The sequence below is a fragment of the Cinclus cinclus genome, chromosome 7 (genome assembly GCF_963662255.1).
Source record: "Cinclus cinclus chromosome 7, bCinCin1.1, whole genome shotgun sequence".
Lineage (NCBI taxonomy): Eukaryota > Metazoa > Chordata > Aves > Passeriformes > Cinclidae > Cinclus > Cinclus cinclus.
Window position 1 is genome coordinate 2,692,133 of NC_085052.1, and position 287,708 is coordinate 2,979,840.

The window sequence follows — 287,708 nt, forward strand, 5'->3', positions numbered from 1 at the left end:
GTTTCCTCTCCCTGTCCCAAGGTACAACATTCACCTGCTGCCTCCTCACCTCCCCTGGCTCAGGAGCAGCTCCTCTGGTTCACAGCATGGAGCCAAGGGCATCGAACAACAGCAGCAACAAAAAAGTCCTCTGGGTTTGTAAAAGGGTTATTTCCAAATATTTTTATTTTCTCTAAACGTGGTTTTTAAAACCTGCAGGACAAATCTGTGGCAGTCTGAGGTGGAATTTCTTTTGTACAAATGCATGATGCAAATCACTGTTTGGGAATGTTTTACATGGTACAAAACCTGTGCTTCAGAAAACCAAGAATTATTTCTGCTGCAAACCTAATTTCTCTTTCCGGGCTTGAGAAAAAGTTAACTGGTAATGTATCCAGCAAACAATTCTGACATTCATTTCAGCTCTACAATCCAATCATTGTGATAGCGAATGGACTGTGCAGGAAAATGTCACTTCAGGAAAACAGGAGCCTCCCAGGAGCAGCCCTGGACAAACAGGCATCAGCTGAAGGAAGTTCAGAGTTAGGGAAGAAGTGGTGGAATCTCCCCTTGGACTTGCAGGCTCTTCAAAGAGCCCATTTACCAGCAGATAACAGGAAAACTGGAGGTCACCCACCCTTGTCAAGCTGGAATTTTCCTTCTTGTTGGAGAAATTTGCAGACTGAGTTCAAGTCCTCTGGTTGTTGGTGCCATGCCTTTGGGAAGGATGCATCAGGATTTATAACAGTGCTGGTTTGGGGGAGATTTGGGATGGTTTGGGGTGTTCAGGCACAGAGCCTCTGCAGACTAGTCAGCACACTGCCTTGGCATTGTCCTTCCCAAACACAAAAGCTCCCCACAGGGCTGGAATTCTGCATGAGTGGAAGTGAAGCCCACATGGGGAGCACAGGGTGCCGGAGGTGTGCAAGACCTGCTGTTTGTTTGTGGTGTTTTCTTGCTGACATCATTAATCTCATCCCGCAGGAAAACCTCGTTAAGGGTTGGAAGTCATTGTAAAGGACTGAGGGTTCCAGTTAAACCCAAATATTTTCCTGTGTGTTTGTATGCAAGTCATTAGTTACATCTTGGAGTTTACTCAGCTGCTCAGCTAGATGAGGAGAATGTCTGGGTAAGACTTTTGAGGGGTTTTATTGTTGGATATCTGGGACTGGTCACGTTTGTGTAATGTTTTCTGGGAGAGAGCTGATTTACAAGGAAAACAGCACACAAAAGCAGGGATAAAGTTCCTGGCAGCCCTCTCCAGAGGAAACCATTCCCTGATTCAGCCCTTGCAGCGAGAGCTCCGTGGCTGAAAATACAGCTTGTGTCATCTGCAGGGGTGTCTGCCCCTCTGGCTGTGGGGACAGAAGAGCCTGTGTGCTTTCAGGGGTGGGGGATTGTCTCCCCAGGAGCACTGAGTGGCACTTGTCCCTGCTGGAGCCCATCAGGATGCAGGGGTGTCCCACAGGGTCACATTTCTCCAGGCACTGTGACTCCAGCCTGTGTAGCTCGTGTCTGGTTTGGGATGTGGCTGGATCCCGTGGGATCCCCCTGTCCTGGCCACAGGTCAGCATCAGGAAATGGGGGCTGGAGAAGTCCCAGCCCCAGCTGGGACCCTTCCCCATCTGCAGCCCCTTGGATAAAAGAGTATTTATTTCAATGAAATGCAAATTTACATGAGCATAAAACCAGATCAGAATGAAAGAAGCTACAGAAAATCCATCAGATTTACTATTGGTATACTGTAGTGCATGGATGGAAATATCCATTAAGATTTTGTTTAAATATGTGTCTATTTATACCAAAATCACAAAAATCCTTACCCAAAATCCTTATCAGAGTGGTGCCACTCTACCCATGGAGAGTGAGGTGCCAGTGTTGGGCTCTGGAAGGGGAATTTGTCTCCCAGCTGGAGGTATTTTGGGAGGTTATGGTTTAATCTCTTGCAGTTTCAGTTGAGCTGTGACAAAACTGTTGGAATAAGTTTGTCATGTATATTAGGGAAGAATTCTTCCCTGTGAGGGTCGTGAGTTCCCAGATTTGCTGTGGATCCCCTGGACCCCTGGCAGTGCCCAGGGCCAGGTTGGACATTGGGGTTGGAGCACCTGGGACAGTGGGGGGTGTCCCTGCCATCCACTGGATGGAATTTAAGATCCCTTCCAATCCAAACCATCCCATGATTCTATACAAAACCTCATTTTTATGTTGAGAATATAAAGCATCCTCTCTTTTTTTAGGTCAGGAATTTTACTTTCCTGAGTTCTCCCTGGCTCCATACCAGAGCTGTGGGAGGTAGAGTGACTTCATACTCATTTTAGGTGACCCACAGAATAAGATAATGAGGTGTATCATCTCCCTACCAGCTGAAGAGTGATTTAAAAGTAAAAATAATATTATATAAAAAAAAAGAAGAAACAGCACCAATTTTCTCATGGTACAGAGAGTTATGTAAAATTATATAAAATAGGAGAAGTGCAATGAACTGCTTGAGGATGGTGTTGCATGGCTAGGAATATGCAAAAGATTTCTTAATTGCAGAAATCTGATGAATATAAAAAAAAGTCACAGGATGTATTTTTAAACTTCATGTTTCAAATACTTTATTTTCTGCAGTATCTTACCATGACTAGACTTTATTTAATATATATAATATAATTATATATAATATAATATAATTAATATACTTAATATAATTATCAGGTACAAGCACCTATCACAGAGAGGCTGCTCTGTGGTTCTGGAGTTATTTTGAGTCTGCAATGGGCTTGAGAAATTGGTATAAAATAGCAAAAAACTTTTTGGAAACCACTTTATCTTCAACTTCTTGCTTGGGCCATCTGCTATTTCACCATCTAATGGGCTCTTGAAGCTGTGCTTGAATGGGGAGACATCCATTTCTATTTCATATTTCTGTGTTTTTCCAGAACTTTTTGTGCCCTGAAGTGAGCACTTTGTATCCATGATGTGGGGAAAATTCATAAAAATCCTGACCAAAGGGTGGTCAGGGGAATAGTGTCCAGTCTGAATGTGGGCTAATTTACTGATTGCCTGATAATGGTGTCTGGAAGGAAGGTCCCTCAGCAGTCATTGAATTCATTGTGATGTTTAACTGTGGCCCGGGAGTCAAACAAAAACCATATTGAGCACAGAAGTCTGGTTTTGTAACTGGTGCTCTGAAATTGTGTCACTGCAGAAGGAGGCAGGGAAATGTGCTGGCGACAGATTTTGCCATGATTTGGGGAAGAAATGATGAGAAAAGAGCAATGCTCTGGTTAAATCCCAGGCTGGCTGCACATGCAGCTGGCTTTGAACAATCCCAGAGTCACGGAGTGGGGTGGGAGGGACCTGAAACTCATCCAGTGCCACCCCTGCCACGGCAGGGACACCTCCCACTGTCCCAGCTGCTCCAACCCCAATGTCCAACCTGGCCTTGGGCACTGCCAGGGATCCAGGGGCAGCCACAGCAAATCTGGGAATTCCATCCCAGCCAGGAATTCCCAGTTCCCAATATCCCATTTATCCATCCCTGCCCTCTGGCAGTGGAAGCCATTCCCTGGGTCCTGTCCCTCCATCCCTTGTCCCCAGTCCCTCTCCAGCTCTCCTGGAGCCCCTTCAGGCTCTGAGCTCTCCCTGGATCCTTCTCCTCTCCAGGTGAGCACCCCCAGGTGTCCCAGCCTGGCTCCAGAGGGGCTCCAAACTCCTGTTCCTGGAATTATTTGGGTTGGAAAAGCCCTCTGAGCCCAGCAGTGCCAAGTCCAGCACTAAACCATGTCCCCAGGTGCCACCTCCTGTCCCCAGTGACAGTCCCTGGTGTCAGGGACAGACTGTGTTGCAGATTTCCAGTTTTTGGGGAATAACCCAGAGCTTGGGTGTGACACCCCCACGAGTTCCCTGTGAGTGATGTTGTTCCAATAAATAGCAGAGAAATCAGTAATGAATCCCCACTCACCAAATCCAGACTGAACTTGTGACACTACTGGAAGCACATCTCCAATTTTGGTGCTTGTCATTAGGTGAAAATACAACTTTGAGGCCTAAATGGAATTATGCCCAAGTTAAAGTGTGTGAAAGATGGATAATTATGGGCTGCCTGCTCTGTCTAACACCATTAGCTGCTGTTACAAAACCAACATTTGACTCTTGTTTTACTTTTGAGAGGTTTTGCTGTGTTTGGGGCTCAAAGTTGTGCAAGAGTACATAACAGAAAATGCCTGTAATAAAGAAGTTCTGTTTCATTCTTCCCTTCATAAATAACAGGAGATTAAGACCTAATTGATTTCATTCTCCTCTGATGGATACCACAGTAATTTTTAATGATTTCTCTCAAGTTTCCCATTAGGAATATTTATTTTTCTTTAAAAAATGCCCCCAAATATGCTGTCTTCCTAATTTACTGCCCCAGCTTTTTATGATGATGGATGTTGCATTGTTCCGTGGTTTGCAGAGGGCTAGACAGGAATATTAAAAATATACGACTTCATAATTTTCAGTCTGAGTTGAATGCTGTCCTCTTGTGAGACATGTAAAAATTTGTGGCTTTTTGTCTTTCTTTTGTTTTCAGAGCGACAGTGAAATTTGAGGCAGCACATCAAAGCACTTATTCTCAATGTCTAGTCTGGAGTAAAAAAACCCAACCCTCCCCACATATTTAATGGGTTATTTGTTGGATTTTAAAGGATTTTAGCACAAGACACCTTCCTGACATATTATCAGGAGTGTCCTGTTTGATATAAGGATCTTGCTGGAAAATCTTCATTTCTCAGTCCTGAAATTTGTGGGAAAGCCTAAAATGGTGTTTCTTCCCTCCCATGGAGGTTTAGGACTGTGCAGACAGCCCAAATTTTGTTTATTTGTTTGGGTTTTATAAAGGTATTTGCTCGTGAGGTACTAAAACAAGAATGTTCAGCATGTGGGTTTTCTTCCTCTTCCTGGAGGAAGGCTGGAAGAGGAAAATATTGATGGGTAATTTCCTACGGGGTATAGCTGGGAACCAGGGGATCACAGAAAATCCCAAACTGGAAGGGATCCACAGCTCCTGTCCCTGCACAGACACCCCAAAAGTCCCACCCTGGGCATCCCTGGGAATGTCCAAACTCCTGGAGCTCTGGGGCTGTGCCCATTCCCTGGGGAGCCTGGGCAGTGCCAGCACCCTCTGGGGATGAACCTTTCCCTAAAATCCAACCTAAACCCCCCTGGCACATCTCCAGTCATTCCCTGGGTGCTGTCCCTGTCATAGATTGGAGCTGCAGACCCCCATGAGGTCTCCCCTCAGTCTCCTCCAGCTGGGATATACCCCTGCACCCCCAAACCCTTCCCCATCTTCATAACTCTTCTTTGTACACCCTGAGTTCTGCATCCCTGGGATGTTGGGGCTGTAGGGTTTGGGGTGCAGGGGTGTATCCCTGCATTCCTGGGATGTTGGGGCTGTAGGGTTTGGGGTGCAGGGGTGTATCCCTGCATTCCTGGGATGTTGGGGCTGTAGGGTTTGGGGTACAGGGGTGTATCCCTGCATTCCTGGGATGTTGGGGCTGTAGGGTTTGGGGTGCAGGGGTGTATCCCTGCATTCCTGGGATGTTGGGGCTGTAGGGTTTGGGGTACAGGGGTGTATCCCTGCATTCCTGGGATGTTGGGGCTGTAGGGTTTGGGGTACAGGGGTGTATCCCTGCATTCCTGGGATGTTGGGGCTGTAGGGTTTGGGGTGCAGGGGTGTATCCCTGCATTCCTGGGATGTTGGGGCTGTAGGGTTTGGGGTACAGGGGTGTATCCCTGCATTCCTGGGATGTTGGGGCTGTAGGGTTTGGGGTGCAGGGGTGTATCCCTGCATTCCTGGGATGTTGGGGCTGTAGGGTTTGGGGTGCAGGGGTGCCCCGAGGTGGGGAAGGTGCTGGTGGTGTCCAGGCTCACGGAGAGCTCAGTGTTTGCCTGACCCAGGTTTTGTGCTGCAGGCAAAGAACGTGTGAGCTTTGGGGCTTTGTGTTTTAACTGCTGAAGAATTTCAGGGTTGCTGTTGTTGCTGTTAAGGTCCTGGATCTTTGCAGGGGTGGATTTCTTTGTTTGCTCTTCCCTGAGCTCCTCTTGGCTTTTTCACCCCTGGCCCTGTGACAGCCGCCTGCAACGGGCTCTGTGCAGCTTCCCCATAAAGAACTACATGGAGCTTAATCAGCATTAAAGCAGAATTTACTCCCCTGCCTTGCTAGAGAAAAGGAGCTGCTTTCCAAAATTATATTGCCCGTGGAGCAGCAGGACAAACTGGGCAGGGAAAACAGGAGAAGAGGAATGTGATGAGCCCGTGGCACTAAGCACCAGCCCTGCTGTCCTTCTTCCAGGTACAAACAATGCTGGCAGGGAGTGCTCTCCAAACACAGCTGAATGGAAGGGGTTTGCTCTCTCTGGTTGTGTTTTATCCCTGAGACAGATTGAAAATCCTGCATCTCATTTATTAAGTGCATAAAGAAATTCAGATGGCTTTGTCAGTTTTGTTTACGCTTGAATTTAATGTTACAGTGCTTTATCACTCAGACCTCAGACAAGGTAGGAGTTGGTTTAGATTTTTCTCTATTAAAAAAAAAATCCGTTTCAGTGTTTAATTCCATGTTATATCCTGTTGATTTGCCATGGCAGTTCAAGGCTCTCTACAAAGGACCATGTTACTCCCAATATCTCCACAAAATCCCAGCTTTCCTCAGTGTGTCCTTTTTATTTGTGCAGCAAGGGAGAAACTTGAGTAAATCCTTGGTTCTCAAAGTCAGAAAATCCCAAAATGGTTTGGGTTGGAAGGGATCTTAAACATCATGCAGTCCCACCCCTGTCATGGCAGGGACACCTTCCACTATCCCAGGGTGCTCCAGGCTCCATCCAACCTGGCCTTGGACACTGCCAGCCACAGGAGAAGCCTGTCCCTGTCCCTGAACTCTGCTGGATCCCAGCTGGGCACTGGGAGCTCTTTATTTTGGATGTGCAGATGCACCATGGCCTCATGGCCAGTGCAGGAACTGGAGCCAGGCTCCCTGCTCTGCCCCCTCTTGCTGTTCCCAGCCACATTGGCCAACTCACAGTTTTGGGACAGAAATTCCAGATGAATCCAATATTATGGGACCTTTAGGATAGGAAGGGAAAATCATAACCAAAGGAGAAGGTAGGGATGAATTTATGGGTAACAACAGAGATTGCTGATCATGAATTGCATTTCCTGGGCATCACAGCGTGGTGCAGACTCACTGTGCTGCTCAGGGCAGCTCAGCAGATCCTCAAGGCATGCACAGAGGGTGGAAACCTGCCCTGGGAAACTGGGAAATCCACAGAATCCATCTCTCAAGTATGTGCAGCAAACAGGATTTACAGCCAGGGTTTTATTTCAGAGCTCAGCCCTGGTGGATGCTGCTCCATGTCTGAGGGCTGGGACAGGGGTCTGCAGAGCAGAGCAGAGCTCTGTGGCAAAGGTCAGGCTGAATTATGCTCTATCTATGCCTGTTAATTATAGAGACTGTAATCTGCCACTGCAGTCACAATTCAGCAGGATCTTGATTGTGCAGAGAGTTAATGAAGTGAGGGAGGACTGGAGACACAAAGTCTCAGCAGCTGGCCTGGGGACACACAGATTTCAAAGGGAAAAGCTTTTTTGTTTTGTTTTGTTTACTCTGAGAAGAAAAAACTTTAGCCTGGAGGCCCCAAAACTGTAGATCCCTGCAGCTAAGCCCAGACAAGTCCTCATGCATTTTGGCACATAGGGGAATAAAAAAAAAATCTGGATAATACTCAATGCTGTGATTACAGTGAGGTTTCCTGGATATCCAAGAGGGGATCACAGCTGATCTGGGAGGATGTGAGAGCAGTCTTACAGAGGTGCTTTCTGCCCAGCAGAACCTCTTATCTTGAAATTGTTCAGCTCTGTGAAGTGGTTTAACCTCTCTTCATAACACAAGGGATACAAATCCTGCTCTGCCAGAGAAAGGGAGCAGACAGCTTTCCTTTTCCACATTTTTCCCCCTTTTCCACATTCTCCCCCCTTTTCCTCCTTTTCCTTTCCTTTCCTCATACTCCACACCCCATAGCATACCCATCTGACAATTAATATCAACTAATGTACATTGCCTTGGAGCTAATGTTACCAAAGCATCACAGTATCATCGTCTGAAAGATTTATTTACACTTAATCTATCATCTCTCCACTCATTCTTTCCCTGTTGTCTCCATCAGTCACTAATTCTGTCTCAAAACTCGTTTAACCAAGGGGGAACTAATGGAAATCCACGTTTCCCTCGGTGCATGCTCCTCCTTGCTGGTGTGTGTGTATGTTGAGCTTGTTTCCAGGTAAGTTATTCCACACTGCTCCCTTCCTGATTGTCTCCTCCAGACTGACCTTTGCAGTGCCATGTGAGCTATAGCTCCTCATGAATCAGTAATTTCATAAGCAGAGGCTCAGCCAACCTCCTGTGCTGTCACATGGTCAAATATTCATCGTTTCAAATCGTGAGTGCCCTTTACATCAAATGATTTCCACACCTAAATGTGAACTGAGAGTTGAGCTACCTGCGACAGTGACACGGTGACAATTCAGGGGCAGGGGGAGGGAGGAGGGAATGACAACAGGTAGCGATTAATGCAGGGCACATCCCTGCAAGCATCTCCAATTCTCACATTCTCCGGCTAAAAAAATGTCTGTGAAGTGTTTCCAAACCACTTCAGGGGGAAGAGAGGGCCACGAAGCTCAGAGGAGCCCCTGATAGGATCTGGGACATCCTTGTCACTTCATTCCTTGGATATTCCCCCGGCCACAGGTGACCCCGAGCTGTTCCTGCACACACCTCTAAGCACAGAGGTGTTCCAGCAGCAGGATTTGTTCTCCACAGCTTTTAGGTCACGCCTGGCTCGCTTTTCCTGCAGAGGCTCAAAGGCAAACCTAGCACCCAGCGTGTGCCAGCCTCTGTCTGTAGGGACAGAGAAAAAAGGGTGCTATGTTAGGTTACCCTTGCCCAAGGAGGTAAAAACCAGGAGTAAAAAGAGGATTTAGCTGTTCTTATGCTGTTGCTACTGCAGGAGAACCCTGAACTAGAACACAGTGAAGTGAATGCTTTGGAAGGAAAAGCTTCTTGGAATTGAAGAAAAACAAAATACATACAGTAAGCAAGATAAGGAGGAAAAAAATGAAGGGGAGGAAGCATAAAAAAGGAACAGCAAAAGATAAAATGGTAAAACCAACCCCAAAAGCAGTGAGACACCTGGACAACCCCTTCCGTCCATTCCTCTTCCCCTGAGAGTGCTGAAGAACAAAGCTGGGATTGATGGATGGATGGATGATGGATGGATGATGGATGGATGGATGGATGGATGGATGGATGGATGGATGGATGATGGATGGATGGATGGATGGATGGATGGATGATGGATGGATGATGGATGGATGATGGATGGATGGATGGATGATGGATGGATGGATGGATGATGGATGGATGGATGGATGGATGGATGATGGATGGATGGATGGATGGATGATGGATGGATGATGGATGATGGATGATGGGTGGATGGATGATGGATGATGGATGGATGGATGATGGATGATGGATGGATGATGGATGATGGATGGATGGATGGATGGATGGATGATGGATGATGGGTGGATGGATGATGGATGGATGGGTGGATGGATGATGGGTGGATGGATGATGGATGGATGGATGATGGATGATGGGTGGATGGATGATGGATGGATGATGGGTGGATGGATGATGGATGATGGGTGGATGGATGATGGATGATGGGTGGATGGATGATGGATGGATGGATGATGGATGGATGGATCCATGGATAGATGAATCCATGGATGGGTGGAGGGATGGATTTAGAGCCATGTCCCATGGGAATAACCTGGAGAATCAGGGCTGTGGCCCTCTTTGAAGCAGCCACACAACCTGAATGCGGTTTTCATTTCCTGCAGGGAAACTCAGCCTTGCTCTTCTCGAGTGGATAAACCAAGCCTTGTAAAACTGCTTGTGGGAGGTGCTTTGACATGAGGAGTCAAAAGGCCAGGCCTGGCCTCTCCCCGCACATCCCAGTGAAGCAGGGGCACTTCCCATAACCTGTCTTTCTTTTTTTTTCCAAGAGAATTTTGAAACTGAGGTGAAATTGTGCTGTTGTTCTCCAGTAGAAGTTGTAATTCAGTAACATTCCTACATGGATGTTGTTAATAAAATATTTGGGGCTCTTTTGTGATAAAGTATTGATTTATCAATTTCAAGCCCATAAAATTAGAATAGTAAAAGGCAACAATTCCTTTTGGGGGGAAGAAGAGAAACTCTGATAATATCTACTTCGAAACTCTGATAATATCTACTTCATTTATGCTAATGAATGACCAAGATATAATTGGCTCCACATTTTCTGTTAGCAAATATTGTTACTCAGATAAAAGTACTACCACTGTAAGGAAAATCCTTGTGGGACTACCAAAACCCTATTTTGAAGTCTGTAGTTCCCTTTAACTGATTTTTTCTAATTTTAATGGGAAAAATACCTTCAGAGACTAAAGATGTCTGCATGGTCTTTATGGTAGCCTTCCACAAAGGAGTCTTCTGTTTGAATTTTAATGTTTTTAACCAATGTTCTCTGTGGGGTACATATGTCCTTAATGAGAGAGTTGATGGAGTTCATTAGTTTGTGTTTGAGGGATGAAACATTCCTGAGCGTAGCTGTTAAATTGTAATTGATAATGGCTGAGTAGGGAAACTTTAGCATTTGGCTATTTAAAGTTACATATAGGCTAATCCCTGGCTGCTCCCAGAGAGAGGGAATACACACAATGAGAAAAACGTGAGGTGAGGGTTGAGGTGTAAGTGTAGACAAAATTCAAATTTCAGAGCAACTGGAGGTGAGGCCGTGGGTCTGGTTTGGGCAGAGGGGTAAGAGGGGAAAGGTGCATTTTAAGTGCCAAGCACAGCAGTTGTTGAGAGCCCTTTCTGCACATTCTTCATTGTCCCAGCCCTTTTCCAGGTTTATTTGTGCTGGGGTGACCTGGCATTACACAGTTAGCCTGGGATGCCTCAGTGATGCTGCCAGGGCACCGTGCCAGGCTCCAGTCTGGGAACCACAGAGGTTGTACCCCTGCAATTTCTGGCCCATTTATCCCCAGAGCTGGTGAAAAGCATAGTCTGGATCACTGGAAATAATCAGCATCCTCTGCTCCAGAACAGCCCCAAATCTGTGATTCCAAACACCATTTTTCAACGGGATTGCATGGCTCTTATGCCTGCTGGCCTACAGACACATCTCAGAACATTTCTGCCAACTGTTTCATGCACAAGGAACATGGAGCCAAGCTGCAGAATTCAGTGTCAACATCCAAACCCTGAGATTTGGGAAGAATCTTAGTAAATTAAAGCTAAAAACTGCACAGTAGAAGTCTGTGAGGATCTTCAGGATTCAAATCTTTTTGGTTTTGTTTTGGTTTTTTTCTGCTGCTCCACAAAAACGTGTGGGCATTTACATGTGTTTTGGTGGTACATTAAGGAGTTATTCTCCCAGACATTCAGTAATAATAATTTGAATGAGGGAGATTTTAAAAAATGCATCTGGCAACTCTGTGGGTGTGTTTTGTTGCTTATTTTTTTTTTTTCCTTCCCCCTTCTTTTAAAACCTTCACAATATAAAATAAGAAACAACACCAGAAACAACTCTGAAATAATTATGAAACCAATAAATAACCCCTGAGCTCTAACATACACAGATGCCTTTCCAGAGGCGGCAGGCAGGCTTGTGTGTGGAGTCAAAAAAAAAAAAAAAAAATTGGGAAAACTCCGGGAGCAGGGATGGGAGGGGGGGACTCCGGAGCCCCCCAGGGCTGGGACCCTGTGGAGGGGCTCAGATGTTCCAGGGGTGCAGGATTGGTTTTGGTCCTTGCCAAAACAACAACAAAAGAATATGAAATAACCGACACGAACCCAGCTCATGAGCAGCTGAGGCAGGAGCAAGGAGGGGTTTTGGAGTTAACTGCATGCAGGAAATCTCTCACATCCTGAGTCCCAGAGCGCTCCTCTCGGTAACTGTATATTATGGGGCTGCTCTCCAGCCCCAGCTGATGAAAGTTTGTCTACCTCAGTCTGGGCTGCGATGTCAAAGCGCCTCCAGGCAGCGCAGCCGCGCTCCCCCCGTGCGCTGCTGCTGCTGCTGCTGCTCGGCCCGGGCTGGCTCCTCTCGGCATCGCCCTTCGGTAAGTCACACACAGCCCCCCGGGGCTTCTCCCGAAAGGATCCCCGGCCCCCGAGCTCCATTTTTAGCCGCAGCAGGAGCGGGGAGATGGATTCGGAGCGCTGCTCCCCCCGCTCCGCTGCGGGCATGGAGCGGGAGGTCCCGGCCGGGCACACGCGGAGCTGCGGAGCTCCCGCTCGGCGGAGATTTCCCGGGATAACTGCGCTGTGCAGCACCCCAAAACCCGCCGGCTCCTATCCCCTGGCACCCCCAAACCTGCTGGTCTCAAACCCCCGGCACCCCAAAACCCATCGGGTCCCTTCTCTGCACCCCAATCCCCCGGCACCCCCATCCCCGCCGGGTCCCATCCCCTGGCACCCCCAAATCTGCTGGTCCCTTCTCTGCACCCCCATCCCTGCCGGTTCCCATTCCCCAGGACCGGAGCTGATCCCGGGGATCGCCCCCCCGCTCCTCCACGTTGTGCATATTCGGGGGTTCTCTCCCGTGGAGAGGGGGAGTTGGAAATTCTTCTCCCACGCATCCCCTCCAAACAGCCCCCGGGGCTGAATTCAAGGGTCTGGGAGTCTTGTCAGAGTTTGGGCTCTGCTTCCAGCTGGGAAAAAATTGCGCGGAAAAGCCAAATAGCGACGGTAAAAGCGTCCTGGCTGGGTAAAAGTTTTCTCGCCGCCGCTGTGTTCATTCAAAGTGAGCTCCGGGCGGGGATTCAGCTGTGGAGCGCTGTGCTATCCATGTTATGGATGGGGAACTGCCTAGGGAGGGATTGTCTCTTCCTACAGCAAGTTTGGGGGTGATTCTGGAACCCTCAGAGCGCCCAGGTCTTCTCTTCGTTAAGCAGCAGCTGACAGTGCAGATTTCATGTGAGAGGAAAAGAGATTCTCCTCTATGAACACATTTAACAGCACCCAGGGTGCGTGTGTCCCTGCGTGTTACTACAAACCCGTGTGTTTGGTCTTTTTTTTTCTTTTTTTTCCCCCCATTGTAACTTGAAGCTTTGTAAATATTAGCTTATCTCCAAATTTATTGACAGCGACTTTCACTGGGACTTTGGCTCTGAACTTGCTAAGAGAAAAGATAGGGAGATACTTTAGCACATGGAAATCCCAGAGGGGGAAAGGACAAGGTGTTGCCTTTGATCAAGCACCTGGAATTTATCTTAATGGATTAACAGGAGTTGCAGCTTTGCCATTGGGAGGGGTCTTGATTTCTCTTTGCCAATACTTGTATTTGCACCAAATCAGTGGGTTTGGGGCAAAGGCTGCAGAAATTCCCTGGCAGATGAAGAGGAATAGGTGCCCTGTGGCTGTTCCCTTTTCATGGGGCAAAGGAGGGTTGGTTTGGGTGGGAGGATGGGTTTCTTCTCTGAGTGTGGGAGCCACTGTGGCTGGCCAGCCCCTCCGTGGTTTGGCAAGTTCACTTGCAGATGGGAGAATTGGAGGTTAAACACTTCAAAGTGTTCGTCCCTACAATACTAAGAGGGTAAACTGTGGGTGACTTGGCTCTAGCGCACAGATGAGTGAGCACAATGGGAAGAACGATGGGAAATCCGGTTTCTTGTGGCTCAGAATTCCCTCAGAGCCAAGCTGAAGCTCTAAGGTTACATTCACACTGATGATTTAAGCTCTGTGTAAAGTTTGTGTCAGCTGCTCATCTCTATGGGACTTTAGATGTCTACATTTGGGCAACAGTAGTGGCTTAGGTTTGCCTTCCTGTATCTTCCTGCTCCTCTTCTTTCTGTACCACTTCTGTAATTTGCTCTTTCCCATCCAGAATATTCAGTGAGCATCCCCTGCCTTAATTCCACTTTTTTTTTTTTTCCTGTGGAAGCAGAGCACAGTTTTAGCCCTGCCAGAGCTTGTGCTGCTTTCTTGGTCGCGGAGGTGCTGAAAGTTCCAGCCGCGAGTTTCCACACCCGGCCGCGCTCCCAGCGACAGCAAGTGCTCTTGGCTGGGCTGCCACGGGTCTCACTGGGCATTCTGGAGCCCAGCAGGATATCCTAATGCTGCCAGGACATCCTGATTTTTTTACATAAACTCGTGCGTAGTGGTTAAGACAAGTTGGAGTTACGATGTGCCTCAAGAGCTGGGTTTGGAACGTGGCAATAATGTGTGGCTGCTGGAGTGACAGGTCTGTTATTACACAGAAATTATCAGGTTGTGAGCTAGATAACTTAAAAGTAGCCCTGCTGCTTGCTTTTAGTCTGTTTTCTTTCCATTTTTCTGTGGTTTTACTATTGCCTTTTTAGTTTTCAGTCTTGTGCTGGGTTTCTGCTTAAAGAACCTCATGGACAAAAAGGAAAACTCAAACCAGGCCAAATTAACTTCGTTGTCCTTGTGGAGTGGGATCTAAAGTAGGATAAGATCTGATCTTACAGCCTCAGTCAAATACTTTAAAATCTACACCTGACAAGATTTTTGAGGTCAAAGCTGTCTTGTTTCTGCAGGGCAGACAAAGTAATGCTGTGAATAGGTAAAGTCCAAATTAGAGTGTGTGTGCAAAAACTTTTACATTTCTTTTAAATATTATGTTTTAGTTGGGAAAACAGCATTAAAAAATGGCTCTTAGAATGACAGAATGGTTTGGGTTGGAAAGGACCTTCAAAACCATCTTGTCCACCCCCTGCCATGGGCAGGGACACCTTCCACTATCCCAGGTTGCTCCAAGCCCCATCCAACCTGGCCTTGAACAGTCCCAGGGATAGAAGAGCCACAGTTTCTCTGGGTGTGAAAAAAATGCAAATCCTAAACCTGCAACCCCAAATTCTTTACCTTCAGTTAAAATCACTTTTGTCTAGATTTTGATTTGCTACTGATTGCAGTTTCCTTAGATCTAATGGAAATAAATTGCAGGAGAAGAAATCTTGCCTTGTCTTGTGCTCTAAGCCTGATTTCTCCATCACCCTCTGTGTTTTAGAGCTCAGGATTTATAAATTCTCTCTAACTACTCCAGCATTTGTAGCAGACATTTCTAGTGTGTGCATAATCACCTCCTAGTCTGATGATTATCCCCTCCAGGTCCCCTACAGACAGCCTGGCATGAGCTGTCATTGTCCGTGGGGCTCCGGAGATCCGTGCCAAAATCCCCCAGCTGATGCATTTTATTCCCACTCTTCAGCTGAGTTTGCATCCTTCACCTCCAGCCCTCTGGGGAGCTCACAGGCTCTTCACTGGTGTTTCCTTTAGTGTCTCATCTCTTGCTCTGCTTGGTATTTTTGGAAAAGTCCTGATCCAGATCCAAAGAGCATCCTTGAACTCTTGACTGTCAGGCTGTGTTTTGGGTGGTTTTTCATCCTGCTGGGAGCCCCAGTGGGATTTCTCTGATGGCATGTGGGTGACTGCAGCACACCAGGGCTGTGTTTATCTGTTTATCTCACTGAAGATATCTATTTATCTGTTATTCCCACCAAAGCCCTCTCTCACCTCCCATGATCATGAAATTCTGTTCTAAAAAGCCTCAACTCATGTAAAAGCTTATTTAGTCCTCCACCAGCCTTCCCCAGACCTCCCATATGCTCCTCCTGACAGAAATCCCTGCTGTTTCCAGCAGATCTGACACTGCCAGGGCAAACTGGCCGAGGAGTGCAGCTGGGCTCTGTTTTCTTTGTGTTCCTGAGCCTCCTTTTGGGCTGTGGCAGAGTGAAGGGTGAGCCCTGAGCTGCCTTGTCAGAGGGACCAGGCTCTTGGGGTTGGTTTCTCTTCACCTGGGCTGTGAGAGCTGCTATAACCCAGGAACTGACATTTTTAGGGAGTTTGGAAATCGGTCTGGAATACTGTCAGGTTACGCAGCAGGCTCTCCCCAGCTCTGTCTCACACCATCCCATCCTGCTTAGGATGCCAGGCTGTTCATATTGCTGGGACTTTTTTTTTTTATTTAATCCCCTTTTTCTGGTGACTTTCCTTCCTCTACAAGCTCTTAGGTTTTACTGCACCCCATCCTGGATCTCGCTCTCCCCGTTGCCTGCACTTTGTACTTACATTTCCAGCAGCTCCTCAAATTTCTCCCTGGACAAAAGCACATCATCTGCACGATTCTGGAGTGCTACAGGCCTGGATGACACCTGCACAGGCTTCTCGTAGGTCCTGCTGAGTCTCCAGGGCAGATCTATGACCAAGTAAATTAAAACCCCACAGTTTGAGGGTAGCAGTTGATTCTTCGTAGGACAGTGCAGCCCAAGAGCTTAATCCCTTCTGTTTCTGGTTAATACAGAGCAGAGGGCTTCAAATGTATTAAATTTTTGTCTTTTTGCCATCCCACTAACTAAGAGGAGGGATTGTTTCTTAGTAGAGCCCTGCTCCAGCATGTTGACCCTTCTCTTTTTAGGGTTCATGCAGGCTTTTGAGATAAGTTGGTATCAAGTAACTTGAACTGCATCATCTAATCAGAAATTAATCTGTTTAGTCCCTTCAGGTTGTTCCACTAATTTTTTTACACCCCATACAAATGAATTTGCTGCTTTCCATGACCTGGAGCTAAGATAAGAAAGAGTTTTGGAGGCAGGAAATTGTTCTTTCACAAGGTCAGCTTGCTAAAAGCAGTGATTAGAAGAACAAATTCTTTCTTGTCGCAAGTCTATGATGTAATAAGGCAAGAAGTGAAATGTGTCATGGCCTGATGGCCACACTGGACAATGCACATCAAGGCAGAAGAAGCTGGATGCAGAATTTGGCACAAAAGTATCTTTAACTCGTTTATTTTGAGGTCTTTTTAAAAGCAACTGTGTCAGCCCCTAGAAATTTATGCATAAAGTGAAAAAAACCTTTTTCTGACAATGGTGAAAGTCTGCTGTTTCCTTTCTTCCTTTAAATGTGTTCTAATCCTGAAAGCAGCTGGAAGATAAACCTCACATGGGACTGCTTACCTCTGAAAGACTGTATTAAGATACAAGCTTCAGCAAATTAAAGGATTTATGGGATTTTTTTTTTGTACAATTATGCAAAAAAAAATTTAAAAATTACAAAATCTGGACTTTATCATTTAATGAGGGGATCATATGGGCCTGTTCAGGCCTGGAGCTGAGCATGACCAGTGTTTTACCCAGCAGCACTGCCCGAATGCAGTGATGGTCTGTGCTGAGATCCTCTGCTACTTCAACATTAGAAGATGTGAGGAGGATAATTCAGTCCATATTATTGAAGTTTATATTCCGTTCCTTTTCTGCCACTGAGAGCACTGTGATGGTAGAGAGAGTTGGGAATAAATTCACTATATCCCTGTGGAGCACACAGGGAAGGACACAGCACCTCATCCATGTTCCTTTTAGAACTGGAGATCATGAAAGGGTCTCCATGAAAGGGTTCAAATCTACTCTTGCATTTTAATGTGTGTTTTGAAGCATGAGGTGAGTATCTCAAAAGAAAGAGGATTTATTTCTTCATCTCTTGCCTCCTGAGTAAGGTGCAGACACACTCTGAGTAAACACCAAGGTGAAAATACGGGATTGTTGCAGGAGAAATCCCAGAAGCCCAGAATGGTTTGGGTTAGGAGGGGCCTCAAATCCCATCCATTCCCACCCCTGCCATGGCAGGGACACCTCCCACTGTCCCAGGTGCTCCAACCCCAATGTCCAACCTGGCCTTGGGCACTGCCAGGGATCCAGGGGCAGCCACAGCAAATCTGGGAATTCCATCCCAGCCCTTCTCCACCTCACAGGGAGGAATTTCTTCCTGATACCAAATCTAAATCTCTCCTCTTTTAGTTTAAATCTTCACACTTTAGAAAGAAGGAGCTATTTACTCCTGTGTGCTGTTTTTATCTTGTTTCTATGCCTGACCCTCTTTTGGCATCCATTCCCTCCCTTCCATGTACTGGAGTCCTTTGTACAGCCTGGTGCTCGTGTCCTGTGCTGGCATTTGAGATCCTTTCTGCAGCATCAGAGGATGTGTAGAGCAGATGAGCCGAGCTGTGGTAGCAATCTGGGGAGATATCCTAGCCTGAAGAAACCATAAAAATAAATGCTCTTTGCTCCTGCAGCTCATCTGCTGGAGGAATGTGTGGAAGTCAAGAGTTATGGAGCAACCCAGAGCTTTTGGTGACACTTTCTGCAAGGTCACGCTCATAAACCTGAGCAGCAGAGGTGGCTTCAAGAACATTAAATAACTCCAAGTTGCCTCTTCATTCATGTTTTTATAAGCAGAAGGGAGATTCAGTGGCAGCTTGTGCTGGAGCAGGTGCAGTTCATTCTCCTCTCCCTGCTGCTGTGCGCTGTGAGGATCAGGAATTCCCCACACAAAACTCCTGATGGATAGCAGCTCCTCAGCCCAGGAGCTCCTAGGCTTGGGGAGGAGCTACAAATCACATCCCGTGCCTGCTCACCCAAATTCTTACCGCAATTCCCCTCAGCTGGGTTTGCTGTGTTTCCCAGAGAGACCTGAAGGGATGTTTGGTGCTCCTGTGATGAGCACAGCTCCCGCTCCCTCTCGGTGGTGCTTTTCTCTGCTGGCTGTACACAGGAAGGAGCATCCCTCAGTTCAGCTGTGCTCAGAGCTCCTTGTGCTCGCTGAGGCAGGTTAGTAAATCGTTGCACTGTACCTTCTGAAAGACCAAGAGGAAATTGTATTTTGGAGAGTAATTTGAACTTCACTCAGTGAAAGTAGCCTTTCATGAGGTTTTGGAGGGGAGGAGTTGGAGAGGAGCGCTGGACCTGGATTTTCACATAATTATGTGGACTCATTGCTGGAAAGTAAAGATATATTTAGTACCTTTTTCTCTGCCCTTGGAGCTGTGTGGATTCCTTGTGCTTGTAAAGCCCAGGTTATTATTCCTCTGTCTCGGTAAGTGTTTTTGGTAGGTGCTGCTGGTGCAGAAGGGTGCAAGGCTGAGTTCATAATTAAAAACAAGGGTATGAGGGACTCTCTGGGGAAGAAGCAGCAATGTAGGAGCAAGCAGATGTGTGTCAGTAACACCTACGCTGAGTTGAGATGGGACATCCTTCACTCTGGCATCCTGGAAATAGCTGTGGAAAAGACACTGTGCATCCCTTGAGAATTTTCATCCATTGTGAGCCCTGTCCTGCCTGTTTTTGCAAGAGGGAATGGTTGGGCCAATTGATAAGGTGTGGATCAGGGCCTGGAAAAGAAGCAGCTGAAAACAGGATTTGCAGCAGGAGGACAGAAGTTCCCCTGAGCTGTTGTGTCACGGACTTCCCAAAGCTCCTTTGGGTTGGAATCTTGCATTTCTCACTTGCCCACTTCTGTGAACTCCAAGCCCTGAGCTCTTCCATGGGGGGAACCTCTCGATCCACCCCCGTGACCCACTGTGCTGAAATGCCCTTTCCTTCAGAGCATCACTGCTTTCTTTCTCCATATTTTGAAATGTTCTCTTCTAGGAAAAAGAAAGACGACTCTGTCTTTGGACTGGTCCTGAATAGTAATGCCTCAGTCAAACATAACAGCATCCCAAATGAGGCTGGACAGCTGTTTCCCAAATATATCCCTGTATGTATTCCATACACATCATAAAGCTGGGTTTGGGCTATTTGAAATGTTCTGCAGGCTCCCTGCCCCCTCCTGCAGTCAATGGCAAATGTTGTTCTCCCAGCTCCATTTGTCACATTTTGTTCTGGAGAACAGGGAGGATATTGAGATATACTGGCTTCTCTCCTTGACTGCATTTCAATATGTATTTTGTATAATGAGGGCCCAAATCCTTCTGCCATTACTTGTGCTTTAATCACACTGTGCTCTGCCCAGATTGCTTTAATCGCATTTGCATCAGCAGGAGTTGCTCTCTGTGATGAGCAATATTTCATCTGCAAACAGAGGAGACACATCTCAGGCACTTGAGGAGGAAGGAGCTGCCTGGCCTGGGTTTATTGCAGCACAGCTCTCCAGTGAGGGATGGCACAGCACCCTGATTGGAGAAATTAATTTTCAGGAATTAAAAGGAACAAAGACATTTTTGTAGGTTTTTTCCTTTTTGTTTGTTTGGTTTTATTTCCAGGTGTGATAGCTTCCTTTTAATTTCCTAGTAAATGGCTTTTTGGCATGTGTTATCTGCCAAGAAAGGCCTGGTGCAGAGACATCATTTTGTACTTCAGCCATGACATTACTCTAGATGAGAACTGAAAAGTTATATAGATATTACACCAATATATAAACCATGTGTGTTAGGAAGACAAGTTCAGTTTTGAAATATTTGCCTCAGCTATGCTTTTCACTTTCAATCTGTGCCAAACATGTGCTTGAATGACTGATGGAGTCATATGGTTCCCTGAATAAAGCACTTTATTGTGCTCAGACTTGGAGCCTCCCAACAGTTGTATTACAGAAGCTTGAAGATTAAGATGATCCAACTGCTTAGGGGGTATGTCCCACAAGGAACATTTTAGTTTTTCTTTTTTTGTCCCCGCCTTTTCTATTTTCTGCCTTTCTCTGTGTCATCAGTTTGTTCAGCTGGTGGGGCAGTGACATTGATCACAGAGAGTTTGGTGGAGGAGAGCATCAAGTCACCTTCAAAATTCAGCTTTCCCTGCCGTGTCCACATTGACATGTTGAACACATGACATATTCCAGGCAGTTTATGGGATTTCATGGGGGAGGGGTGAGAGGGCTGTTCCCTGTCGCTGATCATTTCATCAGCAGAATCAGATTTAGGAAAGGAGTAACTGTGCACGAGCAAGTGATGACAGGAGGTAGATCTGAGAATTATAAACCCCAAATATTGAAAGCCGTGTTTTTATTGCTGTTCAGTTAATGGGGATCAGGGAATCTCAGCCATCCATTTCTCATCCTGGAGCTGCCTGGTGTGGATCACTGGTGATGCTGCAGAGCTTCATCTTTACAGACACATCAAGCTGGACACAGGATCTTTTCCCATTAGAAGCCAGAAGAAGGGAAAATTAAGTTGAGAAATCCATGGAGTCATTTTGCTGCTGCCTCCCCTTAGGTTCATCAAAGACCTCTGCTGACTTCTCATGTTGGCAAATTTTTTGTACACAAGTAGTAATTTTGCAGTGCGAAAAAAAGGACAAAATTCAAGCTAAAGAAGATCCATGCAATTAGTTGCTTTCCAAGGGTTATTTGTACTTAAATGCCTGAGGTCTTGGGCTTGGGAATTTGGGAGAAGGGAGAAAACATGTAAAACTTTGTGTTTAGTTTTTCGTCTTTTTTTGTGACTTATTTTCCAAGCAGGCCATGAAAGGACTAATTTTCCTGGGTTTTGTAGAATGAATCAATGTATTGCTTAGAGGAGCAAAGGTTAGCTGGGAAAATAATTCATGATTTTTGAGTTAATAAAAACTTTACTGCAAGAGATAAGAGTTTTACTTATGCACAGTCAAATCTTGCCCAGGCTTTTGTGCTGAGAAATAAAGGAGGGCAGAGTCTGGTGCTTTTATGAAGCTGTGGAAGTGCTGGAAGTGGGATAATGGGTAGCACCTTATCAATGTGGTGATTTTTGTCCTTTCTTTTGAGAGGGTGTCTGTGTTCTCGGCTGCTGCTTGATGTAAAATTTAAGCTGTTGCTTCTTTGACCTTGTGCAAGTCCCAGGGCTGGCTTTGTTTAACCATTATGCACTGGAAATCTGGTACTGGTTTATTTTCTAGCATTTTTACATTTATTATCAGATATAATTATATTTTGTATTTTTTTTATTTTTATATTGGTGCCCTGGGAGTTTGTAGATTCCCATCCCTTGAAGTGTCCAAGGATGTGTTGGAGCAACCTGGGACAGTGGAAAGTTCCCTGTCCATGGCAGGGATGGAATGGAATGAGCTTTATGGTCCCTTCCAACCCAAACCATTCTGTGATTCTGTGGTTTTATTAATGACCAATTTGTTTTTCCTGTCTCAGGCAGAACAGGCACCATTTTAGAAGGTGGTTTCAGCAAGGCCTGTGCCTGGTTAGTGTTTAACTTGGGGAATATTTTGGCTTTTGCTGGAAGATGGAGTGAAACAGAGGGCTGAAATCTCACATCCCTAGACCTTGGCCACATAGTTGGATAATTGTCTTTTTTTTTTGGCATTATATAATCTGACCCCTAATGTTGGCAATTTCCATTTAAAGCAAGTTGTTTTTTCTTTCCTTTTTGTTTTCCTTGATGAACAAGAGCTGGATGATCCTCTGTGCAATTCTGTGTTGGAATCATATCTCACTTTATGTGTAGGCTTCTGCTATCTATAAATATATCAGCACTGGCAAGATAAATGCCAAGAGGCATAGAAAGCTAAGGGACAATCATGGGTCCTGTCACCTTTGGTTTTCTAGATTATGTAAAATAATTCTTCCGGTTCCCTTCTTGCAATTCAGCCTTTCCACTTCCCTGCTCTCCCTGGCAGCCTTTCCACGCCACCAGCTCCAGGCTCAATCCATCTTTTGTGAATGCAGGTGAGGAGAAATGCCCCCAGCATTCCAGATGTGCTTCTCTCAGCAGCTCTCGGGATTAACTTGGATCTCTGGTCTTCCCTGGAAGCACCTCTTGTGATGCAGCATTCTCAGTGTTATCCCCAGTGCCACGTGTGGGTCATTCTGGTGTCACCTGCTTTGAAGAGCAATGATTAGAGCAGAAATCTTAATGATCCCCAAGAGTACAGCTCTCCTGGGCTTCAGCTCCTTGATCCAGCCTGGAAGTTATTGGGTTCTTTGTAATATTCCTGTCCTCTGTGCAGTCATGTCCCACCTCTGAGCATTGGATTTCAGGAGGACTCTTGAGTAAAGTTTGCTGATAGAAACACATTCTAATATATTTTCTTACTGAACTGTGGTAAAACCCTTCCCTTGCCTGCTTGTGGGTGCTGTGTTGTGGGCAGCTTCCATTTCTTACCCCTTCCTAAAGTTCCTAAGTTCACCTCCATCTTGAAGGACAAGATTTTGACCTCTCAATGTGTAAACTTGGGAATTTTGGATTGAAAATCTCTGGTTTGAGTTTGGAGGTGACAGAAGAATCATCCCAAACAAGAGGAAGGCCCCTGGTGAGGGGATGAAGCTGTTTCCCATCTGATGGGCCCCAGGCAGCAGAGGAGGCTCTGGGATACCTCAGGAACTGGCCACAAGCCCAGTGCCAATGGTTGAGCCAGTGCTGGATGCAGCCAGCTGTAAATCCCTTCCTCCACAGCCAGGAATGGCCCTTCTGGGTCATGGGCCCCACAAACTGAGAGCTAAACTGAGGAAGCTGAAGAAAATGGAGGAAAATGGGTAAAGGATGTCCTTCCTGACTTCCAGGGCATTGCCTGTCCTTGGCTGATTTCAGTTGGCAAAAAGATGACTCTGCTCCATTATTCTTTTCAATCCAAAGATTATTCCAGTGCTTTGAGTGTTTTGCTGCAGAGAAGAATGAGGACAGGCTGAGGACAGGACTTAAAATTTTGAGGCAGTTTATAGTAGGAAAGGTAACACAAGGATAATTTAATTTAATCTTTTTTTATTCCCTCACTTGTGTAATTTTCGTAAGTGCAAGGGGAGACATGAGGAGTGTTTGGGAACAGTGTGAGGAGACAGAGCTCCAGTCTGGGATGGAAATGGACATCCCACATCATCACTGCGACCTTGGCCAGGTTTTTGTGAGGCTCTGGGGCTAAGTCCTTGAGTACCTCGTGTCTGATGGAGTGCTGGAGCCTCTCTCCTGTGAGGACAGGCTGGGACACCTGGGGCTCTTCAGGTTGAAGAAGGCTCCAGGGAGAGCTCAAAGCCCCTTCCAGAGCCTGCAGGGGCTCCAGGAGAGCTGGGGACAAGGGATGGAGGGACAGGACCCAGGGAATGGCTTTAAGCTGAAAGTGGATGGATTTACGTGAGATACTGGGAAGGAATTCTTGGCTGTGAGGGTGCTGAAGCCCTAGGACAGAGGGTGCCCAGAGCAGCTGTGGTTCCCCTGGATCCCTGGCAGTGCCCAAGGCCAGGATGGCCATTAGGGCTGGAGCACCTGGGACAGTGGGAGGTGTCCCTGCCATGGCAGGGGTGGGATGGGATGATTTGACAGTCCCTTCCCAGCCAGACCAACGTGGGATTCTCTGAACCACATTATTCTGTGTATCCCTGTTATTGTGTGGGACAAGAACAGGCCCATCCACAGTGGGAAGGAAGCTCAGCATCACAGTTGAATTTTTTTCTGTAACTCTGTGTGTAAGAGATGGATGCTGTTTATAAACCAGCCCAGCTCTGACTCCTGTCCTGCTCTGGAGGCACAACCAGCACTGGCAGGAGGGTTGGGGTGTGCATTTAGTGGTGCATATTCTATTTTCCTTGCACTTAATCCCATTTTATCCAGAGCTACTCAGCATCGGGTGCATTCACCTCTTTGTTTGTCATGAGGACAAACAAATTGCCCTGCCTCACTAAAAGCTTATTAATTTTAAGTTAATGCAAATCTGGAGAGCGTCTGGGTTTTTTCAGGATGCAGTGGCCACTGAGCAAAGATGTCACATCACATGCTCAGAGTTTATTTTGCACAGAGCTTGGAGGAACTGAAATAGAAAGCAAAAAGATGAAAACCATTCTTAACTTCTTTGCCAACAAGCCCTTGTATGATACTGTGCAAAGCAGAAAAGTTGTAGAAGTACATGGCAGATGAAAAATATTTAAGCCACACAAAAGTCACTGACAGGTAACATCCACTCATCTCACTATTTGTACAAAGTAGCTTTTATATTACTGGGGGGAAATAAAGAATGAAGGGCACTGCATCAGCTCGTGGGCTGCTTGTGGATCAAAAGCATTACCTTCAGTGCAGGCTGAAAATAGAAAACAGACACAACTGTGAAGTTTTTCATGTGAAAAAGTGGGAGATGAGTTTGCGTCAGGAAGAGCTGGACAGAATTTCACTGAAATGGAAAATAAGTAGGTGAATAAGTAGGTGCATGTGACACAAAAGATGGGAAGCCTGGGTCTAATATAACTTTCTGGTACTGCAGATGGCCTGATTTTCTTCTCCTCTCATGACACATTACCAAAATTTCAATTCTCTGATTTCAATTATTGCACTATTTATTCTGCTGTAGTACCAAGGCTCCCTGTAGAGAAGAGGCCTCATTATTAATGGAACACAAACAACTCTAATGGTTCAGCTTCAAAGAAATCCTCCTGAAAATGGGGAAGGGAGGTGCAGAGTGGCAGAGAGGAATGGCAGCACGTCTGTGTGCATGAGGAACTGCAGCTCTGGGAGCCTGGGGAGGTGTTTGGGGTGATGGAAACCCTTCCGCAGTGCCGGTGTCCCAGTGCTCCTGTCCTGGTGCCCCTGGGATGCTCTTTGGGAGCTCTCTGCTTGTGCTCAGAGATGATGTCCCAGAGCCACAGAAGAAAGCTGGCAATGTGTTTTGTTCAGGTGTTGTGCAAGGGGCTGGGTGAAGTATCCATGACTGGGATAAATTCCTTGGTGACTCCAGCTGAGGTGAGGGTCGAAGGTTCTCCAAAGTTGCCAGGAACTGTTCCACCTTTGTACCTACCTGGTTTTATCCCATTTTTCCCAAGTTTCCTGCACCATTCCTGCTTTATTTATTTTTTTTTTTTTGGCCTGACTCTCACATTACATTTTCTGTAGGCTTTTTTTCCTCTTAATTTAGAATATTCCTCTCCCCATGTCTGTGTCCCACTGCTCAGTGGAGTTTCAGATTTCTCTTAAAGATAAATGTGTGTTGCTCTTCCCTGCTATGATTCCTTATTTTCTGCCCCGTGTTCTTCCAAGCTTTGCAATCAGGCTGCAGAAACATATTTAAAGGATTTACCTTATCTTCCCATACTTTTAAAAAAAATTGTTTAAAGACTGTGTTAGAGTTTATTTATAAGCTATACCAGTTTCTTTATTTTGTAGAATAGATCCAGTCCATAAATATAATGAAATTTCTTGAGAAAAACATTGTTTGATATACAAAAGACACCACGCTATGCTTATATCACACTGAGGGCAGCTGGGAGTTAAGCAAGTGCACAATGCATGTGCCCAAATTCTCTCCAGAACGAGGCCCAAAATTGGGCTGCAGTGCTTCCTCTGCCTTCTGCAGGAAGCTGTGATTTTTATCACACCCAATAATTTAAATAAAAACATTCAGATAAGTAGCCAAGTATCTGGCTCAGGGAAAGCAACTAGACAGAAATTGATCTCGTTTTTTATAAATGCTGTGCCTTCAGAAGAGTTTGCAAACCCTGAAGCTCATCTGCTTTGTTCCCCCCGCCCCAAATAAATTATCTTTTCCAATAAAGATATAACTGCTGCCTATAAACCTGTCGTGATGTCTGTCTCCAGACTATCAACACTTCTGCACAATGAGCTTTTTCAGCAGATAAATAAGCATGTGTGGAAGATTAAATTTGCTCGTTGTAACCTTGCTTTGTTGTGCACCACGAGCATCATTTCCCTGGGATGGAAGAGAAGTAGGAGTGGCAGAATTGAACCACACTTTGTGTGGTTTTTCCTCCCTTTTCCCATTGTATTTTTATAGCTGCTGCTCCTCCAGACCAGGCTGTCTATTTAGGGAATAACACATCTGTGCACAAATGCTGATCCCCTCCCGTTTTTTTGTTTCTGCTGTTTTGGGTAATGTTGTGAAGGTCATGCTTTGCAGAATGATCAGGAAAGGCACAGGGAGGAGAATCAGAGAGACTTTGATGTTTCCTGATGTCCCCTTGGCAGCTCCATGGTGTCAGAGCACGTGGAAGCTGTGGAATGCATCCATGGGAGGAAAAGGATCCTCCAAGGGCTTCTGAAAACTTAGATCTCATGACACCTTCAGAATGTAAACCCTACAAAATAATAGAAGGGTCTGAGTAGTTTAATTTGTGTGGTTGAGATTGCTCTAGTGGGCCAAGGAGAAAGGAGAGCAGGGCTGGAGCCAAACTCCTCTCATTTTGCTGAGATATGCTTTATAAATTCCTGTTCTGAGCAGGGAGCTCCCTGATAATGAGAATGAAGGGTTGGAGGTTCTGTCTAGACCCTCGCAGGCTGATGAGACTGTGTCTCCTGTGCCTCCCCAGGCCAGAACCAAATCTTGGGCCAGGTTTGGATCATCTCTCCTAAGGGCTGACTCTGTGTCCTCCCAGCCCTCTGTCACTTGAGCTGCATCAAAAGGGTGTAAGAACTCAGTATAACAAGCAACTTCCCTCTCTCCAATTTATTTTATCTTTTCAACTTGTGAAGGGTTATTTTTTTGGAGTTGTCGGGGTTTTTCAGGGTTTTTTTGTGTATTTTTAAAAGCAGGCTGAAAAGTACCAGACTTTATTTCTGCTCACATTGGCTTAGCCATAATGACAGCACAGATGTTTTAAAGGTAATTCTAACAGTGACTAAATGGGGGTAATTCTGCTCAGAATATGATTCTCCATCCTCTGAGAGCCTTAGGTGAGCACAGAGAGTGTGGCAAACCCCACCAGAATTTTGACTATCCTGTGGCACCTGGAAGCCATCCCTGTCTTCTCTTTGATTTATTCTCAGTTATTTTTCTAGGTCTTGTCATCTGATATTGGTTTTAGGGCTCTGCCTTGACAGGCACAATGCCATTAATATGTTTAGGGAGAGGAAAAACACTTGATAAATGCTGCTTGCAAACAGCTTTTTGACCTGGTGGTATGAATTGAAGTCATCTGCCTGTGTAGGAGTAGAGTGTTATTTCAGTGAGTTTATATTCTCTTTTTCTTCCTGACCCTTTTTTCCCCACTAATGAGACTGTGCATCCTCCGTGATGGTATCCTTGCATCCTGATATCTCTACTCCTAATTGTGCAGCCTCTGTCTTCTGCTGGCCCCCATCTGATCCCTTCCAACTCTTCCCCCTGAAGCCCTCAGATTTCACAGGTTCTCTCTGGAATTTGTGTAGCTTTTGACACTGGCATTACGAGTTTAATGTTTAATCATTTTCCTGAATTATTTCCTTTTCAAATATGCTGCCAAGTCCCTTAAATAACAAGGTTCACCTTGTCAGATGCTCTTCCCAGCTAACCTGAAGTGCTTCTCTCTGTCCTTAGGTGAGAATGCGGGCAGCAAAGTGGAGTCCTCAAAGCTGCAGATGTCAAAGGACCAATCCAAAGATTATGAGATAACAGTTCCTTTCCTTTTGAATGGAGAACAGTGGAGACTAGTGAATGGCATTTCTTCAAAGGTTAGTCTTCATTTTTCCTATATGCTTACTCTGAGGTGTGTAACAATTTAAAGGCTCTAGGGAGAATTCAATATACTTTCATCCTGTAGGTTATAAGAGTGTTTTTATATTGTTGTTGCCACATGTAACAGTTGCTTATTTAATTTAAGAAATGGATAAGGTTTTTGGTTGAAATGAATACCCTTTTCCTGCAGAGATGCATTATTTTTCTGATGGCAGAAGTGAATGTTTAAAGTGAAATAATCATAATTTCATTGCTTGAGATTCTATCATGCAACAGCAAAACCAAAACTGAGGGAGGGGCAAGCACACCAAACAGATTTATTTCAATAAATACAGTCTGACAGCAAGAAATTTAGGAACCAGTGTAAATAATGTTGCTGTGCTGGCTGTAGCCTGAGGCATTATCCGAATTTAATTATTCCATGGGAGACCCCCAAAGTGCATCCCCTGTGCAGTGCTGGGAGAGAGGGGTGACTCTCCCTTCACATTCTGCATTTCCTTTTCCTACCAAGGCAAGGAGCTGACCCTGGCTCTGAGATTGTTTCCCCCTTTTAACAAATCCTGATAAGCTTTCCTCCTTTTTTCCTCTCAGACATTTGTGAACAATATAGGAAACTGCTTTTAGGGAAAAAAAAAAAAAAAGGGCTGGGTTTTGTCTCCTTCCTGAAGTAGGAAGGCAGTTTGGTGTTTGTTATCATCAAACATATGATGGGAACCTCTTACACAACCTTTTAACTTGGGTCCAGCTTGATTCCAGCTCACTTTATCTCATTCTTTTCAATATCTGAATGTGGAGGGGGAAAAGTAAAGTTTTTTAATAGTCTTAAAAAAAAAAAAAAGGGAGGGAAAAAAACCAAGCAAAACCCACAAAAACAATGCAAAAAGCCTAGAGAGCCAATTAGAAGCAGCTTTCCTTGGATTGGGAAAGTGTTCCGTGGAGAAATCCTGCTTGACTACTGCCACTGATGCAGGACATGGCTCTGGATCACATTGCTGATTGACACAAGTAGGTGTGAAAAGATATTTCCAAACAAGGGCTCTGACTTTCAAAAAAAGCTTGTCTGGATTAAAATTTTTCCTTCTTTTCCTCTGTCCCTACCTAAATAGGAGAGAAGGGCCAGGCCCAGTTCTGAACGTGTGCAGTGATGAAAGGGATATCAGAGTGGGTGTAGAATGGCTTATCTTGGAGAGATAACACAGATGGCTTGGTCCTAGATGTATGTGCACTTCTATTTTTAGATCATTTAATTAGAAACAGGCATTCTCCATATAGAGAGAGGCCTTTTAGCTACTCACTGGAGCTCTCTGAGAGTTACAACCAAGTATCTTTCTGTGAGTAATGATAATGTGATTTATATCATTCATTTGTTTCCCAGAATTACTTTCAGTTTAAGATGAACGCTAGAAAAGATTTGTGGCTTGGTAGAAAGATCCACGTGCTGTATCAGCACTTTTTTTTTCCCCCCCTCCTCCTTTGAATACTTCTTTTCCATGGAAACTTAAATACACAAAAATGCACATCAGGCTGTGGGAAGAACAACAGCTTCACTGGTAGAGGAGAAGAGTAATGAATAGCTTGTCACATAAATATTGATCAAAAGCACAAAAGTTAAGTACTGCTGTATTTGATGGCTAAATGGGATCTATTGTTCCTCAACTAGTTTCAAAGTGTTCCTCTGTTTTATTTTAATTGTATAAGAAGTCAAAAAAAGTACGTACTTGTAAGAGGGGAATGGTATTGCAATAGGATATATGGTAAAATAAATAATGGAGTGGCTATAAAAATGCCAAGGGATTAAAGTTATTTGTGTACAGATAATTGCCTGGCAATGATGGCCCCATTCCCCAATCCTTCAACTGTAAATACTCCTGCTTAACAATTAGTCCCTGGGAAAGCACACTCATCATTTAGTGCAGCCTTCTCTCCCATCTCAGAGATAAAAATGTCCTTTTATTTACCCCAGGAGTCGCTGCAGTATCTGTTGGAATCTCTCACTTGGAATCTGTCAGGAATGATTATTAAGCTAATGATTTTCTCATTGAGGGCCGACTACACTGTGCAAAAAATGTGAGATAATTCACACTGTCTGATGGCACAAACACACTAAACTGCTCAGCAGCAGTGAGAAAATTCCATTTACTGAGGAAAAAAAAAAAGAAAATGTGCTTACCTCTAACCAGATTTTACTTTAATACACTTGGGATGTGCTTTTTCAACGACATCCCATGATTTAGGTGCTTCCTATGAAAGTTTACATTAGTGAGAAGCAAACCCCAGTTTTAAATTCAGACATGACATTAAATTATATTTAAAGAATTTGGGGTTTCCTTGGTTTCTTATGAAACCAAGGCCAGGATTTCATGGTGGCATAATTTCAGAAATGTTGTTACTTTTTTCCTGTTAAAAAGGAATGCTGACGCCAGCACTTTTTGTAGAATCATGGAATCCTTTAGGCTGGAAAATACCCCCAAAGTCATGGAATCCAACCTCTGGGCACCACTTTATCAATTAAACCACAGCACTGAGTGCCACATCCAGTCATTTCTATAAGACTTCCAGGGATGGAGACTCCAACACTGCCCTGGGGAAGCCTGATAAAATTCTTGTCCATTCTTTCAGTGATAATTTTTTTCCTAATATCCAGCCTGAGCACAACTTGGGGCCTTTCCCCTTGTCCTATCAGCATCTTGGATAGGGAAGAACAATTAAAATACAAAATATAGATACTTAAGAGAAGCTACTATGGAAGTACCTCAATGTTTTTACAACTGTGGTGCTGTTTGTTTGGTTGGGCTTGATAACATTTCTCCTGGCATCTTTCAATCTAGAAAATGTAACATTTTCAGTGGGAATATTTTACTCTAGGAAAATACCAAGTAAAATTCTTTTATTAACTGGATATAATATTCAGTTGCCAATGCTGAGCAGGCTGATAAAATTAGTGGCTGCTATTTCGAGTGTCCAGTTGGTGCTGCTGAGGAGAAAATGCTGCATTTGTGGCCATGGGGCAGAGGGATCGAGCCCCTGAAGGGTTGTGCAACATCACCCTGTGCTTCAAACAATAGCTGCCCATATTCCCTGCAGATGTGACTTCCTCCTTCCCTGAAATGTTGTGTGCATTACAGCATGTGTTGATAGGTCATTATACATTAGAGCTGCAGTTGTCCTTCCACTTCTCTTTTTTCATTTGCTCAGCACTTTGCATTCTGTGTTGATGGCCACCCCCCACCTCGGTGCTTGCTTTAAACACACCAGTGTTGGGTTCTATTTTTCTTAAATATTTCTAAGTATTCGAACGAAATAGTTTCATTTTGTGTTATTTCAGTGCAGCAAAAAGCCTCTTTCCCCCCCACCCCTCATATTTCCAGCTGAATATTTTTCTTCCAAGCTTGGCTCGCAATTCACAAATCAAGCCAAGTTTGATGAGAGTTTGGGTAAGTGATGTTTTAGTACACAGCACACTTTAGGGAAGATTTCTCGAGGACCATCTGTTTGGCTTCAGCTTTTATCCTCACACCCTGTTAGGGACACAGAGGGCTTGGTGTGTGCCAGATCCCTGCAGCACAGGAGCTCTGGGTCAGGTAATATCAGCGGTGCTATTCCAGAGCCTGCAGCACATCCCTGCTCTTGGGGAGACAAGAGCCAGCCAGGAAATGTTTCACGTGGGCATTAAGGGGGGTTTTGGCTCCAGTTCTATGCTTTAAAGGTCATCACAGTGGGGAAATGCTGCCTGGCATGGAAAAGGTGGAATGCTGGGGGGATCCCAGTGTGGCATCGCCCTGGGCTGACACTCGTGTTCCCAGAGGGACACAGATTAGTGGAGCTGGCTTTGGAGCCAGGGTTTGGTCCAGATTGCAAAGTGCATTAAGTTCCTGAGAAATGGGCAGTATTTTGTGAGGGTTTGATGTGATCAGCTATGCAGGTAAACACAGAGAGCTCAGGTGTGGGGTTTTCTCCCCTCTTGTAACACCACTGCTGGCACCTGCAAGGATTCAGAAAGAATCAGGACCAAGTGCTTGGAAAGACTGAATCCTCTCAACTTTCTGAAAGCACGTGGGCAAGTTAGGTGCTGCTTTTCTTACTGGGGCGTATTTTGCACATTTTGATGCATATGGATCTTCTTTTGTAATGCTGATCTCTGTACCTGTCCAAGTGCAATATTAACCTGTGGGTGCTCCAGTCAGGATACAGCTGCTATTCATAACAATAAATGGGAGTGCAGCTGAACCTGGGCAGGTATTTGAGGACCTGCAGCCTGGAGCTGAGTGTGGTTCCTAAAAAACCATATGAGAAGCTGAAAAGCCCTGAGATGCTTGGACTTGATTTGAGTTTGCAAGTTGCCAGGCCAGGTTGCTTTCAAATGGTGGAATTTCTAAGTGAGAATTTGATTTTTTGATGTTAAATCTGGGAGATGTGTAAATCAATGACCAAATTTTGCTGTGTGACTTCTTTAAAATAATTAACTGTGGGAAAGTAGCTGCACATAATCCACACTGTCACTTGGTTAGACCCTTAATCCACCTGGATCACTGTGTGCCTCACAGGACTCTTTTAAAATAATGTCACTGACCTCAATATATTAAAAAAAATATATATATATATATATACATATAAAATATAAATCTATAAAACATATAAATATTTTATATAAATATTATATATTTTCTATAGATAATAGATTGGATATATAAATATATATGTATTTTATATATAAATAGATTGGCGAACTCACCTGTCCCCCACCTTGCAGAGAGTGAGACCTCTTGTTCAACCCCAAGAGATTTGGGTTGTATGGAGTTAGAGACAAAGAGAGGAAAAGAAGGGTGCCCATGGTGGGCAGAGAGGATGGCAAGACCTGCAGGACATTTCCAGCTCTCACTCCCAACACCAGTGACTTCTAAATTCAAGTAAATCAGAAATTCTTCTCCCATTTGGGGAGGAGGCAGTGGATTCAGGGAACAGTAACACTATTTTGCCAAGCTGAAGTTTTCCAGGCCAGACTCTGAGCTTGTGTGAATCTGTTTCCTTCCTTTGCTCAGGCTGGAATAAATCAGGATTGCAAATTGAAATCTTAAAGAAGGGTTTATAAAAAAAAAGGAGAAAGAAAGATGAGAAGGCAGAGTTCCTTTTCTTGTAGCAACACTCTTTTTTTTTTCTTTCTTGGTGTTGTCATGCTTTGAATATAAACTCTAGCAATGAAATGTGAAGATAAAGATGAAAGCCAGCTATAAAATATATATTTAGACCATATTTCTTTTGGTTTTTAAGTGTACACTTGTCACAGCTCTAAGACTGTGCGTGTGAAGTGGCAGAGGATTACCATTTCCTGCTGCTTAGCATGCACTGCATCTCCCTTTGCTCCTGAAGAAGCAGCTTTTGCATCCCTGCCTGCCCCATGCCTAAGTATTGTGCCATGGATCGTGCTCAGGAGAAAACATCAGAATCTTGATTATTTGTGTGGATTTCTGGGCACTGATTATGTGAATCTCAGTGTGAAATTCTCTGCTATCCATACAAGTATCATCAGCTCAGACAGTTGTTGGTTATCTCTATGATTCTCCAGATTTATCCCATCTATTGGGTATTACAATGATGCTTTTCACTTTTTGCATTTATTTTATGCCTTCACTCTAAGGCCCTAGTTCAACACCTACTAAAATAGGGATTTTTTTGCCATTGAGACAAAATACCTTTGGCTGAAAGAGGAAATAACTTAAAATTTGTTAAAAAGCCACTGTAATAATGCTGGAGATCCAAGAACACATTGGGAGCTGCAAACTAGCAGAAGGGGCAAAGGCAGTCATAGCCAGGGTCTTATCCAGAGTTTTGGTCTCCACACCAGTTCCAGTTTTATTAGGAGCTTATTTCAGTAGAAATCACACACTCACAGAATCCTGGAATGGGTTGGAAGGGACCTCAAAGCTTATCTTGTTCTCTGCCATGGGCAGGGACACCTCCCCCTGTCCCAGGTGCTCCATCCCCAATGTCCAACCTGGCCTTGGGCACTGCCAGGGATCCAGGGAATCCACAGCTGCTCTGGGAATTCCACCCTGTGCCAGCCCTGCCCACCCTGCCAGGGCAGGTCTTTGTGCTGGCTCCCATTTCCCCTTTTTGCTGCACCTCCTGCGTGACTCTCACAGGGTTTGATTCACAGCTGAGGGGCTCACTCTGTCAGATAATTAATTTAGAGCTCAGTGTTTTCAAGAGGAAACCCATTCAAGTTTATTTCATAACTGGCATAGCCTTCGTGCAAGTGATAATTGTTTATATTCCCTTCAACTGAGCCTCCTGCTGTTCCTTTTCATTCGAAATAATTACTAAAGTTTAGACTTCCAGACAATTGTATTAAGGGGAATCATACAGTGCTGCTTAAACAAGGCTTTGAAGGCTGAGGACAGCTTTCATAGCTCTTTTACATGGGTGTTTTACATATCTTGAGAGAGAGAGGCATAACCAGAATTTATAGTGCTCTCCATATTTTTTATGACTCATGAGCATCGACTATAAGAGGCAGAGCTGTGCTCTCTGCACAAGCTGTGTCATCAGCTGGGAATGCAGCTTGGCACAGGCAGAGGAACAGCACAAATCCTCCACAGCCTTCCCTGGGAGATCCTCTCCTTGAGCCTTTAATTAATAACCTGGAAGTCATTAATTTAAGAGCCTGGTAAACAATGTGATAGTTCTTTTGCTTTTCCTTATACCCTTACTCCTGCCTTGTAGGGCCACTCTGAGGAGTAATTAGTGCAACTATGCTCTATTAGTTAATAACTCTTCTGTGTTTGTTTAATTTGGAAGCAGAAGTTTTGCATGGACACAATCAGGGAAGGGAGCGTGGCACCTCCTCTGGCAGTCAGGGATTTTCTGTGTCCCAGTGAGCCAAAGCAGCTCAAAGCCACCCCTCTCACCTTTCCAGGTCCAAGAGGAGGAAAGCATGCTCCCTTCCTCCCATCCACCCTCGTTTAACCAGCTGATCCATTCGATTATTTAATTCATGCCATTTTTTAGAAATGTTGGTAGGTGTGTCCTGGTTCCAGGGACTTGCTGGAGCTCACACAGCAGCTCCAGGGCTGAGAAATTCCTGGAGCTGGGACCACCAATAAAAACTGCGTGTTGGTGATTGAGTGAGGAAAATTCTTTTCTCTGTCTGCACTGAATCAGTGCCCTGGTTCCAGCTAGATACTTGAGGATTCATTTCCTGCCTGAGTCGCTTGGGCATACTGGGAAGTGTTAAACAACTGGGATTCATCCCAGAAAAGTGTCCATTTCATTTTTAGCCTAAGTGATAGAGCATGCTAAGTTTGCAAAGCTTTGTGTGAGGATTTATACTCGGGTATTATTGGAAGTGCTGGGTGTTTTAATGAACAGAAAATGGAGAGCTTTGTATGAACAATCCACCAGCCACCTCCTGCTCTCCACGGGGTTTGCAGCCTTCCATAGGGTGAAATTCCTGTGCATGAGCTTGTATCCCACTGAGCTGCTGGAGGAATTCTGTCATACTTGGCCAGGGGAGATCACCAGTGATATCATGGTGGGGAGTTCTGCCTCCCAGTACTAGCCCTTGTGGCCAGGGGCTCTGCAGAGGGTTTGGTTGGGACCCACCAGCTATGAGGTAGTGTCTCAGATCCGAGCTCCAGCAATCCTTCAAAAGCTGATGGGGCTGAAGCAATCCACTTTAACTTGGGTTTTCAGGCTGGCACTTAAAACAACAACAACAACCCCACGAACAAACAGATTGTGCGTTCTGCGATAAAACGGAGGGGAAAATATTTTTATTTTAATGATGCAGTTCATGTTAGCGACGCTGTAATGTGGGATTAAAATCTAAACCTCAGTTCCTGCTTTTTGCTGGGTTTGTAAAGTGCTTGTACTGAGGCATTTTCATATTGAATTAATTTAGCTTATACTTGGCTATTTCACGTCTCTTGCAGCAGATCTTGCGAGTGTAAGGTATGAATTTCAGTGCTGGATTAAAAGAATGCTTTGCTTTCCAGCTCTGAGCATGTGATCACCTTTTTTTGCAGGCAGGAGGAGAATCTCCCTTGTTCATAATTCCTATTGTGAGCACCTTAGGTCAGACTGAGCCCTAGACTAGAGCAGGCTCTCTCCCACCACGTGCCCCTGGTACCTGGAATGTGCAGTTCCTGTAAGGAGTCCTTTGTGGACTTGTAACAGCAGCAAAACTTGGGGCTTTTCTAAGGACTACAATCCTCTGAGGAGGGGAAACCGTGAGCTGCTGATATATTTTGTGATGAGGACCCTTATTCCAGAAAGCCACAGTCAATTGAGTTGTTCTCAGCCTGTATTTTAGGGGTGAAGAAGTAAATTGAGCTGGTCAATCCACTGAGTCCTACAGCTAACTAGCCCAGTGCCTTTGTTGTTGAATTATAATTCTATTTCAATATGATTTACTCAAGCCCCAGCTGATTTGCCTCTTCTATAGGAATATTTCTCATTTTTCAGAATTGTAATGAGGAGTCATAGAGGTTATAGGCAGTTTAAAGCCTGATAAAAAAATAATTAGGATTGATAATAAGGCTTTTTAAAATGCAGCAGGAATATCTTGACAATAAAAGGCTTTCAAGGTGTTGGTATTTGTCTAGAAATAAAATGACTGCCAAAAAACTCTGCCAGCTGCTTTCAAAAAGCTTGTGTAGATGAGGTAAAAATTATCTGTATCATTTTGATATTGCAGCAGAGAGTGTGTGTTCCAGTTTTCATCCCGAGGAAATTGTGTGTCCCACTTGTGTGGTGTCTTTCCTCAAGGACAGAGTTATAAAGCACAATGGAGCTTTAGGGGCTGAATATTGCCATTTCCAGCCTCACAGAGATGTGGGACAATGAAGCTTGGAGAAGCTGAGGGTGAAATCCTTGTGAGATGCATTTCCACTGAATATTGTGTGTGGTGGGGCTGCTGCCAGAGCCTGCAGGGTTTTCCTGGACTTGATCAGGATGTGCTGGGGCTGTTCCTGCCCGGTGTCCCCAGAACTGTGCAGGTGACACTGGTGTGGGGCTGTTCCTGCCCGGTGTCCCCAGAACTGTGCAGGTGACACTGGTGTGGGGCTGTTCCTGCCCGGTGTCCCCAGAACTGTGTGGTGGCACTGTCTGCCCTGAGGTGTGTTTGCTGTCACTGACACTGCAGTTAGCCACGTCCCTGGTGGCCAGGGAGGGTTCGTGTCCCTCCTTTCCACACCAGGGTGTTTCAAGCTCCGTTCAGATCCATCCCTGCCCTTTGCTGCTCTGCCCAGGTTCCAAGATGTCAATCTGTAGTTTCCTCTGAGGCTGCAGTCACGCTCAGGAAATGAGGAGCTCCTCAGTCCTGCCCTCATTCCTCTGCCCTTGCCGTGTCTCCTGCCTTAGGATGAACTTTATTTGGCTTTTGCTCCGTGCCTTTGTTCCCCCTTTCCCTTCTGGCCCTCTCCTCCACCAGGGTGGTTCCTTGGCAGCAGGGCTCATCTCCCTGTTTGTTCCTTCTCTCTCCACTGACCACATCCTTTGAGGAGCATTCCCTTCGTAAAAATGGTCTTTTTGGGGTGAACCTGCCAAGCCCTTCCCAGCCAGCCATCGTTGTCTGCGGTGATTCCTGGAATCACAGAATGCTTTGGGTTGGAAGGGATTTTAAAGCTCATCCCATTCTCCCCCTGCTGTGGGCAGGGACAACTTCCACTATCCCAGATTGCTCCAACCTGGCCTTGAACTCTTCTAGGAATGGGGCAGCCACAGCTCTGCCTCCCTCTGAGGTGGCAGCGTTTTGCATTCTGCATTAAAATGAAACCTATAAATCATTCTAATACCTAGAAGAATTTTATTACCTGAGACCATCCAATGAGCACAGGAGCAAAGATTCGTAACCAAAGCTGCTGCCTGGGGATGGGAAGGTCAGATCTTCTCTGAAATGCCCAATTTTTGTTTATTTTTTGGGGTGGATGTTATATTCTGGTGTGCTTCATCCTTGGGAGTGCTGGGCGTGGCAGGGCATGGATGCAATCCCACTCTGGTGTCTTCCATTATTTACTTTAGCTTCACCCACTCCCTCCTCTCTGCCTTGAGGTTTCCCTGTGAGGTACAGAAATGCTGCTGGCGAGGAGCAGGGAGACCAAAACTCTGAGATGTGAAAATTGGGACAGCCAAGAGCTTCCCTGCCCCAAAAAAGGGCCCTTGCCCTGGCCGGGGCTGAACCTGCCTTGCGAAGGAGGTTCTGGACATGGATTTGCTGCAGGAAAAGTCAACAAGAGGAATTTTGTCCTAGAAGCAGCTCCAAGCCTATTCCTGTGTCAGCATTGCCCACTCCCTCCAGGAGAAAGAGTGGGATCCCTAAATTCGGTGTATCCAACAGAAACTGCCTCTCTCTTGGTTTCAACAGACAGAAAGGTTGTTGAAACCAGACTTTTTTTGGCATTTACTGGCATTACTAAGAAAGAGTTGGCCAGGAAAGCTGGCAGAAGGAGATGAGTTGGAGAAGCTTTAAAGATTTTTTTTTCCCCCTATAAAATGAATATCCAGAAGCTGTGTAAATGCAATTTTTTCAGTTTGAAAAGTGTATAGAAAGACAACATATACACATTTGTGACTGAAATACCATCTGAGCTGGCTCTGCCCTCCAAATCCTTTTCCTTCAATTAAAAAGATGGGAAAAAATAATAAGAAATAACAAAACAAAACAACACCTAAGGAAATCCCTAGAATGTTTATTCAGGAACAGAGCAGCCTGTTACAATCATTAGCTTGCAAAGGTATTTCTGTTTTAGTCAGAGGGCAAAGTGAATTTTAACCTTTTATTGCCAAGAGATGCCATGTTTTTTGTGGAGGAGCTACTGAGGTATGGAAATTACTGTGAATGAGTGAGTGGCATCTGTAAAAACCCCAACCAAAGCCCCAAAGCACACCCTGCAGAGAGAAACTAAAATCAATTTCAATGCCCACAGTTAAACATAAAGTACTACATTTCATGCTTTATTGAGTTTCTATTTATTACTTAATTTCTGCTTGTAAAAGGCTTCAATTGAAACAAAGAGATATTTCAAAATATTTGACTCCCTTTTTCCTTATGAGCTCAGTGTGGAATTGCCAACTGCTATAGGGTTTTGATTATAAAGGGAAAAAAGAGCTGGATTGGTTTAAAATGTGATCTGTGGGAGTCCTCCAGAGCAGGATCTTTCCCAGGAACCCCAGAGGAGAGAGGAAAAAAAAGGAAGAAGCGGCTCCAGGGAGACCCAGAGCCTGGGAACACTGCTCATCACAGGGACAGATTTAGGAGATGGATGGAAACTGTTGGGATTTTTGAGATGGAAACCTGAATTATTTGCTTTGTGCAAACATCTCCCCTTTTATTATCCTGACCCATCCCATCTATAAAATGGGAATAAAGTTTAACCCAGGCAATGGGGCATCAGTTTGATTTTTGTAATGTCCTTTTCAGACTAAAAGTGCTATTTGTGTTCCTGCTCTGGTTGTGCAACCTTTAGGAGGCAGGAATTTGCTCTTCTGGGGGAAAGAGGGATGTCTTGCATGTGTGGAAAAACCCCATATGTGTTGTTTGAGCAAGGGAACAGATATTTTCAAGATTTTAGATCTCAAGGAATGAAAGAGGAGGAGTGGTTGCAATGCTGAGCATGAAGATTGTCACTGTTGCAGACTTGGAGGCAATTTGAAAACATCTTGTAAATATTGTGAGGAACATGAACTGAGATTTTTATAGGATATGATGAGCTTATAACTCAGTCCAAGTTTAGACAATCACCTTTCTTTGATGGAGATCAACAGGGACATCAAGAAAACACTTGAATTTAAGAATATTTTGATTATTAATATTTTGGTCCCTTATGTGCCTCTCTTTTATATGTATTACATTTTTACTTCTTTCAACCATGCAATTTAACCACCAAGAACCAATTTATTTTTAAAATTACATTTATCAATATCATCCCACTTCCATACATCTTCTGTTAACTAATTTAAAAAGAAATCTCGACATGTAGAATCAAAATCAGCTTTAATTTCAGAGCCTTCACAGAATTAGCATTTAGCACTTTCCCTAAATCTCTGTGAGATGGAGACAACAGCAGCTGGATTTGAGTAATTTCTTTTGTAGGAAGAACCACACTGCTGAATTTTCCTGTATTTGTATCAATGTAGTGGGTATATCAATATATACATATATGCCTTTATATATATTTTTTTTAATATATATATATATATATATATATATACATCTGAATTCTCCTGCATTTTTAATGTAGTGGGCATATCTAGATAGATAGATAGATGTGCATTTATATCTATATATATTGAGATATCTATCTATACCTCTACAGCTGCTCTGTTCCCACCCTTATCTCAGGATTTAGCTCTCAAACCAGGTTTAGAATTTGTTTTTTTTGCAAAACTCTGTGAGGAAAAAGCAACTGAATAAGGCTCCAGCAAGATCTGGCATTGAAATCAAACCATAAAATCAAGAGTGGAAAGGGAGGATGCACAGCATGGAGTGAAACTCTTATCAGTGTCTGCTTTTCTAGGACAGGTTATTAGGGAGGAATTTCATTTGGGAGCAGAGGGTTTATCAGTGTATCCTTGTGATGGACTCAACAATGCCATAAACTTCATATATGGAGATATATGGAGTGCATCTAATTTTAGGATAAGGCATTTGGGAGGGGGGAAAAGAAAAAGCAAAATGTAAAAGAAATAAAGGCTATTCCAAATGTGGACATTATCTGTGCCATCACTGCACAACTTCAAATTGCAGGAGGACCAGCTGCTGCAGATATTTTGGCTGATGTGGATGAAAACAGTGTCTTGTGGAGCTCCCCATTATTATGTACAATATTTCCTATAATTCAATTACTTTCAGGCAGGTAAAAAAGGGAGACTTTGATATTTATGTGCAAGAAAGAAAAAAAAGCATTTGAAAATTCTTCACAGCCTTATTTACTAAACAATTTAGACAAAGAGTCCAGGCTCTGTTTGAAGGCTTCAAAGGCAATGTTGGCTTGTTTTTCCAGCAAAATCTTTATCTTTCACTGTGAAAGAAAAATCAATACAACCCTGGTAACACAAAGCTGTGTCTTACCAAGGTATACTCCTTAAGCTCACTTTGAATTCTGACATTGGCCATCACACTCAAGCCAAATTATTTGGTAATCCAAAGATGTGCTCATTTGTTGGTTTTTTTTTTTTTTTTTTTTCGGCATCCATCATGTCATTTTTATGGTTTTGCATTCTATATTTTTAGATTATATACAGATATTTCCTTACCAGAGCAATGAGAGTTTCCAAAGTTCCTCATGAACCACAGTGAAGTTGTTTTCATGTTCTGCCCTTTTGGTGTGCTGGCTGGCACCTGAGTGAGAAATTTATTCAGCATAAAATAAAGTCGTAGCGATTTATTGCTGTCTTTGCCTATCCCACAAAACCATTCCTCTGCATCCCTTGGAATGCACAAATTTGCTCCTTCAATTTTAGGGAGCTCGTTTATTGATGCAATGTCACCGTCACAGCCTTGCTGCAGGGAGAGGAAATAACTTGTACTTAGCCTCAGGGAAAGTTGGTGTGTTCAAGGTGTTCTTATCTGTGAATATTGATTTGCAAGCTGCAATTTGATGGATTTATTGGGGGGGGTGTGTGTGGGGGGGGAGGGTGCAGCTGCTGTGACTCCTTTATCAAATGCATCATGAAATTTAGGTTTATTTTAAAACACCCTCGATGTCAAAACAAGTGTTTGTTGTCTGAAGGGAATAATGCAGCATCTCTCAGCTCAGGAATCCCCTGGGATGAGTGCACACAGGGCATCTCTGCTCTTCCTAATTCTTTCCCTAAGTGTAACCAATTTATTCAATCCTCAGATGTTATTTTCTTGTGCCCCTTCAGGAGTGTCTGAGTTCCTCTCTGAAATTCTCCAGTCTTCTGGTGATCAAGGCTTCTCGTTTAGGCTGGGATATGGCCCTAAAAAAGCTCCTTCCCTCGTCCCCTCAGGAAACCAGTGCGGTGGGGGGAACCCCTGCAGAGCCCTGCTCTATTTATATGTTGTTGATGAGCCTGGAGGAAAATTTCCAGAAATGCTGGATATACTTTTAGACCTTCCAGAAGGCTCTGCGTGGCTCCTGTGCTTCAAAGCCCTGCTCTGAGCACACTGTGTTCACTGGCATTTCAGGATACAGCCATGGCACCCCTGTCTGGGAAAATCTTCCTGCTTATAGGGACACTCCTGAACCTTTCCAGGAGCCTTTCTCTTTTAATTCTGCTAAATTGTATGGCTTGGCACTATTAAAACCACCAGTCTGGTGCAATATGTCGACAACATGTTATTTATAACAGCAAAGTTTTATACAGTCGTGTAAATGAATGTTATTTAAATGCAGCATTAAGACTTTTTTTTTTTTTTTGTAAAGGAGTGGTAATTCAGTAGTTTAGGTGCATGTCTCAGTGCAAAGTTGAATGTCCTGATGTCTGGAAAAACAAAAAGCAGTGTTAAATGGCTGAGGAGCAACAGTGAGGTGCAACTTGTTCATTCCTTGGGAAGTGGTGTAGTCACCATCCCAGGAGGGATTTAGAAGCTGTGTGGATGTGGCACTTGGGGACATGTGTGGCCTTGGAGGTGCTGGATTAAGGACTGTACTCCATGACCTGAGAAATCTTTTCCACCCTAAAGGATTCCATGATCCTAAGGGTCTTTTCCAACCTAAACCCTTCCAAGGTTCAGTGATCAATAACACTGGGGGCTGGAGGATCAGACACGAGGCATTGCATCTCGCAGGAGACTCAGCCCCAGGGACTGGAGATGTCTCATAATAGCTCCTCCTTGAATGATTAATTACTGGGAAGGAAAACAGCTATTAAATCAAAGAGAGAGAGAGAACTGAGCCAGGAGAACGTGGGAAGGAGAGCCAGGAATGGCTGGAGGAGCCGTGGCTATGGTGAGGAGCAAGGAGCTGGCACTGTCAGCGAGGAGAGGAGGAGGCTGAGCAGGGGCCAGATGGATCCTGCAGGGTGGAAATGGCTGCGGGGAAATAAGAGGCAGTAATTAGTCTGTGTGTCACTGTTAGATGTGCTCCTGTCTAGCAGGGACAAGAAGAATGGCCTTACAAGGAAGAGCTCAGTAATAAAGATTATGAGAAAAGGATGTATTTACACACATGTCATGAGGAAGGGAGGCTTAAAGGTCTCTGAGTGCACTGGAGTTTCCCAAAAGCCAGAGCAAGAGCTGCTAATGACAGTGATGTAGTTGATCCTGACATGGGGCAGGAACCTCTGAGGTCCCATAAGTCACATTTTCTATGATTGGGTGCAGAGTCTGTTCCTTCTGCTTCATGAAAACCTCCTTTGTGAACTTTGCCACCTCTGCGTTACAAGGGATAAGATTAGGAGTTTTCTTGATTTTTAAATACCTGAAACTTCATAGGGAGCACTTTTCTGCTGAGGGTGAAAAACAGGTGCCCCACAGCTTTTCTTTCTCTTGTAATAATTGGCTTTATACAACTTGGAACCAGACAAAGTAATACCTAGACAACTAAAACATTAAGTCCTTTCTCAGTTGGGTGAAGAAAAAGAGAATTCTTTAGCAGAAGTTCAGCCTTTTGTTCTGTTAAATTTTGGTTTTATTTCAAAGATAGACACTGAAATTGGAAAGGTGGATCAGGATGCCATGGAGGTTGGGATATTTAATGCTTGAAGAGGCTTGGTTTAGGGTGGAAGCTGTGACTCTGGAAGGTCTTGTTAAATTTTGTGTTGTGCTGCAGTTCTCTCCTACCTGTGCCAAGTCGTTGGCTTGTGGTTTTGGGGATGGAAGCAAAAGTAGAGCAGGATTATACAAATAATGGAGTGGAAAGAGGGGAAATGCTGTAAACAGAGGACAGAAGGGTGTGTTGGCAGCTGAGAGCTGCCAGGAAGGTGGGTAAAGAGTAAAGCTCCTCTCTCAGGATGGGATGCTCTGGCAGCCCAGGCTTTACACAGAAGGATCTTAGGAGGAGATCAGATTCCATAAAGAACAATTGAAATAAAGCTTTTAGCTTATGACTCTACTTGCTGCTCATCTCAGCTGCAGGGCCACTGCTGCTTTCTCCAATTATTCCCAAGCTCCTGACAAGTCCACTTCCCCTCAGTCCCTACGGACACTGGGCTCCAGCATCCAGAGTTCTGCTCCTGCTCGTTCTTTTTGTGATGCTCTGCTCCATGGGGCTGAGGGTGGGAAATGGAGACGTTTCCTGAGCCTTCTGCAGGATTTTTCCCTCTTTCCCACCCCTGTGCAGCCAGTTCAGAGCAGACTCAGGAATATTCCCATTCCCGTTCATTTGCACTCTGAAGGTGAGAGCAGACTCTGCTTTATGCTTTTATCGCATGTTGCAAATGCCTTTGAGATGTTTCTTTCTTTGTTATCTCAAAATTCTGTGCTCTATTGATTTTTGGGTTTTCTCTAAGGGGCTGAAAATTTCAGCAGTAACCCTGAAACCAACTGAAATAATTGATTATCTGTTTTTACCTCCTCTTCAGTTATTTAACTCATGCCCTTCGATGGAGAAAGTCTGTCCTATTTCTCAGTAATTTACTGTAAAGCAGATCTTTGCTGAGCTTTAATATCAATTCATATAACCTTGATCCAGGGGTTATTTTTTGAGAGCCACAGGTTTATCTAATATATCATGGAAGAAGTTGTTCTAGAAATATTTTTTATAGCTTACTCTTATTGAACAGATGGGTAATGTGAAAAGAAGCATGTTTTCCATAAGCTCAGATTGCAATTGAAAATACTTAAATTATCTCCAAGAGTAATTAGATGCCTAATGGACTCTATAACCAATTTAGATATCTTAAAATGCATTTTATCATTAATAGATATTTTTTATACAGGTTTTTTTTTTCTTGTGTGGATATTAATGGTAACAGCAATTTTATCTGTGTTTTGTCTTTGCCTTTGTGGCAAGAAATATCCTGGCCATTAACACTTTAAACCTGGGGGTATTAGTCAGAACACCACATGTGTTTTTGTTCTAGGATGAGCTTTCTGAGATAAAGTTACTGTGCTTTCCACACTCCTTTGTGCCATTTGTTTTCTCCAAGAATGTCACTGTAGAGGTGGGGTACCTCTTGGCCAAGTCTCTTTGTAATTAGGCAGAAAAATGTGAGATGTTGCCCCCAGGTTTCAGGATAATTTACTTTACTAGGAAATCTTTGGATCCTTTTTTCTCTTAAGGCACATTCCAGGATATAAAGATGATTCATGTGTCTTGGAAGTACAGCTTTGGGAAGTTTGTCAAGTTATCTCGAGTAGCCCAAGAGTGGGGTGAAATCGCCCTTTCCATTAGTTTAAAAAATATTAATATTTTATCTGCCCTTGTATAAATCATTCATCATCTTCGAAAGATCATCAGAGACAAATTGTGGTTTGAAAGAGTGGAAATCAGACCCTGACTCCTCACTCCTGCTCTGCATTCCAGTGTTGGGGATGCAGGAGGGAACGGGAATCCAGAAGCAAATCGGTGACTGCAATAACAAATTAGCACAGAAGATTTAATCAGAGCCACATAATAGGGAAAGATGTTTAGGGAGAAGGAAGCCTGAGCTCAGAGATCTTGGCACAGGCCTGGTGCAGTGGAACTGTGTGATGGGGGGGAGAGGGAGGCTCTGAAAGTGAAGAACAGCATATAAATTAAGCCAAATAAATTAAGTGATTCAAGCATTAATCTAGCCAACCCTCCGAGTTCATTCAGAGAGGCAAAACATCTATCATTGCTTCTCTGGAGATTGTAGCATTGTTGAGAATTCAGTTTAGCCAGGACATGTAGACCAACCCTTGCATTCAAAAAAAATTCTTAATTTTCCCATTGTCTGAAACTGATTGTATCTTTTTGCCTTTCAGTAAGTTTCACTTAGTTGCAATTACTTTAGCTTCAAAATCTTGAAATCGAATGAATTAATGAAAATGGAAAATCAGAACTCTTTCCTAATTAAGAACCGAGCTTTTCAAGGAAAATGAAAGGATTTAATTTAGAGGGAGATGTTTGGAGAGCATGAAATGTGGCTTGAAGGAGATACATGTGCATTCAATAGAACTCACTGAGCCCAGCCAGATTTGTATTGACGGGAAACAAAAAGCATCTGAAATCCTCTTTCAGTGATAGAATAATTTATGGGCTTTCTTGAAGTGCTCCGAGTTGACTTTCAGTTCAGGGAAATGGGTGGCCACCTCTATTTGTGTCTCAGTGGACACAATTCCTACTAAATTCCTCGTTATTTCTCTTTGTGGCAGTTTGCTGAACCTTTGGAATGGGAGTTTGGGTTTGATTTTCCATGGCTTTGTAACCTTTCCAGATGGATGGGGGGAAACTTCTGCCCTGGCACTGCTGCAGGTGACACTGAGGGGTGTAAGGGTGGCTCAGGTAACGACTCTGAGTTCAGAATGGATTTTATTTTGTATTCTCCCTGAAATCCCATTCTGTGTCACAATCCCTGTGTGACACCTGGGGTTCATCTCCTTGTGCCAGGCAGCTCCCACTGAGAGGAACGTGAGCAGATAGGACCTGGAGGACAGGGCATTTCTTATCCTTGGAAATTCAGCAGTAATTATCATCCCAATTCTCCTCCCCCACAGTGCACAGCACACCCTGGGCTCCCAACAAGTGACGCCTGCAATAATTCCATGTGCGGAAGGGGAGATATTTCCAAGGAGGGTCAGGTTGGCTGCTCAGCTCCCGCTCTGTTATAAAACTGTGTGGGTGGGAAATTGCAGAGCTGTTAGCTGGGAATACCCTCAGGAAGCATGGTGGGACAAAGGGAGTAAGGTGCAGAGAATATAATTACACTGGGTAACGAGCTGACAAAGCCTTTGGCACGGTCCATGCTTGACCTTGGCTTTTTGAGCAGAGGGGGAGAATGTGATGTTGTAATGAAACTTCTGGTAAAAGGAGATCACAGCCCCCAGTGCCCTGACAAAGAGGAGGAATTTTACTTTTCCAGATAGGAACAACCCAAACGGGATCCACTAAATTTGGACAGCACAGTCCTCAAAGAAGCCCACGTACACTTCAAATTGGCAAATATCAGCAGCTGCTCAGTCCCATTGTAATTACCCAAATTGCAAAGGACCGTCTGCAGCGAGCTCTGTTCCATAACTAAGGCAACCCAGCCCCAGTGCAATTGCTTCCTGCCTGCCAGCACTATTAAGTTGTGTTTTGTGACAATTTTCTCCAGCCCAGGCATGTTTGTTTTCTTTGCACAGCCTTGCACCAAGCATTGTTTAAGCAGCACATAATGGATTCCAACCAAGAGGTGCTTTCTGCTCCCATCTGTTTGATAGCACAGCGAGCAGTTGTGATTCATACATGCAGTGTAAATACTGGGTAATGACTGTGGCTTTACTTTGAGCCAATTCCAGGTTGTTTCATTCCTGGGCCAGCTTCTGGGTTGGTTTTGAGGCAGGGAAAAAATGTCTGAACCCAGGCTTGAAGTTTTCAGCTGTTAAATACTTCTCTAACAGAGTGACCCATCTGGGTGCAGAGGTGACAGTAAAAGCTGTCATGAGCTTCTCAAATCTCTACAGCTGTGTGGTGTCCAGTTGGCTTTTCTTGATATAAGTCCACCCAGACACTGCCCCAGAAACTTACAGGGTATTTCCACTTTAAGCTTTTGGGCAACATCCCTGGAAGTGTCCAAGGCCAGGCTGGACAGGGCCTGGAGAAACCTGGGACAGTGGAAGGTGTCCCTGCCCATGGAAGGGTGGGACTGGATGAGCTTTAAGGTCCTTTTCCACCCAACCCAAGCTGTGATTGTGTGAATATAATAATGAAAGGAAATAATAAGAGAGGATTTGTTTTTTAACCCATTTTTAAACCAGACTCTTCGATACGTTTTTGTTTTGCCTTTTTTTTTTGCCTGCTATTAAAAATATTTTTATATTTCCAGATCTTTCAAAACCTCAAATCTGTATTGGTGCAATCAATCAACCCCCTGGCCACCCCCTCAGGGTGTCAGAGGACAGGCAGGGTCCAGCTTTTCCAGCCAGTGTAGGGGATGGGATGGCATGGGATGGGATAATGGGATGGGATAATGGGATGGGATAATGGGATGGGATGGCAAACACACCCTTCCATCAGGCTGGGATTCAACAGCTGTGCTGTTCTTGAGCTGATTCCAAGCTGAGATCCTGCTGCTGGTCCTGCTGGGCTGGGTGGGAAGTCCTGCATCCACAGAGTCACATCAGTACCTGGAAGAGCAAATTTGGGGGTCCTGGATAGATTTGTGGGAGCAGCCCTTGACAGAGGTGGTGTGTTTGGGATACACACATATACAAATGAGGGCTGGCTAAAAGCACACGTATTTTATTATTAAGTGCTTGTTCTTACTACAAAATCAAGTTCACACTTTGCTGCAGTAATTTCCATTCAGTCTAAACCATATTCTATTGCATTTTCCTTTCTTCCCTCTTTTTGTGGCCTGTGAATCCCAGGAATGCCCTGCCCCCAAATGTGGAGCAGACTCCTCGCAGGTCACCAGGCACTCAGGGAAGGGCAGTAAATGCACACCAGAGGCTGCTTTGGGCTGCTTTGCACCCATCCTGCTGCAAAGATTCAGGAAAGGCTCCCGTGCCTCCCCTGGCTGCTTTGTGTTCCTTCTCCCATCCCTCTCCCATCCCACATCCAGATCTGGAGGATCCCAGAGCTCTCTCCCCATCAGCCCTTTCAAAGGGTTGGCAGCACCAGCTCCCCTTTCTCATAATTCACCCATGTTTGTTCTCTCAGAGCTTGTTTGTGAAAATCTTTCAGAGATTTGTTGTTGTTGTTGTTGTTGCAAGGTTTGTCCTGAAAAGGAATATTGATCTTGACCTGTTTTTAACCAGTATAGTTCAGAGGATAATTGGAGAGCTGCTGTAAAAACCAAGGCTGCCCTATTTGCACTGCTTAGATTCAATTAAAAAGAATTTATTTTACTTTGTTTTTTTAAAGTATAAAGCTGGAAATTTTCTGCTAATCCCTTTTTAGCTGGTTAAAGGCACCTAAATATATTTCAGTGTAACCTCAGTGCTTGATAATGAAAATATGGTGTAAAGGTTTAATTCAGGTTTCATGCCTGACTTTTTATTGATAGTGAATAAATTCACAACACAGCTCAGCCTGACAAGGCGCAGATTTCTTTCAAACATCAAACCAGTTATTTTGGATCTGCTCCTGAAGTATTTGCTGCTCAGTCTTACAACATTTTGAACGTGCTTTAGCCTGGTTATCCTTTGATTTTTAAAAAAATGTAAATCAGGAATAGCTCACAGAAAGGATGTAGCTAAGTTGTAAGCATGTTTTCCCTTTGCAGGAGCAGTCATTAGCTTTGTATTCCTTCATGGCAAGCAGGAAATGGGGAGCTGGAGCTGTGTAATTTTATTGATTTTGGTCTGGCACAATGAACTTCTCAGTTTCCTCTTTCTTGAGCGTTGTTTGCTTGGATTTTTAACTCTGGATAGGGATCCTGGACACCAATAGTGAGCAAGGAGCTGGGAATTTAAACAGAGATACAGAGATCCACAGGACCTTCAGCAGATGCTGCCAAAAACCTGATGGGCAGAGGCTGGCACTGGCACTGCTGTAGAAGCAGCACACAGAAATATTGAGATTTTTCATTTTAATTGAAAGTAGCTCTACCTTATGAAGAGAAGTTTCCCAAACTAGGGTCATTCCCAAGTGCTCCTATTTTATTTGCATCCCATGAGCTCCATGATGGGGTTTTCTGTCAGCTGGTGGAAAGTTTTCCTGCTCATTGCAAGGAATGATCTTGAAAGGTTCCTTCCAACTGAAACCATTCCATGATTCCTGCAAGGAAGCCAGGGAAGGAGCAGAAAAGTTGCTTTAGGACCTCATCTGCCATGGGTTCTGCCACATCATGTGGGGCAGAAGGTTTTAAAAATACATAAATCATATATATAAAAATGTTCCATACATTTATAATATGGCAGTGTGGGGAGCAGGAAAAGGAGAGGGTGGAAAAGCTTGACTATCTCCAAGCAGCAGTTGCAGTTTGGTATAGGAATTAAGAGAGGACAAAGCTAAAAGAAAAGAAAACAAATTTAGCTATTGTGTCTTCCAGAGAGAGGAATCTTGCATCTCTCTGTACAGCCAGCAAGAAACCAAAAATCTGATCATTCTGCATTCAAATAATCACTTTTAAATAAACTTGGGGACAAACTTGGGAGTTCTCTGGTTTCCTACATTAATTGGACTGGCTCAGCCAATTTGTTAAGGGCTTGGGAGTCTTTGCTAAGCCATTAAAGAAAATAAAAAACAATTGCAAGAGGTCCTGTTCTCTTAGTTGATGCTCATTATAAGCAGCCACAGGGATGCATCCTTCTCATCTGAGAGCAGGCAAAGCACAGCTGAATTTACTGCCCCCAGGAACCTGCAAAACCATAAGAATTAAATGTTTATTCTTTTCATGTCCTGCACATGAAATATCACTTGGTCTCGGAGATGTTTGCAGAAAATGTTGCACTTTGTGTTCACTTCTAAACTGAAGCCAAAAGAACACCAGGAAATATTTATAGATTTAAAAGCATTGCATACAATATACAGAATTTGTTGGAGGTTGAAATTATCTTAAATGTATATACTTTGTAGACAGCTTGCATTAGTTGGATTGAGTTCCAGTTTCCATGGTAAGATTCCCTGAGTGACTTATTTCTTATAGATTTCCCAGCTTCTCCCTTTTTGTGTTTTATAGATAGTAGAGGAATAATATCAGCCCAAAGATCTGATACGGTAAATACACCTTTTAGCACTAATGCAGAATGTCAGTGTGTGATAAATGAGGGAAATAAAAGGTATTTTCATATAGATAGCAAAAAATAGCATGGAATTTTTCCCTGCTGGAAATAATGGACTTTTCTTCCCCAGTTATGCAGTTTCTAATTCCCGGTGTTAACTCTTCTGATCCAAGAAAAAAACAAATGTGTGTGTGTGGAATGTGACTACCTGATAAATCCCAAAGGTCCTTAATTTCCAGAGCTGTGCTTAGGAGATAAGAAACTCATGACCCTTATTTTTAGGGAACTTCTGGTTTTAAGAGCATAGATGAGAAAGTAAATAGGATCATGGAATCACAGGAAAGTCTGGGTTGGAAAGGACCTTAAAGGTCATATGGGAATGGTAAAAGTCATTTTAACCCCCCTGCCATGGCAGGGACACCTCCCACTGTCCCAGGTGCTCCAAGCCCAATGTCCAACCTGGCCTTGGGCACTGCCAGGGATCCAGGGGCAGCCACAGCAAATCTGGGAACTCCATCCCAGCCCCTCATTGCCATCACAGGGAACAATTCCCAATTCCCACTATCCCATTTATCCATCCCTGCCCTCTGGCAGTGGAAGCCATTCCCTGTGTCCTGTCCCTCCATCCCTTGTGCCCAGTCCCTCTCCAGCTCTCCTGGAGCCCCTTCAGGCTCGGAGCTCTCCCTGGATCCTCCTCCTCTCCAGGCTGAACATTCCCAGCTCTCCCAGGCTGTCCCAGAGCAGAGGGGCTCCATCTCCCCCATCAGCTCTGTGCTCTCCTCAGAACTTTCTCCAACAGCTCCATGTCCATATCCTGCCCCAGAGCTGGGCACGCTGCTTCTGGCCTTGCTCTGACAGCAAACATCAGTGTTTTGAGCACAGTTTAAAACTGGATGAAAAAATGCTCCCAAATGACGCCGTGGTAGAACCCTTTGTCTGTCAAATCATTGAACCTTGATGTCATCTCTCTGTCTTCAAGCTGAAGCCCAGACAGCTAATTTTGAATTGTATTTTTTTTTTTTATTTAGCTCCCTGTGGAATGTCATGGGCCACGTTGCATACAGCTAATTACAAGCCATAATTCTGCCCATAATTATTATTTTATTCCTCTCTATCTCACCAATTTTTACCCCTCTCAGCATTAGGTCACCTTGGCCACAGGCAGGGCTGGCTTTAGCCAAGTTAATACCAGCTCTGGAGAGCCTGGAAACCACTTTGCTGGATTAAACAAACCTGCCTATTTCAGTCTGGCCCTGTCAGGATATAATTTTAAACTTTGAAACCAGAGAAGCAGAATGACCCCTTTTGGTTCTGTTTCTTGTGCTGATCTCTGTCCTCAAACAGTGGATTTAGATACTGGATATAGCTAAAAGTGCATTTATGTTTCCAAACGAATTAATGCTGCTGGTTTGAGTTCCTTTTCAGTCTTTCCCTTATCTGTAGATATTTCCCTTTATTTCTGTGATGTAATTGTTAGAATTTATTTATTAGCTGATCTAATTCATGTATCTCATTCCAGTCAAATCCTTTACAGAGAGGGAGCTGCAAAGACAGATGTGTTAAGACTCTCCATCCCATCAGTTTTCTGCTCTTCAAATGTAATAAATTATTTGGAATTTTCTCTCCCAATCCCGGTAGGGAAAAGCTCACAGCCCTGCAGTGAGATCACAGCCCAAAGGACAAGGGGATCCAGCAATAATTAAGATTTTGCTCAGTGACAGCTCCTTTGCATTCAAATTGCAGAGTGGGCATCTCACCAAGGAGAACAAATTTTCTCCTCCACAAGAATTTCAGGAATAAAAATGGGTTATTTTGAGGCTAGATATCATTATTATTAGACAGTATTCCCAACACCATCCCCATGTTCACAGGGAAGCCCTTAATCCCTGAACTATCCTTCCTTTTCTCTTTCTCAATGAAGATCAATGTGATTTAAAAAGGAAAAATCAACGTAATACTTAAAGAACATGTACTAGTTATAGCAGTTTTTCTGCAGAACTTTTCTGACTCAGAAATAGGCTGCTGTCCCTTTATATTCTTAGTTAATTAAGTACTGATTTATTAATTTTTTAATCTGCTTTATCAGTGGGAATTCTTACTTGACCTTGACTTAATGTTTCACTAATTTTCTTCAAAATATTGAGTTTTACTAACATCAATTCAAACAAAACCCCTCAGCTCCAAGCAACGAAGAAGCAGGGGGGAATGCTTTTCCTTTTTTTTTTTGTTTTGTTTTGTTTTGTTTTTGTTTGATTTTTTTTTAATACAATTTGATGCAGATTTTGGATGTGAATCCTCTAAATAAGAGGGGAAAGTTATGGAGATTGCTACTTCAATCATCCTGAAGTTTGGCCTCTTAGGGTATCAAGGATAATCTCGTGTTCACAGATGAAATCCTCTCTTATGCCACAAAAAAACCCAAAACAACCAAACAAACAACAACAAAAAAAATAATTAAAAACCACAAAAAGGAAAACAGCAAACTGCAGTTTTCAAGCAGAAAACTTAAGCTTGTGGAGAAAAAGTAGAAAAAATTATTCATTATGGTTTAAACAATGCTACTCTCACCAGGTCCACTTTGCTTCCAAAGTCAATTATTTCAAAGGGATCAATGTGGGAATAAGTTGTGGCACCAGCATAGAAATTATTTTAGTGGCTCTTAAGGAAGACTTACAAGTGGCTCTTTCTCAAACGTTCTGAGCAGGAGGCTCTGTACCCCCTACAAGGTGCTTTTTTGATTATTCTCAGTGGAAAATATAAAGCAGTACTCTAATATCTGTATTTATAGTCATTCCCATTTCACCCTGCGACTCGGTTTTGAAAATATTGATTGTAAGGGGAGGGTATCACAGTGTTTCATGGGATTTAAAATGAACTTTTATGGGTTTGTGGCAGAAAGGTGTGAAAACTTTAGGGAAGACTCCACAGCCACTGCAAGGCAAACAAAAAAAAAAAGTTCTAACAAACAAAAAAATCTGAATTAATTTCACAGGAGTATGGCTTAAAGAAAGAGGAGGAGAAACCAAAACACAAACTTCAAATGCCCTTTCTGAAAGAAAGACATTTTTTTCTTATTTTTCTTTACCATTAGAAATTGATAATTTCAAGTGTTTCTGTTTGTAGTCACCCTAACACCTATGCAGTGGGTAATTTTTGTATTTGTGTATTTGTGCTTATGAGTTTCAGTCAGACTAAGAAAAATTATAGTTTCATCTCCTTGCTGATGGAAAAGAACGAAACTAGACGTTTGTCTGAAAGAAAAATCAATGGTGAAGAAAGATTCTGAACCTGGGTCTGTGCAAAGCAATGCAGCATCCATAACTGGGGCCATTACTGTGCTCCATGAGAAGTTGTTTCAGCTTTAGGAATTCTCTGAGAGATGATTTTTGTCTTGTAGCAGACTGTTCTATTCCGCAGCTGCTTTTTTAACTTTGCAACTTTACCAACATCCATTGACTGTCAAATAAGTACCACTGTGTACTCATGAATAAACATAGTTGTCATTTCCATATTAAGAGGGCCTTCAGCTCAAAAGAATCCATTTGTGCCACTGCAATATCTTAATTATTTACTGTGTTATATCGTAATTAATGGTGGTTTTCTCTCTCAAAATGCAATATTCTGTTGATCTCACGGGTTTTGGAAGCAATGCACTAATATTAAAGTCATAATCAACACTGCTTCTAAATATTCATGCCAATAAACGACTCCCATGTGTTTGCTGAGTGCCAAGGATGGTCTGAAGCATTTATTTAGCATTCTAGTGGGATCTGGTTTCTGCAGAGTTCACAGAGATGCAGAATTTCAATGCTGTTCCTGAGAAAGCACGTTTGGATTTGCACGAGCAGGACACTCTGGATAAAGCAATGGTTCTCACTCCCAGCCTGGGCTCAATAAAGCCTTGAGAGCACTGGGGAGTTCTCAGCTCTTTTTCATTTGAACAATCTTGTTTAGTCTATGACAGCTTCCCAATAATTTTAGTTTTTAATAAGGATCTCTAATTTTTCAAACAATTTGAAAATCGCCACATTCCAAGGGCAGGGATGCTCTGCCTGTCACAGAGGCTCCACTGGGGCTCTGTTCTAGCAATCACAAATTCAGACGCTTTTCTCCATAAATCAGTTAGACACTAGAACCCTAAAATGATTCTTGCTGCAATTGGCTGACACAAATCTCCAGAAAAGCCTCGAGTGTACAGGGGAACAGCTGATTTATGGAGCTACTGTTGGAATTTCAAACACGGAAATGCTGTCGTGCAGTCCAGTGAGTTTGTTTAATGAAATGTAAGTTAAATATAAACAGTTTTAAAATATATGTGAGCTGAGTCTTTTGGATCCAGAGTAGCCAGCATATTGCAAACTGTGCTTTCTCCATGGAAGTGCACTCTCCAGAGCCTGTGTAGGTGCATTGCCCATTCCTGTAAGGTTTTAGGCCTCCACTGCTCCAGATCCTCTCCCTCAGCTCTCACAAAAGTTTATTTGGTTTACCTTTGGATGCTTGACATGAAAAAGAACTTGGTTTTTATAATCGGGGGAAAGGCAGTATGAAGATTGCACACAGTCATGATGGTGCTTGAAAATGCAATCCAGATGTCCTGATCCATGCTGGAGTGCATCTGGGATTTCTGTGGGCTCTGTTGCTCATGTCTTGTCTAGAAAGTTCTCTTAAATACTTGTATATGCATGAATACTTTGTCTATTGTTGTCACAGAGATACTTGGTAATAACATTGACGATATTTTTTACTGATATTTCACATTCTTTTGCACTTAACAATCCTTATGCATCCCTTTTAACTGAGCATATTCTATGACCTTAATTGCTGCAACAGAACTTCTTCTTTCTTTTAAGATTATATTTAATTATGCCTTATGAAAAGCTTGAAATACATCATAAAAATTTGAAATACATTTTGGATATTAGGAAGGAATTGTTCCCTGGGAGGGTGGGCAGGCCCTGGCACAGGGTGCCCAGAACAGCTGTGGATCCCCTGGATCCCTGGAAGTGTCCAGGGCCAGGTTGGAACACCCTGGGACAGTGGAAGGTGTCCCTGCCTATGGGAACTAAATGGTTCTTAAGACCCCTTCCAAGCCAAACCTTCCTTTGATTCCATGATGTGTCCATTTCCCTGGCAGAGCCGGGTGCAGGATGATGGGCTCTGGGTTTGGACTCAACCAACTCTGTTTTCCTTTTTCAGAACCACCCAGCACTGCTGCAGTTTGTAATTCAAGCTGAAAATAAACATCTGCTCATCGATCTGGAGAGGAATGAGTAAGTACCCTGCTGCTTGGTCACTTTGTACTCTTGGAGGAGGGTTATAATTTTAAAATTGATGGTTTAAAATTAACCTGGGGCCAGTTTTGCTACTGGTCCCCTATAAAGAGTTCCCTAACAAGAGAGTTTTGTTCCAGTTTGGATTATGGGTATTTGTGCATTGCTGATAGAGCAAGAATCTCTATGGTTGTGTGCATTTTATGTGGGGCTGAAAATGGACATGTTGCCTCTCAGGGTTTCTCTGTGTATTTCTTTTGGATTTGTCCTCCTTTCCTGTGGTAAGGCCTTTTATTTATAGGAATCTGGAATACCCTAAACGCTCTGGAGTCTTTTGGGGAGGACTCGCCCCTCCTAATGCTGTCTGCACACACTGTGTGTTCCATGCAGTGTCCGTCAGGGCTGATGAGTCAAAAATTCGGGACTAACCTCTGCTGGAATGTTTAATGGAGCTCTCAGGGTTTGCTGGCAAGGGACTGATGATGGCATGGTTGTGTTGTTCATGCAGCCCAGGACCACTGCTGGGCTTGAGCCTGTGTTTGTGTGCATCTTTTTCCATGGGCTCTTGGAAAATCCTGCTCATGCCCATGAGATTTCAGAGAGGGATCAGGGGCTGCTGTAGATGTGGTCCCATGGGCAGAGTTGTTAAAGGGATACAGAACCATACAGGAATGAAATCACTGCTCTGGAAGTCCGTGACAAATGGAAAAAGTCATCAAAATCTTTGTCTACCCCATGAGTTTCCGTTGTCCTCTAAGAGAATCTCAAGGATGTATGGTGGGAATCCAGATCAGGACAACTGCATGCTGTTTGTCAAAGGCAAACCAAAGATCACTCTCAGCCTAGGGAAAACTTTTTATAACAGTTCCCAAGGATCTGTGAGCTCTGTAGGTTCCCCTGCTGGGGAATCAAAGCCACAGAGGAATTATTTTAGTTTAGTAGAGAAAGCACGGACGCGAGCGATGCAGTTTGATGTTTTAGGAGGAAGGAATGTGCCTCTGAAAGCAAATGTCCAGGGGAGGCTGGGGACATCCTGCCTCAGGCTGGGGATGGACAACATCAATGGAAAACCGTGGGGCACCTCTTCAGTCCTCTGGGGTAGAACAACTCAAGATGCTTTTTATTCCCAGTCATTTGGATGAACCCTAACATTACCCAGCTGTGATGAATTCTAGTTCACATTATTATTGGACATTGAGCCCAAATATTGAGCTTCCTTTATATTGTTTAATGCCCCTTAGCTGTAGAAAAGCTGTCCTTGAAGGGTGCGTAGATCCCCCATGCACAGGTTGCTGTGTTCCAGGAACTAGAGGAGAATTTAATTCCTTTAGTAAACAGGGATTTCACTTTATATTCTCTTAATCTTTGTCGAAGGGTGTGCCTTCCTGCAGGAATGGGAAGTATGCAGCAATTGAGGAAACTATTTACATTCCATGTCAGCGATTAAAAGAACATAAAAACATGAAAAAACATAAAACTGCTAATACAGGCTTTGCTGAACATACCAAAGTCTCTTGTACCTGTAATAAAGTCAGATTTAGAAGACTTTAAGATGCAATCTCCACCTCTTTTAGAAGCAGGACAGGAAAATGCAATAAATTACCTCTGTGGGCGTCTGTCTGACTGCATGGATTTGGAGATGCTGAGATCTGCTCCTTAAGAAGTACATTTATCAGTGATTGTTTTTTCAGTTGGGGTAAACTGGAATTATTTTTGTTAGTTTGGTAGGGTGTCCAGCTGAAGATTAGCATTCTGGAAGAGCTGTGTGTGGTGTGGACAACATGAGGTTCCTCATCCCACCAGGAGCTTCGAGGCACTGTTGTGGAATAGGACAATCAGCCTTGTCTGGGTTTGGGACTTGTAGCAGATGAGGCAGTTCACAGACCCCAAACCACAGGAAAAAGAAGTGGTCACGGTCTTGCAAAATAATTTTGCTCTTTTCTTCGAGATTTCTGACCTTGATTTTCCTAAGAGACTATGGTCTGAGTGTTGCAAGTCCATGCAGAAGTTCTCTCGGTGTGTTCATGTGTGGGTCAGTTCTTGTTTCTGTAAATCACACCAGGCACTGCTCTGCAGGACTGGGATGTACTTCTCAGGGAAAACAATCCCAAGCTCTTTGTGCTTGTCCATGGAAGTCGTGGTTGTGTTTCTTCTGCCTGTAGTTCTGGTGTTGGGTTTGTTGTCACTGGCACAGGAGATGAGGGGGCACGATCATCCTGCTGCTTCCAGGGACTCTGTAGGGACATGGAGTGGGAAATAATGCCCAGGAGAGAAATGAGAGCCTGCATTTCTGCAGAGCAAACAGCTCATGGCAGCAGGCCAGGCTGGACCTGTGGGTTCTGGGCTCCAGAGGTGGGGAAGGCTCATCAAAAACCTGGGGAAGGGAGCAGTGATGCCATCCCTGCTTCCTGGGAATCCCCAAGGATGTAGATGAGCCCCTGCTCCCTCTTTCTGATACTGGTGTGGAACATGGAGCTCAAATGCCTTGCAAGCATTGAGACATTGCTCACCTGCTGCAGGTAGGAGTGGAGAGAGGAACACAAACACTTTTGGAGTAAAAAGTGGCAGCACACGAAGCTCCGAGAGGTGTGCTGTTATCTTTCTGTGGTTTCATGTAAAGCATTGGAAAATGGTGGGGGTGGAGGTGCATGGGACCCCCCAAATTACATAATTTGTGCATTGGGTCATACAAAAAAACCTGGATGTGATTTTCCATGGTTGGGAGGAACAGCTGCTTCGAGTAGTCTTGACATTAAACTCCATTTATTGAAAACCTTAGAGATTTTCCAAACCTTGAGTTATATTTCAAAACATGATTCAGATGCATTAGGCAACCCCAAGTGGGGAGCAACGTGTGAATCCATCTGTTATCTGTGGAAATATTGAATGTCAGTTTGGTGTTTTCTGATATTTAGACTCATCAAAATGTGTTCATATGTACTGGGCAAGATGTTCTGAGTGACTTCTGGAAGAGTTACTGGTACCTGACTTGGCAGCCTTGGGTTTGAAATCTCGATGGCTTGCAGTTGTTGAGATTACTTTTGTGGATATTCATTAAATACTCTGGTGATTAATTTCCAGGCACTGCCCATTTGTAATTGCAACCCCAAAATTATTTGTGGTGGATTCAATTTGTCACAGGCAGAAAACCTGCGAGCGAGCTCACGTTGCAAGTACATTCCTTACCATGATTTAGCTGCAAAAGATGATTGCACTCTTGAGAACCTTCAGCTCTGTAGTACCTTAAATGTTTTAGAAACACTTGTCATATGGAGAGATTTCCAGAATCAGCAAAGCATCCATCAGCTGCAAAATAAACCACTTTTTGGAGCAGCTGACTGGGCTGGGGTGCATTACATCAGTAATACTGATGCTCTGCTGGTGTGCAAGGGACAGTAATGCACGCACTGAGAAATCCCTTGGAAGTTGATTGCAGCGTGTGGGTCTTAGAGGGAAGCGGTTCATGGCTGTGTCAGTGGAACAGAGCCCCTGTAAGATTAAATCTGAGCTGGAGAGTGGAACAGTCTGTGGCTACTGGCTGTTTGTCTGTCTGTGACTGGAAAGGGTTTGCACTCCGTCAGGGCTGGGTCTGCACACAGCAGAGCTCTTCAGTGTTCTTTTTGACTTTAAACATGTGAGTGATCCAGGTGAAGTCAGCGGAATTACTGATTTTCAAAATTAATTTCATGCTTACACAATCTGCTGACAAAGGTCATAATTATGAAAGTCAGAGAAGTTTAACTCTGAGCAGATGCTGGGGAACTTTCCCAGCTCTGACACCTGTGTGTACCTGAGGCTGGGGATATCACAGAAGAATAAAAAGCTGAGATAAGTTGAGGGCATATGAGGATGAGTATGGAGGGGGGATGGCTTAGCCCCTGAGGACATCAGGAACATCCCAGGTGTGTCCTGGGCAGTTTCCTTCTGCCAGGATTTCACTGTCCAGCTTTGCAGAGGGAGGAGTGAGGGTGACAACACTGTGGTTGTGGCTGCTGGGCCACTGGCAGTGTCCATTGGAACATGGAAATGGAAAGAAAAAGCTGGAATATTTTAGAGGAGCTGAGTTCACTCTTCATTTCCCCATCATTTTATGCTCCTTTCTGTCAGGTTTATAGCTCAGCCTTAACAAAGCAATATAAAAAAGGCAATGTATGAGGTTACATTGCTGCCTTTTATTCCCTCTGTAAAAAGTCTTCAATTTTATCAAAATCCACCTCAGGCTGTGGTATAAGCCTCTACCTTATCCTATAAATCCATTAGGATCCCAGAGATCTCCAGAGGTTTAGGTCATCTCTGATTGCCCCCCTTGCACATTTTCCACTTCTTCATGGAGACACAGTACCCAGGATGGGTTGGGATGTCATGGCCCAGGGTTGGAGGTCACTCTGAAAGCTTTTCCCTAGGACTGAGGAAGCTCCAGCAGAATTCCCTAGGCTGGAAATCAGGCAGTAGCCATCTTCATGCACAGTGCTGATGTGAACAACTCCAGAGTTCAGCAATATTTTGTTTTCTCTTTTGATTAAAAGAGGAGAAGTCATTCTCTCCACTTTTCTGCCTGACCTCCCTGAATGGGAACACTGATTGGTGTGCAAGGGACATTGGAGCTGGATTAATTTATCAGGGAAACAACCCATTCCCAGTGCCAAAGAAAATAGCTGACAGGATTTGTTAATGAGCTGACAAGCTTCTACAGAATCAATTGAAATAGAGAGAGAGAAACAAATCTAAACAAACAAACTCCAAACAGAGAGCTGGGACCTGTCAGAATTTACTTGCTATTATAATTCTGTGCCGTGTTTTAGCCAAAAAACTGTGACCTCAGCCTGGCTTATCTGCAAGAGCTGGCAGCTGTCCTGCAGCATTTCAGCCTGAGCTGACAGTTGGGATTTCGCTAGAATTGAAGTAAAAAGTTTCACTTTGCTGGAAGGAACAGTTTTTCCCTCTCTGCAATGGTACCAGTCAGATGGTCTAAACCACACTGAAATATGGCAATTCAGCCACCAGAGTTACAGTAAAAATGGGATCAGTCTGTGGCTCTAAGGGTACAGGTATTTCCCACAGATTTGTGGTATAAAAATGAAATATTTAGCACGGGCATGGGTTTCTTTGTTGAGTAACAAAGGTTTGTTCTATGATTTTTTAGCAAAGGTAGTCAAGGTTATGTGGTCAGTGCTTCCTCTGGCTGTGTCCTTTTGGGGTGAAAGGGCTCAGCCCCATCAGGAGATAAACTGCTGCTTTCTTGGGCTGTTTGTTATCTTCTGAGAATCACAGAAAGTCTTGGGTTGAAAGGGACCTTAAAGGTCACCTAAGTCCAATCCCCACAAACATGAGGAGTTCCCCATAAGGAGTTCCAACTCCTTGCATGAATATCCCAAAAGAAAGGAATGGTGAAAGAAGATATTTATATGCTGATACAACATGCTGGAAGGGGAGAGGATAAAAAGACTCAGAAATACAAATTCTGAGACTTTTTTGTGGCTCTTATAATGTCTTATAATGTCTATTCCCGTGCCCACAAAACAGCAGGATAATGGGGCTGTGCCAAATTCCCTGGAGAGAAGAGAGGGCTGTGAACTCCTCACATCCCAAACCCTGGTTTTAGGGGCACATTTGGGGTCAGGGGAGTCAGTGCTGCTCTGTCCTCACCCTGCAGCCTGGGCACGAGGGAAGGACTGAGGGACCAAAGCCTTTTCTCTGGGAAAAATGAGATGTGGGAAGTTTCACACTTGTGTGTGTTCTGCAGGACTACAGCCCTTGTTCACAAAGCAAACAAAATCAGTCTGATGGGTGGGCCAGGTGCTGGTTTCTCTGCACGAGTGTTTCTCCTGAGTTTCCAGAGTGTCATCAGTTGGCAGCTTTGAGCCAAGGATTTTACTTTTCATTCTGTCAATCAGAGCAATCCTGAGCTGTCCCTTCCAATTAAAGATATAACAATAATAGGCAAATGTTAATGAATTTAATATAGAATTAGCCTGCTTTAGGTTCCACTCTCTGAATACATTGCAGCAGTAGACTCCATTATTTTCTGAGCTGTGTTTCAACCTCCCTTTGCAGAGCAGAATGTGAGGTTTTCAGCACTTCCCTTCACCGTGGCTCAGCAGAGAGGTCAGGAGGAGATCTGGCTATGGGGAAAGAGCAGGAATGTTCTTCCCTCCCTCTGTGGGCAGCTGAGCTCAGCCCTAGCACAGCAACGTGCAATCCTCCAGGAGAGAAAATTCATATTCTGGGGGGGGGGGGGGGGGGGACGACACAGGAGATAGGAAATGAAAACCTTGTGGACAGCTCGTGATCTCCTGCTGATAGCACAGCCCGCGTGGCGAGCAGCGCTGCGCGTCCCAGCTCCGTGTGCACGCTGGCAGGAAAAGGATGGGAGCATCCAGCTGGAGCCAGGCTTGGCTCACAAACCTCCCGAGGGTTCCTCACGTCATTTTCCTATCTGCTCTTTGGGCAGGTTTCAGAATCCTTGTGCTTGTTGGGGTTTTTCTGGGGGTTGGGGTTTTTTTGGGCTTTTTGGTTGGTTTTTTTTGGATTTTTTTTCCTGACAAACATCTCAAAGCAACAAGGGGGAAATGCTGAGCTCTGCTCTGCAGCCTCAGTTCCCCAGCATGGCCTGGGGTGTTTGAGCTCCTTCTCACAACATCTGTAAAGACACCAGGTTCTAAAGACACCACCCAAGAGGATTCTCCTGATTTTCAGAAACGCTTGTGGATATTGCTTTCTGGCTTCAGAGACACAGGGAGGGCTTAAATAAGTTTTCAAATCACAGTTGAGGGTGGGCAGGCCCTGGCACAGGGTGCCCAGAGCAGCTGTGGATCCCCTGGATCCCTGGCAGTGCCCAAGGCCAGGTTGGACATTGGGGATGGAGCACCTGGGACAGTGGGAGGAGTCCCTGCCATGGCAGGGGTGGAATGAGGTGATCTTTAAGATTCCTTCCAACCCAAACCGTTCTAGGATTTTATGATCCATGGAATTGTCCCTTCCCTGAGTTTGTCCCCTGGGATTTTAGCTGGGGGTTGGATGTAGCAGAAGGGAGATAATAGGAGTAGGAGGAGGAAGAGCTGGCAATGTGTGTCCATGTCAGAACAAACTGGGAAGAGACATCTCAACAGAAAGACATTTCAAAAAGCAAAATGCTAGATTTAAGGTTCTTTTTATAATTTCTTTCATTCTAATACTTGAGATTCATGTCGTCAATTTTTTTTTGCTTTGTCATAAGTAAAAATAAAACAAAAAACAAAAAACAAAAACAACAAAACAACAAACCAACCAAAAGCAAACTCCTGATAATATTGTCACAGTCATGCTTAAATCCTAAGGTTTGGCAGCTTTGTCATGCTGTGGTCATGGAGTTTAGATAAAATCTTCCCTTTGCATCTGCCCCACAGGATTTGTGTTTTGAGGTCCTGGGATATGGTTTTTATAAGGCTATATCGCTGCAGTGTTAGAGGAACAAATTTGTATCATGAACTGAGTTTAGGGATTTTTTTGAGCAGCTAAGGAGACACTGGTAATGCTGTTCTCATGAAGAGTTCATACCTCCATTTCCCTTAAAGATCTCAGCCAGGAACTGAGTGCAGGAACTTCCACATAAATGTTCATCAAACCTGATCTCTTTTATCTTTTCTTTATCTTTCTTCCTTCTTTCTTTTTCTTCTTTATTTTCTCTTTCTCTCCCTTTTCCAAGCTCCCTTGTGAGGGATTTCCAGGTGAGTATGACTTTCCATAGGCACAGCGGGGCAGCCTTCAGCATTTCAAGCATTTCTTTTCCTGCCAGGTCTTCTGGGAAGGTGGCCAATGTGCACAGAGCCCTCTCTAAAAAACCTTGGGGTCCTCCTCTGCCACAAAATCCATGGAAAGAGGAGGAAAAGCAGGGGAAGGGAGTGAATGTGTGTCCACAGCAGAGTGTGATTCCTGGAGGTTTCTCTGGGCAGGATCCGATTCAACATCCCTGATGTAACCTCCTTTTCCATGCGTGACTCAGGCTGCAGGCATGTCTGCAGAGCTGCTTCTCTGCACCTACTCAGGGGAGGTTTGCCTCTTCAAAAAATAAAATAAAAAAAGGATAAGGAAAAGATAGAATAATTTTAACAGAAATAATTAGGGAAGAAAAAGAGAAAAAAAGTCAGGTGAAAAGTTATTTGAGGACAAGATTTTTCTGTGTATGGGGCTGAATTCAGAGAAGCAGACAGTTTGCTGGACGCCGAATTTGAGACTATTTCCAGAAAATGTCAGCTCCTTTCCAAGTGACAGAGCAGTTTCTCGGGGCTCCAAGGATGGCAGAAAGTGCTGCTGGAGGAGTTCAAAGCCATCCCTGCCTGCAGAGCGTGGGGTCCTGCAGGTGCTGGCACCCTGTCCCATCCAACCCTGCCACCACCCCATGGGGAAGGAGGGATCCCTGCCTTTAGTTATCTCGTTTCCTCCCAGCAGAGCCTCGGGGATGAATTTGCTCACATTTTGAGAGCCTCGAGGACGAATTTGTTCACATTTTGAAGATGAAAAGCAGCGAAGTGTTGCGATATCAGCTAAGAGGGCTGATGCAAAAAGCAGAGTCTATATGAAGAGTAGGGAGGAAATACATATATGGAAACAGAAGCTTGGCAAGAGGGTGCTATTTCCCCCCTTTCTTTGATGTCTGGCCTCGGTAATCCAGACAGATTCCTTCAAGAAATGGGTCCAATTTATTCCTGTGCTTTTATCTTGCTACCTGCTCCTCACTCATTTGAGGTAGCTGTGAAAAGCCTGGCTGTGTGTGGAAGTGTGCCTTTTGTAGGAATAAGGGAATTGGAGAACACTGCAATGATCCTCTAGAATGGGACTGTCCCTGGCAATCTGTGCTTCTCAGTCCTCCCAGGAGGGGAGCAGAGCTTGCCTGTTCCTTCATCTGCCCCACATATTTGCATTTCTCGGTGTTGCTTGGTCTAGAAAAAGCAGTGTCCTCTTCCTATCTGATGCTCTTCCTTTCCCTAAGGGAAACAAGAGTTATGTTCAGTTTCAATGCAGTCTTTCTCACGTTACGTATTTTATCTGCCCAGCATATGCTGTTACAGATAATGTATTAAAAGGTCATGTTTTATTACAGTTTTTTCCTGAAAAAAGAAAGAAAAAGATGTATCTCCTGTGCTCTGATGAAAAAAAAGAAAAAAACCCACATAAACTTTTGGCTTCAGAAAAGCTGCGTATGACATTTAGGAATAAAAAAGCAAGCTCCATCACCAAATTAATCAGGAACTCTTACATACAGCCCACTCTGACTTCAGGGGAATGGCTTCCCATTCGCATCAGAAATGAATTTGATACATTTGAATGTTAGTTTTACTCTGGATATTAGATAAAGAAAAAAAATACACAACTGGATGGGAATTAGGAAATGAAAGCAGAAATATTTTTACAACTTAGCTTGAAAACCATGGAAATGACAGTTTTCTTTACGTTACACTCAGCCCCTCAAATGCAGCTTGGAATGTCAGCTGTGCCTGGTGCTGACGTGGTTTGCAGACAGCTTCTGCCTTTTCTCCTCAGCACTGGGCTTGGCTTGCACTTGGTGCCCTCCATCCCTCTCCCCCTCCCTGCTGAAGCCAACTCCACGTCCCCCCAGCCACCCCCCAAACCCGTTTATTCCCCTTCTAATTGAACACCAAGGCAGTAAAATGCCTTATCAGTTTTGAAACAGCGGGTTGGATAATTCCAAGCAGATGTCTCCCTCTCCTCAATCACAGCCCCAGTTATGTCTTGGTCAGTCTTGATTAGCTGATTCTTCCATAATGAGGAGCTGCAGTTAATGGGCACCTCTCTGTGGGCTGAACATGCTGAAAAGAGCAGCTCTGCCCCTGGAGAACAAGAGGCTGATGAGGCAGTGAAATCAAGCTCAGTGGAATGAGGCTGCATTATGAGTCATTAGGAGGGATGAGGCTCTGGTAACAGATGAAATATCTCTGATGGAGACCAGTTGTAAAAGCACAGCTCGGTGCTTAATAAATGTGTTGGGGTGACTCAGAAATCCTGTGGCCACATTTGTCTCTGGGCAGTGTTTCCTGTGCTGGATGTGACTCCTGGCTGGGTCTGGGCTTTCGAAGGGACACCCTTACACTCACTGCATGAAAGATTACTCTACCATAAATATAAAAACAGGAGTGATCAGACCCCTTGCATTTGGCTGAAAAATGGGCAAATCTCCCATAAAGTGCCTGTTAGGTGTTGTATAATTTGACTGGAATTAAAACTTATCTAGTTGATAGTTCATTTAACTGCATTGTTGGAAGATACAACAGTTCCACAGACCCCTTTAATAGCTTGTAGTTGGACAAATAATAATTGAACCTAGGAAAAGGCAGGGATTCTTGCTGCACAAGGAATAAAAAATTGAGTGTATCTCTTATCCCTACATAAGCAACAACAACAAAAAAACAACCCCAAATATAAATAAATAAATAATATCACATTATTAACTGGGTGATATTGTTGAGGTAGCGTAAAATCTAGTAGTGATTGCAACGTAAATGCTTCAAAAAAAATATTTGGAGAGGAGAAGAAAGATGTGCTAGAAAGATTTAATTGTTTTATTAGAGAAGTGGGTAGTTATTAGTGTCTTGTGAAAACAAAGCAGTCAGGAGGAAGTAGCTGCTGTTTTCACTTGCTCTTGGGCTGGACTAATACAATCTTTGTTCATAGAGGAGCTGCATCATCATGAAAATCTTCCTAATTTTGTTTTGTGGATGCAGATTGTGGCAAATCAATGTCTTTCCAAAGGATTCTGTGGATAATGTTCAAGCAGGGCAGGCATTTGATCTCCTTTGAGCTCAGAGGCATGGTGATTTGATATAATGACCTTTTTAAAAGGAAAACAAAGCCAGTTCTTATTAAGATGCTTTTATTTGGTAGCACCTGCTTGACCTTGTTAAATAATAAGTCCTGGTTATTTTTCAAAGAAGAATATGGATTTTTTTATACTTATTTAGGGGAGTATCCATCAGAATTGTGCTAGGTCCTTGGGAAGAGTTGTGGGAGCTTCAGTGTAAAGATGGGTTTATGTTGATGAAGTCTACCCAACCTGTCCTGCAAGAAACCAGCATTTTCCCTGAGTTTAGCAATTCCTGGAAGACAAATACTCAGCATTGTCTGGGCAGCATCAGAGGAACTTTTGGATTTTTCCACGGGGTGAATTCATCTATTTCATTTCCACACCTCCTGATAATTTAATTCAGATCAGTGGTGCAGTCTGTCCTTCCCACAGCATTGTTATACACCAGAATCTCTGAGAGAGAACACTTGCACCTTCCTTTTTCTTCCAGTGCCTCAGGGGCTGCATCAGTGTCCCCCCCAAAGAGTCCCAGGCTGTTGGGGGCCAGCACTAAGTCACCAGCAGCAAAAAAAAAGAGCCAGCAGCAAATATATATATATATATATACTTTTATAAGTAATAAATTCACTTACAAGGAAAGGGCAGGGTAGAGAATGAATTGTTTAACAGATTAATGTGAGTGTCTTTTATATTTTATAAACCTCTTAATTCCCTTGTGTGCTGAGCCAGGTTTTGTTTATGTACATGGAAACACGAAATCTTTTCCAGTCCCTGTGCAAATAACACAGAATTGGACTTCATTACCTTGGCTAATTTAACAAGTCCTGGGAGGCTTTTTGTTACTGGGGGATCGAGGAGGAGCCACGAGCCCAGAAGTGCTGCACCAGCACAATCTCCTGCAATGAAATAATCTGCCTTTGCTTCCAGAGCTCTCCAGGAAGGCTTTGCCTGTGAGGCCTGAGCTCAAAGATTTGGGGCAAAACCCAGTTTTCCTCTGGGCTACCTGGGAGCCTTGGTGGCAATCTCCAGCCCAGTTCCTGCTGCAGCACACTCTGATATTGGTTCCTCAACAAAGAGTTGAAGCATCCAGTTTTAGCGAGGCTCCGAGCTTTAATGAAGGATTTGGAGATCTTTTCTTTGTAATGAGAAGCATTAAAATTCTAAGACTGGGAATTTATTTCTCTCTCATAACTAGAGGATAATCGTGGTGCTGAGAAGCAGGGCATTTAAAACTGCTGATATTATTGCTGCTGTGCCAGTTAAACAGAACTAATGCAAGCACTGCATAAATATTTTAATGGCTTTTTACTGTATTTCTTTAGAAAATGTTTAAAGAGCCACCTAATGTCAGGCAGAGATACTTCCTGAGTAAACCCTTGTTAATTCTCTTTTAATGGCTTTATTAACATTGTGTAATTGAATATTGATACATTTAGCAGCCCTTTAAGCATCCTGTTTTATTGAGGTGTTGCACTCACATATTGATAAGTAGCACAATGTTAGAGCACTGATTAATTGCATCTTTGCTTAGTTCTCCTTGAACTGGTTCAACATGAAAGATGAAACGTAGGTACAGGAGAGCTGTCATTTTTATCAACTTGATGTATTTTATGTGCATAGTTTGTACCACTTAATTGAGCTTCATTTTGATTCCCAATCTGCCCAGTTAGTACGAGGATGATCACACTGCCAGAGATAGGGGAGTCTAAATATTTTACTCTGTGAAATGTTCTGTCTTTTATCTCTTCTCTTATGAATAATTTACTTGTTGGTTCAGCTTCAGAAGTGAATCCCGTTCTGCAAAAACATATATCTTACTGGGAAAAGCAAGGATTACAGTGATATTAGCTTTCTCCTTGGAAACTCTCCTCACAATATCAGAAATCTGCAGAGGAGGATGCCTTGTCTTGTGTTCCTGCTCTTAATTGCAGTGGTTTTTCTGCTTTCCTTCCATCAGAAGCTCTGGCATTACCATTCATATTTAATCATAGCATGGCTGCTTTTCTCATCTCCAGTGTTCCCCTTTGCTTCTTTATGCATATTTTTTACACAGTTCAAGCATGGTGAAAATTTATCCAAGTGCAGAGGGAGCATGGAAGATCATGTAGTGTCTGCAAACTACATCTCCAGGGCTTTTGCCAGTGCTGGAATTTGCATACGAGCTGAGGTGAATTTTCTAGGTCTTCCTATGTTTATTCTTAACCTATTGTTAAGGCAATTAGAAAGGAAAAAAAAAATCCGTCTTTTGTTGGCTTCCACTGAATCCTCTTATTAGAGGTTGTAGCATGGTGTGGTCGGGCTCTGCTCCCAGGGAACAAGGGACAGGATGAGAGGAAATGGTCTCAAGCTGTGCCAGGAGAGGATCAGGTTGGAATCAGCAGGGACCTCCTCCTGGAAAGGGTGATGTGACATTGGAAGGGGCTGCCCAGAGAGGTGTCCAAGGAACACCTGGAAGTGATGGCAGAGAAAAGAGGCTGAGATGAGGCACACACACATACCTTGGAATCTTCTGTGGAAAACCTTCCTTGCCCAGCAAGGTTGCACAGGAGCTGCTGCAAATGAAAACAGAGTGATTGAGGTGAGCACTGGAAATCAGGAAATCACACATGCACCCAGCTGGATGCTGAAACCTGCTCTGGTTTTCACTCCTGGAGGGATTCTGAGATCAGAATTTATCAGGGAGGGATTACTGGAATGCAGAGATAAGGAAAAATTAAGATCATATCTCAGTCTGAGCAAAGGATGAATGCCAAAGATGTGATTGACTGTATTTATAGGGCTAAATCAGCATTCCTTTAACCCTGGAAGCTGCACACCAGGTGTGAGGCTGAGTGCCCAGCTGGGATTGGAAGAGAAGCTTGGGAAACTGTCTTTCCCTTCAGGAAATTAAGTCAGGAAAGAAATATAAGGAAACATCATCCCTGACTAAAAATTGTACAGGAAGCATAGGTTGGATCATGGGGATACATTGCTCATTTAAGGTCATCTTAATTTGCAGAGCTGTGTTAATGTCAGTGATGACCAATTGCTGTGGCTTCTCCATATCAAGATTTTTCTGTTCCCTAAGTAAAAAGATGTTTTGGAAGAAGAATAAGCAAGAAGGAACACAACAGATGGAAAAGGCAGAGACCAAACTGATCACAGGAGAGATCCTTTGTTTACAAAACTTGTGGTAAAGCAAAAACTGCTGGAAAATATCCTAAAAGATGTAAAATGAAGCCAGTCGAGTGCTCCATTCCTGACAGAATTCCCTAAAGGGAAAGACTCTTCCAGGGATGGGGCAGCCACACCTTCTCTGGGCAATTTGTGCCAGTGTCCCCACCCTCACTGGGAGGCATTTATTTCTAATTAAATCTACCTTGTTTCAGTGACAAATGAACAAAGACTGGGCAGTGGTGTTGGGCTGAAATTGGATCCGGGAAAAGTGAGGAAACTTGAGTTTTAGAAAGAGGTTTAGGACGTGATTTAAGTTTAAAATTAGCCCACTTTGGAGCTTGGATACCTTTGTGCTTTTTATCAGCTGTGTGCGTTTGGTTCAGAGGGGAATGGGAACTGCACCCAGACATGCTTAGGGAAGAACTAACTAATCTTCTATATTCAGATATTTTAGCAAAAGTCAATTCACATTTTATTTCCATGTATTACTCATGTCATTGCATGAATCATTGCAAAAGATATGGAGGGGAGAATACAAAGAAAAGGTTAAATTGGGAAGGCCTAGTATTTTTCATACATTGCCAGTTATGACATTTAATCTTAATTGTGTCTGAATTTGACTGATTTTCCAATTGCTTGAGTTTAGCAAGAGTTATGTTGTTGCTAGGACACAGAGACTTCATGTGATACAATTGTCATCAACCTAAAAGAATTATTTTAAAGGCTGAATCTTAGATTTACACTCACAAGTATGTTTTGAGCAGTGATATCCTCATGCAGAAGAACCACAACATCCTTATTCTGAAAGAAAGTCATCGAGCAGTGGTTAAGAAATACCTCATTTTTTAATCTCTCTGTGGATAAATTGGAAAGAGGAGCATGTCCACCCCTGTGGTCATTTCCTGTGGCTCCTTAGTCATGGTTGGTTTGGCCTTTTCATGTTCTCAGTGGTGCATTTGGTCTGTTTTGGTTTTATTCTGTTCCATGAGGTGTCCCAGCCACTGGTTCCCTTCCTCCTTGTGAAAATGAATCATCTATTTTTGGGCACAGTCCCAGCTCCTGGGCTGGCTCTGCATCCCCTCCAAGGCCACCTCTTATTGCCATGGCCTTGGGGAACTCAGTGCTTGTGTTCACATGGGCCTTGAGCCATCCACGTGGCAATTCCAGCTCCCAATTCCATAGCGCTGACTTCCCAGGCCAACCTCTGGGAGGTTTTTATGGAAAGATTGGAGGCTGTGGGTTTTGTGAATCAGCTGAGAGCCTTTAGCAGCAGCACCACCTTCATTTCTGACCCTCTCAGCCCTGGAAGTCCACAGCAGGATTTCTGTCATGGTGCAGAATAAGAGCTGTGAGGTCCTTGCCAGGTGTGATTCATGTCCCTAAAGCCACCAAAGCTCTGCAGGTGGCTTAGACAGAGAATGGCTTCCTCTAAATGTAGTAAATGAACCTCTCCAGTGCTGATTGGGTTGAGCTGTTTATAACTGTGAGCCAGCTCTTACAGCAGGTCACAGCTCTGGGTGTTTTGCAAGACTCAAAACGTTGTCCTGGGTGACCTGAAAGGTCCTTTTTTAATCCTGCGCGATAAGTATCAAGGAAATGGACTCATTAAGATTCGTTAGTTAGGAATCTTCCAAATTATGGCCATGTTTGGGTCCCAGTGAGTTCACACCACAGGATCCCCTCAGTCATATTTATTGTCACTACATGGGCAGGAAATCTGTAGGATGGCAGGAGTGGAGCTGGGAAATCCTTTCATTTCTCACTCTTCTATTCTGAAGACAGATATTTCTGGATAAAATCACTAGAATATTTTAATTCTTTTCTTCTGAGAAAATACTTTGCAGGAAAGCATTGCAGTTATTTTTGTGAAGGATTGTAGAGACTGTCGTAACAAAAATGGGATTGCTGGACAAAACCCTCAAGCTAACAAATTATTCAAAGTGCAGGCTATGGGGCTCCAAAATAATCATCAAATTGAGCTGAGTATGGAATTATTAAAGTTGGAAAGTCCTCCAAGATCATCAAGTCCAACCATTAAGGCCACCACCAACCCATGTCCCCAAGCACACAAATAAGAGATCCGTTTAGACCATGCTAAAACATTTAATTTCCCAACTTTATAGAGAATTTTATTTTTATAACTAAAACTTTTGCTGAATATATTTTTTCTTTTTTCTTTTTTCTTTCTTTTTTTTTTGGTTGGAACATAACATTTCAGCATAGGAACGTGGTGCAGGGCCAAGGCCACTGCAGTGTGTGATGAGCACAGCTGGAATGTGATTCATCTCCTGAGTTCATGATAAACTGAAAGAAGTTTGAAATTTATGAGAGCAGAAGACAATGAGTATTTTACTAGGGCCATTTAGGACTGTCATTTGCATGAAATTAAAGATTGTCCCTTATAAATTAATGTATGAAATTCTAGCAGTCCACATAATTTTGGAGACAGAGATTTAGATGGTGATACTGGAATAACATTTGGTAGATATATTGCTAGATCAAAGTCTGTTGATATTAATATGAAATTTCAGTTTTCTTTATCTTTTACAAGGAACTTTTGGTTTTTGCCCTGGAGGAGTCTCCAGCAATCAGTGGTTCAGCAGGATTTTAACAGGGGGTAGAAGCCGCTTTTTGCACACTTAGCTGCTGGATGTCTTTAAATATCTTCTCCAGAAGGGCACTTTTGAGATGAGAACTCAGTGCAGGCAATAAAAAAACTCCTTTATCCAATGTGAAAGCTCAGTATGGCCAAAACCTGACATTTCATGGTGTGCAGAGAAGTTCTTGTGCTTTGAGAGTGGAGTGGGATGTAGGTCACATACAAATCCAGATGCCATGGGAGAATGTAAGCAGGAATGTTGTAGGCCAGAAAACTAAGAATGGATGATGTTCTGCTAAAGAAATATGCTCATGTTATCACTCTTGGCTGACAATACTGACTTAACTTGGGGTTTGGATTAATTGCTACAAATTGTGGGGCTTTGTGCTCACCAGAAAGTGCTTTATTATTACAAATACAGCTGACATCATGCAGCTGCCAGCACTTTTTTTTTTTTTAATAAACTTCATCCTCTTCTGTATTTTAATGTATGCATCACCTTTCCAGGATATCAGATTATCTTCTCCAAGTGTCTGTGGCCACTGACCTGGTCATATCTGAAGATTTTGCATCCTGACCAGGTCAGCAAAATGTGTTTCAGACCTCCAGTTTCACTCTTTATAGTTACAGAATGTATCTCTAACGAATCATTTCCAGAACATCTGGATGGCTGTGGATAATGATATCTAACTGGAATTTATCTGGTGCTAAACTGATGATTAATATTTTATCTATATGGTCCTGGAATCACAGAATGGTTTGAGTTAGAAGAGACCTTAGAGCTCATCTCATCTCATCCCACTCCTCTGCCAAGGGCCCACACCACACCAGATTGCTCATGTGTAGAAATGTTGTTTCAACAAAATAATTTTTATTTACAAAATACCTCTTCATCCTGATAGAAACAGGACTTCCTCTGTAGAACACAGGTGGGTGAGTGAGTACAAATATCTCTGGATAATTTGGCCATCCAGGTGTTCCCAGCTGTGAAATCTGCTGCTGATGGAGGGTTCTGAGACAGTGGCAGATCACCTTTGATCCCTCCTGTTTGTCCTCCTGTGGCCCAGCAGAGTTCTGTGGCCTCCTGGCTTGTATTCAGAATGTTTGGGATTATTATGAGGTTATTATTATTATGAGGTTCTGGGAATTTCATAACCTCAGATGGACAGAGGAGTGAATATTTACTACCAGGTGATTCCTTCTACTCCCACATTCTTGTGATTCCTTTGCAACTATTTATGTCAGGAAATTTTATCAAGCAACACCATTATTTGGTCACTTGAGGATGGAAATTCAAAGATCAGGGACCTAGAATATTGGGTGAGCTTTCGTGACCTATTTAACTGATGTCTAAGCATGAGAAGATTAAGCTCCATTAAAACAAAGTTACACTCCATTTTTAATATGTAATAAGGGTCCTACCTGCTAGATAGAAAATATTCCCTTCTCAGGTGCAAATTCTGTATAGATGGTGCTTTAAAAATACTATCAATATTAACATTTTGGGTTTTTAACTTGGCTTGAACTTAACTTTTCAGATTATCTTTTAAAACCTCATGTATTATGAGCAAACACGTATACGAGACCCAATTGACATTCCAGTGTGGTTTAGTTAATGATGTTAACACAGGAAGATAAAGCAGAATAAATATTAATTTATTTTCATGTCCATGCGAGCCCTGTGTAGTCAGTGACTGATTTCTTCAGGGAAAAAATATCTTTGACCATAGTGTTGGACCAGGTCCCTGCAATCTGTCCAAGTCAAGCTTTCAATATAATTTTCAAGCATGTTTCTTTGAAGAAAGTATTTGACCTAGTAAACCATCATATTTCACTGTCACAATTATGATTCCCTTGGGAATTAGCCATGTTTATCCAATTTCACATGTTCTGTTTTGCTGTTCCTCACTGTTGGGAAGCTGATGCTTTGGAAATGCAGTTCTGGAAGGGAATTATGTGACCTTGAAGGACAGACCTGCAGTTTATATCTACTTGCTCTTTTTCCAGTTTATATCTACCCGTTTCTTTCTCCAGTTTATATTTACCTGCTCTTGCCCCAGTTTATACCTACCTGCTCTTCCTACAGTTTATATTTACCTGTTTCTTTCCCCAGTTTATATCTACTTGCTCTTTTTCCAGTTTATACCTACCTGCTCTTTCCCCAGTTTATATTTACCTGCTCTTTCCCCAATTTATATTTACCAGTTTCTTCCCCTAGTTTATATCTACCAGTTCTTTCCCCAGTTAATATTTACCTGTTCTTTCTCCAGTTTATATCTATCAGTTCTTTCCCTAGTGTATATTTACCTGCTCTTCCTCCAGTTTATATCTCACTGCTCTTTCCCTGGTTTATATTTACCTGCTCTTCCTTCAGTTTATATTTATCAGTTCTTTCTCCAGGTTGCATTTACCTGCTTTTCTCCCAATTTATCTCTCCCAGCTCTTCCTCCAGAGGCTTCTCCCAGGGCTGACCATGTGGGCTGGTGAATTTTCCTTAGTGCAGGACAGTTCCTGGGGAATACAAGCCACGGACAGATATTGTGCAGTAAATCAGAGCCTTGCAGGGAGTGCTGCTCCTTCTTTATGGGGGGAATTTGTAATGGGATCAGGGGTTGAAGGGATATCAGCGATGAACCAAAGGGCAAAATTTCCATGAAGGCTTTGGAAACAGGGGCCTGATCTCAGTGACAGTTTTGTTATGGCTTAGGGAGATCCAGCAACTGTAGGATGTTGCCAGTCTGAAATGGTTTGGATTGCAGCGTTTGAATTTGCTCCTGTGGCCGAGCAGTTTGTGTGACATCGCTGGGCTCCCAGGCATGGGAAAAGGCTTGGAAGGAAAGCCAGCTGGGGAGCAACCAGCCTGGATCCCCAGCTGTGCATCCCCTGGTCAGCCTGCAGAGGACATGATAGGAGATGAATACACGGAGCCTGCAGGGGCTGGGCTGGGAGGCTGTGGCATCCAGCACCCCATTCTAGGCAAAGACAAACTCTGCAAGTGGAGCTCAGAAACCTCCGAGTCTGCTCAGGACAGGCTGTGTCACAACGGATTTGGGCAGGGAATTAAGAGTTGATCTTCTTAGGGACAGACAGGGAATTCTTGACACTTGTGTGTCCTTCAGCAAATCTTGTGACTTGTTTCACTGACTCTGAGATATCTTAATCTAAAATCCATCTGCGCTGGGCTCTTTGGTGTTTGGGGTTTTTCAGTGAGTCTTGTTTCAGTGAGTTGGTCTGAAATACTGGGGCAACAAAGAAGTATTTGCCATTTAATTAGCGAGTGTCGCAGCTGAGCTTTATGCTGTAAAGGGCTTTTCTACAGAGGGAGCAAAACCCCAGCTCGGGCAGCAAAACTTCCCTGCTTTGCTGGTGGAGATTCAGAATTATTCCTCTTTCTCTGGGGATCACAAGGAATCAGTGGCAGAATATAAAGGCTGTGCATGAGATTTTCCAGTACTGACCTACTTCTTCTCTCATTAAAATCACTGTGAGTTTTACCATTGACTTTTCAGGCAGAGTCAGGCCAATATTGTGTGCTAATGAAATTGCTTTCCAAAAAGCTTCTCCAGGAGTTGTGTCCAACTGTTCCAAGCCATGGGTCACAATAGGATTTCAAAAGCACTGAGGAGACCATCAGCATTGTGAAACGTATTTTCTAGCCCTGGGTGGCTCAAATTTGCATCTCAGGCTGTGGCAGGAAGGCAAAACCACACAGAGGGCCCTTTCTGGAAGAATCTGTGCATTTGCCTTTGTGGTCTCCTCCTTCAGGTCTCCCCCATCTTGTGGAGGAACTTGGCAGGAACACTGAATAACCCAAATATTCAGCACGGGGGGGGTGCATAACACAGGTAGTGTCAGGGATTTCACTGCTTTATTATTTCTATCCTGCTAGCTTTTAACATTTAGGAGCTTTTTTCCCTTTTAATTATTTTGTAACTTGCCCCACAGTTCAGTATTTCACACTATTTGGACACTCAAGAGCCCAGAGATCTCTGCCAGAGGAGCCCAGACACAATGGAAAAGGATTTCCTTTGGGTTCAAGGCATACCCATGAGAAGGAGCTTTACCTGGGTCAGGTTTTTCCTCAAGTATCTACAGGAAATGCTGAATAAGCATAACAGCCTAAATGGATGGAAGCCTGATTTTCCTCATATTAAGGGTAGGGTCAGAGCCAGGGATTTGGTTTGGGGCTAAAGGAACTGCAGGATGTAAAGCTGAGACCAAAAGAAAAACAGGATTTTAAACTGTGTGCTTTTAAGTTAATGAATAGTTACACTGTCTGGAACACCATGCAGGAAATAAAAACTCTGGGCTTTTTTTCAACTCCTTATTTTGGGGGATTTTCCTTCTTTTTTCCTCTCACAATTTAGCAGTCAGAGATCTACAAAAGGAAGACCTGAGCATTCAGATAATTTTAGGGGATTTCTTTTTTTTCCAAAGGGAAAAAATGTTATCTATCCAAAAATCGTAGAGCTGATGCTGTGCAAGGCTGCGAAAGCAGCAGCATTGTGCCCTCCAGTGACAGGAGCTGCTACAGCAGCAGGAGTGACATTCCTGCAAGCTCCCCGGGGACCCCTCCACAAGGGGATGCTCGGAAAGCTAATATGAATTAATCAAAAAATGAAGTTAATCCAGTCTAAGCGAAAATATCTACATTCCACTCTCACCACTCTCCCTTCACCACTCCGCCTGCTTAATTTGCTCTTAATTTGCTGTAATCTCCCTACCCTTGGACATTCACAGAATTGTTTTTGGCTTTTAGACTAAAAGACACCAGAAAAGAATGCAGTCTCCACATCTGTAAGGAGCTGCCAGTTGTACTTATTTTATGCTCTTTGCTGGATAGTCTTGCAGGAGCAAGGAGCTTTGGGGTGCACAAGACCCTGATTTTGCAACAGGGTTCCAGAAGGAAAGCCACTGGTTTGGGGCAGGGGGCTGGAATGAGGCTGCTCAGCATCCTGCCCGTCACTGAGCTGGAATCACTCCAAGGGGCTGCTCCCTGGAAGGAAAAGGGCTCAGCTGTGAGACAGGAGAGAGGACCTGGAAGTGTCCAAGGCCAGGCCGGGCAGGGATTGGAGCAGCCTGGGACAGTGGAAGGTGTCCCTGCCATGGCTGGAGATGGGACTGGATGATTTTAAAAGTCCCTTTCAACCCAGACAATTCTATGTTTCTATCCTCTAATTGTATCTTCGTTTAGTTTGCCAGCACTCGTGTGCCCTGAGGGCATCCCTGAAATGTGGGCAATCCAAAGTGTATTTGTGTAAAAACGCAATGATTGAAAACCGAGCCTTGTTCTTCTTCGCGGAGAGGATAAAAGCCCCGAGGTGACAGGTCAGAGCTGGTTTGAGGTGTGAGGTTGACGCGAGGCTCCCCGACCCTCCTGGTCTTGTGAACAATGAGCTGGATGCAGAGAGAAAAAGAGGAATCCACGCCCTGTGGCAGGCAGGCTGAGCTGGGACATCAGCAGGAGTTTCTCCAGGGAAAGGGGGATTCGCCATTGGCAGGGGCTGCCCGGGGAGGTTTGGTGTCCCAACCCTGCACGTGTCCAAGGAATTCCTGGAGGTGGCACTCAGAGCTCTGGGGACAAGGTGACGATTGGCCACGGGTTCAGCTTGACGATCTTGGGAGGTCTTGTGCCACTCCAACCATTGTGTGGTCCCAGAACAAAGAGGAACCCAAGCAAGGGGGATGAGACCAAGGCAGCAGAACAGGAGGCAGCATCACGGCAGGGCCTGCAGTGCCTGAGGCCTGCACTGCCCACAGCCCTGCTGCGCACCGGCCTGCAACGTGGGCACAGGGAAATAAATCCTTCCTCTCCAGCCAAGTGATCGTATGGAGAACAGCTGTAATTGAATTCCAGCCGCATTGAATGAAACGCTATTAGAAGTGACACTTGTAATACACTTCTACCTTCAGGCCTTGCACTGTCCTGGCAGCCCTTTGGAGCAGCACTCAAAGCAGCTGCCAGGTGGGAATCGCCAGCTTTTAAACTCTCATTTCCTGGCTTTTTTTTTTTTTTTTTTTTCCTCCACTTCTTTTTCTGAAGGGGAAAAGTACAAAGAGACCTCGGCTTAGAGAGACGTAACCAAGTTATGCTTTGCAGAAAAAAGTTTGATAAAATAGGTGTTGGCTGGGGTTTTTTTGGTGTTTTTTTTTTTTTTTTTGTTTAGTTTTGTTTTTTTTTTTTCCTGTCAGATCACTGTAATACATCGACTTTCTGAGAAATATTTTCAGTTTGCACATTTTTTCCCATACCCTCATGGAGTTTTGAAGGGAAAAAGTTGGTTTGAAGAGTAGGAGAAATGGTTGGTTTGTAATAACTGTGTCACTGAAAAGAAGGTACAGGTTCACAAAACCACCTCGTGTTCCCTGGGTGTTTTTCATGGTGGGGATAACAGAATTCATAACTTCATAAAGAATTAAATAATACTTTTTAAAGTGTGTAGGTTCTCTTTGCAGTTGTAATTGGTCTCATTTTTAATGGGAGTCTTCTACAGTAAAGGAATAAAGCTCAGAAATATTGACTGAAAGATATTCTCTGGTTTAGTTTGTTTAGCACTAAGGAAAAAAATATTTTAAATGTATCCCATATTTTTGGACTTTTATCTTCAAAGTAATAGTTAGTAATAATAGATTAGCACAATCAAATTTCTGCAGAGCAGGAAAAAAGTCAGTATTTTCTTTCTTTCTGTCCCCAGTACCAAAACTTTCTTGGCAGTGGTGGACATGTGATAAGGACAAGGAATTCCATTGCAATGGCAGCTCAAAAGCAAAATTATTAATTTCTGTATTTGCTTTAAATTGAGCCACAGTACCGTTTTCTTGCTTTAATCCCAAAAAATAAGCAACTCTGTTTAAATGGATGCTGAAAGAAAAACAGAAAACTATGAATAAAAAATGTCCCAGACATGATAGGGCTGGTAATTCCTGATTAGAAATCACTGCTGTGGTTGTTAGTGCTGGAGATCGAATTTACAGCTGTCTGGAGGTGCTACATTTAGAATGGTCTCATTTGTAAATCATTATCAAACTTTGAATACACTTTGGGGTTTTTTTTGTTTTTTTTTTTTTAATATTTTTAACCTTATTTACAACCTTCTTGTTGAAACAGTTCTTGTTTCTGCTCTTTCATGTTTCCTTCTTGTTTAGTTATTAGGGCAGCAGACTTTAAAAGGCAAATTTATTCATTACAGAGGAGGACCATGCATAATATAGAATTCATGCCGTTTATCAAAGCCTGAAAAAAATAATTATGGAATTTGTGCATGAAGGAATAGAATTTACACGTGTTAGTAGGATGATATTGTTGTTTATCCACCAGAAAAAAATTTGTTTGCCTGAGGCCAAGAAGGTGTAGCATTTCACAGGACTCACTTATCAGAAGCCTCCTAACTTTATAGGAATCATTACATGGATTCGACTGCCAGCCATCCCCTTGCCTGAAATAAAACAAAATAAAAGTAAAATGGGAAACTTCAGCCATTTTCTTTAATCGGTGTTTTTGAGGTATTTGGCCTCATTCTGACCTTTCTGATCTGTTCAATTTAGCTTGTCATAGGGAAGGTGCAGTTCAGGCAGTCTGGGGCTGTGCTGAGCAGTTTTGGGGGGGGCTGATGTCTGTCCTGAAGAGAAATAACTCAGTTTTGGATCCATGAAAAATTTAAATGCATATTAGACTTGACTTAGTTTTCTGTAGAGGTTTCTGTTATGAAGGTTTAACTGCAGCTTTAATTTTATTGTCTCATGAATCTGCCTACTGAAATTTTTCCTTTGAAACCAAGTCATTTTTACTCAGTTGTTTCATTTATATTTATAAATATTTCAGAAACCAAGGGTATTTCTAATTGCTTAAGCCACAAATTATACAGCCCAAGGCTTTTAGGCTAAATGCTCATCTCCCTCCAAAATATAAAAAAGCGTACAAAACAATAAAGACAACAAATAATAAGGGCAATGCTACAAAGAGCAATAAAGGCGACAGCAGAGCCCATGGTCAGCCTTTACTGCATGTTGGAGACATTGTTTTTATTTTGTAAATCAGAATTTCTGTAGTGTTTATTCATTAGGAAAAGTAGAGATAAAATACTCCTGTATCTGAAGCTCCTTCCCATGCAAAACCCCACCTGGATAATTTCAGTGTGAATTCAGTCCCTGGAAGCTTTGGTCAGGAAAGACACCATCCCAAATATATCCCTAAAAGCATCCAAAGAAACCATCAAAACCTCTCCCTTCAAATATTGTCACCAGCAAGGGACCTCCAAACTTCAAGCCAAATGTTTGCATTTCTTTGAGACAAAAAAGAACACACCCAACCTTCTAATTGCACCACAGCTAAATTCAAATGAATGCAAAATGATGTTTTAGGACTTATGGAGCCTCCTGCAGTTTCACAGAAAAAAAAAAAAAGAGATTAAAAATATGTGTTATTTTATGCAACAGCAATTTGGACAGCTACAAAAATAATTACTTTTAAAATCCATACTGCACATATGCAGATGGTTAACAAACTCTGGCTCAGCCACCAGATGAAAATGATATCAGGAAAATCCATGCTGCAGAGATAGTGCCATTCCATTAGAAATGTGCAAAGCATGCAGAAACATTACAGCCAGATTGTTTTCCAGAATGGCCTGGATCTCAGTGCCAGATGTTTTATTCTTTGCATATCTCCTTGTAACTTCACAATTGCTGCTCTCTGGCTTTGTCCAGCCTAGGAGAGGAAATGGGAGTTTTAGATGTGCTGTCCAGGGACAGACAGGAGGTTCCAGGCTGTTCATGTTTCTCCCAGCTCCCTGCTGGTTATTCCTGTTCCCTAAATCACACAGGGCTCGTTTGGGTTGAGCTCCTTTGGTTTTCAACCCGGTTGAACCCATGGCAGTGATAGCACAGGTTTAACACTGCAGAAGCAGAGCTCTTGTGCCAGGCAGGACATCCAAGCCCACTGGAATAAATGGGATTTGGGGGCATGGAATGGCAGGAAAGGGAAGGGTGAACCCTGCTCCACCCTCACTGAGCACAGTCCCAAAGTCTCCTTGCTTTTGTCTCAATGAAAATTTGTTGGTGATAGGGAAAACCTGTCTTTGGGAATGTCCATTATTTTATAGATCCAACCCTAGATTTTGCTGAACTGAGATTTATAAGATTTTAAATCAGGTATTTTGTTGCATCTTTAGAGAATGTTGGTATTTATGTGTTCCAAAAACTGCCCTTCATAGGCTTCCACAGAACCTTCCCTCCACACAGGATCATTGCCAAGGGCAGCAGGACCTATGAGTACCATCAGACTTTTACAGGTATCCAAAAACCCACATTTTTTGGCAAAAGTCATTTGTTCAGTTGAAACTGGCTGATAAACAGTAAATTTTTTTCTCCTTTTCCAGAACATGGCTTTTCCCAAAATTTCTAAATCAAGGGTGTATTCTGTAGTATACAGAGGGATTTTTATCCTGAATTAAATCAATTTCAACTGTCACCCTTTTTCCTTACTACTGAGTTACTTAATTAGTAATTTCTGAGAGCAGCCATAACTGCCACAGATACTGTGGGAGAGTCATCAACACTCTGCATGTTGATATAATTGCAGAGTTTTGTTATTTTTCCTAGTGTTCTTGTTAAGCACCAAGTGCCATTGCCAGTGTTTCACCCACAGTATTCCATGATTGAAGGAAATCCTTTTCTAAATCAACGTGGACTGCAGTTGTAGGAGCCTCCTAAACTGCAATCCAAGTTCTGCAGGAGCATGTGTCAGGAAAAGAATCTAAAACATGGTTTAACAAGCATGTGACAATAAATTAAGGAAATGCATTTGGATATGTGAGGAAGAAATGGTTTCCACAAAAGTACTCATCTCCTCCCAGTCACAGCTGTGACTTTTGAATATGTATTAAGCTTTGCAAGGAGAGCTAAGCTCGGAATTTGGCAGTAATAGTCTATTCATAAATATACATGAAATGTGAAAAAAAGAGTTTATGGAATTGGAAGTGAGCACTGGCCAGGGTAAGCACACATACCTTGAGATAAAAATTGCAATTCGTTGTCAGCACATGAGTCCTCTGATTTCAGCTGATGAATGTGACAGTGTCATTAGATTTTCTCATCTATTCTGCTTTACTTATAATTGAATAGTGTATTAACAAGTGAATGGTTGTTTAAGGGGAGAGAAGGAACCTTCTACCCAGGCAGTTTAAAGTTTAATATCTTCTCTCCAACAGAAACAACTCTTTTAACATTCAAAGAGAGATTTTGGCTTTTTCTCCCCACTCGCTCCACCTCCACAAAGCAGATGGCAAATGTCTCACTGAAAGAGCCAGTGCAAACAGAGTCTGCATCTGCCCATCCTCCTGTTTGCCCTGCCAGCAAAGGGGAAACAATATTAAATTTAGGGTCTTATGTTAAACACTTGCAGCTACATTTCCAGTTTTTCCCATTTTGCATTCTCACATGTCGTTGAGCCAAGCTACTGACAGCTTTTACTTATTTGGATGTATAGCAGGGAAAGAAATGTATTTATTGACATCATATTTCACGTGGCATCTTCCAACAATGAGTTAGTATGCCTTTGACTGGTATTTAATATTTTCCTCTGACTAGCATTTGATAGTTTTTCACTTATATGTGCACAGCTATCTGCTCATTTCCAAGGTAATTGTCTGTGATGTGAAAGCAGGATTATCATGTAAATAGGTATTTATATACATATATGCCTCCAGAAGCCTTGGTGGCGAAGGGGAATTTTTAGAAAGGAAGGATATTGGAACAGCAAGGGTAACATACCAAGAAAGCAAATTAAATATTGGATTGTGTTTAGTAAGAGCTGGTGGTTGCATCTCATTTATTTTGTATTGAACAGATTCTACTTTGATTTTCCAATTCTACAACGTGTAAACTTTCACATTTAGGGTAGTCAACAAACAAATGAGGTGAGTTCTCACCACTGAGAACTTTCCAGAAGAGCATCACACATTGCCTTCAGATTTCTGGGCTTTTTCCTGTGCTCTGTCTGCTAGCGAGAGTCAAGACACAGGAAGAATGGAGCATATGGAAAATGTTCCCATATTTCTCCCCGTGAAAATCTATTTGGCATTAATGTTATCACATTAAGATTTTGATTCCTGTCTGATGACAGGAAAAGCAAGGTAATGAATGAAGGTTTCAATGAGTTCATGTGGGGAGAGTAGGTGTGTTTTAAAGGACGCCTTAAATTATGAAAAAAATTCACAATGGTGCAAGAGTTTCTGGCCCAGGTTGGTGGTAAAGAGGAGTTTTTTAGAAAGTAAAGATGTTGGAAAGGAGAGAAAGCAAATTAAATATTGAGTTGGAATGTGTTTAGCAAGAGCCAGTGGTTGCACCTCAATTTGTATTGCATATATAGATATTTTCTTTAAGTCTTCATCATTTAACTTCCTCCTTGGTGAATATTGCAGTGGAGAGGTCTTTAGTGCTACATGACTTTAACATGGGTTTAAAATACTTCAAAAACCAGATTAAAGGTGTATTGTTAAAATAGGCACATTTGAAAAGGATGACTGAGCAGTGGCAGAGCTTCCCTAGACCTTTTTCTGAAAGCACCATTACTATTTTCACTCAAAGGTGAGAAGAGGGAAATCAGATGTTTTAAATTACACTTGAGATAGAAAATAGATGTGATCAGTTCAAAGAACCAGGGGAGATTTTGTTTGCACAAATTGTAGCTGCTCTACATAGTTAACCTTAAAAGCCTTCTGTCAAAGAACTGCTGTTTTGTTAAAGTAGTACCAAGTCTCCTCCTCTGTGATATCTCATTATGCAAGAATACTTTGCATTACCAGCCACTCTAAACACTGTTATCTGCTACTTGTCCATTTGAAAAGCAGTGTCCAATTTGCTTATGGAAAGGAAATAATGGTGTTTGTGGAGAGTTCACATTAATTCTGACCAGAAGTCCTCACTGGAAGTTAATACAGGGACTGAGTGACTCGTGGTGTTTTCACAACAGTGTAATATAAAGAAATACAGATGTATTTTTTTTTTTTTAAATCAGCTTTTCCTGATGACTTTTTGAACTTGCACCACAATAACCTGATGGATGTGTAGTAATTACAGGCAACAAGTACAGCAGTGCTTGAGGAGGATTTCATTAAACCCAAAGAGCAGGAGGACTCTGAGTAGGAGAAACCCCCAGATTTATTGCCAGCAGTGCTCCTCAGCTCTGTGTTCTCTGCAGAAGTGTGGAGCTTTCAGAGGGGCTGGGAGGACACAGGACTTGAGGTCTGTATGAAAGGCTTTATTTTAAAATGTTGGTGTTCAGCAGCATCATGACCTTGGTGTTCTCCAGACCACTGAAATCCTGCTGCAAAACAGGCAGAGCATCCCACAGCCACAATTCCTAATCCAAACAAGTCCTCAGAGCTGTTAAGCCCCTCTGTCTCTCTCTTCTTTGCTGCATTCTTACTCAAACCCACCACCAACCTGTTGGTTTTCCTTGGAAAACCCCATCCCTGTGGGATGGTTCCATAAGTGCCCCAATTAACAGCAAAGTCCTTTGTCTCTCTTCACTTGAAATCCCTTCCAGGTTCAAGTAAGGTGCAGATTGTTTGTTTGCTTCAATAACACACAGAATGCAGAATAACACAGCACCTGCCAAAAAAATCCCCAGTGGGATCCCACCAGGAGCTGAATAAGAACATTCCTTGTTGATACTAATTTTTTTGAATTTTCCTGATTTGCTAATCCCCGTTTCATTTAGGATCCCCTGCCCATGGATCTCTGCTCAGTACAATACTGGGTCAAGTGCCTTGCAACACTTTGAGCCATGTAATGATCTTTATTAAAGCAAACATGTAATCATATCAAGGAATGAAATCAGGTTTGCTTGGCATGACCTATTTCTCTCCAGCAATGCTGACAAAGGTTAGGTCCCAGAACTTCCTTCAGTTTATAATTGTTTTATAGGCCTCAGCCTATTTAAAATGCAAGTTTAGGGGCTTTTGTCCTGAATCCAGATTAAGTTCTTATATTCCTGACAGGGAGAGCAGCTCTCAGTGAAAATCCTGCAGGACAAATACTGCTCCATAAAATGGGGTGGGTGAGCTCTAAAAGGGAGTGACCCTTGGTTTGGTGTCCTCTGCAGCCATCTGATAATAGGGGAAGGAAAAAAGGGGGGATTAGAGATAAAAAATGTGCCCTGATATGAAAATAAAGCACATGGAAGCCTTTGTGATGCTGCTTTAAGAAACATTTTTGTATCAGTGAAGTTAGTGGATATTAGGCACCCTGGATTTAGTAAAACCCCATCTCAATTTCTCTTGCTTTTTGGATTAGAATCATTAACATTATTTTTTGTTTGTTTTGTTTTGATTTGAAATACAATTGTAGCATTATCCTTCTGATTTCCCTGTAACTTTTAGCCTGCTGGACAGTGCCTCACCAGCTCAGTTGTAACAGCAGCTGCTCAAACTCTGAGCCTTTGGGTATGGTATGTGTGACAGAACTCCCATCACTTACTCCCTTTTAAAATCTCAGTTTCCTAATAGGTGAAGCAAATGGATGCCATTCAGGCATAAAAAATGAATATGTGAGTGACAGAAAGGCTGGACTACAGCAAAATGCTGAATTTGGAGACAGAGAACACAATGGGCTGCTGAGGAGATCCCTTCAGTGAAATGCAGCCAGGATCAGATCAGAGCTGGGAAGTGCAGGGACAGGCAAAGCCACTTTCTGTAAAATCATTGCAGAATTTGGGGCTGGAGAAATAGCCATTAATGATGTCAGGATCCAGGTCTAGCTGCTTTGTGTTGCCTTTGTGCTGCTCATGCCTGCACCTTACAAACCACTTGAAAGCCTCGTCCTCCTGAAGAATGGGGGATGATTTTAAACGTGCATTGAAAGTGCACAAGATAGGAAATGTGGGTTCTATTTTTCTCGTATTTTAGCTGGTAATGCTGAATTCCTCTCTAGGTTCTCCTTCAGACAACTAACTGATATTAAAACCAGCAGTTTGGGGATTATTTTGTTGAAAAAATAAGTGATTTTGCAAGTATTTTTAAGGAATGTTGAGTAACAATAGTTTTTACACTTGAAAGGACTCACAATTGTTATTTATCCTTAAGTCAGCACCGGGACTCTGAGTTTTGCCTTTTGATGAAATGGAACAAATGTAAAAGTGACCTTTTTAGTTGAGGGCTTGGAATCTTATTGTGCCTGAGAACAAACCAGTGGCCATTTGCTGACAGCTCTTCATCTGTGCTTACACTGCTCTTCATTTGTTATTTCTGGGCTAAAAATCTTTTAAAAAGATAATTCTATTTCAATAGAATATCATAGCAGTTGAAAATAGTCTGAAACTGCTAAAACATGAACACCTGGCAGCAAAACACAACCTAAACAGATACAACTTCCACGTGTAACAAGATTGCATTGGAGTTTTATTGCAAAGGTAAAAATAGAGACACTATTCAATACTAAAATTAATTGACAGTAGAATGTTGTGTATTTTTGTGCAGAGAGCAGAAAATATTTTTAGTTCATTACTTAAATAATTTGTAATTCTAGTCATTAAGATGGATTATGATTGTTATTTAGGAGTCGTTTTTGTAGCCCCATTCCCCCCTTTCTGGATCTGCTCTCTCACGTGTTAATATAATTTTGTCCTCTTTCTGAATTCCTAAGAGCACAACACGTAATAGCCCTGCAGTCTTTCTCTACTGGTGATGTGATAATGTATTTTATGTTGCTAATTAATTGTAATCAGGCTAAAATTTTCCACCGTGAGATTATGATTGGGTCTTCTGTGATTAGCTCTAATTTGCCTATGGATGTAGCCACATTCTCTCTCTCAAAGTCGTGTCTGAATTATGTTTCAGTTTGAGCTAAGAGTTGGATTTACTTTTAAGATCTTGCATTAGAAGCCTGATGAAACCAGATGTGAGACATTTCCCACTGTGAATTGCTGGAACTGTGTCTGTCCCCCTGCACAGGCTCAGCTGAGATAAACAGGGCAGACCTGCAGGTCCCAGTGCCTCCTCTGCAGTGCTGGGGGTGAGACCATGGCTGCATTTCACACATGAGGAAAGGAACGAGCTGGACAAATGGAGAGAATTCCAGAAGCTGCTTCAGTATAGGAGAGTCAGAAGTAGACCCAAGGGGAACTTGCTGCTTATTTTTCTCTTTTGTCTCCCTTATTGCTGCCCACTCCCAAGCATTATTTCAGATGTTTAAGTAGCAGACTTTCTTCTTCCCTGTCTTCATCACCTTTCGGAAGCTCCAGGGCATGTTTCAGGGGTGCTGGATACTTATCCTTGTAAGGGTTAAGTCTGTCCCAGTGCTCCCCAGCCTCAGCAGGGCCTGATATCAATACCAGAAGACATCCCCTTCAATTCCCTCAGCAGTCTTCCCCTAACCCAGCAGAGCTCTCTCACCTTCACACCGTCAGCGCTGCGCAGGGATAAATGCAAGCCTGCAGTGCTTCTTTGTCCTCTGCCTGACTTCCTTCTGCACCACAGATCAATCCCTGCTCAGAACCTGACCCATCTCACACTAATGGCCTTTTGGGCCACTTTCCATTTCTTTCCTCCTGTTTGCATTGAACATCCCATTCTGCCATCAGTTGATGTTTTAAATCCGTTTGCAGTGACTCAGCTCCTCCTCTGGGGCCCAGCATCACTGAGATACCCACGACAGGTCAGGGTGAACTCTTTAATCCTCTGTCTTTAAGTCACAATGGTTGCCTTGAAGTGGATATGAACATTTGGGAAAACACATGGAAAAGATGCTTTTACCCTGGAAATTGTGTAACCGCTGACACCTCAGAGGACAATTTGGACCACTTTTGTAGGATAATGATCCTCCCTTGTACTGTAGTACAATTTCTATTGCTTTTCTGCACTGCTTGGCTCAGGATGCTGGAGAGCCTGAACATTTTTGGGATCTCTTGCTGGGACAGAAGCACCTGGTGTTGGCCTGGAGGACACAGACCAGTGAGGACCTGTAGAAAACCTCACCGGTTTCCTGGTACAATCTCCAGATTTTAAATTCCTGTAAATAAATTGAGAAGATTAAGTTGTGCTTTTTGTCGAAAGCTTCTGCAGTCTTCTGATTTACCAGAGGCATAACCCTTGCCTCTTCCAGTTTCCCTCCATATATGAAAATTTCCCCAATTAATTTTATTATGTTTCATCCTGCCTACAGTGCAGAAGTTGCTGATATTGGAACTGTAAATACCGTGAGGGCTGCAAAGGGACTCCTTCCTGTAGTTACCCCTTCTTTTATTTTAATGAAGATTTTTTGAACCTTTTCCAAACTCATGTGGGAGTTAATCAGATGTGAGGCAGAAAAATGTTGATAGTTATGGATGATCAGGAATATCTGAGGGAAGCAGGAGCTGGCCTTGCTTGTGAGATCCTTTCCTTAATGATTATTTTCTTTTTTTTAATGAAAGCACTTTTTTTATTGCCCATACCTTCTGAATGATTCTGCTCTGTCCTCTGTCTTCATGATAGCACAGAATGCCATTTGCCATGCTCTCTTCTCTTGGTCTTTGATTTGCCTTCTTGCCCAGAGGAGCCAGGATTTTCCTCTCTATTCCTGGACATCAGAGCCACTGCAGTCCAAATGGCACATTTATAGGTACAGTGATGCCCTCTTGTAGGTTTTTGTGCCTTACAGCTGATTTCTTTCTTTGTTAAAACGGGCCACAGTGCAGAGTCACTCTCTGGGTGTTCTCAGCAGTTCCTGTGCACAAAGGAGATGAAGGACAATTCCTTTTTTCTACCTGTTCGCTGCCTTTTGGCTTTTGAGATACAGAAACACCTTGGCAGAAAGTGCCCTAAGCAAAGCTGGGCTTACAGAATGCACAAGCCCCAGTTCAGACCTGCACACTCGAGAGCTACTTCTCTCCTGAAGCACTTGTTTACCCAACATTTACTTTTATCAAACAATTTTAAAAGAAAAACCGCACAACAGAACATTTAAAAAGCTTCAGCTGTTTGCTTGAAGGTTTTTCTGAAGAGAGCTGGAACTAAGCACGTGGTTTTACTTAAATGGGTGCTGGAACCTCAGCTGGATCCTTGCCATGATTCTGCAGTTTCTATTCAGGCTTGGTTGGTTTTGCCCATTGGAAAGAGGAGATGTTTGGCTATACAGGAAAATGAAATAACAATTTCAATTGACTGGACTTCATTTTCTTGTCTGCAGTTCACTGTTGGGATACTTGATGCATGTCCACCTCTGGACAGACCCAGTTTAGCTCTCCTGTGTATTATCTGTCTCTGTCTTAGATTGAGTCCTGCCTGCTGGATTACTCCTCTCTTCTCCTACCTGCAGATTAACCATATTTTCTGTGATGATTTGAGTGAGATACTGGCTCTGATGAAGACAGCTTGGGGTTTGACTGCAGCAGAGAGGTTTTTATCTCACATGGCAGAAAATGACTGTGTGACCTGTAGCATCATCTGCACCAGCCAAGTGTGAAATCAGCTGTGCCAGGCAGCTCGCATGCTCTAATGAGGGAATAATTCCTCTGTGGAAATAAAAATATTCATGCTGTGGCACACCTGCTCTTGGAACATAGAGGCATCCAGAAGGAAAGGGGATTTGTCAGCCTTTCTCCTTCACTGCTACTCACAGCTGACACTTTACAATAAACCCACAGGAGGTTCAAGGCTCTGCTACAGCAAGAGCTGTGTCTCCAGGAAAGGAGAGGTTTTCAGAATACAGATGTTTGCAGAGGATAAAAGGTCTGAGCAGCTCTCTGAGTGCTGCAGCAGGGAGTGCTGACCTGTGATGTTTTTGGTACCTGTGCCAGGTCTTTCAGAGACTCAGACAATGGTTTGGGCTGGAAGGGGCTTTACAGATCATCTGTCTGCAACTAAATCAGCTTTTTCTTCATTTTTAACCCCTGGAATGCCATTTTTCCTTTCTCCTCAAGTTGGCTGTTTATTTTGTTTTCATAACCATGTTTGTATCTATACCACTGAAAAGCTATTGTTTTCTTGAGAATTCCTGATATGCTCTTCCCACCTGCAATCCCAGGAGCAGATAAGTATTAGGAAGTGCCAAATCTTAAAAAGAGCAGTGCACATTCCCATCTCCCTGGTGGTTGAACAAACTTGAATTTCCATGGCATTGATGCCACAAGCAAAAGGCTTTCTCCCTTCAGCTGGGAAGTTTTTCACTGCAGCTCACCACATAAGTGCCATGATTTAACAATTTTACATGAATTTGCCTTTTGGATTAATCTTTGACATCTGGAATTTGGTGTTTTAGGGAAAAGATGCGCTGCTGGGGAGAGAATTAGTTCTACTGTTGCAGTCAAGAAAATAGGCTCATGCCTTTGAGAGGCCAGGAGAGGAATATTCTGGGAAGCAATTTGAGCTGGTATTGTTGGGAGGGTGATATTGCCTGACAGATATGCTGTGACAGCTGAAGATGTGCCGGAGCACAAAATAGAAAAGGAAAAGATTGTTGTTAGGCCAGCGCCAAGATGAAACCCTACCACTTGTGACAGCTGTTGGCAGCACGAAATCATTGTCCTCAAGCTTTGCACAGATCTGCAGCATTAGAAACTTCAAGATCGAGTTGGTTGTGTGTTTCTGGAGATCTTGTTAGGGGTAATGCTCTCTGACGGCAGCCGATTGTAATTGGCAATGGGGATCCTTCAGATACAGACAAACAAAACCTTAACGTTTTCGTGCTGATCCTCTCCCAGGGTCACTGATCACTGCTTTCCTACTGGAACCATCTGCAGCTCAAAACGTTATGAGATTTCTCCTTTCTAGAGCATCAAAGGGAAAAAAATGAAATGGGAAGATGTATAAGCAAAATTAGGCTCAGTGAGATGTGGAGGGAATTTTGGGAAGCAGGGGAAGATTTAGCTTCTGTCTGTTGAGGTGTGGAGTCACAAGCCCATGTTGTAGAAACTTTTAACATCTTTAAAACTCATCTTTAACAACTTTAAATCTCACTGAGAACTGATGTCCCTGTGCCCTCCCCTCTCCACACACACTCCTGGCTGTCTTCTTCCCACCCTGACTTGCCAGGTATTTTTGCTGAGGTTCTGCCACCTTTCCAACTTTGAACCATCAGGAAGCAGAGACAAGCCAAAGAGTCTCTGCTTGGGTCTTGCTGAAGTCTAAAATGCCTTTTTGGCAGCACTCTCTGTGTCTTGGCAGACTGGGGGCTCTGGAGCTGCAGTTACACTCCTGTTTCAGTGACACTGTACTTTGAGCCTCTCGTCCATCAGAAAGGCCAAGAAGTGGTTCCTCTTAGGAGAGAAGATTTCTGGAATTCCAGTGCTGTGATGGTTTTTTGTTTTTTTTTTTCTTCCCTCACCAGCTACAATTACTGTGCTGCATTGAGTTCAAAACTCATTTTCATTAGTTTGCTGCCTGATGCTAATTCAAAGAGTCTCTTTTGCATTCTATTTTTTATTGTTGTATCTCTTTCAGCTGATATGAATCACCATAGCTCAGTAGGAAATGATGAGATTCTGCAGATCTGCCCTAATATTTATGAAATACTTCTTCCTGTGCATTATCTAGTTGTGTCCAAAATACCTCCATGAAACCACACATGGGTATTCATCAGTTGAACTCCATAAGAGTGAAGTATTTATCAGATCAAGGTGAAGAAATGAATAGCTGCACTGATGATCATAATCCAAGGAAAACCTCCCAATAGCTCTTGTTGGTGAAAATACCCAATATTTTGAGCTGCAGAGCAAAGCTCTTCTCTTTTGGTGTGTTATGATAAGGAGAACATATCTCAGGAAGTCATGACAATTGTATGACATTGCACTTCCCAAAGTGCAGCTGGAATGTTCATCCTGTCTAGAGTGTGACAAACTGGAGCAGACCATGGGGAATCCAGAACCAAATAGGTGCAAGGACAGAATCAAGAGATATTTCATTAATGGCATCTAAAACCAAGGCTGTGACAAAGATTATCATAAAAGCTTCAGCCTTGCCAAAGAGCCATGGCAGGGGACGTGTGGTTTATTGCCAAAATGAAACCCCTACTTGTAGCTCAAGGTGTGAGTCCAGTGAATACGGATTGTTTAAAGAAACAACAACATCCCAGAAAAAAACCGGTCAGGAATTGGAGAAAAGCATTGTCCTGGTTTTGCCTGGGATGGAGTTAATTTTGACTTATTATCCAGAGCACTCAAAGCAGTGGAAGGTTGCTTTGAGGCATTGCTGACACCAGAAAACACCTACAAATACTAACAAAAACCCCCAGTCTGCCTACTTCTCTGGTGAATTTTGCTTTGATTTCCCTTACTTCTGTTTTCCTTTTGTGCCTTTTATTATTTAGCTGGCTGAGCTGCTGGGCTGCCATCCCTGGGATTGATGAGCTTTGCATGCAGGAGGTGTCAGCCAGTTTTACTGCACCTCTTTATACTCTGCCCACTCCATGCACCTCAGTCGTGCTCTGCCTCCTCATAACAAGGGAATATTGGGAATTTCTGCGGCATCTCCTTCCTGCTCAGCCTGATAACAAAACAGACAGTTGGCAGAGCTGAGGGGGAAAGGGGAATTTGGCTGGACTGGGTCATTTGCTCAATGAAATCACTGTCTAATCTCAGAGCAGCTCATTTTTTGCAATCTACACATCAGCTATCAGTTAAAACAAAAAACTAAACAACAACAAAAAAACCCCAAACCCTTTCCATTATTTTGGACAAGGATCTAATTAAAACCAGAGGTCTGGAGGGGAACAGCTCAGGATCCTATTACACATTTCCCAAATTGTTGGATCCCCTGCTGTTTTGTTGGTGGCTCTGCTTGTACTGTCTGTCCCCTCACCTGATGGAACTTTTTTTTGTTCAATATTATTGAGATCTCCCTGACAACCCAGCACCCCCCTTCTCGTGTGCTTCCTCTGTAACCTTTGTGGACCAGGCAGTGGGAGCTGACAGACACAGGAGTGGTGGAAACCATCGTGCCCCTCGGTGTGCGCTGCCCTGGCTGAGCAGCCAGCCCAGCTCTGATAAAAGGTAATCTCCTGCTTCTCTGCCATGGACAAGTTGTAGGGGAGCATCTCTCACCAAGTTGAACAGCCTGGTTTCCCCAGGAGTATTGACCCAGCTGAAGTAAAAAAAAAAAAAAAAAAAAAAAAAAAAAAAACACCCTTTGTTTTATGTATGACACATTTTATGTTTCCTTTTGGACATTTAAAGAGTAAAAATTCAGCAGCATGCGAGGAAGCAAAGAGAATTTTTTTGTGCTTGCTGTGCACTGGATAATTATACATTGATTACCTTGAGCCTAAGGCAAGGAGAAATGGTTCTAAACCAAAAGAGAAAAGACTTGGATGAGATACTGGGAAGGAAATTGTTCCCTGGCAGGGTGGGCAGGCCCTGGCACAGGGTGCCCAGAGCAGCTGTGGCTGCCCCTGGATCCCTGGCAATGCCCAAAGCCAGGCTGGATGGGGTTTTGAGTAACCTGGGACAGTGGAAGGTGTCCCTGGACATGGCAGGGGGTGGAACTGGGTCCCTTCCACCTCAAACTATTCTGTGATTCTCTTGTGGTGTCCCAGAGTTTTCTTTTGGAGAACTCTTTTGGAGGGATTTACTGCTGGGCTTTTGTCTCTCTAGTTCATTCTTGTTAAAAGCAATCTCTCAACTCACCTGATGGTGTCCAACACCAAAACATGGATGAATGTGTCCTGGCCCAAGTAGATCTCAGATGAAAGAAAGATGATTCTGAGAGGTTTGGTAATGACCAGGAGATAAAGCAAAAAAGTCTGACCCCGTCATGTAATTAACCTTTCTTTTGAGATCCCACTTGTCACGGTTGCCAAGTTTTCCTCTTGGCTATTATGGCATTCCCATACGTCCCAGGTTCTCTGGGTTTGGGTTTCTGCAATGTGCTGCTCTGGGAGCAGCCTGGGCCAAGGCACTGCCTTCTCCTGCTGTCATCAGCAGGAGACAAATTTCAGGGATAGGATCACACAGCTTCATCTTTTCCATGCTGCAGTCTAGTCTTAAGGCTGTTGGCAAAACTTTTACCCTGCTGAATTCCTTGGTGATGAGTGTTATTTCTTTGACTGATGTGTGCAGGCAGGGGAACATTTCTACATCACTGCCCAAACTTCCTAAAACATACTTAAATAATTTACATAAAATCCGAATCTGCGTGTGAAATATCCTCATGAGTCGAGGGTTTATTCACTGTGAATCCATTCCGTGAGTGGGAGGAAACCTAAAGTGTCTTGGATAAAATGGCCTTCATAAAATATAGATCAATTTCCTAATATTTATGTCAGATGCTTCTCATTATGTTTTGTTTTTTTTCCTGCTTTCTTATTTCAGTCTGAAACTGCCTTAGCAACCCCTTGCTAACACTGCTTCATGTGGATGTTAACACTAAATCAAGAGAGTTTCTTCTGTGTCTGTCCCATTAAATATTATCTCTCTGATTTGCCAGTGTGGATGATAATAGGGACATTAAAAAGGCATGTATCTGTAATTGCTTTTTAATGCCACTGCTATTTATAGATGATCTGAGTTCCAGAGTAACATGGAAAGTCATGTAAAAACATAAAGCTCTTGGTGATAAGGGAGTGAAAAGGAAAATTGATCATATATGAAGTTAATTAATTCAAGTAAAGTTAAGGATACTAAAATGAAGCCAATTTCTGTGTGCAGTGTGTTGTGGTTGTGCCAATCAAACTCAGGGTTGTACTAAATGCTGCTACCTCAGAAGCAGGAAAAACCCATAAATTTTCTAATTTTGTATGAGCATTATTAACACAAGTCGTAGCAGTTACGGGTATGACAGACATAGCTTGACCAATAATAATAATAATAATAATAATAATAATAATAATAAATTAACTTTTGTGTGGAAATACAGCCCTACACTTACCCAGCAATCCTGGTTTTCACTTGTGCATGACACAGTTCCCAAAGCAGAGCAAGCCCAGCTAGCTCAGAAATTTCCTGAAGGGTTTTACATCACTAAAAACTTTCAATACATCACTTAAACCTTAGCTGGGGCAGAGGGGCTCTCCAGAATCCTGTTGAACAATTTCCCAAAGGATTTGTTTCTTCACACAGTTACACAAAATGAAGCAAAGGCTGCCAGGATTTCTCAGGTCAGCAGTAGTAGCATAAACTTGCTTCATTTAAGTGTGAATAAATCTGTGTGATGTAAGAGGATGGGGCACCAGGTGTATATATTTCATATAGAAACAGATAAATGTAAGCATAAAATAAAGGGATTTTGTGTGTCCAACTTGCCCAAGTGCTTTAGAGAAGACTGACTTTCAGGGAATGGTTACCCAAGAGTCTGTAGCTCTCTCTCTCTGAATTAACAATTCATTTTTAAGACTGTTTAATATACGTGAAAATGCATATAGTAGTCCAAAGTATATGTATTAATATATTTGTGTGTGTGCACGTATAATTTCTGCATGTTTGACTCACATTGCATATATGAATAGTTTGCATATAATCCTGTGGAACTTCATTTTCTGGCAGATGAATCTATATTAATTCCTAAAACCCTGAGCAACAATGGAATTAGTTTGCAGTGTTAGGGGGAAAACATTACAATAAAAATGAAGCATACTTTTAATTATCTGTAGTCATTTGGATGAAATCTATAACGAGCTTGATAAATGCTGATGCTCTAGGCATCAATTTTTCAATGACAGTAGAACCAAAAATATCTGGGAAGGCATTGTTAGCTCAGACTGCACAATGTTTTTGAGGTCTTGGTTAGTAGGAATAATTAAAATGACTTATGTAAGATAAGTGTCATATCTCTGTCAGCAACTAAATGTTAAATGTTATTATAAACTAATTACTTCCTGGAATTGAAAAGAAAATTATAATTTTGTGTCTTAACCACTAAAAGATGGTGTCTGATCCTTCTCACTAAACCAGCATGTCTGCAGTGACTTCACAGCAGCCTCAGAGTGGGTGAGGAGCGAGTTTGGACCAAAACCTCACTGCAGAGAGGAGTCAGAATCTGCTGCTGACGTTAATCAGCTCCTAAGTGAGTGAAAGAAGAGGGAGCTGGTGCTGTGGGCTTTCTCTTTGTGTTTGTGAGCACAGGGGGGAGGAGGAGGAGGAGGAGGGATGCTGATGGCTCAGCCCTCTGCTGTCCTTCCTTCCCACGTCCATCTGCTGCAGAGTCGTGGCTCACCTCTCTGAGCCACAGGCATTGCTCTGATGCTCCCCTGCAGTCATTTGCTGTTGGATTGATGGGTTTAATTTGCTCATAAAGGGGTCTGACACATGGCAGAGTCATGGAATTAGATTCAGGGGAAGCACAGAGCAGAGAGAGAGGTGAAAAAGCAAAGAAAGTTGTTAAAAACTAATTTGCCCTTACTGATTTCGCTGGTTTTTCTTCCTCTGCTGCCTGAAAAACACAAGCAGGGAGCCTGACCTGCTAGCAGGGGTGATGAGCAGATTTACCTTCATTAAAGGTCCCACTGCTGCCACATCTTGTGGAGCTGGGCACTGGCAGGTGCCAGCCTCACACCCTGCTGTGGTACCCATAGGTTTCAGGCTTGTTGAAGAAAAGCACCAGTGTGGTCGTGTTGCTTTTTGTGCTTTTATGTACTGAGGAAAATGTTTCTCCTGTTGAATAATAAACCTCAGCATGCAGAAGGTGATGAAAGAAGAGCTGGGAGGGAATAATGCAGGGAAAAGGAGAGGTAGTAGAGAGATGATGAAGAAAGGTTAAGGCAAAAGGCAGGGACTGTGGGAACATAATTAATGGGCAAGAAACAGAAAGGAAGGAGGAATATTTCAACCCCAATCCTTTCAGCTGCCTCCACACTATAAACTCACTCATTGCTTGGTAGCTCAGGCCCATGGTTTTGTTTTGAATCACCTCATCCTAATTCTAAGTCATATCTTGAAGTAGAATTAGTTGGAAATGAGCCACGATCTCCTAATGTAGCCTGGTATTATTTGAAATATCCCTCCAGGCTTTCCCAGGAGACCAAAGTGCCATATTCCAGATCAGAGTTTGGGATGTGTTCCCCTGTCCAGGGGCTGAGGGTGGATGGGAGCAGCCCCTGTCTTTGAGGATGTGCTTGTTTAAGAAGAGACTGGGGCTCCATGCAGTGACACCTCTGTGCAAGAAATGGTGCTGCTGGCAAATCCAGAGAGCAGCTGTGGGGTTTTTGGGTGGGAATGGTGCTAACTGGAGTTGGCAGGGGTCCCACACAGCTCTGCCTGCTCAGGTAGAAACAACCCTTACACCCTAAAAAGCCACATGAGCATTCCCAGGCAGCCTCCAAACAAAACCACCCAGGTTCCTGACACAGTGGGAATGCTCCTGGCTGCTTTTCTGTCCCACTAAACTTGTGCTGGGCACTGAAATCAAAGCCTTCTCCTCGGGAGCAGCCTCCAGAGCACAGCACGCTGTGACTGTGCCCTGAGCCTGAGCACAGAGCTGCAGCCTGGTTGTGCTTCCTCATTAATTGATCTTCATGGAAGTCACTGCTTTAATAGGGAAAGAAGAGTGGCAGGAGACGCTGAGAACACCCTTGTGAGCTTGTGTTTAGTCTCAGTTTCCATCCTGCATTGATCCCTGAATCCCGTAAAGGATTCAGAGGCAGAGCAGGAGCAGTATTTGGGGGAGATGTAGAATGGCTCTCCTCTTCATGAGTTATATCCTCAGTATTGGCCACTGGTCAGACAGAATATAGGACTAGGTGGACCTTTGGTCAGACAGCCTGCACTTATTTTAGGGCTTTTGCACCTACTGAGTTTTAAAGCAGATTTATAGGTTTGAGATTTAAACACAAAGATCTCCTTACAATCTCTGCCCTCCTCACCCAGTATTTTAAACTGCTGAGTGGGGCAGTTACTGAGAGGCACAGTGAGGCACAGGGCAAAATGAAGATATATCTCTAAAAGTCCATGATTCTGCAGGTGAAATATGAGCACAGCCTGCTTAGAGCAAATGGTTCATGCTGGTGGCATGTGGGTTTAGTTAAAAACAAAAATGCGATTTCATGTCTCAACAAATTGGCAGAAATGGCAATAAAACTTCTTTAAAATTAAAAATGCAAATGCAAATGCAAGCCTGCAGGCACACACTCCAAAGCAAGAATAAGGTTCAGAGAGGTTGAAATTGTTGGTTGGAGTCTAAGGATAAACTTAGGCTCTGTGACTTTTCATTACTGTAGGAGCTTGGCTTCCTAAAAGTATTGCAGATGCTCGCAATAACCTTTTGTAATCCCACAGCACTATTTGCATTTCGTTGGTTCTGTTTTAATAAGTTCTGATTTTTCATTTGAGTTACTTAAATTTCTATGTTTATAAATTTTCCGTGTTAAGAGCAGTTTTCTTGGATCTTTTAACCAGAATTCCGTAGCAGTCTGAAAATGTTCAGATGCAAGTACAGTCAGACAACTTGCCCGGTGACATCTGTTCAGCAGCATAATTTTACTCAGCTACGAGTGACATATTTAATTAACTGAGACATTTCAAATAGAATTTGACAGCTTTCCAGTCCAGTATCTCCAAACTTCCTAATGACTGAAAATATGCCATCCTAGGAGCATTACAGGACCTAGGAAGGATTAGTATTATGAAAGGCAGTGCTGGGACACTCGAGAATAACGCATCAAAAAGATCATGTCTGCCACTTGTGATATATGTGTCTCTGAGCTTCTGAAAACATCTCTGTGATTCTGGGGAGTCTTTTGAGCCTTGGTTCTGCTCAGAATTTCCTGCATCAGCCGCTCCAGCGCTTGGGCAGGCAAGATCAGTGTCAAAAAAAGCTCTTAGGTTATCTTGAACAAGTTTTAGTGGAGTCATAATAGTGGGAAGTGTGCTTTTCATCAGCAACCACAGCATGTGAGGAACAGATCCGTGCAAGGGCAGCCAGGAGCTCCAGAGCCCTGTCAGTCTTTAGTGCAGCACAAGCCAATCCATAATTCTTGCTTGCACAGATGGGTCTGGGCTCAGCCTGCAGGGTAGCAGAGCCCGTTCCTTGTGATCCCTGCCACAGATACTTCAGAGGTGCAGGAGCTCAGTGGTTATTTCCAGCAGAATGCTTTCACTTTTGGCACGTTGCTTCAGGCTTTCGCTGGAGCCATTACCCAAAGTTGAAACCACTTAATGTAGCTCAAGCAGTAAAATCTCCCCAAAGCAGGCAGCCTACAGGCTTTTCCTAGATGTACAGGATTGTATTTTCCCATCAAAAACCCATTAGCCAATAAGCACCAGCACCTCTCTGACACTGACAACAATTTGTGGCCTGTGTTATTCTGGAGCCTTTCCTGAAATGTTTGTTTTTCATGGCACACAGCCCAGGTGAACCAGTGAGAGGATTTCTGTTAATCCAGCAAACAGGGAAGCTCAAGGAGCTGATATGAAATATTCCTCATCAGAACAACTCCAAGAGAGATGCTGTAAGCTCTGGTAGATCAGAACTGGACAGTGAAAAGCAGTCAGAAAGTCTTTGAGGTTAATGTGGGAATGTTGGGAATCCAGCTGTGAGTTTAGCTTTTGGGATGTGTGAGACTGATCAGTCAAAGTCCATGGAAGTGCTGCCATTCCCAGAAGTTTTGCTGTGTCTGAGATCTCTTGTGGAGACAGAGTGAACCTTGCTGTTCTTCCTGTGATTCCCTAACCCGTGCCCTGTGTGTTGTTTCTTCCCTCAATGCCCATCTGAGGTGTAGGGTCACCTAAACCCATCCCATTAGGGTACCCGGGACATCTTGACCCAATTTAATCCATTTTATAGAAATAACTTGTTTCTACCTATTTACTTTGTTAGAAAACATGTTGTTTATCTTCTTTATGCTTTCCCCACCATGCTTGTTACCAGCAGTCTCTTCATCGACATTTTGGAATTAGAGTGGTAAATAAATGCTATGGTTTTGGCAAGTAACTAGTGACATAAATGTGACAATTACTGATGGAAACAGGGTGTGCATTGAGGTCCCAGAACAGCATGGGAGGCCACCAACGTGCTGGATTTAATTTCAGTCTTTGCCTATTGAATTCTGGGGAGGTGAAGCTCGTGGATTATTTGCCCAGCAGTCAGGAAAGAAGAGAGCTCTCAGTCACTGGGTGATTGCCAGCCAGGGAGCTGCATTTCTCCCTCAGTTGTTCAGATTTGTTGGCTTTGGACTGTTTGGTGTTCTGCACCTGCCACCACGTGTAGTGATGAGTAATGGACACAGGGTTTTTGGAGCCTTCCAAAGGTGGATTTGTCCCTTTTCCCTCCCTGTTCCCAGCAGGTCAGAGAGCAGCTGAGGATGGGAGCTCCTGTTCCCACACACTGCCCAGGCATCACCCAGAGCATGGCTCTCACCTGCAGCATGTGTTTGTCAGAATTGGTTCTCAGGCACTATTCCACTCATTCCAGGGGATATATTTTAATATGGACACCAGTAGGCACAGAACTATATTAACTTCTGCATCAAAAGGACTGGGTGCAAGCACAAAGATATATTTTCCAAATCTAGTGTATGATCTGCTCAAATTCTCTATCTCCAGACCATGTGAAATAGGCTGCAGGCTACTACCATAGAGTTGCTCTTGAAACCTGGGATGCTTGGTTGATTTCTCAGCCGTTATAGTTTTATTTTGCTCCCCTCTTTTCCTCTGAATTGTTGTGCTAATTAAGCTCACGAATTTCAATCTCTCAGGCTCTTCAATTATGACATTGCAGCCCCTCTGTGGCAGCACACTGGAGTGTGGCAGATAGGATATTATGAAGTGGAGACATTCAATGGGGAAATGTCCAAAAGCAGTTCAAATCACTTCAGATAATTAAACAAGGGGAAAGAATGTGGCATGTTAAAAGAATATGAGATGGTTTTGTGAATAGAATGGTGTTAGGTACCTGTGCATGGGAAACTCATTACCCATGCTGAACTCATTTTTTACATTGTAATGAGAGAGAAGAATTGAAAAACACCTCTGTGAACATCACCTTTGTGTGTGCTTGCACTGACACCACCACAGTGAAGGCAGCAGGTTTAAAAGACTTGTTTATTCCTCTGGATGTACCTCGGAGAAAATGCAGCAATTGAAGAAATAACAACTAATTTCAGTGTAAAGGTCAAAATGACCTGAATTGAGATGCTTAAGAATTAATGGAGTAGGCTGGTGTCAGCAGGCAGAATAAATGACATTTTTTTATAACTGCCTGTTCACCATCCTCTTTCAGTGTCTTCCCCCAGATGCAGGAAAGGTTTCAAATGCATTGCCAGAGGGGTTTTCAGAAGAGTTGGTATAACAGAGTGAAGCAGTGTCTGAATGGGGCAGAAAACAAGCACTTGATCATTGGGAAGGACAAAAAAGAGCAAGAAGTCAGAGTAAAGGTCAGAGGTGTGCATGAGCTGCACTCGGAGGGGAAGGGAGGAGCAGTCACACCTGAGGCAGCCCTGCCCTGCCCTGCCCCACAGGGCAGCACAGCAGCTGACTGCCATCCTCTGCACAGTCACAAGAGCATTTAATATTCTTACTAAAACAGCAGTTCTGAAAGTAGAGTGACTACACAGAGCCGGGAATCAAAGCCAAGGGGAGGCAGAAAATCAGCCTTCAGAGCACACAGAGTGTTATTCTCCTCTCCGGAGCTCAACAGGGCACAGCACCTTCTCTCCACTACTGAGAAAACAGGTAACCAAAGGGGAGCCATCCCTGTGATGTTGAACCCCAGGGTCTGCTCCTGCTGAGATGATGCTGAGATTTGTCCTGAGGAGCGCTGACATGAAAAGTGCACAGTTCATGTCCTTTTTTACAGCTTGATATTCTGTACTTGGTGCCAGGATGGCTGAAGGACAAATTGATAATAATCTGCACCTATGTAAATGACAGATGTAGCAAGAAGGAAAGCAATTGTCTCAGCTGGTGAAAGAAGTGGGCTAGGAAGAACTAGAAAAGGCTGGATTTTGGGAAATGCATCATGACAGTAACATTTGTTGGAATGCAAAGTAATCTCCCCTGGAAAGTGGTGGGATCAGCATTGCTCCTGACATTGGCAGCTCAATGAGGCAGAACCTGGTTTGATCTATGGCACACTTGACTTCCAGGAGGCTCTCTCTATGATCCACTAGATTTTTTTTTCCATCTCTGACTCCTGTGACTGTCTGTCTGACTCTCCCTGGGTGATGAAATATCATTATAACCTTTTGAAATAATATATCGGCGCCTGGAGAGCAGAGACTGATTTTCTCATTTGCAAGTGAGAGGCAGTGTGTTAAATTACCACTCCTGTCATTAAATGGATTGAGGAAAAAAAAAAACCTGATATGCTTGAACCGGGACATTTTTCTCCTCCCCAAACAAACCACCTCAGATTTCAACTTGTGGGGGGCCAGGAAGGTGAGGATTAGAAGTTTAAATAACATTCATCATATTCTCTGAGGCTTAGGTTATTTGCTTGACACCTGAAAATGCTTCAGCAAGTCTGACATGGAAGCTTTCTGCTGACTTACAGAGGATGAGGGAGCCTGTGCTGTGTCTGTCAGAGATCAGGAGGCATAAAATGTATCTGTCTGGTCCATGGAAGCGTCTACTTGTTCATTTGGCTCTGAGAAATTTGATTCTGAACAACCTGGTCTAGTGGAAAGTGTCTGTGTCCGTAGCAGGGGGAGAACTGGATGGGCTTTCTACAGTCCCTTCCTTCCCAAACTGTCCTGTGGACCTGTGAAATGTGAAAAAATCGCTGTGCTGATAAACACAGTGACTAAGTTCATAAATGACTGTGCTCAAGAATTGCACTTTTGCATCTTTGGAGCACCAGTGAGAAAGCTGTAGTGTTGTTTTGGCTGATTTTTTAAAATCACATCAAGCAGCTGATGCAGTTCTTCACAGCATTTGTTTCTGTCTCTTCATGCAGGGCAAAGTATTGATAATCATCTGGTACTGCTGAGCATTGTAGCTGGCAACATTTGAGGCTCCAGACATGGTGATGAATTGCTCTATGATACATTAATGTTATTTTGATCCCTGCTCTTTCAGAATTACATCGATCCAATTAGGTTAAGTAGCTTGCCATCTAAATTAATTTACTTTCCTCTATTAATCTCCTTTACTCTGGGTCAAAACCAGAAATGTAAATCAATCCCTTATATTGTATATATTTGGGGGGGTGGGAAGGTAATTGAATTACCTAATAGATACATATGCTGGATTGATTGTTTGGTATGTTGAACATTATTGCCATAATTGGAAAGTGAAGTGGTGCACTCTTAGTAGTGGAATTTGAGTGCTTGTTACACTTAATTTTAATAACCTGTCAAGAAATGCCTTGCTGTCCCTGGGTACCAACCCTACATACCCAGCTACACAGCTTTTAGGATATTGGACATTTTGCAAGTGGGGGATAAAAGCTCCTTCCTCTGCCAGGAGCTGTTGGACTCCCTGGCAGTGTCTCAGAGGTCCTCACCCTCTGCAGTGTGGAGAAAACCTTTTCCTGGCTCATTCTCAGGCTGGCACCAGCACAGATATGGCAGCAAAGCAGATGCCTCAGCACTGATGTCTGAGTTACCAAACTGAAGAAAAGCTGTCTTCTTTTCCTGGTGGCATGTGAAATTTCCATGGTTTGAGATCGTGGAATCCCAGAATGGTTTGGGTTGGGAGGGACCTTAAATCCCACCCAGTGCCACCCCAGCCATGGCAGGGACACCTCCCCCTGTCCCAGGTGCTCCAACCCCAATGTCCTACCTGGCCTTGGGCACTGCCAGGGGTCCAGGGGCAGACACAACTCTATGTTCCACACTGGGGCATTCTTTTGCTTTCCTTAGGTTAGTCCAACAGTGGGATGCCATCATCTCGGTGCTCTTACCAGTCTTTGACAGCTCACACTGGGAATTCTTACTGTCAGACAATATTTTCAGGATCTGTATCAAACTTTCATCCTGACAGGAACACTGCTGACACCAGAGATTTTTTTACCTGCTACATTTCCTCACTTTAGTGGGAAGAACTTTCCATGGAATGCTCAAACAAAAGTAAGGCTCTGATGTGAGGGAATGAGATCCAATCCAGTGGCTGGAAACTGAATGTTGGCACAGTTGAAACAGATACAAAATAGTGGTTTAGGTTGGGCTTAGTTGAAATCCTGCCAGGTTTGTGATAACTCCATCTTCATGGGAGATCCAGGCAAGGGATCTTTACAGTAGGAAAATGGATCTGGTTCGTCCCCTGTCATTGAAGCAGAAGATAAATTTGGGTCAAATGACCCCTATAATGGAGCAGGGGAGGCTGGTGATCACAAATCCCTTCTGGTATTCAAACCTATGGATCTATGAAGTATTTTCTAAATCTGTGCCTTAGAGCAGAATGAACAGCAGCAGAAAGGTCACCTTTATCATCACTGCTGTCAAACACCTTGGAAATAGCAGAACACAAAGCAAGTGTGTTGCTCAATCACTTTGCCCTTCTGCTACATCTGTTACCTTTACCTGTACTTTGTGCCATTAAATGGAATTCACTCCCATGTCCTGGATGAAATCCATTTTCCAAAAAAAATGCCCAGCAAAACTCTGATTTCAGCTATAAGATCTTGCCTTTACAAAGACAATTAATGCCTGCTAAGTGCAGAACTTAGCAGTGTTAGATAAATAATGCTAATTTTGAAAGCAGCTCCTCTTTTTGGTAATGAGACAGTAGGAAACAGAGAAGGACGTTTTGCAAGAGTGTGTAGTGACAGGACAAGTGGAGTGGCTCCAAACTGACAGAGGGAAGATTTAGATGGGATTTTGGGAAGGAATTTTTCCCTGGGAGGCCCTGGCACAGGGTGCCCAGAGCAGCTGTGGCTGCCCCTGGATCCCTGGCAGTGCCCAAGGGATGCTGGATGGAGCTCTGAGCAGCCTGGGACAGGGGAAAGGGGTCCCTGCCCATGGCAGGGGGTGACCCTGGAAGATCTCAAAGGTCTCTTCCAACCCCCAAACCATTCCATGATTGTTGGATACAGCCCACTTTGCTCCTGGCAGGGTTCGTGGGACTGCAGGCACAAGAGGTGAGATCACCACGTCAGCCAAGGGTGCTCTGAGGCACCACGGGTGTCCCTGTGGAGCTGGCTGCTGTCATTTATTACTCTTTATCTAAATCAACACGAGATGTTTGGTTGGGCACCCAAATCCTGCTGTGGGTGTGTGGTGGTTCCCTGAGATCCAGTTGCTACAAACCCACCAAATGCTACAGCGTTTTAACATTCCATATCTATTAATATGCTAATATTTCCCACAAGCTGAAAAATTTAAAAGTTAAATGTGAGAATCTCTGCTTGAATGCTCACTATAATGTGTTGGGGCTTCATTTTTTGCCTTGCCACTTCCTTATTTTCTTTTTTCCTTTTCTTTGGTTGTTTTTTTTTTTTTTTTTTTTTTTTTTGGTCTTGTTCTTAGTTTCGTTCTTTTTTTTCCCTACCTCAAGACAGAGGCTTTTGATGCCGGATTTTCTCCCTAATAAGTGTTTGTAGAGTTCCTAGCACAACCAGATCCTGATGGAGCCACTGGATATTAATGTGATGCAAATTAATCAGTAATGAAAATTAAATGTGTGTTTATGCTCTAGTTGTAATGTTTATAAAAATACAAGAAATGTGTACCGTGACTGCATAATGGCTCCCACCACAGTATTTGCAGGGCTGCAGCATTAACCAGTCTTAAATAAAAGAAAGGGCCTGGTTTGCTCAAACAAACAACCCAAGGGAGGAACACCTCTTTGAAAGGGAACAGAATGAACATCGTGAAATGCAGAGCCAGGGGCTTTCACTGTTCTGCACTCACCAGTTTTCTGAAGGTGATGGTGGCACATTTACCTCTTGGCTCCTTCTATATTGTGCTTTTCCAGTTCACCAGGAATTTTGTCAAAACTCAAGGAGGTTTGCGGTGAGGAGCACAACTCAAGACCTACTTTGGAGTAAATGTGAATGAGTGTTCCTTCTTCTGGCATTGTTAGAAATGCTCTTTAGATAAGGAGCTGGAAACAGATCGATAGCAAGACTTCCTCTCTTTTTTTTTTTTTTAAAAAAAAAAAGAGGCAGATGCAGCTTTCCCTCTTCCTTGAGTTCCCTACAAAAGGAGTTTTCATGGTTTCACGAACATGCCCCTCCCTGGACATTCCTGGAAAATGACAATTGCAAATCCAAATTTTTTATCTCATTGCCAAAGGTGGGAGGGGGAAGTGTGGAGAGAATGGGAACAAAGTGCCTCATCCCAGACATGATCTTGTATAGTCCCCTGTGAAATCCTTAAATTTCCATTCGTGAATATCCTTTCAGATGGTCGGGATAAATCCAGTGCTGTAAATTCTGTGATGTTCATGCAAGTGTTTTCCCTGGAGTGTCAATAGTAGGAGTTTGTTTCACTCACCAAGTGCTAAATTAGTCTTTGGGTGGCCACTTGCTGATGAATACAACAGATTAGATGGGAAAATAAGGAACACAGGGAAAACATTTCCCTTTTCAACAAGCCACCATTACTTAACAATACTCTAAACCCCAGATTTCCCATTTAACCTAAAATGTGTTGAAAATTGCATGGAAGATTCAACACTGAAATGTGCTGGCACAGAGTCCTCATTTGGAAGAGAAAAGAGTCTGGAAACTTGTAGTCTATTCACAGTTACCACAGGAAGTGTTCGTGTCCTGCAGCTCCAATATTTGGAGTTCTATTTTCCCTTATTCCCTGTAGTCATTGAATCCTTAATGCCCAGCTTTGATCCTTATCTCAAACAGAACAGCTAAAGGAGAAATTCAAGGTGAGGTGGCCTCAATATTCTGTGTGCTCTGTTTTTTTTTTTTTTTTTTTGCAGGGGCCTGTTGGCCAGAGGCTTCACAGAGACCCATTATTTGCAGGATGGCACTGACGTGGTTCTCACGGGCAATCACACGGTAAGGCTGGGGTGTCGTGGGTAGAGATGATGCTGCATCCTTAAAATCCTTAAAATAAAATAAAAGTGTTCTCTGCCAGGATCTGAGCCCTGGGATGAAACAGCTCAACGTGTGATCTTTTTTTACTGTTGCCTTCAGTGTCTTTGTGGCTGCTCTGATCCTACACTTGAACTTTTAGTGGCAGACTTGAAAGGCTTGAACCAGGTGGCTTTTAAAATTTGTGACTTTTTTTTAGCTTCTTGGATATAGACCCATTAAAATTTGATAATTATGGCAGTCATAGCTGAGCAGTGTTGGAGAAAAACCCTGGTTCTGTCTGGGGAAAAAAACCCCTAAATATCTGATTTCCAGAGTGCAAAAGTTCATGTCAGAGGTTGGAAGGCTTGGGTGTCTTCCTTCACTGGGGAATTCATGGGTGGGGTTTGGGAGAGGGTGTTGGTTGGGTTTATTTTTAAATCCAGGCTGTAAGTGTGTTGTGGATGAGCTTTATGCTTGTATTTGTGTGTATGTATGTATATTTATGTACATGTATAAATATGGATATATACAAAATATGGCTTGTTAAAATAAGCAGTTAAAACCTGCTTTGTACAAATAAAAACCCCCTTAAGGCAGGAATGCTTTTTGTCCTCTGACAGCATGAATGCCTTAATTAGAAATAATGCAGCAAGCCATTTTAATTACAAAGCTTATCTTTTATCTGCCTAAGTCCCATAAAGTATTTGTTACGTTATGGTGTTTACTTACTGACACTGTCAGCAGAGACACTATGCTTTGTGTTCCCATCCATAATGGGCTTTGCTGGGATCAGGGGAAGGAATTATTCCTCTGCATAACATCTTATTTCTGAAAAAGCATCTTCATTATAGCTCCAGACACCCCAAGTAAAGCAATCATTTCGAAAGCTTTCAGTGCTTTCATTTTCCTGGGTGCTCATATCTCCTTCAAAATCAGCTCGGGAGAAAACAGTCATCTATTTCAGGAGCAGGAAGGCTGCAGAGACTCCTGGAGGAAGTAAAAGGAAATAAATGAAGCACATTGAGTCTTTTAGAGATTTACCTAAGTTAAAAGGAGTATGTGTACAGCTAGTGACAGGTTTTCCTTGCTAAACTACAGTATCTGTTTGCATAATGGCAAAGTAAGTCATGATTAATAATGACAGTGCATTTTGCTGCCCAAAAAAGAGAGAGATCAGTTAATTCATTTTTCATTAAATGCTGCAATACAGTTGAGAAATGATAACTCTCCAATTTTATTTTTGTATCTCTTCTTCACTGAGGACATCAATAGAGTCTGGAGTTGAAACCTAATCCGATTTTCCATTGAAAAGTTGCTTAGTCAAATTCTGCTTGGAGGTCAAAGCAAGGCATGTTGGTGGAGCTGTCACTTGGGCAGTTCTCTAGCATACAAGTCAGTGTCTGGGTTCTTTTTCAACCTGTAGCACCTGGAAAATTGTCAAAAACTGCTATTTATTAAATGATCTCAAGCAAAGGTAGAGTACTGTTTTAGGTATGATGGATCAGCCTTGGCAATTATTTGTTTTTAAGGGGTCACCCATTTTATATACTAGTTTGCAGGAATAAAAAGATCTGATAGCAGAAAAAAAAATCCTGCAATTCAGTGGAGTTACTGAGCTAGAAATCAATTTTCTCCCAGTCCTGCTGCAGGCCATGCTCTGATAAGTTTACATTTTCGATACTGAACTTTGGCATCACATAGCTGCATCTCAGAGAAATTGTGAAATGGGCCACAACCAGGAGCTCAGAGTTAATAAAATGATGAGTTGTATGTGGAGAGGGAAAGAAATCAGGCCCTTTGCCATAATTCACTCTTAGATAAGGACAGCTGGACCACAGCAGCAGCTGCATGGGGTGAGATATTGGCTTCCCTCCCCATTTCACTGTGCTCGGCTCTGCTGATGCTCAGACCCAAAGATTTCTTTCTCAAGAGCTCTGAGCTTCACCTCTGCCCCATGCTAGCTTTAAGCAATGAGAATAAACCTATTTTATTTTTGGTTTTAGCATATAAGAGACTCATTGCTTGAGTGGGGGGGGTGGCATTGATTTTTCTTCTATCAAGTGGATGCATGGAGGTGATAACACTGAAATAAAGTGAAATAGTGCACCCACACTTAAACACTTACAGCTTTGGCATCCACACCAATTGTGACTGAAGTGATCACCCCCCAAAAAAAGTTCAATCTATGACTCCCTCCCTTCTATTGTGGGCTTTATCTTTGCTAATGTGTTACTGACTCTTTATGAGGACTGATGATAAAAATACTCGAGAGTAAAACGCTGTCACCCTGTTTCTGTCATTTCTTCCCCTGAGAAAAACCACTGAGATTTGTATTTAGAAAGTCAGAGCTGACTGTTGTGTGTTCACTTGCTCGTGCTGGAAATCAAACATTTTTTCCTGGCATAAACTTACTTGCAGAAAATTCCTGTCTGAATCATTCCATCTTGCCCAGACTGTTGCTTTCTTCACCAAAATCAAGGTGGTCATTAGAAATCTGCTGTGAGTGAAAACCATGCCCCAGCCTGTAAAGGTTAATTAATGCAATAATGAGCCAAGCCATAAAAAGGCACGGGGAGATGACTGTCAGGATGCAGCACTGATAACTTCCCTTGCACTAATCAGGAACCTTTTACAGCAGAGTTTTCAGTTTCTAGGTGGCATTCAAAGGACCACGAGAAAAGAAATCCTGGACATTACACAATCCTTGCTTTCCAGCCAGTCACATAATTGGGAATGCAATATAACCTTTAGTCAACAATAAAATTAGCCTTGATTCCAGACAGATATGTGGATGTGCTTAGAAACCTTCTGTGTGTGTTTTGCAAGCAGTGGATTATTAGTTTTGCAAGCAGCGGATTATTAAAGAAATATAATAACCTAGCCACAAAATGAAATTTGACTGTTGTGTCTCAAAATAGAAATCCCTTTTATTCTTGGTTGTTTTTAATAACATGCAGCTACTTGGTTGGGTATTTCAATAAAAAATTTCCTACCTGTCTCACTTCCTTCTCTTTTGCTTTTTTTTTTTTTTCAAGTTATAGGGTTGGGATTGGCTTTGTTATACTTCTCTTTTCAAATACCTACCTTCCATAGGGATAAACAGATTAAAATGCCTTTCCATAAAAATAGAGGCCTCTATAGAAAGCAGTAAAATGCAGCATCTGATTTGTTAATCTGATTAATTTTATAAAATATTCCATATTTTTGCTTTAAATAAGTACAACAGAAAAAGGGGCTCAGTCATACAAATTTAACATTATTGATCCTTTAAAAAATAAGAACACAAGACCAAACAAAAAAACCTCCTATAACCTTTTGGGGTTTAGGAAGCACCCAAGGTTTCCATTTAGGAGCTGTTTGGCCTGTTAAGCACAGATAATATTTGGTGGGACAGGAAAAGTGGTGTCAGTGTGATTCTGAATGCTGTGGCCTGAAACTGATAGTCACCTTTGTCAGGAAAATTAATCCACAAACACCAGAGGTGTTTGTCCAAAAAGGAGACAGAGGAGTCCTTTTACTTTATCTGAATAAAGGGAGAGGCCATGGGGTATTCCCCTGGGACCTCTCAAATTTTTGGAGGATGCAGCCTCCCTTTTTATCCAAATTTCCCTCTCTCTTTCCCCATGGGCTGAGGTACTTGAGAGGCACAGATTTCCCAGAGCACCTGATGCCCCAGATCCCCCTCTAATGTATAACTCTCCTTTTTAATTTTTAATTCTTATGGAAATTATGGCTTTTCCCCATTGTTTCCTTCATCTTTCAATACCCAGTTTGATTTATCAGCAAACCCACAGTTTGTTTGTAAAGGCAAGTACCTTTTTTCCATTCATCAATCAGTGGAATCCTTCCCATGATTTCTTTTATCTCTCAGTGCTGGTTTTACCAGCAGACCCCACAGCTTGTTTGTGAAGACAAATCCATGGTTTCTCTCACCTTGAAATAAAAGGGCTGGAAATGCAGGAGCAAAGAGCATTTGTGAGCTCTGAAATGTTTTCTCTCCCTGCCACAGGGTCACTGCTATTACCATGGCCAGGTCCAGGGCTACCCCGAGTCCTCCGTCAGCATCAGCACCTGCTCAGGACTCAGGTGAGCCAAGATTTCAGCAATGTTTGAGCTCCTGAGTGCTTGGTTTGACTTTTAATGGATGAATCAATATTGGGGAAGGGGTTGGAGAACCAGGAGAGGATGAGGGAGATGGGAAGGGGCTCAGATGGAGAAAAGGAGGCTCAGGGGGGACCTTGTGGCTCTGCACAAGTCCCTGACAGGAGGGGACAGCCGGGGGGATTTGGGATCTGCTCCAGGGAACAGGGACAGGAGCAGAGGGAGCGGCCTCAGGCTGGGCCAGGGGAGCTCAGGGTGGATATTTGGGAAAATTCCTTCATGGAAAGGTTTGTCCAGCCCTGGCACAGCTGCCCAAGTGGAGTCCCCATCCCTGGAGGGATTTAAAAGCCCTGTGGATGTGGTGGCACTTGGGGACATGGGGCAGTGGTGGCCTTGGCAGTGCTGGGGGATGGTTGGACTCAGTCATCCTTAAAGGGCTTCTCCAACAGAAATTATTCCATAATTCTATCTCTTTTTCAAATGTTGGATGAATCCCTACAAATCATTTTACCTCTAGTTGCTGTGAGGAGAAAAAACAAAGAACAGATAACCCAATATGGGGGTTTTTCCAAGAGCCACCCCTTGTCTCCTGCTGCCCATCCCTCTCTGTACCCATTTCTTGGCACATTTTCATACTGGCAGTGTCCAATGGCTTTCCAGGCCGCTTTGTCCTCAAAACTGCTTTGCCAGCTGTGAAATCACTCATTGTCCAGCAGCCTCATCGTTAGGAGAGGTGGCTTTAGAAATTGTGGAGCTTGATAATTGTCTTTGTGGCAGGTAAGGTGCTCAACTTTTGGATTTTAGCTGCTTGCTGACAGCAGAGTAGCAGATTTCTATCGCTGAAAACCAAACCTCTTCCGAGTTTGACAAAGGAATGGGCCAACAGCATTTCAAGTACACAATGGACACAGTTCAGGAAACAATTATCTTTCTTACTTGGACAATGAGAGACTGGTATTTACTCACAGATCTGTTCCAAATCACAGTAATTAACTGTAAATTGGCTCTAGAGTTCTCCCTGGAAAACCCAGTTTTCCTGACGGATTTCCAGCTGTCTCAGCCTTTTCTGGGTTTAATTTATCTACAAACAGCAGGAGTAGCTGGAATCTTTTCTCCTTGATTTTGCATTTTGTGCCAAAGTGGCATTGTCAAGGCTTTTGTAAGGGAGCTCTGGGACAGACAGCAGCAGAGAGAGCAAAGAGTTTGATCCCAGGACCCCTCTCCCTCTGGGAATGACCCGTTTGTAGTAGGAATCCCATTTGGGATTCCTTTGGCTCATTCCCACACAGAGAGGGGCTTTAGGTGTGCTTCACTATGGATCTAGCATCTTCCAAAGTTTAATAAACCCCTTGCATGAACAGTCAGCATTTATCTGTCATTCTTGCTGTAAAATATATCCAGAATTTAAAACTGTTTGTAAAAAATCCAATGCAGAGCTCTCATTATTTTAGTTAAAGGTTCCAAGCTCCACAGGGGAAATTTGTACCTTATGGGACAGGATCTGCATTGATGTCTTTGTTCTAGAGCTACCTGGAAATTAATCACTCTCAAGAGAAAATGCCCTTCTCCACATCAGAAGTCTTTTCTTTCTTCTCCAAAGTGCTCTCTTTACAATTGTGGAGCTCCCAGAGTCATTTCCCAGTTTTAGGTGGTTCAGATATGTCAAGACAGCAGATGCTGGCAGGGACATTTTCCTGACACTTGCAGACAAGTCCCCAAAGTGCAAGCTGACAGGATTAGGCTCCTTCTCTGCATGGAAGCAAAGCAGCACTTTTTCTGTCCAAAATTTCAGGAATTTCCTTTGCAGTGCATGTTTTGTTCTAGTGGGAGATCAGATGAGAAAAATCTCAGTTTCTGTGCCCGTTTCACTGCTGAGCTTGGTACACAGAGTGCCCGTGGGTGAGACCAGTTTGTAGTAAGAGTTCTGTGCCTGCTGATTCACTCCACCAAACCTGTTCCACAGCCCAACAACCAACAGCAACAACTCCCAGATATTGCCTGTGCTTGATCATAGAAACACAGAACGGTTTGCGTTGGAAGGGACCTCAAAGTTCATCCAGTTCCACCCCCTGCCATGGGCAGGGACACCTCCCACTAGACCAGGCTGCTGCAGAAAAAGGACAGTCCAAAATAACTTCATGGCTTACATTGCTGGCAGCTTTGCTAGCTTGAAAGAATAGATATGGATGGGACAGGAGAGGAGAGGAGAGGAGAGGAGAGGAGAGGAGAGGAGAGGAGAGGAGAGGAGAGGAGAGGAGAGGAGAGGAGAGGAGAGGAGAGGAGAGGAGAGGAGAGGAGAGGAGAGGAGAGGAGAGGAGAGGAGAGGAGAGGAGAGGAGAGGAGAGGAGAGGAGAGGAGAGGAGAGGAGAGGAGAGGAGAGGAGAGGAGAGGAGAGGAGAGGAGAGGAGAGGATTAATGTACTTGCCACCAACTTGCTGGAGCAGGAACTCTTGTTTTTCCACAGCATGATAAAGACTCCAAGCTGCAGGAGCAGACACGTAAGGCACGGTGTGGCCATGGAGCCCCAGGTGGGGACAGTCCCTGGAGCAGCCCTTTCACTGGCAGCAGCTGTTGGAAGGGAGGCCAGTTCTCATTTTCAGGGTCTGTTCCTGGCTTTGTGACAGTTTCTAAGTGAATCAGACAAATCTCTCTGTCTCAGTTTCTCCATCTGTGAAATCCATTTAATGATTCTTACCTACCTCACACAGCTGCTGCCTGGAGCTGGGGTTCAAGTGCCTGAAAAACATCTAATGAAAGGAAGTGCATGCTGTCAGCCCTCTGAAATCCTGGAGAACCAATATCCTCCCCCTCCCACCAGACAGGCACTTTAGGCATTGTTCCAGGTGTGGATAGGTAGGGGCTGTGCATTTTCCCCCAGATCAGTAGAGTTCATTAAAAGACCTGAAACTACTCATAAAGAATAGGTTCCACATTTCAGTGTGCTCTGAAGCCTGAGTCCTCAGCAGCAGTCAAAGAAGCAAAAGGGATCATAGGAATTACTGAGACAGAAATAGAGGATAAAACAAGAACCCTCATTACCACTTTGTAAATCCACAGAGGGCTCACGCCTTGAGTTCTGCATGCAGTTCTTGTTTTCCCCTCCCCTGCTCCATCTCAGAAGAGGAAGAAGCATTATATCCAGAAAAGGCACAGAGAAGGGCAGAAATTGTGATCAAAGGTATGGAGCAGCTTTTATCCAAGGAGAGAAAATAGACTAGGATTTGTCACTTTTGAAAGGAGATGACGGAGAAAAGGAGAATGATGAAACAAGGTTGAATGTCACGCTGGGGAGGGGACAATTACTGAGTATTCTTCATAGCCACAAAATTAGGAGACACAGCCGAAACTTTAAAGCAAAGGAAACTACTTTTATTATTCACATAATGAAGCGCTGGAGCTGTCACAGGTGGGTGTCAGTGTAAGAAGTATCAATGGATCCCAAAAAGATGTGACAATTTGGGAAGGGGAGCTCAGGGAGCGTGCAGGGCTGTCAGCCCCTGAGATGTCCCTGACACTGCTGCTCTCAGAGCTGCTCTCAGTGCCAGCTGGGGCTGCTTGCTCTGCTCTTATCTCTCACCCCTGAGCTTCTGCTGTTGGCCATGGGCAGAGGAGGTGCTGAGCTGCAGGAACCTTGCTCTGACCTTCCCCAACCATCAGGGTCTTCCCTCCACGTGGCTGAGCAGTTGAGATGCGTTTTTAGCTCCTGAACATGATGTGATTGTTGTGTGATGATGAAGAATTGTGTGAAATCTGAAAACTGAGGTTTGTCTGGTTTAAGTTTATTGGGCAGGTAGAGGGGTGAGAGGTGAAGAGGAGAGAGGAGGAGACTCAGCTCTCTCAAACTCACATTTTTTGGCTCTGTTACATCCTCACACACTTAACATTCAAGCTCCTCACCTCACGTAGGAGCACAATGGCAGAAATAGTGGGATTGGCACTGAGAGCTGCCTAAAATGCAGGTTGGAGGAGAATATAATCGTGTCTTAATCTGTATCCTGCTGGCTCCTCTAAGAAGGAGGAGCTGAATGGCAGAGAGGGCTCAGGAAATGCTGAGTGCACAAAAAGGGAACAATGGCTCATCAGGATTTCTGTGGGTCCATCTGGATCAGAAAGCCAATTAGACTGTCAGAGCTTGTGGGAAGGTGAAGGTATGACAGAGTTGAGCCATTTCCTGCCTATCCTCAGGAAATACCCTTCTGTTTATGCAGCTTGCAGGCTCTTCAAATTTTTAGCAAATAATTCTGGCCTGTGGCCACTGTTCACATCTTCTGTGATAAATTTGTTTCGACTTGAATGATTTTTTCCCTGATTACTTTCCCTGTGAGTGCTGAATACACCCAGAACTGCAGCCTGGAGAAGAGCACAAGCTTCCCTGGGGCAGAGGACTCTGCCATGGGAATGTGCAGCTCCAAAAGCACCTGCAGTGACCTCTTAGATGGGGGAAGCTTGAGAGGTGCTCCCAAAAATTCCTCGGGACCCTAAGGATAGAAATCTCCCAGAAGAATTTTCCTTCTGAAACACCAAAATGCACTTGAATATCCTCAGATATTTTACCCAGCTGTTAGGTAATTAACCCAGTCACACAAACAGAAAGAGTTCAGTCATTGTCCAACCTCATCAGCAGCCGAAAGATGTGACACAGTGTCAGGGATGGGGAGAAGGCCCCAGAATGGAAGAGATGTTCATTTTTACTGAGATTACAGGGTTATGGTACCCAAGGCTACCAACACCGTTTTTCAAATGGTCTGGCTGAACTCCCTGCAGCCCAGGCAAAGCCAGCTGAAGAGGGGATTTAAATGTGACACTCCAGACATCAACTATTTAAAAAAGGAATGGAAGTAGGAAACCAGTGAGAAAAAGAAATGTAAATTCCTCATGACTCCTCAAGCATCATTTCCCCACAGAAGAATAGATTTCATCCAAAATTTAAGTTAGGAGAAAATCCCTGTTGAGAAAGGCACTGGTTTGGATGTGAGCTTTCCCTCCATACTTGCTGAAGAGCTTTTAGTTCATATAAACATCCTGCATGGTTTGTAATTTATCTGACTGGGAAACTCCTGGAGGATTTTGAGCTCAACATTAAAAACCATTCACTTTCTAGGGTTTCATAGCTTCTGTAGGCTGCCTGTTCCAGGGGAGCAGCTCCTGGCTCAGGGTCACCTCTGTGATCTGATGAACATCATCTCCAGCCTTTGCCCACGGTGTGCACGGTGTCCCCAGGTGCACAGGGACCACTGCCAGGATGAGGATGAGGGATGATCCCTCCCCAGCTGTTTGAGCCTGCCCCTTCTCCATCCATTCTGCTTCTGGCATTTAGTGGGATGTGCAACTTTGAGTCTTCTTTTCCTGTCTCTCTGTTTGCTGCAAGGTGCTATAAAGTGTGCTCACTAAATTCATACCATGTCAATGCCTCTTTCCTTCTTTATCTTTCCTTTCCTTTCTTTTCCTTTTTCCTTTTTCCTTTTTCCTTTTTCCTTTCCTCCATATGTGACACTTTTTCTGACAACACAATTACTGTTCCTTGCAGCCCAAATGCTAGACATGAAATTGCATTTTCTCATCCCACTCAAGTAACTCCTTGCAGTAATTCCAGGAATCAAAGTTGCAGCTTGATCTGCATCCACTCTGGACAGATCTGTTCTGCACTGAGAAAGGATGAAGTGTGTGCTGCAGGAGCCTCTGGCCATAATTCCATTTCAGAGAATATATTTTCAGGTTTGTGAAAGGCACTGGCTGGAACAGAAGCTCTGTGAGTAATGATGTGTCTGGGTGAGAACACCTCCACCACTCCTGCAAGATGTGCTACTGCTTCCACTCCCCTTTGAGATGCTGCCCTTGGTTGATTTGGGTCAGATTTGTTATTTTAATAGAATCCTGCTGTGCAGTGTAGTAGGATAATGGGATTGTTTGACTCTCCTGTTGTGCTCTTCATCAATAGACAATTATTTTTCTGTGGATACTAAAATTTCCTCCCTTTCAGAGGTAAGTTGCAGAAAAAAGTGACCAGGGCAGTTGTGGAGACAGGAGCATATCTGTCTCCAAAATCCCATTCTCTGTATTTCTCAGTCCTTTAAAGTTAAAGAATGACCAAACCATTTGAAAAATATCTAAATATCAGCTCTATTAGAAAAACAGTCAATAGATCATCCTGCTCATTTATCCCCATAGTATCCATTTGCAACTTATTAAAACAGCCTAAAAGTGAAATCCTCATTCACCACTTCATTTTTCTTTCTCTTTTGTTTGTTTGCCTGCTTACTTGCCTGGGAATTTGCTATACAGAGCCCTAGGAATGTAGAATGTATGATAAAAATAAATAAAAATGCCCTCTCTGAACAGATGACCCCCTGGAACAGTGCCTGTTGAGCAGCCCTGCACTCCAGGGTCACAGGGCTCCAATTCTGGTGCCTTTCCACCTAAAACTCTTTGAAATCAATGGAAGAGCTGTGGGATCAGCCCCCATCCTTCTGAAGCTGTAACATGAATTGTGGAATGAGGAGCTGGAAGTTTTCAGGTGGCACAGGAGCACTGCAGTGTCTGTGGGCAGGACAGACTTTAAGGGAATATTTAGTGTGTGAGCATGATTGCCCTCTAATTAATTTCTCACCAGCTCGGACATCTACATTTCTCTGCCAGTGGTAATAGAGCTTTTTATTGTTATTGTCTAGAAATGAGTATAACTTCGAGCTTCATTGAAACCAAATGTTTAATTGCACTCACAGATCTCAGGTTTATCAATTTACTTAATTTCCCCTCTATAGTGCAGCAGAATAATATATAATAGTTTCATATACTCCTGTCCCAGCCAAGTTTTGCTTCAGCATCACAGTTTCTCAGACAAGTATGTGTTGATGGTTTATGTTGGCAGGATCTTTGCTTCTGCTGACAAGTTGGAAAAGAAAAATCCCATTTATATTTTGAGATTTCCTAAAGCCTGTTGATTTATGAAATATGACTGGCCTCCCTTTAGGTTTTGTTTTGGTTTTCCTTTTTAAGAGGAAAAAAAATAGATTTGATTTTATCGACAGTTTAAAAAGTGGAATTATTCCATTAAATTGCCCTTCCCTGACTGAGAGATTCCTGGCAATGTGAAATGATGCGAGTTATGTTTTAATTTCTGTTTGAGATGGGGAGAGCTCTCCCATCTCCTGCAGACATTCCCCAGGTGTCCATGTGGCTCAGAAGGGAGGACAGGAGGCAGAACCCGGAGAGTTTTCCATGCGCAGGGGAGATCAGCAGGGATGTGGATGTGGTTGGTTTGGTGCTGACCCCCAGACACGAGCAGGGACCAAACCCTGTGCAGAGCTGGAGTCAAATTTAAGCCAGGCTCAGGACCACACTGGAGCAGCTTCCAGTTGGCCTGGAGCCTGGCAGCTGATGTCTGGACGTGCTCTTGGGATGGATATTTTCCCTCCCTCTCTGCTACCAGTGATGGAGAAGACAGAGGGATCATTTCAGGTAGGCTTGGGGTTGTCTCTTGGCTTTCCTGCCTGACTCATTTGCAAATCTTTCTGACTTCCCAGCATCTGTAGGTTTGGAACCGAGGAGCACACAGAATCAGACACCTGACACTAAAATTTGAATACTTCATACTGCTTTTTCTTCCCTCAAACATTTATAGTTCTGGGAATTCTGGCAGTCTTTTGTCTGATAGAAATCCTACTGATTGGTCTTAGGGACTTGCTGAAATCTATTTGGGGTTCTTTGTATAATTTTTGACTGGGGAACTGTATTTTAATATACTATTTGCCACATTAATATATTATTTGCCACACTGGAAAACACTACATTGTTTAATGAATGGCTCCTGAAAAATAGAAAAGCTTCTGGGAACATGGGCTGCCTCAGGAGTGTGGGAAGAACCCTGTTAAAGAGGGAGACACAGAAACGGTGCAGGATTAACAGAGGCTTCTTGGAAACACCTGAGGAGAGTGGAAGGGACCAGTAGCTATGGATTTATTTTATTTGCCTCAGATTCTCAGACCTGTATGACTGGTGGGTATTGTTCACACCAAAAAAAAAAAAAAATTAAGAAAAGGAACCATACTTGACTCATTACATTTTTATGATGCTGTGCTTGGCACAGCACGATGGGGGAAAAATGCAATTGTAGGAAAGGAAAATTAGTCAAAAAGAGAGAGCTGGCCAAGAAAATTCATATTTGATATTCATTATCTTATTACAGATGGTCACAAGCCAAGTGCTGATATCCTGTAGGCAGCACTCAAGGGATAAGTGTGCTTTAAATGAAAAGTCTGGTTTTCTTTATGCTGAATCTGCAGATGTTCCTTACCCTGGGATTGCTCCATAGGCAAAGTGAAACTGTCCTGAAAGGCCCACACTGTCCCTTGGGGTGGGAATCAGACTGGAATGCTCAGGAAAAAAACCCAAATTAATCATTCTGGGATCTGATCATTTGTCCATACCCTCAGCAGCTAAAGGAAATGAGGGGTAAAGAAATAGTAATTTAGTTCTTTTTAGAGAAATGGTTATTTAGTTCTTTTTAAATAAGTGATTATTTAGTGCTTTTGGACTGAAGTTGGGAACATCAGGGATACATTGGAAACATGGCATTGATGTTGCACATTTTGGATATGAACTCTTGAAAACTAGATGCTCATTTTAAAATATATATTTTTATTAAAATTGAGAGAACTCTACTCAGGGTACAACTAAGTATCTCCCTTTCTAGCCTAAGTAATTAAAGAAAATTGTTCAAGCTTCTAATTTTGAAAGTGAATGTTCTAAGAAGGGCAAACTTAGCATTAAAAATAAACCCCTTCATGCATTTTTGTTGTTTCCGAGTTGTCAACACAGGGAGTTGCTCAGGCTGGCCCATTTCAAACAGTGACTAATGGACTCCTGCCTCCAAAATTAAATGATTAATTGCACAAGGCAAGGACAACAATCCTTATTTGATTGTGCCGATTACAGGGCTGCTGGGTTTTGGAGTAAAGGGAATATGTTGTCCTAATTTCCTAAATCCTCTGAGGAGGAAGGCAGCTCTGACAATAAGTTAGAGCTGTGGGGTGTGAGGTAACTCAAATCAGGGGTGACCTGCTCGATGTGTCTCATCTGTCAGGCGGGTTTGTTGGGATCCTGGCTGCAGCTGCGGGGTTGCTGGGATAAATCAGCCCAGCTTTTCCAGTGATCCATCACTCCCAGCTCACTGGGTGATGGCTGAGTGTGTCTTACCTGCTCTGCCAAGGGGACTGAGGAAGCTGAAGGTGGATTATCAGACCCTGAGCCTTGGTTCAGGTCAGTGAAACAGGCTCCTGGAGCTGCTCTTGGACAGATTTTGATACCATGGCTTTCCATGCTGCTTTTTCTTTTGGAATTTTAGCTGTTCCAGTCATCAGTAAAATGTCTGTTGGCTTGGCTGAACCGGTGTTAGTGGTGCTCTGAAGCAAAATTGTGCAGCCAGCTTGGAATTAATACTTCAGTATTAGTATTAATACTAATTAATACTAATTTGATAGCAGACCAAAGACTTTGAGCTTCTCTGTCATATCTTCCTAATTACAGGATGAATAAGACATCTTTTTCCTAATAATTCTAATTTTATTTTTAAATCAGTCTTCATAGTATCATTAACCTGCTTTGGGGTAATTTTTGTCCTATTTTATCCTTTTTTTTAACTTTCTGGCAAATTGTACAGAGGTGCTGTTCTCACAGTGGTCATTGTATCTTACTTTTGTCACAGCACGGACAGAAATAAAAAGGCAGACACTTCTAAAACACCAAAAAGACACACTAAGAAAATCAAGTCTCTCCATGCCTTGTCCCCAGTCCCTCTCCAACTCTCCTGAAGCCCCTTTAGGCACTGGAAGGGCTCTGAGCTCCCCCTGGAGATTTCTCCTCTCTAGGCTGGACACCCCCAGCTCTCTCAGCCTGTGACATATTCAACCTTTTGTTGTCACCTTTGTTTTGCTGTGGCATCTCAGGACAATTGGGCAGGACCCAGCACAAGGGTCTTTCTTTCCTTTCCCCTTTCTCCTTTCTTTCCTCTTACAGGCTGTAGCTTAAAGAATTCAGCAAGAGCGCTTTCACTGCGAAATCTGCGAGTTCCTCGGGGAGCAGGTGGTATTGCTGTCAAAATTATTATTTTGGGCAGTAAAATGAGTGAAAGAGGAATCAGCTCTTCCTATGTCTGAGCTTCCCTCTGCTGCCCTACTGAGCAATATTTAATAATCCATCCTGACACCATGAGGCCTCTTTGATCTGGCAGGACTGAGGCTCACGTCAGGGCTTGGTTTAACAGCTGGAATGCAACTGCAGGTCAGTGAATATTCTCCGCTGCACCAGGATTTGCTTTAACAGCTGGAATGCAACTGCAGAGTAATGAATGTTCCCCACTGCACCTTCACTTCCCAACGTGCTCCTCCAGGCTTTTGTTCGCTCCTGTTTGCTGCAGCTCCATCAGCAGTGCATCACTGGGAGAATGGAAAACAAATAAAGCGCAAATATCATTTTGCTCTGCAGTGCAGCACTTCAGAAGAGACAAATTTCTGTGAGCCATTGGTTCTTTTAAGGTATAGAGTGTGCTGCAGTGACAAATGTACGGCTTTGATGTTTCCTGCTCCGCTCGCCCGTGACATTGTAAATCAGTGTTTTGCTTTCTCATACTCCATCATTATTAAACTTGGTGTAACTCTGATGTAGACAAGCTCCTGAAAAACGCATCTCACACTGCTCTCCTGTGTCCCAGGGGAATTATTGTGTTTGAAAACAACAGCTACATTCTGGAGCCATTGGAAGGTGCTACAAGAGAACACAAGATCTACCGAGCGGAGAACCTGAAAACGGCTCTGGGATCCTGTGGCCACCAGCTGGACATCCCTGCCATGGGGGCTGCTGCCAGTGGCACGTCACAGCATCCTCCAGCTGCCAGGGTAGGTGACTGATGTGCTTTTATGTGTCTGCCTGGCAGCATTTCCACATTCCTGCCCACCACAAGAGTCTCTACTGAGCAAAACCTTAACCCACACCATCGGCTTCCATTGGTGCCATTTGCTGAAGTGCAGCCTTGAAATTATTTGTTAAAGCTTTATTACTTTTCCTGGACTCTCCATGAATAACTTGCTTTTTTGCTTCCTTTTCAACAAAGGAAAGTTTATGGATTCATATTATGGTTATATATTTTGGTCCTTGTATGGTTCTAACCAGAATTTAAGGCTCCCTAAGAGCACTGAATGATGTCTGGAAAAGTTCTTGCCCTCCCAAGATGAAAGAGAACATGATAGCTGGGGAACTTTGCTAATACCAGGTTTGGAAACTCTGTATTTTAGTAGCAAAGTCTCTTATCCAGACAAAACCAATTCTCAGGATGTTATTTTACAGATGTATTATTGGAGTTGCTGTGATGTTGGCAGAAATGTACTTCATGTGAGATACATCCAGCTAATGAAAATTAGAAAATTAAATGAGCAAAAAAACAGGAAGGGGAAATGCTGTAACAAATTCACCTGCATATTGGATGAGGATTGTAAAACAGGCTGGGTTAGGTGTTCAGGAATTACATAACGATACAAATCTGCCATCAGCATTTATTGAATGTCACATATGGGGATTTGTACTTGCATGTACAACTCAGGCTTTGCATCTGGTCCATTGTTAAGGAAACCTAAGTGACATCTCTAGATAAAATCATGCGATGGAATTAATTTATTTTACATTTTTATGACTATTATATCTAGCGCATTAGCCTTTGCATGTAACATTATAAGAATTAAGTTTGGTTGGAAAACATTGGAAATACAACTTTATTAGGTTTTCCCCAAATTATTTGTGACTTTGAATTCCACTGAAATAGTCAATGCAATGAAGAAATAAAATGTGTGACTATAACAAACTGGCACAACCAAAGCCATTTTATTTTACCCTTATGGTTTTCCCATTTTGCCAGTGGCTTCAACTACATCTCAAATTTCACTTTAAATATCTGAAAAATATTTTTGCTGTGGTTCAGTGCACATAATTATAAAACCTGTCAACAGTCACATCGTATGGATAGGTACAATATATTTAATGAGTAAGTTGGTTAAGCTTCTAATGTAGGAATTCTGAAAGCTGTCAGATGTAATGTGTGGAGTGAGTTTTCATATTTCAGTGCTGTCACTAAGCAGTCTGTCAGTGGGCACGTTGAATAAGGATGACCTGCAAAGTGGGGAGACAAAGCCGCTCCAAATCACACTGGGTGACAGAATTAAGCAGAAATCTGGTCTAAGGTTCAGGGCATGATGAAAATATTTGGCTTCTTGGCAGGTCTGGGGGAAGACTTTTGTTTGGTTTCATCCCCCGACTCTTCATTCAACCACCCACACAAAATTCTTGTTGAGCAGAGCTGACATGTGAGATCAGTGTATCACCAAGGGCCTTTGGGTTAGATGCAAGCACAGATGAAGGAAGGGACAAGCAGCAGACTCGGCTTCCCAGATCCGAACAGGAGCTTCAGTGGAGCAGGGCAGGAGATGCAGAGGGTGTTGCAGACGGGCTGTGTCCCTCTGGAGCGGGGTCTCTCTGGGTGCTGGGTCATTTCATGACTCACTGGACCCTCAGATTGCACCGAGGAGCATTTTCCAGCAGAGCTCTATTGAGACAGAACTCTGCAGAACATATGGTGAGCAGGACGGACCCTGCAACAGGGAATTTTCTCTGTAGCCACAAAGGAAAAAAAGCCATTTTGGTGGTGCTGGGGACCACGGCCAGGCAGGTGATTTTTTAGAACGTGAAGAAAGAGAGGCTGCTCCACTGCAGTGTCCATGCAAGCCATGCCAATTCCCAGGCAGGGGAGGCTGAGGAAGGGGTACAGCTTCTGGGACAGCAGGTTTGGGACAGGATCCGGTGTGGAACAAGCAGAGGAGAGGGACAATGGTCAGTGGAACAAAGGCCATTGTCCCCCAGCCCTCATGGCTGTGTCAGTGACTCTTCGTTTCAGTTCTGGAGGATTGACTCAGCAAAGGGGTTGTGTGTTGATGCAGCTGCCTGCAGAAAGCAAGCTAAAAGGAGCCATAATTAGGTATATTTTATAAGTAAATATTGTATCCTGAGAATTCACATAGCCTTTGGGCAAATCTCAGGAACAGATTCGTTATGCAAGTCAGTCACCAGAGGCTTATGTGATTTTTATACCTGCTAGCCAATTTCTCTCCAGCTCACTCCACTACAAACAGCTTTACTCTTGATAAGAAGGAAATGTTTTAAACTGACTGATGTAACAGAGCTCAGATTTTCCTGTCTCATCTTTTCTTCTTCACTTGGAGGAGGATGAGAGGCACCTCAGAGATGCTTTTCTCTAGGACCTCACAATACATTTCAGGATGTGAGAGTTTTAGTGGCTGGGAGATCAATTCCATCACAAACCACAGCCACATGGACACTTGCCTTTTGTGGCACCTCAATCATCTCTGAGTGACATCACACCCCAGTGCAGAAGTTTTAAAAGAATCTACCTCATCTCATTTGCCAGAACCCCTATTAATTGTAGTCCTGTCAAGTGTTTGAATCCTTAACATTTAGTTCATTAACAGCAGCTCTTACTCCTCTCTCCATCCATAAATATTGTCCAAATCAAACTTTTTTCAAGTTATTGGAGTTTGCAGCACTATTAAATATAAGTTTGAAAGTCAGATAGCAAAGATTGCATTGTTCATTTTTCTCTAGTTCTCTCGGAACATCAGAATTAATAATCTGCAGATAATGGAGAGGAACAGTTTGATAATGTGGAGAAAACTTTGTGAAATTTGGCTGGAAGGAGATGTCCAGCACTGGCTGTGCTTAGGGGGATCTCATAGTTTGCCTTGGAGCAGTTTTCCTTGGAAAGCTTTAGTCATGTTTTAGGTTAAAGAGCTTTGCTGCAGCTCAAGACATCATGGGCAGCTGTAGGTCAGACATCTGTTTAAGCCCTCTGAGTTCTGGCAGGAAGATCAGATATTCTGCTGAGACCTCTTTTCCCCAAATATCCTAGTCCAGACACAAGGAAGGAATGATAGGATAGATGCCGATGCTGTAAATCACAGAACTTTTACAGGCACTAATAGGTCACTTAAATCTAGGGTAGCAAAGGGGCTGTGGCATGTTTTGTACTCTTACAAAATCATTTTACTTTCTTCAGTGATTTTGTTTTTTCAGTTAAGCATTATGATTCTTTTAGACCTGCATTTTATATGAATATGTAGATACAAAATTAAATGCGTGCCTTCTATTTTTCAAGTATTCGTTTGTGTCTCCAGACACTGACAGTTGGTTCTGCTTTTTTACTTTTGAGTTTTTCTTCCTACATAATTTATCAGTTGACTGCTTGACCTCTTCTCTACTTCACTCAATATCCCTTTATCTCTCATTTTTCTTAGTAACTGGTTTGTCTATTGTGTGAAATGTTTGTTGGAAGTTACTTCATCCCTCCTTTCAGACTACCTTGGAAATAGCAAAGGTCTTTCTGCTAGAGGGGATATTCTCCTGTGAGGAAAGATAACTCAAACGTTTGAACTGCAGAGAGCTGAAAGGTTGAGAGAGACTTTGCACCACTCTCCTGCTTTCTGTGATCAAATCCTGAGGGGTTTTATAGGAAAAACTTCCATGAGAAGGAGGAATACACTACAAATTTGTGTGTAGTAAAATCTTAGTAGGAAACCTGAGACACTGTGTATTTCCTCTTGCAAGCACTTTGTTGTATCACGGCTGAAAACAAAATAAGACTTTCATGGTTTTTTGACAGTACAAGAGGGAGACTCTGAAGACAACGAAGTACGTGGAGCTTGTTATTGTGGCAGATAATCGTGAGGTAAGGAACTGCAAAATAAAAAGTTATGTGAGCAGGAAAGGGGCAGCTCAGTTCAGTTACCATAGTGCTGCAAATAAGGTGCTTCAGTCAATAGTATGATGGTTTTCTGAGCTAAATCATCCTCCCTAATTAGGGCAGAGCAAGGGAAGGGATTATTGAGATAGGACAATGGTGATACTCAGATGCAAAATTTCTTGCAATACTTCAGAAGGAGTTTGACTCTGAAATAAGTGTGTCAGTACGGAAGAAGAGGCAAATATTCATTCCTTGAGCAAGTGAAGTTCTCGCTGCCATTCCCTGTGCCCTCAGTGGGGCTGTCAGTGCTTCTGGAGCAGTGCTTGGCCATCACATTCCATGGAGCACGGCTGTCTTCCTGATGGTTTGCAAAGGGAGCTTCAAAGTACCCAGCACTGGCTGTAAAAAAATTTTTTTGTTGTTGGTTTTGGTTTGTTGTTTGTTTTGTTTTTGTTTTTTGGGGTTGGGGGATTTTTTGTGGGGTTTTTTTTATTTGTTTGTTTTGGGTTTTTTTGTGTGTGTCCATCAGTCCTGAAAAGACCCCTATGGAACACTTGGAGATCTTAAAATCTTTTCACAGGGACCAAAATCCTGTCCCACACTCTGTGTTTCTTTTGGGGCAGACTGTGGTCCTGTGAATCCAGCAGGAGTCTGGATTTTGGTGGATTTTGGCTGCACCCTAATTCCCAAATCTCCCTGATGTGCTGGCTCTTGGGGGGAAACTGTGACATTTGTGTTGCTGGCATATTGATCCTTTATGTTCCAAGTTTCAGAGACAAGGCAAAGATGTGGAAAAAATTAAGCAGAGGCTGATAGAAATTGCAAACTACGTTGATAAGGTAAGAACATGAGGATTGTTTCCCTTTTTCGAACCTTGCCACACTTTCTGAAGGATGCTGAAGGAGCTAATCTCAGAGCAAAGCTTCTATCCAACCAGGAAAATCAAATTTAAACCTTTAATTTGCCTTTCGATACATGAAGCCCTAAGCTCTGCTCTGCTGTATATGGGATGTAAAGATCTATTCCTAAGAAAAAGCCCAATTTAGCCCTAGGATTTTTTTTCACCAGGGAAGAGGGTGGGGATACAGAACAGCCTATAGAAAAAAAAAGAGGATTATTTCTAGGAGAAATTTGGAGAACAAAGTCATTTGCAGCAGCAAGGGAAGAAGGCCCAGTTGTAAGTACCAACAAAGGCCTGTGAAAACACAGTTAATAAGATGTGTAATCCAAGGAAGATGGCAGAATTAAAAATAAGGAAGCAGAGTTGATGGCTGAGTGAGAGCAATAAGAGAGAGACATACACTGGATTTCTTTGGTCTTGAAATAATTCCTTGACAGTAAACAATAAAGGCGAAGAGTCCTCTAGAGTGCTTTTTGAACAAATTAGAGTTTATTTTTATTGGGTTATATGGCCAGAAAATATTAGGGCCCTAGAAGTGAAATTATAACTGAGAGAGTCTTAATTTATCTGAGAACTTATGAAGTGATACTTCAAGGGCAGTAGCTCAAGGAGAAGCATTCCTGATTAAAAACAAGCTGCTGAAGACACCTCTACCTCATCCATAATTGTCTTGCTGACTTATTGCCAGAGGACAGGTGTTTATATGTTACCTGCTCAAAATTAATTTTGCATATTGTAATATATTTTTTGTTTCATGCTTAATTTATGCTCAGCAAATGCTGGTGTTATGCAAATGACTGGAATGCACAGAAACAAGACAAAGATCTACTGGGTGTTTTCCTCAGCCTGTCAGGCAAATCTGGACTTGATCAATCCTTGACTCCTTCCTCACATTACTCTCACATTGGAGTTGTTGTCGTGGCTCTGCTGATGTTGCTCTGGTTCCCCTCTGGCAGCAAAATGACATTTGCTGTTGGGGGAAGAGATAAAATTACTTGGTTTTATCTGCTCTGTGCAAGACTTGATGACCCTTGCTCATTTTCAGCTATTATTGTGAACCACAACCATAGCACAGCACAGCTCCTCTCCCTCTGGAATTGGATCTGTGCAATCCAGGGTGGGGCAGCCCTGGCAGAGTCATCTACCATGGCCAGGAGTTCATTCAGAACTTGGGTAGGACAGGGAGAAACAGGAAATCCTGGATCTCTTTTAATGCCTTGTGGGTATTGAGTTGGGTCAGAGCTGTTTTCTGGGAGTCTTGGGAATATTTTGTCTGAGTCGTGTCAGGTGTTCTGTCATGAAGAAGGAATTGTTTTAATCTCTTCAAGAAAGGTTCGTTATGGTTTTATTGAAAAATTCTAATCCCACATGATTTTTAGACACATATTTCCTGCTTTTCTCTTCTCCTTAGTTCTACAGGCCACTAAATATCCGAGTGGCCCTGGTGGGAGTGGAAGTGTGGAATGACATGGATAAGTGCTCCATCTCCCAAGACCCTTTCACCAGTCTGCATGAGTTTCTGGACTGGAGAAAGCTCAAGCTCCTACCTCGGAAAGCCCATGACAATGCACAGCTGATCAGGTAGGCTTGACTCTGGATTTGATAACCTCCAGGATTTTGGGGATTTTGAGGATTTTTGGGATTTCAGCATAGCTGTACTGAGTCCTCCCCCAGCTGCTAAGCTGTTGGAATGAACATCTGTGCTCCTGAGGGCTTGCCTTTGCCCCTGCAAACATCAAACCCAAAACCACTCTGCAGGGCCCTTCAGCAGATGCTCCAGGTGAGTTTCCTTTCCCAGCCCCGTCCTGAGTACAGCTCGTGTTGGAATTGTTGTAAGGTTGTAGGTTGTAAGCAGCTGCTGCGCACTCAGGGCATGAATTTACAACCAGTTTAAACTGGCCTCAGTCTAAATTGTCACTGGAAAAGACAGTCCTGCTCTGACCCTAATGTGAAGCCTATTTCTTAATGAAAAGACCTCAGCATGCTTTAAAATGCTGTCTAGTTTAGACAATACATTTGCATTCATGATTTAAAAATTTGACCATAAACATATTTTACCCTGCTGCTTTTTCTTAGAATAAAGTAATTGAGTAAAGATCCTTGCCAACCCCAACCGATCTATGGTTCTGTGCAAGTAAAAGCACTCTTATAAAAGGCAAGAGAAACACCTCTTTCTTGAATAGGTATTATTTTGATCAATTGACCATTCTTTATACTGAGCAGATAAACACACCTGACATCTCAGTAATTAAAAGGAGTTATTTACTTCTTACATTACTTGAATAAGAATAAATTGAGCCTTTCCAAACCGTCCCTCCTGAGATATTTGATGGCTCTATATGTATAATAACACTTTGGTTGAAATTATTGCATTCAAAGCTGTGTATCATCACAAGTAGCACATAAACTTCTCCCTGCATTACAATAACCCTTCTTTGAGTTAGAGATGTTCTTTTTATGCTTGTACTTCTGTTCCCAACTTCAGTCAGCAGAAATAAAGAAAGAGAAGAAGGGTCCTGTTGCAGCAGTAAAAACAAAGGAGGGTGATTCAGTGGGGGTGATCCAATGGATGTTCCAAGAGCTGGGACACCGTGCTTCAGTTCAGCTGAGTCAGCACAGCCCATCTGGGCTTTCCATTGCTTTAGGCCTGCAAATGTGAGGAGCAGAAACGGGGTCTTTGTTTGGGATTGGCAGAAGTACAAAAGTGGGAAGAGCAGGGAGGTGTCTTGGCACTGACCGGTGACTCTGTGTCTCCTCTCTCCCTCCTGCAGCGGGGTGTACTTCCAGGGGACAACCATTGGCATGGCTCCCATCATGAGCATGTGCACAGCAGAGCAGTCTGGAGGGGTCGTCATGGTAAGTGGGGCAAGCCCAGCACTCAGACTGCCCCAGCTGGGGTGACACCATATCAGGCTCTGCAGTCCTGGGTCCTGAGACACAGGGTCAGCCCCACTCATCCCACTTTCATCTCTCTGTTCTTTATATCCCTCTTCAGATTGCTTGTAAATGATAGTTTCCATAGTGAAAAAAAAACAAAACAAAACAAAATACTGCATTAAAATATAGCAGGGCCTCTTAGCAAGCAGTTTATGCCTCTAATTGTTATTGAATCAGGTGCTGTGGTGCTGTGAAGGAAGAGAACCAGAAGATATATTTGTTATACACTTGGGTATAATTGTGTTACAGGCATCAGCAGTCTATCCTGAATCTTTTATTATATTGATTTTATTCTGTATTTATAGAGTTTCCTGTGTTAGGCCTTATTTTCCATCTTTGCAGCAGTGCTTTTATTGCATGGCCAGACGGCAAGAACAAACAATGGCAGCATTTATTCCACCTGAGTCTCTCCCAGGGTATTACTGTTGTTAGATGCAAGACATGGTAAGCACACAAGCCAACACCTTGTCCAATTTCTGGAAGGAGTTCTGATGCATTTTCTTTTTTTTTTTTTTTTTTTTGTTTTAATTTAAATTTTACAGTGTTTTGTGCTAAGATAGGGGGAAGAAGCTTTAAAACAGAGCCATTGAATCACATAATTTGGGAAAAGTTGTGTCAAAGTTGTAGAAAAGACAAAGGTTTCAGGCTCTAGGTAGCTTGAGAAGCTGAATCTGTAACTGCTGTCTGTAACAATTATTCACTGGGTACCTGGGGGAGAGGTACGAAAGGAAAAGGAGGGGAAAAAAAAGGAAGAAAGAGCTGTAAGAGTCTCCCAGTGCATCCCCGAATCTTGGTGAAGGCACAGATGGGGCAGACAGCCCCACTTTACCCATTTCACTCTCAGCCCTGCAGTCCCTGCTTTGGCTTTATCAGAGATGCCCCTAATGATGACTTTTTTGTCCTTTTAATTTTTAGCAGAAGATTTAAAACACTCCACAGTATAATTTAGTGCCAAGTCAGTTCTCTTCACTCTGGAAACTGTCATTTTAAAGAGAAATAATTACAAATAGTTCATTCCAGTAACAAGAAAACAAGAATCAGCATTTCTTTAGAATGTTCTCATAGAGAGGGGACTGATTTATATGTCCAGGAGAAACCCATTTATTCTGTGGATGAATCCTGGGCCAGGCTGAAGCTTCTGTTGTGAAGGGGAGCAAGCACAGTGTTACCCAGAGACTCAGTGAAGTTAAGCTTTTGAAATTAATTTCCAAATTAATTTTTCAAATTAACTTGAAACCTTCACAGAATAACCAGAAATATTCTCCAGCTCTTTAAGCAAATCCTCAAAAAGGAGCCAAATCCAAATGAAGCAAACACTCACATCAAAACCCAAAAGTGAAGCTGTCCAACCATCCCCTGAGGTAGCAAAGGTTAATTCAGGCATAGACAAAACATATTTATATATCTTGGTATCTGTACCCTGGCATAGCTGCCAGGGCAGTGCTGGAGTCCCCATCCCTGGAGGGATTTAAAATCCACGTGGATGTGGCACTTGGGGACATGGGGCAGTGGTGGCCTTGGTGGTGCTGGAGAATGGTTGGATTCCAGGATTTTAGAGGTTTTTTCCAACCTAAAAGATTCCGTGATTCTATGAAAGAATGAGTCACTCTTAGCCTGGGAAGGCTCAGGTGTCTCAACACTGCAAATGAACATTTGGCCAACCTCATAATTCAGCCAATTTCTTACCCATCCCTCCCCCAGCACTCAACACCAAAAGCTTCCACAGGCTAAAACCTGTTCTGGAAGAAAGCACAATGAGAGACTGCCTAAGAAATGACATTTGAATACAAAATCTGGAGTGACTCTTGTCTGATGTGATTTTCCTGGTTCTTTTTGCAGTTAGTCAGCTTTACTTTATGGTCTAAATTCCTTTGTCATGCCTCCCTGGGAACCTCCCTGTCTCTTTTCTATAGGGCTGAGTTCTCTCAGTGGGTGACACCCTGTCTCCCATTAATTTTCAGAGAAACTCAAAGCAGGGAGAGCAGCCATGTGAGTGTGACAAGCTTTAACAAGACCTTTACCATTTCATTTCCCTGTGAAGTTTCTCTAGTGTCATAGAAAAACCAAAGAGAAGTTGACATTAAAGCAAGTCTTTGACGTGATTCAGTCTTCATTCTTCTGTTTCCAAAGGTTGCCCACTGAATGCATGGATTTAAAAGTCAAATATTTCTGAGAGAACAGAAAAGTGAATTTTATCTGGGCAGATAGCGATAGGGCAGGGGAGAATGGTTTTAAACTTACAGAAGAGAGATTTAGATTAGATATTAGGTGGAAATTGTTCCCTGTGAGGGGGGGAGGCCCTGGCACAGGGTGCCAAGGGAAGCTGTGGATCCCTGGAAGTGTCCAAGGGCAGCTTGGACAGGGCTTGGAGCCACCTGGGGTAGTGGAAGGTGGGGACTGGATGATTTTTGAGCTCCTTTCCAATTCAAACCATTCTGTGACTCCGTGGACAGAGTGAACACACGCTGGAAGTACCAGGAGCAGGGCATTTGCCTGTTGGAGCTGTAGGTGACAGTATTTAATTATTAGGACTTGATTTAAATCCCAGTGGAATGAAGCAGAATTCAGCTGAAAGCAGCTGCATGTTTTGTGCAACAGCTTATAATGTCTTAACAGTAGATGGCTGCTTATTCAGTGGTTGTGAAATGTGTTTGGTAATGACTTTTACTGCTCAAGTTAACTTTGAAAGACCCTGGTGGAATAAATCAAAGTCACATTGCTATTCATTTCTTTAGTCCATGTGATACTTAAACAGTCTCAGTATCAAATGGAACATGTCACTGTTTGTTTTGATAATCTTCATTTATGCTGTCTTCAAATAACCTCTTTTGCTGAGGCATCACATTCCTCCTTTTAAAAACCCTCTCTAGAAGCTGATAAAATTGCATTCCAAGAGGATCTGAGCAAGTAATAAGAACCGCATGGGCTGGAATATTTGTTTGCCTATTCAAGTCCCAAATTACACTTCACATCATTTATTGCTCTACTTCTGGAGTGGACTGTGTGAATCCTTGCTTTTAGTTTTAGTTGACAGCTTCAGAGTATTCAGAGAAATATAATCACTGCTCAGTAAGTGCAGGAGATACTGGAAAAATAAAGTCTGAGCTCAATTTGTGTGTCTGTAGCTCAATGAGTAGTTTCTGTCTTGACCAGATGGCCTGAATTTCAAGGCATCATCCAATGAGTCAGTGGTAAATTATATGGAATTATTTAGCTGTTTTCTTAATCTTCAGCCCTGCAATTTTTTTCCCATTTCACTGAGAGGTTTCTGCTCTTTTTATGACATCAGGTTCAATTACACTGAATTTTCTAACTATTCCATCAATTACTGTGTGCACAAAGATAAATCTATCTGTATCAGACCAGTATCTAGATAAGATATCTCATTACATGGGTGTTGTACAGGACAAACTGCACACAAACTGGGTGTCACAATATTTTTATATAAAGATTTTAAAATTCAGGATTTTTTTTTTGTTTTGTTTTTAAAGAGACATTTTGTGAAAAGACAGAAAATTTTTGAGTTTATTCCAGTTTCTGAAGAAGCAATTTCGTGTGTTCAGAATGACTGTATTCTCTTCTTGATTTAGCTTGCTGTTTGAGAAATTATTTACTAAAAATATTAGCCTAAGCAGATGAGAGAAGAAACTCTTAAATCTACCCCAAGTCATGTATTAAGGCCTCCATTAGTACATAGATAATGTTTTAGACAGTTTTACCTTTCACTTCCTTTCAGTCTGGAGTTTGGCTTAGATTATGCTGAAAGAGTTATTTAAAGTGAATATATTCATGCATGCTTCTGGAGCAGGCAGCTGTACACGATAATTCCATTTACTGACTGATAAATAGTGGATCATGCATTTATATTACATGTTTATGCCTTCAGGGAAAGCTTTCTTACAAGTGTAGTGGATTTTTTTTATCCTGAAGGAAAATGATCAGTGTGGAAAGGTCTCTTACTTGTGGTTAAGCCAAAACATCATTCTGATCTGTAATCAAATCATGCAGTGAATTTCTCAGGGATGGTTGTCCTAAAAATCAGCATTTAAACATGGATTAATGTCAAAATTTCAAACTGACACTTTCAACATTTACAGTATTCATAGGTTAATAAGAGGCTATGGAAGATTTTGGCTTGCTTTGGCCTTTCATTTTCAAAAGGAGATTTTTAAAGGTTCTTGGTTTTTCTTGCCAAGGCTTGTGAAATCTTGGACACTCTGATATTAAAGAAGCAGTCTGAAGCAAATTCAATAGACTGAGTGAAATCTCTTGCTGCATTTTTAATTTGCCTCCTGACATGAAGGATCTTCTCACTTCTCCCTCACCACACTCATCCTCACCCATAAATTGCTGCCCTTTCCAACACTCCATGTCTGGTGACCTCCCTCTGCCACTGCTGGGACTTGGGAGTTTGGGGGATTTCTTGAGCTGCAGAATTTTAAGCCCCACGAAAGAGATGTTCACAGCTGCTCAGTGGTTTCAAATATCTGATGGGGAAACTGGGTGGCCAGAAAGGCTGTCCTGAAATTCCCACTCTGCCCTATACATGGATGAATTTAAAATTGCGTTTATTTAACAACAGAGTAACTTCAGCTGCTAAACTTATAAAACATTTCAAAGGACAGGCAATAGGACCTCAGAGGGGATCATGTGCCTTGACTTGGGTTTATATGCTGAATTGACTGGTTCTCTTGTGAACTTTTGTTTTGAAGGATCACTCAGAAAACCCTCTGGGTGCAGCAGTGACGCTGGCTCATGAGCTGGGGCACAATTTTGGGATGAATCATGACACGCTGGAGAGGGGCTGCAACTGCAAAGCATCCACTGAAAAAGGGGGCTGCATCATGAACCCCTCCACTGGGTAAGTGCCAGGCTGAGACTGGCAAGCTACACAAGCTACAGCTACCATGGGACAGCTGTGGTTTCATTTTGTGCCTCGCAAACACCGAAACGTAAAAGAGAAAAGATTTTTCAGCCCCTGTCCAATCTTGTTGCAGTTGTCCTCCTCAAGTTGAAAAAGTTAAATGTTATCAGAGCACAACGTGTACTGTTGCACCTTTCTGTTTCCAGGTTAACAGTGTGAAAGACAAAAATGCTGTAAGCATAAACTGGTGATTTTATGTAAGCTTAAACTGGTTAATTTAAAAAAACAATCCACAACCAAACAAACTGCTTTGCAAGTGTTAAATCAGAATTTTACCTTCTCTCATCTTGCCAACTGAGCATCAGTCACAATAGGAAATGAGCCAAGACTGGGATGAGTGGGTAGGAAAGTCAGTAATGCAGGAAATGCACTTTTGGAGTCTCTGAAAACTCTTTGTCTAGTGCAGAGCAGGTTTTTAGTTTTGCACAAACTTTTGGTGTAAGTGTGGAGCACTTTTAGCACGTGAGAAAATTAAATCTGCAAGGTCAGTGGGATTAAGGCTGTTCTGTGTGCAGAGGGAAACCTTCCAAGAAAAGAGATTAGAAACGTGGGAAATATAAACCAGTGAACCTGTGGTCACTTCTGTGTGTGCAGGGCCAGGAGCTGGACTCGATGGTCCTAGTGGGTCCCTCCCAGCTCAGGATATTCCCTGGTTCCCTGTCAGTACTGAAGGGTGGCTCTGCTGATGGCAAAGGCTCTGTGCCTTTGGGCACAGACAAGAGTGTTTTTTTAGGCACTGAAGCTTCAGGCACCCTGGGCAGAATGAGCTGTCACTGCCTGCAGGGATGTATTTTAAATTCCTGTTGAAACAGAAGGATGTGAGGAATGAGTTCTCCATGTTCGGAGGAGGACTGAAAGGATTAAATTGAAGTAAGATTTGCCAAAGCTCTCTGATGGTAAGACTGGGCCGGATGCTGGAATTAGGCTGCCTGTGACTGGAATCCAGTAAGAACCAGTGAGGCAAATACCCGCCAGCAGTGTAGGTACAGCTGGATGTGCCTTAGGACAAGAGCATGGCCTGGATATTCTCTGTGTCCCTTCCAGCTCCAGAGTTCACTCTGTATGCTTAAAGTTCATCTGTTGCTTAAAAACCTCTTCTGGGAATTGTGATCAGCTCTCCCTCTGCCTTTTCCAAGACTGCAAGTTTCTGGGAAAGAAGGGGAGCAATCTGGGAGAGGCCAGGGAGTGTTGGGCAGGGTTGTTCCCTGCTGGTCAGCCCAACAGCAGCCTTGGAGTTCCTTCAAAGGCAGAGCTGTCACCCTCCATCAGAGCAGAAATCAGGATTGTGGCCAGAGGCCAAGCACAGCAAGTAGAGAGACAAACCAAAGAGAGTTATGAGAAACATTTCTACAGTCTGGAAAAGAAAAAGAACTCCGTTCTTTTGAGACAATAGGTGGCAATTATCCCTGTGGAATTGCATCCTGCACAGGTCAGGGCTCCGTGCACACAGTGGGGACAGAGGGAAGTGGGAGAGGGCTCTGAGCTGAGCTGAGCTGAGCTGAGCTGAGCTGAGCTGAGCTGAGCTGAGCTGATGGTGAGCAGTGGGCAGGCAGGGCTGGGCTGGGAGCTCCTGAAGGAAGCATTGCAGCTTCTCTCAGCTCAGCTGAGTTACTGCCTCTGCATCCAGCTGCTCCACTTCGGAGTAAACACTGGGCTGCTCTCAGGACAGAAGTTTCTGGACGCTTTTTGAACTCATCTGGTGAGAGGGACATTAAATAGCTCCTTCTTCATTTTTCCTTCATGCTGGAGTCCTTTGAGTGTGTCTGATCCTGTGCTGGGTGCTGGATGTGCCAGTCCAGACACTGGGCTTGGGCTGGCTCAAGGCAAGGTCAGAGGCAGGCTGTGCTCACTCAGTGTTCCTCAGGATATGAAGAATTGAATATTCCATTCCTCAGGATATGAGGAATTGGATATCCCATTCCTCATCCCCTGGGGACAGCTCCCAGCACTCAGCTCCCCCACTGGGGTTTCTGTAGGTGGAAGGCTCTGCCCACCCCCAGCACCCCAAAGATTTGGGCGGGGGGAGTGAGCTCCACCTTGCAATGCCCTCTTCGGATTTTCACCAAACTCTGCATTCAGCTCGTGCCTGAAGAAGAGCTGTGGCCTTCACAGCCCTGGGCAGGCTGATTGTTTGCATTGATTCTTGATTTAGAAATGGAAGCTTTAACTTTGGCTTTATAGCCTTAGGCTTTATCTCGACACTGTGCTGTCAGTCTGTGATAAATATTCCTGGAGAACACTTCACGCCTTGAGCCAAGCTGCATCTCACCAATTTCAGACTAACACCTTGAATATTTAATTAGCCAACGTGTCTCACCAATAGCAACATTCCCTCAAGCACCATTATTGAAGGAACACGAAAAGTTTTCCTCTCTGGAAGTGCTTGTCTGTAAAGGGAAGGCCAAATGAATGTTCCCTATCTCAAATGAACTCTGTAAATAGCAAAAACATCAAGTCTAAGAGCGTCCCACGTCCATTTAGAGAGACAGCCTGCTCTCAGCGTACTCACTGCACTGACTCTGTGCTTTTCTAATTGGTTTGGAATAAAAACAATCTAGCTGAAGTTAGTGTAAAAAGCATGGAGAAGTCCTTATCTGATGTCTACAAAAAATAAGAAATGTCTAAGTTATACCAGAAAGGCCTCTGTGAATTTAACTTTGGAGTCATTGGTGTAGTCGTGTACAAAAGGGAATGTTTTAAGGCTCTTGACTTAAAAGGGATTTCATCAATTATTGTAATTTCTTTCAGTTCTTCTGTTTCAGTCTTTGAAGAGGTCTTGGAAATTATGTCTTGGTGGAAAAAACCTCTGGGGATCAGGGTGGAATTTAAACTCTGTTGGATCTATCCTTTAATCAGCTTCCTATAGTTATTATTCTTAAAAGATACCAGCAGGATGAGCAGCAGTTGTGTGTGAGCTACAAATGTCTAAAGACCTACTACTTTAGCAAAATGCATTTTTTATAACATGAAATTAATCACAAAACTCCACACATTTGTGTCAATACAGGACTTTTAGAAATTCAAATATCTGCTAAGAAAATCACAGAAATCATTCTGTAGAAACGGGGGTGGTTCCTATAAAAATACTATCAATTAGGAATGTTTAGTACTAAAATTAGTATTTAGTACTACAGAATATTAATACTTAAATATATTTAATATAGAAACTAATAATATTACTAAGGAGTGTTTAATACACATTCTCCCCTTTTTTATGCATCTCTAGCAATGATATTCCTCTAGTTTTTTGAGTTGTCTTGTACATGGACAATTCCAAGTGAAAAAGAAGGAATATTAGAAAGATTTGTGAGATCTTTTTACTGAGATCTCATTATCTGGAAATTAAGGGACCAGGCTGAGCCAGTGCTGCCGCTTCAGTATTCCACTTGTTTTCCAAATATCTCCCTAAAGTGTCCCCTCTTAGGAGTGAAAATATTCTTCCTGCCAGGTAGATAAATAGCAAAGAGTTCTGGTGCAGCCCAAGGCATTGGGCTGGGTTTATAACCTTGCAAATGTGAGCAGGATTTAGCACTGCAGGGCAAAATGCTGCCAATTAGCAGCACTTGTTTAATTTAATAATTTTGGAAATGCACTTTTTTTCATGTCCTTCTGCATCAAAATTGAGCACAGAGGCCTCCATGGGGTTTGAAGCCAGGTGAGCTCCCACTAAGAAGTTGAAATTCTGAGTTCAGATATGTTTGAGATTTTTTTTTTTGCCAGCCTTAAGGGAAGCAAAATTTTGATAGTAAATGTTCTCCCCTCCTGTAAACTCAAGGGTTGAGCTTCCCCTCACCCACTTTCCTGTGTCCCTGAGTGCTGTGCTCTTTTAGCTTCCCTGCAGGTGATCCACACAGGGAACTTGTCTGCAGGGAAGTGAACACGCTGGAAATTTGTTCTCTCCTTCTCACAGGGAGTGCTCCTCGATGCTTTTCCATTTCCTCTTGCTAGGTGAGGTTAATGAGAGCAGCAGTCCTCCAAGGATGGGCAGTTCCACCAAGCCCATTCAGATGCTGATCCTACAGTTGTTTTTTTTTCCCTTTGGCATGCCCATATCTGCAATAACAAAATCCTCTTTCACCGGCCCCTGGTGGAAGTGTTTTCTCTTTCTTCTTAGTTTCTCTTCTTTCATTTCTAGTTGCTGGGTCACCCCAGCCATGGCAGTGGAAATGGCTCCTGGGACAGAGCCATTTGTTCCATCTCTCCTTGTCTTCCACAAGCTGGTGGAAAATGGGGAAAGGGCTGCTTTGTGGTGTTCCCCTCCAACCCCCTTTGCACCTGGATATGGGGATGATGAAGATTTTACTCAGGTCTGTCCTACTGCCCTGTACCCCATTGCTTTCTCTATGCATTTATTATGAGATGGAGCACCTCACATGGATCTGGAAGGTTCTGCTCAAAGCCCATGATGGAGGAAAGATGAAATAAATGCAAAATCATTTAAAATACTCAGGAAAATACAAATGCTGTAAGGGCTATTGTTTCAGGACATGCAAGGACTGTAAGATATTCAAGAAGTGGAAAATCTGATGTGTGAGAGAGCATGGCTGTTGATATTTGCTTAACAAAGTTCTGAATGAAAGAACATCTCTTGGGAAACTTTGTTTTAATCTAGGCCCCTAGTAGACATGGCTTTCTTCTTTTCCAAGGGTTCCAAGGCATATTCTGATTTACATCCCTTGATGACACACAGGAAGGAGGAAGCAGCTTCTTTAGGATACCTCCCCACAAAACAGCTCCCCTTTGTCCTGGTCTTTCTGTGTGATCCTCCTTTTGAAAAGTCAAGAATTAATTGAACCCCTCTGCCTGCCTTTCCCCCACCCTGTTCTTATCTTGGATCTTGTGTTCCCCGTTTCCAATTTTCCCAGCTAGAATTTAAAGGCACTCTGTGTTTCTCTCTCACTCAGATTTTAAATTGAATTTACTCAGATAAATAAGACTGCAAGTGTTACAGGGAAGTGGAGCTTGGGCTGTGACACTGCTGGTGGAAATTCCTGTTTTGTGTAGAGATGAACATGAATTAAAAGAAAGGAGAAATTAGATCAATTTAACCTCTCAGCTATAGATTATTATTTTAGAGGATTTTTATGGAATGATGCCTCACGGGAAAAAAAGAACAGCTAATTTTGAGTAATTGCCTTTCAGTGCACAATTTCACTTTAATTATTGAGTTTTTTGAGGCAGGGTCTGGGGGAGGAGACCAATTAGGAACACAGAAAGAGCACAGAGTAGAAATCATACATGGAAAAATACGGGTTCATTTATTGTTGTAATTTGGAGAAGACATTTTTCTAACCAGTCCCAAAAAAGCCCTGCTGATATCAGTAAATTTTAAAGTAAAATTAAAACCTTTATGTTAGAATAAAGCAGGGAGACAATGGGAAGCTGCCTATTTGTGAATGAGAGTGAGAGCAAAGGTGATCTCTTAATACTCAGCTAAGTGACAGTCCCAAATTAAACTAATGACTCGAAATAAGCACTGCTGAGGAGAAATGGGGGAAAATTAACCATGGGAAGGACCATCAGGTGGGCTTCTTCCAGGTGCTACTGAAAAAGAGCCTCAGTACTTACTGGGTTTTAATTCCCTCCAGGAGCAATTAGATATTCTGCACTGAACACTGAGTACATCAGTAGTAATTAAGGTGAGATAAAATATTTAAGTGGAAACAGAGTGGTTTTTTTCCTGAGCAGTAGTACCAGATGTCTATGAGGAGCTCAAAGTGACACCAAGAGCTGCACAGGAGATTCAGCAAATGTGAACATTCCTGTTTGCCTCCCTGGGGATGAGCTGGGCCGTGGATCTGTTGTAGGAGTGGTCCAGGCATCCCTAGAGGAGCTTAGGAAACATTTGTTATCCAGGGGCCAATTCCTGTGCTGTGGGGTCTGGGAGAAGTTGTCCTTGAAAGGGAGCTCTGCTGCAAGTGATGAAGAGTTCATTTGATGCTTTGCTTTCATGTGTTAGCTTCAGTGGCCAAGGAGGGGTGCATCACACTTTATTTTGTGCTTTTTTAGAAATAAACTCCCATTTCTGCTGGCAAGGAAAAGCTGGTTTTATTGGCTCCTCTCTATTGACAGTCTCCGTGGTAGCAAATATATTATCAGAGACATCTAAAATAGCTATTCATTCGTTTTCTCTTCCTGCTCTCATTCCTATTTCATGCTTGTTCCATACTCTGGAAGGTCTTGCTGATTTTCCTGGTCTGATTCAATCTCCGCAGAAGATTTCTCTGGAGCTTGTGCTCAGTGCAAGGGCAGGGTTGCCAGAAGTTTTGGCATTCACGTGCAGGTGTTATTGCAGGAGTCCAGCATCTGAACACTCCTTCTTCCCTAAACTTCTGGGGTCCAAGGCCGCATCTGGAATGTTCCCCAGAGCCACTGAGGTGCCACAACCTGGATTAGTGAATATTCCTTAATTAGGTGTTAGGTCAGAGGTGTGTGAGTTGTATCTGTGTACAGGGTCTCTGTCCAAAACCATCTGATATTTCTGGTGGAAATAGGAGTTTGGGAAGAGAAATTGGTCTGTGCACCCAAACCCCAACGTGGTTTGCTCCTGTGCTCCAGTTTTGCTCCTACCTCTGGTGAACTGCAGCAGCATTTTTGGGAGCTATGTGAAAATCCAGGCAATGGTGATGCTTTAAGTTTTAGCATTTGCATTTCCCAGATTCTGTCCCACATTGGTGTGTGACTCTGAACTCCATACCGAGTGTTCCAAGTTCTCCTCACAGCTCAGCCACACAAAACAATCCTTTTCCAGCCCAGAACCAAGGATACCATTGCAGCATCTGCCCCAAAAAGTGCAAAGAGCAGAGAATGGAGGGGAGAATCTGGGAGGGTGGGACTGCAGAACCTGGAGCTGGGATTGGACAATGAACCCCAGTGTGGGAATGGACCAAATCTTATAAAAGTGTAAACTCCTGACCCAGGGTCCATCTTGGGTGGAGGGCCAGGCTCTTGCACTGCCCAAGGTGAATCCTTGGAAGGGCTTTTAATAAATCCCTGCTTTATTCCTTGAACTCTGTCTAACCTGTTCTAGGTAGCCTCTCCAGGCATCACTGGGAGCCACCCAAAAGAAAAGCAAGGTTTGTGGAGGCAGGAGGATGTGCTTTAGTGAGGATTCCTCAGGGATCCCTCTGGCTGTCCAGGGGTGCAGTTCTCCTGATGGAACTGGGGCAGATCAGCAGCAGGACTGGGTCAGGATGCAGCATCTCCTCCATTCCTTCCCCCGGGGCAGTGTCTGGGGGAGCAGCACCCCATAATTAAAGTGTTCCACAGCTGCTGTCCTTTGATGGTGCCGAAGGTCTGTGCTTCCCTGGGGATCCCTCATTACCATTAATGAGGTTTAGGGCTGCACATCAAAAGCAGGCCGGTGGCAGCAATGCTGATTTTACACTGCACAAGTGAATATTTGCATCTTAGAGGGTGTCTGAGGGCTCCTGGAGAGCTGCTGGGCTCAGTGGGTTTGGCTCTTAAAGGGTTTTCTTCTTATGTTGTCATCTGCTTTTGTTTGATTTTTGAACTGTCACAGAAAAAATATTTATTTAACTACTTCATAAACATGTAGTTAAGTAAGTAAAACATAGTGAAAATCTCTTAAAGACAGGCTGGGAAAGTACTAATCACTCGTGCCATTTGTTGCATTAAGTATTAGTTTCAATCACTTTTCTCCCTTTGAAAAATGATCTCAAGGAAGCAGAACATAAGGTCACCCTCATTTTGATCATTCAGAGGCTGAACTGGAGTCTCCAGATGTGAAAATAAACACCCTCCAGAGGTTTCCAGAACACTGTTCCAGAACACAGCCAGGTATGCCATGAAAACAGCATCAGCTTGAAGGGAAGAACACTTGCTCCAGCCCCTCCCCAGATTGAAGCAAAAAAAAAAGTCAGGGTGAAATGGGAAAGAAATCAGAAATAGAGTGTGGGAAAGGACACTTCAGTGTACCGAGTAGTTTTTTTTCCTTGTAGACGTCTTGCAGCATCTTGTAGCTGCAGAGCTGTTAAATGTTAGATAATCAAACCATCAGTAGTTAGCACAGAATCTCCTGACCCCTCTCAGGCGGTTTTCAGCTGCTCAGACCTCACTTTGCATTTTTCAGTCTGGCAGCTTAGAGCCATTAAACTCTGGAGTCAGCAGAACTATCTGGAATTACCTCTGTTACAATTTGAGGAAAATGAAATTATCATTCAGATGTAAACAGTTTCTAATTAAACTCTGAAGCTGTTTATGTTTCCAAACCAGTCTGAGCTGAGCTCGGCACAAAGACAGACTTCCTTGTTGTCTTTTTCTTTTTTTAATAAAGTTGATATACTGATGTCATAAATTACTTGTGACAGAGCTAGGTCTGTTGTGCCAGCAGTGCAACTGTATTTTTTTTTTTTTTAAAAAAAACAACCCTTAAGCAACATATCCCTCTGCCCCAGTAATTTAGCACATTGCATTCTGGTCCTTCCTTTAGTAGGAAACAGCCACGAGATTACAGAATAGATTTATGTCAGTCTTTCCCTTCCCTCCAAGTAGCCCCACGTCTGAAGTGCATTTGGCCTTCTTTTTTTTGTTAATAATTTCCATGCCTGGCAGATACATTTAATTTCTGTGATAAATAAGATCTGCATTGAAGAATTAGTAGCGTTGCTTGAAATCCATTTAATTTTTCCCAGTCCTTTGCAGGAGTGGGTCACTGTTAACAATTAACACACAGAACTATGGGGCAAAAAAAAAAAAAAAAAAGAGAGAAAAAGGATAATTGCTTTTTATTTAGTCTAGTCTTCCCCATTTCAGTAGATGTGCTGTTAGAAGGGAAGTATTTGGCTTTGCTGGTGTATTCTCAAGGAGAATGGCACAGACTGACAGCATGACTTTGGTGTAAGTGAAGCTGACAAGGAGAGAGGTGACTTCTCAAATGAAAACACATTTTACTCCTGGTGTGATTATTTATAGCAGATACTTAAGGACAAGCAGGGGTTTCTGCCATGAGATGTATCCACTTTTCCTGGCCTGGATGCTGGGATGAGAGAGCTCAGCTGCCTTTTGTCTTGTTGCTGTAATATCCATAGGAAATATAGCTCTGAGAGGGACATATTTCTCCTGCAGTGCTGCTATTGCCATGACCCATGGGAACAAATCATATGAGGACATTTCCCTTTATCTTGGCTTTCTGTTTCATTTTAAAAAAAATAAATAAAAAAAAAAAGAAAACAAGCCCTGAACTTTCCAACCTGCAGGGATAAATCTGCAGCACAGTGCATGGAGAGTTAAGCACTCAGTGTCCAGTTTTAATTGGTGTTAATGAATTCCAAATTCCTGGCTTAAAAATGGAAACATACCTTAAAGGGCAAATCCTTAAGGTCACATGAAAGCTCCTTTTTGAACATGTGTTGCATGCCCAGGAGCACCCTGTAATTAACTGGTGCCCACAGCTGCATTTGGCACAGTTGTCATAGGAATCACAGAGCCCTTTGTGCCTGGCGTAGATGTGCAAAATGTTGAAAATTTTACCCCGACAATTCCTTCCTGCAAAGGCATTCTTGATATTTTCTAATGTCAAAGCCTGTCACGAAGTGCTGGGCACATTTTACTGGGGGGTTCTGGTGGCAGCAGTGCAGGGAGGCTCCACTTGAGCTTTGCAAATGAATGATGCAGTGGTGGAACATGGTAAATGATGGAAAGATAAGAAACCATTTATTTTGGAGTAAAGGCACTGAAAATGAAGAGGTGAGAGAACTTTGGTGTCCTGGAGAGCCTTTCTGTCTGCCTCTTACAGCATGGAAATTGTGTTCATCTCCACCCCTGATGCTCTCCTGGCAGCCAACCATTACCAGGTGAGAAATCCAGACTTGGGAGGAAAACTCCCATGGATTTCAATAAGGCCAGGATTTCATCAGGATCCATATGGGGCTTTTTTTTACATTTATTAAAAAAGCCTTTCATTCCTGTAAGTAAAAGTTTTAATCTGCTCATTTAAAGATCTCTATATCTTAGATCATGGCTGGATATATCCTGTCCTCATTGCTTGACATAATGAAATCAATACAATGTGGCTGCTAATTTTGTTTTTCTCCAGCTCTGCGAAAAAGAAAGTGGAAGGTAGAAAAAGTGTTTTATATTATATATAAAAGTGTTTGTTATTATATATATAGGATTTTTTTTTTAAGGAATTTTATTTCCACTCATCTGAGGTGGTTTAGGTGACATGGGATAAAGAGATTTTTTTCACATAACAGAAGAATGGAAGGTAGAAATACTGGGGAAATTCAGACTGACTTCTGGCACTGTTTTTCCTCACTTATCTTTTCTTTGGATCTTCCCAAAGAAGAAAAAATTAAGCCATGCTGCTTGCAAGTCAGATCCTCCTGTCTTGGAGTCCTGATTTATTAAGAGCCCGGGTAGAACAGATGTTAAGTGAAATCAATATGAGCCTGCCCCCCAGGTATTTATTATTCCCAGCTTTTTGCAGGGGTTCAGATTCTTTTCTCCAGCACCCACATCTCACCATGTGGCATTTCCATGCACTTCATTCTCTGCTTCTGCTCTTCCCAGTGGAGCAAGCAGCTTCTCCATGTGCTCCATCCAGATCCTTGGGGTTTGTCTGTGCGAGGAGCTGGACTCAAGGATTCTTGTGGGTCCATTCCAAATCAGGATTTTCTCTGAAATCCCTTCTCCATAGCCTGGGTTTCTCCTGGTTGGGTTTAGCCCTACCTGAGGTCCACATCTCTTAAGCTGGTGTCATTTGATCTGCTCACCCAATGTCCAGGCTCATCCTCACCCAAATCCATCTCCTGAGCCTCAGTGCCCTCTTTATGACGGGTCTTTCAGTGAATCTGATTCCCAAAGTCAGATTTTTTTTTCTTCTATCCCTGTCTGCTCCTGGCCCATTTAAAAAAAATCTATTCCAAGGTTTTTCCAGGGAGATAATTAGAATGTAACTGCCTGGAACAAAAGCAGATTGTAAAATCATGTTGGGAACTAAGGAAAGCACCTTTCCCCTAATCAGAAATCAGCAGGAAGCTGATCTTCAGCAATGGTTTGGACCATTTGTCTTTATTTGCTCATCACATGCTGAGGATTTTGGGGTTTGTGTGACAAATTTGAACTCGGGGCACTCTGGTTGTGCTCCTTATCCAGATTTTCCTTCACTGCTGGAAGCTGCTGGCAGGCACAGGGTGTCTGCATCCCTCTTTTCCTTAGCCTGGGACCAGACCTGACCCAGCCTTTACATCCCACCCTCTGCTCTGTCTTGCTTTTTGACTTTTCCTGTAGTCAGCATTGGATTAGCCTCAAATTCTAAGCAGTAGATTGTGAAACCTGAACTCTCAGCAATCCAGCAAATTTTTATTAATGAGGTAGTGGTCTAAAAGGAAACAGAGCAAAAGATGAGCCAGAGGCAAATTCAAACTGATTATAGCTCCTTTCCTTGGCTGTCTGGTTTCCAGCAGGAAGAACAGTTGTCTGAGTTCAATTCCCATGGAGCTTTTGCAATGCAGATAACTCCAGAAGAGTCAGGATCCTGTCAGGGGTGATAAATTGGTTTAGTATTGCTTCACCCCCAGAACACAAAGGAAAGTCACAACAGGCCTCTCTTCCAAGAAAAAACTTCTCTGACCATCTATTTGTCAAAGGGAAAGTTAACTGCTAATAATGTTTTATTTGGCAGTTTTGTGACTGCCACAACAGTCTATACTGTATAAAGCCATTAAGTGTTGTTCCCTTGCAGAATGGATTCTTGGGAACCATCCAGGCATTTGTTCTGTCGCTGTTTTCTGCCCTGAAGTCCCATATCCAGCGTTATAAATCTGCCTTTTTGAATATTCCAGGTAGTTAAAATTTCACCTTCTGTGTAATGGGAGAGGTCAAGCCTCAGCTGGGGACCTTTCAATCCAATCTGGGCACCTGAAGGGAGATTGCTGGAATTCATTCTGGGAATCTGAACTATCCCCAGGGAAAAATTAAAACCAACTTAAGGCATTTGTGTGTGAAGCTTAAACACTGACTTGGAAAGGCTTTCCTTGCAATAAGCCTGGAAATTCCACTGTAGCACAACAAGCCATCCAAGCAGACATCAATTAAACTAACCACCAGTGTGATATATTCCCAGTTATTTATTGGAAGAGTTAGAAGCCACCATGTAGTGAATGTGATAAAAGCTGTAGGAGAAATCTGGGCTTGTTTTGAAATCACTGACCATGAGCTCAGTCAGAAGAGCTTTGATGTCATCTCTAACTACATGGCCCAATTCTGTGCTCTACTTTATCGATGCTCTAGGGATTAAAACTGTAAAAGAGGAGCAAGAGAGTGAAAAATAGGCTCGGAAAATAACTGTGGGTTGTCAGACATCCTCTACCTTTTGAAGCAAACTTCCCATTTAAATACTTTATCTGTATATAAAACCACTCTACATTTTCAGCTAAATCCTTCCAAATCACCTGAAAAAGATGTGCCCCATCAGGTCTGGGACTGATGTCTTGGGCAGAGCTCTGTCATGTGCTGCTTCCAAGAGCCCAAAGTTCCTCCAGCTTCTCCCCTCGCCCTAATTTTCCCAATTTGCTGTTTGCAAAACCTTTAGGTGTGAAACAATCTGCAGGTGCCTTTAAGCTCCCTTTTTATTGTGCTGGTGGGGGTCAAAACCTTTGTGCCTTCCCCCCTCAAAAGTACTTAGAAATTAAGACATTGTTTAAATAATGGATTAAAAAGTCCTCTCATATTATGGCACTTGTCTAATTAATAGATTAAAAAGTCCTTCCACTTTATGGCACTTGTCTAATTTTAAACAATTGCTACTAAAATGTGAGGTGTAGGAAATAACGTGTAGTGACAGAACTTGATACATGAAGGGATCTGTAGTATTTGAACACCTATTTCAATATCAAAGAAAGCTGGATTTTATCTCCTGCTTGACACCTAATTCTGTGAAGTTCTTTATGCTTACTAATTCATTAACATACTTGCTGTACGGAAGAGCTGGAGTGTCAAAAAATGTCATCTCATAGCAAATTCACTTTTATTCTGGTAGGCTCATCTCTCTTAGGAGCCCATGAAAAGTTGTTTTCAAAAGCTGGAGAGCAGTAATAATGTCAAGAAGGTTAAAACCAAGGGGGATGCTTCTGAGTGCAAAAGAATTACATCAATTAGATCAGGAGTTAGAGGAGGCTGGAAAATTGTCACAGTTCCTTGAAATCAACACCTCCCTGGCTCTAGAAACATGCATGCTGCTTGAGTTTCTGCCTTCTAGGGGTTTATTCTTGGGTTACTCCCACTAGTGCTGCCATTTTTTCAGTGGAAAAATTACTTACACCTGTATTAACAAAAACAACCCTATCCCTATTCTTTAATTGAAACACTCCCCCCCCACACACACACACACCTTTTAATGTTTTTCTGTAAAACTGGGATATGCAACAGAAAACTCACATATTTCTGTGTCAGGCATTCTGTAGAATCTGAACAGGAGGGAGCTCAAAACTCACATCTCCAGTAAATGGGTCTGCATTGCTCATCCCCTCCAGGTGTGAGCCAAAAATCAGGAATTTTGGAGATTAAGGAGGGTAAATACTCATATTTTTGAATGTCACAGGGTCCTTGGGTCGAGACAGACAACAAGTCTGTGATGGTCAGTTCAGACAAGGTGTTGTCGTGGAAAACGTTGGAAATTCAGGTGTTGGACTAGGGGAACTTCTGACTCAGCACCCCTCTTGTCTTTGAGCACCTTCATGCTCCTAAAAAGCACAGCTGATGCCAAAGTTATTTCCAGATATGGCCCCTCAGGTTTGGGTTTTCAGGAATTCTGGGCAAAGTTCAGTCCCAGTTTTCTGCTCCTTTGGAAATTAGCTAGCCAACAGTTGTTTCCATAAGCATGCTCCAAAAAAAAAAAGTAAATTAAAAAATGTCCCTTTTAAAATTAATATAATCTCCAATTATCATATTACCTCAGGGAGGGAGTTCTGGTGGTACTTAACAGAGCTCTTTGGGGCTCTTGTGCATTTTAATTGAGTGAATAATTGTAAAACACTTCAGGGTCTTTTGGTAAAAGGCTCAGTATAAACATCACCATAACGCTGAATAATCGGGTTGTGAGGTGAACTGGAAGAAATGAACCCTATAAATAGATGTGTATATACATATAGTGTGTGTGTGTGTGTGTGTGTATACACACCAACATTTGGGACAGAACAACGCAGTTCCTTTTGAAAAACCCTGCAGCTCATGAACTGGAAATGAAAAGTGAGACGGGATGTTGATAATCATAATAATCAAAATGTTTTCTAGATATGGTGAGCTTGTACTTAATCCTCCTGTGCAGAGGGCAGAGAACGGCCAGAATCACCGCGTTAGCCCTTCAGTGAAGCTTGCTGGACACACGGATCTGTGGTGTTTGGTGCGGAGGAGCTCAGGGGAGGTGGACCCGAGGTCTGAGATGTAGGCAGCCAGAGCTGGAGCAGCCAGAGCTGGAGCAGCCAGAGCTGGAGCAGCCAGAGCAGTTCTGCCTTTCTTGGGGGGGTGCTGCAATGCAGCTGGAGGGGTCTGGGTCCCCTCTCCAGGAGCACTGCAGGTGGGGCAGGGGGCAGGACAGCCATGGGAGCCCCCGGCAGCCCGAGCCCTGCATCTCTGCCCAGCGCTCTGCCTCGCTCAGCTCCTCAGCCTCTCGTTTTCTGGGGCAGTGGCTCAGTTCCTGTGCTTTGTACTCTCTTGTCATTCGGCCCCTGAGGAAGGGGAATTCCTCTGAAATGGAGGTGAGCTTTTATACTTCGTGTAAAAAAAGAGGGGGTGAGGGGGGGGAAAGGAAATAAAAGCCTGCGCTGGTCAGCTAGGTGCTGGTACAAAGAGTCCTCTCTTGTTAAATGGGACTTGACAGAGTGCTGATGCCACTTCGCTCAGATAATGGAAGGAGCCATCTAATACAGGCTAAATGCAGAACTGCCTAAAGGAACCTGGCATTTGGAGGGCTGGAGTGCTTGAAATACAAATGAATGGGACAAGCCCAGGCTCTGTTTCCCAAGGAATCGATTAGCAGGGATCCTCTGAGGACTGTGAAGCTCTTATTTGCAGGAGCAGGCAAAGCTGTTTTTGCTGGAAACTGGGATATTTGTTGCTGGGGATTAAACACATCTTTTAAGCACCAAGGGGACACTGAGGAATGCTGTGGATTCAAGAGGGGTAGAAAGACTGAAATATTTTTCCTTGCTGTAAAGTCTGAGGAGACTGATGGCAGTGCTGGGAACAATTTGAGTTCTGTAGAGTTGCACTCACAGCCAGAGCAGTTTGACAAAATGATCCATTGTGTATTAAATCTACAGAATCAGACGGTGTAAAAAACCTATGGGACACAGTGTTTTAGAATAAGAGTTAGGCTGGACTGAAGTTTCCTTTCTCTTTCCAACTGTAAAAAAAATAAGGATCTGTAACAGAAAATGTCTGAAGATGAATGGAGTTTAAAGACTGCTGATGATTATTTTACCTCTGGAACATTCTCTCATGGCATTTATGAGCTGGTTTTCCAACAGAATAAGTGTCTGAGCTACCACAGGAAGCACAAACATCCCTGTTTAGATATTACTGAAATCTTGGAGACAGGTCAAGGACTGACTTTACTATGGAGACCCCTTTCCCTTCTTCCACTCTAAGGCAGCTCCTTCCAGGTGAGATCAGAAGCCTCTTCAAAGGGTAGTGGGAGGAAGCTTCTGAATTTGTTCAGAGGATGAATTCCTTTCACATCACCATTCCTTTGTCATTTTTCACAAGCTCCAGATCCACTCAAACATTGGTTTGAGCACTCCTGACATCTGATATCTGTGACTTCCCTTCCAATCCCATCTGCCAGGGATTTCATTCTTCTGATGAAACAGATTTAAAATTGCAAAGACAGACAAAATACAGCCTAAAATCACAACAATCAAGTGCTGTGGCTGTTACATGGAACTTTATTGGTCAAAAAAATGAAGACTGGTTGTGTATCAGAATATCACATTGAAGATCAATCAAATTTCCAGTGAAATACTAGTTGGCACCAATTGATGTGGGATCTTCTCTTACATGGTGTGGTTACCCTGAAGTTTCTCTGTTTCCACCAGCTGGGTTTATTTCTGGGTTTTCATTGCTTTATTTGGGGATTACTTGGTAAAGAAGAAGCATTTCAGGAAATGTCATCACGTGCCATGTGCTGTACTGATGTCAGCTGAGGAAACCAGCATCAGGAGCAGGAAAAGGCAGAAGATGAATGGATCTCCGAGTTCAAAATAGGAAACAGCTTGAAGTTCCTTTTGGGGGGAAACACAAATCTCATTCATCAGCAGTGACACAGTTCCACCTCCGGCACAGAGAGAGGACTGCCCTCCTGCTGATGGACACACCTCACCTCCATGCAAGTGATCCTGGGAATCCAAGGATGCAAAGGAAGAGCCCTAAAACATTGACAGCTTTGACTGATGAGCTTCTCTCATGGTCTGTGTATGGCTGAGAGGTGTCACATGGAAATCTGCATTAATGGTGCTCCTGCATGGATTTCATTCCCTGTGAGTTGTGTGTCTCTCCTTGTCTCACCCCAGCGGATATCAAAGCAAACCTGTGCCACTGAAGAGCAGCATCTTGCCTGGATGGTGCAGTACTCATTTATTTATTTATTCATACTTTGATATGAGGGCCGTGTCTGATAAAGCCTTCATCAGGATTTGTCAGACATATCTGGGTCTCTTGTTTTTTCCTGCTGTTTGGCAGGAATGTGCACCCATTTACTTGTTCACAGTCACGTACACAGAATTTTGTGACGTTTCTTCTCGCTGACACTGAGGGTAGGACAGAAGTTTGTGGTGTCCTGTTAAGAACATCGCCAATTGCTCAATGTAAAATGGTCAGTAGTTTTCCAAGAGCCTTTATTTTCTGTTCCATTACTCTGAGTACCTTCCCTGTCCTCCCTTGGGGCCCAGCTAACAGCCTGGCTCCTACCTCCTGCTATTCTGAAATTTCTTTATTTCTCTTAGACTCTGTCATTTTGCTGAAACATTGATATTTTCCAGCAATCAGCTTATTACATGGAGATGCCTATTAGCTTTCTGAAGTCATATGTCAGTGAAACCCAAACTGTTTACGTTAACTTGACAAGCCCTGTAGTGATATTGGAAAATTATTTTCTTCTTCAGACTCATGTTTATGTTCTTTGCCAATGAGCTGGCTGTTTTATTGCAAAAGAAACTGTAAAAGAGGTAATTTTAACTAGGCACAAAATATATTCTGTTCTGTAATGTATCCATAACCTTCTAGAAGATCCTAATTAACTTCCTTATGTCAGCATAGGAAGCTCTATTGCATTTGTAGTTGCCAAACATTTCTTTCTTTTTAATAGAAATTATTCTTTCTAAGACCTACGGGCATCATCATTCCCAAAACAAGCTTTACATTTGAGGGTATCAGAAACACCAGGAGATTAATGGAAGTCTGCTGTTCAGCAGTGCAGAATTTTTAGCTGTTATCTTGCTTGTCTGCAAGGATAACAATCCTAATTACTCGTGGGTGACACAGAGCACTCAGTGAGTAAAGTGAAATTGCCAGGCTGGCTCCTGAGCTGCTGAAATGTTGAGTTACTGCTGGACCAGGGAGTGACAAAGGTATGGAGTCCGAGGGGAGAAGTGTTCTACAACGTGTTTGGGACACAGATTCGATGTGGACACGAGATAGTTGGGAAAATTGCTCCCTGTGAAGGTGGAGAGACCCTGGCACAGGTTGGCCCGAGAAGCTGTGGACAGAGCAGCCACAAGAAGTGTCCATGGCTGCGCTGACAGGGCTTGGAGCACCCTGGGACAGTGGAAGGTGCCCCTGGAGCTGGAACGAAAGGGTGTCCAAGTCCTTTTCCATCCCAAACCGCTCCAGGGCTCTGGTTCCGTGGCAGCTCAGCACAGAGCAGTCTCAGCAGCCCTGGGACACGCAGCTGTCCTCCCAGCCCCTGTGTCACTCGGTCTCTCCTCTGCGAGGCAAACCGCACGCCTCCATCAGCAGAAAGGGAATTCACTTCTGCCAGAGGAAAACCCCAATTACCTGCTGATATCTGTAGTGCACAGGATGGTTTTGTTTGCACTGTCTGGGTGTTTTGCTAAAGGAGTGGGAGCTGCTACGTGTCTGCACAGCAGGGCCCAATCCTGCACTCTGCAGTGGGAATTCCAGACAGGAGCATTTCCAGCACAGTGCCCTTACTGTCCTGCTGATTTAAAATAAGAACTGTCTTTGCTTTAATCATGCTATTCTCAAGCTCAGTTTTGATGAATTGCAGAGGCAGGCTCTTATCAAGTAACAGTGGGTTTTTTCTGTTATTCTTTTTTTTTTTCCTGAAAAGAGCAGGAAGTTTGCCGTTCTGCAGAGCGAAACGAATGAATTTGCCATTTGAGGCTGAATTTTCCAAGAAGGATTAGAATCTTTTGCAGTCCTGCAAATGCAGGACACTACTTGCAAACCCAGCATTTCTTTAGGCTCACAATAATGATTTATATATGATTTATAATGATTCCTTATAACTCCATATGCAAAAGAGGGAGAAGGAATTTCAAATGTGAACACTTCCAATCCTTAACAGCAGCTACAAAATGAAGTGAAAAAGTGAAAATTCCCTTACTCATAGTGAGAAATTGTTATTATTATTATTATTGTTGTTGTTGTTGTTGTTGTTAATGTATTGGGTTAATTGCTGTATCTCAATTCTTTGTGATGAAAACTGAACACAGTCTTCTGGTTAAGGCACAGATGTGCTAAAATGTCACCAGTGTGACAGGAGAGAGAGGTTTTCATCTCATATAAAAACCTTCCTTTTGTCTCCACGTGTTTTTTTCTCCAGCTATCCATTCCCCATGGTCTTCAGTAGCTGCAGTAGGAAGGACCTGGAAAACAGCCTGGAGAAAGGAGTGGGAATGTGTCTCTTTAACCTGCCTGAAGTCAAGGAGTCCTTTGGTGGCCAGAAGTGTGGGAATGGCTATGTGGAAGATGGAGAGGAGTGTGACTGTGGGGAGCCTGAGGTAAGACATCCCCTGGGAGTTACTGCTCATGTCCTGCCTGCAGGTTTTTGACAGTGAAGGGTTGGTTTGGTGTGTTTGGTGTAAAACAGAACTCTCCCTTCTCTGCTTCCATCCCATCAGCTTAAACCTCAGAACCTCAGAGGTGCAGGGGGTCTTGAGTGTATTAGAGTTGCTGAAGTTCAGGCAGGGCTTGGGTTAAGAATGTGTTCAGTTCATCCTTAGAGAGCAAAGCCTGGCTTGTCCAGCAGACTGGCCATGACCTTGTGTTCCTAGAAGTTCCTTTCAGCCTTAGCTAATCAGCTAAACTCAAAAGAAGTTTGAGAACTTGGCTTGAACTTCTCAACAAAACGTGCTAGTTGAAGGTTTGTTTCTACCAATGAGAAGCCACACATATATTTATATTTATGTCAATATAACCATAGAAACTGAGCAATCATTGAATGGTTTGGGTTGGAGGGGACCATAAAGATAATCTCATCCCCCCTGCCATGGCAGGGACCCCTAACACTGTCCCAGGGTGCTCCAACCCCAATGTCCAGCCTGGCCGTGGGCACTGCCAGGGACAGGGCACCCACAGATTCTCTGGGCACCCTGTGCCAGGGCCTCATTATCCATATATATAACACTATATAAATAGAAATATTCATAGTGGCCAGGTATTTTTCACTGCGGCTTCAGTTTTTAGGTACAACCTTTCCCTCCTTCACTGTAGGATTTTTCTTTCCCTCTAGCCAATTACCACCCAACAGAAATAGCCTTCACTACCTCCCAAACAGATTGCTGCTGCTTCAGAGACTGTTCCCTTTAGTTTAGTGAATGTGTCAGAGGACTCCTCTGATCAGCAGGAGATAGGCAAAACCTGGGGGTCAAATAATATCCGAGCTGGCATCCTTATCCCTTTCACATCCTGTCCTCATTGGCTTTATTGAACTTCTCTCTGATTATCTGAATTAAAGGCAGCAGCAGATGAAGGATTTGTTTCCTGTGATAAATAGGGACCTACAAACAAAAGAGATGGGGGCAGTTAAAACAGCAAGATATTGCTGCATCCTGCCTATGGAGTGTGCTGGATTTGTCCAAGCCGTGAGGATTTCCTGACAGTTCACTCACTCTTGAGGGTAACAGGGTTGGAGGAAGCAGCCTTATCTCCTTGTTTAAAGTCAATAGAGTGCAAGCAGCTTGCAAATGTCTTTCTAACCCAGTTATCTTTCTTGTTTTCATTTCTGAACTTTAGTGATACCTTTTCAAGTCAAAGCCACTTAATGTCAGCAAGCACTGGCTTGATTTGCCTCTTCTTTTTGTCTCTTTGCCTTTTTAGTTACATTGGAAAAACTGCAGCTTGGGTGCAATTAAATTTGTTTGGGATTTACTGCTCTAATCTGAGTGGTTCCCAAAAACCTGTGTGATTAGTTACTAATTCACTTCCCAGTCATTTATACCAGCTGAGTTCTCTCCATAGTGTTGCAGTACCCCAAGAATGAGTGATACTGGGATTAAATTCTTCTGTGAGGGTGTGAAGATGGAGAAGCTGTAGCTTCCCCTGGGTTCCTGGAAGTGTCCAGGACCAGGTTGGACACTGAGGCTTGGAGCAGCCTGGGACAGTGGAAGGTGTCCCCACCATGGCAGGGGTGGCACTGGGTGACTTTTGGTCTCTTCAAACTCAAACCATTCTATGATTCTATGATCCTAGCACTTTTAGATTATATGACCAAAAATGCCTGATGTGCTGCAGTGTCTGTGGAAGGAGGGTTAATATAGATTATAGGTGGAAAGATAAAAGAATGAAGAGAAGTAAAAACACTCATGCCTTGAAAGATGAAAATGTGTCTTTTATAACCAGCTGCAAGGGGGAGGAGAAAACTACAAATTGCTAACTCAGAAGTCAGACAAATTACTTCCAAATGTAATTAGGAGCGAGTGCCCAAACAGCTGTGACATGCCAGGGACGAGTCAACACGGCTTTTGTGCCAGGAACTCTTGTCTTACAAAACCTTGTCTTACAAAATCTTGTCTTAGAAATCCATCACAGTGCTCTGAAGGGCTTAGCAAGTGGATGGAAAGGGACAGGGCTGTCACTGCAGCCCGTGAGGACTTCAGAGAGGCTTCAGACCGCAGCTTCTCTGGGAGATTGAGCAGCTGTAAAGGAGGGAAAACTGCTTGGGTGAAAGGATAAGAACCAGGTGTAAATCATCCATTTCATGCAGTGGAAGGAGATCTGCTGTGCTGAATCCATGAGATGTGTCCCGGGAGCTACACCACTCAGCATTTTCATAAAGAGCCTGGGAAGAAGAGTAGTCTTTAATTTGCTGATGATATTAGTTAGGCTGCTAGAGATGAAAACTGGCTGTGAAGGACTGCGGAGAAACCTTCTGAGGCTGCTGGATCAGGCATTAAGATGAGAAATGGGACTCACTGAGGAGTGATGCACATTCCAAAAACGCAAAGAAGATGATGGACTCTGAGCTGACTCTGACCATGGAGGAACAAGACTTCATATTGCAATAAATAGTCTCATGAAAATGTCAGCTCAGTGCTCAAGAGTGGTCTAAAAGGTAAATAGGCTGTTAGAAAGTACTAGGAGAGAAATTGGGAAACAAAACAAAGCACCAGCAGACCTCTATAAATCTGCTGCTCCTGAAACTGCTTGTGCAGGTTTTCCCTACCCCTCCCTGATCCCAGGGAGGATAAAGCAGAATGAAAAAAGATTGAGAGAAAAGCAATAAGGTGGTTCAAAGTTTTGAAAGGGCTCTGGCTGGAAAATAAGAAAATGAAGGGAAATGCACCATAAGCTGATAAAATTGTGAGGGGAATGGAAAGGGTGAGTGAGGAGGGATTGTTCCCCATGAGAAATGAGCAGATGAAGTTAGAAAATGGCAGGTTTCAAACAAGCTCCCCTGACTGTGTTGGTTACCTATGAGTTCCTTTACTCTGACTCTTACAGGTGCTAAAAATGTCCCTGGAACCAAGGGAAAGACTGGGAAGGTGTCAGTGTCCTTAAACTTCTTCTGCTGGCTGCTCTCAGGGGCACACAAGGACAGAGGAGTTATGGGCTGACCCGGTGGGGTCTGTCTTGTGTTCTTAGAAAAGAGAGGGTGAAAACCAGGTTTTCTGTCCACAGGACAGAGCCTGACATCAGGTGGTGCTGGAATTGTTCTGGGGTTGGGCTGCTCTGGTTCCTCTGAAGAGCCAGGAGAGCCACAGTGAGAAACCTCCCCCCATCATTGCTGTTTTTAGTAAAAATAATAATGATGATGATGATGATGATAATAATAATAGTCTCCAGCACAGCAGTCATTTCATGTGGCAGCCTCCATCCTCCAAAAGCTTGGTGAGCCTTTCTTGTTTCTTTGCTTGTTTATGTTAAAATCATTCCTGACAATTTGATAGCCCAGGCACAAAAACTATTTACCAAGCTCATTCCCTGCAATGAGCAGTAAGTGAGATAGCAATTTGAAATTTCAGAGGAGAAGAGCTGTGTCTTTATCCCCATCTTTCTGTAGAATGGTGAATGCTGCTGGGGGCCATAGGTTTGGGTATTGCAGCTGCCTGTTTCAGAAGGACTTTAATGGGACTGACATTCTGCTCTGCTTATCTCAGATTGTTTGTGAGGTGAATTTATAAAATGTGCTTCTGTGCAGAGGAAAGTTACTCCTGACATGCAGCAGCTGCACAGGAATATTTCTGTAGCCTGCTGCCTTCCGGTGATCAAAAATAGGAGCAGGAAGTTGTTCCTCTGCTTCAGAGCACAGTTTGCTTTGTACATCCAGGAAGATATTACCTAAACTACAGTGAAATGCTGAGAATCCTGGTTTTTGCTGGTCAGTCAGTCCCTGCCTTCCAGTTGGGAAGCTGTGAGAAGCCAGTGAAGCAACAAGAGGCTGTTAACGTCACTCTACCCACTCTTCCCGTGTTCCCTGTATGGTTAGTGATCCCTTGCTAAGTCAAACAGACTTAACACAGCTGAAGAGCAATTTATCTGCTGCTATTTCTGTGAGAGAGATGAGATTCCAGCTCAGCTGGTGTAACTTGCAGCTTGTGGGCATTATCTTGGAAAAACAAATCCATTCTTTTCTGAGGCTCCTTACAAGCTTGTTCTACTGACAATAAAGTTTGCAGGAGCCCACACACGGCACCATCTAATCCACAAGTGTGAAATTGGGATGTATCAGTGAGTGAGGCTGCAATTCATGTTCATTCCATATCTCAGAGCTCTATTACTGCTGTACTCTGATAAGGGATTACATGGATTCGTGTCGTTGTCTTCCTCTGTGGCAGCCCCAGCCTCCATCCAAACAGGAGCCTGGCCAGCAGCTATCACAAAATAGAGCTGTAGTCGTGATGCTCAGCAACTGCAGCGCAGCTCCTGGATCCTCTCTGGAGGCAATGGAATCATTCCACTGATTCCTGTGGAAATAAAACACCCCAGGGCTCCAGCAGGATTGGTGTCAACGCGCTTGGGTTGTTTGTGATTTTTGGGGTTAGATCCATAGCTGGAATAAACCAGCCCTCCTCAGCAGCTTCTCTGGCTTTACTGCACTTACTGGGCTTGTTGAATCTGAGGGCAGACAAGGCTGTTTGGATCAGGTTGTCGAATTTCATGCATAATTCATGATTTCATGCCCAGCTTTTCTTGGCAGAGCTATAGGCAGCCTCTTGATTTACGGCTCATTGTGACTGAACTGTTGTCTGCTCTGAATTTGCCCTCCCAAATTCATGCAGGAATGTACAAACCGGTGCTGTAACGCAACCACCTGTGCCCTGAACCCGGGAGCAGTGTGTGCACATGGGCTCTGCTGCGAGGACTGCCAGGTGAACCACGGGAAATGTCTCTTTGCAGGTGGGGAGGGCAGAATTCCACGTTTTCCCCTGCTTCAGTGCAGTAAGCAAGGATGGAGGACAAGTAAATTGGTACTGATAAGCGTTAAGACACTTGCATGTCATGTGAGCAATTAAAAAATTCCCAAAATACAAATTATTGAAGGAGCAGATCAACAGATTTTTAAAATCCTCTCTGGGCCTTTTGTGGCCCCTTCAGCTGCTCATGTGAAACTTCTTTTTCATCAATTTTTGTGTGTTTTAATTTTTCTCATTCTTACACAGCAAGCAGTCATTAAATGCTGAACCCTCTTTTTGGGGGGAAGGCTCTTAAATTATTCATTCTATCAACACCATATGTATTTTTAATAGCATATCATCAGCTGTCGTGGTCTCCCAACAATCTATAAAAGCCGACTTGCCACAGGCATTTACCTGCTTGAATTCTCAGACCCTCCATTGCCCATGGGCTAATAAAGCATCCAGCAAGTTGCCATCATGTCTGTGGCAACCCACAAGTTTGGAGCAGCAAGGGATCCCCATAGCCAGGAATTGCTTTTTATCAAAATCAGTCTTCACATCCTTTGCTTTTTACCAAAGGCAATGTGCTCCCAGAGCACACCCAAGTTTTGTGGCTGCTGTTGAGAGTGAATGTTCAGACGGGCACATTCCACCATCTGTTCCAAAAAAATATTATTTTCCATGGAAATCAGTACAGGACAGAAACAGTTACATGGACTAGTCTTGTAATTAAGTTTGAGAGATCTTGATGCCCATCACAACAACATTTCCATGAGAAAATGTAACTCCATAGATGCATTAAGGTTCAAGGTCATTGAATTGAACCTTCCAGCCTGGGAATTGTTAGGAATCAGAATCCACAATCAAGTGGGCTGGTGGCTTCCTGAGCCCTGACACAGCCCAGTGTTCTGTGATCAGCTGCCCGGGATGGAAAGGTCTCTGTTCTGACTTTTGCCCAGAGGTCCAGGTCCTTTCCAGAGTTTTTGTGTTCAGATATGATGGAAGAGCCACCTGCAAACATCAGGGCTGGTGTTGCCTTCTATCTTGAGCCATGTGAGCCACGTGTGCAGCCCCATCTGACCCTCCTTCCTGCCGAATCCTCCCAGCATGGCTCAGAGCAGAGCACTCAGAGCTGTGCAATCCCTGCCCTGCCCTCTGCAGCCAGCTGGGGCCGGGCAGTGGAGAAATCTGCTCCTGTGCTGCACGGCTGACCCAGCCCCTGCACAGCCCTTGAAGTTCTGTTTGCTTTGCAGCTCAAACCAGCGGGGATTTCTTGCCGAGAGTCGAGCAATTCCTGTGATCTGCCCGAGTTCTGCACGGGGGCCAGCCCGCAGTGCCCGGCCAACGTTTACCTGCACGATGGGCACGCGTGCCATGGCGTGGATGGCTACTGCTACAATGGCATCTGCCAGACCCACGAGCAGCAGTGCATCACCCTCTGGGGCCCAGGTGAGTGCCAGCCTCTGGCAGAGGCTTGGGGGAGAATAGACATCTGGAGGATGCAGCACCAACCTGCAGCTGTTTGAATTTCTGGGTGATTCATTCCAGCCTTGATCGGTGTCGTGTTGGTTTCTCGCGGCGCCGAGGCTCATGGCTGCAACACGCCGCAAATGGACAGGTGAACTTAGACAAATCGTTTCTTCCTGACTTTGTTGTGGCCTGATGTCACCCCACAAAGTGCTGAACGCTCCTGGCTGGTTGAAATCAGAGCCCTTTTCAGGCTGCTGGGTGAGCTTCCTCCTGTGCTCGAAACAGCTCATCTGCAAAACAGATGTGTCTGCTCCATCCCAGCCAGGGCTCAGCTTCTGACGCTAACATGAGGTTCCTGGATCGTTGTGTGTATTTTATTAACTGGTGTCACCTGGAAACTGCCTTCTGACAGTGCTTTTAGCAGGGTGTGCACTGAAGCAGAAAGGGATTTTATTCTCCCGTGGGAATTTGCTCCCTTTTTGCAGAAATCTGGTAACATAAGTTCTTCAGTTGTTCTCAGCATCTATCCCAGGAAAGCTGTTCACCTTTCTATAAAGCCCTGTGACCCTTCCACTGAAGTGCAAGTATTAACTCAGCATTTTGGTATGAATCCAAATCATGTCTCCTTCAGCATCTCTGACCTTCTATCTCAAATTTGTAAAACATTTATCTTTCCTAAGGAGAAGCATTACTTAGAGATTGGTGTAACTATTTCTTTTAAACTCACTTTTCCAACCTCTTTCAATTCAGTATCTCTAACTCTGCTTCAAAACTTCTGTATCAATCTAATGGCACACAGATGTTTCCCTTGGTCAAAACCCTCCCCAGAACTCCACTGAAGAATTTATCTGTTTCCTTCGCGGAGAACATGGACTTTTTACAATCTCTCTTTAAAAGAGCATTAAAGCATCTCAAGAACCAGCCCCAGTGGTACAGGCAGCAGGTCAGCTTGGCCACGTGGGTAGAAGAACACGTTCAGGAGTTCCAGTTCAGAATTAAACTCCTCACTTGGAACAAACTGTGCCTCTGCTCCACTCCCCCAAATCCCACGTGTGTTGTAGAGTTGATATGAGCTCCTAGAGCCATGGACAATTATAGCCTCCAGTCTTAGTCAGACTGGGACTTCTAATCCCTGGATACAGAGACATTTTCTCCTGCAGAAAGCAAAAATCTCCTCCTGAACCAGTTTCCCATGCTGTGGAAAGTTGCTCGGTCAGGCTGTTCATGGTTTCAGTGGCTGAGAAAAATTCCTCTAAAGGTCAGGGACCTGAATTGTGCAGCTCCTTGCCAGGTCTGCTTCCTAACACAGCAATTCCACTGAAGCCCTGGGCTCCCCTAATTCTTTCCTGTCTTCCTTCCTGGGACTCTTCAATATGGGCACTGCTGTGCATGGAGGCTCCAGGGTCCAGGCTGTGCAAGTCTGTTTATGAGCAAGATGTTTTGTTAAGAACAGAGTTCAAACAGACTTTGCCTGGAATACTCTGGTTTTGTCTTGGGAAAGCCCAAGGAGAAGGATTTGAAATAGGGAGCATGGGACATGACCAAACCTGAACTGAAAGCCTTAATTCTTGCCATGTTTTTGGAAGTATAAATTAAAAATAAACACAGAATCCCAGAACAGTTTGGGCTGGAAGGAGCATTAGAGATCATCACCCCCTGTCATGAGCAGGGACACCTTGCATTAGACCAGGTTTCTCCAAGCCCCATCCAGCTGGCCTTGGACACTTCAAATAATGCCTATATTCTGGATTTAAAGAGCAGGGATGTGAGTATCCACTGCTCTATCACACATCTGGCTGAAGTAGGAGCTGGCAGACGTGGGGTGGAATAGGAAGAGAGGTGAGCGGCTCATGCTGTTAGAAAAGTATCACGGTACAGAGTTAAAAAAATACACATCTTTCCAGCCTTGCTTGCAGCACAAAGAGAGATTTGACATTCTAAGATGTTGTCTCTGGACTTTGTATCAAAAATATGCATTGGAATCTTTTACCGGGTTGTTGTGTCTGATCAGAACTGTTTTTAACAACTGCCTGTGCTGGAGTGAAGTAGATTCGTGGTTTAAAAAAAACAATCTACCCTCTGAAGAAAAATAACAGATTACAATTCATTTTCATTCTCTCCTTATTTTCTTCTTCCCAGTAGGAGAAATCTGTGCAGAACAAAATACAATAACTTTTCCTAAAATAATATTCGGTATATTGAATTCCTTATTAATGTCTTCCCTTGTACATCTTTCTTGATTCATCAGGTTACAGATGTCCAGAAGCCCAATGATAAATGTCAGTCTTCATGGTTTTGGATCTATTTAAAGGAAAATGATGAACACTGTCAGAGCTTGTTTACATTAGGCTGAGCAGTAGGAACCTGTTTCCAGAAAAGCACTTGCATTTCCTTGGGGTTGTTTTTGTTACTCTCAACAAACACAGTGATTCTGATAAAATAGAGAATTTTTTTTTGCTCTTTCTTATCTGCATGGAAAGCAGGGGGAAGAAGGGAGGAGCTTCTGGGGACAATCTCTGAAAATAGCCATGAATTCCTCTCGGAGCCCAGGTTGATTCCAGTCTGCTCCCAGAACACCCAGAGTTCTCCATTCTCTCTCCCTCCATAATTCATGTCATTTTTATCCTTGGGGAGCAGGAACTGCTGGTGACCTTTTTTAGCCCGTATTCAAAAATATCAAATTGCACTGATCTGACCTATTGATAGCAGTGACTGAAAAATACATCAGTGGTGATGCTTTGTGTGGTGTCTGTGACTCCACTGGCATTTTCCAGGAGAATCAGATACACGGATGGAGCTGCTTAAGACAGAGAAATCATTGATCACCAAGCAACAGAAGATTCTCAACTTTAAACTCATGGCTTTTTCTACATGGACAGGGGAATGATTCTTTAGGGAAGTTCGTCAGTTTGTTTTCCTGTATTTCCCCAAGTGGGGAAAACAGCAATGATTTTGGGCAGCCAATGGCAGGCATTGATTTATTAATTAGACCACGTTTAAATGTGTTACATGGGTACAGCCATTTGTTTGGGCAGGAACATTGTTAATTTAGAAGTCGATATTTGTTACCATGTGAGAACTTTGCAGGTTTTGCCACGTAGAACCCTAACGGCACAAAATAAATGGGCTGCCCACCTCAGACATCTGACCAAACCATTGCTTTTGAAAAAATGCTAATTGTCCAAGCACTGCAATTTTCTCAATTCAGTGTAATCAAATTATTTTGATCATCACAGATTTATGGCCTTTTCCTTCTGGAGAGGGGAAAGATACTAATAATATTCTAGGGGTGGTGACATCATCCTCCTTAAATGCAAAAAAATGCTCACCTCCATCTTGCTCTTGCCCAGTCAGAAGAGCAGTCACCAGGATGGGGAGAGAGGCCACGTCCAGCTCGTGGAACCTTTGCTTTGCAGTAAAGACAAGTTTAATGAGCTGAAACCCAGATCACACGACAGAGAACTGTGGTTTTTATGCTTATATTTATTTGCACAGTTATTCGTGGTGCTGGCTGGCACAGCCTGAGCCACAGAGCTCCAGCTAGTTACTCAGAGGTTGTTTTTTCCCCTCTCCCCACCCCCAGACAGCTGGGAACTGAACTGAAATATCTTCCTTTTCTGCTGTCAGCCTGATAAAGGATGTTTCTCGTGTTCATGGAATCAGCACCATGGTCAGAAATTTCTCTCATTCCTTTCAGGAGTCCATGTTGGTGCTTCCCTGTGACAGCAGGTCAGGTCTAAAATGACACAGCATTTCTGTGCCCTGCCACTTCTCTTTATTAGTTTTTTTTTTATTTTATTTTTTTGTGAGTGCTTAAGGAAAGATGTGGGCTCGTCAATATACATACACATTTGGAGAAAAAAACCCAACAGTCTCCAGGCTGACAGCTACATTGGTGAGCTTTGACCTTCTGTAGCTTCCAAGGGCAGATTTAATCCCTTGAATGAGGCTTGGTGTGGAAGGGCTTGCAGGACCTTAATTACAGGGTCATGATGTTATAATTACCAATAGTAAAGTGAAATAAACTCTGCTCATCCAGCTCAAACCACTTAATAACCACCAGAATTCCTTCACAAATCATTTTGCCTCTGCCTGCAGAGGTAGAAAATAGAGGGAGACAGGACTTTCTGCTTCAGTTTATGTGGTGCAGTCGTGATAAATGGGTTTCCTCCAGAAACACAACATTACAATTCTCTTCTTTAAGCACCTTCTGAAAACCTCCTTTTAACTTGGTAGCTCCATCTGTTCAGCATCTTACACTCTGATGTGTTTTCATCCATTAAAAAGTGCAAATATTGTGAGAAGCCAGTGGGGAGAGGGAGCAGCCATCTGAATCCCAAGCACCAGCGTGTCTTGGTTGGATACCAAAGGCAGAAATTGAAGCTGGATTTTGGTTTCCAGGCTGCAGATGATCACTGGGTACCAGGTGTTTTCACACACAGACTGCTCCAAGCCTGGCAGGGGAATGTTTCTTTGTGCTCCACGAGATCCTTTTTCTTGTCAAGTGTTATTAGCTGGAGGTAAAGCTCAGTGTCTGAGCCCTGCAAGGACGCTGCAGATGTGTTTCCCTTCCTGTGGGCTGCTTTCCATCATCTCTGCAATGCTTGACTTGTGAATTCAGGCACAAAATCAGCCATGCAAAATGCTTCCAGCAGGTGAAAGAGGAAGAGAAACACCTTAAACTCTCCCAGGGTTCAGTGAGTGCACTCCCTTTTTAAAACCATTTTTAGAATAAGCCTTTGTTACATCCCTGGCAGTCAGAGCACAGGGCATGAGCATTCATTTGGCTTTTGGCAGCTTTGGGAGGGGACACCACTGAGGGGACAGCGTGTCTGGGCTTTGGGCTGCTGCTGCCACATCTCCAAGGGAACATCCAGCCACTGCAATTCCATGGCATCAGCTGGGCTGGGGCTCCTGGCCAAAAACAGGACCCAGAGCAGTGGCTTATAAGCAGGGCTGCACAAGCTTGGTCCTTGCACATGTGGGAGAAAAAGCAGTTTTAGGAAAAGCATTTCTAGCAAAAGCAGCTTTTCTTGGCCTCTTGCTCCCAGAATGTTTCTTCCCTCCCCAGCCCTTCCAAAGCTGCTATAGGATATGCACATGGCAATGTTTGCCTCAAGCTGAACAGTGAGTGTGCCCATCCTGGAAAGATGAGGAAGGATCCACATGCTGAAAATGGAAATTTAACTTTTGCTTTGTCTGCACAGTGCCTTGGCTGGATGCTTTTGCTGTTTTTGTTTTTGTGTTTTTCTGGGTTGTTTTGTTTTCTTGTGCTTTTTTTCTGTTTTTGTTTGTTTGGTTGGTTTTTTTGTTGTTGTTTTGTTTGGTTGTTGTTGTTGTTGTTATTGCTTGAACTTTAATGAAAAATAATTGAAAGAATCCTGTGTGAGTCCCTTTTAATAGTTCCAGATTTGAAAAAGTATTCTGAACTCAGCAAATTTGATCATAATCTTCCAAAGAATTTCAAGCTCTTGTCCTTCTCTTCAGGGAATCAACAGCTCATATTCTGTTCCTTCTGTGCCTTTCTTTCTGAATTTTCCAGTTTCAGCATGTAAAAATGTTAGAAGGAAAAGAGTATGCCATCTTAAGCCTCTCCAAGTTTTAATATTTAGTCCTTAATAGCATTAGATTGCTGTTCAGCAGTATACAGTATTAGTCAAGCTTCTGACTATGAAATGCAGATAATTAATTGAAGGTTTAATCTCTGAGTTTTTAGAAAAGATCCACACTGGCTGGAAGTTTTACAGTCATATTTGTATTTTCTTCTCTAGGAATCTGACCCCTTTTTTAAGGGAAAAAAAAAAGAACATTTTCCTCTTTGAAGGCTTTCAAATTAAATCTTCAGGCTGGCTTAAATAAATGCTATGTTTTACCCACAGTTAGGGGCATACACACTTGGAAGTGGCTCAAAACATTTGACAAAATGTAGCATTAGTTGAAATGTTCTGTCTCTGCTAAAGATCAGGAGTGCTGTAGAAATGGGATATTCTCAGCCTTTGGGCTATCACATCACTTGCTGCCAAGTTCTTTTTGCTTTCGTTTGGCTGATCTGTCAAAAGCACAAAAAGAAATGCAGCTAGCAGGTCTCTGATCAGAGTTTTAGCCAGAGTTTCTCCTCAGCTCCTTTTCTGCCCAAATCCAGTCTCCCTGTTGGAGCAGTTGAAATGGTGGTGGTGACTTGATGGTGTTGTTAATTGTTTTCATGGAAAGAAAATGCAGAGTAGTAAAGAGCCCTAGGAAAGGGCCTCTTAATCTTGCAAGAAGCAGCATTTATTGGCTGGAAATGAAAGCCACACTTCACTGTAGAACAAAGGGATTCAATTCCAATACACAGACTGATGAATTGTTGCAGCAGTCAAACCAAGGAAGCAGATCCTTCACCTCTTCAACATTCCAGATGAACAGATGGATCTTCCCCCAGATATTCTGCAATTGGTTATAATCTGGAGGTAAATGAACAGGAGACTGTGTGTATAAAACATTAGAAGAGATGCTCTATTAGTACCCTTGAACTTGTGAAGTGCAGGGATGAATAATCTGCCTGCACAAAATTCTCCAGCCCTGCTCCCACCAGGGAAGTTCCTTTGCCATTAGGATGTGTTTCTATCAGAGAAGACCACAGTAGGTAAGAACCAGATGCTGCCTGAACTCCCAGATTCCCAATTCTACCACCATGGCCGAAATGCCCCTTCTTCCGTGTCAGCCTTTCCTCTCAGGAGTGGATGTCCTGAGGGTTAAGGTGTGATGGGTTCCTTTCCTCTCCAAGGTACTTCAGCCTGAATTAATAGCAGCATATTTCCCTTTGCCATGTCAGGTCCTCATATCTTTACACCCAGTTTATAACTGGATTTTTTCTGTTGTCTTGTTCTCAACTGCAGTCAAACAGGCCTTTCTTGAAAAGAATTTTCTTTGAGGTCTCACTAGAGCATGGACTCCTGCAAAAGAAGGGACTTAACTTTCCAGATGACCTTTGTCTGTCTGGTATTTGCTAGAAGTTTTTGTGTCCTAGGAGGATTGGCACGAGGGCTATGACCTTGAGAAATCCTGGAAGAGAAGGAATTCTGCATTGTCCGTTGCTCAGCACTGCCAGGAGAGACAAACAACGCTGGCAATCCCACACATCCAAACTCTTCCATTAGCATGCGCATCCAGCACCGATGTTTTGTTTGGCCTCATCAACATGCAGCTCACATCCCCCCTTTCCCCTAAAGCACCAGCAGAGCTCAAAGGAAATTATTAAAAACACCTTGTATGAGATGAAAGGTCTGATTAGGTTTTGTTTCAGGTGCAAAACCCGCTCCTGGGATCTGCTTTGAGAGAGTCAATTCTGCCGGAGATCCTTACGGCAACTGCGGGAAAGACTCCAAGAGCTCCTTTGCCAAATGTGAAGCCAGGTAGGGCCCATCCCTGCAAACACAGCAACAGGAGCTGGGAGAGGGCTTGGAGCACTGGAAATGCTTTACCTGTTCTTTGGTTGTGTTTGTTTCCATCAGGGATGCAAAGTGTGGGAAAATCCAGTGTCAAGGAGGAGCAAACCGACCCGTGATTGGTACCAACGCTGTTTCCATAGAAACCAACATCCCACTCCAGGAGGGTGGCAAGATCCTGTGCCGTGGCACCCACGTGTATTTGGGGGATGACATGCCCGACCCTGGGCTGGTGCTGGCAGGAACCAAGTGTGAAGATGGAAAAGTAAGATTCTGGAATACTCCCAGACAAGGGGAACAGCACCACCATCATTCTGCCAAGTGTTTTGTACTTCTTTTTTTTCTTGGTTTTGTTGGTTTGTTGTTTTTTTCCCCACAAAATATTTGCTTCTCATGCTCTCACTGAGACAGATTTTACTCCCTTCTGGCCATTGTTCTGGATTATAGATTTCCAGATGCAAATCTGAGCAATCTGATCTGGTGGAAGGTGTCCCTAGATATGGCAGGGGGCTGGAAATAGATGAGCTTTAAAGTCCCTTCCAACCCAAACCATCTTGGGATTCTGTGCAATGCAAGTTGCTTAAGTTTATGACTGATTTTTTGAAGACAAAGTATCTGCCCATGGAGGCTTGAGGTTTTCTGCAAAACAAGTACAGCAAAATACATTACAGACTTATTAATGAATTCCTGAGTTCAATGTATTCCCTTTGCCAGCATCTCTGGCATTGCAAAATTGTCATTAACTTCACTTTAGGTTTCAAAATATATTTTATCTTCTGATTATGGCTCCCCACTTCTTTTTTTTTCACACAGGAAAACCTATCTCTGTATGCACTCTTTGAAAACTTATAAACCCATTGATGCTCAGCCACCAAAACCGATTTTTACAATTCTGTTTTGCAAACTTGGTGAATTATCCACTGTAAATGCAGCCCAGATTTCACATGGCTATCTCATTCTAAGTTTTTATTTTGTGAGGAAAGCAAGTGAGAAAGATGGGAGGTAGCCATGAGTTTACAGGGAAAGGAGGAATGGAAATCCAAGAGCTATTGAAATGAAGGTTTCCATACCCTCAATGGATTGCTTGCAAAAAAGGAGGAAAAACAAGCGTTTTGATAATTTGTGGTAAATTCAAGTAAGCCTCTGAGTATCTGAATGCTTTTGAATTACATTGGATTATCTCACTGTGCTGGGAACAGGTTTGAAATCCACCCCCAGTGAAACCACAGCTCTGCTACAGGAAAACAACCCTTACAACATTTCTAAGTCAATCTGTTACAAAAAGTCTTTTCAAAGCACTGAGAAAGCACCCCATTATGTTTTACTAATGAGTATTTAATCTTTCTAATCTATCTAATCATACACATCCACACCATAGAATACACAGGCTAATACTTCTGAAATTGTATGTTTTACTTTGAGGACATTAGTGCATTTGTATTATGGATTAAGAATATGAATTTAAATATTCTTGGGTTTTCTCAAATGGAGATGCACAATTTGAAACGCAGCCATTTTAATGTGATCAGAATTCTGGGAGCTGCTGCACTGTGAATATTTGAATTGTGAATAGTGCTGTAATCAGACCATATTCTCTCCATGCCTGCATGTTGATGCCAATTCACTCTAATTTCCTTTCCATTTTTCCTTCTCCCCAGGGGATAAGTGCCCTGATTAAGCATCCCTGTCGCCTCCTTCAACACTATTCCCAGCTTAATGCTAATTATTGTGACTGACTTTTAGTACTACTGAACTGCACTGCAGTTAAACATGAGCAAAAATGTGCAGTGTGGGGCTTTTTGACCTTTTTTTGTTGTCAACATCGCATAGGAACAGTCATTCCAGTCTTAATTTCCTCTTTTTTCAGTTTGGAGTAGGGTAACTTCTCATTACTGACGTGCTCATCAGTTATGTTGTTGTTTGATGGTATTATTACTCAGCACTAATCTTGCTTAACCTCAATTTTCAGCTCCATTGGCAGAGTAAAGTTTATCTGCAATGACTGGAAAACAAAAAAAAAATTGAATTTTATTCCTGTGCATATGCTATTTGCTTACTTCCATTTCCTATAAATATCAAATGTATAAAAGGGCTGGTTTATTCTTCACACCAAAAAAAAAAAATTGTTTAACTTGGAAAAACTTAGAAAGATCTTGGTTTTCCTGGAAAACAATGATAAGCCCATAAAAAATCAAGGACCTCACTTAAACATTCACCTGCCCGGGGCCCAGGTTCTGTACTGGAATGAAAAATATTTCACCATTGATATAAACAAAACTGATAATTTACGCCAAGAGGATCCAAAGCTTTGCTTGAGGAATCATCTGCTGCGGTGAAGACACGAAGACAGAGCAGGAACCTGAAGGAATCCTGTTCAGTGCACTCCTAGTGCTGAAAAAAATGCAAATTACTGATTTTTAAATTGGCTTAAAAACCTCCCAAACCCCGGGGTCTCCCCGCTAGTTCCACTTGAGTGGAACTGTGAGGGTTTGCTTGCACAAACTCAGAATATCAACACTACAAAGTCTGTGAAATCAGGGCTGGCCAGGAGAGCAGAATTCAACTTGCTCAGATTTGGATTTCAAAGACTTTAAAAGCGCTGAGGAAAATAAGAAGACACTCAACCTTGGTGTCCTTTGTGTCCATGTAATTATATATATTGGCATGTTGGGAAATATTTAACTGTGGAAAGAAGGGATACAATGTCCTGGGAGCTCCAGCAGCTCTGTGTTTGTTAAAACTCCTTTTTTTTATTTTATTTTGCAGATTTGCCTGAACCGCCAGTGCCAGAACACCAGTGTTTTTGGAGTCCATAAATGTGCCACCAAGTGCCATGGACGTGGGGTAAGCATCCTAGGAAAACATTCTTTTACAATCCCTCAGTAACCACTGGACAAGAAATCACTTTCTGTAATGGTTTTGGGATCTGTAAGTGCCTGCAATAGATCGGTCAGAGTCACTGCAATACGTTTTTATTGCATATTTCCATTTTTACTTACATTAAATTATTTTCATTTGACAAAAAAAAAATGTTTCTCAGGCAGTAATTATCTTGTTCTTAATTGACAGCCTGTGATACAAAGGAATCTTGTAATCCTCAAAGCAATCTGAAGTCTAACCCTCCATCATGAAGAATTCCCATTAAAAATTGAAAAAGCAGTTTCTCCATAGATAAAAAGAAGTTAAAATTTTTGAATTGAGCATTGGAAGCATTTGGATTGAGAGGCAAATGAAACAGCGTTTCCAAAAACATTAAAATACAGTAAAAGTGGCACAGAATGAAAAATGTGATGATATCATTTAATAATATCAGTGGTTTGAAACCCAGTTTATATTCTGATAATGTTAATTATGTCAAGCTTTGCATTATTAACCTTGATGTGCTGATGAGCTGTTTGTTTCTCTGAAAAGCTGTGGCAGCCACATTGGAAGACCCATAGAAATTCACTGTCCTCTCTGAGGAAGGATTTTAATTTGCTTCAACTTATTTTATCACCCTGAATTTGCAGAACAGAGCAGTGTTGATGGTGCTGCCTCTTATCATCGAGCTGGAATGAGCAGAGGCTTGGACTGGCATTTTTTATGGCTGTACAAAGCAGAACCTCTGGTGACTCCTCAGTGGCAAAACTGACCTCATGGAATTGTAAATGAGAATTCCTGCAGTGCTTTAATTTAAAAAATAATGCTTAACAAAGTATATGTTTCATTATCTTGCTGTCTTTGAAAAGTAATTTTTTTTTTTTTTTAATTTTTCATGACCACAGCCAGTCTGAGCTCTCTGAATATTTTAGTGCTCTGCAGACTCAGGCAGCACAGTGTTTCTGAAAGCCTGCCAAGCTGACCTGGCCAGAATATTGCATGTTCAGGATAATCCAAACTCCTGTGAGCTGATTTGTGTCTTACTGAAAACTCATTTATTAATCTGTGCTGTGGGTTCTCTGCGGTGGTGGCAGATCAGTGATAGCTGGAGTTAGCACAGAATTAAGAACCTTATTGGCAATGAGCTCTAAACCCAAAATCTTTAGATACAAATTGATTTAAGCACCTAAATGTGACTTCAGATCCAGGGGTCCATTTGAGGTCCCTCAGGATGAGACGCTGAGGGGCTGGAGGGTGTGCAGGGAACGGGCTGGAGAATTCCTGAGAGAGCTGGGAAGGGAATGGAGAATTCCTGAGGGAGATGGGAAGGGGCTCAGATGGAGAAAAGGAGGCTCAGGGGGGACCTTGTGGCTCTGCACAAGTCCCTGACAGGAGGGGACAGCCGGGGGGATTTGGGATCTGCTCCAGGGAACAGGGACAGGAGCAGAGGGAACGGCCTCAGGCTGGGCCAGGGGAGCTCAGGGTGGATATTTGAGAAAATTTCCTCATGGAGTAGTTTTTCCAGCCCTGGCACAGCTGCCCAGGGCAGTGCTGGAGTCCCCACCCCTGGAGGGATTTGACATCCATGTGGATGCGGTGGCACTTGGGGACATGGGTGGCTTTGTCAGTTGACGATCTTGGAGAACTTCTCCAACGTGAACAATTCTGTGACTCCACGGTTCTGTCGATTCCATGTGGGACTTTAAGCCCTGTATTCACCACGCAGCAGCTGCCTGAGGAGCAGCAAAAGGAAATAGTGAGGGTTTGGACTGTGGTACCTCCTGAGGGAAAATCCCTGGATCTCCTGGCTCCTTGCCCTCTGTGCAGCGGGATCGGGCTGTGAGAGCGATGAGCACTGGACAGATCAGACCCCACGAGCTGCTCCCTCTCTCAGGGTGAAGCCACCCAACACGGAGCACTGTGTCTCTGTGACTGCGGGTGTGATCCCTGAGCCCCCCTGTTGGCGTGGAAACACACCATCCCAGGATGATTACATGGAGGTGCTTTTATTGAAGAGCTCTGGCAATCAGGGGTACAAACCCAAATCTGACTCCCACATGGATTCGAGATGGACGTGTTTTTCCACCCTTTTTGTTATATAACTATATATTAATTATTAAACCCATCTTGTTCTATTGTATACATTGATCTTATCCAAGCATGAATTCTTGCAATTTTCATCAGGTCCCCCAGACATCCTTTCTCATGGTTCTTGTTATGATTACATCGTTTTTCATGATTCTTATTACAATTAAACAATAATTATATTCAACTACCAAACAATCATTACACTTAACAATCATATAATTTATTATATGATGATTACGAAGGTGCATTTTCACATGATCTAATTCATTCCCAGGCTCTAGTTCCCTTTCCCAGGCCTACCAGACCAAACCTTTCTTTCCACCCCCTGAACCTAATGTAATTCCCATGATTTTAGAAACATTTTAACCCTACGCTATCACCCCGAGGGTCTCCTCTGCCCTGATCCAAGTTCCACAGGTTTCTCCAGCAACTGGTTCATCTTAGAGTGGAAGATAATTCCACACAGGTTTCTCCAGCAACTGGCTCATCTTAGAGCCAGATAATTCCACAGGTTTCTCCAGCAACTGGTTCATCTTAGAGCCAAAGATAATTCCAGTGCAAGCCGTGGATGGAGAGGAGTGCTCAGGGAAAAGCTCCACAGCTCCTGTGCAGGCAGGAGGAGCAGAACTTACCCAGCAGATAATGCTGCTGCTGGGAGCAAAGAGAGAACAAGACTCAAGAGATGTCTGATTATCCTCATAGTATTGATGTTGTCAGCTGGGGCAACTCCAACGATTACCTGCCAAAGAAATAATGGTTTTTAGGATCCCTCTTACTCCGTGGTGAGTTGCTCTTTGCCACCTCAGTGTGCAATGGGCAGCTATCTGCACATCTCCTTTCTTCTCTAGGTTTTATTCCTCTCTGACGTGTCACTGGCTGATTAGAAGCCCTTACCAGCCCGGGCTGTTCTTGGAATTTTTTTTTTATCTTTAAGCCATTTCTCTTGTTTTGCAGGTCTGCAATAACAAAAAGAACTGTCACTGTGAGGCTGAGTGGGCTCCCCCCTTCTGTGACAAGCCAGGCTTTGGTGGCAGCCTGGACAGTGGACCCATCAGGCAGGCAGGTCAGTGGGAATTCCCCTGATTTTTTTTGCCGGGATAAAGAGTGAAAATTGGTCAACCTCAGAAAGAATTATTTCTACACATTTTTAATTTTACAGGATTTTTATTATGCCGTGCCAATTTTTCTCCAGAGTGTTGGCACATTAGTGACCTCAGAGATGTGTCTGGTTAGTGTCTGAGGACATAAACAATGACAGGACAAGCAGTCTCCTCACAAGTACATGTATAAACTAAATCTGGATGGGAAATAATGTCTCTTTTTATATGAAAAATGCTGTTCTAAACCAAAATGGATTCTCTTCTCTGCATCCCAGATGCTGCAGTAGTGGCAAAACTGAATTTATGACATCATGGTTATTTCCATAACAAAGCTTCCCATCATGATTTCACTACTGAAAGATCTTTGTTTTTTGAAGATAACAAAGAAACCTTGGTCAGGCACTGAGCAAACCCTTGGAAGTTAACTCCATGTGACTTTTTTTGGCAGACAATAAGAGTTTGACCATAGGAGTGTTGATAAGCATCCTGTGCCTTATCTTTGCTGGATCAATCATGTACCTCAAAAGGAAGAATTTCATGAGGTGGCTGTTTACGAGCAAGAAGACAACAATAGAGAAATTAAGGTATGCCCATTTTCCCTAATTATATTCCGATAGATATTAAGGAAAGGAAGCAGTAAACACAGCAATTCTCATCACTGTGAATGTGTTAGAAAGAGCCAGCCTTGAAAAAAATATTTACCAATAACAGCAGTGTTCTCCCTGGGTTGGTTTAATGTCATTGATAGGCAGTAAGTGCAGGTATTGGTTTGAATATATCCCTCTTTCCTTTTGGGATGAAAAATTAGCAGCGATGGAAGCATTGCCTTTATTTTCATTTGCCTGAAACAGTTTCATTACACTGCGTGGCCTTTTATCTAAACTCAGTTGAGTGAGCTGAAACTTTCCTATTTGAGGTCATTACTGTTTAAATGTTAGATTCATTAGAATAATCTCCTGGGTGTTACAAAGCTGCATTTCCACAGATTGCAGAAACTAATTTAACAGACTACGGGTTTCTAAAAAATCAATATTTATTTTTATTCTTGCAGGAGTGCTAGACAATTTTTACTTTCCTTGTTTACCATAACCAGGCAGAAAGCCCTTGCAAAATCTCATTCGGAAAAGAGGCTTCTGTTTAAGAAAATGTTACGAAGCAGAACATTATGTTCAACAATTAAATGTTTGTATTGCAGGTCTGTGAGTCCAGCAAGACCTTCCAGTTCATCTGAGCCAAATCATGTTCATCCCACATGTGTTAGCAAAAACCTCATCATGAAGCCACAAAATACGACCATACAAAAAGTGAGACCCTAAATAATTTTTTTTAAGAAGTGGGGGGGAAACCAAAAAAAGGTCTCACAGATCTCAGTGAAGTATTTTATTGTAATACAATAATTACATGATCTTAATATCATGTAGGACTAACATTAAGTAAATGGGAGAGTATGTAGGCTTCAAAATTCACTTATGGCTTCCACGTTGAAGACAGGTGGAGATGTCCAGTGCAGAAAATAAATTGTTTTGTCTCTAGGAGAGAAAAGCAAGGGGCGAACATGGATTTTAAAGTAGCAGTAGGCCAGGTTTGATGGGGCTTGGAGCTCCTTGGTGGGAGGTGTCCTTACCCATGGCAGGGGGTTGGAATAAGGTGGTCCTTAAGATCCCTTCAAACCAAACCATCCTGGGATTCTGTGCCAGCCCTTGGAATTCATAACTTTGGTTGGATGGTTTTTCCCAGAGAGAGGGCCCAAGGCGGCCGCTGCCGTATCAGATCATCGACATCAGCAACCCTGTGAAGACACACGAGGTGCCACCACTAAAAACACCCCAGAGAGTCCTGCCACCCCTTCCCCAGCTGCCAGGCCACCAAGCTGGGCCTGAGAGACCCCTGCCAGCTAATCCTTCACTGAGGTTCTCCCAGGTAACCATTGATTCTCTTCTATTTAATATGTACTCTGGAGAAATGAAGTGTTTTCTCATCTTTCCTGCTGCCCTCTTCCCACTGTATTTCCTTTATACTTTGTGTGAGTTTAGAACTGTTCTGTAGAAAAGTTGCTTTGTGGCAAGTGGGGCTGTGATCCTAAAATTTCGGATCCTTCACCACTCAAAGGACAGCAGAACAAACACAGGCTCATCTCTCCAGCTGCGCAGCCAGAGGGGAACTCCACGGTTTGTTGGTGAGGTGCCAAACACAGAGAGAGAGTTTGGGGAGTCACGTTGTAGATGTGATGTGCGAGAGCAAAAGGTGCCTTAGCCTGATGAGCCTGTGCCCTGCCAAGGGCTGAAACCACAGTCTGTTTTACCAGGGCACAGACCTGAAAAAAGCTGTTTTCATGCAGACACTCCTTTCATTGCAATGTTTAAGTAGAGATGGTAAATATTTTTAATTTTTAATTTTTGAATAAGATGCGTCTCAGGGTTAGAGGGTAGATGCAGCTGTCTGTGCAGTTGTCTGTATTAAATAATGCCTTTTCTTGTCACTGGCTGCTCCCTTTTGGTGGCACTTGTGGACTGTTTCTAAGCAAAGCACCCAGGCAAGCAGCTATTCCTGTTCTGCAGCTGTGGTGCTGTTCTGGGTGTGGTATGAGGTTAAAATGAAGTGAATGTTGTTAACACCAGGCTCTCACCTGCAGGAGCCCTGAGAGCTGCTCCAAAACCCTTTCCTGGTGATGGATAGGAGGAGACAGCTCTGAGACAGTGCTGGAGTGCAGGGCTTTGAAAAGGGATTGGAAAAATGTCAGAAACAAGCGGGGATGAGGGAGGCTGCCCAGAGAAGTTGTCAGGTTGCCCAGAGAAGCTGTTGCTGGATCCCTGGAATGGTCCAAAGCCAGGTTGGCTGGGGCTTGGAGCAGCCTGGGAATAGTGGAAGGTGTCCCTGCTCATTGTGGCAGAAAAAGTGTACCTAGATTTAATTTTTTAAAGCCTGAACATTATATAACTCAGGTTAGACCAACTTTTACAAGTGCAGCCAGTGTTTTATTTGCTTTTTTGTCTCCTCTTTTCCATATTTCCAACCACTATACTTTCCAGGGGAGTAAGAAAAGCTGATGCTTTCTAAAATAAATTTTGGAGGGAATCGGAAGCAGTATTGATTCCTGTTGCTTGTCTTTAGCTCCAGTAGTTTCATTGTTCATTTTCTTGTATTCTCTAACATTCTGCACAATTCACAGTGGTCAAAGGGAAGGTTTCAAGTGCAAATCTTAAGCAGAATATAAATGGAGAAAAGGAAAAGTAACCATTTCCTATTGTGCCCCAGCACAGTGCACATCACAGCAGCCCAGTGCTCCCCTACAACTCATGTTCCTAAATCCTAGTGCTCCAAATCCCAGCAAAAGTGCCAGGTGGAATACCAGACCTGCAGGACTACCATTAGCAAAGACTGTCAGATCTGAAACTGTCAAAAAGCTTTTCAGTTTGGCAGCTCAAATTATTTGTGACAGCTCCTTCATCAAGCAAAATATCCCCATTTTCAGTCTGCACAGAACACAAGAAGGACAAACAGGGGATCAGCTCAAGGCAGCCTAAAGAGTGAGCAAGGATTCTTTCAAAATGATATCATAACCTCAATATTGTCAGAAACAACTACTTTTTATATCAGAGGGACCCCAAAAAACGCTGTGTGGGGAGAAAATCCTTCATTCTTGAGTTAATTTTTTTTCCCTCAAAGCTTGGAAGTAGTAAATTACTTTAAGAATAGTTTGGGATAATAAATGTAGATACTACTTCATGTATTGCTTCAGCTCTCTCTTGGAAGCATATCCAAGGTCAGCAAGAGGAAGGACTTTAAAAATTATTGCTACATTCAGGATGTCACCCAGATGCTCAGTACTGCAGGATGGTGCTGCAAATTATATAAAATTTCCTTTCAGTTTTAAGTTAAACAGTTAAAAAACAAAGACAACACAAGATAAACCCAACCCATCAAACAAACAGAAAGTCTTCAGCAAATTAGCTCTTGCCAAGTTTAATATTTAATTATCTTTTGACTGAAAAACAGCTTTTCCTTCTTTCAGATGTTCTTGCAAGACAAACAGTCTTTATTTATGGGCCAGATTCACAGTCAGCATAAATCAGCAGAGCCCCAGGTGAATCAAGGGAGCAGTGCAGGTTTTTCCTAACTGGGGGTCCAGTCTATGCTTTTGGTCTCTTCCCCTCGATTTTGTTACTTTTAGCATTCAGCTGCTGCCTCTGACACTCTCATCCTCTTATTACCAAAATATATCTCGAATTTTACAGAGCATCCTAATGCCAGGAAAGAGAACTCTGTGGTTTTACTTTTTCCTCAGTAAAACTGAGCTCAGCTCAGCTCCTGCTCCTTCTGCCACAGTTATCCTGGGAATATCTCTCCTGTGACACCTCAGTCTGGCTGTAGATACAGAGGGCTCTCAGTTACTTCTTTAAAAATCAATGGAAAAAACCTGGAATTTCATGCACCTGATGTCTTTGGAGCTGCTCAGAATGAGAATTGTGGTTTTCATTCCAATATTTTAAACAACCCTCCCACAAGCAGAGCCTGGATGCATTAAATGCCAGGTTGTGGATATAAAATGGACAAAGAAATCCATCCATAAACTCTTTGTGATGTGGGGCTAAAGCTTTGTAGGGGAAGAGCTGGAGAAGGGAGGAAGAGGGATGAGGGAAGCAGAGCTGTGCTGCAGATTCCCAGCACATCAAAGGCTCTGCAAGGCCCCACACAAGTTAACACACAGAGTTTGGATTCTCCTGTGGCACAGAAAGGATAGGGAAGACCCTCCTGTAATGAGGCTGGGGGATGGGATTTATTTCTTCAAAGAGCTTTTTCCTCTGTTCCCAAGGTTGTGTGTTCCTGGTGGAATCTCCTTTCTATTGAATGCTGCTGCATTTTGCTTCATCTAAGCCACCATTTTTTCTCCATTTTTATCAGCATTCCCTCCCTTTTTCACTTTTTCTTTCATTTACTCTTTCCTACCAACTTGCCACATGCCTGTCAAAACACTTGGCTGCTTTCTCTTTAAAGATATTTTAACCTGGGGACATTTTGAGTGGGAAATGAATGAATAAATAAATCAGGCATTGGGCCCGTGTACCCATCAATACCAGTACTTGTTATGCAGAGAATTAAACAGAGGGTGGACATTAGATGCAGCTTTAAAATGGAGTTTATGGCAAATTTGAACTTATTATATATGAAATTTACTTAAGCTCATGTATTTTCTTCTTTATCAAAATGCCTGTGGATAATCAATCTGCATTTCCTTCTTGAAAGAGCAAATATTTGCCATGGAAAATAAATAAACAAAGGAATACTCAAAACAAACAATGAAAAGTTGGACTTCATTCAGGAGCAATTCATGCTCTGATTGCTTGTTTGGATCACATCTTTCAAGGGACAATTTAATCAGATAATGCTTGTAAGATCTTCCTGTTTCCTTTAAATTTACTGATGATACTTATGGCAAACTAAAATTAAGGAATAAAACTCCCTGGGAAAAGTGTGGCTCTGCAGCTCCAGTAGTAGAAAGATGTGAAGTGAGTTTGGGGCTGAACTGGAGAGTTTTTGTGTGCCCTGAGCAAGGCACTCCATGTGTCCCAGCTCTCCATAAGGAGGAGCACCAGCAGCCAAGTTTCCCTGTTTGCAGGGACCACCCAGAGCAGCCACTGGCCCAGCCTGAGAGCAGCTGACTTCTGTTCTTTATTAATGGAGCCTTTAATTCCACAGAATGAAAGCACAGCAGCAGCTCTGGGAAAAAAAAAAAAAAAAATAGTTCCACAGATGCTCCCAATCCAAACCAGAATGGGCCAGTTTGGTTTTGTGGTCATTTGAATTGCCATTTCAATGAAATGTTGTGTTATGTTATGTGTTGAATCTTTGCTGTTTTCATTTACCTCCAATTAAGCTTTGAGTCCGGTAGAGATGCACCCTGCACTTCTAGAGTAAAGAATCAAAAGACATAAAATCATGAAAATATAGTATTAAATCCTTGGTTCAAAATACAATTGGCAGCTTATTAAAAATAAGTTACTTTTTACTCATTTAAACTTCTCTGGTCATAGCTGATTAAACATAAATTGAAGATATTTTTAAGAGTAGGTGTTAGGAGGAGATTGTGAGGAGGGGTGAGGTCTAGGTTTTGCCCAGAGTTGTGGCTGCCTCCTGGAAGTGTCCAAAGCCAGGTTGGATGGGGCTTGGAGCACCCTGGTGATGCTTTAAGTTTTAGCTTTTGCATTTCCCAGATTCTGTCCCACATTGGTGTGTGACTCTGAACTCCATACCGAGTGTTCCAAGTTCTCCTCACAGCTCAGCCACACAAAACAATCCTTTTCCAGCCCAGAACCAAGGATATCATTGCAGCATCTGCCCCAAAAAGTGCAAAGAGCAGAGAATGGAGGGGAGAATCTGGGAGGGTGGGACTGCAGAACCTGGAGCTGGGATTGGACAATGAACCCCAGTGTGGGAATGGACCAAATCTTATAAAAGTGTGAAACTCCTGACCCAGGGTCCATCTTGGGTGGAGGGCCAGGCTCTTGCACTGCCCAAGGTGAATCCTTGGAAGGGTTTTATAAATCCCTGCTTTATTCCTTGAACTCTGTCCCAGGCAGCCCCTCCAGGCATCACTGGGACAGTGCCAGGTGTCCCTGCCCATGGCAGGGGTGACACTGCTTGGGGCTTAAGGTCCCTCCCAACCCAACCCACCCAGCCTGTAATTCCACAATTCCATGAATTTATCTCAGCTGTGGCTGAGTGGAGGGGTTTGATGTGCATTCTGAGCACTGACAGGAGCTCGTGTTTCCTGCAGGAGCCCCCCAAGCCCAGCCCCCCTCGGAAGCCTCTCCCTGCTGACCCCCTGGGCCGGGCACGCCAGGGTCCCACCGTGCCAGGACACCCCAGGGCTCTGCCCCATGGCACCCCTGCCAGGTCAGTCCCCTCCTGGTGCCTTGGCATCTCAGCTTCTGCATCTTACTGTCATATATGTTAATTTGTTGGTGTTCATCTGCTTGTAATCCTGCAGTTCTTTAGTGTGTAACTCTCAGCTCCGTACTCAGTGTGAGCTGATGCTTCCCCATTCTGGTCAGACACAATCCCCCTCCAGACTGGGAATCAAGGACCCTTCACTGTCCCAGGCCCTGAGAAATGCAAACTAAAGTGAGTCTGGGGGGGAGAAAACTTGGGGTAAATGACTTCATTACCTCAATCTGTAACTGGAAGATTAACCCCCAATATTAAAATGGAGCAAACTTATAAAAATACGAAAACTCATGACCCATCATCCATTTTTGGGTGTAGCCCCTGGGGGTTTTGTCTGCCCTAAATGTACCTGAATATGTATGTATGTATATATATGTACCTGAATATACATATACATATATAAATGTACCTTCAATATATGTACCTGCTTTTTATTCCCTTAATTTTGGCCTCTGTTTTTAGATAGTCCCAAAAAGGTGTCAATCCTAACACCTGGATTTTAGCACTTCAGCAGCAACATGGCTAAGATGGCTCAAGGAACTGCTGCAACAACCACTTCCAATATAATTTCCATCTCTAATTTTGTTTATCACACTGCCTCTCACCGGGTGTGCACCAGCACAGTGGCTCTGACTCCCACAGAATATGAGGATTTATAATTCCTGTGAAGGTTTGGCTGTAAACACCTGGCTGCATATTTACAAAAACCAACCAATAAATAATAACTTTTCTCTTCAGTCCCCCATCTGAATTAGGCTAAGAACTGAATGCTGTTAAAGTCGGCTGCCAATAAAAGCAATTTCCTGATCACCCATTTCCCAAGGAAACATCAATTGATATCATCTGAAAATAATATCCAAAAGATTCAGAAAGCATTGAAATTGTACACTTCAAAAATACAAGATATATTAGGAAAAAATAATCAGAAAGTGGAATAACTACACCCAGTATTAGTGGGCTTAGTCAATGCTGGTTTCTTACCCAATATTTCTCAGTTTCATGTGAATAAAGTGAGCTACAAGGAAGATGAAAGTGGTGTTTTAAGGTACCTTAAAGAATTCTACCAGTAAAGCACTTAAATGCTCAGAACATTAAAAACAGAATCAACATAGTCTCCTAATATTTTAACTAAAGTAATGCAAAAAGAAACTTTGATTAAACCCCTGGCTGTCTATTCTAGTCAGATATTCTGAAAGCAACAACATTTCAAGCTGGCTCCTAAAACTTTTGGAGACGGCCTAGAATTCTGCAACATTATTGACATTTTTGATCAGGTACAAAATTGGTGAGCACCCAAAAAAAAAATGGAGATTAAGTAACAATTTGCTGTTTTCTTTCTTCCCAACAGACCTGCTCCCAAACATCCACCACAGGTATCCAGGTGCAGCAACACTATGGATGTGAAATGAGTAGAAATGACACCTTTATTTTAAAAAGTGAAGACAGAAGTTTGCACTATCTTTCAACTCCAGCTGGAGTTCATTTCTATGACAATACTTAGAATTTTTAATGTTTAAAACAGCATTATTTTTAAGAATTCTGAGCTACTGCCTTTGGTGCTGTGCTGTGCTATGGTGCTCTGTATACTTGCTCAGGTACTTGTAAATTATTAATTTATGTTGAATATTTATTACAGTGCAGTGCACTGTAGTAGATATTTTTACCATAGCTGAGTTTTCCTAAAAAGGAAACCTTTTTTTTTTTTTTTTTTGTAATATTTCACTGAACTTGAATAATTCTGCTCTGTTGGTCCCATGCAGATTTCTTAGTTTTGATCTATTCTTTAAGCAATGCTGATACAGATCAATGAAATGTGTAAACAGCTCCATCTCAGTGGTTCCTAACCAACTTCTGAATAAATATGGCAGGGTAAAAAAGACAAAAATCTCTCCTGGAACTCGGTGAAATGGCTGATATCTGCACACAAGGTGTAAGCTGTACTTAACCAAAGGCTCACTCTGTGTTTGCAGCTGTACTGTAATCTCAGTTCTCATGTCACTGTCTGAGATCTTCCAGAAATCTCTGTGCTCAAAGAGGATGGATCCACCTGGGAGAAGTCCTCTCACTGAAGAAGTACTGTATATCACAAAACTGTGTTGTTTTTTGACCTCCTTTTCCTCAAACACAACCTGGTTAGTACATATTAATGCAGATATCAGGCCTCCCTGGGCCATCTCCTTTTTGATGCTTTGGTAATTAAATTCAACCATCTCATTGTTGTCCTGATTAGACTTGCAGTGCATTACTCCCAGGGCTGGGGGGGAAGCCAAGAATTGCAAAGAATTATATTTTAAGAATCAACTTTTGTATTATTTCCTTTTGCCTCACCGCTCTGCTTATCACCTGTATTTTGCATATTTACTACTGTTTTGTATTTAACTTCTACAACGTTGCTCCTGGTTTCTTAATTCCCAAATCAAAAAGTGTATTTTAATACATAGACTTGGATTATCCAAAAAAAAAAAAAAGTTCATCTCTGCTCTGTGATTACACCTGATCTCTTCTGTGCCTTCTCAGTAGCCCTGCTGAACACAGTTTCACTTGTAAAAACAAGAATTTCTAAATATCTGTTGAAGCAGAGGGAGAAGGGACTATCACCTTTAATAGGATGGTTTCCTCATTGCTTGTGGTTTTTGTTTCCTTAAGCAAAAATAAAAGCATTGATAGAAACTTGCATCTGGCTTCAGGAAGTGTAATTGTATTTCATTTTCCCAGTTATTCCCCCTTGTAGCAACACACCCTTCATGCCTATTGATAAACTGATCAAGCCAAAATCAACCCCAGCTTAGTGTGGGGTTAGAATAGCAAAGGAAAAGCTTCACAAATGTATTTCAATTCTTAAAGCACCTCCAGTAGCAACAACAGGGCTTTATGTGTGGAGAATCACAACAAAAGGATTCAAACATCCCAGGCTCAGCAGTGCTGAGGGAACCAAAATGATGCTTTTTATGTATTTACATATTTCTGCATTTAAAACACTCATTTTTTTGTATCTACAGTAGGGGGTTCCTCCATTTGAAGCAGCCACATGAGCTGAATTTGCTTGTTTTAATGCTCCCATTTTATCAGAATTCTTCTGCAAACTGATGAAAACCATAAGATGAAACTGTGAAAGATGACACGAAATTACTAAAAAGTGTCTGTAATCAGCATCAGGAGTTCTGAATTTAACAGGAGCAGCTTAGGTAAGGCTTTGCACATTTATAAACTTAAACACGATCAACCTAGGCAGGCTTAAAAGTATAGAAAATAGAAATATCCATACAGGGCACCCACACCACGTGTCAAATTTCTCAGCTCATCCCACTAAAACAAGCACAGGTATCCAGTGACATGGAATTTAGTCCTACACTTAAGAAGAATATATTATCTACCAGATTTACCATCTAAGACATAGCTAAGCTTTAAGATTTCTGGATGTTTGGGAAAAAAAAAACAAAAACAAAACTCTATCTGAAACAATGGCAAAAATTTAATACCTTTACTTGACATCAAAAAAAATTCTTACTGAATAGAACGGGCTGATTTTTTTTTCACAGTAAAATGTGGGTGCAATGGAGGTAACAGCCATAAAATGCGGAATCCTTCCAGTCAGCAATTTGCAAATTTTGTATTTGAATTTATATCTATGCAAAATTCTACAGGCAGAAAAGGACCTGTAGCTTAGGGCTGGGATGGGACAATGAACAACACCTGACAACAAGAGATGACACCAAATGATCCATCAAATGCTCCTTTTGCTTTGGGGAATTTTATCAGCAGTAGCTGGTTTGAGGTGTTTTCACACCTAATTAGTGCCTTCATGATTAGAAATGCAGATGGCATGGAAAATTCCACTGTGGAAAGCAGATGAGTGGTTTTACACCTGTAAGGGCAGTGTAAACAAATGATTTCCTGTGGGATGCACCAGGGTGTGAAATCCAAGGTGTGCTCCTTGCACAAGCACAAGTCTGTCATAATAAATTCAGTCCTGTCATTATAAATTCATCCACCTCCCTGCTCAGCAATCTTTGACTTCTAAATCACCTTTAATAATTAAGGTTACACCAACCTTTAAATCCTCAGTATTTTATGGTTCTCAATTTATCTTTGTGGGAGAGATATTTTTTATGCTGAGTCTTCCTTTCTGTTCTCCCACACCCATATTCCAGCCTCCCACCTCCGGAATGTTTTCCAGAGGGGAGGCAGGAACAGAGTGTGCTCTCCCTAAAGCAATGCTGCCTTCATGCTAATCAATAGAACAGAAAGTACAAAACACCAAAGAAAATGAATAAATAGGCAGTAAACAAAAGGAAAATTGCATATTTACCATCTTTCTCCCCATCAAGTCCCTTGGGTTTAGTATTCCTACATTGTTTTTAAAAGTTAGCAATTATCAGGGCAGCAAGATTTATCTTCTTTTAATGTCATGGTATATTTTAAAAGCCTTTTCAGAAGCTCAGAGAAGAAAGAGATACAGAGCTTTTTGCTTTGTTTCAATTCTGGTTTCTACCGATCATTTGAGTATGCAATATTCCATTGTATTAACTTCCAATCAAATAACAGCAGTTTCCAATTTAACTATAAATTACCATGTGAGAGTAAACAAATTCATTCTTTATCTCACTCTGCAAAACATCATTTTCTAAACTCAGTAAGGCTGAAACTCGTTCTGCACAGAGACCACACATAAATATGCCCCATAAATTACAGGCAGCTGCCCTTTTCACACAACACTTATAACAGAAATTAAAAACCTAGAGCAGATTGAACCTCTAGAACTGTTGGAATTCAGTTCATTCGGGAATTTAATATCCAACATCATCATCATCATGACAAAATATACTTTTCTTTTCCCTGACACTCTTTTATTTTTTTAAGCAGTGTGCAGAGCCATGTGTATCTGTTCAGGTGAGCAATACATTTTTCTGCTTTGCTACATGTCTTAATTCTTACATATTTAAATTTATTGCTTTTAATGTACTTAGGAATAATCAGGGAAGGGTCTGGAGCAGCTGAGGGAGCTGGGAAAGGGGCTCAGCCTGGAGAAAAGGAGGCTCAGGGGGGACCTTGTGGCTCTGCACAACTCCCTGACAGGAGGGACAAGGGACAGGATGACAGGAAATGACCTCAAGTTGCAGAAGAGGATGTTTAGATTGGATATTGAGAATTTTTTTTTTTCCCTTGAAGAAGGAATGTAAGAAAGAAGAGCATCTTCCTGCCTGTATGTTCTCACTGCTCCAAGAACCCAGAGCAAAAATTAGAAGTTCTAGCCAACAGACTGCTTTTTGTATGTGCCACAGATTGAATTATGCTGGATTTGCAGGAAAGGACTGATTTTTTTCTCATTTTTTTTAAAGCTACTTGAAATTTGCATTTCTCAGTGCGCTACTTTGAAATCTTGTTGTTACTTGATATAAAGACCTCAAAAATTACTTTTTCAACCCCCAAACCATCACTCTCAGGAACAGATCTGAAAATACCTCAATTTATATATTTATCATCTATCATTTGCTTTTATTTAGTAAATATACCAGATTATTTTACCATTAAAACTCTAAATTACTACTTAATGTCAAAAATCAAAAGCTAAAATACATCAATACATATTTTTCACAAAGAATAATTAATTTACCCTAATTTCCTGTAAGAATTTCAGATTCCTTAACAATCTGAACATATTTTTCACTTCTAGAGCTGAAGCTAAATTTGTTGCGCAAGCAGCTCATGATTTGAAATAAAGAAGAATCTCCTTGGAAAATTTAAAGATGAGAATTAACAAGGTTGGGTAAGAAATGCTAAGGTTTTGTTTACTAAAGGGACAGTCATGAAAGCAAAAGAGGTCTTGAAGAAGAAAAGGAAGCAATAGAGAAGAGAAAAAAAAATCAGCATTTAGTTTCCAGCAGCTTTGTAATTTCCTCAGGGGAATGCCAAAAAGTATTTTTTTGTTTATTTGAATTTCTTGTTTTACATCCGACCCTGAGTTCAAAAGGGTTCTGTAAGGATTCTGTGCCTGTAATTCCCAGGGATGCATTAAATAAGGAGGAGATGCTGAAGAGGAGAGCTCCAAAATTTAGAGTGCCAAGGACCCAGAAATCTGAGTAACACAGGTGAAACAGGCAAGTTACAGCATTTGGGGCCAAATATTCATATTTTCACTTTCTTGATAGGAAAAATCCAAGTTATCTGAAGCATCATCTCCAAAATGGGAAGCAGCAGTGTTTCTCTTCATTTTTCCTTCCTGACTTCTAGCAAATCGACCAAGCTCCAAACAAGCAAAAATCATAACAAATGCAGAAGGAAATACAAATAAATACAAACACAGAGGTAGAAAAACCTCTATATTGAAATTTTTTAAACCTACCTGTGAAAACACTTTCAGGGATTTTTTTTATTATTATTTTTATTTTTTTTTATAATGCTGAAAGGCAAAGAGGAAAGAATATCCCTTTTCACAAGGTAAAAAAAAAAAAAAACAGACCTCCTGCAGCCCCAGGAGCACAGGAGTGAAAAAAATCACCCTAAATCCTGTTTGAAAGGTGGAATCTCCATCCCACACCCATCTAATCCAGGGTGCTGCTGCTTGGAATTAAACTATCAGGTCAGGTTTTACCAAAGCATCAAGTACCAAAGTGCTTTAATGCCCCTGCTGCTCCTTCCAGCCCACACAGGGATGCAAAGCAGAGGCATTACATTGGTACAGAACCCATTAATTTGATTTTAGCACAAAGTAAAGTAGGAGGTAAATCCCAGTGACTTGGAAACTGAAATAAGTGGGATGGTTTGGGGGTATTTTTAGGCAGTCTGCACGAGCCATACAAATTTATATTAAAATATAGGTCAGGGACAGCTGAGAAAATTAATCAAACTCCTTTTTAATCGTAGGTGTAATTCTGGAGTGCATTAGGAATGTATGAAAAATATATTCATTCAATGAATTCATTAATTTTGTAGAATTTTTAATTTTTTTTTTCCCTAAAAATGTGGTTTGGGCACTATCTCTTCCACTCCAGTTACCTTCAAGCTCTTACCTGTAATTATTAACCAATATTAAACCAAAATAACAGCTCTGAAGACAGAAAATTGTGTGGATTTAAGACAGCAGGGAGATTTTATAGAATTCCAGCATTCTGCAAGGATTCTGTAAGGCAGAACAAACTACAGGAAAATCACTTTAATATTTTTTTTTAATGTTTTAAACTTTCTGGAGCTGGAATTTCCAGTGTCAAGCAGGGCTGTCCTCCACAGCCAGAGGAGAAAGTGGCTGGGTTCAGGGGTCTTTGTTTTAGCACTACCTCCAGGGTACTGTCTGCCCCTAAAAAAACCACATTTCCTATTCAGTTCCCTTCAAGAAACTCTCTACAACCTTGGCCCTCCCACATCCAGCAAACTCTCTCTTCACATATTCCCTCTTTATCATTTTGGGTTGTTTTCCTGCCATTCCTTCCTTTGTTTTGTCCCATCCTCTTTGTGCTCTTGTGTCTTTGTGGCTCCCCCAGCCAGTTTTTTCTAATCCCAAACCTAAAGGTGTTTATAGAGGAAGATTTTTTAAAAACCTCTCCAGGGAATCTCCTTTTTTATTTTTTTTCCCCCTTAATTTTCTCCCCCTCTTTTGTGTCTGGTTTCCGTGATGAAGCTTTGCAATCTCAGACAAACACTATAAATCCCCAGGAGCAGCACCATAAATAACAGGTAAGACTGAAATGGATTGATTGGAATAGATGAATTACACTGTCAAGATGTTCCCAGTTTGGGTTTTGTTTCTCCTACAGCTTTTCCTTTTCTCCACTATTGAAATAACCAGAGATTTTCTCCATTCTGTGAGGTGGCACCTGAGCTCCACCTCAGCACTGGCTCTATACATCCTCCCCACTACTGAATTTTTTGGGGCTGTAACAAAGCCTGTTTTTTCCAACAGGAGGTCCGGTTACTGCTGCAATTTTAACCCTATTCACTTCTCATTTCACCACTTCAGCCAATGATGACAATTCCCCAAAAAGCTTCAATTGCAAAGCCAGCACCTCTCCCGGCAGCAAATTCAAGACACAACTGATTTAAATTGTTTTGTGGGGGGGGCTCAAGTAGTGTGAGGCTTATCCAAGTCAGCATTTTCACCATCTGACTCCAGTAGAATGGGTGCAGCTACAAACACTTCACACCAAAAAATACCAAGTTTTTAAAAAACCAACTTTATATATATAAAATACCACCCAACTTTTCTATAGAAGTCCATGACACAGCCAGAGTGGAAATCCAAGTCATAACAATCTCTACCCTGAGGGACAATATAGTCACTAGAGTGGCAGAATGCTTTAAATACAGATATTTGTAATTAATTTGGGAATTGTATTCGTGGTGAACAGAGCTCAACTCATCAGATACCAAAGAATGCAGTTGCCTTTCTTACAAAATGAATCCCAAGTGCTGTAGACATCAAACCAATACCAACCTCATGGTAGAAAGAATGTGTTGAGGTGGCCAAGTGGGCCCTTGCAGGAATTGGTTAGAAAGACATCTCAGGGATATGAAAGATATGAAAGAAGGGATGAAGGCAAGGTAAAGGTGCAGGCAAGGATTATGGCACAGTTTTTACAACCCCTGATGGGGAAAAGTGCAGGGAGCCCCAGGACCCCAGGGAAGGGGGCAGCCACCAGGACACCGACTGGGAAGGAATCAATTTGTTAAAAAGAACATTACAAATGGGTTGTTAAGGGTGACAGGATCTCCTATTCCTGAACCAGGAGTGTTTCCTGTTAGACATGGCAACTCCTCTCCGTGATTTGAATTTTATGCCCAAGGGGGAGCAATTGTTCCAATGTTCTTTTGCTGAGTGGGAAAGGTGAGCAGGTGCATTTGACTCAAGCACTGTTGGTGAATGTGAGTGTGTGTGGGGGTGGGAATTCCCACTGTGTGTGTTCCCTTCCCAGCTGCCTCAGCCCATTCCCTTCAAACATTGCACAGGGCTGGGAGAGACCAGGAAGAATGAGACATGAGCAGTCAGCTGGCTTGTGGCCACTGAGCCGTTTTGTACTTTTTCTCTGTGTAACAATATTCACAGCTTTTGGGCTTTTCAACCCAGTTTGAGACTCTCCGCTGACTGCAGCAGAACTGAAGGGCTGCCATGAGCCAGGTGAGTTCTGTGGCTAGCTCAGACCCTGCTGCTGAGGAGCCAGCTCCTCGAGAAGAAGAAGGATGGAGGGACAAGGCTGGGAAGGAAGCTGTGGGAGAGCCTGCCTCTCCTCCCTGCTCCTGCCAGCCTGGTCCTGATGTGCTGCTCTGGGGTGCTGCAGGCTGCATCCCCCTGGGAGCTGAGGGTAAGGGCTGCTTGAGCTCACAGGGGTTTCTTGAGGTCATTGGGGTCCCTGGTAGGGGTTAGTTGAGGTCATTTGGGCTTAATTGAGGTCATTGCAGGACCTGGGAAGGGTTACTTGAGGGACCCCCTGGGTGGGGTTAATGTCATCTTTTACAATAAAAGATGAAACCGAAAGTATGAATTCTATCACGCCTCCAAAAGCTGGTAAAACGGGTGGGGCAGTGTTCCTTATCTATTTCATGACTCTGATAACAACCCCCAGGGACTTTCTCTCTGATAGCCACTGCATGACTGATAAGGTCACATCATCCCACGGTGAGATGCTCTGGCCAGGGGAGGGAACCGAGCACTGTACCTGGATATAATCTGAGATTTGGATCACCACGGGAGCACTGCTGCTGCATTCCCAGAGGATAAGAGCTCCATAACCACCAGCGGAGCTTCAGAGGAACACCAGACCCTTCTACAGGATCACTGCTTCTGCAGAACCACATCTGTCACTCCAGGAGCACTGCAGCCACCATTTAATCACTGCTACCAAAACCTTGACCACCAGGGTGCCAGGTTGTATCCTGACTCTGGCAGATTAAACCAGAATTTTCTGCCTTTATTTTAATTTTCCTATTAAACTGTACATCTGACTTGGAATCTCTCACTGGTTTATTTTCAGACTGGTACATATCTTGGCTGCCAATGCAGGGCCAGTCCTGGGAGAAGTCAGAATTACAATTTTGTATTGCTAAAACCCTCCTATTCACCGTGATGCTCAACGTGCTTACCTGGGTCTTGCACTTTGATCTTTATATATTTCTGCACATGGGGAACTGCATGCCTGTTCCAATGCTCCTGTTGGGACCAGGGAATGGTATGAAAATTGCTTTATTTGTTTATTGTGTCTATTGCATGTTAACCTCTGAGGCAGTGAACATCATATGGAATATACATTCAATTTTGTTTGCTTGTCCTAGTCTGGGCTGCTACATTTGGGTTCTCCTCAGCAATCACACCCAGCCCCTGGGGGGAAGAGTAGAGAGTGCTTCCTTCCAGCCTTTCAGACCTGACACAGAAATTTTTGAAAATATCAAATTCCCTCTGGATGTCAAGCATGGCACAATCTTGTCAGTTCTGCTTTGTCTTCTCTGTACAGCCTGCACCATGCTTGGGAACAGAACAGTGCTGGGGAGGAGAGAAGCAGCAAGTCAGCAGAAACCATGGCTGCACAGACTGACAGAGAGAGAAAAGGAACCTAAAACACAACAACAGCAACAGGAACCATGGCTGCACAGACTGACAGAGAGAGAAAAGGAACCTAAAACACAACAACAGCAACAGGAACCATGGCTGCACAGACTGACAGAGAGAGAAAAGGAACCTAAAACACAACAACAGCAACAGCAACAGGAACCATGGCTGCACAGACTGACAGAGAGAGAAAAGGAACCTAAAGAGCAGTCAGTGCTTCCACACAAGCACTCACCAAGCCAGGACAGCCCATCCAGCAGCAGTTGTCCCTGCTCAGAAGAAGTCAAAGAGCAAATCTGTCCCCATAGTGATGGATGAGGAGGTGCTGGTCCCTCACACCCAGCAGAAGAGACACAGCCAGAGGTCAAAACTCGCCCTCTGTCCCTGGGTGAGCTGTGTGAGCTGTGCAGGGACTTCACCCACCAGCCAAAGGAATCCATCCTGACCAGGCTGCTCCACAGTGGGACACCACAGCCAGTGACACCATTCTGGATGGAAGAGGGGCCAGGCAGCTGGGTCCCTGTCCTGGGATGTGGTCACTGACCAGGGGATCAGGAGAACCCAGGAAAGGCTCAGCCTCTGGCAGTGACTGCAGGTGAGTGTAAGGGATGGATACTTCTGTAAAGACCTCCAGGTGCACCAAGGGAGATGGAGCACAGGGGAGCAAGGTGTTCAGTGCCTGAGGGAATTTCCTGTGCTGGGGACCATTTTTCCCTGAGAGCCCCAATGGTGTCCAATGCATGTCACAGATGTGGCTGAGACTCACACAGCTTGGAGCAGAGATTTCCTCCCATTTCCTAGAGATGCTGCCGTGGAAGGAAGGAGAGGAGAAGGTAGGTGCCCTGGCCAACAAACAAAGAATTTGCAAGGACATTGTCACTGCCCTATGCCTCCTCTGTGGAAACAGAGCTGGCTGAGCACATCTGGAGTGAGATTGAGGAGGGCCACCAGAAACTGAGGAAGGAGCTGAAGGAAGGAATTCACCAAATCTCACCAGAATCAACGAGAGTCTGTGCCATTAGGAGCAGACATGTCCTGGCCAGAAAGAGAGGATGTGCTCCACGAGGTAACCTCTGGTTTTTCCTTCAGGAGCATGGAGAAGGAATGAGGAAGTGGGATGGAAAACCCAACTCCTCCTTCGCAGCCTGGGTATGTGAACTCAAAAGAGGAGCATCCACCACAAGAAGAAGAAGCTGATGTAGGATAAACACTGCTCTGGTGTCTCAAGGACAGAACTCTGGACTGTTTAAGAATGATAATGTGACCAATTCTCTTGAAGGGACCTCAGGAAAACACTTCCAGGAGGAGAGTAACGTGTTCCATGGGCAGGCACAGAGGGACCCTGCCTCCAGCCAGGTGGAGGAAAGGGACAGTCAGACCTGCTGGGCTGGGGGGATCCCATGGGCTGGCACCTCCGACCCCCAGAGGTATTCCAGCTTTGGGGGACAGCACTGCCCAATGTACCCTGATGCCACCAGGGTGTGTGGCAGCAGAATCCAGTTCTGTTTCTGGGGTGACAGGAGGATCCCAGCAGCTGAAGTGAGTTTAACTGGAAGTGGCACAAACACCCCACTGTGAGAGGCCCAGAGGTCCCTGCATCCTCAGCAGAGAAAATCTCAGAAATGGGAATTTCAGAGGCCCAAAAGGACATCCATCATTGGGCTTTTGGGATGGTTGCTGTAGAGACAGAAGGCATCAGAATACCCTGCCTGGCCTCTCAGACAGCCCTTTTCCTTCTGACAGCTGAAGAACAGCAGGTACCAAGCCCCACAGCAAAACTGCACCATCAGCAATGCTTCATCCTTTTATAAATTTACTGTGAAACATCTCAACAAGGGCAAAGTGGGCGTTTTTTCCCCTCTTTATTAAAACAAAATAAAAGCCTAAATAAGACTTGTCTCAGTTTATCTCTGTGCTTCCCATCCAGGAGCTGATTTGGGAACTGGAGAGCCAAGGGGTGGTCAGCAAGGCTCATTAACCCTTTACCAGCCCTGTAGGGCCAGTGGAGAGTGGACACTGACCATGGAGTCCTGTGGCCTCAGTGAGGTCAGGCTGCCACTGAGGGCTGCTCTGCCAGACATTTTGGATTATTTTCAAACTAGTGCCAGTGACTTGAGGCCAGTTAGGTCCCTAGGAGGGGTTATTGCAGGTCATTTGAGGCCCTGACAGAGTTACTCGAGGTCACAGGGGTTACTTGAGGTCATTTCAAGTCCAAATCAGGGCTACTTGAGGTCATAGAGGTTATTTTGAGGTCACAGGGGTTGCTTGAGGTCATTTGAGGATTTTTTTATTTTTCCAGGGGTTACTTTAGGTCATTTGAGACCCTGTTTGGGGTTATTTGAGGTCACAGGGGTTACTTGGGGTCATTTCAAGTCCAAATCAAGGTTACTTGAGGTCACAGGGGTTATTTGAGGTCACAGGGGTTACTTGAGGTCATTTCGGGTCCTAATCAAGGTTACTTGAGGTCACAGGGGTTACTTGAGGTCATTTGAGGATTTTTTTATTTTTCCAGGGGTTACTTTAGGTCATTTGAGACCCTGTTTGGGGTTATTTGAGGTCACAGGGGTTACTTGGGGTCATTTCAAGTCCAAATCAAGGTTACTTGAGGTCACAGGGGTTATTTGAGGTCACAGGGGTTACTTGAGGTCATTTGAGGATTTTTTTATGTTTCCAGGGGTTACTTTAGGTCATTTGAAACCCTTTTTGGGGTCACTTGAGGTCATATGAGGCCCTGATCGGGGTTACTTGAGGTCACAGGGGTTACTTGAGGTCATTTTGGGTCCTAATCAAGGTTACTTGAGGTCATTTGAGATTTATTTTCTTTTTCCAGGGTTACTTTAGGTCATTTGAGACCCTGTTTGGGGTTATTTGAGGTCACAGGGGTTACTTGAGGTCATTTGAGATTTATTTTCTTTTTCCAGGGTTACTTTAGGTCATTTGAGACCCTGCTTGGGGTTATTTGAGGTCACAGGGGTTACTTGAGGTCATTTAAGTGTTTTTTTGATTTTACAGGGGTTACTCGGGGTCATTTGAGTGTTTTTTTGATTTTTCAGGGGTTACTCGGGGTCAGTTGGGATTACTTGAACAGGAAGCCCAGCTAGCACGGACACTTTGGATTCTGCAGTCCAAACCATGGGCCTGGCCTGCAGGGACAGCAGCCAGGACAGCTGGACACAGGTGCACCCATCACACTGGGCTCCAGGTCTCTAAAGTCCCAGAGATTTGGGATTCTCAGCTGGAAGAAAAGGCTGGGAGACCTTGGCCATGGCCTTGGCCAGCAGTAGCCATGGACAAGCACGTCCAGTGATTAATGGGTTAATATGGCATTGTCTGCTTTATTCTCTGGATTTACTTGCCCTGCCTGGTGCAGGGACCAGAACTGGAAAAATCAGGAGAATGTATTTCAAATGGTCCAGGGTGTTCCAAAGGGTTAAGTTACTAATAGCTAGGGTTTGTAAAGACAAATTGAGAAATAAGAAGAGGAGCCCTTAATTTAATCTCTCTCTTTATTCAAATGAAGTTGCAGGAGTCCTCTGTCTCCTTCTGGCGTTTGTGGATTTTCCTGACACGCTCTGGAAAGAGCAGGAAGAAAGTCAAGGGAAAAGGCTCGCAGCAGTGACTGCTGAACAGGAATTTTTCCAAACTTCACCTCTCAGGATGTGTTTCCCTCCAGCAATGCCTCCCAGAGAGCTGCAGGTCCCAATAAACAACAACTTTTCTGGTTTTTCTCCTCTAAAGTCATCAGTCCATAAACATGGACAGCAAGCTGTGCTGTACAGAAATGCACAGGCATTAAATAATAAAAATTATATCATCTCAAACACGCCAGCCATGGAATTCCTGGAGCAACAAATATCCAGCAGAATTGATTTACTAAGACAGAAACTCTGGAACCTCCTGCTGGCTGGGAGAGCAGCACCCAGTAAATGAGAATAATTGTGCTCCCTCCAGCTGCCCCGAGCTGAGTCTTTGCTCCCAAACCTCCATTCCATGGTTTTCATCCTCATTCCCTCTTCCAAAGCAGCATTTGTCCCTCACCTCAGGGAGCTGCCAGAACCAGCTCACCATAAGCTCAGGGACACAGAATTCCATCACTACTCACAATTCCCAAACAAGGCAGCGCTGGGAACAGGGGAGCTGTGAGAGGAAAGGAAAAACCACCCTCATTTCTATGAAATAAGTGCAAAACCAAATTCTATCCCACAGGTTCTTTAGTGATACTTCAAGTTTTAAGTCCCACACTATTATTGCACATTATCCTGACCATTGAAAAGCTTCAGCTTATCCCACACATGCCCAACCCTCTCTGGCCCCTTGCACTCCTCCGGGAACCTCCATCAAGCTGATTTATTTTTAGTTTAATCTCAGCTTGTTTTACAGGTCATCAATTTCATTTCTCAGTGCTTTAGGTGCTCCCCTCTTCTCAGTTAGGATAACATTACATCCATCAATTCTTATCTCTGAATCTTCAGCTTCTCATTCAGCCACCCAGCAGTCTTGATCAGAGCTTGCCAGCACCTTATCAGCTGCAGCCCTGTTGATTTAATTATACCATCCATTCGCTAATATTTACTCAGCCATTACTAAATATATCCAATTTTGTTTGCTAACACACATCCGTGCCTGTTGTGAAGCTGAATCCAGGCAATTGTGCCTATCTCCTGTTTCATGGTAACCTGCAAACAAAACTGACTGTTGTAGTTTGATTAAAAATGTGGACTATAAGCAAGGAAGGCTCCCTATTATATCCTGTATCAACTCCTAATTTTCTGACACCCTGCTCCCTGTGAAGGAAAGGTAAAGAGGGGAGATCTAATTACAAAACCACGACCATGGAAGCTTCACTGCCCTGAGCAGTTAGAGGTTATTCCAGTTTTTGGTATGATATCAGCAGGGCTTTATCCACTGCTCTGTTTTTCAGTCAGAATTACACAATTCTCCACTTTTCTGAACCCATGCCATTCCCATTATTCTTCTGGGGAAATGAGTTTCCCTTCAGCAGCATCCCTGCTCTGCCCAAAGGATTCAGGAATGTATCAGTGCAGGATTAACATGAGGATAAAAATTAATCTGCTCACTTTTGGGACAATGGGGCCTTCTCTGCAAACTTGTAGAGATGAAACTCTTCCATTTCAGCACCATCAGTCACCAGGCAATGGCAGGACCTTGTCCTCCACCTGCAGCCCTGAAACTTTGTGTGACCTCCCAGATCTTTACCTTCCCAGGAAGCAACTGGTGAGCTCAGATACTTAATCATATCCAGGTGACCAGCAAAAGCAGCCAACATCATCCCTAAAAGTACAGGAGAAAAAAGCAAAATAACCTGCTGCAAAATCAGGACATCATTATCACTATTAAAAAAAAAAATCAATTAAGTTAGTTCAATGCCACATCAAATTCTGTGCAAGAATGTGCCAATGGTAACCCAGCACTAACATGGGAGAGATCTGAAAATATTTGACCTCTTGGAGACAAGGAATAACACCATAAATATATTTTTAAACCCTTGATGCACTCCCAAGAGCTTTCTGAAATCTCTGCCTCATGTCAGAGGAGGGTAAGAGGCAGACAGGCACAGGAACAAACACTGAGAAATCCACATCCAAATTCCAATTCCCCTACTGCCTTCACTATCCATTAGTCCATAGATAGAATATCATTACACCTATCTTTATACCAAATGTTCTTCTTCTTCTTCTTCTTCCTGCTGAATTCCCAATTCCCACTCTGGCACAAGTGTGTGACCTTTATATGTGACCTTTCCAGACAGCAGCTGGAAATTATTGAAATCTAAAGGACCTGGGCTTACATCCCTGTTCCAAAACAGACATTGTGTGGCTCTGAAAATATATTTATTTTCTATTGGGTAAGTCCTTAAAACACCCTTTTCTTACTTAAAATCCAAAGCTATTTAAGATGATTTTATTTCTGTCACCTGTTTCTGAAGGCCAGTGTCTTCCCAGGAGTTGTAACACTGCCGAGTTGTGCCCTGGAAGAGCTTCCAGCAGCTGTTTGAAGCCTTCAGCAGCTCTCTAATTGCCCATTATCTCCAGCTCAAATGGGGACTTCTTCTCTCTGCACCTGTCTCCGGTGAACGTCTGCACTTCCTCCATCACAGCATCACAAAGGCAGCACGGAGCTCGGGGGGCTCCAGTCCTGAAGCCCCACCAGGTGCTCAGGGATTTCTCCAGTTCAGGGTTGGAACATGCAGGGATGGAGGATGGAGCCTCTCCGTGCTCCCTGCTCTGCTGCTTGGCACCAAATCCCGCCTGGGGAAGGGTTTGTTCTCAAACCTCTCCTGCTTGAGTTGATGTCTGCTGTCAGCTTGTCAGGGGACTTGCAGCATCCCTAGGACCAGACCGAGTCAAGTTTAAAACTTGAACAAATGTGTGTTCTGCGTTCTCATCCTCCCTCCCTTTTAACTGAACCCTGTGCCTCAGAGGCTCCGTGCACACCAGTGGCTCCTGGCTGATCCACTTCCTCACTTAGTTTAAAATCCCCCTGGTTCTCCAAACCTTAATCAGAAATGGGAAATAAAAATAGACACAAGGATTTGGTAGTTCATAAATAAAGCAAGAATACTTGGAAATAACCCTATAATACTTTAACCCTTCACCTAAAGAAATAGTTCATTGTGATAATTCTATTACTTTTTGTCTTAAATGATTGAAAGACCAGCCCACTGAGCTGATTTTCAGCTGACATCCTCTGTCAGTATGGTTGTCCTGGCACTCAGGATGGTACCACAGCGTCTGTCACATCATATTGCATTTTATGTATTTTATATATAGTATACACATATATATCACAGAATCCCAGAATGGTTTGGGTTTGAAAGGACATTGGAGATCATCTAGTTCCAACCCTCTGCCATAGCCAGAGACACCTTCCACCAGTACCTTAAAATTTATGAATGCAGGACTTGAAAAATCTTCTAGATTATCGAGTCCAGCCTCCTGCTGTTGCAACCAACCATATTATTTATGCCTTTCAAAAATTTAGCACAGAGAGTCCTCAGTATAATGAGAATTTTGCCCCTGCTAGCTGGATAGCTACTCCAAAAATCTCCCTGTGCTGTGTAGAAAACCTTTTTGCACCTAGGCAGTTCTCTTTTTTTGGTTCTTTGCATTATAGTCAGACCCAAATCTGAGATGTGATTAATTAACTGTATTTATCTCACAGAGGTTACAAGTAACAAAACTGTAGGAGTAGCTCAATTAATGAGTCTTCAATGTCATGCTTGTCCAAATAACATTCAATCACATCAAAACCAAGTTCCAGCTCTGTTTGTTTTTCCACTTCTTAATGAGAAATCATTTATGTTTATCACAGTGCTTTTCCAAATCCTGGGATGTATTTAATCCCACCAGCAAGCAGAGCAAGCCCCATGGAAATGTGTCAGTGACACTCTGGTTAAACTCACATTAAAACCTGGCTGACTTGGAAAGGGCAAAGCATAATGTCATTCAAAACACAACATTTTACTGCCTTACCCAGTCACTGAGATAATAATTCAATACCACATCAATACATTGACTAAATGTGTAGTGAAAATGGAAATGAAGCAAACTCAGCTCAAAGCAGGGTTTCAAACCCTGGCTCCTTGGTGGCAAATACCTACTTTGACAAAGATGAAAACACGACAACACAAAACTTGGGTTTTTTTTTTAAGCAAAGACAGATGATCCCAACATCCACTTCTTCAAGAAATGCAGAAAAATCTCACTAATTTTGAGACATAGGCATAAAGAAATGTTGACCAGTGACCCCACCAGTTACTGGAATGCATTCAGCAGTCCAAGAATGATGGGCAGGTCATGGAAGAAGGCAGGACACACCATTCCCTCCTGCACCATTCACCAAATTTCCAGACACAGCACAGATGCATGTGGGGCTTCAAACTGCCCAGTAAAACCAGCACTGGTTACCGAAATACTGGGAAAATCAGCAGAAGGCATTTGATAAACACGTGGATGCTCCAAGGGGAAGAGCTACTGAAATTCTGTGGCTGTGCAAGCAAACAGGGCAAAATTCCAATAGAAAAATTCCAAGAGAGGAAGGAGAAATAACTTCTGAGGATGACCAGAGCCCGAGAAAGAAAAAGCCAAGAGAGTTAAGGAGAGTCTTCAGTGGGAATTCAGGTGTTCAGCAGGGGCTGCTGGAGGCCAACACCAATTTTATCAAGCTCCCTTCCATCCTGAGCCCCGTGATTGCCAAGCCCAGGGCTGAATGGATGTCAAACAATGCAGCAATCAGCACGCGAGGATTTTTATGGATTTACAGCTCCCTGAAGAAACAGCTGCAGAATCCCAAAAGAAACCTTTATGCTGAGGTTCTGTGATTGCTGGGCTGCCCTGGCTGAGCCCCTTTAGCCCCCAGGATGGGGGTTTGGTGACAGCCCAGGAATTAAAGACATAATTACCCACTAGAGAGCCCTGGGACTGCAGTGGCATTGTTTGGAGGGTCTGCAGAAAATTCCTGAAATTCTGCAAAGGAAAAGCAGTGCCTAGTGCAGATTGATTTAATTCAGAGCCACTCTTCCTTCAGCATTCTGCTTTTAACCAGAGCTGCTGCACGCTGAACTCACCTGCCAGAGCTACTTAACTGCAGCTCTTTAATCCTTCAGGAAAAGGGACTTAAAACCTGACCTCCAACAAACAGAGGCTGGCATTTGACTACAGTTTGGATTTTCAGTGAAAATGGCACAATTCCAGCTCCAGCTCCGAGGGGAGATAATCAGTAGGATGCAGAGCAGAGTGTACAGTGAGGTACAGTGAATCTTTGCTTTTGAATACAGAGAAATGGGTTTTCTTCACAAAATTCACATGAAGGGGAGAGGTCTGACACGGGGAAAGTGCCTGCTGATTACCTGGCAGTTCAGGGAAGTCTGAAAGAGTTTAGCTCGGGACAGATGGGTTTAAATAAAGATAATAATTCCGTTTGATTTCCTTCTTTGCAAAATCTAGGAGTACGTGCGTGGATTGGTGAAGGGGAAAAATATCATTATTGGTTAGAGCCAAGTCTCTAGAGACCTTCAGAAGGACAAAAAGAACACCCAAAGCAGAGGTCTCCTCTCTTTAGCTAAGTTTCTATGGCCTTTCTGTATCATATACAAAATAAATTCTCAGTATAGCTGCTTTTTCCACTTCCTTTATTTTCTCCCTTTTAGCACGCTATGGATGCCTGCAGAGTGAGTTTTATCTAAAATTTGCAAACACAACAGCTAAGTCTGATATAAAAGAAGATACACTGATAATTGAATTTTGGAAGCACAATAGCATCTCATTGATGATATTTTAACGTTGTAATAGCAATTATAATGTAAATGAAATTTACAGAACCTTGTGTAACACCATTATTAAAACATTTAGCACTTCTAAATCTGTTCTTTCAAACCAGAATATTTTCTTACCGTCCTTGAACTATTAAAAAAAATTGTCTCTTCATTGCAAGAGCCAATGGAATTGTTCTCCATTCATTGCTTCTCCTACAGAAAGCAAAGCACAAAGCATTTTTTCCCAAAAAATAGTTGGAACATTCATTTTAATGCTTGCAGCATTAAGCCACTGCTGTAGAAGATTAATCTTCATGTTTAATAACACAGTGCTCTGATATTTAGTTTTACTTTTTTACTTCAACAACAGAAGCCCAATTCTCAGTTTTCTGTTTCATGTGGCAGATTATTCATAGTTCCAGAAGGTTTGATATCATTATTACAATCAAATATTTCAGATATGGCCTTCTTCAGAGATTTAAAAATGGCTGCAGAGCCTATCATAAAAGCACCTTATAAAGGAAACAGAACAGGATCAAATTCAATGTTTGTATCATTTGAGTTGTCAATAAATTTTAACATCTTTTCCCAAAAAAAAAAAAAAAAGCCAGAGCTGTTGTTTAGATATTACTTTTGCAAAATGTTTAGATTTTACATTTTTATGGTTCTGTTTATCAGCCAGATAAAGGAAATATTAACCCAATATCAACCCAAAGGAAATTTTTTTCAGGTAAATACCCAACACTAGAACAGTCCCAGGACCATGTGGAGAAACCCCAAACAGCCACACCATGGATGGAGAGGGGAAACAAGGACAAGGAAGGCTGAAAGAAACAAACTGCAAAACCAAAATATGAAGAACAAACCTAGCGGCAAGGGCAAAATAAAAGATAAGAACAGAACAACCGAGCACAGCTGCAACAAAAATCACTTGCAAGGAGGATGAAAAGGGGATACAGGAGGGAACAAGACTAGAGAGAAAAGGAAGGAAAGGAGAATAAACCACTCCAACTTTTGTCAAGTTGAAGTTTTGTATTTCACTCCAATATTTCCTGGAAAAGTTTGCAACTCCGCTGCAAATGATCAGTCAGAAAGAGGGGGTAGGGCAAAATCCCAACCTGAAAGTGCAGCTCTAAAGGAAAGAATCAGAGAGGTTGTAGAAAATAAATGGAAATAATGAAGAGTTCTGGAGGAGAGGAAGGAAAGATGATGGAGGCACTCTTCCCCCAGGTGCACAGTGGAAGGACAGACAGATGGTGGGAAATTCTGACTTGATGTAAGAAAATAATTTATTTTACCATGAAGGGAAAAAACAACCTGGAGCACAGAGAAGCTTCAACACTCAACTGAACAAGACCTGGAGCTGGATCCAACCTGAGCCAAAGGCTGGGCCCAGATCTGTGGTTCTAGCCCAGAAGCCTCTGTCAGAGTGGGGGAATCTCCAGAGTTTGGTGCCATGCCTAACAAGAAATGAATCTTTCAGCTAGAGGCATTAAATTAGGTTTTCCCTTGGTTTCACACAAGGGGTCTGACCTTTCACAGGAGATGTGATTATTAGATGAAAACAATGAAGCTGGGAGGGTGAAGGTCACATCTTTGTCTCTTGAAATGAATTCCTCATGTACAGTCTGAGCTGCTCGGTCACAAATGTGCAGGCAGTGCTACTGCAGGGTGCTCACACCTTTATTTTCAGCACTGAAGGCAGTGAATAAATGATGAGTCCATTGGTGAAGACATTCACCAATTAACCAGCAGCAGCTGTTTGTCTTCTTTTCTTAGGGTACAATTGATTAAAATTGCACGCTTCATTGAAACAGAATTCTCTTGTACTTCACCAAAGGGGGAGAGCAAACTTCTCTTCTGATTTATAGAACATTTTTCCAGCTGAATACAAATTAGAAACCTATTCTGCTTTGTTGTGTATAATGTGCAGACATGATTTGAAAAAGCAGAGGTAAAATATTTTGAGTGTTAATCAGACATAAATTGTAACAAAGCCCAGTTGCCGCAAGAAGTTATTTCAGGCTTCAACCATCCTTCTTTTCCTATTTATTCCATGTGGGGATTTGCACAGATCCACGCACCATGCATATGGGATATATGGATATATATGAGCTATCTGCAGCCAGACTATTAAAGGTAATTTTGATTTGTGCTGGTGTGAGATATAAAAGCTGAAATGCAGTTAAAAAGTGCCCAAAGAGGGGGCAAAACCTGGAGCTGACACCTCAGCCCTTCAGGGTAGAGCGAAGGCAGGAGGCAGTGACGGAGAGCTGAAATAATGAAACCCAGCAGAAACGAGGTGGACCTTTGGGACAGGGTGAATAATCTCTGCAATCATTTACCTTTTACCGCAGTGGGCTCTCCACTGCTGTTCCGCTTCAGCCACGAGCAAGAATTGGTAAAGAAAATCCTATTTTAGGTCATAGCAGGGATGAGATGCTGCCCAGGATGCTCTGAGCAACGTGTCCAATGCTTCTCAACTACAAAATCATTTTAACCAAGCTCTGATTGCTTGGGAAGCTGAAGGTTTGCAACAAATGCATGAAGAAATAAATCTCAGCTTTGCAGGCTCTGCTTCAAAACTAATGAATCTACTTAAGCTTGGTTTATTGCATCTAAGTCTCAATTTTTCCATACAACGCTATCAGTTTAAAGCGTCTGAATAAACAGATATTCACATTTTAGGAGAGCTCTCCTTCACTGTGGGGGGAAAAAAACCAAAAAACTAGAATTCCAACTTGGGGATTAACAGAAAAAGGTTCCTGGTAAAAAACTAATTCCTGAAGTCAGTGCAGGTGCTACCTAAAAATACACAAAACTCCTGAAAAACTCGAGAACGAGTTGGCTGTTTTAGAGCAGATGTTATTCAAGCCTAAAAATATAATTTTGTAGTGGAAAAAAGTGATTTATAATTTTCATTGTTAATTATATTCATCTTCTTCTGCTTGCTGAACATCTCCCACTGCCAGAAGTTACTCTGGGTGCTAAACTCTTCCTAGAATTGATCTCATCCCATTGGGCACCTGCAGCACCAAAGTTCTTAAAAACCATTTCAAGGCAAAATATTCACTGACCCATGACTCAGACACCTGCAAAGAAATGCAAATATAATCTCACTAAAAAAATCTAACATGCATGTCTAGAGTTCCACTGATAGAGACCTGAGATCATAACCATGTTCTCCCTCAATCCAGACTCAAGATAATCCACATAAAATTCCACGGATGCTTCTCCACCTGCTTACCTTGGACAACCAGCAGTTGGCTGAGGAAAAAGTGATTTTTGAAATCATAAAAAAAAAATAAAAAATACTCAAGTAAGATTTTATTCATTATTTTTAGAATTATGTCAGGGAGCATTCAAAGGAATTTTCTAACTATAATTTAATCCACAGAATAACTTTAGTCTGTATTAATTAACCCAAGTATTAAAGCAAAATTATATTATTTCCCCTCATGCCTGCTCAGAAAACACATTTCTTAAGATTTTTTAAAATTTATTTAAGCCTCTATAAGGACGGCTTGAATTAGTAGTTTCATTATAATTTAAAATCTGGGCTATTTTCTGGTGGGGGAAACAGGGATAACTGTAGTTATGTAATAACTATTATATAATTAAATAACTGTAGTGAGGGATCCTTTAGGTGACCTTTAATCTATGTCTGTGGGACACTCTTGGCTCACAACCTGCAGCACATCCCTGAAAATGAAATTTAAATTGTTCCTTCAAACATCCCAGAGACGTCAGCACGTAGCAAGTGATCAGAGAAGTGTCTCCAATATTTCCCAAATATTTGCTTTATCCATCAAAACAAAATCTCCTCAGGTTCTGCACGGCTGCTCCATCTGTCAAACCTGGGCACCAGAATATTCCAACCTCCATTGGAACCAGCATTGTTTTCAATGGAATAAATGGAGAGCAGAATGCAAATGCCAATTACAGCTGAGTTTTTCCAGTTTTACCCATGTCCCCAACCACAGAGATTTCAAATTGGCCCACCCAGAAAAAAATCTAATTTGTAACATCTTTCACTGGGGCTGAGAATTGGGGGTTCTCAAAGGATAAATGGTATTTAGAGCCAAAAAAAAAAAAAAAAAAAAAAAAAAAAAAAAAAAAAAAGCCATTTTCACAATAAATATCTCATGTGCATGTGTGGGTAAGGATATCTGAATATTAGCTTTGGAAAAACAGTATGTTTTTATATACACATCACTACAAATTTGAGTAGTAAAATACTTCTACTACTCTATCAAAAATGAGCAGGTTTTATCTCAAAGGGAATATTAACAAAATATTTCGATCATTCTGGAGTCCAGCATGGTATCCCTGCTATTAACAAAAATACCTCATTAAAAATTATTAGAATTTATTGTAACACTTTGATGCGTTTGAATGGTGGGTATAATCGCAGGGGTCTTTAGGGAATGGAAAGAATGGATAAACGCTCAGGAATGCTGGCACTAAGACAGTCTGATCCTGCCACCTAGTGACAAATCTGCCTTGGCAAACCACTCCATTTCCCCAGAAAATGCGATTTTCTTCAGGAAAACAACTGAAGTGTGCAGCCTTTATAACCTAACTCTGAATTTCCCCAGCACTTCGTGTTGAATTCAAAGGAAAGGGAACTAGACTCAGGAATTATTTGGGACAGTAGCTAAAAAGTGAATTATCTAAGCACATAGAAAATGCTGCTTTGGTACAAGTGGTTCTGGAGTTGCCAAGAGCTTATTGTGAGAACAAATTTTATCTAATTTTACTTCTGAAATAAACATTTACAGCAAATCCTCAGCATTTCAATCCCTCCCAGCTTTAAATTTCTTTACAAATCTGAAGAGACTTCCACATTAATTTGCACTTGCACAATATTTGACTCCATTAGGATGCAACATTGGACCTCCTGGAATATCACAATTATTGTCCTTATCAGCCTCTTTATCTGCTGCCTCTTTGGAGCCCAAAGCAGCCGAATATGGGGGTGAAAAAATTCTGTAACTACAGCGTGTGGTTTGTAGATGGGTCTTCTTCCTAAAAATTAATTACTTTAAACAATAATTATGTTTTATATTTTATATTTTATATTAATACTTTCATATATGAGAAGATGGATTTTGGACAGTCAAGAAATTATTTTATTTTTTGATGTAGCGCTTGGAGAACAAACCACACAGAAATGCACACAGAAATTATTTTGCATTTATATCTAAGTAACAGAATCAACTTTGCAATTCACCGTTTCATGGAGGAATTATATCTAAAGTCATTTTATTGAAGGGCTTTATGGTTTCCATACTGAGCAGTCAGCCTTAGTGCAGCCTCTACTTTTCACTGTAAATCTTTCTGTGCACAGTAAAAAAAGATTTATAAGGAAAAGAAATTCAGTAAACTCTGAAATTTCTTTTCATTTAATTTTAGATGCTCCAGGCAGGCTTTGGGCTGAAATATAAATATAAAAAATATAAAATATATAAATATAAATATAAATATAAATATAAATATAAATATAAATATAAATATAAATATAAATATAACTTGAGTCACAAAGCAGGCAAATCTAGGGAACAACAAAAAAACAACAACAAAGAAAAAAATACCAAAAATTTGAAATACTTCAGACACTCCCTTCTATTCTTCTATTTCCTTAAAAATACATTTATCTATAAAATAAAAATAATAAATAAATTTATTTAAAATCTGGACAAAATAAAGATATTTGGATTAGATTATATATTCTTAATTGATGCTTAATTAACCAATAACTGCTCAACCTCCAATACTGAATTTTCCGCCTGCACAAAAGGAAAAATCCTATCATGAAAAAAATACAACTCACAGCTTTACAAACAAACATCAAAAGTGAGGACTGCAAAAATCCATATGGAGGCATTTGATTAGCAAGATATATTCAGTTAAGTAATTTTTAGAACCCAAGCAGCACTTTTGCTTCTGGTAAATCCACTTCCAATAAATCTGGATATAAGCAAGATATAAAAAAGATTCTGAAAACAAAATGTAACTCTTGATAGCATTAATATAATGAGAAAAATAGATAAGTGAGAAAAAAAATCTATGCGAAATGTGAAGAGACAAAATTTGGCTTTGGAAATCTTCAGGGAAGAAAAGATTTTGCAAAACTGAGAGAAGAGTGGAAGATGCAATTCCAAGATAAGGAAAACCCTTGATTTTTACATTTTTAGGGTGTCTGAGGGTCAGGCTGACAAGGAAATATTCTCAATAGCAAACTGGGAAAATACCCCTAACCCCCTCAGGAACTGGGGTGCCCAAGGATACCAACACTCAGCTCTTGAAAAGGACATTTTGCCATAAATTTTCTTTCATAAAGAACTAAAAGAATCAAATTCTACAGGTGTCAGCATCACAGATATTGCCTGAATCCCATTAAAATATTTCTAGGTTTCCTTATGAAGTTTCTATTTACAAAGGCTGTGAATGGAGTAACCATGAAACAAATTGAATTGTTCCACAGTTATGTTTTAAAACATTGCAAAATGTTACTTACTTTGAAACCATTGCAAGAAATCCAGGAGTGTTTGCTGTGAGCTGAACTGCACTGAACCAAAACAGAGCAACTCCAAATTTTTTTAACAAAATTTTTCTTGCATTCAACAAAACCTACTCATTATTCACTCTCCCTGACTCACTCTATTCTGCATTCATTCCCTTTTTACTAAAAGGCAACTCAGCCACTTGTCTCATGACAAAAATACCTCTCAAAGATATTGTTGATGTGTTCTTAGTTAATGAGAGCCCTTGGCTCTAGGACTTCCATCCCTTCTGCACACGGTGACAGCCAAAGGTGGTGAGGTCACACGGGAGTAACGAGGCTCAGCAGCACCCAGAGAGAATTAATTAACCAATTTCATCTTCTCTACCCAGCTGGTACCAATGCTTCCAGCAGGTTTTGCATCCTTCCTGTGTAAAACATTCCCTTTTTCAGGGCACATTGGAGAGAAGAGTTTTGTTTCCCTGGTGAAAATTTCATTACAAAGTCACAAACTATCATGGAAAGTTTGGGGTGGGAAGGGACCTTAAAGCTCATCCTCTTCCACCCAGACACTTCCATCACTGCCAAACTCCCTGGGTTACCAGATCCTACCTAGAGACCCTGAAAAATTCAGATATTTCCTGGAGGATTTTCAAACCCATATTTGTATGACATAATCTGGGTTCCCTATCCAAAAAAGCAAAGCTAATCTGCGCTCGCATTTGTAGGAGTATGATTTTATTGCTTTAACTATTATTTCTTAAAAGCTTTTTCCCATCACCCCTTGACTTGCATGCCATTTGTCTCCTTTCGCTGGTGTTTCATCAAACATTGTTGCTCTTCATTAAGCAGAAAAGCACAACAGAGTCCTCATTAATTGATGCATTTTCCCTACAGAGAAAGAAACAAACAAAATCCCCTCCTTTATAACTTCCTAGAACCAAACTGTGATTTATTGTCCCTCTTGTACAAGATTGTTCTTAATGATTTATTCAATAAAGGCCATGACTGGAACTAACTGAAAATAAAAGTAGGTGAATTTGATTATTCAACACCTCATCCAAAGCTCATGAAAACCTGTGTAGTCCTTAAAAATAAACAATATCATTTATCCCATCCAATTATAATCTGAAATGTAAAATAAAATACACCTGCAGAAGGTAAAGGTATTATCTTCCCTCCAGCCTCCCGTTTCAGCAGCTCAAAAATGTTTTAAATCATTGTATTGATAAAGAAAAGGTTTCAGGTTTCATTCATAACCAGGTTTTGTTCCCATGACCATGAAGCCCTTCCTAACACATTACAAAAGGTTCTAGTGCTGCAGTTTGCTTTAGCACTAAAAAGAAAAATCAAAGTTATCTCTCAGGAGACTTTCAAAGTGAAGGTGAAATAAAAGGTGAAGTCTCAGAAGAAGCAATACAGTTACTGAGAAAGAAGAAAAAATAATAAAATAGCAATTTTTCTTAATCAACATATAAAATTATTTCTGCTTTCTTTTAGAGATGAACAGAAATTTAAGGTCAAGAGATGACTTATTATCTAACATTTACTTTTTTGCCTGCAGCTGAAAACTCTAATAAAGTTTGACCCCACATTAAGGTTTACTCCACCTCGATAAAATAAGCTGCATTTCCATGATTCTTTTAACCACACACACACCACGGACATATTAACAACATTTTCTGAAAGAAAATCTGGCTTGATTTCTATTGATGCAAAAATTCCTGACAAATTTTTAAATTAGAACTAATTTAAAATTATTTCTGCATGTGTATTGGAGCAGAGATTCATCCTAAAAATTATCTGTACATACCCCAACAGGGAGGGCTGGAATTGGCACAGCACAGCCTTGCCAGCTCACTTTGGCTCCCCTGATTTCCTGGCTTGAATTGTGATAGGAGGGTAAAAGCCAAAAAATGGAGACTGACTTCACTTCTGTCTGCAACAAAACTCCCACTGACCTGGCCAGGGTTGGAATATTGTAATAATAATAATAATAAAAATAATAATAATAATAAAAAGGTCCAAAGGCTCAGTGTGGGATTTTCTGGGTGCTGAGTTGGTGGTGACATTGTGACAACAGGTCTGTGGTGAAACCCAGCAGTGACAGTGCCCAAATGCACAGAGGGACACTGAGCCAGGGCAGTGTCACATGGAACAATCTGCAATGGCCAAACAAACCAAAATGTTATTTCAGAGCACATTGGTCTGTGCCAGCTCCCTGTGACAGAGGAGAACAGCCCTGGCATCAGCAGCTCAGTTCAAACAATAAATGCAAAAAAATGTCCAACCCCAGCAGGCAAAGTCCTCATCCTTCTTAAAGTTCTCATCCCTCCTAAAGGCAAAATCCTCATCCTTTCCCCCCTGCTTTTATTTGCAGCACTGTGTTATGCAGCATTTCTTTATCAGAAACATCTGTAATGCGCAACATTTTCACATCTCATGCTCCATTAAGTAAGTTATTAAGTTACAAGTTCCGTACAAGTTAGCATGGATAAAAAGCTACTGCTCAATGAACCTTGTGGGTCCCTTTCAGCTCAGAATATTTTGTGATTCTGTAAGAAATAAAAATCTTTCAAACGTGAGAGAAATCAATAGAATTTGTACTTACAATAAGGTAGCCACAAAATTCTTTTTTATAGAATAGTAAATAAAATAAATTACCTTTATGTATGTTTTTCCAAGCACCAGGAATCCATACCCACAGAGAAAGGAATAAACCTAAGTGCAGAGAAAGGCAGACACCTGTGCCATAAAAACACTTGGGAGGGGTGTGTAATATATTTTATTGGGCAAATATAAAAAGCAGTCACATCAATCAAACCCTAAAGAGGCATTTGGAAGACCTTAGAATATAGAAAATTAATTCTGGAGTACAGAGGCTTCTCACTCCACCATAATCAGAGCAGCAATGAACACTCTCAATGTTTCGGGCTGCTGCCAACAGCTGTAAAGAAAACTGAAGCCATGAATTCCCCAAACTCTGCCACTCCCTACAGCCACCTCTGCTGCTGCCAGCATCTCCTCTTTTGGGCTGGGTCATTTGAATAACCCAGGAATTGCTGCTCAAAATCTCTGGGTTAAGTCAAGGCTCTTTTTCACCTCCTGCCACCTTCGGGTGACCAAAGTTTTGCCTTCCTCTTGCCATAAATTTTGTCACCACCTGTACTTGTCTGTGATAACTCCACCTGGTTCATTTTGCTTTGTGTTGAACACCTTCCTCTTTCCCTGCTCACCACCCCTTTACTTCCCCAAAAACCCCACAAATTCATATCCCAGTCTGTGAAAATATTTCTGCCTTCACAGAAAAACATCACCACCATCAGCAGTACTTTCACAAATTCAATTCCTAACTTGTACCAGGAACCTTCCAGAGAATATTTCTCATCAGTTTTTAAAGCAGCCCTCTCAAACAGCCCAACATCTCTATTCCCTGCACTGCTACAACTCCAGTTTTTGCTGCTGCTCCATCAGACATTTTGGCCCCCACCCAAACTCCTCCTCCATTGTTGCTCTCATGTTGAAAAAACTGTACTGTCTTAGCTGACTCTTCATCTCATTTCTATCCAAATTCAAAATATTTTTAATTCTCTTCCCAATGAATTATCTTCATTTCTCTCTTCTTCTGCAGCTCTGGAAAGTGTTAACTCCATAGCACACACGAATATTGTACTTATAAACTGAAAACACAAAGCTGGTCTTGCTTTTCTAAACACCAGAAAGAGAATAGAAAACAGATTAAGATGTCCCATTACATAAACAAAAAAAACCCAAACCCTAGTAAATTAGAATAAAATTTCATTTAGGCCTCCTATCATCTGTCTTAAATTGTCCTGGTGTTTAAATTGTCCTTAAAGCCATTCTCTGAAGCAGATCAGGAAAAAATGTACTTGCAAAAGGCACACAGAGCTATGAGTTTGTTTTGATGTCATCATTCAGATGAAGAATAAAAGCACAGATCTGCTGTGGGGCTGACAGTTCTGTGGATGGTGTCCTGACCCAGCTTTACTGCAGATAATGAGATAACCAATGGTTTTATTAAGCAAATGCTGGTGGGGAATATGGTAACACACAAAAAAAAACTTGGCTTGAGCTGTCTTTTGTCTCTAATTATGAACACTAAGGGCATTCAGCTAGTGCTCCACACTAAACCAGTCCATGCCAGTCCTTTCCTGGAGCTGACCTGGGATTGAAGGTCCTGGAATAACACCCCAGCCAAGTATACTGGATAAAGATGCACAATTTCAGCCCAATTCTGATAACATTTCCATCCAGTACTGGGCAACCAGTGAGTTAAAATTAGATATTTTTTTTATATCCTGACTTGAAACACTTTCTTCTACATCAATCCATCACGGGCTGTCAGTACTTTTAAGAGCAGTAATACAAAATATTTTACCAGACAGTAGGACCTTAAGTGGGAATTAAAACACAATAGAGGTGTGACACATCTGTGCTGGTGTCTCTGTCACTGGTGAAAATCCTCTGCTTTAGTTTTACACTTTGCTCAATAAACTGTGATTTGGTTACAGTATAAGGAAGGTCAAATGCTGCTGTCTGTAGGCCAAGAGAGAAGTAACAGAGTCTTCAAATGAAAGGGGTTTTTTTCACATTTATTTGCTGTCTCTTGGCCAGACACCAAGCTTTCATATTCATAGCAGCATAAAAAGCAACCAAAACAACAACAAAAACTCCTGCTGAGACTATTAAAGTGTCATTTTCAGCAGCAGGACTCCATAAATCACAGAGACATTCTCACCTCAGGTTCTGCCCCCGCAGTCACTGCAGCTGCTTTGTTCACCCAGGTGACTGGATCAGCTTTGTTATGCACCAGGAGACCCCTGTCCCATCCCCTGCCCTACTTTTAGCTCAGCAAACGTTTTCCATGAGGATTTAATGTAGCTCTCACCCAGCTTTCCTCCTTACATGCCCAGCCTTGGGCTGTGGATGGTGAGCTGCAGGTCCAGCTCCAGCCTGGGCTCCTAATTGTGGGTACACTCACACCCCTGGAATCCAACACTCTCAGATCAGGGACAGAGGGCCAGCAAGATAATCCTGTCCCAGGGAACAAACTCAGGTGTCTGGGCAGGTAAAACACAGCCCTTGGCTGGCCTCATTAGGGAAAACAAAGTTCAAATTGATTCCCAGCTCCTGGTCTGAAGTGCAGGGGAGACATCGGGTCACAGATCAGCCACACAAACTGAAAGAGGAAATATCAAAAAGTACCAGCACACAGCTTTTGGGGAGTTTTGTGTTAAAAGGAAAAATTATCAAAGCCTTCAGGACTAAAATCATTCAAGGTTAGGAGCAGCCCCTCCACTTCCAGCTGCAAAGATGCTGCTCCACATCCCACTGGAGGGATTTGGCATCAAAGAGTCTGGGCTGGAAGATAGGATGGAAAGAGGAGCTGCTCTTGACAGCATCTGCTGGTTCTCATTTAACAACAATAAACTGTAATTCTGCTTTTAAAAGGCAGGATGTTTCACCTTCACATTTCACAGGCTTTATTCACTACATTATTAAGTAAGTTTAACCTAAACCCGTCTATTTAAACAACATTCTTGGGGTAAAAAAAAAAAAAAAAAGACAAAGTGACACCTTTAAATTCCCATTGCCATTGCAAAATCTTTCTGCTGAAATGGGAGAGGAGAAATGGAGAAAAAAGATCTCTGTAATGCCATTGATAGCACAGATCAAACTCTTTTAAATTACACATAGAAAATCCTCCTCTTCTGAAAGATCTAATAACAAAGCTGCAAAGAATACTTATGTATTAAGGAGTCTTTTTTAAATATCCAGAATATTTATGAGGTATTTATTCCTTTCCTAGAGTGCATTTTCATCAGCACTTGCACAACAATATATAATTTAAATCAATAACAAAGTTCTCATTGATATCTTTGAAAGCAGCTTATACCCTAATTTACTAAAAGCACTCATCTGCAGAGAGTGCTTCTGTTATTTACTAGAATTAATTAAATCCTTCTGTATTGTGTTAAAGCACATATCTTGTAAGTCCTTGAAGGCCTGGATGAAAAGAAAAATAAAGTTTCACAGGCCTTATTTTAGCAGAGATAAATAATGTAAATCAGTCAACAACCTGGTCTGTTAAAATGTAATCATGAAAGGAATATTAGTTTCAAAATATTTCATTTTCAAATAGTAAAATGTTCTTCTTGATTTGGTAACATTATAATCTGTTTTCTTGCATTGCACATATCAAAAAGGGAAAACAAAACAAAAAAAAAAAATGCAGTGGTATGACAATTCAAATTTGTTCAGTGAGCCAGGAATATTGCTGTCCAATTCTCAGTGTTTAGGAGATGAGCCTGTACTGCAAATGAGGAAATCAGACTGCTACTGCTGCTAAATATGAAATAAGAAAAAATAAGTGAAAAACAAGGAAAATGCATAATAATAGCAATCCACATGTTTGCTTCATGACATTTTAAGATTGATTTTACCAAAAAATCCTTCATGTTATTTTAAGACAATTTTTACCAAAAAAAAAAAAAAAACAACCCTTTTAGGATTGGATTTCCAATCCCCTCCTGACATTTCTGCCTCATTGAGTAATTTGGGGCCCATTTGGGAGAGGCAGAGATCTCAATGGTAGGGAGTTTGTAACAAGAAGCAGGGAGGGATGCACCAAAACATCAGAAAAACAGGGTGGATTAAAGGGATCAATGAAGGTCAGAGGAAAAGTGGAATCCAAATGCAGCTGAACGACCTAATTGAGCATGAAAACTGGACATTATCAGCATCCTGGTGACAACTTCCCTCTGGAGCTAAAATAAAAAGTGTTATTTAATATTTGTTTTACAGTACAGCTCAGCCAAGGTTAGGAAACTATTTCGTTACTTTTGAGTCCTCCGAGTTGGAGTTGCTTTACATCAGTAATGTTTTTCTTCCACCACCTTCCAAGGCCTCTTCTGGTGCCCTTGAAGGATTAGAACTGGCATCACTCTGGGATTTTTTTCATGTTTTAAGTGTGTTTTAACTTTGGAAAAAGCTATTAAAGCCTCTGGGCTCATCCACAGAGTGCATAAAAAGAGTCTTTGCCCCTCTGCCTGGCTAAAGCCCTGCACAGAGCACAAAGGCAGAGCCCTGCCCAGTGCTGCAGCACCCAGGGGTGCAGGCTTTGTGCTGGGATTAGCTCCCACATGCCAGCCCTGCAATCACAACCAGAGCCTCCCACAGCAGCCACAAAGGTCAGTCTCAGCTGCTCTTCCCAATTATTCCCCAGCCTGGACCAGAGCAAACCCTGGGACTCACAGGCTGGACTCAATGCTCAAGTGCAGAATCTGCTCAGCCTCTCTTTTTGGTTTCATCGCTGCCATTTGGAAGGTTTTGGGGGATTGTTTTTTTAAAATATATTTTCTCGAGGCTCACTGGGGATGTTAAACCACCCAGAGTGGGTCTAGCAGACCACACAGGCAGCTGGACACTGAGCCTGAACTTTTAAACCCAAGAGCTGTGAAATACTAATCCTGGAGTGAGGAAAAATGGATTTGTTCAGGTTTAGGGGGCCAAAATGATCAATCAGCACACAAAGGACTCCTTCCATCACTAATGTGCTTTTGCTGGGAATAATATATGTAAGAAAAATGGAGTTTTTAACCTTTTCTCCAGAGAACCACTGCTTTTCAGAATTACTCGACGGCAGCGATGGGGATGAAGAGGAAATACTTGTCTGTGGAGAAGATTTAGAGCTTAATCCTTTTGATGGCTTGCCTTACTCCTCCCGTTATTATAGACTGATGAAAGAGAGAGAAGAGCTTCCAATATGGAAAGAAAAAAGTACTTTCATGGAAAGTTTGCTTCATAATCAAATAGTGATTGTGTCAGGAGATGCTAAGACTGGCAAGAGCTCCCAGGTCAGTACAACAGACTTGGCTGGGGGGTTTGAATGTATTTTTGGGACATTTAATTAGGTATGAATTTCAGAGTCACTATAACTATTGTAATCCATGTATTAAGGCAAGAAACAGAAAGTGAAATACAAAAGGTGAATAAAGATTAATGCAGTCAAATACAGATTTAAAGTATATTACATATTTTAGTAACTTTCTTCAAGCACTCAAAAAAAATTTGCAGTTACTTTGTGTTTTGGTTCTGATTAGAGCTGTATCAGGAAAGAAACACAGGGAATTTGTCATAAGATAAAGTGAAAAAAATTCCCAGGGAATGAAGGATTGAAATCTGCACAGCTGCTTCTCGGGGAGAAATAATGGTCTTTCCCTCCTTTCAGCCAGGAGCAAATGTTTTCTCCAACAGCACAAAATTACTTTATAAAGCTCATGTTAAAAGAACTCACTGAAGCCAAGATCTCAGCTGAGTCTAAGTACACAAATGTCAGTCTGGACTATGAAATTCTGCTGTAACTATATATAACAAGCCAGGTCTGTTGTCACAGTGAGTAGAAAAGAATTTTCAAGTAAATGCTATCAGCCAAAATATTCTTGTTTATGACTGGGATCAGGAGAAAAATTTCTTGCAGGTAAAGCTGCAGGATAATCACTGTTGCAGGGCATCTCATATATCCTACAGACTTCAGTGCTGGGCACTTCTAGAGATCACATATTGAACTAGAGACATCACACCTCTCCCTGAAAATTCCTATGTTCCCATAAAAATGATTCACACCTAAATAACTTTGGAGTGCCAGGTTTTTACCCCTTGCACTGAACTGTAAGTTACACAAGAGAAACTTGTGTAATACTAAACAACAGTTCTTGCTAAGAAATGTTAGCTTTTAAATTGTCCTTTAACAAGGCAATTTTTATTGAACCTTTAATAAGATGTAGCACATTGCTGGTTGGTTTTTAAACACTTCTAGAAATGCATATAACTATAAGAAATAAACTATATGTGGCTGATGCACCTAGGTCTGGATGTTGATTAAATTAAAGATTTGAACCCTAATACATCCATTAAAATAACATTTATAATGCAATTTTCATTTCTCATAACAACAACACATGGATATTTTCCAGTGCTGATGTTATGTGAATAGATAAATCAGGGAGTTGCTGTGTAAGTTCCTGGAGCAGTTCCGTTTCAGTTATGTATTTGCAGAGTAATTCACCTGAAATGACAGCTACTGGTGTGACATTGGTCAGTTTGAAACCCTGGGCTGTGTTTCCCACGGGTGTGATACAGCAGGAGCAGGTTTGCTGCTGAGCCAGCCCTGAGCACAAGGAACCGCAGCGACCCCGTTGGATCCATCAGCACGGGCCCGTAGTGACCCTGCTGCCACCGGCTCCCCAAAGGCCTCTTCTGCCCCTTCTGCAGCAAATTCCAACCAGCCTGAGTCCAGATGAGCAATTCCCAGATAAACATTCAAATCCATGTGGTGAATTTAAGAAATTCCCAGTGTTGACCTCGCTAATTCCCGCGCACGGCGCAGGCAAGCACCGAGCGCTCAGCTTGATCTCGCTGTTCCACACTGCTGCAAGAATTGTGATGGTTATTGGGAATTGCAGTGCTGAGCAGCTCCAGCTGTCATTCCCTGTGTCTCTGGAATTGCAGTGCTGCTGTTCACCAGCCCCAGCTCTCATTCCCCGTGTCTCTGGAATTGCAGTGCTGCTGTTCACCAGCCCCAGCTCTCATTCCCCGTGTCTCTGGAATTGCAGTGCTGCTGTTCACCAGCCCCAGCTCTCATTCCCCGTGTCTCTGGAATTGCAGTGGTGCTGCTCACCAGCCCCAGCTGTCATTCCCTGTGTCTCTGGAATTGCAGTGGTGCTGCTCACCAGCCCCAGCTCTCATTCCCTGTGTCTCTGGAATTGCAGTGCTGCTGTTCACCAGCCCCAGCTCTCATTCCCCGTGTCTCTGGAATTGCAGTGCTGCTGTTCACCAGCCCCAGCTCTCATTCCCCGTGTCTCTGGAATTGCAGTGGTGCTGCTCACCAGCCCCAGCTGTCATTCCCCGTGTCTCTGGAATTGCAGTGGTGCTGTTCACCAGCCCCAGCTGTCATTCCCTGTGTCTCTGGAATTGCAGTGGTGCTGCTCACCAGCCCCAGCTCTCATTCCCCGTGTCTCTGGAATTGCAGTGCTGCTGCTCACCAGCCCCAGCTCTCATTCCCTGTGTCTCTGGAATTGCAGGTGCCACAGTGGTGTGCCGAGCGCTGCCTGGCCGTGCAGCCCCGCAGGTGTGTGGTGTGCACTCAGGTGCTGGCCCAGGCCGCCGTGGCGCTGGCCCTGCGCGTGGCCGACCAGATGGACGTCAGCCTGGGCCACGAGGTGGGCTACTGCGTGCCCTTGGAGAGCTGCTGCACGGCTGACACCATCCTGAGGTTGGTGCCTTTGGAGGCCTTCGGGCCCAGGTGTGGCTGGAGAAGATGGCAGCTGACAGCACTGCAGGTCTTGTGAATAGAAGTCAAAGCTGCTTTGTAAAGTTGCGTGTCGGTTTAAAATCACAAGGTGCGCTGAGTTAGAAGTGACCCGCAGGGATCACCCAGCCCAGCTCCTGTCCCTGCACAGACACCCCAACAATCCCACCCTGGGCATCCCTGGGAATGTCCAGACTCCTGGAGCTCTGGGGCTGTGCCCATTCCCTGGGGAGCCTGGGCAGTGCCAGCACCCTCTGGGGATGAACCTTTCCCTGAAATCCCAAACCCTAAACCTTCCCTGACATCACTCCAGCCGTTCCCTCAGTCCTGGCCACCACAGAGCACAGATCAATGTCTGCCCCCCCTCTTTCCCTCACATGGAAATGTTAGATTGCGATGAGCTCTCCCCTCTCTTCTCCAGAGATTTTGTGATTAATCAATAAGCACTAAAAAGTTTGAAGGAGGCATTCTGGGGTAAATCGTAGCAGAGATTTAAGTGGGCAAGTTTACTGTCCATGCAAAATTTCATTAAGCACCTCAGTGACCTCTTTTTCTTTTCCTTTACATTTTCATTTTCTGTTTTCCAGTACAGGAGTGTTCATTACCATACGAGAACATGGGTTAATCTTTCCAAAAGTAAAGCTAAAATTGAAATACAATTAAAAAACATGTCTAGGAGAAAGAGAGAGTTTCCAGCAACAAGAGGAAAATAGTATTCATGGGGATTTTTTGGGAGATAAGAAGTGTACTTTATGTAGTAAGTACAGGGAGGTGACAGCAGCAACACAGGGATTAAGCTTTTGAGCCTTGCAGAAAGTTAGGAGAATTATTTTCTCTGGTTCCTTAATACGAGAGGCACAAACTATCATATCTAGACCACAAGCTTTTTTCTCAGCCACTGGTTTCCAGTGGAGAAGAGGATACTCACCACTTCTGAAAATCAATTTCCACCACTCTTCCTTTCGCCTGTCCTTTTTCTTTCTGTGGACAGCTCCTTAAACTCCTCCTGCAGCAGAACTTCCTGTAGCTGCTCCTGTTGGGAGGCAGATGAATCCCTTCCTCTCACAAACCTGCTTCAAAAATTCCAAGTCTTGCTGAGCAACTCAACAAAAATAATAACCTTTAAAGAAACTGTCAGCAGCAGAGATAGAAGTGAGGAGGGCCTTATGGTAGAAATTAATTGTTCATCCCGGTTCTGGCTCTGCCTCAAGTGCACCTTATCACCCAAAAGGATTCATTCCTAGCTCAGGAATTGTTTATGGCATGTGATGGAAAATGAACAGATTATTTCAGGGCAGAAGTATTTCTGCTTTTGCCTGGAGCATCCTTTCCACCACTGTGTCACTGAATCACATCAGGTTTGCAGCTATTTAAGGAAGGATTTAAATATGCAACAGAGACTGTGTCTACAAAACACTCCCTGTTCTTATAAAGTTTCCTGTTAGAACAGAAAGAACCAAGATACTGAACGAGTTTCCTACAATAACAGTGCAAGAAACTCGGTAGAGTGTTATGTGTCTGTGTCACAGGTACTGCACAGATGAGATGCTCCAGAGGGAAATGATGTCCACGCCCCTTCTGAACTCTTACGGTGTCATTGTCCTGGATGATGTGCACGAAAGGACCGTGGCAACAGATGCGCTGCTTGGCCTTCTGAAAGATGTCCTGGCAGCCAGGGCAGAGCTGAGGCTGGTGATCCTCACTGCCCCCCAGATGTGCAGCAGCCTGCAGGGTTTCTGTGGCAGCGTGCCCGTGGTCCGAGCGCGGGGCAGGCACCGCGCCGAGGCCGTGTTCTCCTGCAGCATCCACAGGGACCCCTTCCAGGCTGCTCTCAGGCTGCTCCTCGACATCCACCACACCAAGGAGAAGGGGGACATCGTCATCTTCCTGGCATGTGAGCAGGTAAGTCATTAAGCTGCTCTCTTCCTGATTTTAATCAGGAAATGTGTGGTTTTGTCTGACCTGGAATTATCTTGCTGCCAGTAGCTATGACAACAGATGTGCCAACAGGTTTTATAATTTCAGGGCTTTCCTTCAAAGAAGTCATGGCATACGTAACACTGTGGTTTATATGCATAAAGTATAACACATAAATACTGTGTAGATAATAGATGTTTTTTTCTGTAGGTTTAAAGAGAGGCCACCATCCTTTTATGTGATGCAAAAAGCTGTAAAAGCAGCACAGAGGGCAGAGGCCACAAGGACAGGGATTTAACACATTCCAGTCTCCATCAATGTCCTACTGCACAGGAGTGTTTTTACCTTAAACTTCCCAAGAGGATTTTTCCATTTGGATTCTTCTCCCCAACCACTTACAGCGGGAGGAAAATATCACTCCAGAGGTGTGACAGAAAATCCAGGCATCTGCATGGGCTTGGCCATTCCAAATAAGTGACATTTTGAATCTCTGAAGACAGCAGTGATTCCCTAAATTCACTGCACCAGCATGTCCTTTGTAGCTGTCAAAGAAATCTGACAATAATAAAAAAAAATAAATAAAATATTTATGATTATTATGATTATTTCCTTGATAGTGATCCCAAGTCTTCCATTGTGTCTCATTAAATCTACGTTAGAACAACAAACTCACCAGGAAATAATGACATTTAAAGGAAAGATAATTTAGCATGAACTACCCAGGTAGTGTTTGCTGCTTTTCACTGTTAAAAGGGGGATGGGTATGAAACATTTTTAATAATGTTAACAATCAGTTTTAAACCTTATAGACACCAATTTTACAAATTATAAAGTAATGAATTCTCTGTGTTAGTCCCCATATTTACAATAGATAATGTTAGAAAGAAAACACACCCTTTCCATTTCAAAAGGTGGGGAAGAAAATTTTATTTCTGCTTAAAAAGGGTTATTTGACAGGTAAACTCCCCCACGAAATCAAAATAGGAATTTCTTTCTTGCCAAGAAGAGATCAGTCATTTTTCTCTCTAACAATGAACAGAACACTCGTTACGAACCAGAACATCCCATGAATTTTGTTTAACTTTGATTTAAAGTTTCATATTGGTAATGGTTCGCTGTTCCCAAGCACTCAAGTGTCTTTTAAACTAAACAAAAATATGAATTAACCAAGAACATCAGGATTTATGAGCTGCCCTGCTGCCAGCCTTGCTATTAGATGTCACTCTTGTATCTTTATAACAACTTTTATAGAGCACTTTCAACCTATAACTACTGGAAATGTGGTGTCACTCTCAAAGAGAAACTCAGTCTGCCTTTTCAATTTTGCAAAACGTTTGCTAATAAAAATGCTTTTAAAAAAATTCCCTTTCAGACTGAGCAAGCCCATGAATTATTTTTGTGAGCCTTTCAAAAAACTGTGCAGGACATAAATGGCTTCTTATTAACCCCCCCAACAACAAAACACTAAAACAACAAAAAGCTTTTACAATTCATATCCAGCCTCTGGATCTGTGAATTATTTTGAAGGTGATGTTCCATCAACACAAGATAGGGACATTTTATTGACTTTATTACATCTTTATAGAGTTTACTAATCATTAGGGGGAAAAATTCAAACCTTTACAATACCTATATCTCTTTAAATATAATAATTAAGGGACAGTAGGGAGGTTTCTGCATATTTTTATCATTTAAGGTGTTGTAATGGGATTAAGAATATAATAATTTCATGAGGAAAAAAATTATATTTCTCTTGATTACAGGAAATTGAAAAAGCTTATCAGATGATCAGACAGAAACAATCCAGTTTAAACCCTGACCTTGGAGAACTCATCCCCATCCCTTTATACCCCACTAAACAAGAGCTGACTCCCAAATTAACTCAAGACAAGCAGAAATGCTGCAAAAAATACAGGAGGAAAGTGCTACTCACCACCAGCTCTGGAGAATCTTTGATCTGGACTAAAAACTTGACTTTTGTCATCGATGTGGGTGTGGAGAAAAGAAAGGTCAGTGAAGGGAACCAGAAGCACTTTGTCAAAAATAAACTCTGCAAAAGGGCTTTTTCAGGGCAGGGGAAAGGGAATTGTGCAGCTCAGATTAATGCAAATACTCTTTAGAGGATCACATGTTTTTCTCTGCTTTCACAGCACAGGTTCTATGCTATTTTTAACATATAAATTACTAGAATTTAAATAATTTTCATGGACATCTCATGTGAAAACCAAGCAAGAAACCACAATTACTTCCCAAGTTTAATCAGAAATTGGATTTCTTTTAAGTTTCTAGAGCCAGATGAATGCTTCCAGTTGAAACTGTCACTCATTTGGGCACCAAACCAATGACAGATTGTTTGCAAAATACATCTCACTTGAGTTCTAGCCTATCAGTCATAAATCTCTCGTCAGTATTTTATACATAAAGCAAAATACAATCACTTCTTAGGCACCTATTACCAGATCTCCTGGTTTAAGAGATTATTTTCATCCCTCATTTAATGACTTAGTAATTGCTCATATAGGGAATCTCTGTTTTTTCAAGCCCCTTGTGCTCCCCCTGGACATGTGTTCCCATCCAAGTACCTCCAAATACTGAATTTTTAAAAATTAATACTTAACTTTTCATTCTAAGTTTGGCCTCATTTCTTGTTTTCCACCCTGGGAAGGATTAGGGCAGCTGCAAAAAAAAAAAAAAAAATATACATGTGTATGTATGCATGTATGTATGTATATATATATACACATATATTATATATACATACATACATATATATATATATTGGGCCTTGAAAGTTGTTAAGGGTTCATTGCAAAAATCTGTCATTTTAAAAGGTTTTTAGCTGGAATTATAAACTAACTCAGTCTCAAGGCAAGTGAAAAAAATATTTCAGTTTTGTGTGTAAGGAAGAAGAGCCTAAAAGCAGTTTTCAATTAGACCATGTTTATTTCTTAAACTTATTCCTACAACTGCAGTTTTCTTGGATAACAGAAATGAATTTCACTCCCGTGGTAACTTGAAGCCCAACGTACATTTCAACAAACTAAAAGTTTTGTGAATTTAAAACGCAAATCAATGGGAACAAACCAGATCCAGCAGTCCTGTTATCTACCAAATCACCTCTATCAGTGATGCAATTTTTGCCTTTAATTCAATGATTTTGTTTAGTCCTGTGCTCTTCCTCCTTCACCAGTTCCAGTTCCCACTCAGTGTCTGTGGCTCTAAGTCAGCTGAGCACGGAGGGAACAGGAAAAGTTCAGAGCAGAGCAGAATCCCACCTGAGCCTTGCAGCTGGGATACATCAGCAATTCACCTGCAGGAAAAGAAATCCGTGCCCTGCACTGAAGGATATTTTATCTATTTTTATGAAAACCTGCTTGAAGCAGATAGAGTTGGCTCGGATGACAGGAGTACAGAGCTGCCTTATCCAGGCAGGTTTAGGTCTTGCTGGACACTACAGCCTTGTGGCCAAAGCAGTGAGTGAATCAGCTTAATCAAAATAAAGCATAATGAAGAAATATATAAAACATGGCATGACATATATCTCTAATCCAGCCCTCATCTCATATAATTTCAGTAATAGGGCAAAACTCTGCAGTTAGGGAACAAAATGCTATCAGAAAATGCTGGGATTCTGTCACTGGAAGAAATAAATAATATTTTTTTAATGTTTTTCTTGATGATACCATTTTTGGTAAGGTTCATTTTTTTGGGGGAAAAAAGGAAAAAACAGACATTTAACTCAGAGCACACGTAGAGTGTCTGCAAAACATCTGTCAGTTTGTCAGGGTGCTGAGTGCTCTCCTTTCAAAGCTGCTGAAACAAAAAGAAATTAAAACTGTTTGCTACTCTTTCTGTAAAATTACCTAGAGAGAAATTCAGTACAGACCATTCATATTTTTGCAGCCCTTGTGTACTTATCTGATGCTTGATATCTCTTTCATTTAAAGGTGTACAATCCTAGAATCAGAGCAGACTCTGTTCTAACCCAGCCTATCAGCCAAAGTCAAGCAGAGGTGCATAAACAAATTCTGGGCATGTCTCCATCAGGTAGAAATATTAGCTCAAAATTTAAATCCATTAGCTCAAATTATTAATAAAATCAATGTGGCAACGTGAGGAAGAAGCATTTTAAAAAGGTAATTTTCCTAAATTCTCTTCCAGGGAAAATATTCTGCTTGTATCCTGAAGAATTTACATACAAGGAAATGAAGCCACAAATTCCAGCTAAAGTTCAGGAATCCAACCTCACCAGCTTGGTCCTGTTCCTGAAGAGGATGGACATAGCAGGCTTTGCACACTGTGACTTCATCAGCAGCCCAGGTAAGGGGATGCACTAATTTGTCATATTTGTATTATTATTTTAGAAGTTATTTCCAGGTTAATTTTGCCCTGTCACTCACAGGACTGGTTTTTTTATTTAAGGATTTGTATTAATATCACCCTGCTTTTCCCACTTACCTACTACAGCAGTTCTCAGCTCAGCAGCACTTAGAAAAGAGACAATAAAGTGTCTGAATGGAATTGGAATGTTAAAGAAGAAAATCAATATTCTTATCTATCTTCTCATCTAGGTTCCATATTATTTTCCTGCAAATCACAAATAAGATGTGTGCCCTGCTGTACAAGGTATTGTATGGATATCCTACAGAATATATTCCTTTAATCAAAAGTTTACAACCCAAATAAACCACTGTTGTTACCTGGGGGATGTGTGTGCAGGAAATTAGCTTCCTCCCTATCCTCCAGCATCTCCCACCTCAAATTTACAATGGCCTGCTCCTTAAGGACAATGTTCCTTATAAAATAAACCTAAATGCACTTTCAATACTAGCCGGGGAGAACACTGATTTCTGAGGTAAGAGTGTGAAGGAATTTGCCTTTTTTCTCCCCTTGACTTCATAATTTAGGGGTTTTTTTTCCTATAGAAGGATATTTTCCTCTGTTCTGGCTTATCACAAAACCCAAGTGCCTCTGCAGATTCTGCTGTTTCTTTGAAACCCATTAAAGTGAGGGAAATAGCCCTGGTTTCATTGGCTGGGGATTGCTGGCTTCATTCATCATAATTTTCCAGTGCAAATAGGAAAAATTCTTATATTATCCTGCCTTTACTCCAGCACATACACAAAATCAGAATGATCTCTTCTGTGTGTTGTTCACAGTAATTAATCAGTAATAAAGTGCTAATTCTCACTGTTGGATGTTACAATAGATAGTTAAGCAGAAGTTTTAAGAAAAAAATATTCTACTTTTATAAAGCGTGTCTGTTTAGCAGAAGCATGCCTGAAAGAAATAGGAAAAAGCATGGCCATTCTGATGGTAATTAATTCAAAACCAGTGAGAATTGGTGTACTTTGGCCTTGTGAGTGTCATCTCCTGTGCTGAATCCATGAAATCCACATGGAAAATACTTATGGGATACAGTTTGCTCCCACTCAAATTGAAAATGTATTTTTACTATTAAAAAAATCCTAAAATATACTAGTGCTTTTCCTGGATATGAAGGAAGTTGGTCTTGAAATGTAGAAGGAATCAATAAAATTATATGAGGGAAAGCATTCAGCATTTTTGGATTTAAAGGTACAATAGGGACAGCATTGAGAGCGAATGAAATGCTAGAGGCACACAAGGGTTTCACAGATGCAGGAATTCTAAGTTTTGGCTGTGTTTTTGGATAATGGAGCTGAAGAAAGCATTGTCCTGATGTGTAAAAAATTGTAAAGGCATTTGATGAGTGAATGAATTAGCTTTACTTGGATGGACATTAAATATGACAAAACTTTTGCTGACCAGATCAAGAGTGTCAGGTGCAGGTATGGAATAATTTCAGGAATTTCTGAACAGTGGGAGCAATGCTGGACAAACTGCTTGAGCAAAGGAAAAATCCCACAAGCACTGCAGGAGTGCTCTGAAAGGAGAGGAGAAAGTCTGCACAATTTCCATGTCTGCTTCCTGCCTTACACAATTAAACACCTGAGACAGAGCTTTAATGACCCAGCCCAGCTCTTCCTTTAGCCAGGATACACACACTGGCTTCCTTTCCACTTTGGAGCAGGCAGTGAACTTTTTTCCTCCCAGCACTTGGACTGATCCCTACACAAACCTCCAGAGAGGAGTGGAAAGCTCCCACAGTCAGAACACAGAGTTTGAAGTGCCTGCTGTGAAATTCGTTGAAAGAAACTGGAACACCAAAGGGAGAAATTTGTCAGAGTCAGCTCTTGTCTTAGACCCACTCACAGAACTCAAAAGACATCAGCCTTTCGAGCACACCAACCAAGAGTGGTTTGGGCTGGAAGGGACCTTAGAGATCATCCATTCCAAGCCCCTGCCATGGGTTTGACCACTCCATCTTCACCTCCTGGGAGCTGAGTTCCCTTTGAGTAAAAGGAGTAAAAACACTGCAGCATGTCCTGTGTGCCACAGGCTTTCCTCAGCACTGTTTTTGTGCAACAAACATTCTCACCTTGTCTTTGCAGTTGAAACAGAGGGAGGCTTCAGGGGCTTTAGGTGAATTCCTCCTAAACAAAATCAAGTTTTCACTGAGAAGACAGAGTAAGACACAGGCGTGAACTGGTGAACAAACAAATCAGGAGGACACTGAAATTCATAGCAAGAAGTACTTCTCAATCTGTTTCCTGCACATGGAGAACATGCAGCAGATAAGAAGCAAAAATTACATCAGTAAAACATTTTATTTCTGCTCAGCAGCAATGTGCACAAGAAATTATTTTTTTTTCTGTTGCTCTTTGAGGAGAAATAAAAGCCTGGATGAAGTCTGACTCATTACTGCATTATGAAAGCAACAAACATGTCAGGCTTACAGCTGCTGCATTTAATTCATGCCATAATCGAGAGGAGCAAATGCAGCAGAGCTTGCTCCCCTTTCTGGAATTCATGAGCCAGAGGAAAATGAATCTGGCACTGCAGCTCCAAAGGGCATTAGTGGGATTCCTGTGCCCCTAGGACAGGGATGTGTTTACATCTTGATCAGTTAATCAGTTAGATCTTTACTGGGGTTTATAATGGAACCAAAGAATTCCAGTCCCATGGATTGCAGCAACACTGAGTACTTTTGTAAATCACTGGAAAATCCTTATTTAAACTGAGCAAATCATTATAAGATGAAGCCATGTCAAATTTCTCTGCAGAATCAAGGGGAAAGCACTTGCAGATTCTGCATTCATTCAGAATTTCCCTGAACAATTTTCAGATTAGAGGATGTGTCAATGGTCATGACCATGACGTTTGAGAGCTATGCTTTCACAACCCACTGGAGAATATATTTCTAGAAAATCCAGAATTGTTAACAAGAGTTGTATAAATTTATATAATTTCAAGTTGTTTCAGAGGAATCAATTGTTGGCATATTTTCACTGGAGACTGTCAAAGACAGAAACTCAATGCACTGTTAAGGTCTGCTCAACAGAGATCACTTCAGGGCAGATTTACTATCTTAAATTTACTTGTTAATTCCTTGATGCTTTAAATTCTGGATTTCATCAATTAAATGATGTGTGCAGACATTATTCAGTATATTCTGTCAGGCCAAGGCAGGTCAGGCCCCATCCTGGCTGGCAGAAAAGCACAGCAGGGACCATCACCAGCCAGCCTGGAGGAGTGATGAAGCAGCATGAGGGGGAATGGAAAGGTTGCAAAAGAACAGATTGGGAAAGTAATTTTTAATGATCAACTATAATTTCAAAATAATAGTTCTAGAACTGGTGGCTTCAGAGCAAATCAGACACATAAAAAATCCTGACTCAGAAGGTACAGGGGGGAAAAGAGAATCAGGAGGAAACCTGCACAGAGAAATTTGCGCTTGCAGAAGAAAAATCTTGGCATAATTTGAGGAAAACTTGGCGTAGACTCCTCCATCCTTTCAGTCTGCTGTCCAAGGAGCAATGTCAGAAACCAGGAGCAGCAAACACCATTCCCCAGGACTGTTCTCCCTGCAGTAGTCACTTTGGCAGTTCTTTCTGCTGTTCCCCCCAACAGAACCTGCACAACCTGTGCTGTGCCAGGCAGAGCATCAGCTCTTTAAAGACAACATCCCTTCACCTGACATCCATGACAGCTCTAACTTTTAAAGTTATTCCTATGGAAGGAAAAGATCTATCAAAAAAGGTATTTTACATACTCAGCATTTGCAGAGTAGGAGACCAGAACACAGGAGCTGTGGATCTCCCAGAGAACACAAGAGAGCAGTAAAATGGACTATTAAAAATCACAAAAATTAAGTTTCATTCCTATCCCTAATATCCACTTACTACAGAACTTTGACCAAATCCCTAAATCACTTGCTTCCTAATGCAACAAGATAATTCTTTTGAACTTGTTTGCTCCCACCTTGAGCACTTGCATCTCTGCCATATGGAATGTGGCACTGAAGACTACAGGTGTACTTGCCTTTAGAGGCAGAATTTACTCTGTTCACACCAAAGTTCCCAAAATATGAAGCCAAGAATGTAATTTTAAGTAGCTTGAAACTCTCAGATAAACGTTTCCAGTGCTAACAATAACATTAAGTTATATATTTGCTTTACTAAGCCTAAGAAGGATCAAAGGCAGGATCTGTATTTACATTAAACTGGTCAGATTTCCTGAAATTAGTCCAGAACAACCCAGTCTTGAGCAGCCAAAGAACACAGAGCAGGGAAAGAAAATATCAGATTAGGAAATACCTTTCAAAATTCCAGGGATGTGACAGTTTCTTGTTGAAAGCACAAGACACATCTTGAGAGGTTTTTTTAACTTCGCTCCTGTGAAAGCAGCAGAGGAGTCACAAATCCTCGTGGTTCACACCTCAAGGCAGCAGTGGCTGGTGCTGGCAAGAAGCCCTAAAAAGCCCTACTCTGTTATTTTTATTTTTGTTTTTTTTTACTGTTCTTTTACCTGCCCTAACCCACCTTTACTGTGTTTTCCTTTCTAGAGCAATGAAACTCCAGGAATATTTTTTTTTCCCCCAGAATACTCATAGCAAGACAGGGAAGTAATTTGTGCTTATAAATCTCAAGACAACTAACTCTAGGGCATAAAAATGCAAATTACTGATGCTATCAGGGGGTTGAAATTGACTGCCATATAATCATGTATTTTGTGAGCTCTAGCACAAACTACTTTGTTGACTTCTGGAAAATAGCTTTCTATGATCTCCTAGTAATTACTACACATCTGAATGACCCTTTTACTCTCCCTGTATTTTCAATTACTGATTTGTATTTCCTGTCACTGACTTGTATTCATCATCAGCTGCTACTTCTCATTTCTTTTAAACTCCTATTTTCTTCTCAGATGCTTCAGCTTTTGCAAGGGCTCATCGTTTATCCCATTTAACCTCACATTTCTTATAATAAATTCCCTTTCTAGATAAAATTGCACAGGCAGAGGGAAGAACTCTGAGATTGAAATGAAGCAAGTCCACAGTTTGAAAAGGAATTTACAGGTTCCTGAGAGAATTTGTCTGAAAACTGGGTGTTTTAAACTTAACTGAAGTCACATTAGCAGATTTAGATGCTGGAGGAATTCTGGAAAAGTTCTTGTAAGGGGGATTAATAAATCATTTTTCCCCTTCAGACATAACAGAATGAGATTAAAAACAGCAAGTGCTTGTTTGCTTCCCATTACTTTTTCCATGACTATAAGTACTTAATTACAGAGAGATGGCAATAAACAGTTCACTGCCAATGAAGTCAAAACCTGATCTCAAGATTTACTTGCAGAATGTGTGGGAAATTGTGGCTAAATGTGACCTAGCAGCTAATTATATCCTTGCTTTTCTTTTAGTCTTGGTGCTGCCATGCACATTCCCACTCTTAATGAATGTAAGAAATTATTTCTAGTCATCTACTAATGAAGATCCAAGTGCAAATACACCCCCTGCCTGTGTGGGCAGCTGTGCTTGTGGTCTGGTTATTTATTTAGGAATTTTTTTCCCATTAATATACAGACTGACAGAAGCTGATAAATGGCCAGTGCAGCTTCCCAGGGCTGGGGATGAGGCCAAGTCCTGCTGCAGTGGAATTTCTGCCACCAGCATCAAGGGAACTGGAGTTTAACTTGTTACCCATAAAACTGAGAAAATATCAACCAGATCCTGGGGCTGGAGTCAGGAGAAAGTTGCTGCAGTGCTTGAAGAGCACTGGTGAATATAAATGAACTGGTACCCATGAAAAATATTGACCATTCAATATAACCTGGAAGAGAAATCTACCTTGGAAAAGAGCTGGGAGGAAAGAACCTTTCAAGAACCTTCACTCTCCAGGAGTTCCCAAATTTCCACCTGTGTCTTTCATGCTCTGGCTATAATTTTTTGGAGTGTAGGCCCAACAACTTCAACTTGAGGTTCCCTCTCTCAACCCCCAGAACTGGAGCCATATAAAACTCTTCTATGCTTGTTTGACCTCCTTTCACCACCATCAGATTTCCTACAGACCTGCTCAAGTTCTAATTTTAAGTGTTGATTTGCTTAATCCTGTCCTCTCAGGACATTTTCCTATATTCTCTCATTATTTTTGCTGCCTCACTGTTCCCACTTCTATCTATGGAGGTTGTAAGGAAGTTATAACCCACATATAAGAGAAAACTGAACACTGAATTTTGTGGAGTGAGAAAGTACAGCCAGTTTCTAGGGAAAGATTTTCTTTTACTACATTCCCATTTTTGTCCTGGTATCATGAGAACCTATGTAAAGAAGTATAATTATTAAAAAGGCAACTAAGAGAACTCCAAATACCTGCAAGAATAACAGTTATAACTTCTGTAAATATCAGAATATCTCCTCTGGTTAAAAAAGATTTTCCTAGACCTGTTATCTCAGCATCCCTCAAATGTGACCACCCCTCTTGAAAAAGAATGAACACAAAAAACCCACCTGAAAACTGCCAATAACGGAGCAGTTTTGACAGAGTCTAGGGGCTGAAACACTATTGAGGATTGTGTCCTCAAAATCCACTACTGAGGATTTTGTCTGGGACAAAAAACCATTCTGACATAAAAAGTATCAACAAAGTGATTTGCAGTTCTATGATTGTTACCTCTTATTTTCTTCCTCCAGAATTTTCTCAGCCTTTCATTCATCCATTACTTTTTGTGCTTAATCACTGTCAAATAAAATAAGTATAATTTTTCCACGGCTGAAATATAATGAGAATTCAGACATTATTCCATTCTCAAGAACTGGAATTCTCTTCCCTTTTCCTTAGCTCCTGAAAGCCTGATGCAGGCTTTGGAAGATCTGGATTATCTGGCAGCACTGGATAACAATGGAAACCTCTCTGAATTTGGGATTATTATGTCCGAATTCCCCCTGGATCCTCAGCTGTCCAAGTCACTGCTGGCTTCGTGTGAATTTGAGTGTGTGGATGAGATGCTCACCATTGCAGCCATGGTCACAGGTACTCCTGGATCAGCTCTCCCTGCAGGCCTTGTGCCACCTGCCCAATCCAGACTCTCTCCAAATCTGTCCACAGAAGCAAAGTTTTGTTTTTCTCATCCTGCTTATTTCAAGTAAATTAACGTATTTGGCTGTTCAAGTCTTAACTGTAAGGATACGATGAAAGCTAAGTAAAGAATTCTCTCAGAGAATTCCATTTCCAGGCTTCAGCTGCCCATTGGCTTCCTCCCTTTTGTCAGAAATATCCCTTCAAAAAGTATCCCTTCATTATATTAATCTACATTTGTTACAGATTGGATTCTTTACCTACAAATAATTACTTTGTGATATTGTCTCTCTACTTCAAATATTTTATAAAACTGACATGACCTTGGAGTCTTGGGCAGCAAACACGTGAACCACAGGATATCAAGCTGCATGAATTGTTCACCTTGTAGGACAACTTTTTATGGCCAAACTTGATCGATTTTTAACTTGTGATAGTTTTTTGGGGTTTTTTTGGTTGGTTTTTTTTTTTTTAAGTACATATAACAAATGTGAATTAATGAGGATAGGCATAATTCAATTTTGGAAAAGCTCAACCATCTCAAAAGACACAAAAGTAAAATGCGTTGGAAAACACAAATTTCAACAGAGGGGCAAATTAAGCCATTAAATCAAAAGACGTCTTTTTATAATAAGGAAACCATTTGGATTCTGACTAAATTAGGTTGTGACATTAGTAAGGTTTTTTTGGCATCAGCCTGGGAGAAAGCTGCTCTTTTGTGTTTGCAACACACATTAACTAAACCAGACTTGAAGGACACAAAAATAAACCCTTAATGAATGCAGTAGGTTCAGTTCTTCAACAGTAATCCAATACTGGGGGTTAAAGGCAACTGGGGAATGAAAAACCCCAAAATACCAGTGGGGCTTTGTGCGTGCACCTCTGTTTTCACCACTGGGTTTTTTTGCTCAGCTCCCAGCTGCTTCCTGCAGGCCCCTCCTGGCACAGAGGAGATCGCTCGGAGCCGCTGGCGCCGCTTCTCCCACCCTGCAGGAGACCACTGCACCCTCATCAACATCTTCAATTCCTTCAAGGCAGCCACTGCCAACCCCACACAGCCAGGCAAGTGTGCCCCAGCCAAAATCGAGCACTCTGGGGCCAGTTTGGAAACAACAAACCCAAAAATCTGGTGATTCCTTCCTAGAATTGCTCATATGCTGGCAGAAACCTATGGGAATAGCTACTGCTGATGAATATTAATTTAATAATTAATTTAAAACGTCCTAGGACAGCATCTCTCACCCAACAGGGATCCATAACCACTATTCCAACTGTCCTCTGAACTGACACTGTGCAAAACCAGATTGATGGTTCCTGCTGGAGAAGCACAAAATCCAAGTTTAGGATGAATAAAAGCTGGTGAGGAGAGCCTCAATTCCCCTAACAGCCCCCCAACAATTCTGGTGGGTTTTTGATAGCTGTGAACTGAAAAGAAAATTTAAGGGAAAATGGAAAGTAGTAAAGTGCACAGTTGCAGGAACAGAAATAAAAGACAGAGTGCAGAGCAGCAGAAGCTCTTCACTGCATTTTCCAGCTCTCAAACATCCTGCCCTGGTTTATTTAGCCCAAGCCCAGTGCTCAGACAGCAGAGGGATAAATTTGCACACACTGAGTAAAAACTTGAGACAGGAAAGCAGGATTGTTTCCTGTTCAGTCATGCGGAATGCTGAAAGGAGTTCCAGTAGAACCAGTCCTTTACCAGAATGCAGGATCAGCACCAGCACTAGAGGTGTGATTTCAGCTCCATATCCTGGCCTAAATCCACAAGGCCTGAAAAACAGAATTGCTACTTACTCTTTGGGAAGCTTTACTTAGAGCAAAGAAGGGATCTCATTCAGAAAGAAATAGCTGCAATTCTATAAAACTAAGTGAGGATATCAAGTATTGCCCACATACTTTGAGAGCTGAGCCCAAGCTGTCTGTATGGCTCGTTACCAGAATTTTGAACATCATCTGCAGCAGTGCAAGAGCATTTCATTCCCAGAGCAGCACCTCTGTGGATTGCATGCATCAGGGAGATTCTGCTTTAAGCCAAAACATTGTTTTTCCCCCCCCAGACTTCAGCCCTGAGAAATGGTGCCGTGATTATTTCCTGAGCTGCTCTGCTCTGAGCATGGCAGAGATGATCCGAGCCGAGCTGGTGGGGATTATGAAGCGTATTGAACTTCCCATTTCAGAACCAGACTTTGGATCAGAAGAAAATCTACTAAGCGTTAAGAAAGCTCTTTTATCTGGTTACTTCATGCATGTAAGGAAAAACACTGTGGTTTCATCTTCCTGCACTGTTAAATTATGTAGAATGCTTTCAGAGAATTTAAGTTCTTTAGTGAAATCTCTTGATCACCAGAAAGGATAAAAGTAATTTTTTCCCAGTGTATCAAACACTTCTGCCCATTTCAGCCTTTTCTCTGGGGTTCATCTCTCACTGCATGGAGTTCACACTCTCCACAGCAGTAAGAAAACTGCCAATATGCCTTTCACTCAAAGAACTCCTTCAGCTCAAAAAAAAAAAAACAAAACCTCTTGAACTTGCAATATTCTCTCAGGAATTATTTCCTTTATGAAGGTGAAAATTGCCTGGAAATAGAGAAACGACTTGGATATATTTAGATGTGCACAACAGACAGCTTGCCTCGTCTCAGGAAGGCATTCCTACTGTAATTTAAAAAGTAAACTAGATTGATTTTCTGGCACTCGAGTCCCCAGGCTTTCCTTCACATCCCTGTGCTCCTTCTCAACACAAAAATGACCTCTCCCAAGTGCACCTTTCACGGCCTGACACATTGCATTTAACACACTATAAAAAGTGCCTATGTTAAAGAATACATGTGTATATATATCTGTGTATATTCACACAGACCCTTCAAAGCCAAACTCTGATACTTTTGTACTTATTTATTGCATCTTCCTTTCAAATATACAGATCAACATTTTTTTAAAGTCTCATTTCATGGTATCCAGTCCCAAACTTTCCCACACAAACTTGGAAAGAGGTTCCAGTTGAAAGTATCTGAAGGAAAGTTTAATTTCTGGTTTACATTTAGTAGGCACGGATCAATTAAATAATGGATAACCCTCCACATTGCTTTTTTTTTTTTTTTTAGATTGCTCGTGATGTGGATGGCTCAGGGAACTACTTGATGTTAGCACACAAACAGGTGGCCCAGCTCCATCCCTTCTCATCCTACTACAACACCAGGAGGATTCCAGAGTGGGTTTTATTCCACGAGTTCATCATCTCAGAGGGCAATTCCATCAGAGTTGTGTCTGAGATCTCCCCCCATCTGTAAGTGAACTGTGATGCAACTGCTCCTTCACTCCTAAATCCACAAAATCATCACTCTGGGAGGATAAATAAGAATGAAAAGGCAACATTCGTGATTTCAGGCCCTCACTATTCTCAAGTTGCCTCTGTAATTGTAATCAATTGGAAAAGCCCACATTATGAGCTGCAAAAAGTTTCTTACAAAGTGAAATACATCGGAAAAAACTCAAAACAGAGTTAAAAGAACAGTGTACTCACACATGAATCCAGCTTTGGTCCCTGAAAACCTATTTTCCAGCAAATCCTTTTCTTAACATACTTGGTGTATGTACCCAGACAGCTGAATCATGGACTGTTTATGGATTCAGGGTGAGACCAGAGTCTTCCTTCTGCAAAAATCTCTTTACACAAAGAATATACATCTTAATCTCTCATCTTTTTTATTTCCCATGTTTATAGGAGAGCTTTTTTCATTGTGGTATTGAACCACTCTGCTCTAAAGCAGGGAAATTCCTATTCAGTGCAGCCTGCAGCACTGGGAATTGCATTGCACCTCAAGTGCAGGCTGAGGATTTTCAGTGCAAGGCTACTGAAAGCACAAACTCCTGCTACATCTTGCAGATAATCTTGGATTCTTGCTGAGTTTTGGGTTGAAATATCATCTTTGTAGCTTCTTTTAGATATGTCTGGAAATAATTACTCAAATATTTCAGAATTCAATTAAAATTAGTAATGTTTTGTGTGATTTCCTCCCCAGATTTGCAGAGCTGGTACCTCAGTATTATTTCAGCAATCTTCCTCCAAGTGAAAGCAAGGATATTCTGCAGGAAGTGATCAATCACTTGGCACCTGTTTCAGCCACAAAGAAGGAACAGAAAACTGCCAGTGACAGCCAAGAAAATGAGGAATTTCCCCAAACTCCCACTGAGCAGAGATGTGTTATTCAGTGAACTGAGACTGAACCATTATATTGGACAACAACAAATAAAAGCAATATATCCAAAATACATCCCCACCTTAACCAATGTAATTATTTCAAACTTTTGACATAAATGTATTTAACAGATGAAACAAAGAAAAAGCATTTTTCTCAACAAAAGGAGTTGGATGCACGATTTTGGAACAAAACCACATGACTTAGCTTTGATTCAAAATACATTGAACACATATTCAGGTTTTCTTTTGACACTGGGTTTTTACTGACTGCTTCATGATGATATCAAAGTCAAATAAGTTGCAATATTTAAAAATATTCACTTGGTGGATATTTCTGGTTGCACAAGACCCTTGGCTCAACAGCAGTTCTGCAAATATTGTGAGGTCACAGTCCTGCATGGCTGCTCTATAAAATCCTGGTGTTTGTAGGGAAGCTCAGAGTGAGAGATAATCTTTGAGTTTATCCATAATTCCATTAATTCCATCAGCTGGAACTACAATAACTGTCCTCAAAGGCTTCATTGGCACATCATCAAAGGACCATCTGCCACCCAGACAGGTGTCACTTTCCTCTTGCACAGAGTAGTTGAATTTCAGAAGGGCTTTCTAATCAACAGAAATAAAAGCATTCAGATTAAAATGTTTAATTAGCATGAAGATAATACATCATCTAAACAAAGTGAAAATAATGAACCTATTATGCCCATGCTTCTTAAGAAATTTTTTTCCCCTCTTGAAGTGTCCACCAAAAAGCACAACCAAAAAATCCACTATTTCAAGTGTTTTAACCTATTTTCTCTTCATCAAATGTATATAATTCATATAAAATTCTATAATGGCTGCTACCATTATACTTTGGGATCAGACAAACAACCTAGGAGGGATGGGAAAAAAACCAAAAAACAACAATGTTCTGAGTCTCTGCTGCTTTCAGGGCCTTCTCTTAAAACTGCCCAGAGTCCTAAAAATTAACAAATCTGTAAAGAATGTGAGTAGAAATCAAGTATTAAGTGGATGGGCACAAATATGAATCCTGAGGAGAATTTCAGAAAGTTCTTGGAAAGGTTCCAGATGGCTGGAGCAACTGGAAGATCTATTTATGCTTCTCCAAAAAGGCAGGTATCTCAAATGTGTATTATTTCTTTTCAGGGATATAAACCCCATACAGAAAGTCCCTTTTCATCAGCTCTCCTAGACAAAAATTCCTGATGGATAAGAAAAACAACCTTATGAATGTTTCCAGTTCTCACACAAGTCAGATAAGAACTCTGAGCTGAAACATCAAGTAGAAAAACTTACCTGATTCCTTCCCTTTGGGGAAAATTAAGATCCACTCTCCTTTTAGATTGTCTGCTTTCCACTGACAATATATCAAGGCTTTAAATCTCATTTTGGACCAATTACCACACTAACTGAGTGGCTTTGCTCAAGAACAATTTGAGCACCTTTAATCAATTCCAAGTCTGGTTATAATAGATTTTTCTGGTTATAATTTTAAGGAACAGAATAAAGCCCAGGGCAGTTCCAAGTGCAAGAAAAGGCTTCTCTCAGTTTGATATGGCTCCAAGTGCCTCACCAGTTAATGCTATTTTATGGCAATCTAATTAACATTATGTGTGATCAGGGAGGACAGACACTCAGCACTAATTTAACACACACACAATTATTTAGTACAGAGACACATTTCATTTAATACCCTACATAATGTTTAAAATTCTTTTTTTAAACACTGGGAAGACTGTTAAAAAGAAAAACACGCTCAGTTTGAGTCTATCCTTTTGAGCTGAGAATTACTGGAGTTTAGATGAAAGCACACAATTAGCCTTTAATAAATAACAAAGCTGACATAAATAAATACAAAATGGACCTTCTAGAACAGAACACCCATGGACACATGGGCATCACAGGCTTCTCCCCAGCAGCTTTTCAACAACATTTTACACAGTTCAGCTTCAGCTATTTCAGCTGCTGTGGCAGGAGCACAAAAACAAAATCCCCAACTTGCTACTGCACGAGGCTGTAACACAATTCCCTACAGCTACCAGTGAATTCTCCCACTTACATTTCTCTCTTTTCCAAGAAATAAAATGACAGCCCTATCACAGCCTCTGTCAGAATGATTACACACAGGAACCTTTGCCATTAACCACCCTGTGCATGTGCAAGTCCTTTGCCCTGCAGGCACTGCCAGAAATGAAAAATAACAGTCTCTGGACAAAGTAATAATATTGTACAAGAATGTTTTTTTTTTAAAAAAAAAAAAAAAAAGAAACAATGAAAAATTCCTTGCATTTCAAAACACATTTTAGATTTCATTTCCTGCATTTTCCCCTCACCTGGTCTGGCTTGGGACCAGCAGAATTGTATGGCCAGGTTGCCTTAGGAAATGGGAAGTAATATTTTCATCTCAGTGTTTCACCACTTTTTATTAATATACTTGCCCTGAGTAGAATAGAGACAGAAAAGGGAAGCAAGAGCCATTTCTTCAGATCTCCATAAGATTTTATTCCAAGCGTTTTTTGCAAGTAACAGGTACCCAGGAGGGAGCTTGATTACTCCTCTCTCAACGCTATTCCAAAACACCCTGGATTTAATTTAAAAATATTTGTGACCATCTTGATATAAGCTCCCCTTGAATTTGAGGTGAAACATCTCTCGTTGATGATATGTAAAGAAAAAGAAGCATTTTAAATAAAATAATCATGTTACCTCATGAAAGAATTCTTCCTCTGCATTTGCAAACATTAATTCCTCCTTTGGCTGATTTCTCCCTTCTTTCCTCTTAGAATTGCTCTTTGTGGCTTCTGCAAAGGTCTTGCTGATAAGGAGGTAATAGTGGCACTTTCCACAGGGTTTGTTTGTTCTCTGTGCCTCAGTCAGCTCCTTCCTAAAGAGAAATAAATGTTTACACAATTTAAATCCTAAACAAGCATGTAAGTAAACCTTATAATGTGCTGGTATAGAAAGGAAATTCAAATTGCAGCCTATTCTTTGATGAATACCTCAGAAAAACAATTTTGCAGATGCATTCCCAGTACTTAAACATACTATTTGTACCTTAAACTATAAAAATATGGATGCTTTTCCACAGCTCACAGGATAACCCTTTTTACCCAGAATCCTGTTCATGGTAGAGTATCTGCAATGATTCTAAGTGCAACTCTCCTTAAAAATACATCACATTATTACTTCCTTAAGGAATTGCAACTGCAGGGACAGAAAATACTCTTGCTCACCCTTGCGTTCACCACGTTGTCACTCTAAAACCTTTAAGACAAAGAGGCTGAGATCTGACTTTGAGCTGTGACAAGTGCTGTATTTGTGGTGACCTCAATCTGACTTCTCATCTCATCTCACATGAGAGGGAAAAAGGCAAAAATGAAAGAAGAAGAAAAGATGATCTCCATTCTATTACTGGTTCCTTGTCCAACCAAAGTTCCTTGTTCCCAGTTCTCAGCATGGCACTAAAATAATGCAATGCTGCGTTTCAGTGGATTAATTTACTTACATTCACCCAGCTTTTGACATAAACCATGAACTGGTAGAGATCAACCAGCACTTTTTATTACTTTTATTACTATTACTGCTTTTTTATTACTTGAAACTGATTAGAACATTGCATATTTACATGGGCCAAAAACTAATTCACTAATTCAACTAATTTTAGTCCTTTCCCTCAGTCCAAATCCCCCATTCCAGAGCCAGACATTAACATAGAAACAGAAACATCCCAGCTGCTCATTATCAGCATGCTAAAAAAGTTCATTTTTAAATTTTCCTAGATCAGCGTGAAAATAATCTGCAACACAAGGATAAACTGTAGAGCAGTTAGTGTTCTCAAATTATATCCTCTATAGAATTTGAGAAAATTTTGAACCTTTATAAAAACATAAAAAACTCTAAAAATTAACCAAAGACCATATGTGAGATAAAATTATTTTGTTCATGCTTTAATCATATCTATAGCATCAACTGTCTTAACACAGCTGTATATTATAAGAGTTCTGAAAAATATGAAGAGAAAAATACCATTTGACATCATGCAAGGAAAAAAATTAGAAACAAACTTACTGGAGCTGCTGGTGCATGGGCAGGGCTATCTGTGGAGGGACATTGATGAACCTTTCACTCAGGATGAGCCCCACAGGCTTTGTGCTGTCGTTCAGGAGTTTACTCAGCTGCTCCACCACAGGCTGCTCACAGCTCTGCTCACAGCGACTCAGGAGCAGCTCTTTGATTTGCTCAGCACACTGGGTGCCCTGCAATCAAAAGGTGCATTTTCTTTACCTGATACAACAACGATTTATTTACACAAGAAAAGCTTGAATGTCAGCTTCAAGGGAACTTCCTACAGGCCTGGTGGTAGTTTCCCTGAGCAGCCCCTAAAGCACTGCACAATTGCTTTGAAATCGTTCTCCAGCCCTAAAGCTGAGGGCAAACAAAGGTTGTGAAGTGATGGGAACAAGGAACTGCAACACCACAGCAAAACTCCCAAACTGCAGAAAATCAAAGGGAAGAAGTACAAGAGACTGACAGCTCACTTACCCTGGAATTACTAGGCCCAGTCTTAACTCTCTATTCCATTCTTTGCTTCGTGTTTGACCCTCAGCAAGTTACTGCATTCAAAAAAAGCTAAGCCACTTCAAGTTTTATAACCCCAGTTCCCCACAGTGGAATTCCAAATCCTAGTCCAGCTGTCCAGGCTTGTTAGACAGGATGCAGTCTCATTTATTACTGATGCTAATATTTATAACCAGATGTTACTGTGGAATACCAACCTTCCTTTCTGTTAAGTTCAAGCAGCTTATAAAACCAAATACTTCATCATCATCATCATCTTCATCATCACTACTGTCTTCCTGCACTTCTGCTTGCTGTTGAACGAAAGGAAAAGCAACAAATCACACTGACATTCTATTTCACTCTGTAGCAAAAGATGGGTTTTTTTCCAGGTGATATCAGAAGATGAAAACCATCCAGGAAATCTGTATGAACACACACTGCAAATGCTGCTGCAGCACTGAACACCTCAGTGTGCTCAGAGCCAGCTTTAGAGAGGGTCAGGTCATGCATCTTCTACAGCAGAGTCCTCTGAAAGGCACTAAAGGTTGAGAGCTCACATTTAATAAGAAACATCTCGGCCCAGGGGATGGCAGTGTCTTAAGCAAAACCAATTTCCCTCAGTTTCAAAAGTAGGGAATTAAACCTGGAATGTCTTGACAATCACAGAGCAATGGAGCTTTGATAGGGAGGGGAACAAAGAGCTGTGTCTTTGTAGGAAAGTCACAAGCTCCTACTTCTTATGGAGATGGTAATAAACTTTTCCATTGCATTTTCAGCAGTACTACACTGAAATTCAGAGAGCGGGAAGCCTTCCTTGTAAAAAGAAACCAGCAATAACAATATATCAAATTCCTTCTTTGCTTGAAAGTAGGCATGGAAAATTTCAGTTCCTGTTGAAAAACTACTCTTAAAGCAGAAAAAGCAGAAAACCACACAAATAAAACAGACAGGATCCCCTTCTGAAATACAGAAATAATTTAATTTTCAACAAAGAAAGTATTGTACTTCAATTATAAATATAATATCTGTCTTACCTTGATAATACTCCCAATGTGGTTCTGCTGTATTAATATATCAGTTAATTCAGCAGTATTAACAGGAGCTTTTAGAAACAACTGCAAGACAGGAAACAAGTATTAAGTTTCAGGCACTAAGGGTATCTCATGGACCACTTACAACAAAGTAAAGTGAGCTTTTTATTTATCTTCCTTCATTATAATACTGCAAAAACTAACAATCAGCTGCTTGAGGTGCTTGCTCCTGCACCTTCCACATGCTGATATTTCCACACTGGTACCCTCTGGAGTTGGGTATGATCTGAAAGCTGTGGCTATTCCACTCCTGGCAGTGTCCAAGGCCAGGCTGGATGGAGCTTGGAGCAATCTGGGATAGTGGAAGGTGCCCCTGCCCATGGCAGGGGCTTTAAAGAAGAGCTTTAAGGTCCCTACCAAACCAAACCATTCTGCGATTATCAAATGAAAGGAAGCAAAGTGACATATAAAAGCTATAAAACAATACAGAGAATGTAAAGTGTTGTCTTTGCATAACTCCTTAGATATTATTTATCAGTGGGCATACCAACCAAGCTAACAAGTAGCCACAGTACCTGCTGTAGTAACTTCTTTATCCCATTATAGTCATTGTCTGATATGGAATGTGCTTCAAATTCAATATTCACTTCCTGTGGAGTAAAACAGAGAATATCACACATGCTTGGCAAGAAGTTATATCAGAACAAAGCTAAATTCTAAGAAACTTGGAGACAAGTAATGGCAAACAGCAGAAACTGAACTTATTTCCAGCTGGCAGTAATCTCAGCAATTGTTATCATTTCTCCTGTGATCTTTAGAGAACATCTGTGAAGGTAACTTTTCAAATCTCAGCCACCAATTGTGTCACAAACAAACTAATGCTTTGCTCCTGCCATCTGGTTCACACAATTACACCTGCTGTAGCCACAGACTCTTCCTGCAGAGAGGTTTGATCCAGGCACTTAAACCCTGGGAATTTCAGGTCTGGAGTGTAACACCTCAGATAAAGGTGAAGTTTGCTGTGGACTTTTATATAATTACATCCAAACACACACTTCTGCTATTTCTCCAAATCCTCCTGGCATCATTAACCCCTCTGTGGAACTCTGCAAATGCTGCAGCAGCCACGATGGGAACTGCTGCTTCTCCTCCCACAACAAATGCTGTGTGCCTACCAACATTTTTATTGGCATCCAATATAAAAAGTCACACCTGCCAAGGTTACTCTGCCTACCTATTCCACTGTTCAAGGTCATTCAAAGTTATTTTGCCTTTTAATTGCCAGTTTCAATTACACTTCCTAAGTAACCTCAACAACTCAGCCTTACTTTTGCCTCACTCCGCCTCATAATCCCAAACCGAGGTCATGGCTTTTATTGCCCACTGGAAGAACAGTGTTAAAGACCTGTTTGTAATGTAGAAAACAGGCACACAATCCCTTGGGAGGCAGTGAAATTCAGGAAACACTGGCACAGCTTGCCCTTGGATCCCTGGAAGTGTCGAAAGCCAGGATGGACAGGGCTTGGAAAACTCTGGGATAGTGTAAGGTGTCCCTGCCCACGGCAAGGGTGGCACCGGATGGGCCTTAAGGTCCTACCCAAACCAAACTATTCTGGGATTCCAGAATAAAAGAAAGCAAGCTAACATAATAATAAAACATAGCAGATTTATTATATTTAATAAAGGAGCTAATCCTCTGTGCTGACAGCACCATTTCCAAGCGCTTCAGCCCCACACCTGAGCAGGCACACCGAAGGCCAGGGCTGCACAGTTGAGGCCTCGGGGACCCCAACACTTGAAAAACAAAAGCTACAAAAGTTAAAACTTTCAACAACAAGGCAGCGAACACACTTTGGATCGCTGACCCACAGGGACACGTCCCCTGCGATCCCACAGGACACGCTCCAGCTCCAGCGGGGCCTCGCCGGGGCACGGCAGGGACACAGCCCCGTCCGAACACCCCAGACATCCCTGAGAATTCCCTCTGGGAACCGTGCGGGCTGTCCCGAAAAAAATCCGGAATATTCCCCGACAATTCCCTGTGGGAGCCGCGCGGGCCCGTCCCGGTCATTCCCTGTGGGAGCCGCGCGGGCCCGTCCCGGTCATTCCCTGTGGGAGCCGCGCGGGCCCGTCCCGGTCATTCCCTGTGGGAGCCGTGCGGGCCCGTCCCGGTCATTCCCTGTGGGAGCCGTGCGGGCCCGTCCCGGTCATTCCCTGTGGGAGCCGTGCGGACCCGTCCCCTCACCTCGTCGATGGGCGAGTCCGAGTCCGAGTCCGAGCAGGCCGAGCCCTCGGAGCCGCTGTCGGAGCCCTCGGAGCTGCCGCAGCCGCTATGGGAGCCCTGCTCCCCGGCCGGGCCCCGTGCCCGCCGCTTGGCCGGCGTGGCCATGGCACGTCCCGGCAGAGGGGCGGTGTGGCCGGGGCTCGGCGAGTCGCGGGATGTCGCCGAATGTCGCGACAGAGAGCGGCAGGCAGCGCCCGGCGAGCGCGGTCGGGCCCGGGCAGGCGCGGAGTCTGAAGGGGGAGCGCGTCCCGGCCCCGCAAAGCCGGATTTCCTCTTTTGCTGCTGCTGTCACTTCCTTGCGAAGGGAATTCCTGCCCGGGAATGGCTGTCGGGGATTAAATCGAGCTGCCCGGCCAGGTTCGGAGTCCCCATCCCTGCAGGAAGGCGCTCAGGGCTGGGGACGCGGTGGGGATCGGGCACGGTGATCCTGGGATTCTGTGCTTTAAAAAAGAGCGTCTGTCCTGAGCGTCTCCGACATTAGCAAATCGTTCTGTGAGTAAAAACTAGCGTTAGTAAAAAACTGCCCTTTAAAACAGGAATCAGGCGCCCGCTGCTTGCTCCAAAAATCGTGTCCCGGCTTCCCCTGGACCAAATTCCAGGATAATTCCAGACAAGCCAGCAGGGAAGGGTGACAGGGAGAGCGTAGTAAGCACAACGTGATTCTGGTCTTTATGGAAAATGCCAGTCGGGAAAATGCGTTGAAATATCCCAAGCACTGAAGAAACGCTCATTAATGATCAAGCCTCAGCTGTATGGAACGTGTTCCATTTAACACTTTGTGCCTGATTAATGAAGAAAGGTGGGTGTTAATGAGGCCGTGGAAAGAAGAGCACTGGACACTCGCTGTTTCCAGCCAGGAGAAATGCAAGGCGCAGAGCTTTGGGATGTAATTCCACCTTTATAAACATCCTTCAAGAAGGTTCCAGTTTTCATGTTCCCTTTAAGGCATCAAACACATCTGGGTTTATTTTCTTATTTACATTACAGTGAGTATTACAGTACTTTTAGTTTAAAAAGTTAAAAGTGGTGATAAATGGCGATGTATTTCTTTTTTTACAATGCCTTTAAGGGCTAATGTGTTTAATTAAAAACGAACACTTAAATAATTTTAACTTAATAGCTACACACTGGTGACTTGCAACGTGGAATTTTCTACTTAATTACAAAAGTACCACTTAAACCTATGAAGAAGAAGATGAAGAAGAAAGAAACCTCTGTTCCAAAAGAGAGATTTATAATGGTGTAAAGTTTAGTTAACTACACAGATTTTTTTTTTTTGGGGGGGGGTTGTTTTTTTTTTTTTTTTACAATTGTTGTATGCTTTTATACATAGATTTATAGATTTTTTGTTTGTTTGTGGTTTTGTTTGTTTGGTTGGTTTGGTTTTTTGGGTTTTTTTTCCTTTGTTTTTTGATTGGTTTTTTTGTTGTTGTTGTTCCTTTGTTTTTTGTTTGGTTGTTTTTTTTTAAGCTGTGTTTGCCGTGGGAACAATTAGGTCGTTGCCAAAATTTGAATATTGGCATCCAGGGAAAGCATTTCGAGGAAGATGAATTTTCCTCTATGTGTGATCTATCAGGAAAATACCAGACTGGTAATTGGGGTAAATGTGCACTAAGAGAGTGGATTTCTTATTGTGTTATTCATGTATTTGCTTACGTTTTGTAACTTTGAATTGTGCTTGTAAGGAACAGAGAAGTATCATCTTCCATTTTTATGGCAGATGTTTTCAGCCCTGCCTTGTTTCCTAGAGTATCAGAAAAGACATATGAATAGTATCTGTGTTTTTACAGATGTATAGATGTGTGCATATAGGCACAAAAGTTAAGTCGGTATCTTTGCTTACTCATTTTGATGAGCAGAGGGTGAAAACTAGCATGGAAATTAATAGAATTAACAGTCTTTTTGTAGATACGAGCTGATTGAATAGCAGAACGTGCTGGCATTGTAGGGCCTGTTACTGCTTTTACAAAATACTCTTTAAAATGAGTTTCATTAGAGCCTCTTCCTTAAGCTGTGTTATCTAAAGGCAGCATATTTATTATTTTCTGCCCTTATCAGGGGTGGGTGTTCCTGCCTGGAGAATGCACAGTAACTGCTTACTCATTGTGTAAGGAGCAGTACAACTGCTAGCAACTCAGTTCTTGGAGCTGTTAAAGTCACTGCTCCAGTCAAGAAGTGCTTTAGATCTCATCTGATAAGTTCCATTCTTGTATTACAGCGTTCTGCTGCACTCCCTGGGTGAGCAATGAAGGTTCTGCTGCTGAAGGATCCCAAAGACAAAGATTCAGGACCAGATCCATATATTAAAGTGAGTAAAGGTTAAGAAAACTTAAAAAAATGTGTAACTTCTGTATTAAATATGAATGCAACTGTTTCAAGTGGGAAAAAGGGCTTAATCAATATTAGGAGTGCGTGTCTGAAATTATGCTAAAAGCATCTTAGAAAATATACCTTTCCTGCAAAGAATTTTATTAATTATGGGACATTTGTACTGAATTCATTGTAAAGCTCTCAGCAAAGTACTGATATTAAACCAGCTTCATTTGAATTAATTAATATTAGTTATATTCATATGGACAAAATAAAGATTACAGAAATTCTTTGTATTTTTTACTGGGAATGTGATGTGAAATAGAGGTTACCTGTTGCTGGAGTGCCTTCTGCTACTGCCCTTGGTCATGTGAGTAAATCTCACTCACAAGAGTAAGGATTCCTGATCAAGGAGGATTATTTCTTTGGAAGAAACCTACTGGCAGAATTACAGAGATGTACAGGGATATTTGCAGGACTGGGTGGGCACTTGGGGATTTCAGAGTCATGTGCTGGTTGTCTTCTGTGCCTCAGAAGGCCCCAGTCCCACAGCTGTTTGTTTAATAAAATGCTGTAATATTAAATAATTAACAAATCCAAACTAGATTTACCAGGGAAAGGAAATAAAAGGCCTTTTTATTTTGCTTTAGCAAAGAGAAATGCTTGTGCTTTGCTTTGAAAAAGCAAAAATGCCATTTGGAATTTATTTCAAGAGCTGCAAACCTTTTCTTGATAGGAGTTAGGATCATACAGCTTGGAAGCAACGTTGATCCCAGTTTTGTCATTTGAATTCACCTCTCTTGGCAGCTTATTTGAGAAGGTAAGTTTGAAATTCTTTCAGTTGTCTTGTTTCCAACAGGATTTGGTTGCCAAGATCCCATTTCATCATTCTTTGTGTGGTTCCCTTTTTGTGTTGCCACAAAAAGTACAGTAAAATTGAATGTACAGCATCAAGGACCTTGTCCCTGATTATTTAAAGAATTAAATTGGTCAGACAGAATTCACATTTAAATTGTGTGACCATAAATTGTCACAAGCATTGGGGCATTTCAGGCAGTTATTGAAGCTGTTGTGTTTGTCACAAGGTTATAAAGGATTGATCAACTGATGTTTAAAATTAATTTACTAATTAATATTTTCTTTTTTACTTCTTAACTTTACTGTCTCTAAATAGCTTTCCCATCCAGAATGCTATGGAGGCCTAGTTTTTACCAGCCCGAGAGCATTAGAGGCCATCAAGATATGTTTAAAAGAGAAGAATAAAAATGAAGGTAAGAGCATATTGATATTCCTTGGTCTTTTTCTTTCAGCATCTTGTGAAGTTTGCATTTTATGGAATTTTATTTCACTCACCAGTAGATATTTGGAGCATGATTTTTAAAAAGGGCCTGAATTTCACAGTTCTTTTAGCATCATGAAGGGCTCATGCTACATTGAGCTTTTATGGGTTGTGTTTTCCACACTTAAAAACGAAAGAAAGGAGCTTTTGGTGCAAATTACTAATTAGTGAGAGCTTTTCCAGCTCTGGTCCTCTCATGCAGAAGGAATATTTTGCTGCAATTCCTGGTTTGCTTGCTGACTGCTTTCCTCCCTTAAAGAGAAGATCATCTCATAAGAACTGGGCTTTACTTCTGTGCCTGTGTAATTCGAATGAAATGCTGCAGAAAAAGGGAGTTCTCTGTCTTGAATAAGAAATTTCTCAAGTGAATTAATTATCAGCTAAAAGATGGTGAGGAAGTGCTGATGCATAAAACCAGCAGCTCTGGAGTGAAGAAGAATCCTGTTAAATAGAAATACCCATTACAATGAAATGTCAGATCCTTGTAAACTCTTCCAAATTCTTATGTTGAGTGATTCTGGCATGGAGTTTCTACTTTATCTGCTCCATTTTTGGGCTGTGGACAAATCAATGTCCTGTGAGTAAGGTTACACCCTTGAGTAAGCACTAAATGCACTGAGCCCCTCAGTTTACTGCATTTGCAGCAGCAGAGGAGACAATATATCAAGATTTTAGGTCAAAAGTAATCACTTCTCAAAATTTCATCCCTAATCTTGATTAGGACTTTTGGAAAATACATATTTTAATTTAAAAAAATGAGTCTGTAACTCCTATTCAGGTTCCTATCAAGGGCAATAAACCCTTGGGTTTTTTTCCTTCTGATTTTTGTTTTTACTTTTGTAGTTTGTATTTCTTTTTTCACCCTCAGGACTCCAAGAAAAAAACTCAGTGTCCTGGGCTTTTCTGGTTAAAACAGGACAGTAAAAAAACTTGGTGTATCTATTTTTGATCCACTAAGATTTGTACATTCAGATTTGCTGAATGTGTAGTGGAGTTTTAGTTATTATTATCATTTTGCTGTATTTGTGGATTAAACAGAATTCCAAATAATCATTTAGCATTCACATTCTGTTGCCATGTGCTTAGACTTCATGTAATTTAGTATAATTTCATGTTTTTCAGCCTGGTCAAAATCTCTTAAGCAAATGTGGAATATCAAACCAACATATGTGGTAGGAAAAACTACAGCTTCTTTAGGTAAGATGGGGTTTAAAAAATTAAAAATCAGCTAAATCTGGCTTGTGAGTATAAATTTAGGAGAAGGAGCTGCTGTTCAAGGGTGCTGAGTGAAAAATCTTATGTTTTAGAGCTGGATAATTTGGAAGAGAGGTAAGTATATAAACATTAGAATTATCCATGCTCCAGCCAAGGATACCCATGGATATAATCCAGCCTCTGGATTTCTGCTCCTTTTGGTGTAATGTGGTGGCCATTGCTTGAAAAACTGGGTCAAAACAGGAAAAAAAACCCCTCTCTGTTTTTAGTTTGAATGTGATTTTGTCATTGTCTTTGGAAATGAAGTTGGATGAAAGGGACTCTAACCTGGTTGAGATTGTGCACAAATTATTTTTGTGTGCTTGGATCAAGCTGTGCCTCCCTTTCCATCCCAGGATTCTGTGACAGGAAATCTGAATTCTCATTGTTTGCCCTGGTTTTTTTCTTTGCTGCTTTTGATTCTAGTGGAAGAAATTGGTCTTATTCCACAAGGAGAAAAGGCTGGAAATGCTGAGAAATTAGCTGAATATATTTGTTCAAGTAAGTGTCCAAAATGTTGGAGTTAAATTAATGTCCCTTCTATCATTTCAGAATTTCCTTGAGATAAAATCACAGTGAGGCAAAAATACTTCAAAATACAGATACAAGATATTAATTTACATGTTATGTTAGACTCTCTAGTTAATTAATAAATACTATATGAGCCAGAAGGAAAAGAATTCTTTTTATGGGAAGATCAGAGCTGTAATGATTGGAAATTGCTGCTAAATCAGAAGATTTAAATGCTGGTGACTTTCCCCAAAATTGCCCTGTGGTTTCAGAGGGTTTTTTTGAAGAAATTAAAATGATGCCTTAAGTTTTATTTAACCATTATGTTATGGTTAAATCTGCAATGGTTCTCAACCTATTATCACATTATTGGGGAATTTTAAAGGCTTTTTTGCTGACTTCCTCTGTTTTTACTGTGATATATTTAAATTTTCAGTAGCAAGAAGGAACATTTTTAGACTTGGAGGCAGTTTATTTTTAAGTGGATGGCTCAAAGCACTGAAAAAATAGTTTTTGCACAGATGTAAGAGAGCTCCTGAGCAAAGTCTGCCCAGTAGCAGAGATTGATAGGGAAAAGAAGAACAGGATTGGAGCTGGCAAAGATTGTTTTTGCTGAGCTCTCTAATTCACTGTCAAATAAAATACTTCAGCTCTAGGGAATATTCAGTGATAACAATGAGAGTTGCCAACACAAGATCAAATAATAAATACTGAAAATTGAAAATACAACACAGATATGTCATAGGTAAAGAATAACCCATCTCCCCTCTGCAGCAGATGTACTAAAACAAAGAAAAGTTTCAGATGATTTTTTTTTAGTGCTTGAAAATCTACTCTGGCTATTTTTTTATTTTATTTTTTTTTAGTAGAAAGACGAGAGAAATACCTGCTTATTGTGTTGTGTGAAGGTGAAAAAAATTAACCAAGCAGTGAATTTCAGTCACTGGGAGCTGTTTGTTGTTGAGACAGAAATATCCTCCAGGATTTATTGGGCTGTGCATATTTAAATGTTCTCAGCTGATCAAGTGCTTTATAACAACTTTTGAAGTGCAGGTTAAATTATCTCATATTCACTATTATGTATAAATTCATTTTGCTTTGTGCATAAATAAGTAAATGAGAAGAATAGCTCTGAATTTCTTCTATCATGAGAGTTTATTGTCAGAATAAAAATAAAAACTGAAATAATGAGATTTTTTTTGTTGTCACATTTTGTGCTTTGGTACCCAATTCAGTTTAAGGGCTTGGGAAATAAAGGAATTTACTCTGAGACATTTGGGTTTACTCTTCTCAAGGCAAATATTTGGCTACAGAAGCAGGAGACCCCAGTCCTTGTTGTGTTGTTGAGGCCCACCAAGGAATTTTTTTGTGCCAAAAGAATCAGTGTTTGTTTACAGGTATCATTTCAAATAACTGGCATGAATTGCAGGAGAATTGATGCTGGAACATTCCAATTTTAATTAATTCAAAAATCTTTTTTTGCATTCTCAGTCAAGTTCATTCTTCCTCTGATTTTTAGTTTTAATTTAAGGATATCTGTGGTTTCTAATAAAACCTCAGTGTGTAGTCAGGACACTCAGGTGTGTTTGGGTTGACTCCTAGAAGGGTCTTTGCATTTGATTTTCATTCTGCTGCCTTTTTTTTTTTTTTATCCCTGAAGAATGTCTGCTTGTATAAACCAACAATCTCCTTTCAGCACTAAAATGCATTTTTTCCCCTCGTAATTTTCTCTTAAAAATGTATTAACAAATCTGAATTAGTAATAAAATAATTTCTTTGAAAAGCTGAATGTAAAACTCTGTCAATCTCTGTAGAATTTTATCTTGAAATTTTCTCTGTGTTTCTTATTTATAGAAAAGGCCCAAACTGTGCAAAGCAAGTCTGCTGTTAAATTCTTAATTTGACAAAAGCAAGTGAGGCTATCCACTCCCACCCCAGCAATGCAACCAGAATCCTTTTTCCTTGGGGAATTAAGAAAATGGAATTGCAGATAGTCCAAAACTTTTCATCCCAGTATTGTCCTTTTCTTTGTCTGCTTGACTATTCTTCTATAGAGAGCTCTGTCATTTATTGAGTGGGACAGATTTTAAATACCAAATTGAGGCAGGTTGTGTTGAGGAGGAGATAAAGTGCATTTCTATTCCCCTTGCCCTTCTACAAAGGAAGTTATCTTTTTTGCTAATATTCATATTCTAGCTATGGAATATTCTTAATGTTCCTGCTAAGTAGCTTCTGTCCTGTGAATTGGGGCTGCAGATGTTTTTAGTTGCCTTAGAGCTGTGTCTGTGGTGAGGCGTTTGATATATCAGACTTTGATACCTTTAAAATGTATTAAATCACATTTACTCTTTATTAAAGGTCTGAGTTAATTAAAGTTCTTGTTGGTGTGTTTACAGGAGAGAAACCCAATTCCTCAGCTCTCCTGTTTCCTTGTGGGGCCCTGAAGAGAGAAGTACTTCCTACAGTGCTTAGAGGAAAAGGTTGAACTTCCCTTGGAGACCCATTTTAATTAGTCAGTGATGAGAAAAGTTGAATCTAAAGCTTGTGAACCACATTGGAAGAAGTAAAAGTGGAACTTACTGAGGAGAGGATGGGAGTAAACACTGGGAGCTTGGATGGCTGCCCAGAGCTCTGGGTGTGCAAATCCTTCACAGAACTTCTATGTGTCTTTTTAGACTAAAGCAGTTACATTTAAGTGCAGTTAGGATGTTGTGAGTGTTGAATTGAAATAACAGAAATTAATGAATTAATTGTGATTGCATATCCTGATTGCAGGCATACCCCTGGAAAGCCTCACTGTTTATCAAACAACCCAACACCCTGATCTGCAGGAATCTTTGAGCAGTTACTTCTCCCAACAGGTACTGGACACTGATGTAGTGTGGGATTTTCTGAGGCAGGTGACAATGCCTCCCAGAATGTTCCTTTTTTTGAAGTAGTGTAACTGAAATATCACTGGGCGTCTTCGCTGCGTATCACAAATCAGAACCAGGAGTAATGTGCCCCATGTAGTGTGTGTAAAAGTAATCATTGCTGTTAATTTTTCAAGATTGGCTTTCTGATTTTTCCATTTTAGGAGCCTCCATCATAGAATTACAGAATTGTGGAATTGTTTGGGTGGGAAGGGAATTTAAACCTCATCCGGTTCCACCCCCTGCCATGGCCAGGGACACCTTCCACTGTCTCAGGTTGCTCCAAGCTCTGTCCAGCCTGGCCTGGGACACTTCCAGGGATCCAGGAAGTGCTGTGGGCAGCCTGTGCCAGAGCCTGCCCACCCTCCCAGGGAAGGATTCCTTCCCAGTATCCCATCCATCCCTGCCCTCTGGCAGTGGGAGCTGTTCCCTGTGTCCTGTCACCGTGTGCCAGGGCCCTGGCACAGTGCTGGAGGAGGGGGTGAGCTGCACCATCTCTGCCTCTTTCACCCAGGGCATCCCTGCGAGCGTCGCGTTCTTCAGCCCCTCCGGCGTCAAATTCTGCCTCCAGCACATCCGGAAGCTTTCAGGGGATTTGATCAACCAAGTCAAGGTATCTTCCCTTAAAAATGGTGGAATACAAGAGGCAGGAAGTTTGGGGTGGGCAAATGAGATAGAAAGGCTGTTGCAACTACTGCAAACCTTTATTTTATCTTTGGTTTGTGTTTATTTCTCAGAAGAAAACCCCAGTTTATAGCAAATACAGATGTTACTATATAGAATTATACAATCCCATAATGGGTTGGCTTGGAAGGGACCTTAAAACCCATCTTGTTCCACCCCCTTGCCAAGGGCAGGAACACCTTCCACTACACCATGTTGCTCCAGCCCCATCCAACCCAGCCTTGGTTGGATTTTAAAAAAGAAATTGTTTTCACCTGCAGTGTTTTCCCCAACCGCTTTCCCCCACCTCCATTGGGACAGACTTCATTTTCTCTTAGTGATGTGATGGTGTGAGGAGTTGTTGCTTGCACCGGGCTGCAGCTGATTAAAATTCCTCTCACTTTTCCCTGTTCCTTGGGTCTCGGAGCTTTCAGTGTTTGTAATGGCGAGATAAACACTCATCTTCCCTGAGTCATTGCTAAGTAGCTGCGTTGATGGGTGGCTTTTAATGCTGCAAATCTTCAGCCTGAGCTGGTCAGTGCTGTTGAGGAGGCAGAGCTGAGTGAGGGTGCTGTGCCTGAGCACGTACAGTGGAAATGTTGTCCCCGCAGTTCGCTGCCATCGGCCCCAGCACAGCAGAGGCCCTGCAGGGCGCCGGGATCGCCGTGAGCTGCACCGCAGGGAGCCCCACGCCCCAGGACCTGGCTGCTGCCATCCACACAGCCCTGCAGCCACACAGCTGCTCCGAGTGAGAGCCCAGCCTGCCCAGCAAGGACAATGCGGTGCTCCAGGAGGGGTTTTCCAATTTGCAGATGTGTTATCCTGCAAAAACAGTGGGGTTTTGGGATTATGAAACACTGTCCGGGTCAGGAATGGGTGTGAGAAGGCACTAAAATATCTTAAGAAATCTGGAATCTGTCCAGCATCCTTAAAGCATCCAGCTATTCCCTTTCCTCCTGTGTGCACTGTGAATATTTTATCCTTGAAAAGCAGCTGTGAACACTGAGACACTGAACTCAGCCCCACACCTCAGGTATCCCCCAGCACACAGCTCAGGTTGGAGTTGCTCTATATGATCAATTTTACTTGCACATCTTTTGTAGGAAAAACCCTCATATTCCAATGAAGTATTTTCTTTTGTAAACTTGTTTGTTGTTCTGCTTTTCAAATGTTTGTATGAAAATCGTAATTGTAGATTCTTGGTGACCAGGAGAATTCTTGCAGTTAAGTTGCTCTGTCTGGGGCTAATTCAGGTCAGCTGTTGCCCCTTGTTAGACCCTGACAGGGTCTTAAAAATGAGGTTCTGGTTTCTGTTCCTATAAAGGAGGATTTATTAACAGGGAAATAAACTGGCTTACCAGAGTTAATAATGGTGTTAGAGTTGTCTGTTTTGGATATGGTTTATGCTTTAATTGTTTATCTCTGAAAGGGGAAAAATAATCCTATTTAGCACTAACATTTCCTCCAGCTAATGCCAGTGGCTTCACAGATTTGCATCATCATATACTCATTTATAATCCTCCTGAAAGTCACTTGTGTTGTTAGCACAGTGCTGAGGTTCCTGCAGTAACAGAGAAACCCTCATTTGCTGCACAGTTCAGGTCAAGTCTGAGGATGGGACCTGAATCTCCATCCACATGCAAGGCTCCACACCTGGAACAAGAGGAAACCTGAGCCCAGTTCTGTTCCTAAAAACTGAATAATTCCAGAGTGTGGCTTCATCAGTCACACTGGGACAGCAGGACAGGGGCTTGGCTTGTGAAACACTTCCCTTTCTCAGGATGAAATGGAGTCTCAGGAGGGCACAAACTGCTGGAGGATCACAAAATCCCAGGATGGTTTAGGTTAGAAGGGACCTTAAGGCTCATCTATGAATGCATGTAAAACCTTTTCTACCTTTAAAGTGGTTTATACTGTTATTATGCAACAGTGAACCATATTTATTTGTAGAAGAACATCAGGACAGCAGATGTTATATTCTGGAAAATTTTATCTTTAAATAATACATATGAGCAAAAAAAAAAAACAAAAAACCCTGAGTCCTCACATGCTGGGTTAAGACCTCCTCCCTCTGTGTTACATGGGAGTTCACAGAGGGGTTTTTATTCTTTCAAATAATTTTAGTTCTGTTGAGCAGTTGGCTGCTCTGAAAAGGGTCATAACCAAGAAAAACAAGGCAGACTGACGTATTTATATTTAATAAATAAATTTTTATTTAAAAAATAGCCTCTTTTATTCACAGTTTCAAGTCTGAAAAAGATAATACTATTCTTGATCAATTCCAACACAGCTGAAACCATTCACTTTCCAAAACAAAATCCCAGAGATGATTGATAAATTGCAAGAGTCACATCAAAGCTAGAAAGGCACAGGTTTTTGTGCAGGATCCTCCCTGGGATTAAGAAGTGCATCCACATATTCCACAGAAGTCTCCTGTTATAGCTTGAGCTGCCTTTAGCAGTGGAAGTGTTCTAACTGCAGCCCTGCTTACAAAACACATTTCATTAAATACCAAACCAGAGCAGCTGTGAGATTACATCTTTATGCAAAACACAGATTTCACTGCAAGAGGAAAAAAAAAAATCAGGATTTTCCCCACAGTGCAAAAGTTACATTTTCATCTCCAGAACTCCAAGCTGGCATTTCAAACAAAGAAACGCTGGGAGCAGAACAAGGAGAGCTTTGTGGGGATAAAAAGGAATCCCTGTGCTTCCTCAGGTTCCAGTGGAACAACAGTGGTGAGAACTCGCCCTCAAGAACACAAACATCCCATGGGAACACTCCCAGCGCTCCCAGCAAGGCACTGGTGCTGCAGCTCTGCAGCTCTGCCCTCACTGCATCCCGGGGCTGCCTTGGCTCCTGGCAGCCAGCTGCTCCAGCAGGGACAGGATGAGCTCTGTGCGCTCCAGCAGGGACAGCCCCTTGTTGGCAGTGGCACGAAGCAGCAGGGAATAAACCTGCTTGTTTGTTTTCAGAACTGCTTCTTCCTCGTTGCTGCCCCTACAAAGAGAGCAGAGAATCACAACTCTTAACCTGACCACAACTCTTCGTTATGCAAATTAACAAGGGCATTATTAAATCATGCTGATGAGTATCTCTCAGCCCCCACCATTCCCTGCACTGCAGTCAGAACATTCTGTTTATACTGCAGGCAAGAACATAAAATATAAGATAATATAAAATGTATAAGCAGCAGTCAGGTTAATTGCAAGTGCTTCAAGAATGACTGAGAAACGTTGAAGCAAATTAAATTCATCACCCAGTTGGCAGGAATCAGGTTCATTTATTAAACAGAACAGGTACTCAATAAAAAGCCACTGAAATGCAAAGTATTTCTGGAATAAGTCACAAGTACTCCCAGAACAAAGTATTACTGTCAATTACTTTTCCCCTCTGATATGCAGAGCCAAGGTCTGTTCTGCTCATGATGCCACTCTGGGAGGGTAAAACTGATTTCACCCATTTTGACTGCCAGGCTGCAAGCTTGGCTATCAAACACTAATTTTCCTACATGTTCTGTTTTTTGCCAAAGTGCACCTGAGACCCTGAAGCAGCATTTTGAGCTCCAATTTGCTCCCTTTTCACCCCATTATTAAAGCAGAAGGCAGGACTCTGCAGAACAGAAGGGAGGAAATGCACAGAGGATGCACAGAAGGCACAAGAAAGGTTAAATCAAAGGTTGTTTCAAGCTTGGCCTCAAAGTTTCAAGAGTTGAGCAGATTTTAGGAGTCCCATTTCACATCATTCAAACTGTAACAGGTTCCCTGTGTGGAATCTTCAGTGCAAAACCTAAAGATGATGCCAAGGTAAAGGTGGGGGTAAAAGCCCTCCAAAACAAAAAATGAGGAGTTGCTCATGTTATGAGACAACAGAACTAAACTCATTTACTCAGTTAGCTCTGACATCTGCTTGGTACAATATAAATTATTCTACAAAAATCCTCTGTGTTTCACATATTCAGATTGCCACCTTGTGGAAACTCTTTTCAAGGAGATGAAAGCTCCAAAACATTTGCCTGAAAAACAGCTAAAAATGCACCGAGGTTGTGTTCTCTTCTGGTGTTTTTTATTTACCAGTCTCTCACTATCAGCAGACAACTTCCTGGGCACAATGGACTCATTTCATGAACAGTTTACTTTTAGCAAAACAGCTATTCCATCAGCAGTGCTTCCATCCCCAAAACTATTAACCCAACTTCCAATCCTAAAAGAATCCTCTAAAAATAATGCCACATTTTCAGAACTTCACTTCATGTAACGTTAGGAACAGCTCCTGTAATCACTCACTTGCTGCTGGGGGAGTATCAACACATCAGCTGCACCCAGCAGCTTCTCCCCCAGGAATTCTGCTCTGACACACACCAATCCCATGTCAGTCAGGATAAAGCACACCAAGCTTCAACTTACCCAATCTTTTTTTTGCTTGAAGTCAACAATTTAATGGATTGGAGGAGAAGGAACGACATCCTGGACTCAAAAATCCCAAGCAGTTTCAAGACCTCCTCTTTGTTAAGGCCTGCAGAGGAATCATTCACTGACATGCTCTCAGCTGGACATTTATCCTTGCTGATCTACAGGAGAGAAACAATCCAAAACAATTTGACTGAATTAATTACACCTTTTAAATACAGGGAGTGGTTTAAAAAACCCCTCTTGAGGTGAGCTGACTTATGTGTATATGTGTTACCCAAACTGCCAGCAAGGGACACACACATCAGCACATCCTGCAAGTCTGAGGCATCAGGAATATAATTCACACTGGCTACAAACAGCCCTGCACATTTTAATATTTTAATATTAAATATACCACAGAGAAAACTGTTTTATTATACACAGATTCTGAAGTTCTTAGAGAAGATTGCTAAGGGATAGCAGAGTTGCACAAGAAGTTCATTCACACAGGCAGTCCACATCTCTACAAAAATATGTTTTAATCAATCTCTGGATCATGTTCTAGAGGAAATATTTTCTATCTACTTCCAGGTTAAGGGAGAACTGCAATACATCTAACTCTGTCCACGTTTTTTAAGCCACTGGCTCTATGGAAAGGTAACCATGGAATATTTTAACTGCCAAATGATCATTCTTTGGTGAAGGCACAAGCCAGAAGGGAGCAGGTATCACTACTCAAACTTCCTTTACCTGTTCAGTTTCTGCCACAAGCTCCTTCCTGATGAGCTGAAATGCACCCTTGGTTTTGGTCATTATATCAAGGGCCCCAGACAGAGTCTTTAGTTTCCCAGCACTGCTGTTCTGACCTAAAAAAAAAAAACAAACATAAAAATGAAGGACAAAAGGCTTGTGTTAAGACATTTTTCTTCTATCCAAAGACTTCAAGAGTTAGAAAGAAAGCACATACTGCCCTAGTCAGCTGAAAACCAGTAAGATAAAAGTGCCTTGTCTCTTCTCTTGAGGAAAATTCTATTCTGAGCAGCAGATTGCTCCCGCTCTCATATAAATTTAGTTATCTAAAAACAAAACTAAGTAGGTAGTGGTGGTTTGGAAAGCTGTTTAAAGCCAGAGCTGCACTTACTGGCCATCTGGAACTCTGCAAAGGCCACTCTCTCCAGCTGCACACGCAGGAACTCACAGGGGGCATCCTTCAGGAGCTGGAAGAGTCGCACTGCTTTGCTGTAGTGGAGATCAGCAAGGACACGGTGCTGCTTCCTCAGGTGTTCATCACCAACCTGCACTCACAGCAGGGCACAGAGTAAATCCCCCCTCTGGATGTTCATGAGGGGCCACTGGAAAGAGGGGGCTGGGAAACAGCACTCGTTTCTTTGGTTAAGTAATTGAAATAAATATATCCCAGCTACAGGTAGAAGGATAAGTATCAGCTCCACACTACTGAACACGTATTAAGGATGCAATTTAGAAAAGCAAAGAGTCTGGAGCAATACCTGGTTCCTGAGGCAGCTGTGGTACATTGAAGCCAGCCTGTGGTGGATGGTGGCAGCTCGGTACTGGCACAGGGGCTGTCGTTCAGACACTGTATCAACATCACAGTACTTCAGAGACTTCATCATGGCTTCACTGACTTCCTTCTCTATCTACAACACAAATAAATAAATATAAACTCGAGAAAAAAATCCATGAAGAGGGGCTTTTCACGAGGGCACATAGTATAGGACAAAGGGGAAACAGCCTTAAGCTGAAGGAAGAAAGGTTTAGAGTAGATATTGGGAAGGAATTGTTCCCTGGGAAGGTGGGCAGGCCCTGGCACAGGGTGCCCAGAGCAGCTGTGGCTGCCCCTGGATCCCTGGAAGTGTCCAAGGCCAGGCTGGAAAGCACTTGGAGCAGCCTGGGACAGTGGAAGGTGTCCCTGGCCATGGCTGGACAAGATGGGTTTTAAGATCTTTTCCAACTCAAAGCATTGTATGATTCTAAAATTCCAATACCAATTCTGCTCCCTGTTGAGTTTTCCTGGATGCCACCAATGCATTTTTTCAGGCACAACAAATGCCCTGTTACCTGTTCCTGAGCTTTTCTGGATAAGGGAGCATAGTCCTGCTGCAGAGTTGCCATGGTGAAATATGTTGTAGACAGCTCCCAGTTCACCGAATCCCAAACAGCTGGATGCACATCCCTCTTCCCCAGGGACCTCAATGCCTTCAGGTAGTAGTCAATAGCCTACAAAGGCCAAAGTCATGCACACATAGTTACTGCCTGCATTTCTAACACCTAGAAATCAACTTCCCTTTACTCAAAATATCTCCCTGAGCCTTCTTCACTATTTCCCATTTGATAATCACTTTAATTCTGACCATGCAATTCTTCTCCCTTGCATGTGGCCCTGTATTATGTTCAATATCAGCATCTGAATGTCATAGCAATCAAATCTTAACACCACCACCAAAGCCCACATAGCAAGAATTAGGAAAGTATAGAAGCAGGAGAGCTATCCCAGATTATTTCACCCAAATTTAAACATATTTACCCAAGTATTCACAAGTACCTCAGTGTAAAAGGCATTTTGGGGTCTGGGCCCTGCTTAAACCAGGGAGGTGTTACCTTATTGTAATACAGGGCCTCTTCTGGGGAAAACTCCCTTTTGAAATCCCCTTCAGCTGCACAGTGAGCCTGGGCACAGATCCTCATCAGCCTCCCCGTGTTGCACAGCAGAAGGGCAGCATTGGTGGCATCACCAATGCACTCAAAATTCTGAATTCCTTCTTCAAAGCAGGAGAAACTTTTCTTCCAGAGCTGCTGCTCTGCCATCGAGATGTTCTTACTCACTAGGGTGAAGCACAAGCCTTAGAGACTCCAATTCCTCCGAGGTCCTGAACAAACCATTCCTTTTTGTCTCCCCTATAAACCATGTCTCAGAATTTAAGGGTGGTAAATGACTCTGAAGACCCAATTCACAGAAAATACTCCTAAGATTTCCATTTGGTTGAGGGTTTAATACCTGAAGTGCACTATTACACCTCCTATACTTCCTAAAGAATTCCAATGATAGGACACAGAACACCAGGAAATTAACAGGATGCACCAGTAATAATTCAGGAGATTGGAGTTACTTCTATAAATTTTTGGTATGAAGCAAATAAAATGTGGCTTTTAGAGACAGGTAAAATTCAATATTTTAAGCTTTCATTTCACCTAAGTAACATCTGCAAAAACCCAGAGATGATGACAAATCAGAGAATTCAAAGTCCAAGCCAAAATTAATCAACTAACACTCAGATAAAGGTCACAGGAAACAGCTGGCATTTGGGAAATGGGAGCTGTTTACACTGAATACCAGCACCTCACTTGTTCTACTCAAGAGAACTCTTACTCCTAGACAATGTTGGGTTTGCTTTCAAAAACAAAACCCCACTGAACACCTCACTCTAAAAAGCTTTTCCTCAAAAAAAGCCCCCCCAAACTAAACCAGAAGGAAAGCTTCCAAGGAATTACTTACCAAAAAATTCACAGGCTGACTTTATTGAAGCCATTCTTATGTTTAAATTAAGCTGCTGCTTGTTCATGCTGAGCTAAATCCAACACATCAAGAAAGGTACATGCCCTCCCTTACACAACACAGTCTGAAGTTTCCCTGATGGCTTTTTGAGACATTCTACACATTTTAAAGGAATTTCTCCAAATCATATATTCCACTCTTCAGTTTAGGCTTAACTAACTACAATGTACAAACCACAGTGATCTACTGTAAACAAACAATCCCAGTAGACATTAAAAAAACCCACAAAGTCATTTAAATGTCCTCTTTATAATGAGAAATAAATTTTTCATACAATTAGTGAACTTGATCACTGCTGTAGCTCCATGAAATGGTCAGGAATGGAAAAAGGATACTTGCCCACTCTCTCAGTCTGCACTGCAGCTGCCTGGTTCATGTAGAACACCCCAATCTCATTCCTGATATTGCCCATCCTCTTGAGCACCTGGATGTGCTGCTCTGGGTTTTGGCTTTTTAAGTTACTGAAGAGTAGGATTTCATAAGCTGCTTCATAGCATTTACAGCTGACAGAAAGCTGGTATTCCAAGTCTGTGGATAGATCCGTAGCCCAGGCAAACACTGGAAAACAAAATGCAAAGCCTTTGTGTCAAACAGTACTTCTCCAATTTAAGACTAGGGAAAAATGTCCAGAGCAAGTGCAAGACTTATGTCAGGTAGATTTTATTTATTACTGAAACAGTTACTGCCTTTAGTAGTTTCACAGCTTCAGGTCATGCCATACAATCCCTTGACAACCCTCTTCTCTGTGACAGGCAGGATGAGCCTTCTCTGAAGAAAACAGAAGTGCAACAACCCCTCTGCCAGAAGTTCTCCCAGTGCGTGGTTTTGAGGAAACCCAATGGAATTATTTATGTCTGTTATGTATCCAAAGTCTGGCACTTCTCCTGTGTCAGGATCATACCTTGGCACCTGGATTCTCTGTGAAGGCTGTGTAATATCTCCTGATCTTCTTTAGTCTGGTAATTATATTCTTCAAGGTAAGCTGCTCTGTTGTTTGCATTCTGAGCCAGCATTAACTGGATATCTCCACAAAGGGTTAAGCACTGACACAGGAACACCAGCACCTCGGGCAGCATGCTCCCACACAGACAGCAGTAGGTATCTGGTGGAAAAAATAACCAAAATAAAACTTCTATGAGGGAGGGGGAAAGAGAAGAATTATACATCAAAAGGCTTGACACAAGCTGACAAGATAACTGAGCTTTATTCTCTGTATGCAGATGGGTAACATAAGTGTGACAACATGTTATCCTCAGAAGAAATAACCTATTTTTAAGTCACAGCTGCTCTACACAGCTGGTGGTTTAAAAAGAGCCCTGTGTTGTCCAAGATGAACAGTCACTCTGGTAATCATAAATGCTAGCCCCTCAGATTTGACCAAGGAAAAACTGATTTTCTGCAGAATAACTCAAGGGAAATACAGCCTGAAAAGTTAATTTCCAAAAGGCAGAGTTTAAAATTACTTCTCAAGTCTATAAAAGGCTGAAAGACGCAGAGTGCTTTGAGTTATTGAGAAGTCTATTGATGCTTTGTGCTAAGATCAAGTGGGTTTGCTTTATAAACCTCCTCCTGCCCTAAGACAGAAGCCTTCCCTTACGGCAGGGAAAACAGCAGCACTTTAGCACAAGCTACTGGCATTTCCCAGTAAGTTACTCTCATTACAGCAGTATTAGCCTAAACAGCCAGATTTTACTTTTTTCCTTTTCCTTGAAGTAATACTTCAAGATGTTGTCTCTTTTAGAGGAGCATCCAATTCAGCTGCTGAAGAGGTTTAGTATTTCTCAGAGCCAAGGATATATTTAAATAACATGGGAACCACCAGGGAAAAAAACACCAGCTTGCAGCAGCCTCACTTAGAGCACAGCATACTGACTTGGCCTTGGCAGCAGGGCACTGTCCCAAATTCAACTGCTCTGGAGCTCCAAATGTGCCCTCAAGTTCCCAACCTGTCAAAATAAGATTGTCTTTCATCCTCACTACAGACTTCTGCTCTGAATACTGAGCTGGACACTGAGTCTAGTCAGCTTGTCAGACTTGTCACTGCACACCACAGGGAAAAATCATGCAGAGCAGTATCTGATGTGGTGACAGGTATCTCTAGGCAGTGGCACAGGTGACAAATTCATTCAAGGAACTTACCGTGGCACTGCAAGGCCAGCTTGATGTATCGCAGTGCTCGCCCGTATTTCTGCAGGATCATAGCAGCATCAGACAGGACATAATAAGCTCTGGATGATTTCAGGATGAGCTGGAGTTTCATTTTATATTGCCATGACCCAGGAATCATTCCTGACTGACTGGAGTGCTTCCCCTTCTGGAAGGAGCCCACTGTAAGAGGAACAGAACCTCGTCACTGACTTTTCCCCTCTAACATATGCCAGAGGTTGGGCATCACTCCATCTGCACAGGCAGGGTGGGAATTGCCTGGTGACAGCCCTGCACAGGCACAGCTCTGCCAGCTTGTCTGCCACTCCATTATCATCTGCAAAACAGACCCAACATATGGCACTTTTCCATGCACTGCACCTGATAGCATGATGCTGGAACCCAGTGGGACAGTGACAGTGCAGGTGACCTCTCTGACCTCAGACTGCTTGTGAAACACAGGAGCAGAGGCCAACACTACTCAGGGAGCAATAGGAAAAAACAACAAAACCACAGGCAGAATTTGCCATGTTCTCCACCAAATCTTTTAAGATAAATGCTCAGTTTCTGCATGAACAGCCTCAGTGAGAAAGCTTCCATGTGTGGGTTTAGCTTCCAGCACACAAGAACCTGGATAACCTGGTCCTTCCCACAGGAAAACCAAGCACTTTCTCACACTCATTTCAAGATATCCTCTGCATAACGTTATGAAGCTTTTCTTTGATGCTGCAGTGGTTATGGAGCCAAGAAGAACAGGTCACTGTTCCTGATTCAAGGCCTGTCCCTACCAAGGGAGAGTTTTGTCCTGACAACATCTGCACGCAGAAATGAGTCTCTTGCTTAACGTGGATTTAGAACACCTGACTTGTAAACTCACTATCTTACAACAATATACAAATATGTAATAAATTCTTAAGCACTACATGTTCTATTAAGACCAAGACATCTAAAACAGTAACAACCCACCCAGCTAAAGACACACACACTGCACATACCCCGTTATCCACACATGGCTCATGGGTGGTTCTCTTCAAGTTATAAATTCCAGGATTTACAGCACTTATCCTTTCCATAAGTACGTAAATATGTACACATGGCAGAGAAAATACATAATTCACATCAGAAAACAAACCCATGGACTGGGAAACAGAAGTGAGCACGTAGCACTGCTGCTACTTCAGAGATGTACTCAAGCACAGATCCAGGAATCTGTGTCAGTGTGAGTAACTCAAAACTAAACTGGCTTCTTATTCAGAGATTCTTCAAAGGGAGAAGGGAGGAGAAAATAAAGAATAAAGAACTGCCAAAGTAGGCAAGACAAAGTTTTTTCTGGGCTATGCTTACAGGGCTCCTTGCCCTGCAAAGAACTCTACTACTTTCAAACAAAAAGTCTTTCCTGGAACTTTTTATGTCACTCCAGAACAAAATAAAATAGAGATACTGTGGTCTGGAACTTCTGGAGTTTGAGCATTTAAGAAAACAAAACATCTTTTATTCGCTGCTTCCTTTCACAACTGTAGAGGTATAAAAAAGAAAACAAAATCCTAGCTAACATTTTATATGCAATTCAAGCAGCAAGCCTAATGCAGGAACAAAACCTGCCAGAAGGGAGAAATTCTTCCAGAAAACATCCAGGTCACACACACACACAAAGAAATTAAGCCTATTTTTAAAACAACCCACAAAACTTACACTGCTCCACATACCAAACCTCAAAATACCAAGCCCTTATGGAAGTCATCTGAAAGCCACATCTAAACAGGGTCCAGTAAAATCATGTGTTGACTAATAAAAGATTCTTTGCTATGCAAAATAACTCAAATGAGCTTCTCTTCATATTTAAAAAGGAACAGACTGTTCTCCAATTTTCAGTGCACTTTTCCTTAAGCAATGGTGTAATTAGTGATTTAAACACACTGTTTTGACAATCAAAATAAAGTAGCAGCAGTTTGTGTTGGCACTGGAAAGGTCTTATTTGCACAACAATACCACTTACTTTTGTCTAGAAATAAGGCCATCTGTTTTTCCAGAGACTCAGGACCACCAGTAGTGGATTCATCCTCGTATTTCAACGGGATTGGAGTGCTGGGGTCAGCTGCAGGAAGGTCACCTTCTTTTTTAACACTGCTGTCAACAGACTTCAAGCCCTGCAAAAGGGAGAAATAATTTCATTCACCTTGGGAGCAGTATTTAGCAAACACAGAATGGATGAAGAATTGGGTGGGAGGTGGAGCACCCTCAGGAAGCTGGCAGTGAACTCACCTCCAGGACGTGGCTGAGCACCAGCCTGCAGCGCTCCTCGGTGCCATGGCAGACAGGGAATGCACAGCTGGGCTTCAGTGGGGCACCAGGGAGGGAAGAGAGGAAATGTCAACACAGGAAATATAAAACTCACTGGCCAGAAGATACAAATGAGAGGTAACATCAAGACAAAGTGGAATATGGTAAGGAAAAAAAATCTACATGAAGCCTGCTCTACCATAAAATTTAAACACCTCTGATTTTATGAGCAGCTCATGAAGGGTTTCTTTGCCCACTTCAGTTAACCTGAAGGTAAAACCAAGGAACTGAATTTCACTCCCCCTTTTGCCTCATGAACTGAATCATCCAGAAAAACCCTTAAATACTCCCCCCCACCCCTCAGTGTCACTTACACGTATTCGATGCACAGACTTGTACTTTTCTGGTACTGACAGCTCCCCAACAGATTTGATTATTGCCACTGCTTTATTGTCATCTGGGGGATCAGAACTGTTGCTGTAAGAACCATTTTCATCACTGTCTGGCATCTCTTCCTCTTCCTCACTGTAACTTTCATCAGAATTGCCATTTATAGGGAAGTCTGCACTGTCTTCTTTTTTAGGTTCATCCAGCTGAAAAAGCTCTGACAACATGTAGTTTGCTGAAGCAATAATCTTTGCAAAGAAGAGAAAAATATGATTCATTCTCAAGTTAAATTTTTCTTTGGAGAGGCAAGAATATATATTATCTTAGAATAAGGAGTACAGACGACATGCAAAGAGGTGTTTGATAACCTGTAAACTCAGCCTGAGCAAATTCCCTGCAAGGGAAAAGGATCCAAGCTGATCAAGTTCAGAAGAGAATAAAAACCAACTGGTAGAGAACAAGTACTGCCTGTTCTAACAGCCCACAGGAGACAAAACAAGGGTCTTATGCAAGCAAAAAGAAAACAATCGAAGAAGTGCCACTGGGATTTTGAAAACCTTTCACAACTCCAGAAGGAATCCACATTCTTATTAGTTTAATGTGTGCCATATCTCCTCTTGTAATCCATTCTAAATATGATTCAGATTTTTCACATCACACTTTTGGGATTCATTTTCAGTTGAAAACAGCTTAAATAATTTAGAGACTCTCTAGCCCAACCCATTTATCAAGGCAGGTTGCTCAGAACTTTGTCCAGTTGGGCTTTGGGGATCTGAAAGGATGGAGACTACAACTTCTCTGGTTGGCCTGTCCCCGTTTTTAGCCACTTTCAGAGAAAAAAATGTTCATATATTCAGATCTTACACTTTTTACCCAGGATCTGCTCCCAAAGGGCTCCCTGGCAGCAAGAACAACAGAGTGAAAGTAACGAGAAGCTCCTTTTTGGGGCATGACAGAAGACTTGCACTGCAATGAGGGGCAGCAAAAAATACTAATGAAAAAATAGCATGGGGATTCTTTAAAAATAAAATCAGTTTAAGTTTGTTCACAAATTTAAATTCTCTCCTTTGGGAGGACGTAGCACACTATTTATTACCAGGTTTATTATGATTACAGCAGTGTTATTTTTACACAAAAGTGCAAGAAAACATTGAATTCTTACTTGAGGATGTCTGCCATTGTCCAACAACTTCAAACAATTCAGGAGCAATGTTCTGATCGTGCCATAGTGTTTCTTGTTCTGGTTTTTCTTCAGCATCATATTGCAAGCAACTCTAAAGAGAAAGTTGAACTAAACAGTGAAATCTCTGGATAATTTCTTTGTGCTAGAAAAAAAAGGAAGCTTTAGACAATATTCTACAACTGTAGATCTTAGAAACTTCATGAGGGGTCTACAAGACTTTATCAGCAAAGGTTACATGGAGAAATGGTGAAAAGGAAAGTCTGATTTGATCTAGTAGGACTAAGATTTAGCAAGGTTGTGTACGATTGTCATTGGGTCATATTTTTGGTCTGTGTTCTGAATAGAACTGCACCAAGAATTTAAGTATTGCAACAAAAATGGTAAAAACTCACTTGTACAGCAGAATCGCCACTGGCATTGTAAAAGGGTTTTGGTATTTGTCTTCAGTCTCTTCACAAAGCGTGGTGAGGTCATAGAGCTTTACAATGTCACTCCCACTTGCTGCAAAGAAAAAATCTTTCATTAATCAACATCACATTACCATCAGCCTTTTCACACTGATCTAAACATTCTTACCTTTAAATAGCCAATAGGTGTGTCCTTCTTTGGTGCAATTTGATTTCAGAAAAGACAAGATATTTTGAGCAATATCTTTTATCACTTTGGTAGAAAAATTAGAGTTTTCCAAATTGGGAATATCTTCAGTCTTGATCATTTCGTATTTCTGCAAAGAACAGAAATTAAAACTCAAGCTTAGGAGGATTTTGTGACACCAAAATTAATATATTAGTGTCTCTATCAACAGCTAAAAGAAACAAAGGCTGCTGTTATGTTAAATTAATTTCCATGATTTTCTTTAAGCAAGCACATCTTGACTATGCTACTCAAAGCTTTAAGAAGGATTCATTTCTATCACTAACATGGTGAATGGAGAACAAAAGATGAGGAAAAAGTAAGGGGGAGAAGGTACAACAGCTGCTACTTCAATGAAACCTAGTCAGCCTAGGAAACAACTCCAGGCTACCAGGTAGAATAGAAACACAGCTGGTCTACAGTAAGACAGCATAAACAAACATTCAAAAGCTTGCATCTGTCATGGCAAGGGAACACTGCACATTTCAAGATGTAAGAAACTGATTTCTACTGCTGCAGTTTTTATTTTTGTCTTCACTCAAACAGCAGGGGAAGAAGGAATATTGCATACATGAAAGGGAGGAGAAGAAAGAACATGCTATTTTTAGATGACTGCTGCAAGCTTTCTAAGATGCTTCTCATCCTCCAATACAGGATTTTTGTCAACTTTGCTCAGAACAGTGTGAAGGATCTGTTATAACTGAGGCAATTTTAGAAGAAGAAGAATGAATGATTATTTTAAGGCATAATGCAAAGAGCCAGACTTACCTGAACAATTCCATTGACATGAAAGCACATCACAAGCTCTGGTACATTGCATATTAAGTTGTCCAACCAATAGTCAATCCCTGTTAGCACATTTATTGGCTTGTTGTTATCCCTAAAACAAAATATTTCCAGTGTTGTTTAAATCTTTGTTTACCCTTCAGGAACTACTAGGGATGTTTACAAATGGAATTTGGGTTTAAGTCACCTGAGAATGGATGAATATTAAAACAATTATTGGTGAATTGTTGTATTAATGAGTTAGAAAAACAAATGTGCTGGTCTCTCCAATGGAATGTGCTCACATTCCATCAGCAGTTTGGAGTTTTTGCCCACATTTAACAGGCTTCAGATGTCACACTATTACCAAGATATTAAGTACTTCAGAAGTGCTAAAGGAACAGCACTTTCAGCTGCAATTATCTATAATACAAAGCTTTTACCAGATCTTCCAGAATTCCTTGAAGGTGCTGTTAATTCCTAGAATTCCATCTTAAAAAGATGACAAATACACCAAATGAGCTACAAGTTTTTGCTCATTCTTTGCCTATGTAGAGGCAGGAACAGTAAGAGTGATAATGAAAGGATTGACATTAAATTGGGACTGGAACAGTTCTGTCTCACTGTTCAGTAACATTTTAAGTGCTTATGATCAAGCAAGCAGCTACTGAAATTCAGACTCCCAGGAGGAGAAATATGACTGCTCTCTTTTATAAAAATAGCAAAAAATGCAGATAGCTAACTAGGAAGCAGAGCACCAAATTAGTCAAGGCTGGTATAAATAATATCTAGGAACTTCCAAGCTCACCTGAGACGCAGGCTCACAGCAGGGTATCTCCCACCTCCAAATATTGGCATATTTGATCCCACCAACATGTGGATATCTTCAAAAGTCCACAGGATATTACGAACAAAGTCATTTTTAAGTCCCTTCATTAAGAGAAAAAAGAATTGGCCTGTAAATCACAGGTGTAACACTTGTTCTCCACGACATTCTGTGGAATTATGAGACAGCAAGAAGCCAAAGCAGCAAATAAAAGCCAGCACGTGACGAACCCGGCGCATTCACAGGAACTTAAAATTGCAGATGCCACAAAAGCTATTTCTGCAGGGACTGAGGTTTGCCCTTGGCTCCAGTCTAGGCCCGGTTTGGTGGCACTGGTTTAACCTGGGGGTTCAGCTCTCACATAAAGCATACCTGACTGTTCTCCCCGTCATTGAACAAAGGAGTCAGGTTTTGTTCTCTGGGGGCTGAGGCCACGTGCCCCACTACATATGAGGGTTCAAGAGGCACATTTCCCTGTGGAGAGCACAAGGATAAGGAGTGATTCTGCTGCTGAGGTCAAATCAGCCATTTCAAAAGATATGAACAACAAAAGCATGTAAGGGAAAAAAATTTACCTCCAACATCTTTAAATAAACCTGCATGAAACTGCAAAAAGCCTCTAGGCAGTGACTAGAATGCTTCTTTTCTATAGTTAGTGCCAAAATGCTGTATTTTCTGATATTCTCAGAGGCTCTGGGAAGAAACCAGAAAGTATTTACAGGAGCTCCTTATTAACCCAGGGTCAACACCAGATTCAGTGTCCAGAAGCAAAACCTCTATCTTGCTGGTTTATTTATAAAGTGAAGAAAATGGCACCGTGCAAATTTACAGCAGCTTCTTGATGATAAACAGTCTGCTGAACTGGGCAATGGTTCCTCAAGAGGGTGGAAAAGTCCTTTTTCTAAAAGCTTTCAAGCACTGAAGTGTTTCTCCACACAACACATGCAGTTACAATTTTATGGATAATATAGTTTAGAAACTCCCTAAATCTGGCAGATCAGTCTTAATACTGTGCAAACACAACTGTAGCATCATTACGACATTAACGCAGACTGAAGACAACAGATCTTTCAACCTCTCCAAAATTTAATCAATTCCTGTTTTATATTACTCACAAAAGCCACAGGAATTAACAGTTTTCATAAATAAGTTTAGACAGAATAGAAATCCTGAATTAGGGCCTGATACTAATCATAGCTTGTTGCATAATTGCTGTAAACACCTCCCCTTTCACTTGTGTAATCTCATGGCAAGTATTTTTAAGTACTGCTTAACTGTTTTCCCTTTTTAGAAATTTTGATTTTCCTCTTCATCTAATAAATTCAGGGCCACCAGAAGATGAATTTTAATGGCAGATTTAAAAAGAAAGGCCAGAACTTTAAGCTTCCAAATACATCTTCTGATGATCAGGATTTTCCTACTTTTAGGTAAAGGCACTGATGATTACTCTTAGAAACAAAGGCTTTGTTTCTCAAAGACGCTGGGATAAATAGCACTTAACATTACAGTGCCAGAACAAATAGCTGAAATTTGGAGCTCTGAAGCACTGGCAAATCTGGAACTGCACCTCCTGCCAAATTCTCCTCAGGCCTCAGCTCAGCTCTTTCAGCAAAGGGAGCTGCAGCAGCACTTCTGAGAACATTCCCACACCTGTGGCTCTACAAACACTGGTGCCATGTAAAACATTCTCCACACCAACCTGGTTAGAGGCACCTGGATCTTCAGACAGCGAGGAAGGCATTTCAAAAGGAGCTGGCCAGGAGGCCCTTCCTGCTTCATCACCCTCACCTGCAACAGGACCCTCCTGGTGCTGCTTGGAAGTGGAAGGAACAGGCTGAGCAGCTCCATCTCCATTAATGCTAACAAGGAAACATTTACAAGTTCAGCTGACAAGATGCAAACAGATCCATTTTTGGAGTTATGCTTGATGCACCCTTGCTAACAAATTACTTGGCTGGTATGCAGTTAATTAAGTCATGCTGCTTATTTTATGCTTTAGTATTTCAATTTTAAAGTAAAATACTTCCATTTCTGTGAAATCATTTCACATTATTTCCTGACTTCACCCCTCAATTCCCTCTGTATAAGGAGAAAGCAGTCAGACCATAATGGAATTTTAACATTTACTCCAAGACCAAAAACCAAGCAGAAGCAGTGCAGAATTCAAGTTTCATGCAGATAAAAGAGTACCTGTAATACAAAAACTTAGAAAGAATTGCCTTCTGGTACCAATGTTCTTTACTCTTCTTTTTTCTTTGCCATTTCTGATCAATCAGCCTTTGATAAAACTCTTTCAGCCATGTCCAGTCCCCTGTCTAGGCAACAGAAGAAATATGAAAATAACATCAAGAAGTATCTGCAAAGTAATCCAAGCGCTTTGTAAACTTAGAAATACTCATCCACAAGAAGAAACACAGAAAATAACTTCAGAGCTGAAGTCCTGAATTGGTCATTTATTGAAAATAGAGCTTGTAGGAAAGCTTTGGTCTTACTGAAAATTTGACTTGTATATCTCATTTTCTAATTTAGAGGCTACATAGTAAGAAACACATTGCCTGTAAAATCAATCAAATGTTATAGCAATATTACACAAAAGTGAGACATAGAATATTACCCCTACAATACCATAAAACAAGACATCAGATGTAGTTTGTGGGCAAACTGCTGCAGAACAGAACACCTTTGGTACCCACATATGATTTTTAGGGATTTCCAGACATTTTCTTGCTACTCTATTCTTGAAATAATGCATTTTGCCCACGTGTCACAGTTACCAAGAACCAAGTGGTTCACCTGAGATGATCTCATGAAGAGTTCCTGGATATCCAGCTCATCCAACAGGAGTGTCCTCCCAATTCTGTGCACTGCCATGCTCACATGGGACTTGCTGTAAGGGATCTTCAGGAGTTTTTTGATGTTCTTGCAGAAGGAAAGAGAAAAGAGAGAATATTCAATATAATTATGCTGCATGGGAAGACAATTGCCAGGAAACTAAGGCTCCATCATGTGTAATGGTGACTTGGGGAGACTCCAAATCTAAACTCCATCACTCCCAACATCCCCCCTTCCCTCTTCTTTCCCCCAGCCTTCTTTGGTCAGTCAGGGTCACCTGTCCTGGCTGTGTCTCCTCCTGGCTTTCCATGCACTCCCACCCCCTGCCAGCACAGCTGGATGAGAAGCAGGAAAGGCTCTGGCTCTGTGCAAGCCCTGCTCAGCAACAATGAAAACATCTATTATCAACCTGTGCTCAGGATAATCCCAAAACAGTCCCTTACCAGCCACTGGGAAGAAAATTAATTCTACTTCAGCACGCATGGTCAAATAAAACCTGACAGTGCCAGGGATTTTAAAACCATTCCACAAGAAAATGCATTTGCTGAGGGCAGAGAACACAAACGACAGTGATAAAGAAAGCAAGATGTCAGTAGAAACGAAACACACGGCTTAAACACGTTCTCTTGATTGGATCACCATGACCAGGTACCCACAAAAATTACAAAAATATACAAGTGGATGATTTGGATTGTAAACCTTTATTTCCACAGCAGGAATACCAATTCCTTGTCAGGTGTCCAAAGCAATCCAGACAGAGATCTAAGTCAGAATACAAATCTGACAAATATTAACATTAGTGCGTTTTCCCTTCTGAGTAGCCTCATCTGAATTCTACAGATATTACCAGCACCAAAAAAAGCTGTCAGGCTGACAAAAATCAAAGGAAAGAAGAAGTTGGAGAGGAGCTCTCTCTTCTAGATAAGAAGTGAAAAAAAAAAACAAAAACAACAACTTGAGAGTAACAGTTTGCATCAAAATAACTGATTTCAAACACACAAGACAACTGCCTTGCAAGACTAAGGTGCTGCATTCACTCAAGTTCATACTTTAGCTGCAGATTATTTATAGAACTCGAGAGGAAATACGATTTTCTCTCTACATTTCTTGTTCAGTGATCACAACTCCCTTACTCGGTGATCCGTGATTCATTAAGGGCTCTTTCTTTTTCCCCAAAGGGCACAAAGATGCCAGAAGCCATCACAGTACCTTAAAATAAAAGTTTATGCAATATAAGAATTTGAATGAGAGAATTTAAGATGCATCCATACCTCTGAATCAGATACAACATCCACATCATTTCCAACTGAGTCAATGAAGTCATAGGCCATCCCAAAGCTATTTAAAAGAATATTACAAATTAAGAAAGTTCCAGTGTGACACCACAGACCTGGCTTTTGTATCTATTTATTAGTGGCTATATTCTTTTTTCCTCTGCCTTCACTCAGAGCCAGGATTGAAGCACAAGAGAGAGGATTTTCATGCTCAGACTCGGTTGTTTATTAATTCTTATCTGTAGTACAGTGAGTTCTACAGCACTTCCTGCTAGCAAGCTAAAAGTGAGAAAATTGAGCTGTATCTCACTTGTTACAAGGTCTTTTAAAGGCAAACAGTCCAACTAAAAGCTAACATCTTTATTATTTATACTTTTGATTGTGGAATGACCAAACACCCGTGACCTGCACTGCAGGATTTTCTATCCAACCACAAACTACAACCTAAAATCAAGAAGAAGGAACAATAAGGAAGAAGAGCCAATGTTCCAGAACGTCCATCTTGTCCCATACCTATTACTATATCCTAAAACTCCAAATTCCCAACCCTTCACCATGTGATATTACACACCTCTATTCACACTACACACCAGTGATTCTAACTCCATCACTCAAATTTGGAAACCTTCTCAAGTCAAAAGCAGTGCTCTTCTGAGGGTCAGTGCCAGAAAACACAGAAAGTTCAAAATTCCCAGGCTTCAGGGTTCCAACATCTAGTACAAAGTCTTTGAAAGGCTTCATTAAAAAAAATAACCCAGCTAAACATTACCAAGTGTAATAAGACCAAAAATTAACATAGCAACATCATCTTTATATTCTGCAAGTTTTTCAAATACATCTTCAAAAGTGCCTAGATCCACTTTCAGGACATTCTAAAACACTTAGAATTTTGTTGAAAGCAAGAAAAATCAGAGAAAGTAAGGATTCCTTTTAATACTGAAAATAAGAGTTCTTCAAGGAGTTTCTCTTGAAGGCATTAAGTATAATAAGGACTTTAATTTTAGTAGCTGTAATTGAATTTTACCTCTTATTCACATTTTCCAGAACTGCCCTACATGTTCTAATAGACACACTGTCTCTTCCTCCACCTTCATTAAGGAAATTACAAGCTACTTAAGTTGGAATGTTTTAATGTACACATCATTCTTTAAAACAAATCCAAATACTACCAAAATCCAAAACATATATGATGTGCAAGTTATACTTTCATTATCAGCTTTTAATACTGACATTAGAGAAAGAGACTGAACTGCCAGCCTCTATTTGACAAGCACAGTATCTAAAATAAACATGAAAAATTCATAAAGCCCTGAAAAACATGTTACTCTGCTCTGAGAAGTACAGCTCCTAAAGGAGATGATGAGGATGTAAACACAGACCTTGAACAAACTGTTAAATTTCACTGACTGTCTGACTTGGTGTGAATTTGCTTGTTCAGCACAGGATTTAAGCCTCATGTTTATGAGCACTCTGAACTTATCTCATGCAAAAATTTAGCAAACATCCACACTGAAAGGTAACACTGCTTCTTGAGTGTGCCTCTCATTGCACCTATAGTGCGATAGAAATATGAAATCCTGATATAAATACCAAATTTCATTTGCCATTAGTCAGGTCCAGTTTCTAAAGATCCAGAAGAGCTATAAATTGGTTTCTAAGGGAATCCACGTGTTCCATTTTCACCTGCTATCAAAGGCAGAAGGGCTGGCTGAACCAGTCCAGTTTGATCTGGGCCAACCAGGGAAGGACAAAAAGTCAGTGTGACAGTCTGAGGCAATGTGTCAAAATGCATGTGAACAAAACAATAATCAACATCATCAATCATTTACAATGGAGACAAGATCAGAGCATAGAGGCAACAACTCAAGATGAAAACAGTAGAGGGAGAATGGTTAAGACAAAGCAATATGTAGTTGCTATGGTAAAACCTGTACCTTCTACTTTAAATGACGTAGGATCCAAGTTCACAATCAGAATTATTCTTAAAGGCCAGGAAAAAAAAAATAGGGGCAGCTGTGATTTACCTTGAGAAGGGTTTACTTTTTTTGCTGTTGCCCAGAATGGTTGTCCCTGCTGGTCCCAGCTTGGCACTTTCCCGTAACCAGTTGGCAGGAGGCAGCTTCAGGTCTGTTTTCTCCTGCAGACGGGCAAAGGCTGCTTGAGGGGGGGCTGAGGAGTATTTCACCACAGCACTGCTCTTCACCTCATTGCCTCCGAGGAACAGCACTGACCCCTGGTTTCCAGAGAGAAATTAACCTTCTGTTTAAGTGCTGGCAATTAAAACTATCAGGCTTGCTTTGTGATAAATTATTTTTAATGCTAAGTGAGCAAAATCCATATATCTATATTCACTGACCTTCCCCCAGCACACACATTTTTCCAGTTACCCAATTCCAACTCATGTCAAACAAACTTCACTTGAGGAATTATCACAGAATCATTTAAGTTGGAAAAGACCTCCACGATTATCAAATCCAATCTGTGCTGGATCACCACACTGTCATCCAGACCAGAGCACTGAGCAACACATCCAGTCTTTCCTTGGACACCTCCAGGGATGGGGACTCCACCATTACCTCGGACAGCCTATTCCAATGCTTGACAACCATTTCCATGGAGGAATTCTTCCTGGTGCCCACACTGATCTCCCCTGGCACGGCCTGAGGCTGTTCCCTCTCCTCCTGTCCCTGCTCCCTGAGAACAGATCCCAAATCCCTCCTAGCTGTCCCCTCCTGTCAGGGAGTTGTGCAGAGCCACAAGGACTCCCCTGGGGCTCCTTTTCTCCAGGCTGAGCCCCTTTCCCAGCTCCCTGAGCCCCTCCTGGTATTCCAGCTCCTTCCCAGCTCCATTCCCTTCCCTGCACATGCTCCAGCCCCTCAATGTCTTTCTTGGTGTAACAGTCGCAGAACCAATGCCAGAATTTGAGGCTGGACCTCAGCAGTGGCCAACACAGGGGGACAACCACTGCCCTGGTCCTGTGGCCACTTTGTAGCTGATCCAAGCAGGTGACAGTGGCCTTCTTGCCACACTGAGGTATGAGAACAAAGTGCCAGCAAGGTCAGCTGCCCACACAACACAAAATCACTCAGAAAGGCTAAAACGAACAGATGACTCCCACTAAAGTTTGTGAAAGTAGGTGTTTATTAACACCAAATGTTCACTACCACCAGCATCACCACCAACGCCAACATTAAAGCTAAACGCGGTTCTGCCTTAACAAATAATAAATAAGCCTCGTGTCTGCCTATTTCTTTTCAAGCACAGCAAAACACGCAGCTGTCACCCGTGTGCGAGAAGCTTTGAACTAACACATGTCGAGGGAAAAACAGCTCCACAGGACACCACTTACGTAAATGCGATTCACTTAGGCATAACAACAGCAACACAATTAATGCTTAATCATAATTAGCGTGTTCCCTACCGCACTCCGGCCCTGACAAACCGGAAAGAAGATCAAAAACACCGCTTCAATTAAAACACCGCTGGGGGCTGTGCCTGCAGCTGAGGGCTCGACCCCTCCTCAGCCCCGCTACCTCACCTACCACGGCCCCCTCTCAGCGCCGCTCACCTGCTTGGGCTCCTCGGCGTCTCCCCTCAGCCGGGCAGCGGCGCCCGCGCCGCAGGGCTCCTCCATGGTCCGGGAATGGAGCCGGGAATGGTCCGGGAAGGGCCGGCGGGAACGCAGCCGCTTCCCGGGGACGTCCGGCCGGGAAGCGCCGCCTCTCGCGAGACTTTTCGAGAAGGCGCGGGAAGGGCGGGCTCTGAGGGAGGCGCCGTGAGGGGCGGGAGGCGGTGGCGGCGGCGCCGTCGTGAGGGGCGGGTGTGGCGCGGCCAGCGGGATCGGAGAGTCTTTGAGGTTGGAAATATGGCTGGGCAGTGTGCGACCGATCCCTGCCCTGTCAATTACACCAAAGCACGGAGTATCACGTACAGTGGTTCCTTAAACACCTCCATGCATGAGACTCCACTACCACCCTGGGTAGTCCCTCACAATTCTTGGCCACCCTTTCCATGGATAAATTTTCCCTATTCCCCAGTGTAAGCCTCCCCTGGCACAGTTTGAGGCCATTCACAGCTGGACCAGAAGGTCCCCCCGAGCCTCCTTTTCTCCAGGCGTGTTTGGCTTTCCTGGATAACTGGGACCCTAACGAAACAAGTGAAAATTTGGTAATGGGGTACCTCAGCCTGGTACCCCAGGAAGAGGATTGAAAACTGCAGTATCCTGCCTTCTGCTTGTACACTGAGTTCGACAAAAGCTAACCTGTGATGGCTTCAGAAAGCAAGTAACTCCTGAATAGTGCCCATGGGATTTTTAACATCTATTATTTTCCTTGTAGATGGTATTCCTCATTCTCTAAAGCACAAGAGGCAGTACACTTCATGACTGGTCAGGAGGTACAAATGCTGACTGCCTCTTAAATTACATCTATACCTATCTATAGCCACATATATCTTTTAATATATATATATATATATATATACACACACGTACATATAAATAGATCATGGAATCACAGAATAGTTTGGACTAGAAGGGACCTCAAATCCCATCCATTCCCACCCCTGCCATGGCAGGGACACCTCCCACTGTCCCAGGTGCTCCATCCCCAATGTCCAACCTGGCCTTGGGCACTGCCAGGGATCCAGGGGATCCACAGCTGCTCTGGGCACCCTGTGCCAAGGCCTGCCCACCCTCCCAGGGAACAATTTCTTGTTCCTAATATCCAATCCAAACCTAGTCTCTGTTAGTTTGAAGCCAAAGAGAACACAAGTGTAATCTTCTTTACAGTCTGTCAAGGCCAAGGAGGCAAAGTCTTGGTTTGTGCTACCCTGGCCAAGGGTATTGCAGTTAAGTAGCTGGATGTTCCCAAGCCAGCGCTCAAACTCAAAAGGAAAAAAAAAAATATTAAGGCACAGCCGGGTTTTCTGTAAACATTGAGTATGTGTTCAGTTAAGATGTGTGTATGTGGAAAGCCATTTTCAAAAGAACAGGAAGTTCCATCTTAAAAATTCTATCTGTAGCGTCCTTTGGGTTTTCCTAAAAAACAGCTCTCCTTTGCCCCCGCGTTCCTATTCGGGCTGTGAAGTGTCACCGAGGTGATTGTGCAGAACTGATTTGTTTTCAACATTCGATCCTCTGACGAGCCGGTATTTCCCTCTTCCCTGCAGCACACGAGCAGGAGCGGCGTTGCCCGGCGTCGCTTTTGGTTGTGCGGATGTCGCTGAAACACCGGGGGAGCCCTGAGGTCACAGGAGAGGAGGGTTCCACAGCCGCCCGTGCTGGGAACAGATCTCCAGGGAGCCGCGGCGGCCCCGGCGGAGCCTCGGGAGGCGGCAGTGACATCGGGCCATGGCTGAGGACGGCTCCGGGCAGCCCGGCGACCGGCGCCCTGGCGACTGGGTGAGAGCCGAGCAGGAGCCCCCGTGTCCCTCACAGGTCTTCTTCACCCTTGAACTCTCAAAAAAGCACCATGCTAAGCGTGGCTTTGTCCTTTAGCCACAGATGAGTCTTCCCATTCCTGAGGTTTATGAGGAAAGAGTGTCCTGTGTATTCAGAGGAAGTGTGCAGAAGTTCTGGCTTGCTAACTAAGCCTGGCTGTTTTTTTTTTTTTTTTGAGGGGTGGAGGGGCGTGTTCTATTTGTTTTTTCCAGTTTTCCAGCAGCGCTGGAAGTCTCTTATTTGATAGTTAGCCCTGGTTGATTTTCCTTCTCTTCTGGAGAACTCCAGCCAAAGTTTGTCTCAGTTCTCGCCTCCAGGAGAACACTGTGATCCCATCAGAAACAGTGGGCTGGGACATCTTGGCATCCCAGGGCACTGTGGCACTCCTGGCACCGGCTGTTCCTCATTCTCTGGCCTGATGTTTGGTTGAGCTGTTCCCAAAAATGTTGTGCTTTCAAATTTCTACAACAGTAGGGTGGGTTGGTGGGAGGGAGGGTAGATCGTTGTTTTCCTTGGTGGTTATTGCTGTATAAACAGTTTCCAGAAAGTTCCTGGATATTCTTGCCTGGAAGATCTCTAGAATTCTTGTGTGGTTATTTTATGTAGGTTCGAAGGTCTCTATGGTAGGGCTTTTGTTGTGTGTGTGGGAGGCTCCTCATTTTTCCAGAGGCCACTAGGTGCTGCTGCAATCCAAGCAATAAGAAAACAAATGGGAAAATACCATTTTGCCCACATTTCTGATCAGTTGTTTTTTTTTTAAGTTGGTTTTTATTTTAAAGGGTCACAATCTTCATTATTTTCTAGTTTGCTCATCTTGGAGTGGAGCAGGGCGAGCTGGAATCAACAACAACCGCTTCACAAAGACATGTCCTGAACTCGGCAGCTGCTCTGGGCAAGGAACACAGAATGCCGCTGGAATACAGAGCTCGTGTGCAGGTGAGTTCCTGTGGCAACACTGCCGATTTTCGGAGCTCTTTTGCAAGTTGTCACTCGCTAAGTTGTGAATAAGAACAGCACTCAGGGTCGTCAGCGGAGCAGTCACAGCGGGCTGGCAGACTTTGTGCCTCAGGGGATGGAGTGATTGCTGCCTGTGCTGCGGAAGAAACATATTTCCCTGCTACTCACTTGTAATTTTAGTTACTTCAAGTCCTGCTGTATTATTGCTGATTTTCTCTTTTATTATTGAGACACCGAATACATTATGATCAATCTCAGCCCACAGCCTGTGTGTAAAGCCTTGTAAGAATGTTTAATGGAAATTTGATCAGCTGCTTGGCAATGAATGTCAGAAATTCAGTATATTCACACAAAGGAGTGTTCTTTTTGATCATTAAAAAGTTACAAGCTCCTCATTTGGAACATTTTTAAGGCTTGCTTAAAACTGAAATTTGTGAAAAATGTTAGTATGAAAGGAAATATAGTGGTTTTTAAAATCACAAGTATTTAAAATGTTGCAGTGTTGTAAGCACGTTTTCATGTCCTTATTTTATCGTCACACTGAGCTTTGCTTTACCCCCCCATTTTGTGCACCGAAAGTTTCTATTTTCATTTTCTATAGGCACAGCAATTACAGTGGGTTCTTTTCATAGGTTTTGCTATGGTGAAGGGCAGAAGTGAAGGGCTTGGAAGGAATATTTAAAAGGGAAGCTTGGGGCTACTGAGAAGGAGATTATGCTGTAACATATACACTGTGTTAATGTTACAAACACCTTTCTGTGGAACATCTGGCGTTAGCCACTGCCTGAAAAGGAGAACCAGGGTACAGGGATCTTTTATCAACACCAGTGTGACTTTACCTGAACTTATATGTCTTGTCTTTACCAACTCTCCTTTCATGTAGAGGGCTACTTCTACTTTTATATAGCAAAAGGGAAATTCTTGCCTGTTGTAAATCAAGAATTAATCTAAGATCAGTGGTGAGAGCATGAAGATGCACTAAAGGCTAAAATGGGACAATCTGAGGAAGTTTGTTTAGGCACTGGTAATAAACACTATTCCTGAAACACTGAGCTTGACATTTAATTGCAGTAGGATATTTTGGTAAGAAATTTACAGGTTCAGGAGATGCTTATTTTTAAACATGTGTATGACGTGTTTGTATTTGTTGAATATACTTATCCACTGAACTACAGTCTGGATGAATCAGTATGAGACAAGTAAACTTGTGAATATACCTAAAAAAAGGAAGAGAATCTGCCTAGTAAACCAAGTATCATGAGATGTGACCATGCAGCTGAACCTGTGCAGGCACATTTTGACTCTGGTGAATATTCTTGCTGGATCAGGCCTCCAGTTACACTGATCTTCAGAACTCATTCAGGTTCCCCTGCTTTTGAAACGCCTCTTCTAGACTGTGTTACATTAAAACTTGCCCTTTTGTTTGGAGGGGAATATCACAATTGGGATATTGCGCTAAGACATAACAAACATTTAAAAAGTCAGGTATGTTCATTTAGTTCTAAAATAGCTCTTTTTTTCAGTTGTCCTTTTTTTCTTCTGAAACTCTGTTTTAGTTTGGAGGCTGGATGAACATCATGTTAATGAATGAGGTCATAAATTAGTTAAGCAATTATTACCTCTTCCACTTTCCCTGCAACAAGCAGTGACCATGACATTCAGTTCATAAATCACAGACTAAGTCAGTTTTGAGGTCCCTTTTGTAGTTTATTTTAATTAGCTTTAGGCCTACTACTAAATCAAGCAAGGCAATCCTGACATATATCTAGCATTTTGCTGCTTTGCAGACAGAATGTATCACTTTGTATTTGAAAATTCACACTTTTTTATTAATCATGTATATATTCAGCAAGTCCTCCTGATCATTTTATTTTAACAATTAAAAGTCCACATCACCCCTATAAAATCATGTGCAAATAACATAGGAATATGACTTCTGTGCTAGAACAAAAGCATCTGTAATCTCACAATATAAGAACGAAGACTAATAGACTCCAGAGTTTTTGAAAATTCATATTCTTTGCTATAATTTCTTTTCTTTCAGGAAGCAGGAAACAACAATTTCCCATTCTCTTCTCATGACAACAGACATGACATATGCAATGCAGCTGAGTATTTTGACTTGGTAAGTACCAAGCACTGAGACAAATCAAGAAACTTCACATCTATTGGTCTGCCAGAGATTAAACAGAGCATCTTTTCTGTCCCCTGCAGAAAAAGAAAAATAGATGCTAAAACTTGTGAGAGGAGAAAAATGTAAATAGCAAAGAAAAAAATATTTTTATTAGTATAGGGCTGGGACATCTCTGTGAGTGTCACAGATGTGCAGCAGCACATACAGTCATTGAGAATCACATGGCTCAAAGAGAAGAAAAAAGCCATTATTTGGGTCTCTGGCAGGCATTTTCTAATATCTATGTTTTGGTTTTGTACCCTGTTAAATTTCCTATTAGTCTACTCTAAGTGATTTGCCTTGCAATGAATTTTTGTAGATATCCCAGCCACTTCTAATTTGCAGTCCTAAGTATTTTGTTCAGACTAATTTTTATTATAAATTTAACCAAAATCCATAGGATACCCACAATTTTATCACAAGAGTGCACTCTTTTCCAACCCACATCTCTTTACAATACACCTGTTTAAATGTATGCTGCAGAAGCCACAACTTTGACTAGAATTGAAATTGTTTTGGTCTTTTCTGTGTGGGCAATGGTTTCAGGTTCTCCCATTCCCCTTAAATTGTTATTATTCCAGGCAGCAAAAGAAATACTGCAGTTCACAGGATAATGAGTAAAGAAGGAAGCAGTGAGTTGTGATATAGGGAGTTTGTCTGAATTTGAGCTCTGTCAGGCCTAGACTTTTTGGAATTCATTATTCACTGAGTAACCTCAATTTCTGTGCACTTTGGGCAGTGTCTCACAGTTTTAAAGATACTGATCAACCGTAATTCCAGCTAAATTTCCTGTGAGCTGTGGAGTGTGAAAATCAGGCGCTGTCTCTCTGTGTTTGGACACACAAGGGATAGCATTGAAGATTCAGATTTCATGGTCTGTCTCAGTTTCTTTATTGCAGTCCAAACCTAGAGTTAGTAACCTATTTCTTTGGGTGCCTCTGAAGATTAATTTAGCTGCATGTGGCTAAATAGCCTTGAGTAGATGGTGTGCTACAGAAATGCAAAGTAAAAGTGGTTTATTAGTGCTGAGAGGTGGAAGGTCAGCAGATTTGCCATTATATATGCAACCAAAAATGTTCATACGGGCAAGTCTGACAATATTATTTTTAACTTGCTAAAGATCAACCGTGAGTTCTTGCAATCACTGTGGTAACAGTTTCATTTGCTCTACAGTGGGGTAGTGACTGTTACAAGATTCATCTGTGAAGCTGTGACTGGAAGTCATATGTTTGCATGAATTTTTCTTTCCTTTTTTTTTTTCCCTAGGGCATGGGCCTGAGGAAGCAGGATCCAGAGAAACAGAGACAGAACTCCCATAACTTCTTCGAGTGGGCTCGTGCGCCAGGCAGGAGCAGCAGCGAGGGCTTCGTTACCATTTACCAGACCTCGTTCGTGGCAGATCAGGCCCCAGGGAACGAGGGCTGCTGTTGTAGGCGCTATCCCAAACACCACGTCCAAAAACAGTGCAGCACCACAAAAGAGTGCTGTGCCAAACCTGCTCCTGAGGATGACACTGTCCTGCAGCCAGACAAGACATCTTAATCAGCAAAACACCTCTGGAGAGCTGACCAGGCAAATCTGAGCTATTCATTACTCAAAACAATGGTGAAGGAATAAACATTTGTGTAAAGTGCACGTGGTAGTACAGCTGAGAGTTCATTGTGATCAACAACATTACATTATTCTCAAAACATACCTTACTATAAAACCTTTAAAGAAGAGGAGCATTATGAGAAAAAAGAAGAATTGTGCATATTTGTGCATAGAAGACATACTTCTACTAGGAGAACAGTGATAGGGATTGTGCTTAAGTTACCTCATCTTAATACAAAAGCTCCTTCAGCTTCTGAATCGGTGGCAGGGCTGTACCTCAGGCAGCTGACAGCACCTGTATTGACACAGGAGCATAATGGAATGAGATCCTTGTGGGATTACCACAGCAGGGAGCCAAACCCCTGTGTGCTCAGGTAAGAGAGAAACATTTCTGAAAGGCTTCATGGCTGAGAAGGCAGGTGACCAGCCATTAGAGAAAGTAGATTAAAAAGAAACTCTGCATTAGATTGCTGTGCACAGTAAGTGTCCTGTTTGGTTATAGCTCAGCAGTTGTAGAAGTGAAAAAGAGTGTTGTAAACAACATTTGTGCACTCACAAATTTGATTTGATGATCTGATGGCTGTAAGGGGGAAAAAACTCAAGCTCAGGTGGAAGGCTGCCTGGAGGTTTGAGTTTGGGATGGACTGGATCTTAAAAGAACTCATGATTTTTTAGTTACGTGTCCCCAGGAAGATAATTCAAACCCAATCCACCAAGCACTCTGCTCCCAGAATATTCACTGATGTTAGGATGTGGCAGGCAGTAGAGTCAAACCTCCAGATGATGTGTTTTCCTCTTCTGGATAATTTCCATTAATATCAATAAAATAATAAGCTAAACTGTGTGTCTTAAACATCCTACAAATAGACTTGTTGCTATGCAAAATAGCGTTGACTAAAAATAAATCAATCATGAGTTTATGAGATAATTTCCTTTATTTACAAGATGAATGGAAAAATAAACCCTTGACCCTTAGAATTCCCTGCCTTGTAAGAGCTGCCTTGAACATGAGCTCAGTTAAGCAATTACATTTCTGCCTTTTGGTGAACAGATGCATTTTTTGGTATCAGCATGCAGTGGCTGATGGCCTTTTTGTGTGCCATCAAAATAGATGGGATTAGATTCCTCAAACGTGTAGCAGATTTATTAGCACATGTTAAAATAATAAACTCATTTTTTTAAAGGAGTTCTCCCTGTTAGAGTTCTTGGGGTGCTGTACAATACATCAAAATCCAAAACATCAATGAACAATGTAAAACCAAATAAAAAGCCAAGTAACATGGTGTTATTAAAAAGAATTGTTTTTTTCTCAAAGTAAAGACAGCCTGCCTGACAGCTCCAGAGTCAGAATTTCCAGAGCTTTAGCCAACAACTTCATCCCCAAACTGATTCAGGACTGAAGTGTGTGCCAATCACATGGTGAATGAAGTGCCCCATGCTGTTTGGCAAACTCCAAGGGCAAATCTTGGACCTCCATCAGAAGGAAGGAACACATTCTTGCTCCATTAGTAATGTTTATGTGTGGTTTAGCATTACAACTGGATGTGGTGAAATAAATTGCTGTAGTTTGTTATGCCTTAAGACACCAATAGAAACACTCCAGATTTCTTTTTCTCCCTCTTTTATCTTTTTTCTTCTTCCCATTTTTGGTAAAAATGTAGATTAAGAAAAGAAAAACATACCTGTGGATTAATACATGTTTTCAACTATATCATAATAAAGACTGCAGAGGAGAGACTGAAGAGACCATGAAACCCTTATAAACTGAAATACACTGTACTGGGTTGAACAAAACAAGTGATTCCCACATATCTCATGCTCTTCCAGTGTTTCTTGGGTAAATAACTGGAGACACACTACACTGGGTTTGGAAATGAATTCCTCAGATAAATTTGTCTACTTTGGATAGAAACCATTAGTTCGTTTACTCTTGTGATGACAATGTCTCTGTGAGGAAGGTCCTATTGAGTTAAAACATTTTTGAACAGGCTTTTTTTGTTTATTTGTGTCTTTGGGAATGGAAGAGGTTGAAATAAGGCTGGAAACTCCCCTAAAATTTTCTGGTCAGTTCAGGAAACTCCTGGCTGGGAGTTCATTGGGATCAGATGGGTGTAGGTAGGCTCAGCAGAATGAGCATCATGTGGATTAAATCAGCCAAATACTGTTCCAAGGGCTGCTGATAAGGATGGACTTAATTTGTGCATTGCTTTATTTTTAAAAAAATCAAACCCAAACACCCTCTTTACAGAAACAGCAGCCTTCATCCTCTGATCCTTTCCAAGAAGTATTGCTGCCCTCTGTTTTTTTCTCCTGAACCTGCATCAATCTAGGGACTGCCTATACAGCATTTTTAGGAAATATTTTTTTGTTAATTTCAAAGTGTTTTCAGTGTGTTACTTAGATTCACAGAACTCAAACAAAATCAAATTTAAAAAGTTAAACCAGAGGGCTGCCAGGCTCCCCACAGCTCCAGGAGGGTTTGGACAACACTCTGAGGCACAGGGTGGGATTCTTGGGGTGTCTGTGCAGGGCCAGGAATTAGACTGATGATCCCTGTGGGACTCTTCCAGTTCAGGATATTCTGTGATTCCATGATTAATAGAGCTGAGCTGAAGAGTAACAGCTTTGCCACTGAAGTTTCCATGCCCTGGCTGAAGCAGGCATGGTTCTCAGGTGGAGCTGTGCCAGGTGACAGTCTTGTGCCTGTGTCTGCAGTGATTTATGTTCACTTCTTTAACTTATGTTTGTTTTTTTCCCCTTCTTTCTGTCCAGTCCTGCTTGCTAATAACAAGATGTGAGGACATGGTCTCCCTCAAAGCTGCTGTTGCTCAGCCCGTGATGCCTTGGTAAGCTGGATGTCACCTTTTATAGCTGTGTCATTTGTGAGGTGTTGTGACCAATGAAATGCTGTTTGCAGTCTTTAGAGACCCTGCTGTTCTCTGGGAGCAGATTGGGTTTGGTACAATAGGAGGCAAAATGGAAATTTTTGTTTACTTGGTGTCTAGAGACTTAAAGAAGTCCTTAAAGCTGGAACTGTGGGGAGCACTGGAAGGGGGAGTTCTGCTGCTGCTGGAGCTGGTAATTCAGTGGGGATGCAGCAGTTTGACTTCCAAGTCATCTGCTGTTAATCTAATCACTGTGTTCATAATCTAATCACTCCATGTAGCTGAAATGTTGTTCCTTAGCTTGTACTCTCAAGGTTAGAGTGAAGTAACTTGATGTGGATGTGGCACTGGAGATGAGTCCATTTCCTTCCCTGTGCTGCACAGTTACAGTGACAGTTCTGTCCTAGCTCTGTGTGAACCCAAAGATGATGCTCATTTATTTACAGTGATACAGTCCATGTGTGGATGATGTTAATATACACTTTCACTGGTTTAGCATTTCCCCAGCTGAGGAAAATACTGATATAACTGTGGTGATGCTGGTGTTGAACCAAGAATACAGGTTTGTGGCTAATGGAAGTGTTTATGTTGATACACTGGCCACGCCAGTGGTTGGCAAGAAATGAAATTTCTGAAATTAAGTAGAAAATTGTTAGGCATCTCTATCTGCAAGCCACAGCACACAAACTTTATTATTATTACTATTACTATTACTATTACTATTACTATTACTATTACTATTGCTATTGCTATTATTACTATTATTAATTAAGACTCTCCTGCTGCTGATACATTATCTAATGAGCAGTAGATTGCAAGGACAGAGACCCATTCTACTCTGGAGTTGGAAAGAACACTATACAGAGCTGACTCATCCCAAATTTCTTGGTTTATTCCTGCCTCCCCAACCAAGTAATAAAATAACAAACTGTTAAAACGTTGTCTATGGAATATCTAATTTAAGGGAAGTCCATTCAGTGGGGAAGCAACCCTAACTGACCTTAAATTGGATGTTTAGCCATAGTGGATGTGAGTGAACCAGTAAAACACCCAGTTTATGATTTGGACAGGCAGCTGCTTTTATGGAAAGAATGTTTCCTCTTGTCTGGTCAAGGTTGTTATTCTTCGGTTTCTTCGGTTACTTCACCTGAAAGTGAAGTATTTCAAATTGCCATTTTTGAAATGTGGTGTACAGAAAAAAAATGTAGTTTGAAACAGGTAAGTTTAATTCAAACAGAAGGAAAGAAATGCCCGGAGGAGACCTCTGGGACTGCAAGGACTGGAACTCAGGAATCCGGGAGTGCCTGCGCACAGGTGAGTGCCCAGCCCCCTGAACCAGGGAAATCCCTGTGCTTTCTCACAAGGCCAGTGTTTAACTGTTGCAAACAAAGTGCAGCAGCTCTGGCAGGCCAGGTAGAGGGTGGTGGTTTTCCAGGTTGCCTGAACCAGTTCAGAAAATCAGAAGAATCTTAGGAATACCTTTTCTTTTCATTCCTTGCTGCGGGATATGTGGAAATAGTGCTCATAGAGCACTACTCTGATAGCAATGAGTATGTATTTTTGTGATCCTTTTCAATATTCTATGGAACGAGTGATAAATTTTGTAACTCAACCAATGCTATGAAAATAGATTTAAAATGAAGGTCTCCTGTCCCTCTCTCACCCTGCCACCCCCAAAAAGGAAGGTTGTGTTTAGACTGCCCAGTACATTCCAACACCTACAAATGGCAATGTTAATATGCAAACACAGCTGCACAAGTGTCAAGTCCTGTTCCCAGATGTAAACTGTTGTGGGCTCAGGCCCTATGGTATTAACCAGACACTCGTACCTCAAATGGCATTGTAGGCATGCATTCATGACCCTGAGTGACAGGGTCCTCATCTTATTGCTTAATTAATCCATGGCCAAAGTGGCACAATGGCAGGGCTCTTTTTCAAGCTGTGTCTCCCCTCACAGTGTAATCAGATGCTGTATGGTTCTGTCTACTTATAGGAAAGCCAAACCCAATAAATAAAGTTTAATTTTCTGACTCCCCTGGGATATACTGATTATTTTTAACAATGCTTCTTCAGTTGAGTTGAAATTAAAACCCAACATGATCAACATATTGCGGAGTATGTCGTGGACTGAGTTAAGCACCAGGTTTAAAGAATTAAAAAAGGACTGGAGGGGAAGACTGTTGATGCAGAAGCACAATATTTTCCATCAAAAATGCCTAATTCTATCTTTGTTCCTGGTGTTAAACTCCAAACTTCCATCTTTTCATCATTGCTATGAAGATTTTCAGTGGATGTGGGATTTAATTTCCATTCTGAATTAAATGTGCTATTATTTAGACAAGAATTAATATTTGATCTTCAAACTGTTTT

General features: G+C 42.4%; 6 protein-coding genes across 13 annotated transcripts; 4 read left to right on the top strand and 2 right to left on the bottom strand.

Annotated features, from left to right (window-relative positions):
- Window positions 1–12,084: 12,084 nt before the first annotated feature.
- On the top strand, window positions 12,085–182,347 carry ADAM12 (ADAM metallopeptidase domain 12). Its single transcript, XM_062496601.1, has 23 exons — window positions 12,085–12,184; window positions 28,064–28,197; window positions 56,130–56,203; window positions 107,474–107,552; window positions 111,580–111,656; window positions 122,380–122,563; window positions 126,388–126,453; window positions 127,236–127,307; window positions 128,781–128,950; window positions 130,141–130,225; window positions 135,019–135,167; window positions 154,036–154,213; window positions 158,933–159,022; window positions 160,303–160,498; window positions 167,805–167,913; window positions 168,013–168,211; window positions 170,713–170,790; window positions 173,848–173,956; window positions 174,442–174,577; window positions 175,189–175,297; window positions 175,731–175,913; window positions 180,769–180,887; window positions 182,287–182,347. Exons 1-23 carry the CDS (start codon window positions 12,085–12,087, stop codon window positions 182,345–182,347), a joined length of 2,757 nt encoding a protein of 918 aa, XP_062352585.1.
- A 32,511-nt stretch (window positions 182,348–214,858) lies between these two features.
- On the top strand, window positions 214,859–235,215 carry DHX32 (DEAH-box helicase 32 (putative)). The gene is made up of 11 exons (XM_062496065.1): window positions 214,859–215,128; window positions 217,355–217,545; window positions 219,111–219,483; window positions 221,262–221,507; window positions 223,446–223,545; window positions 223,660–223,818; window positions 230,697–230,888; window positions 231,846–231,995; window positions 232,991–233,181; window positions 234,038–234,219; window positions 234,956–235,215. Exons 1-11 carry the CDS (start codon window positions 214,859–214,861, stop codon window positions 235,146–235,148), a joined length of 2,247 nt encoding a protein of 748 aa, XP_062352049.1. The 3' UTR covers window positions 235,149–235,215.
- Window positions 235,216–235,234: 19 nt separating this feature from the next.
- Window positions 235,235–243,217, bottom strand: BCCIP (BRCA2 and CDKN1A interacting protein). Its single transcript, XM_062496066.1, has 7 exons — window positions 242,974–243,217; window positions 241,304–241,378; window positions 240,732–240,812; window positions 239,913–240,008; window positions 239,206–239,393; window positions 237,844–238,021; window positions 235,235–235,740 (listed from the first exon to the last, which is right to left on the bottom strand). Exons 1-7 carry the CDS (start codon window positions 243,115–243,117, stop codon window positions 235,570–235,572), a joined length of 933 nt encoding a protein of 310 aa, XP_062352050.1. The 5' UTR covers window positions 243,118–243,217; the 3' UTR covers window positions 235,235–235,569.
- A 124-nt stretch (window positions 243,218–243,341) lies between these two features.
- UROS (uroporphyrinogen III synthase) lies at window positions 243,342–253,370 on the top strand. Of its 6 annotated transcripts, none has more exons than XM_062496691.1 (10): window positions 243,342–243,504; window positions 245,231–245,320; window positions 246,059–246,142; window positions 246,497–246,593; window positions 247,784–247,858; window positions 248,342–248,416; window positions 250,822–250,905; window positions 251,201–251,286; window positions 251,852–251,950; window positions 252,612–253,370. In XM_062496691.1, exons 2-10 carry the CDS (start codon window positions 245,258–245,260, stop codon window positions 252,750–252,752), a joined length of 804 nt encoding a protein of 267 aa, XP_062352675.1. In that variant the 5' UTR covers window positions 243,342–243,504; window positions 245,231–245,257; the 3' UTR covers window positions 252,753–253,370. The 6 variants fall into 6 exon arrangements, 5 of the variants coding, with proteins under 5 accessions (XP_062352675.1, XP_062352676.1, XP_062352674.1 ...); XM_062496692.1 differs by lacking the exon at window positions 243,342–243,504 and adding an exon at window positions 243,539–243,998; XR_009933357.1 differs by lacking the exon at window positions 243,342–243,504 and having other exon boundaries at window positions 245,130–245,320; window positions 251,502–251,950; window positions 252,612–252,661.
- A 92-nt stretch (window positions 253,371–253,462) lies between these two features.
- On the bottom strand, window positions 253,463–275,989 carry EDRF1 (erythroid differentiation regulatory factor 1). 3 transcript variants are annotated; one of them, XM_062496687.1, is made up of 25 exons: window positions 275,859–275,989; window positions 274,315–274,523; window positions 272,288–272,354; window positions 270,978–271,103; window positions 270,375–270,499; window positions 269,884–270,043; window positions 268,557–268,658; window positions 268,167–268,288; window positions 267,362–267,473; window positions 266,537–266,684; window positions 266,353–266,461; window positions 265,940–266,051; window positions 264,765–265,025; window positions 264,373–264,444; window positions 264,107–264,257; window positions 262,105–262,293; window positions 260,867–261,067; window positions 260,305–260,523; window positions 259,011–259,234; window positions 258,471–258,629; window positions 257,900–258,049; window positions 257,533–257,686; window positions 257,142–257,257; window positions 256,407–256,570; window positions 253,463–255,000 (listed from the first exon to the last, which is right to left on the bottom strand). In XM_062496687.1, exons 1-25 carry the CDS (start codon window positions 275,922–275,924, stop codon window positions 254,832–254,834), a joined length of 3,687 nt encoding a protein of 1,228 aa, XP_062352671.1. In that variant the 5' UTR covers window positions 275,925–275,989; the 3' UTR covers window positions 253,463–254,831. The 3 variants fall into 3 exon arrangements, with proteins under 3 accessions (XP_062352671.1, XP_062352672.1, XP_062352673.1); XM_062496688.1 differs by lacking the exon at window positions 268,557–268,658; XM_062496689.1 differs by lacking the exons at window positions 270,978–271,103; window positions 272,288–272,354; window positions 274,315–274,523; window positions 275,859–275,989 and having other exon boundaries at window positions 269,884–269,994; window positions 270,375–270,414.
- A 1,442-nt stretch (window positions 275,990–277,431) lies between these two features.
- On the top strand, window positions 277,432–282,402 carry TEX36 (testis expressed 36). The gene is made up of 4 exons (XM_062496064.1): window positions 277,432–277,691; window positions 278,535–278,666; window positions 280,732–280,812; window positions 282,127–282,402. The coding sequence occupies exons 1-4, from the start codon at window positions 277,641–277,643 to the stop codon at window positions 282,400–282,402; spliced, it is 540 nt and encodes a 179-aa protein (XP_062352048.1). The 5' UTR covers window positions 277,432–277,640.
- Window positions 282,403–287,708: the final 5,306 nt, after the last annotated feature.

Excerpts from the sequence above, each read along its gene's own strand:
- EDRF1 (XM_062496687.1), bottom strand. The coding sequence starts at position 275,924 with ATGGAGGAGCCCTGCGGCGCGGGCGCCGCTGCCCGGCTGAGGGGAGAC. Across the intron at positions 272,355-274,314 it reads AAAAGTAAACCCTTCTCAAG|CTTTGGGATGGCCTATGACT; the intron begins GTAAATCACAGC and ends TCTTTTAAATAG. Across the intron at positions 260,524-260,866 it reads CAGAGAATCCAGGTGCCAAG|TGTTTGCCTGGGCTACGGAT; the intron begins GTATGATCCTGA and ends TTTGTTTTCCAG.
- DHX32 (XM_062496065.1), top strand. The coding sequence starts at position 214,859 with ATGGAGTTTTTAACCTTTTCTCCAGAGAACCACTGCTTTTCAGAATTA. Across the intron at positions 217,546-219,110 it reads ACGGCTGACACCATCCTGAG|GTACTGCACAGATGAGATGC; the intron begins GTTGGTGCCTTT and ends TCTGTGTCACAG. Across the intron at positions 223,546-223,659 it reads TCTGGGCATGTCTCCATCAG|GGAAAATATTCTGCTTGTAT; the intron begins GTAGAAATATTA and ends ATTCTCTTCCAG.
- ADAM12 (XM_062496601.1), top strand. The coding sequence starts at position 12,085 with ATGTCAAAGCGCCTCCAGGCAGCGCAGCCGCGCTCCCCCCGTGCGCTG. Across the intron at positions 135,168-154,035 it reads ATCATGAACCCCTCCACTGG|CTATCCATTCCCCATGGTCT; the intron begins GTAAGTGCCAGG and ends TTTTTTCTCCAG. Across the intron at positions 160,499-167,804 it reads CATCACCCTCTGGGGCCCAG|GTGCAAAACCCGCTCCTGGG; the intron begins GTGAGTGCCAGC and ends GTTTTGTTTCAG.
- TEX36 (XM_062496064.1), top strand. The coding sequence starts at position 277,641 with ATGGCTGAGGACGGCTCCGGGCAGCCCGGCGACCGGCGCCCTGGCGAC. Across the intron at positions 277,692-278,534 it reads ACCGGCGCCCTGGCGACTGG|TTTGCTCATCTTGGAGTGGA; the intron begins GTGAGAGCCGAG and ends ATTATTTTCTAG. Across the intron at positions 280,813-282,126 it reads CAGCTGAGTATTTTGACTTG|GGCATGGGCCTGAGGAAGCA; the intron begins GTAAGTACCAAG and ends TTTTTTCCCTAG.
- BCCIP (XM_062496066.1), bottom strand. The coding sequence starts at position 243,117 with ATGGCCACGCCGGCCAAGCGGCGGGCACGGGGCCCGGCCGGGGAGCAG. Across the intron at positions 239,394-239,912 it reads TGAACTTAACAGAAAGGAAG|GGCACCCAGTGTGCTGAGCA; the intron begins GTTGGTATTCCA and ends TTTTGATTGCAG. Across the intron at positions 235,741-237,843 it reads AGGAAGAATTCTTTCATGAG|AAAGCCCTTCTGAAATTCAA; the intron begins GTAACATGATTA and ends TCTGTTGATTAG.
- UROS (XM_062496691.1), top strand. The coding sequence starts at position 245,258 with ATGAAGGTTCTGCTGCTGAAGGATCCCAAAGACAAAGATTCAGGACCA. Across the intron at positions 245,321-246,058 it reads GACCAGATCCATATATTAAA|GAGTTAGGATCATACAGCTT; the intron begins GTGAGTAAAGGT and ends TTTTCTTGATAG. Across the intron at positions 246,594-247,783 it reads AGAGAAGAATAAAAATGAAG|CCTGGTCAAAATCTCTTAAG; the intron begins GTAAGAGCATAT and ends CATGTTTTTCAG.